The 240,640-nt window shown below is 49.6% G+C and overlaps 6 protein-coding genes, 3 long non-coding RNA genes and 2 pseudogenes across 25 annotated transcripts; 6 read left to right on the forward strand and 5 right to left on the reverse strand.

The window, feature by feature from the left end:
• The first annotated feature begins 21,948 nt into the window (after nucleotides 1–21,948).
• On the forward strand, nucleotides 21,949–49,241 carry CDK18 (cyclin dependent kinase 18). 5 transcript variants are annotated; one of them, XM_038586030.1, is made up of 17 exons: nucleotides 21,949–22,096; nucleotides 24,063–24,172; nucleotides 39,813–39,962; nucleotides 40,109–40,248; nucleotides 40,982–41,107; nucleotides 41,669–41,725; nucleotides 42,568–42,682; nucleotides 42,873–42,967; nucleotides 43,190–43,252; nucleotides 44,110–44,233; nucleotides 44,351–44,471; nucleotides 45,222–45,319; nucleotides 45,520–45,625; nucleotides 45,769–45,811; nucleotides 46,526–46,616; nucleotides 46,965–47,019; nucleotides 47,800–49,241. In XM_038586030.1, exons 3-17 carry the CDS (start codon nucleotides 39,839–39,841, stop codon nucleotides 48,188–48,190), a joined length of 1,749 nt encoding a protein of 582 aa, XP_038441958.1. In that variant the 5' UTR covers nucleotides 21,949–22,096; nucleotides 24,063–24,172; nucleotides 39,813–39,838; the 3' UTR covers nucleotides 48,191–49,241. The 5 variants fall into 5 exon arrangements, with proteins under 5 accessions (XP_038441958.1, XP_038441961.1, XP_038441962.1 ...); XM_038586033.1 differs by lacking the exon at nucleotides 21,949–22,096 and having other exon boundaries at nucleotides 23,986–24,172; XM_038586034.1 differs by lacking the exon at nucleotides 21,949–22,096 and having other exon boundaries at nucleotides 24,020–24,172; nucleotides 46,942–47,019; nucleotides 47,800–47,975.
• A 20,460-nt stretch (nucleotides 49,242–69,701) lies between these two features.
• On the forward strand, nucleotides 69,702–70,574 carry LOC100688156 (annotated as a pseudogene).
• A 2,982-nt stretch (nucleotides 70,575–73,556) lies between these two features.
• On the forward strand, nucleotides 73,557–75,930 carry LOC100685607 (annotated as a pseudogene).
• A 7,527-nt stretch (nucleotides 75,931–83,457) lies between these two features.
• On the forward strand, nucleotides 83,458–112,938 carry MFSD4A (major facilitator superfamily domain containing 4A). The gene is made up of 10 exons (XM_038586035.1): nucleotides 83,458–83,748; nucleotides 94,363–94,561; nucleotides 95,184–95,444; nucleotides 98,464–98,632; nucleotides 99,052–99,167; nucleotides 100,499–100,672; nucleotides 104,702–104,849; nucleotides 108,079–108,149; nucleotides 109,504–109,624; nucleotides 110,759–112,938. The coding sequence occupies exons 1-10, from the start codon at nucleotides 83,519–83,521 to the stop codon at nucleotides 110,812–110,814; spliced, it is 1,545 nt and encodes a 514-aa protein (XP_038441963.1). The 5' UTR covers nucleotides 83,458–83,518; the 3' UTR covers nucleotides 110,815–112,938.
• On the reverse strand, nucleotides 104,004–108,502 carry LOC111094507. The gene is made up of 4 exons (XR_005385593.1): nucleotides 108,297–108,502; nucleotides 108,041–108,163; nucleotides 105,060–105,213; nucleotides 104,004–104,836 (listed from the first exon to the last, which is right to left on the reverse strand). It is a non-coding gene; the product is annotated as an uncharacterized LOC111094507 (long non-coding RNA).
• Nucleotides 112,939–115,948: 3,010 nt separating the features above from the next.
• Nucleotides 115,949–138,119, reverse strand: ELK4 (ETS transcription factor ELK4). 2 transcript variants are annotated; one of them, XM_038586038.1, is made up of 5 exons: nucleotides 137,983–138,119; nucleotides 129,827–130,042; nucleotides 127,649–128,521; nucleotides 126,192–126,308; nucleotides 115,949–124,230 (listed from the first exon to the last, which is right to left on the reverse strand). In XM_038586038.1, exons 2-5 carry the CDS (start codon nucleotides 130,031–130,033, stop codon nucleotides 124,132–124,134), a joined length of 1,296 nt encoding a protein of 431 aa, XP_038441966.1. In that variant the 5' UTR covers nucleotides 130,034–130,042; nucleotides 137,983–138,119; the 3' UTR covers nucleotides 115,949–124,131. The 2 variants fall into 2 exon arrangements, with proteins under 2 accessions (XP_038441966.1, XP_038441965.1); XM_038586037.1 differs by lacking the exon at nucleotides 137,983–138,119 and adding an exon at nucleotides 137,231–137,374.
• A 14-nt stretch (nucleotides 138,120–138,133) lies between these two features.
• On the forward strand, nucleotides 138,134–140,180 carry LOC100688768. The gene is made up of 2 exons (XR_005385592.1): nucleotides 138,134–138,534; nucleotides 139,871–140,180. It is a non-coding gene; the product is annotated as an uncharacterized LOC100688768 (long non-coding RNA).
• Nucleotides 140,181–147,835: 7,655 nt separating this feature from the next.
• LOC100685685 (60S ribosomal protein L34-like) lies at nucleotides 147,836–148,246 on the reverse strand. The gene has a single exon (XM_038586039.1). The coding sequence runs from the start codon at nucleotides 148,235–148,237 to the stop codon at nucleotides 147,860–147,862; it is 378 nt and encodes a 125-aa protein (XP_038441967.1). The 5' UTR covers nucleotides 148,238–148,246; the 3' UTR covers nucleotides 147,836–147,859.
• Nucleotides 148,247–156,276: 8,030 nt separating this feature from the next.
• SLC45A3 (solute carrier family 45 member 3) lies at nucleotides 156,277–176,155 on the reverse strand. Of its 8 annotated transcripts, XM_038586042.1 has the most exons (8): nucleotides 175,660–175,721; nucleotides 173,461–173,550; nucleotides 170,978–171,108; nucleotides 168,644–168,727; nucleotides 162,761–163,159; nucleotides 161,130–161,912; nucleotides 160,209–160,474; nucleotides 157,618–158,055 (listed from the first exon to the last, which is right to left on the reverse strand). In XM_038586042.1, exons 5-8 carry the CDS (start codon nucleotides 162,930–162,932, stop codon nucleotides 157,618–157,620), a joined length of 1,659 nt encoding a protein of 552 aa, XP_038441970.1. In that variant the 5' UTR covers nucleotides 162,933–163,159; nucleotides 168,644–168,727; nucleotides 170,978–171,108; nucleotides 173,461–173,550; nucleotides 175,660–175,721. The 8 variants fall into 8 exon arrangements, with proteins under 8 accessions (XP_038441975.1, XP_038441973.1, XP_038441976.1 ...); XM_038586047.1 differs by lacking the exon at nucleotides 168,644–168,727 and having other exon boundaries at nucleotides 156,277–158,055; nucleotides 160,209–160,253; XM_038586045.1 differs by lacking the exon at nucleotides 168,644–168,727 and having other exon boundaries at nucleotides 156,277–158,055.
• On the forward strand, nucleotides 175,954–190,697 carry LOC102151479. Of its 4 annotated transcripts, none has more exons than XR_005385596.1 (5): nucleotides 175,954–176,111; nucleotides 176,221–176,328; nucleotides 177,075–177,191; nucleotides 178,341–178,506; nucleotides 189,560–190,697. It is a non-coding gene; the product is annotated as an uncharacterized LOC102151479 (long non-coding RNA). The 4 variants fall into 4 exon arrangements; XR_005385594.1 differs by lacking the exon at nucleotides 189,560–190,697 and adding an exon at nucleotides 179,430–179,491; XR_005385595.1 differs by lacking the exon at nucleotides 189,560–190,697 and adding an exon at nucleotides 179,229–179,423.
• Nucleotides 190,698–200,868: 10,171 nt separating this feature from the next.
• Nucleotides 200,869–234,332, reverse strand: NUCKS1 (nuclear casein kinase and cyclin dependent kinase substrate 1). Of its 2 annotated transcripts, none has more exons than XM_038586049.1 (7): nucleotides 234,131–234,332; nucleotides 216,354–216,403; nucleotides 213,827–213,932; nucleotides 211,139–211,194; nucleotides 208,844–208,996; nucleotides 207,687–207,836; nucleotides 200,869–206,353 (listed from the first exon to the last, which is right to left on the reverse strand). In XM_038586049.1, exons 1-7 carry the CDS (start codon nucleotides 234,145–234,147, stop codon nucleotides 206,154–206,156), a joined length of 732 nt encoding a protein of 243 aa, XP_038441977.1. In that variant the 5' UTR covers nucleotides 234,148–234,332; the 3' UTR covers nucleotides 200,869–206,153. The 2 variants fall into 2 exon arrangements, with proteins under 2 accessions (XP_038441977.1, XP_038441978.1); XM_038586050.1 differs by having other exon boundaries at nucleotides 207,687–207,833; nucleotides 234,131–234,242.
• Nucleotides 234,333–240,640: the final 6,308 nt, after the last annotated feature.

The raw sequence follows: 240,640 nt of genomic DNA on the forward strand, positions 1-240,640 counted from the left end.
CCTGGGCCAAAGGTAGGCGCCAAACCACTGCGCCACCCAGGGATCCCCCAAGACCAGTTCTTAATCAACTTAGAGCATAATCCCCATTAGAGTGTGCTTCCAATTATCTGTGATTCATCATCCCACTCAATGGAGTGAGACTTCAGAGTCCCCTGCCCCACCTGCCCAGAGCTCTGCCAAGCTTCAAGGACTACCATCCAAGCTGCTGCGCCACATCTTCTGCGAGTCTGTGTGGTGGGCGGGAAACACCGGGTGACCAGAGTGTGAGCCCTAGGAAGTGTTGGGCAGTCCCTGGCTTGCTCACGGTGTGGTGAGGGCAGAGGGCTGGGAGTCTGCTGACACTGACATTCCATGTCCTGTGCAACATCGGACAGCCCTCCTCCTCTTGCCATCTTGGCAGCCACCAGGACCACCCCCTCCTTCTTCACACCCCCCTTCTTCACACCCTGGTTCCAGGGGTGCCTGACCAGCTGCCCCATCCATCCCATCCATTCTGCAGGACCATGTGGACTCTTCCCTCTAGCTGTCCCCGGTCCAGGAGCTCAGTGGCAGAAGACTAAATCCTCTAGGCTGGCTCTGGACTCTACCTCCCTGGGCACCTGCCCTTCCCGCCCCAGCAGATGGCCACAGCGCCCTTGGGAGCTGAGAGCAGGAAAAGAAGAAGCATGGTGCCCGGACCAGGCATGCCCTGACGTTGCCTCCCGTGACCCTGGCATCTTCCTTTGGACCTCTCCCCAAACAGAGTCCTGCTCCTGTCTGGACAGTGTTGGCTCTCCGCCCCAGCCCACCCTAGCGCTCCTACTGACCAATTTAGTCAGCCCTCAACAAATACTTTTGGCTTGTCTGCTCTGAGCCAGGCACTGTGCCAGGTCCTGAAGATACCAAGATGAAGTGAGGAAGTGGGAGGAAGGTCCCTACCCTCAAGGACCTCAGGGGAGGCAGACAGGTAACACATAACATGTGGTAAGAGCAAGGATAGTGCTCATAAAACACTGTAAGAGAGCTTACTGCGTGCAAGCACTGTTTTTGTGCAATTACTGTTTTAAGCCCACATATATTAAGTCACGAAATCTCACAACAACGTTAGAGCGTGGCTATTACATGTACGGAAGCTGAAGCTCAGACGGGTTAGGTAACTTGTCCAAGGTCATCCAGCTAGGGGTGAGGAGGGATTCAAACCAACGCTATCCACCTCCAGAGTGGAACTTTTATTTATATATTTATTTACTTTTAGAGGGGTGCGGCAAAGGGAGAGGGAAAGAGGGAATCTTAAGCAGGTTCCATGCCCCACACGGAGCCTGGTGCAGGGGCTCAATCCCATGACCCTGAGATCATGACCTGAGCCGAAATCAAGAGTTGGACACTTAACTGACTGAGTCACCCAAGCGCCCCTAGAGTGGAACTTTAAGGAATCCTAAATTGCTTCCAGATGAGTATAAAAGAGAGACACATGGGGGCCAGGACATCTCAGCTGCCTGGAGGAGTAAAGAGGAAATATTGGATCATCCGGCTTCTCTGTGAAAACCTTAAACTTGGCTTTTTATTTTATGTTTTTAGATTTTATTTATTTATTCATGAGAGACACACACACAGAGAGAGAGAGAGAGAGAGAGGCAGAGGGAGAAGCAGGCTCCATGCAGGCATGGGACTCGATCCCGGGTCTCCAGGATCACTGAGCCCTGGGCTGAAGGCAGGTGCTAAACACTGGCTGAGCCATCCAGGGATCCCCTAAACTTGGCTTTAAACACAGAGGGGTGGGGCACCTTGCTGGCTCAGTCAGAGGAAGAGCATGCAACTCTTGATCTCAGGGTCCTGAGTTCAAGCCTCATGTTGGGTGCAGAGATTACTTAAATGAACACAAGGGACTGGCAGGAGCCATTGACCTCACAATATTAAGTCCTTAATGGTCAAAGCCTTTCCATGAGCTGAAGGGCATCAATGTGATCCTTGGCATAGGAGGACAGGGAGGGGGCAGGGTCATGGAGCCAAGAATCTGCGACCATGAGAGACCACAAGGCACCATGTCTTTTGCACCTGGTCCTACTGCATGAGCAGAGGGCAGTCTTGGGATCCCAGCAAGGACTGTCTTCCACTTATTTCCTTCACTCCCATTATACTCTACATGTTCACGCTTGAACCTCACTGTTCTGTTGTCTGTCTCACAATTCTCCATGTTTCCTGGGAGCAGAGGCTACATGTGCCTTATTATTCCAGATCATGACCCCTGCTCCCTTGCCTCGTATGGAAGACAGATAGTGAAGTTATTGAATGAATGGATGGGTGGGTGGATGATGGGTGAGTGAAGGAACTTGAGCATTACGATCACCAGAGGAAGTAGAGGAGGTATTAGAGGATGTATTATTATCCTTATCTTTCTCGTCTCTGGGGTTCAGAGCAGAGACATAGCAGAACCACCAGGCCAGAGTGTTGGACTGACTGCAGCTTGAGGAACTTCTTTGAGTCACACGAGGTCCCCAGGCTCACAAGAATCAGGGGACAACAGACTTTTTGCCACCCTAGGTCCCATTTTCCTTCCTCTTTGCCTCCTCAAAGAGGAGCTACAGTGGGAACAGTGGGTTCCTCTCTCAGTGCATCCATGGACCCTAGAAGGTTCCAGTCCCTTCCCCTGGCTTGGCTCATCATTGTGTTTCTGACACCCATTGTAGTGAGATGGACGTGTGCCTGGGAGAGGGACACAGATAACACGCATCCCTGAGGCCATGGTGACACCAGCAAAATCTTCCTACACAAGCCCCTTCACTGCAGTGAATACCCATGTACCATACTCTCCGGGAAATAATTTCATTCATTCATTCATTCATTCATTCATTCAATACATATTTATCAAAGGCACACTGTGTACCATGCACAGTTCTAGGTACCAGGGACCCAGAGCTGACCTCAAGGGACTCCCAATCTAGCAGGGGAGATGGACAGGCAATCACAAGCCACTGAAACAAGCAACAGAGGCCCAGACACAGAGATGAGAAACCACACAATTTGTAGGGCGGGGAGGGGGGTGGTGGTGGTGGTGGTGGTGGTGGATTACCAGAAAAGCTGAGCAGCTGAAGCAAATGCACGAGGCGGAAAGGGGCAGAAGAAGAAGCTGGAAGAGGAGGTGGTGACAATTCCAGTTGTGAGAAAACCTCATTTAATTCTCACAGGTCTATGAGGCAGGCACTCTTAAAATTCTGATTTCGTAGATGAGGGACAGTGGCATAGAGATGTTCAGTAACTTGCCCTTGGTCACGCAGCTAGGAAGCAGCCAGCAGGATTTGAACCCAGGAAGTCAACCTCCTACATCTGCCCCTCTGATCACATGCTGCATTCCCTTGGCAAGCCAGAGTCAAACCCTGGCGCCTTTGTGGTCCTGCCAAGGAGCCCAAGACCACCCCACAGGGGATGAGGAGAGCCTGGTGATTTAAATGGGCCAGGGAGCTTCCCAGCATGGCCCTTTGGGGGGTGAGCCTGGAGGCCACGTGGTGGAGGATGGATGGATTTGGGGTGAGGCAGAGAGCGCTGGTAGGAGGAGGCTGTTGCTGCAACCCAGGGGAGGAGAGGGAAGCGGGTTGGTGGGGGTTGGTGGGAGAGGGGCGTTGGGTTAGTTTGAGATCCGCCCGAGAAGGCAAACTTGGCACAGCATGGTGCTTGGCGGAAGTGGGGAATCTGAAAGAGGAGGTGGGGAGGAGGACCTCCTGATTTCTGGCTGAGTGCTGGGGCCTGTGCTCCTCCAGCCAGGAAACAGAACCCAGGAGAAGGACGGGGTGCCCCCAGAGCGCTGCCGACCCTCCCCGAACCCTCCCCTAACCCTCCCCGGAGTCCTGCCTGCCCCCTGACCGAGGCATGGGGCTTTTCCACCCTGGTTTTCCCTGGCAGCTGCAGAACTGTGATCTCCCTTTCCTCGACAGGACTTTGGCTTGTGACCCCACCCCCCAATAACCCAGCTAAGGCCCAGGGGAATTGCTGCTGGGTTCCCAGGGGGTAGCGAGCCCCCCTGGTCTGCAGTGGGAGATGGGAAGAGCCGAGTGGGGCAGGCCGTGCTTGGGGAGGGAGCCCCCCCACCCAGCTGCAGAGCCAGCCCGTGTCAAGGCCCGGGAGACCCAGATGCTATCTTAGCCCTTGTGCCCCTCGCCCGTGACCGGGGCAGCATATTCACTTGCACGGGTCTCCTCTCCCTAACCTTTAGGCCGGTGACGGGAGCCGGGCGTGCACTGTGCCCTCACCTCCCCTTGGGGAGCCCCCCACACCATCGGAGCCGGGAGCCCACAGGGCCACACGAGGCTGTGCTGCAGGGAGGCAGGGCACTTGGCAGACAGCTCCGCAAGGTGTTTTAGCAACAAGCGGGACAATAGAGCGGCTTAGAGCAGGGAGCTCGTTCTGCCTATTTCCCGTCTGTGTCGGGACATGCCAGCCTTGGGTGTCTGCATTTCCTAAGCCTCTTGCTACGGTAGCATTGGTAGCATTCGGGCGGCCTCAGTCCCTTAGAGCACGAGGGTAATCGGGTAATCGCCAGGAGGAGCCTGGTCCCGCTGCACCCCGCGCCCAGGGGCCCGCCTTTGGGGTGGGGAGCCCCCCTGCCCTGCAGCCACTCCTACTTGTCTGCCTCCCTCTCTCCCTTCTCCCCCTGCCCAGTGTGGTACCTCCAGAAGCCCTGCAAGCCCACCAACAAGGGCCCATCAGTGGGAAGGCTGACAGGTAACTCTCAACAGAAAGGAATCAGTTAGACAGGAGGAAGAACTGTCCCGGGGTCGATGTGCTTGAGTGAGGAGCAATGCGGTCTCTCTTTGTCTAAAAAGTTTTAAAAATAGGAGATGTGTTCTTGTCTGAGGTACAAGTTAGCTGAGTAAAGGTTTGGCACGAGGGCAGGGAGATGGCCATTAAGCCTCCAGAACTTTCTGGAAAGGAGTTGAGTTGGGGCTGGGTGGAGGGAGAGCTATATCAAAACCGTGAGTGAGGGCAGCGGCGCCGCCTGCAGCTGGGGGCGTGATCCTGGAGACCCGGGATCAGTCCCACGTGGGGCTCCCTGCGTGGAGCCTGCTTCTCCCTCTGCCTGTGTCTCTGCCTCTCTCTGTGTCTCTCATGAATAAATAAATAAAATCTTAAAAAAAAACAAACAAACTGTGAGTGAGGAATACCCTCAGAAACAGCTCTCCAGGACTCAGCTCCCTTCTCCCGGTGAGGTAATGAGCTTGAGTGTGTGTCCTGAGTCCTGGGTATGAGCCTGACTACAGGAACCTCTCTGACCCACGGTCTCCTCTTCTGTCATACAATTTTTGGATGATAAAACATCTCTGACCTGACATCCTCAGCATTTGGTACTATTCGCTCTCTCTCCATTTTGAGATCTTCTCCGTTGATTACCAAAAGTGACATTCTTTAGGGTTCTCCTCCTTCCTCTGTATGAATTAGGGATCATTTGCAGGAAACAGAAAGCTCTGTCTTTTACTGGCTTCAACCACAATGGACGGATGGTTCAGCCAAGGATCAATGGGACAACTCCAGGGTGTCAATGAGGGCCAAGTTTCTTTCCATCTCCAGCTGGCTTCCTCAGCCTAAGGCTGGCTCCCCTGGGGGGGTCCCAGATGGGGATCAAATTCTCTTGGTCTTCCATGCTTCTCTGTCCCTGTCCTGATGGAAACAGCTTCTTTGTCCTGCTTGTCCATCAAAAAGGCTGTAGTTCTCTGATGGGCCTGACTTAGAACAAATGTTCCCCCTGAACAAGTTGTGGTTGCTAGAGGGGCTCTATGTGCCCCACTCAGAAGATGCTGGAATGAGGGAGGGGACTGACTGCTGGGGAGACCCATACACACACCCCACCCTTGGGCCCTCCCCTTCTCACCCCTTCTCCCTCCACACTGCCCACCTGACATCCGTACTCCCTTTCACGGCTCCAGAGATCACGTCCAGGTGGCTGATTCCCTCCTATGTCTGGAGTCCTCTCTTCCAATATCCACAGGGAATACATCCCCAGCCCCCCACTGGATGCCTGAAACCACAGAGAGCGCTGACCCTGGGAATACCATGTTTTCTCCCATAAGTACATACCTATGGTCAAGTTTCATTTATAAATGAGGCCTAGTAAGAGATTAATAATAACAGATAATAATGAAATAGAACAATCATAACAATAGATTTTAATAAAAGTTATGAGAATGTGGTATCTCTTTCAAAATCTCTTACTGTACTCTACTCACCCTTCTTGTGATGGTGTGAGCTGATAAAATGCCTATCTGATGAGCCAAAGTGCGAGGAGTGACACAGGCGCGATGACCCAGCATGAGGCTGCTACTGACCTTCAGACCAATAGGTACTCAGGAGGAGGGTCTCCTGCTTCCAGACCCATGTGGGACCTCGGGTAACTGACACTGTGACACTGCGGAGAAGGCACAGGTACTTCTGTATCTTGAAGTATTCACAACGCATTTCCACCTGATGTTTTCAAATTCATCATCATATAAAAATAATTAATCTGAAAAAAAAATTAATCTGGATGCCTGGATGGCTCAGTTAAGCTGCTGCCTTCCACCAGGTCATGATCTCAGGGCCTGCTCAGCAGGGAGTCTGCTTCTCCCTCTCCCCACTCCCCCTGCTTGCCCACTCTCTCCTAAATGGATAAAATCTTTAAAAATAAATAAATAAAAACAAAGAATTAATCACCTTTTCCCTCCCATTGCCCCCTCACTCCTATACATTGCTCAACTCTCCAGTTAGTCCTAATTTGGGCTAGTCCTTCTCCCTCGCCCTCCCACAGCCTATTGGGCTCGACACTCTATCTGGAATCCATGCCTCCTCCACTGTGTCCATAGTCACTTTAAGCCTGTACCATAGAAACATCATGCTCCGTTTCCTTCCCAGAGTGCCCACTCTCCTCATCATTTGGTCTCAGCCTCCCTGAAACACCACGGCTTCTCCAGAGCCTTCTCTGTTCTCCCTGTTGCCCACACGACCAAATCCACCTCTCTCAGCCTGGCATTCAAGGCTTGTTGCCAAGCAGCTTCCTCTAACTTCATGCGCTCCCATTTGCCCTCCACCCTGCTGTCTGTTCCAGAACCCCCATCTGGTTCGCTGCAGACCCTGAAAGACCACGAGCCTTTCTGCCTCTTCACACTCCTCCCTGCTGCTTCCCAACCATGGGAGCCCAGCAACCTCTCCACCTCAGTCTGCTGCTGAGCCTCCCACCTGCAGATGTATGAGCCAGTCTGCCCTGGTGTTCCCAAGGGTATCCACAGCCCCTGGACAGAACAGTAGCTGCCTCGCATCCCCTGGAAGAGCCTGTTCTCGGTTAAAACGAGCTCACGCGTGTGGAAGCACTGGCGACGCTCCTGAGCCCCACAGAGGACTGGTTTGGTGTTTGAGACAGGAGAGAAGCTGCAGCAGGTGGAGCCCCAGGGAGAGTGTGGTCCCTCAGGATAGCCTGCTGACCAGGACAGAGCCGCGCTTGGCATCGGAAGACACAGTCACTATGAGCTACAATCCCAGCCGCCCTGCCCACAAGCTGGGAGATCTTGGGCAAGTCACCCCACTTCTCTGAGCTTCAGTTCTCTCACTGGCATGACATCATCCCACCTGCTCTGCCTGTAGCCAGGGCCGCTAGAGGATGACATAGGTGGGAGAGCAAGTGTCTACCCAGCCGGCCTGAGAAAGAGCACGAAGGGAGCCTGGCCTGCCCCCATTAGGAAGCTCTGTGCCTGTCTGGCCCTCAGCAGGTTGTGGGGAGAGCAGAAGCTGATCAAAGGCCAAGCTTGCAAACAGCAGGGACGTCACCTCTCCCCACGCAGGGAAGCTGCAGACCGGCTCCATCTGACACCCTCCTGGCAGCCAGCAGGGCCCTCCCGCCCTCTAGCGGGCGGCTGGGAGGCGCACCCTCCTTGGTGGCCCTCTTGCAGGCCCAGCCGCCTGCGGTAACAGCAACAAGGCCTAAGGGCTGCGGGATGCCACTGCGCACCGGGGGCTTGCGATGAGATCTGTCACCTTATAGAATTCTCAACTGTCCTCCAAGGTCCGTGTTATCATCCTCTTCTTACGAAATCCTAGGGTTTAGAGGTTATGGAATTGTATAAGCCTCGCAGTTCATAATGGTGGAGCTGGGATTTCCAGACCAGAAGGTATGTAGAGGAGTCCTGGTCCTTTTAGGATTCCCCTAGGGAGCTAACTAGGAGCTGGGAAGATGCAGGTTCATCATCGGGTCGTTTGCTCATGGAAAAATCAGGGCAGCTGGCTCTGGCAAAGGCCTCCCAAGAGCCCAGCTCCTTCTTCTGCTCCTTGGTCCTGCCCTCCCTCCCCTGCAGTCTGCAGCCTGGATATGCCCCCATCCTTTACCCCAGACTCCATCCCCCACCCCTGCCCCCACCTCCACTCTACCCCACCCCACAATGAGCAGCTAGGCTGCTTCCCTTCCAACATGAGGTCAGATCCTGTGGCTCAAGGCTCTTTTTTGCTAAGGTCTAGATCCACAAACTTTTCTACAAAGGGCCAACTAGTAATGATGTTAAGCTTTGTGGCCATAGGATCTGTGCTACAACTCAACTCCTCCATTGTAGCAGGAAGTAGTCATAAAGAATGCATAAGTGAATGAGCATGGCTGTGTTTCAGTGAAACTAGACATGGTGATTTGAATTTCATGTCATTTGAGGTATCATGAAATAGTCTTCTTCTTTTTTTAAAAAAAAGATTTTTTAATTTTATTTATTCATAGAGACACAGAGAGAGAGAGGCAGAGACACAGGCAGAGGGAGAAGCAGGCTCCATGCAGGGAGCCCGATGTGGGACTCGATCCCAGGTCTCCAGGATCGCACCCTGGGCTGTAGGCGGCACCAAACCGCTGTGCCACCGGGGCTGCCCGAAATAGTCTTCTTTTGAATTTGTTCAACCATTTAAAAATGTAAACGCCCTGAGGGCTCAGCAGCCCTTCAGCTTACGTGATAATTTTCTTTACCTATGTGTTTTCAGAAGGCTTTCCCCTTCTCCAAACCCCCAGTAGTGATGTGGTATGCTCCAGAAAGCACACTGGTGTTGCAGCCACTCTAATTTGGGTCTAAACCCTGATTCCGGGGCACTCACTGTGTCCGTGTCTCATGCTATGTTCTTGGAGAAGTGACGTGGTACAGTGACGTGAGAACTGAGTTAGGGGCCAGGACACCTGGCATCTGGTTTCAGCTCTGAACTTGGGGGGTTACGGGGTGCTGGGGTGTTGGAGCCATTTGCATCAAGACACAGACCTGGATCTCAGAAGAGAAGAAGATTTGGGCTGAGGATAGATCTTAAATGTTCTCATTCCCTGCATTCAAAACTTAACTATATGAGGCCATGGATGTATTAGCTGACCTTATTGTGGTCATGATTTTGCAATATTTACATATATGACATCATTATGTGTACACCATAAATTTACACAATGATACATGTCAACTACATTTCAATAAATATTGAAAAACAAAACCTGGAATAATTGTACAAATATATATGTATATATTTGAGAGTCAGCAGCATACAGATGGTCACATAGCCCTGGGAAAGGATGACATCACTGCAGGGAAGGTAGAGGCAAAGAATCTTCAACACCTAAAGGGCCAGTCTTAAGACTTTGTAGCCAGGAGGTGGCAGCAGAGGCCATTAAGGAGAGCCATTAGGGCCGGGGGAGAGCTAAGGAGAGAGGCAGATTCCCCTAAACTTTAGATTTGCCTCCTGGTTGGGCAAGTCCCTGACACCCAAGTATAGGAGGGGAGGGGGGCTGAATCAGGAGGTATATGTATATGTATATGTATGTAGAAGGTATATGTAGCTTTTTCCAACTAAAAACTCACTGGATAGGATCAAACAGGTTGTATATTGCCCAGAGCACTGACCTAGGAGCCCAAAGGGTAGCTCTTGTTTGGAGAGGACTGAAGGAGCACAGGCTACCCACTCTCAGGCTGCCTAGATTCAAGTCCCAGCTCTGGTGTTTACTAGCTGTGTGACCTTGGGAAAGCTGCCTAACTTCTCTGTTTCATTTTCAACTATAAAATTAGGAACAAAAAAAAAAAATAAAATAAAATAAAATAAAATAAAATTAGGAACAATGATAGCATCTTTATCCGTAGGGCTATGTAAGTATTGGATGAACTGATACATGAAAAGCTTTTAGAACGGTGTTTGGCACAGAGAAAGTGCTTAGATATTAGCAATTAATGTTATTAACTTTAAGACCCCACACCGAAGGTCCCTTACTTCCCATGAAGAGGCCCCATAATCTCAGCCTAGGGAGACAGAAAGGTAGCAGCCGCATCAGATCAGCCACTGGGAGAAGGGTCCCGGCAGAAGCACAGCGCGGCTTGCCAGCCAGGAGCCTCAGATTTCAGAGGCCATGCCATAGGAGGGTCAGAGAGCACATACCTCCTGACCCTGACCCCTTTTTACCTAACCTGGGTCCCCACAGTCTCCAGGAGGAATTAGAGCTAGGATAGAACCATTGTGCATGTGTGTGTGTTTGTGTGTGTTTGTGTGTGTAGAAGGTTGGGGCAGGGGAAGAAGACAGTGTCTCCAACCCCTCACTTCCCCTATTCCCCCACTTTGTCTCTGATCCTGAAGTCAAATAATGAGGTAGAAAGACCCCTGGACTTTAGGGCATTAGGTGACCTCGGTTCCAATGCTGGCTCTGTGACATTGGGTGACTTACCTTCCCTTTCTGATCTGTTTCTCAAAGGTCGCTCCTGGCTCTGGCATCTCATGGCCTTTGGATGGGCTTACGGTTCCTCTGCCCCCGTCCTGTAGCTCCATCCCAGACTCCTCTTCCATTGTCTGCTCCCTTGTCCTCCCCCACCCAGTGTCCTTGTAAAAGGCTCTGAGGTCCAGAGATGGGATAAGTCTCTTTTTGAGAGCGAATACGAGGAGACAGAGCGCCTCCCAGCCTATCAGTTTCCATCTCCCCCACAGCAATGCTTCTCAGGGGTCAGGGGGTGGGCCTAGACTGTCGATTTAGCAAATGCTGGGCCCCTGGGAACAGAAGTCTAAAAACAGCTAAGGGGCAGACGCTGTCGAGGTCAGATGTCTCAGAGCAGTCGGCAGCGGAGGGAGGGGTGGCTTTGGCTCCGGCTCCCGCTCTGCCTCGGATGCCAGTCTTGGGACAAGCAGGGTCGGGGGTGCCTACCCTGGCCGTCATTTCCTGACCTTACTGCCAGAGCTCTGTCTCTGCCCCGGCCTGCAGTCCTCACCCCACAGGGTGCCCAGGGGACCAGGACACTGCCCAGCCCCAGGGACAGAGTGATTAGAGGAAGTGGAGGCTCCCAACCTGGTGGGGCATTTAATACCTCACAGGGCTGGTGGCATCAGGGAGATCACCTTTGCTTGCCAGAAGCCAGGGTTCACGGTTCTTCCCCAGAAGCCCCTTCATCAAAACAAGCAAGAACATGACCTTCTCCTCCCACCACGAAGGTGCCAAAGCCGAAGGAGAAACGTGGTTCTGTCTGGCCCTCTCTGATTTCTTGTGAGCAGCAGTAAGACGCAGAGAGGAGAGGCAGAGAGACTTCGCGGGCATGGAAAAATCATGAAATGGTGGAGCAGTGGCTTGTTCAGGTTTGGAACACTTCTGGATTCTTCCGGATTCAGGGAACTGAACACAAACTGATAAGCAGGCCTGGCTAGATAATTTGCAGGACTCAAAGCAAAATGAAACGGCAGGGCCCCTTGTTCAAAAAGCATGAAGAATTTCAAGAAGGCAACAATAAAGCATTAAACCACGTGTGGGGCCTTCGGAGGGTGGGACCCCCCAGGCACTGCATGATTGCATCTCCTTGAAGCCAACCTTGCCAAGAACTATCATGTATTAAGCACCTACTATGTGCTGGACATTTTATAGACATTGATCCTCAAATGACCCTCTGGGAAGTAGGCATGAGTAGGTTCTCCTTATGGGTGAGAAAACTTCAAGAAGTTAAGCCACTTGCCTAAGGTCACACATGCTAGTGAGCGGTAACTACATCCAGATTCTTCTGAGGCCAGAGTCCGTGTCTTTTCTTCAGTGCTATCCCTGATCCGCATGTTCGGGGGATGCTAGCAACACGGGATTTGAGTGTGGGAGCTCTGAGGTGGGGGCAGAGACTCCCTGAGCTGGTGTGTCCTGCCCCATGCTGGCTGCTGGTGTCGCAGGGGGCCTGGAGCCACGCTTGCGCATCAGGGCACTGCTGACGGTACACATGCCCTGGACTCAGACATACCTGGATTTGTAGTCAGCTTAAGTGACTAAGAAAGTCATTTAGCCACTTTCAGCCTCCTCATCTGTAAAATGGGTAACAGTATCTAGTTTGTGTTATCATGAGGATTAACTGTGATCTAGACAAAGTGCCTAACACACAATAGGCCCCCAGGAAAGTAAACACACTGGCTGCGTCCCTCCCCAACCTCCCCCTGGCTTTCCTCGAGCTTCCAAAAGCCCCACTGGTCACCTGTTCCCTGTCCTTCCTGGAAGCAGCCGCATTTCCCTGTATCCCTAGGGCTTCTCCTCCTCCAGGCCTGGCTGGCCAGGGAGATCCCCTCAACTGCTTTTCCCCCTAAATAACCTGGCAGGGTGCATTGGTTTATTGTTCATCGTGCCAGGGACAATCAGAACACAAGTATGGGCAAATGACCAAGTTTTGAGATTCTTAGATTCCCTGTGGGTCCGACTCCTTCTGGGGGTGGCAGCTCCTGGTCCTGACACTTGTGCCTGCGTGCTTTCCTTCCTCGGTGGGATCTCAGCCCAGCACACTCCTTTCCTTGTCCCTATTCCCTTCCAGGGAAAAGTGAGCTGTCCCCATCCTGCAGGAAGGCCTCCTGCCCTGGAAGCCTCCAACTGGGTACTGGGGCAGGACCTGGGTACCTTCTTGTTCTCAGGGAGGGGTTTGGGGTTCTGGTAACTCCTGGCCTAGGCCCCTCATCAACTTGACTTTGGGACAAATTCTCCTTCAAGTCTCTCCCAGTCCGTGGCAGGAAGGGAGGTAGATGGTTGGGTTGGGGAGTACGCTGAGAACCGCTCTAGTACCTGGGAAAACAGAGCAACTTCTCCCTTCCTCTCTCCTGTTCCCACCCCCCCCCCCACACACACACACCCAGCCAACTGCAGCTTCAGGCTGCGTGGGGTGACGCCTGCCCCTTTGCCCTTTCTCCAGGAGTAAATATTGGATCAGCTTCAGTCACCAGCTGTTTAAGAGAAGTTGTGAGTTCACAAAGGGCTGGGATCCTGGGGAAGAAGTGCTGAGCGGTATGAACACCCCAGAGGGACAGTGGGCAAGCTTATGGGGGCAAACAGGAGGCCTGGGGTGTTCAGACCGCTCACAATTCCTTTCCTTCCCCTGGCTCTGCCAGACACTGCTAGATACCAACCTGCAGGCAAGGCTGTCACCTGGAGCAGCTGGTCTGATGTGGGGCAGCCCGGGGTTTCCAGATAATGTACCTGGTCATACCTGTTCACTCGGTTAGACTTATCACCACTGCCTGGCCACTCAAGGAAATTTTTACCCGGTAGTACCTGACATAGTCAGATGCATTTTGATCGGACATACCTGTTCATTCAGGTATAGGGCCCCTGGACCTAGCCCATCATTCAGGTGTGTCTGACCAGAGCAGGCCTAGTGTCTGCTCCATCACTCAGACGGGCTGTGTTCCTGGGAGTCCCTGGTAATCCACACCACTCTGCTCACGGGCTCACCTCAGAGACAAAGGATTTTGAGTAAAACTCTCTACTTGTTTCTAGCTCCTGCACTTGTACCCTCAACCCTGGGCCTGTCCAGATTCCTTCTGCTTCCAGGAGCCCTCCTGACCCCTCCTATCTGCCTGGCCTCACTCACACCTGGCTGCCCCTCCCAGGCTGCAGGAAAAGGGGAAGTTGGTTTGGGAGGAGCCCCCAGGAAATTAGCTGTGACTCCAAGGCTTAGTTCACATGGTGCTGGTGTGGTGGCAAAGGGCTCCCTGCTGATCCCAGCAGGCCATAGGCATTTCTCAGGGCCCTGCTAGCCTCAGAGCCAGCGTGTGAGTCACCACTATAAGGCTGTCCTCTCCTCTCTTTCCTTCTCCAAATTGGGGGTGGCAGTGTTGACCTGAGGTCAACCACAGCCAGAATAACCACCAGGGGAGGTGGCAGGGGGACGAGGGGCTTCTGTGCACTTTTCTGACTGTGAGCAGGGTTAGTTCTCTGGGGTGCAGCTGGGCACTGGCCATCAACCCAGCTGCTCAGTTTTAACAATTAATGCCTTGCAAATGTATGCCAAACAGCATGCATGTTTTCTATCCATGCCCTGGTTTCAGAAGCTCTGGCCTCTGGGTCTCCTGGTCTCTGCTCCCAGTAAACTCGCCTTCTGGCTTGTGCAGAATGATTTGCTCTGTGGCTCTGTCCTCCATCAGGATCCAGCTGCTGGAGCCAGAGCTTGGAGCTTAGGGCATCGCGTCACTGAGGCACGAGCCACTCTGGCAGGGAACCAGATAACCCTGGAGGGGTGTAGGCACCTCATCCCCAGCCCCAGCCAGCTGCTTCTCTCTCACCTCCTTTCTCCTTTAGCTCTATCCTCACACTGCCCCTCCCACTCCCCCAGGGCAGCCTCACGTGGTCAGGTGCAGAAGCCCTGCGGCATCTTCTCTGCCCTTCAGATAGAGATCATGTTTGACAGCTGGAGACATATGGGTGCCCAGGATATCTCTTCAGTATTTGTTCAAAATGGATTTAACAGAGAGGCCAAGAGCTTGGTGGGGGTGGGCACAGAAGACCCCTGTCTTTCCCAGTGTGTGCTCCCCATTGAGCAAAGCAAAAGCGCTACAGGTCACCAATCCCACAATCTTGTCACTAGAGCAGTGTTGACCATGAGGAGAGCTCACCTCTATCCTAAGAGGGCTTGTCACATGATTTCTCTTACACATGTCTTGTTATATTTCTTTTTTTAAAAAAATATTTTATTTATTTATTCATGAGAGACAGAGAGAGAGAGAGAGAGAGAGAGGCAGAGACACAGGCAGAGGGAGAAGCAGGCTCCATGCAGGAAGCCTTATGTGGGACTTGATTCCAGGACTCTGGGATCACACCCTGGGCCAAAGGCAGATGCTCAACTGCTGAGCTACCCAGGCGTCCCACGTCTTGTTATATTTCCAGGGGGGGGTCTGTGCGCCTGCCAGCTAGCCCACTCCCTCCTTTGGTTTTGGTTTTGGCTACAAAGGTCTCTGGAGGCTGTCTTGTCAGACCCCTCCTCCCAGAATCCACCCCTGGCAGCCTCCTTCTGCTTAAGAACTAATAGTGTGTGTGTGTGTGTGTGTGTGTGTGTGTGTGTGTGTGTAGTGTATATGGTTTGTGTGTGTGATATGGATTGTGTGGTGGGGTGTGTGTATAGGTAGGGGTATGTGTATGTGGGGTGTGTGGGTGTGTGTGATGGGAGTGTGTGTACATGGGGGTGTGTATGTATGATATGTGTGTGTATGTGTGTGTATGTGTGTGTATGTGGTGTGCATGTCTGTTTGCGATGGTGTGTGCATGTATATGTGGGGGTGTGTGGTAGGATGGATGTGTATGTGTGGCATGTGCGTATGGGTATGTGCCGTGCATGTCTATGTGTATGTGGTGTGTGTGTGTGTGTGTGTGTGTGTGTGTGTGTATGTGTGTGGTACGTGGGTGCTTAGATGTTCTCAGACAAACCTGGAGCAAAGACTTTCCACCACCTCTTTCTAGAACCTCACTTTCTAGGGCCCAGCTCAGAACCCCTGTAGAAGCCAGGGTGGTGCATTTGCCCTTCTGGGTCCTGGGGGTCAGGGTGGGGAGAAGGGGGGGTCCCTCCTCTCATTCCATGCCCTTTCACATCCTTTCCCTGAAAACTTCCCAAATCTCTCCGGCCTGGGGGAGGGTCCTGGGAGTCCCCACTCGGGGCTCACAGTCCTCTGTTTCCCCTCCCCCAGCAGGGTCAGAGCAAGGGCTCACCCTTGCCCAGCCCCTCCCCAACGCCTCCCTCCCCCCCCCCCCACAGGAGGGGCAGCCTGTGCCGTGCAGAGACGGGGATTTTGTGTTTAATTATGGAGCAGGCGCTTGGCAAGGCGGTGGCTCCGGGCGGGCGGCGGCGTCCAGCCACCCCCTGGCCCCAGCAGCCGCTTGGTGCCCGCCGCTGACGGAGGCAGCCTCCGCGGTCATTGCTGTGCAGGCTATTGCTTTTCCGGGCAATCAAGAGCAACGTCCTTCTTCCTCTTTTTCTCTCTAATCTTCCTAACTGGGAGGAATGGAGTTCTGGTCTCTCCCATCAACCGGGATCCTCGGTGGCTCCACCGCCTGTGACGTCAGGGAGCTCAGCGACCCCAGAGGGCCTGCTGGACTCGGGGCTGCTCCAGGCCCGAACCCTCCAGGTGGAGGAGGCCTGAGCCCAGACACCTAAGGGGAGGAACTGCCTGTCACCTTGACCACCGGATACACAGTGCTTAATTAGTGTTTACTGAAGAAAGGGAAGACAGAAGCAAGGGATGCAGGGGGGGAGGGCATGACCCCAGCCTTTAAGAAGCTCAGAATCTAGCTGGTTGGACCAGAAACACAAACTGAAAGAGTTTAAATAACAGCTCTGAAGAAGAGTCCACTGGTAGTGGGAATCGTTGTGCTCGCTGGACAGACTGCGATGGGCACGGGGGACAGAAGGCCACCGGTACTGTGGGCACTGGGGTGATGGGGACGGTCAGTCGGGTGATAGAGGCGGCAGCCTTGGAGCCCTTGGGGCTCATCAAGGTGTGCACGATGTTCTCGACGCCAGCCTTATTTGCTTTCTCTGCGGGGCAGTGGGGTCTGCACAGAGAGGCCGGCAGGCTGGTGCCATCAGTGGGGTCCTTCCTCCTGGTCTCCCACACCCATCCCCGCCCAGCCCCCCCCCCCCCCCACCCCCCCCCCGTTCGGGCAAGAGTCACTCGTTCTCCCATTCGCCCCCCAGCCCAGTGCACGTAGGTTTCTCTGCCCCACTCCCGGGTCCAGAACTACCCTCATGAGGGTCAGTGGTCCAGGGTGACCAGCCAGCTCTGTTTGCCAGGGGCTTCCAATTCCAGAACTGCAAGAGCCCCAGGCAAACTGGGACAGTTGGTTACCCTACCAATGGCTTCCAAGTGCCAAATTCAGTGATGCTTCTCAGTCCTTAAGTATTTTTAGTATATGTGCTGCCGAAGCGAGCACTGCTTCTCAGTCCTTAAGTATTTTGACCCCCAGGCTTCTCCAGACACCTTGTTCCGCCTTGATACCCTCTTCTGCTGGCTCCTGTCCTAACCCCAGGACTGCGCATTCTCTTCCTCCTTTGTCAGCTGTTTCCTCTGCCAATTCAGTCCTGCCATTTGGGTTCTCCGGACCTATTAGATGCTAGGTACTAGGGATATAGAGACTAAAGATGTGGCATCTGGCCTCAGCAAAGCCCAGTAAAGAAGACAGATGTGGATCCTCCATGAATAGGAGACACGCAGTGGGAGGAGTTTTTAGTTCAGACTATGGAGTGATCAAGCCTGTCTGGCCAGCATCAAAGATTGTTGTGGGGTATTGACTCCTGAACAGGGTTTTGAAGAACGAACAGGGGTTTGTTAGGTAACAGGTGAAGGAAGAAGCCTCTCCAGTGGGTGGGAATAACATGCTCAAAGGCATGAAGCAGTGAGATATAGTGGTGGGTGCAGGGGAGTGCAGATCCCAACAGTGGGGGTGGGGGTGGGGAACCAAGTGAACTGATAAGGGAGGCAGAGGTCAGCCACATGGGGCTTTGTATGTCATGCCTCTCCAAGCGAGTCCATGGGTGAATTTGAAGAGGCTCATAGGTCCCTAAAATGAATGGGCATGTTATTTTATTTTATTTTATTTTATTTTATTTTATTTTACATGTTATGTTTTTGATTCTAGGCAGGGAATCTCTCAGCTTTTGTCACATTCTGAAGGAAGGGACGCTAGGCCACTGTTGGGGAGCTGTCAGAAGAAGCAGCTGGGTGGAGGAGCCCATCGTCAAATTTTCGTTTTGAATTAAGATCTCTCTGATAGCTGGCCAAGGGAGGATGATGAGGCATGGAAGCCAGAAGCCATTTTGCCAGGGAGGCCTGCAGGGTCTGAACTTCATTTGGCCCTCTTCCCTGGCCCTGAGCAAAGCCTCCTCAAGGCAGACTGTCACTCCCGTAGGCACCTGTCCCAGGTCCGTCCAACAGACCTCCCTGACGTTTTCAGAGATCTCCACTGACATGTCCACCTGGCCGCAGCTGACACCAGCATCGGCACCTGGCACACAGTAGATACCAAGGAAATGTTTTCACACTGAATTGGGGTCCACCCTTACAATGAGCTCATGAGCTGGGTTCTAGGGCCTTTCTGGGAATCAGCAACTTTCTTTTACCCAGAAGTCTCAAAATTCTTAAGGTTTTCTGAAAAGATAATCTATAGTTCCTATCTTTCTTCAGTAGTTGAAAAGGAATCACAATTCTGTAATACAAGTGCATTCTGTATACACACACTGAGCATGTACTATAATATAAGCAGGAGTCTTCGACCCCACCTACAAGCGAACAAACTGAGGCCCAGGACTACAAAGTGGACTTAGGAAGCCCAGATGAACCAACTCTCTTTTCCTTCCCTCCCTGCCTGGGGACCATCTCCCCATAGTGACCTAATGCTAGCCAGTGTGGCCTGCAGGCTCACCCCAATGGCTGGTCCGGTCTTGTTGCTAAGGGCCACTTTCCCATTTTCCCTGCTTTGTATGATGGTTTCGTTGCCATGGCAATGGAGGTTGTGTGTGTGCCTGTGGTGTGTTTGGGAGGCACTGCTGGACTTAGGGGTGGGGTTCTAATTGGTTTGATGGTTGCTAGGGTCAACAGGGCTGTGATTGGCTTATTCTGTTTATGTGTCCACCCTGTCCTAGGACCCTCTGGGGATGCAGCTGTTGCTCCATCTGAAGTCTGCAGTGCTTGTACATACCCTCGGTGTGTGTGTGTATGTGTCTGTGTGTGTATTCACACATGCACAGGGACATACATTCCTGTACATTTAGCACAAGCAGCAAGGAGAGGATGTGACGCTCAGTGCAGTGACAATGTGGCAACTAGTGGAATCACACTAGAACCAGGTAAATAATATTTGTCGCCTAATCATCCCCACTCTCCATAAATCACTAGAAAACAATGGCTTGGATTTATTCAGAGGAGTAAGAATTGGCTGCATCCAGCCAAGTCCTGCTGTCCCTACTGACTAGTACACTTGTAAGGAGCTAGGCCACAGGGGTTTGGTCCACGGGCTAGGATCTCGGCTGCCATTCCCCTCCCAAGGTTCTTGGGGAGAGCTTCTTTTTGTTCTTACTTAGTTTCTTGTTTCTCTGGTCTTCACTTGTCTCCTAAGAACCCCAGAAAGGGGGGCACCTGGGTGGCTCAGTGGTTGAGCATCTGCCTTTGGCTCAGGTCATGAACACGGGGCCCTGGGATCGAGTTCTGCATCAGGGTCCCTGCGGCTCCCTTTGCCTATGTCCCTGTCTCTCCCTCTAAATGAATAAATAATGAATAATAAGTAAAATCTTAAAAAAGAACCCCCAAGAAAGTCTCTTTAGCCAAACACCAATGATCTCATATACATGCAGATCTTTTTAGAGTTTACAAAGTACCTTCACATTCACTCTCTCACTGAACCCTCCTGAGAGGCTGCATTCACATTATTCCCACTTTTCAGAGGAGGAAAACTGAGGCCCAGATAACTCCAATGGCTCTTGCACCTTCAGGGCAGAGTCAGATCTCCAGGCCTTTGAAGACTGTGCTGCCTGTGTGTGGGTAAGGCCAGAGGGAGGAGAGCCTGCAGCAATGTACAGAAAGAAGATTCTCTGTTGGCTGAACTCTCCCTGTCTGGATGCTGCACCTCCCAGGGAAAGTGGGGCGGGCTTGAACTTTGGTTTTTCAGAAGCTATTCGAGTCCACTGCCCACACAGTCTGTGAGGGAGAGCTGTTTCCAGCTTCCTCACTCAGCCCTCGGGCACCCAGGGACACCTGTCCTATCTGCAGAGCAATGGCATGTCATCAGCAGCAGGGAGGAGAGACAGGATCAGAGTGGGGGAGTGGGCTGGGCTGCAGCTGAGACCCCTATTGTCATCCTGCCAGCACTGCACTGCTAAGGTGACCAGGGTTACCCAGGGATGTCACTTAGGCTAGCAGAGGGGAAGGGGCCTACAGGGCCTATAGGGGAGGGGCCCCAGGAGCTGGTGTGCCAGGGGATATCCCTAGCTGAGAGTCTTAGGTCTGACCCTCTGCAAGTAGGCAGTTATCAGGCAGAGAAGAGAAACAAGCATTGAGTGGGTGCCAAGTTTACATCACATTGAAACCTCACAACAGCCCCCTGCGAAAGGGATTAGTACTATCTCCATGTTACCACAGGAAAATCAGAGAGGTAATAGTCTCTGTGGCTGTTAAGCCCAAGGTCTTGCTTGGTGGGGCAGCAGGGCAGGAGTCCTTCCTTCGTGGAGGACCTGGTAGGGCTGCTGCTTCTAAGCTGGGCTCGTTGAGAGATAGATGGAAAGAAAATTGGCATGGGAGGCAAGGCGGGGGACACCAAATGGTTTTGCAGGGAATTTTTAGAAGGACACAGACAGGGAGCAGAAACATTAGGATGGCCCAAAGAGCACACACATGTAGGCTGCATCTCCAGCCAGCAGGCTCTGCCCATGCGCGCTCTTTCCTGGTTCCCTTCTTCTTTTTTTTAAAATCTTTTTTAAGCTTTATTTATTGATTAATGACAGAGAGAGAGAGAGAGAGAGAGAGAGAGAGAGACAGAATCAGGCTCCATGCAGGGAGCCCGACGTGGGACTCGATCCCCGGTCTCCAGGATCACACCCTGGGCCGAAGGCGGCGCTAAACCGCTGGGCCACCGGGGCTGCCCTGGTTCCCTTCTTCTAACTAACTGCCCAGCTGCTCATGCCCTTCCTTGGGGCCGCCGAGGTTCTACACACCATGCCCTGGGTTCCATACAGATGCCCATCTGCAGTGCATCCCCTTCTCCCAACCCCAAGGAGCATGACAAATGCCTTCAAAATGAAACATTTCAGATTCTGAAACTCAATCCCATGTCAGGGAGTGGGGGAGGGAGGGCGTGATACGACAGTCTCTGAGCAGACAGCTGGCCCTACATTGTTTAAGCTGTCACCTCTCCTCTGTGAAGTTGTCCCTGATTTTTTGGGCACAGCTTCCTCCTCTGCCCCAGCCCAGATGGCTTTGTTATATGACTGTTCCTCTGCGTATCTCTTCCCTCCTGGATGGTGAGCTACATGAGAATAGGGACTGAGACTTAAGTCCCAAAGATCTAGGACAGTCGGTGGCACGTATCAGATCTTTAACAAATGCTTGTAGAAAAGACAAACATCGGTAATTACATCTACTACTTATCGAATCCCTGTTAAGAGTTAAGCCCTATCCTTTGGCATATGTTATCTTTAATATATACAACCACACAAGACGGATTTTAGTATCTTTGTTTTACAGATTGCGAAACTAGGCTTAGAAAGGTTAGGTCGTTTACCCAAGGTCACACCACCAATCAAAGGAGGTTCAATGGATCAAAGCATCCCTAAGAAGCTTCCAGCTTGGTCTATCATCCCAGAGGTGCCAATCTTACCATTCTTTGCTAACCCTTATCTTCTAGACTCAAACAGGCACAAAGCTCCGAGCTCCTGGCTCCTATCATGTCGGTTCCTTGCTCTTTCTCTGCTGCCACTGCCCCAGTCTAGGACTGCATCGTCCTTCACCAGGATCAGCCTATAGTTGGGGTTGCCATCTCCAGATGTGCCATCTCCTCTTGGCTGCCCAGAGATCATCCTACGTCACAGACCTGGTGATTTCTCTTTCTTTTGAAATGTCCCACATCACCCTCTAGTTTCAGGATACAGCAAATGTTAGAAGGGTCTTTAGAACAGCACCTGCCTCCCTCTATGATGTCACCTCTGGCCCCAGCCACTCTAAGCTCTGGCCTCTCACCCCTGATCTCTGCAAGGTGTTACCCTTCCTGGGAAAACAGAAGCCCCTTCCTGCCCTCCACTGTCCTCTCATACCGAGACCCTCAGCTCAAGCAGCAGAACACCGCCTCCAGGCAGCCACAGCCCTAACCTGGATCCTAGAACATCCTGACTCTTGTGCCCTATCCCATTAGACTGTGAGCTTCTTCTTTTTTTTTTTTTTTTTTAAGATTTTATTTATTTATCCATGAGGGACAGAGAGAGAGAGAGAGGCAGAGACACAGGCAGAGGAGAAGCAGGCTCCATGCAGGGAGCCCGACGTGGGACCCGATCCCGGGTCTCCAGGATCAGGCCCAGGGCCGAAGGCAGCGCTAAACCGCTGAGCCCCCCGGGCTGCCCAGACTGTGAGCTTCTTGAGGGATTATGTTCCATCTAACTTTTGTGTCCAACGTCCTGGCTATTGTTTGGGATGTAAGAGATGTTCAGAAAACTTTTGTTGAGACCTCTTGACCTCATCCATTGCCCTGGTTTCTTGAAACTCTACCATTTGGCCCTGTTCTCTCAAATCCTTTAGTACCCACAGTTCCTTAGCCATAACCCTCTCCCCCGCCCTCTCTGTCCCTTCCCTGCCTCTGTGTCCCCTGTGTTAATTATCATACATGTGGAGCTAGGCGTCTTGCTATCCTCAGAGCCTGGAGGCCCTGGATCCATCTACTCTTTGTAACTCTTCAACACTAGGCAAATTTCTTTTTCTAAAGTGCATGTGCCTGTATGCCCTAGCAGAGCAAACAGAGGTAGCGGAGTTGGGAGGCCCTTTGTATGGTGCCCCCACTGACTACCCACAAGTTGCACTCCTGCGAGGGCCCAAGGTCTTCCTTCTTTCGGCTATCTCCAGTCCTCCTGGAGTCTGGAGAGATCCTGTGTTGTAGGCTGGATGTAGGCTGGTGTCAGAGGACAGATGGTGGCCCTGAGAGTGGGACCTCAGGCCCAGGTCTTCCGGAAAGGAATCGCATCCACACCGTGGGCCACCCTCCTTAAAACACCCCCACCCACACAGACACCATGAGGGCCCCCAGCCTACAGAGGCATGCCCCATGGCAAGGCCGATGACACAGACCTCTCTGGTTTGATACCCATAGGATCAGAGATACCACCACCTGTCCTCATGGTCTTCACCAGGAGGCAGCGCTGGGCGGGGCCCAGATGGGGCCACTGTGCCCTTCACTGCTTCCCAATCTTCCTCAGATCCCTGAAGTTATAGGGTGTGACCATTGGCCTGGGTCCTAATCGTGGTTGGCCACTAACTCTTTGTGGGACGTTGGGCCAGTCCAGTCGCCTTCCTGGGCCTCAGTTTCCCCTTCTGTAAAATGAAAGCTGGACCAGCACTAGCTAATCTGTTAAGGCTTTTGTTGTTGTTTTATGATCCTCAGTTGGCCTGAGGGGTTGAATTCCAAAGAACAAACTGAATTACCTTTCAGGGTAGTAAGTGGGGGTGATGGCTAAAAGTGAAGCTTCATGGAGGCCCCGAAGAGGTGGGGTCAACCAGGTGGGAGCTTTGTCCCAAAAGATAAGTGACAAGTCCCACCGGACAAGGCAGAGGGAGAGCCCCGGGGCTACTGTTGCCAAGAACCCTAAAGGGAAATATGGCCACAACAGGGCGAATCTGTGCGCATAAGCTCCTGGGGTGCCAGGTGCTGGGATCCAGGCTCAGACTCAGAAGGTGAGCAAGCTACCTTTGGAGAGAGGCACTGTCAGCGAATCACCCCTGGTGGTCTGGCTCCAGTCCTGGGGTGCTCCGATCCAGAGGGGCTCATCGCCTAGTCAAGGCTCTCCCGGCCAGCCCCACAAGGCTGGCAGAGGCCAGGCCTGGGAATGAAACCGGAAGAGGCACTTGGACCCTGGTTCCCAGAGTGGGAGAAAGGGGTGGGCACCCGGGCAGAGGGAGCCCTGGGGATTGGCAGCGGCTGTGGGCAGGGCTGGAGGGACGGGGGAGGAGTCAACTTGTACACGTGAAAAACTCTGGCGGGGGCCGGTTTTTCCCTTCCTCCTCCCCCTCCCTCCTCTTCCCCACCTTCTTGCACCCTCCCTTCCCCTCCTCCTCCTCCTCCTCCTCCTCCTCCTCCTCCTCCTCCTCCTCCTCCTCCTCCTCCTCCTCCCCTCCAGCTCAGGTTGCAGCTTCCCCGGGGAGCCGCTCACCTTTCCGGAGTGGGGGAGCCTCCCCGAGCCCCGGGCGCGGACCCGGCGCCCAGCCCCGCGGCCCCAGGACACGCGCGGTGAGTCCCGCGGGCGCCGGGCAGGGTCGGGAGGGCCGGGCGGGCGGCGCGCCCCGGGGAAGGGGCGGGGGGGCCGCGGCGCCGGGGAGCCCGAGCAAAGGTACGCGGGGCGGCTCTTAAAGGCGCCAGAGCGCTTGGCCCCGGGGCGGGCGGCTGGAGGGAAGAGCCGGGGCGCCGCGGGGAGACCCGGGACCCCGAGCCGCGTGGGCCCCCGCCGGGGGGATGCTCCGAGCGGCCCCTCGCGAGGTGCAGGTGCGCTGCTTTGCGTTCGCGCCCCCCCCCCGGGAGCCCCCGGGGGACTCCCTGGGCCCGCGGGCTCCGGCCTGAACCCCAGGAAGCAAAGTTTCCACCCAGGCTCCGGACGGGCGCGTTCTCATCGCCCTTCCTTCTGGGAAGGCCGAGGGTCGGGAGTCTCCGTGACAGCGGAACCCGCGCGAGCGTGGGGCGGGATCGCGCCCCCAGGGGCTCCCCGGGCTCCGGCGAACTTTGCGGAGCGGCGGGCGGGAGGGCGCGAGGCAGAGCCCGGGGTGGAGGGGGAAGGACACGTGAGCCGCGCCGCGCGGGCCGGGGCCTGGGGGTGGCAGCCGCCCCGGGCACCCCCTCCGGGACACGGGACCCCGCAGCAGCAGCAGCAGCAGCAGCAGCGGGCAAAGGGTTAACCTGGCGCTGGGAGGCGGGCGGGGGCCTGTTGCGCCGTGTGGCTTGAGGATCCTGCTGTTTGGGGGGCGGGGGAAGGGGGAGAGGATCAGGAATCTGAAATCTGAAATCTGAAATCTGAAATCTGAAATGGGGTCTGGACCGGAGGCCTCTCCTCTCCCTCCCTGTTGGCTGCCGAGGCGGGGGTTCCCTGGAGCTGTCTGCAGGCCCTGTGGGCGTCGGGCTGTTGAGACAGTGCCTGATTTTCTGTGCTGTGGGGTCAGCACCCTCCTAGGCACCAGTGGCCTCTTTAATGCTCTCTGAACCCTTTCCTGACAGCAGGGGTAGGATAGTTAGGGCTGTGTTAGGGGTGGGGGTCAGCTCCCCAGGAATCTCCTTTCTACCCCCAGCCCAACCCTCAGCAGTTCCCCAGCTGCGGCCTGGGCACTGTGACTCACTCCCAGCACGAGCTTGCCCCTTATGGCCAGGACCTTATGAGATGGGCACACAGCACATTCCAGGCCACTGGGCTGGGGCAGCAGAATCCCGGAGGATGCTGACAGGCACCCTCACCCACGGAGATCCCCTACCTTTAGTCTGGCCTCGGGAGTGGGCTGGGAAACGTTGCTTAGCATTTGAGGGGAGGCAGGGATGGTCCCAGGCAACATTGGCTTCTGGGTTTGGGTCTGCATCTTGAAGGCGGTTTGGAGAGAGGGTCACCTTGCCACAGCAAAGCTACTGGCTCAGATTACTTTGCCCCAGCCGTCTCCCAGGCAGCCAGTGAGACTCGCCTCCCCTCAACCCTTGCGGCCTCACTGCCTGTTCGGTTCCTGGGACTCTCCCCGCTGGCTGCCCATGCCCCTCCAGGAGAATGGAGCCCTCGTTCTTCCCATATTTATGGGGGTTTCCAAAGTCAGAATAGACTTCAGTAAGTTACATCTGATTTCTGAATGCCTTAGTGGCTACCATTTATAGAATATCCACTGGGTGCCAAACAGTGGGTTACACTGCTTCATAAAGTGGGTATTACCATCCCGCTTGATAGGCAAGGAAAGAGAGACTCTGAGAGACCAACTTTCCCCAAGTCTCATATAAGTGGGATCTAGCCCACAGCTCCCTGCTCACAGTCCCTGCCCCATCAGGGGAGATCCTGGCCGGCTCTGGAGTTCTCTGGTTCAACATTGGTCCTCAGGAGAAAGGGGGATGGATGGGTGTGGTGCTCCACGTAAGGAGGCTCTCACTTGTTCTGTGCCAGGGTGGCAGGAGAGAAGACACCACATCCGAGGAACAAGTAGGTTCTTGGTCTGAGATCTCATCGGATCCAGCCGCCTCCTCTAAAGCCAACCCCTAGGTCCCAGGGGACATGATGCTGCCTTTAGGGCCGTACTTGTTTTCTCTATAGATCCAAACTCTGGCTTGGGGCCTTCCTGTTTCCCGGGGCAAACATGCCCTGTGCTGTAGCCCAGAGAGCCATGTTTGGTCTTCTCACCTTCTACCGCAACCATGCCTCTTCTTTCTGGGGTCACCCTGTTTAGGACTTTTATCCAGCATCTCTACCCATCCCTCCCAATTCCTTCCCTTCCCTGAGTTTGAGACCTAAAGAGGAGGGCAAACCAGGATCTTGTTGGAATCCAGGTCTAGAACATACTAGCTAACCCTCCTCTCCCCAGCAGACTTTCGAGCTTCTCTGAGCCTCAGTTTTGTGATCTGTGAAAGGGGGATCATTGTAGGTTGTTAGATGAACTAAATGAAATAACACCTAGCGCCTAGCATGTAGCAGATGCTCGATGACTGCTAGCTGAATTGTGCATGGTTATTTGGGAAGGAAATTTCCCAGTTATCACACTATGCCTGGCTCTGGGATAGAGACCGAGGCAAGCTTTCCTAATCCCAGCAGGCTGGGCCCTAAGCATCCTGGAAAGGATGGATGGAAACCTGCTAGAAGGGGACTAGGAATCTGTGCTGTGGGGACTCTGCCCTCTAGTTTCCAGCATGAGCCGGGTGGGCACTGGAAGTTGGAAAACCAACAGCCTTCGGCTCCTGGGGGCCTCCAGCAAGGCCTCTTTCCCCTGGGGGAAGAAGACCCTCACGGGCTACTTAATGAATTGCAGTTCCTGTTCTGCTCTGTCGTCTGTGAGGGAGTGGCTGGCCCCAGTCCAAACTCACCTGATTAGCTTCACCTTGTTCGTTCGTTGGGAACAAGTCACATTTCTCTTCTGTAGCCCTGTGTCCTGCCCTAACCCCTTCTCTCCCTGGCCCTGGACCCTGTCCCTTTGCCCTCCTGGCATTCGCTGCTGAGTGGGCGCTTTGCCATCCCCAGGGGGTGGGAGCTCCCTGTGGTTAGTCCCATCTTGTCCTGGTCCCCACGGCTACATGCATACCGGTGACCCCAGCTCTAAGGCCAGCTAACCGCGGTTCAGGCAGAGGGCCTGAGGCCCAGGATCACCGCAGAGCTAGGGCCGGGCCTGCCAAGAGCTGGCCAGTGGTGCCCCAGGAGATCAAGAAGAGGGAAAGCTGTAGGCAATTCTCAGCCAGGACTCCTGTTTGAAGGGAGCCCATCTGCTCCTGATATCTTACCAGTTTCATCTGCAGGGGAGGAGGGGTAGGGAAGCAAGTATGAGGTTTGGCTTGCAACCAAAAAGGGTCTTGAAGCTCCCTGTAGGCGTGAGTGTCCCTGGTAAGACAGGGTGCCCTGGTTTCAGACACATTGGCCAGAACTTATGAAGGGACGGGTGGGTGGTGAGACCCTCTTTCTTGGAACTGTGGATTGAGGTCTCACCCTGTGCCCCCACCCTACCTACTGACATTAAGTAAGTCTTCCCTGGAATTGAAAGCGAGGAGACAGACAAGGCAACTCTCTAATCAGCTGGTGCATTCATTCATTCTTCATATGCGAGTGCCTGTCCTCTGTTCAGCACAAGTGGGGGCAGTTTACCAACTTCAGGGTTGACTCTAATCCTGCCCCTGCTGGTGAGTAAATGCTGCCTCAGGCGCAGGACCCTGCTCACCCAAGCCTGTTTCCTCACTGAGACAATGGGGAGAGTGGGAGTATTATTTCTTGTGCTCGTGAGGATGTCAGGGAGACAGTGGCCGTGATACTCTTGGCTTTTTGCCTCACCTCATGTCATTAGCGAGGGGCAGTGGCCAATGGAGTCACTGGGCCACACTTGGTGGTTCTCAGTAGCCCGGCCTCTAGCCGGTCCCTGTAGAAACCACAATCAGGCCTCAGATGGGGAAGGGAGCTATTCCTAAAACGTTTCTACTCACCCTGGTTCCAAGGATCTTCTGCATTTTATTGTTATTATGGTAAGTTCTGAAAAAACTCCAGAATAATGTCTGCCCTTACACCTTTGCTTCCCTAAAGAAGCCTACCCTTTCTTGCCCATGGGGGTCCCTTCAGAAAGCAGGACTACTTATCTCCTCTAGCCCCTAAAGGAGATCCTTCCTGGGTGACCAGGCCCTGTTCTGTCTTTCCCCCATATCCTGGCAGGATTCGGTGCCTGAGAGCAGGTAGGAGATAAGTTCTGTGCCCAAGGGTATCCCTCATAATGTGAGCAGTGCTGGGTCTCCAGACCACCTCTGCCAGTAGGGCATGGGATGTAGGCCAGATGAGGGGTCCCAGAGCCCCCTGCCTGTACCTGGTGTGGAACCCAGCTGCCAGTACGCCCCACTGTGGCTAGGCTGGGTGCCATGTTCTGGGCTGAGGCCACACCCAACATTGGTTCTTCCCTAGGGCAGGGTGGTCCTTGAGTGGGCTGCCGATTGCCCGGTAACGCTGCCCCATGCAGGGACTGCTATCTTTGGGCAGGTCCTCGTAGCCCCCAGTGGAGCAAAAAGAGCATTGAAGTCACAGTCATTAGCCCTCACTTCTGATCTCAGCTCTGCTGCTCCAACCTGAGTGGCCTTGGGCAGGTCATTTCCCTTTCTGAGTCTTGAAAAATGAGGGCACAGACCAAGGGATTTCTAAAGCTCCATCCAAGACTACTGGTTTGTGGTTCCAGCTTTTGCCAATCCTGCTGCTAAGGTGAGCTGTGCTCTGAGACTGCAGGAAGGACCCCACCTCCATTCTTTCGAACTCCAGAGCACAGATGAGGGCTTTCCCCAGCTGAGGCCCGCAAAGCCAGTTCCTGCCACCTGGCTGGGGAAACCCTGGAAGGCCTCCCCACTGCCTGATAAGAGGAGAAAAAGCACCTCCCAAAGGAATGGGTGCTGGATTCAGATGCCCTTCAGGCAATGGATGCTCAGGGGCAAGTCTCAGTAAGGCAGGGCTCTCAGCCACATCCAGCCTGTTCTGATATAGCACGCAAGCTAAAAATGATCTTTACAGTTTTAAATGGTTGGGGAAAATTCAAAAGAAGAAAATGATACTCTGTGACATTGAAAATTACATGAAATTCAGATTTTAGCGTCCACGAGTAAAAGTTTACTGGAAGACAGCCTCACTCCCTTGTTTCCATCTTGTCCCTGGGTACCTGGGGGGTCATGTGATTGCAGCAGAGGCTGCATGACCCCCAAAGCTGAAAATATTGACTATCTGGCCTTTTACAGAAAAAGTTTGCCAATCCCTGTTTGAGATAATTATAGTTCTCCCAGGCTTGCACTAAAGAGTTTTGGAATCTCAATCTAAAAATACTTTCTTTTCATTTAAAAAGAAGTGTTACTTCTTTTAACATAAGCAACGAATGGCCATTATGGAAGTATTGGAGGATGCAAATTAGCAACAAGAAGATAGGAGAGTTTCTCACAGTATCTTCTATCTTTCTGGATTATCCGGGGTGTTCCTGTTTAATAAGTGCACGCATATAAGCGCATGTGTGTGGCATGTGTATGTGCAGCGCACATAAAGCTTGACAAGTTGTACACGTCTGTCTGCCCTTCTCACTTCAAAACACATGTCAAACGATTTGCTCCCTCCAGGCCCAGTGAGGTTTATTCTAGTGTGTGAGATGCCCCCCGCCCCGGGGCATCCAGAGGGCAGGGCCCTGCTGGCAGGCAGTCGGACCCGCTCATTGAGATGCTGGGGCTTGCTGGGGCCAGAGCTGTGGGTCTGGAGTCATGGGCACGTGGCTGGTGGTTTCCACCACGGGAGAGGGTGAAATCACCAGGAAGAGTGTGTGGAGGGGAAGGACAGAGGGCTGGAGAGGGAACTCTGGAGAGGGCCAGCATTGAGTTGTCAGGTAGAGGAAGTGAGTCTGGCAGATGGGGGAGGGAGAGAGAAGCAGGAGGAGTCCAGCCAGGAGGCCAAGGGAGGGGAAGACAGGACGTGGAGCCTAGGATGGTGGCTGGCCCTGAGCAGGTACTCATGGAATGAGTGAGTGCCTAGGAGAAACCAGCACCAAAGAGTTGGACCAGGTGAGATGTTCAGAGGTTTCTCAGAGGGGGCCCTGGAGGCAGGGAGGAGTGGGAGTGGTCTGGGCTGAGGGGCCTGCCTAGGCCCAACCTGGCGGGAGGGAAGCCATGGTGAGGTGAGGAGGCCAGCTTGCCTGAAGGTTGGAGAACATTGGCAGGGTGGGGGTCCTGTTGGAAGGTGGGCTCTACCGAAGGGGGCAGGGGAGGATGCTGGGAGTGGAATATAAATAGGAATACAGACTAGAGATGCTGGGAAAGCCTCCTGTCCTGCCCTCCCTGCTCCTGGGACTGAGAAGTCCCCAGGGATGCCACACTTGATGTTAACAAAGATCCCAAGACAGACCACCAGGAAAGCTGGGCTTCTTGTATGGACGAGAGAGATCTAGCAGGTGGGCAAACTTGATATGCCTTATTTCTCTTCTGTTTCATTGTTTGTTTGTTTTTAAGATTTTTTTTATTTATTCATGAGAGACCGAGAGAGAGAGAGAGAGAGAGAGAGAGAGAGAGAGAGGCAGAGACACAGGCAGAGGGAGAAGCAGGCTCCATGCCAGGAGCCTGATGTGGGACTTGATCCCGGGTCTCCAGGATCATGCCCTGGGCTGAAGGCGGCGCTAAATCGCTGAGCCACTGGGGCTGCCCCTCCTCTGTTTCATTGTGCGGAAGATGGTGGGCACCAGCCTCTGCGCTTAAGCGCAGAGGAGAGGAGACAGGTGTGAGCTGGTTCCTTTGGGACTGAAGGGAGACCTCAGAAAAGGTTCCAGACTTTGGGGTTTTGAAAATGCTGGGCAAGGTGGCTGAGGGAACTTCCTTGAGGGTCTTATATGGAGCCTGCTAAAAGGAGCAGAGAAAGGGTCCCCTCTGCCTGGAAGGGGAGGCGCGCCTGGTCTGAAGGCAGGGCCATGTGGGGACAGGCCTTGCCTATACTGCCCCTTGCTGCAGCCTCTGGTCTGGGATGCTCTGCACGGCCAGGACCAGAGCTGGTGAAGGGCGCCTTGCTCAATCTTATCACTTTTGTAAATCCAGAGCCTCCCAAAAGGTCAAAAAGAAAAAGCAGAAGATGATACATGGGCCTCCATTCTTTGAGCCTTAGGAAGCCAAAAAGAGAGCAACAGAGTGAGCATCAGCAGGGTTGGTGTGGGGCTAGAGTGGGCAGTCAGGATGTGCAGGGGGGATCATCTGTAGGGGTCAAGGCCAAGGTCTAACCCACGTAGTGCACCTGACCTAGGAGGCCCTGGGAATCTGCCCCTGAGGGATGGGAGCCCATGAGGAAGGCCCTGACTCAACGGTGTTTGGTGGAAACCTAGCATTAGGACTTTCCCCATCCCCAGTCCATCCTCACTGTGGATCATCTGCCGTAGCAGAGATCTCTGTAGACCTCGCTGAGAGAGTTGCTGCTGGGCAGGCAGCTTCCCCCTATGCCTCAGTGGCTCCCTGCTCCCCTACCGCCGTCAGAGCCGAGAGCTGGCCAGAGAAGGCAGGTTAGGTTAGAGCTGAGGCTTTGAGCCCAGTGGGTAACTGATCGTCTCCTGGCTGCTCTCTTGTCTCCACACAGGCCCTAGAACTCAGAACTCACAGCTTTCAGATATTCACTTGCTGTCCGTTTGAGGGTTCACTCAGGGCAAGGCCCTGGGGGTGTAATGATGAGTCAGACCCTGTCCTTGTTCTTAACAAGCTCACAGGCAAACCAGGGAGGAAGTAGACACATGAACAGGTACAGTCCAGGGAGCCAAACTCTCTGCTTGGGGATGTCCAGGATGCCATAGGCTGGGGCCAGTGGGCTTTCAGGCCAGAGGAGAAGTGGCAGTCATCACAGAAGGCCTCTTAGAAGACGTTATGCGTTTCTGAAGCCTTGAAGATGCGAGCACTAGGCTGGCTTCCCCTAGTCCCTGGCCCACCCATCCTGCTAATGTTCCTGCTCCCACCAAGAGTCAGGAGAACCAAGGAAGAACAATGTCTGGGGGCCTGGGGGCTGGTTGAGTAGACCACAGGCCTTGCTCTGGTGTGCCCAGAAAGAGGGCAGGGCCAGGCCCACCCCAGGTGTGCTCAAGACCTAGTACTCAGAGTGGAGCTGGCCTGGGGAGATAAACCTAAAAACACTGAGACCGTGTATGACAAGTGTACCTAGGCTGGTCTGGAAGCCACAAGGAGGAAGCCTCCCATTTTACCTATAGAAAGGAGGTGTGGTCATGTGTGGCTTTCCAGAGGAAGTGACACTTGAGTTGAGTTTGGTAGTGGTCTTAGGGCATCCCAGGCCAAATGAACGGCACATGCAAAGCCGCGGGGCACGAGTGTGGCTTACTCTGGGAATGCCAAGTACACCCCATAACACTGGACCCTCCAGGGAGGGAAGGGTGAGAGCCGAGACCCCAGAAGGAGACAGATCAAAATACAAGAGGCTCTGTCTGCTGAGCCCTGGAGTTTGGACTTTTGTCTGAGGGCAGTGTTCTATGGAAGGATTTTAAAGAGGGGAGTGACCCCATCAGAAAGTGACCAAGAAAGTTAAGTGTGGTAGCTTTTTGGCAGTTGGATCTGGGATTAGCTCTTATCCCCATCTAGCAGACAGGGAAATCAAGGCATGAGGTGTTTTCCCAGGTCACAGCGCTGGTAAGGGGGAGAGCTGGGATTTCTTCCATATTCCAAACAGCAGAGAATTTTGGGAAGCAGGCTTGGCCAGCATGTGGCCCTCATTATAGGACACTTCCATCAGGTGGCACTCTGCGGGGGTAAATGGCACATTTGCCCAAAGAGCAAGGGCAGCCCTGAGCCCCAGACAGTTCACCTCCTGACCACGCATCCTGCAGGTTAGCCCTGCAGGCTCCGGGAAGGCCATCCCCGCCTGCTTCCTGCATTCCAAAGAGAGGCTGTGGGAAGCATCTGCTTACTGGCAGGACGGCTGCAGGCCTCTGTGCTCCTAGGTTCTGGCCACCCAGAAGGCCCCAGGCTTGCAGCCTCTCATCCAGGCCGGAGCTGGGGCAGGGTGAGGTCAGTGATGAGGGCTCCGGGCTTCTGCTGACTGACTGCCCCTGAAGTTTGTCTCAAGGGAGGGAAATGGAAACCCCACGCTGTGGGCTGCTGTGCTGGGCAGGGTCAGCTGGAGGATGAAGGAAGAGATGGTATCTACAGGGCTCCCTGAGGCTCAGTCCTCACTGGGAGGAGGGAGTGTCTCTGAAGTCCCAGCTCATGACGTCTGCAAACTTGGTCAGCCGTGGCCTCTTGTTCTTTCGAATCCTGCCCAAAGGCCCAAAGTGGCAGAGTGACCGACGTGGTGGCAGGGAGCAGGCAACAGAGGGTGTCCTATGGTAAGGATCCTGGTCAGGGACTGGCCTTAGAGACGGAGGCTCAGACCCTCTGGGCTGCAGAGTGGGCAGCTGGGAGTTAGAGCCTTCACGTTCTACCCCTGGGCCCTGGGAGACAGATCTAAAAGAAAACAGTAAAAAAGCAGAAGAAGGACTCGGAAAAGTGGGTGATGTGTTCCTGGAACCCAGGAGGTGCTCACCACGTGCCTCTGCTGTATGTCCCCAGCACCAGGCAGAGGGAGCAGGGCACCCCCACCCCCCCTCCCAGAGACGTGCTTGAGAAGTCCTCCCTGTGGCCCTGTGAAATGATGCACTTCCTTGGACTGTGCCCGTTGGGGGGCCGCGCAGGGGCCCTGGGGGTTCAGGAAAGCCTTGGAAGACCCCAGGCCTGAGCTGGCCTGAACTGTGTGCAGGGATGCAAGTGCTGGAGCCGAGCTTGGGTTGTGGGGACTGGGGAGACCCAAGGCACTGGAGGTAGGGGGTTGGATCGAAGGACCTTGGGTGCAGGCTGTGAATTGAGGCTTTATTCAGGGAGAAGGCCAAAGGCTTGTCAGAGGGGTTTGCTGAGAAGCCTGGCTCCCTGGAGATTAAGGGAGGAAGCTGACCCCCGCCCTCTATACCAGTCTCACTTCTGTGGGGTGGAGGCTGCTGCCCTGCTTCCCTGGGTGCTCTGGCAACCTCCTTCTCTGCCTCTGTAGTCTCCCAGTCCGGGCCTGGCAGGTGGCCCAGACCCAGGGCAGGTGGCAGGTCTGGCACCTGGAGGAGGCTGTCCGGGCAGCAGGGAGGGGGCGTGCAGCAGGCTGTGTCTGTAGCTGGACACGGCGTGTGGGCTGACCTGGCCTGCCATGGGGGCTTTCTCCCCTCTGGGGCTGAGAGCAGTCAGCCAGGAGGCCGGGGGTCCCCGCCCTGTGTGGCCCCAGCAAGTCATGTCAGTCTGGTGGTGGTGGTGGGACCCTGCCCACCTAGTCTTTCCCTCTCAGTCAGGTGGTCAGGCCTGCTGGTGCCTGCCCCTTTTCCATCGGGGGTCTCAGAGCACTTCGTAGGCTGTAAGTGGAGCATGTTTGATGAGTTTTATCTGGGGCCTCTTTTCCGGTACATCTTTGCATCTGAGCAGGAGCTTGAGAGAGGAGGAGAGAAGGGCTAACATCTCTTGGCGCCGTCCTCGTGCTCCATGCATCGCATGAGCTTACCCAGCGTCTGCACCAAGACGTCCGCTGGACGCCAAACACTTGCCCCAAACCTAGTTTCTGGTCTTCCCTCCCGGACCTCCGCTCCAGTGTTCCTCGTGCGGCCATCCTTCCAGCTGCTCCAGCCAAAGCGCTCCAGAGCCTGCCTTGACTCCTTTCTGACACCCCACATACAAATCCATCTCCATCTGCAAATCCCTTTGGCTTCTCCACCTGCAAAATATATCCCGAAACCAACCACCTCCACTGCTCCCACACGGTCTCGGCCACCACCATCTGTCACCTGGATCTCTACAGTAGCCTTCTGACTAGGCTTCCTTCCTTGCCCATACAGTCTGTTCTTAACACCATATCCAGAGGGAGCCTGTTAAAATCTAAGTGGGATCACATGACTCATCTGCTGAAACCCTCGTGTTCCCTGTGAGGGGCTGACACAGTCTCCTCTGGGTTCCCCTATGGCTGCCTCCACCGCCACACTGCTGTTCCCAGAGCATTCCAAACTCACTTCTGCCTCAGGACCTTTGCACCTCCCGTTCCTGCGCTGATCTGCTTCCCCTACATTCCGCATGACAAGCTCCCTTGCCTGCACCTTCTTGGAATTCTTCCTGAAATGTCACTTTCCCGTCCACCTGTTTAGGTGGTCCACTCCCTGACCACTCTGTTTATAATCGCAACATCCTGCCTTCCCACCCCACATTTTTCTTTGCTACTTTATTTTGCTCCATTGCACTTGGCACCACCTAACATCTTGTGCATTTTATATATTTATTTTCTTGTCTGTGCTGCTCCCCACCATTAAAATGTAAGTACCAGGAGGGCAGAAATCATGTCTGTTTTTTTTTTTTTTTTAAAGATTTTCTTTATTTATTCATGAGAGACAGAGAGGCAGAGACACAGGCAGAGGGAGAAGCAGGCTCCACGCAGGGAGCCCGATGTGGGATTCGATCCCGGGTCTCCAGGATCGCGCCCTGGGCCAAAGGCAGGTGCTAAACCGCTGCGCCACCGGGGCTGCCCACGTCTGTTTCTCTTGTCCGCGGGTTCCCGAGATCTACAGCAGTGCCCGCCCGGCATGTGTAGCTGTTAATAAATAATTGTCAAGTGAAGGATTCGAGCCGAAGCTAAGAGACATTATATAAGCCAAGTGGAACCTAAGTGTCACCATCCAGCCCTGCTACTGGTGGCACCAAAGTATGAATTTGGCTTTTTATTGGGGGTTCGGGGGGAAAGGCCTGGAACTGGAAATGGCTGTTGCAGCCAAGACCGGGGAGGGCAGGCTGGGGAGAGCGCGGTAGGAGAGGCAAGGAGGCATGTTTCGGTCCCCGAGGTCCCGGAGGTCCCGGAGGTCCCGGAGGTCCCGGAGTTCGTGCGCTTGGTGACGCCCAGGAAATTGCTGCGGATGTTGAGCAGGTCAGGCGGTCCCTCGCGTCCCGTGGGCAGCAGGGGGCTGGAGGGCGGGTCTGTAAGGGCTTCTCCCGCTAACATTCCAGAAGTTCAGCCCTTCCCCACCGGGCACGCACGTAGTGGCCTCTGGGCAAGCGTGAGCTTCCTCCTGGCCTGGCTCCTCCCGCCGGCCCGCCCGCTCCTCTGGCACCAGCAGGAAGTTCTGGGCTGGTGGCCGTGTGCCCGGGAGGAAGCGGCAGGACGTGCGCTGAGACCTTCGGGCCTACCTGGCGGGAGCCGGGGCGGCAGGAGGGAAGGCCTGCCCATGGGGGACCTGCCCCCGGCTCCTGAGGGGCAGCCCTCTCGTCCAGCATCCCCCAGCCCGGCCTGGCCAGGCCAGTATCCCTGGATGCCCATCTCCTTCTTCCCCTGGCACCAGTTGCACGAGGACAGCCCCAGATGGCTCCCTGGCCCAGGGACAAAGGCCACACTGTGCCCAGCCTTGGGCTGGCCTCGGGCTGGGTCACACTGAGCCCTTCTGTCTCCAGATGGGGGTGAGGGGCAGACAGCAACAAGGTGACAGGCCTTTTTCCTGTCTCCCTTCTCCCTTGACCCCCAAATCTGAAGAGCTGATTCTCTCAAGAGAAAAGTGACAGAGCCATCTTATGTCTTGAGCTCGGGAACAACAGAGACCATTCACCACTCAGTCTGCCCTGTCACACCCAAGACCCTGGCGGGTTCAATGCCCCGATTGTCCCCAGCGGAGAGAGGCATCCACTCTCTGCTCTGGTCACCACCCCTGCCGCCTGCTCCTCTGTCACCATCAGAAAGTCCATCCTTACATCTGCCCTCCATCCCTCCTGCTACAGGGACAACCACTTCCTCTGGATTTCTTGAGTGGGTGGAGGACAGCTGGTCCCCATCCCTCCGCGCCGCTTGGCCCTACATTCCTGCTTGAGAAGCCGTCCTCAGCTTCAGCCTCCTTCCAGCTCCCCAGCCCACCCTCCATCTCACAGTAGGCCCAGGCTGGTGGCTTCTGGCTCCTAAGAGGAGCCAAGGGGACAGCAGGAGCAGGTGCCACTCAGGGCTGGTTCTCTTCTGTTTTGCAGAAACTGGGGGCTTCCCTCCTAGAAGGCTTTTAATGGGCCCCCCTCCCCCACAGGCAAGAGCAAGGATGTAAGATTTATGGCAGCTACTGGTGGATTCCTAAACACAAACCCAACATGCCATCCCATAAATCCTAGACTGCAGGATGGCTTTATGGGGGAGCCCTGTTTTTAGAAGGGGGCGTGACTAGTCCCTCTTGGCAGAGCTCAGACCCGAAGGAGCCAAGTGCCTGGCTCCCCTGCCTCCCCCCCCACCCCCCCCACCCCCCCCACCCCACCCCTGCCTTAGGAGAACCATGACCATGAGTCTGCAGGGCAGACATTTCTTCCCCTTCTGAGTGGTGGGGGTGGGGATGGGGGAGCTTCTGCTCCGCTCAGCATGCCTTCTCCCCTCCTGCATCTTCCCAGTTAGGAGGATTCCCCCTCTCAGCACAGGAGGGCAATCTGGAAACCTGGGTGGACTGTCATCCCTCACCTAGACCTCAGATGCTTCTCACCATGGCTCCAGGTCCAAATCACTGGGGATGCTTTTTTTAAAAATTCGTTTTCCCGGTCACCATCCTCAGTTCCAGAAACTGAGAGTGAGACCCAGGAATCTGAATTTTTAAAAATATTCCCTGGTGCTACGCATGTTCAGCCAACTTTGTAAACAACCGACCTGTCCAGTGGGGACATCTTCACTCTCTTGTCATGCTGGGAGATGTGAGGAACAGGTAAGGACATCTCTAGGTCCTCTTGTCCCTGGAACCCGTGTGCTGCCACTGTCACGAAGCTTCCATTATGGGATGCCCTCTGGCCTCTGGCTGGGTGCACACTACAGTGTTAGGCGGGGTGACTGCCCTCTGCGAGCTTCACGTCTATGAGTCCTACAGACATCAGGCCCGACCCCACAAAGGCCATGGAGGAGCCACTGAGGCTGGCTGGCAGGAATGAGCTTAGGGATGGAGAATCAGGAAAGTCGAAGGCTGCTGGGAAAAGCCCAGCAAGGAAGCTGGAAGAAGAGCTTCTGATACCTTCTCATCAAAGGAGGCACCACCAGCCCCTGAGTTCCTGGAAAATAGGGAGTGCACTTCACTCCACTGTGAGTGCCTAGCACAGTGCTTGCCCCAGTAGCTACTTAGTCCTCACTTGCTGAGCTCAACTGACACTCCGGGGCCCACTGACAGAGATGGGTTCGGCTGGCAGTGCAGACCCGAGACCTCTACTCCGAGGGGCACTGGCCTGAGGAAGGAGGGCCTGGCCTTCCCCAGTCTCTGGCTCAGGGCCGCTGCAGGGCCCCAGCTCAGCTGCATTTGGGGGCAGCCGGGAGCCTGCAGGCCCAGGGAAGGGACCCTTTCCAGGCTGGCTGAGGACAGAAAGATGATCTTTAAGCAAAGCAAACATGTTCGCTGACCCATAATCCCTTCAGCTGGGAGGACTCAGGAGGGGTCTGGCGGCCCCCTCCTTTGGCAACAGGATACTGGCTAGTGATTGGGAATGGGCTGTGCCGGGGGTTCGGGTAAACGCTGGGAGAGGATGTAGGGTGGCCCCCTCACATCACAGGGCTGGCCCTGGATGCCTTCTGGGCTGGCGTCGGTGGGGCACTTGTGAGGCCTCTTGGTCTCTGCTCTCCTGGGAGCAGGGAGATATGGGCAGAGCAAGGTGAGGGGCTGCCATGGCGAGCTTACGAAATCATGGAGGGAGGTTGGGGGTGATTGGGGAAGGAGGTGGATTTTCAGGGCAAGATACAGAAGGAAGGGTCTGCGGGAAGAAGCAGTCTAACTGCGTGGCCAGCAGGGTATCCCCTCACTCAGAGGGCAAGGGGGCTGGGGGGCCTCAGGGAAGGAGCCCCTTCTGGCTAGGGAAGGGGCCTTGAGGGGACCAGAGTAGCCCACCCTTCTCCCTCACTGTGTACCCTGCCGACTGGACACCCTGCCCCATCAGGGCTCTGGCGTGAGAGGGGCTCGGCTTCCTGTCCCTGGGGCCCTCTTTTTCCAGCAAACTTCTGTGTTTCCCCTGAGACGAGCTCCCGACCTCCCATATTTCAGCTGGAGAGCTGGGGCTGGGCCAGCTCAGAGGCACACATCCCCTCCCTTTGTCCCCTCTCTTTTCCCGTCATCCAGGGACCTAGGGCCAGCCAGAGAGGGACCTCCAGGGGTCAGTATCAGGATGAAGTGGGGTTTGGACCAGATTACGTCAGAGGCTGTAGGCCAAGCTGATGCTCAGCTTCTGGGCGTCAATCAGTAAGGCTTACCGACTGTTGACATACTCAAGCTCTTACACACAAGTTAGTAAAGAGCTATTGGCCCAAGTTCTGGTCCACTCCCTGCCCCTCCAGGCCTCTTTTGAGAACTCTCTAGACCTCCAGCAGCTCACAGGTTACTGTCTAGTTTTGGTGAGGCCCTCAGGATGCTGCTGGCACATCATTATGAGCAGTACTTTGCTATACTGACCAATGCATAGTGTGACCACCTTCCCAGGGGCGGTGGAGGGGAGTGTCCGGGGGGAACGGGGTCCACAGGGAGGAGGAGGGCGAGGTCCTTGAACCTTGGTGAGGAAGATGCAACCCCAACTCCCGAATGCAGGGCCCCAGAGCTCAATGGGCAGTTGGGAGACCAAGACCTCGGAATTCTCGGAATTCTCGCATCCAGTGTGTGCTGGCCTGACGCCTCGTTCTCACCTGCTCTTCTCTGCTCCCCCGCCTCAGGCCCCACTGCCTGGCCCCTGCTGACCATGAACAAGATGAAGAACTTCAAGCGCCGCCTCTCCCTGTCAGTGCCTCGCACCGAGACTATCGAGGAGTCCTTGACTGAGTTCACAGAGCAGTTCAACCAGCTACACAATCGACGCAATGAGGGTGAGGGTTCCGGCTGCCCCCCGCACCCCTTTGGCCGCCCCCTGCCCCTCTGGGCCCCCCCCCCTGCCCTGCACAGGTCCCTGCCCCTTCCCTTCCCCCCCGGGGACAGAGGGGCTGGGTGGGCAGCTGACACCTGTCCCTCTCAGATCTGCAGCTCGGGCCTCTCAGCAGAGACCCCCAGCCAGAGACCAGCACCTTCTCCCCGACAGACAGCGGGGAGGACCCTGGGCAGCCGTCCCCTGGCATGCAGTACCGGCGGCAGAACCAGCGCCGCTTCTCCATGGAGGTGAGGGGCTCTGGGCTCTCCCCTGTGGGTGCAGCAGGACACGCCAGCCACGCGTGCCCAAGGAGGGCGGTGGCCTGCGAGCCAACTTCATGGGTTCAAATCCCAGCTCTGCTGTTGATCAGCTCTGTGACCTTGAGCAAGTTTCTCAACCTCCGCATACCAGTCTCGTTGTGTTAAAATGGTCATCATGAAGATTAAACAAGCTAATATACCCCAAGCGCATAGAGCAGTCCTGGTATAGCGAGGGCTGGACAATTTGACCACTGTTCTTTTTTTTTTTTTTAAACATTTTATTTATTTAATCATGAAAGACACACACAGAGACACAGGCAGAGGGAGAAGCAGGCTCCACGCAGGGAGCCCGACGTGGGACTCGATCCTGGGTCCTCAGCTAAACCGCTGAGCCACCCGGGCTGCCCTTGGCCACTGTTCTTATGGCTTGTAGGCATTGCCCATGTGTAAGAAAAATAGGCTCATGTCCGTAGGAATCTCATTCTATAGAGGGTTATACTGCAGCCCAGAGAGGGGAGGGGACCTCCTAAGGTCACACAGCAACTCCCGGGTGTTCACAGATGTCTCAGCATGTCTTTGAAGCAGCTGTGAGCCTAGGGTCTGGCCCTGCTAGGGTTGCTTCTATAGGGAATGCCAGCCCCAGGGTGAAAAGCAAGGGTCCTACAGCACCAGGTAACCCGGAGCAGACACTGGTGTCCCCGTCTCATCCCGGCTAATATAGGACATCAGTAAGAGGCTGTCTCTGCCTATGGACATCCGCCTACCCCAGGAATTCCTGCAGAAGCTACAGCTGGAGAGTCCAGACCTGCCCAAACCACTCAGCCGCATGTCCCGCCGAGCATCCCTGGTGAGTCCCAGGAGGGTCAGAGGTCACCAGGGTGGACCACCCTCTCTCCCCAGCATGGACACCTCAGTTTTGCCTGGTCCAGCTGAGGCCTGCAGCAGTTTGTGGGCCTCTGGTGCCACCTGCTGGCCTCAGCTGATTCACATGCTTGTGCTCCTTGGTCAACGTCCATTCCCTGGGTGAGCCCCCCCCCGCCCTCCCCAGGGCTGGAGCCCCACCGTGGTGAGACCCATAGAGCAGCTGGCATGTGCTTTCCGGTCGTGGCTGCTTATAATGTTTCCCTGGGAGCATCTTGCAGACATGGACTCTGGCTCCCACTCCAGATACCTACAGAATCAGAGTCCAGGTGGTGGGTCCCAGGAATCTGTATTGTTAAGGCTCGGGGACCACTTTTATCACGGGGTTAGGATTTGTGGCTGCCCTCATCCTTGCTAGCCTCTGTTGTTCCCTCCCCCTGACAGGGGGTCTCGTTCCCTTCCCTTCTGGAAGCTGATTGGGGGGTATCATGTATGTGGGGTTACTGGAGCCTTCCAGCTCATAGGACCCTATGTCTTTCCCTCTCAGTCAGATATTGGCTTTGGGAAACTGGAAACATACGTGAAGCTGGACAAACTGGGGGAGGTAAGAGACTGGGCAGGCCAGTTAGGAGCAGGGACAGACTCTCCCCCTGCACACCCTGTCCTGTCTTCTCATTGCCCCCGCCCCGTATAGGCATACCATCTTGGCTGTCCAATCTGGCCCAGCCTTTTGCAGGTGTTGAGGGGTCCCAGGTCCTCAAGAAGAAGGACATGAGGATGGAATGGGGCCCGTGGGCTCTGGGGCATAATCCAGTCTTTTTTTTTTTTTCTTTTTCTGCAAGTATTTCTCTGGATTCAAATCCCTACTTCACCATTTACTAGCACTGTGGCCTTGGGCAAGTTAGGTGACCTCTCTGTGCCTTAGTTTCTTCCTCTGTCAAATGGAGATGTAGTTGCTCTGCTTTCTGGAGTTGTCATGAGATCAGAATAGGTGACTATAATAACATTTATACATTTAGGCAGTGCCTGGCACATGGTAATAAACACTGTATGCCATTAGCGGTTTCTCTTACCACTGCACCCTGCTTCTGTGTTGGGGCCTTGTGGTGGGCAAAGGTTTATAGACAGGAGGAAGACACAGCCCTCTTCCCTCTAGGAAGCCAGGAAGGAGACCTACCTGTAAACACCAACATTGAGCAGAAACACAATGAGTGTTACAATAGAAGGGCACCTAGCCTGCTGGGGGCTCATGGGAAGGACAGTTCATTCTGAACAGGGAGGAGTGAAGGACAGAGTCACAGATGGGCCTTGGAGCAAACCCAGAATCTCCGTGAAAGGAGAAGAAGGGGGAAGGATACAGCCCAAGCAGAGGCCCAAGAGGAGGGCACTGGTTAGAGGAGCGTGGGCCCTGAGTGTGGCTGGTGCTGCTGGGGTTCTTGTCCCCAGGGTACCTATGCCACAGTCTTCAAAGGGCGCAGCAAACTGACGGAGAACCTGGTGGCCCTAAAGGAGATCCGGCTGGAGCATGAGGAGGGGGCGCCTTGCACTGCCATCCGAGAGGGTATAGCATCCCAGGGTCCTGCACCCCTGGGGGCTCCTGGGAGGAGGGCTTCATTAATCAGAGCCCCAGTGGGAGCCTGGGGGGCTGAGGGTCATTGCTGGCGTGGGGGCTCCTAGGACTGCTCCCAGGAGGAGAGTGTGTGAGGGGTATGTGGGGCCCCAGGGACCCAGGTGGGCCTGTCACCCCACAGTGTCTCTACTGAAGAACCTAAAGCACGCCAATATTGTGACTCTGCATGACCTCATCCATACGGAACGGTCTCTTACCCTGGTGTTTGAGTACCTGGTGAGTTGGGCTGGGACTAGCGGCTTCTCCCCTCTGTGGTGGGGGTGGGGGAAAAGGGTGGGGGCCGCCCAGGCCTTGTTTTAGAATCAGGTTCTCAGATGCTTCCATGGAAGAGTGGGCCAGGGAAGTTTAAGGACAGCTCAGAGCTTGGGCCCTGCCCAGGGAGGGGCTTCCGGCCAGGGGTCAGGACAGGTTAGGGCTGAGCCAGGCTCTGTGTTCCAGGATAGTGACCTGAAGCAGTATCTGGACCACTGCGGAAACCTCATGAGCATGCACAATGTCAAGGTGAGGGGCTCCGTAAGGGCCGCCTACCCTCAGGCGCCCCATCTCAGTACCCATCTGTTCTCAAGCTCAGCATGGGAACCCACTCTCACCACCAGGGTCCCAGCTGCTGAGGCTACTCAGACCTTCATGTGTATGAGGGCGTGCAAGGTCACTGCCATGCAGGGACTACCGGGAGCTGTGTTAAGCACCCTTCCCTATCAGTGCAGACACACACTCTCTTTCACCACCCAGCTGTTGATATAAAATCCCCTCAAAAAAGAAAATCCCCTCTCCAACTCTGAGCATCAGTTTTCCCATCTGTCAAATGGGCACAAGGATGACAGGAGGCTTCTGGAGAAGCTCGAAGGGATGAATGACCTCTTCTGGTCATTGTTAAAGAACCGAGTGCAGGGGCACCTGGGTGGCTCAGTGGTTAAGCATCTGCCTTTGGCTCAGGTCGTGATCCCAGGGTTCTGGGATCGAGTCCCGTGTCAGGCTCTCTGCATGGAGCCTGCTTCTCCCTCTGCCTGTGTCTCTGGCTCTCTCTCTGTGTCTCTCATGAATAAATAAAGTCTTAAAAAAAAAAAAAAAGAACCAAGTGCATAGCTCCACACACAGTAGGGCTTCCTGGCCCTTCCTGGCCCCCCCCTCAGCTCCCGAGCTGGAGAGCTCTTCTCTACCACCCACCTGGTGCCCTCTCCTGTGAATGGGATTCCCTGGGATGGTTGGAGCCCATCCAGGATGGGGCACAGCGTGGGTGGAGAACCAAGGTAGCTCTCCAGGTACCCCACCACCCCTCCAAGCCATGGGCAGAGAGAAGGTCTCCCAGGTGGGACAAACTCACCTCTGCTCACCTTTCTCATCCCCTCCTCCCTCAGATTTTCATGTTCCAGCTGCTCCGGGGCCTTGCCTACTGCCACCGCCGCAAGATCCTGCACCGAGATCTGAAACCACAGAACCTGCTCATTAGTGAGAGGGGGGAGCTGAAGCTGGCTGACTTTGGTGAGAGCCAGAGCCCACCAGGGCTGGGGTGGGGGTGCGGCATCTCTGGCAGAGCCTCCTCAGGATATGGGTGCTGTGAGAGGGACATGGGAGGTTCAGTGGCATGTCTGTCCCCAGGACTGGCCCGGGCCAAGTCAGTACCCACGAAGACCTACTCCAATGAGGTGGTGACCCTGTGGTACAGGCCCCCGGATGTGCTGTTGGGGTCCACGGAGTACTCCACCCCCATTGACATGTGGTGAGTGAGCACCATGGGACCAAGGTGAGGGGGATTCCGTACCTTCACATTCCTTTCTGCTGCCTCGAGGCCCTCTGCAAGGAACGGCCTAACCTCCTTTGACTAGAAGCCGTGTGACAACCTGCTGCAGGAACCGGATGTTAAAGAATTAAGTCTGAACTACGTTAGGGTTCCCCTGGCTCTAAACAGACCCCCCCCCCCCGAGGCTCTGCTTATGAAATATCCCCCCAGGGCTCCCCAGCAGGTTACGGGAGGGTCCAGGAGGGCTTCCACAGTAAATACGAGGAAGCATCGGTGCTACTGAGAATTTTGGAAAGGATAGATTGTATTTGTGTTACAACTGACGCGCATATGATCTGGTATAGAACGAAAACGACGACAAATCAGCCCAATTTTAAAGCTAAAGCACAGGTTTCCGGTGAATGGCCAATGTGTTCTGTGCCAGGGGGTCCCCAAGGCCAGGGATTTCTGGACTTGGTCTTCCAGTTAGGGGGCACACAGGGACAGAGTTTGAGACAGCCTGGGTGCAGACCCAAACTCCACGGGGTGAGGAGGAGCTCAAGCGCCCTAGAGCCCAGAGAAAGCCCCAGAGAGAGAGGCCCTGTGGCCGACTGGGCCGCCCACCCCAGAGCCGGGACCCCTGGAGCCGCCAAGGCAGGGCATCCTGGGCGCCCCCCGGTAGAGCGCCCGAGGAAGGGCGGGTGCGGGGAGGCCCAGCCTGACGCCGCCCCTGCCCATTGCTCCCCGCAGGGGCGTGGGCTGCATCCACTACGAGATGGCCACGGGGAGGCCCCTCTTCCCCGGCTCCACGGTCAAGGAGGAGCTGCACCTCATCTTCCGACTCCTCGGTCAGTCTCCGGCCGCTCCCTCCCTCTCGCCACCACGGGGCGCCAGAACTCCGTCCAGCCCAGGCGCCCAACGGCCCGGGAAGAGGGGCTCCCCGTCCCCATCCCCGGTCCCCGCGGCAGCACCACGCTCCGCCCGCACCTCCTTCATTGCACCCCCCGAGTCCTCACTGTGCCCTTCCCACACGCTCTCCCCTCCCCAGGGACCCCGACGGAAGAGACGTGGCCCGGCGTGATGGCCCTGTCCGAGTTCAGAGCCTACAGCTTCCCTCAGTACCTGCCGCAGCCGCTCATCAGCCACGCTCCCAGGTAGCGCTGCCTCCCCGCGCCCTGGCGGCCCTGCTGCAGCTGGAGGTGCCCGCACTCGCCCTCCCCGACCCCCCCCCCCCCCCCCCCCCCCCCCCCCCCCCCCCCGGCCAGGCCCGGCCTGTGCCAGCTCCTTCCTCCTGCAGGTTGGACACTGACGGCCTCCACCTCCTGAGCAGCCTCCTCCTGGTGAGTGTGCTGGGCCCCCCACCCGGGCCGGCGCCGCCTCCCAATCACGGAGGCCTGAGACCCCGCCTGGGCCCTCCACCCGCCTGCCTCTGTGCTGCCCGCTCCCCCTCTCCCCGTGCCCCACCCTGCCACCCCACCCGCAGACCCAGGAGGAGCACTGCTTTGCACCCAGAGTGTGTCAGCGGACACACCCTGAACTCAATTCCCAGTTCAAACCCACGTGTGAGCTGTGTGGCCTTGGGCAAGTTGTAGAACTTTCCTGGGCTCCTGTTTCCTCGGTTGCAAAGAAGAATTAATGAATCTTGTTTCATAAGACGGTCATGAGGACACATTGAGATCGTGGCGCCTGGTATGGTGCCTGTCTTGAAGTGTGCGCACCGTAAAGGGTAGTTGTCGGCGTTACACGTTAATATTGCTGTCGTTAACGTTATGATCATGGTGGCTTTAGCCTCTCTATTTCCATCCCAAAAGGAGGTCACTCTCTGTAAGTCCCATTTCTGGTTTTCTCTGGGTGGCTGGAGGCCTGGGAGCTGAGCGGGGAGACGGCCTCAGGCTGGCTTGGAGGTGGAAGCTGGCAGCAGACCCTGGGGGCTCCTGGGTTAGACCTAGGCCCCTCTCATTCTGGCCATCTAACTTCATGTGGGAGTTGCACTGCGCAGAGGGGTCCCCAGGGTCCCCCAGCCAGGGCCCTATAGCCCACCCTGTGCCTTTCAGTACGAATCCAAGAGTCGCATGTCAGCCGAGGCGGCCCTGAGTCACCCCTACTTCCGGTCTCTGGGAGAGCGTGTGCACCAGCTTGAAGATAGTGAGTGTCTGCTGGAGGTTGGGGGAGGGGCCAGGGTCACCCCAGAACCAAAGAAAGGGGGCAGCAGGTGCGGGTGGCAGAGCGGGAACAAAGAGGCCAGTGGCCCTGGTCCGGCTGAGCAGCCTTGGGCACAGGACTTGCCTCCGTGTGTTCCCATCTGCAACAATGGGCAAAACTTGTAAGATCTAAGAAGCCTCCCGAAAGCCCAGTTAGGTGCTCCGGGGCCAGTCCTGAATGAAGGGGGTTGCCCGGCCAGGTGGGGTGCTCTGTGGGTGTGGGGGCACCCACCTGGCTCTCTGCCTGCCTGTCTCCTCTCTCACCACAGCGGCATCCATCTTCTCCCTGAAGGAGATCCAGCTCCAGAAGGACCCAGGCTACCGGGGCCTGGCCTTCCAGCAGCCAGGTAGGGGCTCGTGCCTCCCCCCTACACCCCCCTCCCCCCCCCATGAGAGGAGCTAGGGCAGGCTGCTCCTCCCCCTTTAAGAACAGAGGTGGGGCCCCGCGGCCCCTCCTGCAGTGGGGAATCAGCAGGGCCTCCCCGACATTGGCCTTCCATGGGGCGCAGGGAAGGGGCTGGTTTCCCTATCTCCGACCCAGGCTTCCTCCTCCAGTGTGTCCCTCCTCAGCCCCCACCCTGACAAAGCCCTGGCGAAGGTGCATGCTCTCGTACATTCTCTCTGCAAACTCTGAATTCTCTCACATCCATCCTGGGAGAACCATACCTTGTCTCTAGAACAGCTGATGGCCTCAGATGTGACAAGTGCTTTATTTCATATAAAGTACCCTTGAAGTTGGTACTTTGTGTGTATGTATGTGTGTGTGTGTGTGTGTGTATTTAAGTAATGTCTGCACCCAGCGTGGGGCTCAAACTCATGACCCCAAGATCAAGCATCACAGGCTCTCCTGATTGAGCCATCCAGGTGCCCTGAATAGGTACTATCGATGCTCCCCATTTCATAATCAGTGAGTCCGAGGTACAGGGGAGGTTAGGTCACAATTTCACACAGCTGGTAAGTAACAAAGATGGGATTCGAACCCAGGACCGACTGGCTTCCGAGAGCATACTTTCACTGGCCCTATCAGAATAGCACTGGAAAAAGCCCTTCCCTCCTGGCCCCCGGGGCACCGCCTGCCCAGCCTCCTCTCTGCAGCACACCCCCACCCCCACCCCTCTGTTCTCCAGGACGAGGGAAGAGCCGGAGGCAGAGCATCTTCTGAGCCGTGCCCACCCTGCTGCGGCCCCAGGGACGAGAGGTCACAGCAAGCACGACCGCAGGCAGGATGGGGTCTGCGTGGCTCTGGGCGGACAGAGGAGCCAGGGCTGGTGGCTGGCCCAGAAGACCTTTTGGCAGCTCTGCCGGCCACGGCTGTTTCTCTTCCACTTCGCACATGCCTCCCCTGCAGCCTTCACCCAGACATTAACCCCTCTGTCACCTGCCCTGGCACTGGGCATGAGCTGCTTTCCCAGGAGGAGAGAAGGGGGCAGGGAGGGACCTCAGACCCTTTCCCACCCTGAGGTGCTCGGGCAGCAGCGTGGGACCCACACAGACGGGAGAATCCAGGTGCCAGGCTGAGCACTGAGCCCTGAACATGGGCACCACCATGCCTCCCCACCCAGGAGCTGCCTGCCCACTCATCACTCACTTTCTTCCCCTCTGAGAGCAGGAAGTGACATGGCACCTTGTCCAGGACCCCGGAATCCTGGGTGCCAGTGTGTGTGCCAAAGCCCACCGCCCCACCCAAAGGGAGGGTGTCCCCAGAGCAACAGAGTAGGAGCCTATCCCTTCTTTGCCACTTCCTCATCCTGTCCCCATTCCCCACTCTTGGCCAGAAGCCCCGTATGCTGCTGGGTACCCCACTGAGTCCAGAGGTGGCTTGGTACCACCCGCTGCACTCCTGCCACCTCAGCTGGCTCCTGCCCATCTCCCCAGCGTGAACGGGATTGCCTTAAATTGACAGGTGGTAGATCACTCACTGACCCAAGCTCCTACCTGTCCACCCTTTCCCAAGAGTGGCCCTTGCTTATCTTGCCCAGGCACTGATAAGCCAGCCCTGGACTAGGGTCCTGGGGACAATGCCCAGATATGCAGGGTTACCCTGAAACTGGTGCCAGGCCAGCCTTGGCTCCTTGGGGCTAGCACAGCCTCCCCCCCGCCCTTCCCTCTTTCTCAGCCACTATGGCCCAGTCCATGCTCTACCCAGTCCTGGCACCAGCCTCCCTGTGCCCCTGGCCTCCCCAGAGGGCAGGGTGTAAATGTCACAGTCTGAGGTAGAGGAAGGTGGGATAGGAGGCACAGGCTTTGATCCTGAGAACCCCGCCCTAGGGGGCTGGGAATATGAGGGCCGCAGCCCCAAAGAAGGCACCCCTCACCACCCCTGCCAAGCACGCCTGTTATATTCCCCAGGTCTCCTCAACACTTGGCTGAATCTCGAATGACAAGGCCAAGGGGAGGCCAGGCCCGGCTTTTCTACACAAGCCCCCTGCCCAGCCCAACCCCTCAGCCCCAGGAGCAGCCCTGGGGACTCTTGGTCTCCCTCAAGTCCCCCCCTTCCCCCACTGTACTGTGAATATCCCGTGACTCAGCACAAAGACAGATAATATATTTAATTCATGTACAGAAAAGAGTGAGCAGTCTGTACAGAAAAGCTGGTTTTGACAGATTGAGGCCAAAGAGGGAGGACCGAAGGCCCTTCCCCAGGCCTCATGAGTGCAGCTGGGGCTGCCTGTAGGTGTGTGTATATATGTAGAAAGAGGCCAGAGTTTGGTTTGTGTGTATCTCTGAATGCCCAGGGTGGCCTGGGCATGAGAGGGGCGCCCTGCACCCTTCCTGCTGTTTTCTGGATGTTGCTGCCTCCAGAGCCAGAAGTCAACCCTGGGTGTTGTGGGGAGGTGTGAAGGGGGCCTTCCCCCAGGATGGGGCCTGCGGGGTGGAGCCAGCCGGGAGAGCACAGAGGGAGTCCCGGGCGGAGTCTGGGGTGCTGGCTGATGTAGCTGCCCCACTTGCTCCCATAACCAAAGGCTCCCTGACTTCTTGGGAAGGAGGGCGGAGGGGTGTAGGTGTAGGAGAGGGCTGGCATGAGAGATGGCCACGGCCAGGTCATGGAACCAGGGTGCACGTGATCACACTGTGATCCAGCCCAGAAGCCATTTCTAAACCTTGAATCCACCTCCTGTGGCCCAACCTCCTCTTACCTGGGGGCCACACAGCCTCCTTACTCGCTTCCACAGCTCTCCGCATCGTGCTCTGCTTTCCAATTCAGCGTCCAGGTTTGTTTTCCCAAGAGCCCTGTGAGAATGCCAGGCCCGAAACCTTACATACTTCCTGACCCTACCTGTCCAGCAGCTTCCCGGCTGGCCGTAAGAACTTTCCAATTTGAAGACATCCTTAGGTTGGCTGCTTTCAGAGAAGGAAGCTAACGCTGAGGTTGGGTGATGCCTTCCAAGCTCATGAAAGTAAAGGGCAGACCAGGGCTTGGTTCTCGGCTCAGCCACCTGTGAGACAGTTAGTGCTTGATGGGAAATGCAGTGGTGGGCGTCGGAGTCGGGCCTTTTAGGCAGGGTTTAGAAGGAGCTAGGACAGATTTGCTGTTTATGAGGCTTCCCTACCACGTGGCCAGCATAGTGCGTGGAAGCATCTCATTGACCCCTCACAGCAGCCCACTTTGCAGGTGAGGACACTGAGCTTGAGTGACTTCCCCAGGGTCCTAAAGCAAATAAGAATCCCAGGTCTGTCCGATGTGCCAGGCACTGGTCTTCCAGGGGAGTAAGAGCAGAGACAAGGGGGTGTGCAAAGCGGGGGGCGGGGGCTGGCCCTAAGAGCCAGGGAAACCAACACGAGGAAGAAGCCTGGGCAGAGGCTGCTTTGTAGGAGCACTGGGAGGGACCACTGTGTCCTAGGCAGTGGCAGCCGCCAGTTCGCAGAGGTGCCTGCCCCTTAAGGACAGGGCAGCCCCTCTGTCCTGGAGGCTCACCTGGGTGGCCAGATGTCAGACGTTGGAGGTCTTTGTGGATGCATCAAGGCTTTACAGCTGCCCTAGAAGGCCTGGGGCGCCCGCTGGACCCGCTCACAACAGGCCTTGGATGTAGTTAGCGCTCACAACCTTTCAGCAGAGACGTCCCGCAGGCCACCACTGCCTGCGCCCTGCCGGGCCGCCTGCCCAGCTACGTGGTACACACTGTGGCCAGATCTCTTGGTTTTCTTCCTTGAAGCAGCTCAGCCCCTTGCCACCCAGCTTTCCACTTCTCTCTGCTCTGGCTCCTCCTTCCGGTCTTGATGCTCCACAGCACCACCACCAGCCTTTCTGTCTCCAGGACAAATCATCAGCACTGTGAATTGGCCACAGACTGGCCCTGTGCAGGGCACTGGCACACCCCGATGCATGAGTCCACTTTCATCTTTCAGGGGCTCGGGCCTGCTGCAGAGAGGGCCTTTCTTTACACAGATTTTTGTCAGGCACCCATTGTGTGCTGGGCCCGGATGATGAGGCAGTGAAAAAACCAGCACGGCCCTGCTGTCATAGAACTTAGAAGAATGTCCCCTGAATAAATACATGGCACATCTTGGGGTCAGAAGTGTGGTAAAGCAAATCAAGCAGAGTCGGGGGAGGTGGGATAGCACGGGGTGGGGCTCGCTGATAAGATTAGGGGGTTCAGTGACTTGTGAGGGGGAGCCATGTGGACTCCAAGGACAGAGCCTTCCAGCAAAGGCCCTGAAGGACGTGTATGAGATGAGCAAGGAGGAGGCAGGCTGGGGCACCGCGGCGGGGCAGGCTGGCGAGGTCACCGAGGAGCACGTTGTAGGAGGTGCCGATGCCCGGCTCCAGCTCAGATCCATTGGCTCAGATCGTTCTGGTGGTGGGGCCGGGCATTTGTAGTTTTGAAAAGCTCCCAGATGACCCTATGTATAGTCAGGGGTGTGAACCACAAATGATGGGGTGTTGCGGGGCATGAAGGGGAGAAACTCTGGGTTTCATTGGGAGATGGGAAGTCACTGATCTGTGTTTCTCAAGGCTCAGAGAGGCCAGTAGGGGACATCAGCCCTGTGAGGAGGGTGCTGTGAGACCCGGAGGGGAAGGACCCCCTCCCCAGGTGTGGGGAGGAAGCGCAGAGCAAAGAGTGGGGGGAGGAGCCTCTCCCCTGCGGAGTGCAGTGAGGTGGGGCTGCCATCATATCTCCCGGAGAAAGTGGCTGAGGCTTTGGGATGAGCCTGGCCTCGCGGAGAATAAGCAGCTGGTCCGTATTTGAACCCAGGTCTGCCCCCCTGGGCAGTGCCATGCTCTGTGCTACACCGCCTGCCTCTTGGTAGATGTGGGCGGCCGGCACCCGGGCTTTGCCTCTCTCGTCTACACCGAGGATCCACTTCTGGGATCTTGGGGACTGGGAGCAGCACCCTCGCCCTCCGGTCATCTACAAGCATCGGGGACCACAGGCACCAGAGGGTTAGCCAACAGTCACTGTCCCTCCACCCCCACACGACCCCTGCCATCACCCAGCTCCTCCTCTGGACCCTCTGGGCCTCCCACCATCCACCAACTGGAAGGGCAGCTTAGGACCCCGGGCCGCTTCCTGCTCCAGCGCCCTGCTGGTGTCCTTTCCCACGGTCAGAGCTCGGCTCAGACAGAGGGACAGGGCTGAGGGCAGCTCCCGTGGCAGGTGGCGTCACCTCTGCCTTCCCTGCCCATCAGCATTTTCTCCTCTCCCTCCTCCCTCCATCTGGGTACCTCTCTCTAGCCCCTTTCCCTCCACCACCCCCTCTTTCTGCCCCTGCCCTCCTTCGTCTCCTCCGTGGGCAGGCAGGGTTCAGCCAGAGTGTGCGTGGCCCTCCTGGGGCTCGGCCCTCCTGGGGCTCGGCCCTCCTGGGTGCAGTCAGCGTCCTCCCCGCTTGGAGCTTCCAGCCCAGGTCCTTATCTTCCTGACTCCTCCCTCCCTCGTTCATTATTCATCTGAAGGTTTCTGACTCTGGGCCGGGCTCTGTTTCCAGTACTCGAGATACAAACTTGACCCTGGCTTAGACCCTACTTGGGGGAGCTCAGAGTCGCAGAGTCTCAGAGTCGGTTAGGATGTGGTCTTGGCTTCCTTTTGTGAGATCTAAGCTACTTGGGGGAAGGGAAGTTGTCTTTCAGTCATTCTTCTAAAATTTACCAAGTTCTTTTTTTGTTTTGTGTGTTTTACATTTCAGAGACGACAAAACCTTTTCTTATGCCACCTATGTTTTCCATGGAGGGGAGGTCAGCTGGGTCCTGGGTTCCTGGGAAGGAGCCTCGCACATCCAGGGCTCCAAAATACACGGACCTGGATTCAGATCCCATCTCTGCTGCTTGCTTGCTGGGTCACCTGGGCATGTTATTTAACCTCACTGTGCCTCGGTTTCCTTCTCTGTAAAACAGATAGCAGCAACACCCTTTTTCGCAGGATTTCTAGGATTCATGAGAGCATGCCAGCCTGGGGTTGGGCACCAAGTGCTCAGTAAACGGTGGTGTAGACGCATTGCACATGCCCACCCCCTTCTCCGACAGCAGGAATTCCAGCTCCCTCCCCCAGGGGGTCCCAGTCCTGGCATTAAAACTGGACACTTTTTCTTTTCTTGCTTTCCTCACCCTTGATAAGATCTCAATCATTAGTAAGGAGGTATTAAGCACATTCTACTTAGAAGATGACCTCAACTCCAGGTTTTGTCTCCATGGAGATTTAAATGCAGCTGGGGAAGTAATCATGGAAGAAAGTTTACAAGAAAAGCATTGGGTCAAAGTGTCACTCAATGTGGGTCGGCTTCCTTCGGAGGTAGTGAGTGCTCTGTCCCTAGAAGTACTGAAGCAGAGGCTGAGGGAGCACCTGTTGGGAACCCCAGGGTGTGTGCACTGCCTCTGATAAGTCTTACCAGTTGCAGGGGAAGGCACCACCTTGGGGTCAGCCAGGTCTCTGCCTGGCCTGGCCCTGTTCCCTGGGTCTCTACTTTGCCAAGCAGGGCAGCAAGGCACCGCCCATGGGGTGCGTGGATTCCAGGGGGTCAGGCCACCCTCCCAGTTGGACTGACTCTGGGGTTTGGTTAGTGAACAAACCTGGGATGCCAGGAGCTGGAGCTAATGACAGTGGGAGTGCTGCCTTGGGGAAGAGGGGATGGGCCCAGGGGGTTAGGGGCCAGTACTGTTTCCTGCCTTGGGCACATGCTTTGAGAGGTTATCCTCAGCCCCCCCATGATTGCACCTCTGACCAACAGTTCCACTTGGTGATGGAATTGACTGGCCAGCTCCACCATATGAGACCATGCAGAAGGTTGGCATTGATGAGCAACAGAGCAGTGCAGTGCAGAGGTCAAGAGTGGAGCTCTCATGCCTGGCTGCCTCCACTTGAATCCTGCTCCCCAACTTCCTGGTTGTTGGGACCACATCACATGGCTGCTCTGGGCCTCAGTTTCCCCATCTGTAAAATAGGGTGATCGTAGGACTGACGTGGGGATTAATGGCTAACACATGGAAAGCACTCAGAATGTATCGGCCACATAGAAAGAAGCGTTAGTGCTGTTCCCAGGATGGCAGCAGGTAGGCACCGCTCACGCCTCTGTTTGCACCGCGAGTTCGGTACCAGAGGCCAAAAGTTTCTTGCTAGAGGAGGCAGGGTTGTGTGGGGACACAGGAATGAGAAAAACCCCTCTGTCCGTGGGGAGCCACCCATCCTCCCAAACTGCCATCAGAGTTTGAGAATCGCCCTGTCCCTATCCTAATATATCTCTGTTACACAAAGTGTTGTAAGCTTAACAAACTACCTAAATTAAAAAAAAAAAAAAAAATGGGGGGGAGGGGCTACCTGGGTGGCTCAGTGGTTGAGTGTCTGCCTTTGGCTCAGGTCGTGATCCTGGGGTCCTGGGATGGAGTCCCACATTGGGCTCCCCCGTAGGGAGCCTGCTTCTCTCTCTGCCTGTGTCTCTGCCTCTCTTTCTGTATCTCTGAGGAATAAATAAATACAATCTTTAAAATACACACACACACACACACACACACATACACACACACATATATATATATATATATTTTTTTTTTTCTTTAACAGACAGTTATTAAAAATCTCCTTGGCCTAAGCAAGTCTGTGAAACACTAAAGATTTAGAAATAAGTAAACAGTGCTCTCTCCTCAAGGAAGAGGCTTATCTCTCTGGTCACAGAGAGATAAGCCAATTGCATAAATTACAATAATGGCTTCGAAGTGGGCTTCGTTATCTGCACCTCACAGATGCCCCTGTGATAAGCCCGGAGGGTATGAGCAGCCTGCCTGGGGGGCCTCGCCCTGGAAGCCTCTCTCCCACCTCCTCCCCTCCCTCAGCCTCTGCAGTACCTGTGGGTTTTGCAAGCCATGAGTGGCACCTCCATCCTCTCCATCCCGCTCAAGGCGAATAAAAATGAATTAACATATGAGACTCCTGATACCAGAGGAAACTGCTGGAATCCCCTCTTCTCTAGTCCTCTCCTCCCCTTCCGGGCAGCAGGGAGCGCCCCCCAAGCTACCCCTGCCTTGAGCTTAGACCTCTAGGCATAAGTGCTCATTTACAGTGACAAGGTAAAGCCCATCTTGTTTCTAGGTGTTTCCAGACTCTAGTCCCTCTGTCTTCACCTCCAAGATGCTCAGAGGACCGTGGGCCCAGGGGTTGAGGGTTGGAGGGACGGACAGAGGGGCTCTAACATGCCCTGGACTGTCCTACTGTCATCTCCACGGCAGGGTTCCTAAGCCCCCATAGGCTGGGCTCTGACCCTCTTTCTCCAGCTAGTGTCTGAGCAACTACTGCATGCTCTGCACCCCTGCTGCGAGCCCGAGGATCCGCCTTTCCCTGCGGACCTTCCTCCCTCAAGCCTCTGAAACCCCAGAGTGTATCTGTCCCCGTTCCCTCTGTCTGGACTTCTTCTACCTCCTTCAGCAGCTCCAGCTCAGTCAGACTCACGGGACCGTGGGCAGGTGCCTTCCAATTGCTGGGGACTCAATATCCCCATCCTTATCTCAAGGGGGGTCCCGGATGCCCTAGAGTGTCCTCCCTGCTCCAGATTTTACACTGGACCTGTTTACACTCTGATGTTCTGTATGAGTCATTTCCCTCTCTCCTCCTTCAAGCTTGCCTCAAACTCTCCTTCCTCCAGGAAGCCCTCTTTGGTCAACCCTGTGAACACTTTTTATGTGCTCAGTTCTGTTGGCAACAAATAGGGCTACACCAGTGCTGATGCAAGGGTTTCAGGGGGCCTCAGTCCCTCACAAGCTCCATCACCCAAAAGGCCACCCAAATATATACACCCTGAGTAAGAACAGAGCTTCATATGGAAATGTGACCTCTAGGTTAAGTCCTCCAGCACCCCCACCTTCCACCAGTCCTAGCCCCAAACTGACTATCTAGAAATTCTAACAGCCTGTATTATTGTTTTGTGTGCCACCTTCTTTTTTTTTTTTTTTTTAAGACTACTTATTTGAGAGAGAGCAGGGGCAGGAAGAAGGGGCAGAGGGAGAGGGAGAAGCAGACGCCCCGCTGAGCAGGGAGCCCGATGTGGGAATCAGGACCCAAGTGGATGGAGCAGAAGGCAGACACTAAACCACTCAACCCACTAAGACACCCGGGCACCTCTGACAGCCTGTGTTCTGTACTCAGGTTTCCAATGTCTGTTAGGTGTCTTCCTAGGGTTCAGGTCCTAAACTCTCCGGGGTCTCCAGTGTGATCTCCCCCAGGCATGCCACCCCACCCCAACTGCTTTGTTCGGGCAAAGACACCCATTGGCGACCAATTAATCCCTTTGCGATGACTGTGGCACTTTCACGCATGGTAGTCCATTTTGCTCTGAAAACACCCTGTGAGGTCGACAGGGCAGGCACAATTACACCCATTCCATGGATGTGGAAACTGAGGCCCTAGGAGGTTCAATACCTCGCACACGGTTAGTTACCTGACAAAGCAAGGCCTCCACAGGTCCAGCTACCTGCCTCACTACCCTCTGATCTGCTTTGTTAGCCAGCTAGGATTTTAATCCATTCCGTGGCGCTGTTGAGCCCTTGGCCCCAGCGCTGGAGAGGGATCCAGAACAAGCAGATCGGACTTCTAATCTGACTCGCCCAGCTGGTTCAGAATTCAGCTGCTCTTTACCTTCCCTCCTCCGCAGCTGCTGGGGGGGCGGCCTCCCGGCACCCCTCCTTCCCCTCCCGCCGCCTCCCTCCCCCACTAGCTCTGGGAGCCCTGGGGTGGGCGTGGGGTGGGGTCCCAGGAGGATGTGAGTCTGAGGACAGGCGGGATGTTTTCCTTCTCCACATTGTTCGGCCGTGCCCATTGTGTAGGCTGAGAGCTGGACGTCACTGAGTCGCCTGGCTGGCTTTCAGCAGAGCTGGGGAACATTTCCGGAGGGAACTGACCCGTTATGAATGACTGAAGCTTCTCAAAAGTGTTGGCATTTCTTTGGATCGGCCGGACTGGGGGAGCAAGGGCAAGGAAGACTAGAGGACTCCCTGCTCCTGGCAGCCAGCTGCCAGGCTTAAGGTCCCAGGGACCTCGGCTGACATGCTGGCTGCCAAGAGGGCCCTGTTGCCCCCCAGCACGAGGGGTTTGGGAGTGTCAGGTGGAACGGAAGCAGTGGGGTGGAGGTGGATGGAAGGCTTGGCCAGAGGAGCCAAAGTGAATGGTTATTTTGTTTACACCACCTGCCTCCAACTTGAGACCGCTCACATCTGAGGATGGGAACCATCTAGACACCTTTGAAAAGCTTTGTCGAGCTCACCCTACAGGAAACACAAGGTCAGAAATGCGTTAAAGCAGCGCAGTGTTTGCGGTGGATGAGTAATGCTGGGTATCCACTCCCAGGGAAGGTATTCATCGATGCCTCCCTCTCTCCACCATACCACTAGGCTGGGTGTGCCTCCAGAGAGTTCCGGCGTGTAGCTGCTCTGTAGCCATGTCCTCTCACAGGTTGACTTAATCCTCACAGTAAGACCCATGGGGCAGACGTGGTAATCCGCTTCTTATAGATAAGGAAATGGAGTCTTGCCAAGGTTAAGGAATTAGTTCTAGACGACACATACACACAAACACAGAGCTATTTCTTGGCAGAGCTGTGATTTGAACCCAGGTCTGTGACACTGCAAAGTCCATGTTCTATAGCAGGATTTCTCAAACATTTACATAAATGAGAATTGGCTGGGGTGTTAGCCAAGAATGCAGAGTTCTGTGTGCCCTGTGCCTGTGTGCCCTATCCCCATCCCACCCCGCCATCCTCCATTCTCATTCAATAAGGCAGGGTTGTGTGGCAAGAATCTGCATTTTTGCCAAATAACACAGGTGATTCTGAAGTGGTTGGGCCACTTCAGGTTGAGAAACACTGCGTTGGGGTCTGGCCTCCATTCTATGATTTTAGCCAAAGGGAGCCCCAGTCTGGTCTGAAAATGTGGGCACAGCCTCAGACCCCTGCCAAGTCCTCAGGGGGTGGCCCTCTCACCTCACGTGTCCCTTACCTGAGGAGTGAAACCCAGGGAGGCAGCCTGGAACCTAAGAAGACAACCAATCTGCAGCCTAGAAAAGTCTCCCATTGCTCTTTATAACATTTTAAACCCACAAGAGGAACCTGTGTGACAAAATCAGGGATAAAGGGGTCCTCGTTCATCCCTCTGATGTTCATGGACCCCTGCCATAGGAAAGAGCTTGCCCAGACACCTCGGAGATCCTGAGATGGCAAGTGGTACAGGTTTCTCAGAGCTGGGTGCAAGCAGGAATCTCCTCTGAGAATTATTTGGGCTTTGCTAAGAATACAGAGTCCTGAGCCCCAACCCAGACCTCCACAGTCAGAGTCTCTGTGGGGTGAACTCTAGGGATCTGTATCTAAAATACACTCCTCAAAAAAAAAAAAAAAAAAAAAAAAAAGAAAGAAAAAGAAAAACCACTCCTCAGGCAATTCTGAAGCAAATACGGGTTTGGGAAGTGGTGCCCAGTGTGTCTGGAAGGCAGGGAGGCTCAGGCAACCCAGGAAGGCCCCGAGGCTAGAGCACGGGCTGGGAACCCCGGGGTGCAGCTGTGGGTTAGCAGGAGTATTATACTCGGTGTGTAGCATTCTGGGTTTGAATCCTGAGTAAGTGACCACACCTCCCTGAGCTCAAGTCTTCACAGGCCAAATGAGGTTCATCTGGGCCACCTCCCCACATGGCTGTGAAGACCCAGGGAGCATGCTATGGGCTCTGAATAGTCAGCAGCAGATGTGTGGTGGAAGGAGCTTCTTCTAGGTTTTTAGGCAATGCTAACAGAAGGCTCCTGGCAGCACCCAACATCGAGCATCCAGCTGGCACAGACCGACCTCATTCTTTCTTCTTTTTTAAAAAACTTAATATATTTATTTATTTGAGACAAAGAGTAAGTGAGCAACAGAAAACATCAGTGGGGGTGGGGAGAAGCAGTGGGAGAAGGACGCCCCCCGCTGAGCAGGGAGCCCGATGGGGGACTCAATCCCAGGACTCTGGGATCATGACCTGAGCCCAAGGCAAATGCTTAACAGACTGAGCCACCCAGGTGCTCCAGACCCACTTCGTTCTGTTGCGGAGCTAAGAGCTGGGTTGGGTGTGGAGGGTTGGAGTTCAGAACCGTGACTCTGGACTCTGATGCAGTGGTCTGGGGCATCCTGGGAGGGTCAGGGCTCAGCCTACGGCTGAAGGACTATGAAGCCCTGGTCCGGCCGGTCCCTCGCCTTCACTGCTCTCCCCTGTCCGTCTGTCTACTCCCCTGTCCATCCATTCTCAAGCCCCTTCACTCCACTTTGGGAGGTCATACCAAAAGTGTGGGCTCTGAGGAGTCAGCTTGAGCCCTTCCCTGTTCTACCCCCACTTTTCCTCACCTTGTTTCCCTGCTGTTGTCCCTGCTGAGATGAGGGGCCTCAGTGCTCGCCCTCTCTTCCCCGCCACCCTCAGGCAGCTCGCAGGACTGATCCCCTCTTCCTTGACACTCATGACCTCTGTGGAGGCTCCATCGCTTGCCCAGCCCACACCCTTTGAGAGGCCCAGGGGCCATCCTCAGGCTGTAGCCAACACCTCCTCAGGGAAGGATCTGCTAAAGCCAATTCACAGGCAGAAGGTGAAAGAGGCATACCGGGCCCTCCCCAGGAATATCTGCACTTCACAGGAGTTGCAAATAAGAGGCACAGCCCGCCTGGAAGAGAACCTCTCCCCCTACAGTTTAGCCTTGTGGTTAGGGACGCAGGCCTCTGGAGCCAGAGGGTTCAAACCCTGGCTAAAACATTCACCAGCCAAGCGACCTGGAGACACCTGCTTCACCTCTCTGTGCCTCGGTTTCCCTATGTGCAGAACAGATGTAGTCACCGTACCTATTTCCTTAACACAGGGAAGGCACTCAGAACATGTCCTGCACCTACTAAGTTCTCAGTAAATATTAGCCATTAGTGCTTATTAATGGAAGGATTTTGAACACTGGGCTGCGTAGGTGACTGTCCGTGTCTGTCCAGGGCTGTGTGCCTACCACAGCCAGCCTTAGCCCTGGTGCTGTTATCGGAGGGCAGTGCTGCAAAGGGAGCCAGTGTCCAGGCTCTCAGGCTGGGACTCATCCTCTAGGGAAATCTCCTTGGGAATAAGGGTGAGAGCAGCAGTGGCTGGATTAGGGGTGAGTCTGTAAGAGTATCCCTTACTCCGGGGCATATATGGACAGGAAAGGAATTTGACATCTACCCTCTGCCATTTCCTTTATGTCCAGCTGTCCTGTGAGCTGGGGGTGGGCTCGGTGAGGGATGGGAGCACATGGGGGCCCTTTGTGAACCACTGGATCTATGCACGCTGGGAAACAGGGAACTTTCTGCAAAACGGCAAGAGACTCAAGTTCTCCAGGTGATAAGATGGGCCCTGCTCCAGTCACTCTTCCTGCTCCCATCTCCTCCCTTCTGGCCAGTGTCCCTCCAGATAGAGGCAGGCAGGAAGACTGGAAGGCTCCTTGGGGGTGTGTGTGTGTAAGTCTCTGCCACACATGTTGCTTCATCTCCCAGCCCCACTTTCTCCAAGGACATGAGCAAGGGGCCTCCTCAGGCTCCTGAAGACCACTAAGCACTCTGGGAGAGCTCCTTCTCCTGACATCGGACCACAGGGGATCGGGCCAGTAGTCATCATGGGTATGGAGGATGCGGCCCGACCTGAAGAATGCTGCTTATGTAGGTGACCCCACTAGGAGAGGAACCAGGACTGAGGCCAGATGAGGCTGAACACCACGTTCACATCCCGGAAACTCTGATACGCAGAAAGGAGACACCAACATGATGTGGGGACGGCAGCCAGCAGGTAACTCTCTCAGCACCTGGACCTTGCAGAAGGTGGAAGAAGCAAGCAAGGAATGGCTGTTAGGCCCACACGCTCCAGATGCCCACAGTGAGTCAGGGCTGGGCTACACCTGGAAGCCTGGTGACTCCTAGGACAAGAGCCACACGCATGACTAATGCAGTCCAGAGGCAGATGATGGATGGACCCAGGTCACAGAGGAGGGTACCACTGATTCTGTCTGGGAGGTGGGACATTTGAGCCGCATGGGCTGGGTCGCATTACTGAACCAGAGGAGAACAGTCAAGAACAGTCAAGAGGCCTTGTTTAGGGTTGACAAATCCTCGGTGGGGGGGAGGGGATCAGGGGAGGGATGGGGAGCAACAGAGGAAGATGGACATGCAGGCAGCAGCCTCAATAGCATATGGAAGGGGCCAGGCTTTACTCTGCAAAGAGTGAGGAGGAGGAACCGACATGACATTTTCCTGATTATTAGAAGCAATGTATCTTTATCACAAAAAACTGGGAGAGAAACAATAAATGGAAAAAGAAGAAATTGACAATCACTCATATGCCAACTACCCAGAAATAACCACTGTTAACATTGTGATGTTTTCCCTTCAGATTCTTATAAAGAGAAATTTAAAAAAATATTCTATTCATTTAGTTGAGAGAGAGTGAGAGAGAGAGAGAGAGAGAGAGAAAGAGAGAGCATAAGCAGGGGGAGGGGCAGAGGGAGCTGGAGAAGCAGACTCTCCACTGAGCAGAGAGCTGGATCCTGAGATCAGGATCTGAGCTAAAGGCAGACGCTTAACTGACCCAGCTACCCTGGGACCCCTAAAGAGAGCTTTAAGAAGGGGATATGCATGATAAGTATAATATGTAACATACAGGCATATTAATATAGCAAAATGCATATTTCATGTTAGATTGTTTTTTTTTTTTAGAAAGGGCTTTAAAATTTATTTATTTATTTATTTATTCATGAGAGACAAAGAGAGGCACAGACACAGGCAGAGGGAGAAGCAGGCTCCATGCAGGGAGCCCGATGTAGGACCCGATCCCAGGTTTCCAGGATGACTCCCAGGGCTGAAGGCGGCGCTAAACCACTGAGCCACATGGGCTGCCCCTCATGTTAGATTGTTAGAACATGTTCTGAATTCACAGAATATAGGTTAACATAAAAGCTATCTATAATAATGTATTTTAAGATTTTTTACTTCTTGGGCAGCCTGGGTGGCTCAGTGGTTGAGCATCTCCGTTTGGCTCAGGGTGTGATCCGGGGTCCAGGGATTGAGTCCGGCATTGGGCTCCCTGCAGGGAGTCTGCTTCTCCCTCTGCCTATGTCTCTGCCTCTGCCTCTCTCTGTGTGTCTCATGAATAAATAAATAAAATCTTTAAAAAAAGATTTTTTTATGTCTTTATTTAACAGAGAAAGAGAGAGAGAAAGAACATGCAAGCAGGAGGAGTGGCAGGCAGAGGGAGAGTCAGAAGCAGACTCTTCTTTGAGCAGGGAGCCCGACATGGGGCTCAATTCCAGGACCCTGGGATCATGACCTGAGCTAAAGCCAGTCGCTTAACCCACTGAGCAACCCAGCCACCCCCAATTTTTTGTTTTTTTTTAAACAATTTTTTAGTAATCTCTACACCCAACATGGGGCCCAAACTCATGACTGTGAGATCAAGAGTCACATGCTCCATCAACTGAGCCAGCCAGGTACTTTTTAAAAAACTAAACTGAGCCAGCCACTGTGACTTTTTAAAAAACTAAATTGAGATTACACAAAGGGAGAGTTTTAAATTTTATTTATTTATTTATTTATTTATTTATTTATTTATTTATTTATTTTTAAAGATTTTATTTATTTATTCATGAGAGACACAGAGAGAGACAGAGTGAGGCAGAGACACAGGCAGAGGGAGAAGCAGGCCCCATGCAGAAGCCCGACGTGGGACTCGATCCCGGGACCCCAGGATCACGCCCTGGACCGAAGGCAGGCGCTAAACCGCTGAGCCACCCAGGGATCCCTTATTTATTTATTTTTAATAGATAACACTTTCATGTGTTCCATAGCTCAAAAGGTCCAAGAGCATATATAGTGAAAATGTCCCTTTCACCCCATCCCTCACCAGCTAGGTCCCCTCTTAGGAGTCAGTGAATGTTGTGGTAAACTTCCAGGGACTTTATGCATAGACAAGATAAACCTGTCTTATTTTCTCCTCCCTTACATAAATGTTACCCAAGTGTTAGCCACTTACTCTACATCCCCCAGTTTTTACTAAGTATATCTTTGATACTATTTTGTATCAATACATAAAGAGTTTTCTCATTTTTATGACTACACAATATCCTGTGATATGGATATACCTAATTTCTGCCTCCACTCAACCATTTGGGTGGTCCACAGTCTTCCACCCAGATAAACAGTGCTGCAGTAAATAACTTTGACCGTGTGTCATTTTGCATGAGAACACCTCTAGGGATGCCTGGGTGGCTCAGAGGTTAAGCCTCTATCTTTGGTCCAGGGCCTGATCCTGGAGTCCTGGGATGGAGTCCCACATTGGGCTCCCTGCATGGAGCCTGCTTCTCCCTCTGCCTGTGTCTTTGCCTCTCTCTCTGTGTGTCTCTCATGAATAAATAAATAAAATCTTAAAAAAAAAAAAAAAAGAACACCTCTAAGTGCGGGATAACCTCCTAGAAGTGCAATGATGATCAATTGCAGGTCAGGGGCCAGGTACAGTCACAATGTTGATGGCTGATGCCAAATAGCCTCTGCAGAGGTGACACTAATTGCTCTGAAATGTTCCTCTTTTGATGTAAATGAAGGATGAAAACAGGTGTGAATTTGGAGGGCCAGAAGCCTGGACCTGCTTTTGGGGAAGGCAGGGCAGGCTAGGAGGCTCTGCCATCAAGCAGGAGAAACCCATCCAGGACTAAACCGTGGTTTGGAACTGCCCAACAAAGACAGTGGATGGAGCTGGAGCTGCGGCTCCAACACCGTGCTGAACCTAGAATTATCAGGACAGAGACACGAGTGGGCATTTGGATGAGAGTATGCAGAGGTCTGTGATGGGGCGATAGGGTGACAGGATGATGGGGTGCTGGGGTAGGGGGAAAGCTGCATCTGACTTGAAGTGACAAATGGGACAGAAACAACCAAATGGGAGGAAGGAGGGACACCTGGATGGCTCAGCAGTTGAGTGTCGGCCTTTGGCTCAGGGTGTGATCCCGGGTCTGGGGATGGAGTCCCTCATTGGGCTCCCTGCAGGGAGCCTGCTTCTCCCTCTGCCTGTGTCTCTGTCTCTCTCTGTGTGTCTCTCATGAGTAAAAGAAGGAAGGAAGGAAGGAAGGAAGGAAGGAAGGAAGGAAGGAAGGAAGGAAGGAAGGAAGGAAGTGTCTCAGGTTTCAGGAACCTCCAGGTCCCAAAGTGTTGAGATATTTATTATGAGTATGAAACTGAATTTGGTTCATCCTCCTGTGTTAAAGAGTATGACCTTCAATCTGAAAAACAAAACAGACACATTAAGAAGGAGTTAAGGGGGCGCCTGGCTGGCTCAGTCAGGGGAGGGAACATGTGACTCTTGATCTCAGGATCGTGAGTTCGAGCCTCACATTGGGCATAGAGATTACTTAAAAAAATAAATAAGTAAAAACAAAACAAAAAAAGAGCAAGAAAATTGAAGATTTCTGTTTTAAGACAGACTACTGGCCACACGTTTGTCATCCCTCCTGTGACCTCCCCCCAAACTGACAGTAAACCAATGAAGGAAAGTACATTTTCCTAACAAGGAAGAGAACAGGAGGGAGGCCAGCACAGATGCACATTTTCAGCAAGTATATAGGGGTGGACGTAGAGATGAGTGGTCCCTGATGAAGAGGGAGGACAGGGAGCCCAAAGTGGGAAGCAGCTGAGAAGGTTGCACATCATCCAGCAGAACCACAGCAGGGCTCAGGCCACAGTGAGGCCATGGGGTTGGACTGTGTGGAGGAAGGAGGCAGGAGATGCAGCCAGGGCTGAAGAGAGGAGGACTGGCTAACACACAGGGACGGAAGATCCCTAAGAAACTCGTAGGGCAGCCAGCATCCATCCGCAGTTGGAAGGTTCAATGACCCCAAAGAAGGGGCTTCTACCTCTGTGACTTGGAGCCCCCTTGTGACCCAGGCTCCATTCCTAAAGGAAATAAAGTCTGCCAACTGACCTACCAGCCTCACTCTTAAATATGGAAAGACAAAGACCATCAGACATTTAACAAAAGTCTCTGGTATGGGACGTCTGGGTGGCTCAGCAGTTGAGCATCTGCCTTTGACTCGGCGTGATCCTGGAGTCTGGGGATCAAGTCCCACATCAGGTTCCCTGCGGGAAGCCCGCTTCTCCCTCTGCCTATGTCTCTGCCCCTCTTTCTTTCTTTCTTTTTTTTTTTTTTTTAATATTTTACTTATTTATTTATTCAGGAGAGACACAGAGAGGGAGAGAGGCAGAGACACAGGCAGAGGAAAAGCAGGCTCCATGCAGGGAGCCTGATGTGGGACTCAATCCCGGGTCTCCAGGATCACGCCCTGGGCCAAAGGTAGGCACTAAACCGCTGCGCCACCCAGGGATCTCTCTGCCTCTCTTTCTGTGTTTCTCATGAATAAATAAATAAAATCTTAAAAAAGAAGCCTCTGGTATGAAAAGGAAACAAAGGTAAGGATAAGGACATAGGGGAGGATGCTCCACAAGAAAGAGAAATAACTTCAGACACAGAAGACACAAGAAAACATTCAATAGCTAATAGAAGGGATCCTGGGTGGTACAGCGGTTTAGCGCCTGCCTTTGGCCCAGGGCGCGATCCTGGAGTCCCGGGATCGAATCCCACGTCGGGCTTCCGGTGCATGGAGCCTGCTTCTCCCTCTGCCTGTGTCTCTGCCTCTCTCTCTCTCTCTCTGTGACTATCATAAATAAATAAAAAAATTAAAAAAAATAACTAATAGATATTTTCAGGGAGATTTGTGGAGGTGCTGCATCCCCAGACAAGGACAAGATGCTATGAAAGAAGCAACCAGAAAATAGTGTGAGTGGGGCACCTGAGTGGCACAGTTGGTTAGCATCTGACTCTTGATTTCAGCTCAGGCCATGATTTCAGGGTCCTGGGATCAAGCCCTGCATTGGGCTCACAGGGAGTCTGCTTCTCTCTCTCTCCCTCTGCCCCTCCACCGACTCTTGTTCTCTCTCACTCACTCTCTCAAATAAATAAATAAAATATTTTAAAAAATAAAATAAAGAAAGGGAAAAAAAGAAAATAGTATGAGCTACCAGAGATTAAAGATAGGATTGTAGAAATAAAGATTTCAATAAAAGATGTTGGAAGGTAGAGAATTACAGAATCATTCTGATGAAAGTCTATCCAGGAAAAATGTACAAAGAAAATGAAAGGGATGACATTCTAAAATAAGAAAACAAAATAATTCCCCAAAGCCAAAGAACACAATTTTCAAATGTAAAGGAGACATCAAGAATCACAAGTGAATGAGAGATCCACACATAAGCACTGTCATGACAAACGTTTAAAATAGCAATGTTAAACACAAGATCCTAAAAGTTTCCCTAGAGGGGAAAAAGTTTACATCGAAAAATATTAAGAATTAGCGGTGCCTGGCTGGCTCAGTAGGTGAAGCATGCAACTCTTGATATAGGGGTTGTGAGTTCAAGCCCCACACTAGGTATAGAGATTACTTTAAAAATAAAATCTTAAAAAAAATGAAAGAATAAGACTGGCCTCAGGATTCCCATTAGCTAAGGCTTTGACATTGTGTGAAAAAAGCAATTTTTAATGCAGAAATCTATATCCATTCAAATGACCATTCAAGTGTGAGGAGGCACCATGACACTTTCAGAAATGAGGGACTCAGAAAATCCATGTACCATAAGCCTCTTCTTAAGAAATTACTTGAAGATGGGGTGCCGGAAAATGATAGTGTAAACAAAGAAGAAAAAAAGAGGGAGGGAGGAAGAGAAGGGGGAAAGAAGGGGAAAACAGTGGGACCAGCCCAGGGCATCAGTGAAAGGAAGAAGTCCTAGGTGGACAACCATGTGACAGAAAACTCACCCAGGGTCACCTGCCTGGCTTGTTGGAAAAGCACAGGATTCTTTATTACAGGGTTGTGAGTTTGAGCCCCACATTGGGCATAGGGCTTACTAAAAAAAAAAAAAAAAAAAAAAAGATAAACAAACAATAAAAAAGACAACTTGCCCAAATTAGAGCATAAGAGAGAGGACTCTATGTGAGGAGTTCCTGGGGTAAAGAAAGGGTGGGGCTTCATACACAGAATATTTAATAGGCTGAAAAGTTGGAAAACAAACTTGAAGAAATGGTTATGTAAAGTGAAGAGAAGAAGAGAAGAGGAAAAGGAAGAGAGGCATCCAAACTCTAGGATAAACTAAAACAAATGAAAGGAAACGTTGTTATAGGACATTGCTGGCTCTGCCACAAACAATTTTTACCTTGCCTCAAATGTAAACGTTATTTACTGGATTTAAGCATCTAGAACCAACCTATAGGCAAAGCACGAAGACAATTATGGTTAGGAAATTAGAATATAGTGTTAGCAACATTGAGCATTTCGAGTAAATGCTCAGAAGACAAAGTTGGGAAGGAGAGCCCGAGGGGAAAGGTAGGAGTGATGGTATCCTTCGCCTACAAAATAGTGAGTCCAAACTAGCAAGAACGGACAGGATGGGAAATAAAGATATAAATATGTTACTTGAAACAGCAAGTAACGAACAGGTTTATTTTCATTTTACTGGAAGGAACTGAATAAAAACAGCTCTCTAACCGTGTTGGGAGGACAGTGGGGAGAGGGCTGTACAGATGATGTATGTGAACTAAATCCCTATCCTCCTCAGCTAAAAAATCAATGGAGGATGTCTACAATGGAGAAATACAGAAACAGCAGCATAAGCAGATTATTTAGAAACATGGAAGTCACTCCCAGAGTAACAGGTAGAAGTAGTTGCCTCCAAGGAGTGAGACTAGCAGGGTAGGAGGGATGAGGTAGTAGGGCTGTTTACTGTGGGCTTCTCTGTTCAACCGTAGTTAATACATGGGCAGGAAGTGCTTGGATATAAACATGTAATTGCATCACAAGGTAGACAAGAAGGCAGGCGATGGGAGCTCATGTGCCTCACACAAGTGCTAGAAGCCACACTTGAAGAAATTTGACACCCAAGTCATGAAATACCTTGCAGGTAGGAGGGAAAAACAACCCGGATTAATGATGAGGACATCGGAGATGAGAGAATGTTCTGATTTTCACAAAGAGACAGAAGGTATTTCTGGAAACTACGGGCCAAATGGCTCAATATAGAATCCTGGCAAAATTCTAGCACAGATTATTAAACAGATGGCTTGGGAGTGCTTCGGGATTTATTTATTTATTTATACTCTGCCTTGTTCCAAAAAAGAAGGATTTGTAGAGGCTTACAGAGAGGCATACAGTACAACAAGATAAAAAATAATTTTCCATGAGAAAAAGATTCTCAGGAAGTTAACCATAGAGTTGCTCTGTGACCCAGCCAATCCGCCGGTAGGTATGTGCCCAAGAGAACTGAATCCTGTTCACATGGAGACCTGCATGTGAATGTCCATAGCAACATGACTCATGATAGCCAAGAAGTGGAAACCCAAATGTCCATCAACGGGTGAATGGAAAACCAAAATGTAGTACAACCGTACAGTGGAATTTATTGTTCAGCCATAAAAAGGGGTGAAGTGGGGCACCTGGGTAGCTCAGTGGTTGAGCATCTGCCTTTGGCTCAGGTCATGATCCTGGGGTCCTGGGATCGAGTCCCACATCGGGCTCCCCACACGGAGCCTGCTTCTCCCTCTGCCTACGTCTCTGCCTCTCTCTGTGTATCTCTCATGAATAAATAAATAAAATCTTTTTTTTTTTAAAAAGGGAGTGAAGTACTAAGGTGCCACAACATGTAGGAACCTTGGAAACATGCTAAATGAAGGAAGCCTGACCTAAAAGGCCACATATGATCTGATTCCATGTCTACGAATTGTCCAGAATAAGGAAATCTATAAGGAAAGAAAGTAGACAGTGATTGCCAAAGGCTGAGAAGAGGGGGGAGGGGACGTGGCTGCTAATGGGGATAGAGTTTCTTTTTGGAGTGATGAAAATGTTCTGGAATTAGGTAGTGGTGATGGTCACACAATCTTGTGAATATACTAAAAACCACAGATTCATACACTTTATTTTTTAAATTAATTTATTTAAGTAAACCCCCAGTGTGGGGCTTGGAACTCACAACCCCAAGACCAAGAGTCAAATACTCTTACAACTGAGCCGGCCAGGCGCCCCTGAATCATACACTTTAAAACAGAACTTTAGGGGCAGCCCCAGTGGCGCAGCGGTTTAGCGCCGCCTGCAGCCTAGGGCGGGATCCTGGAGACCTTGGATGAGTCCCACGTCAGACTCCCTTCATGGAGCCTGCTTCTCCCTCTGCCTGTGTCTCTGCCTCTCTCTCTCTCGCTCTCTCTCTCTCTCTCTCTCTCTGTCTCTATGAATAAATAAATAAATAAATCTTTAAAAAAAAAAAAACCCCGGAACTTTAGGGATGCCTGGGTGGCTCAGCAGTTGAGCGTCTGCTTCAACTCAGGGCGTGATCCCAGGGTCCTGGGATCGAGTCCCATGTTGGGCTCCCCACAGGGAGCCTGCTTCTCCCTCTGCCTATGTCTCTGCTTCTCTCTGTGTGTCTCTTGTGAATAAATAAATAAAATCTTTTAAAAAAATAAACTAAAAGAGAGGATTTTAGTCCGGAAGACTCTACCAAGAAGGAGATAAGACAGCGTAGCCAGTCAGGGCAACACTTTTGTCTTATGGGGGGGACTGGGGGGTAACTTGCTCTTAGGAACCAGGACCATGGCGTCTGGCTGCAAGACTGGCTCATCCATCCTTAACAGCGATTTGGCCAATTTAGGGGCTGAGTGCCTCCAGATGCTGGACTCTGGGGCTGATTATGGATATGATGGACAGGCATTTTGTTCCCAGCATCACTTTGGACATCCTGTGGTAGAAAACCTCCAAAAGCAGCTAGGCCAGGACCGTTTCTTTGATATGCACATGATGGTATCCGGGCTGGAACAGTGGGTAAAACCAATGGCTGTAGCAGGAGCCAAGCAATATACATCTTGAGGCCACCGAGAACCCAGGGCTTCGATTAAAGACATTCAGGAGAATGGGATGAAGGTTGGCCTTGCCATCAAACCAGGAACTACAGTTGAGTATTTGGCATCATGGGCTAATCAGATAGATATGGCCTTGGTTATGACAGTGGAACTTGGGTTTGGAGGGCAGAAATTCATGGAAGATATGCTGTCAAAGGTTCATTGATTGAAGACTCAGTTCCTGTCCTTGGACATGGAAATCGGTGGTGGAGTAGGTTCTGACACTATCCGTAAATGTGCAGAGGCAGGACCTAACCTGATTGTGTCTGGCAGTACCATTATGAGGAGTGATGCCTCCAAGTCTGTGATCAACCTGTTAAGAAATGTTTGCTCAGAAGCTGCTCAGAACCATTCTCTCGATCGATGAAACCACAAGGAGTCCAATGTTTATGCTCATGAAATCTTTTACTGGAAGACAAGAATATGGACTACCAAATTCTATCACAGTTGAAACAGTGCTGTTTTCCTGAGCAGCTATTCATTCTAGTGGCTAAAATCTGTTCTGCAGAATGTTCCAAGAGATTAGGAATTGGTGTGTATTTTTAGTGATGGAATTTAAAGATTAGTGTGGTAAAATAACATTTTTACTGGGAGACTTGGTTTTTATAAAGTAAAAATATGGCTGTATTAAGTTTATAAACAAAAAATGTGTCTTAATGCCTAATGATGGCCTACTAGCTCCGATGAAAAAAATGTGTTTTTTCTGCATTTTAAATCTTCTCATTTCTTGATTGTTTTCCAAAGCAAAAGAAGCCCTTATTCCTGTTTTGTGTCCTTATTGATTTGAGTGTATGTGTGTGACAATATGACTAGAACGGAACTTGTGAAAAATCTAGGTTTGAATCAGGCTAAGATGGCATACTGTATTACTGCTTCTTAAACATCTATTTTTTACTTTGCACCTTGTATTTGATACATAAAAACTGTAAAAACAGTGTATGAAGCCCAGGGATTTCAGATGGCCTGTTTTAAAGTCCAAGTATAGATTTTATCAAGGTGTTTTCTTTGTTAGCTCTGCTGGAGGGACAGGTTATACACTGATCCCCATCTATCTCTCTTCTTACTCACTATTCTTAAGGATGTGAAATAATGTGCTCGCTCCAAGCCAAAAGGAAAAGAAAGCCTCTATTTGGAAGTAATATTGAGTTGAATCTGGACTCTTCTCTTTTCCAACTATTCAACTTTAGCAAATCAAATCAACTAGCCTCTTTGAGTATCTGTTAACTGATTTATACATTGAATATAATTATAATAACCATGCAGGGTTGTGTTGAGCATTAAGAGAGAGTGTGCTACATGTAAAGCTTCCACTACTATTCCCAGAATTGTAGGATAGTTGAACTGAGGATGCTCAATACAAAGTAGCTGTCGGTATAAAAGTTTATGTTTTGTAGCCTATATAGTACTTCGATATAATCTCATTAAATCCAAAATCACTCTTATGAGTGGTAGGACAGGTACTTTTGACCCCATGTAAAAAAATGAAGAAATGAAGAAATGAAATGAAGAAACTAAAACTCAACAACTGATACCAGGGAAAGAATCCAGTAAAGCACAGGATTTCTGGTTTGTACTCTTTATAAATGGAGCCCTTGGGAAATAGATTAGGCAAAGGAAGCCTCTTTTATGTAACATTGTCTTATTTCCAGTCTAATTTTACCCTGTAGTGGAACCAGATGGCTGAGAACATTCTGGATACTATGGATTTTGACCCCAAGTATATGTATCATATCAATCCCACAAAAACCAGATAGGCCAAAACATGACAAGGTACAAAGTTAATCTGTAAACTAAATATTTAAAATTGTGTCCCAAATTATACTTTGACAACAAATATGTATCCACTACTTCATTCTTGCAAATTCTCTTGTTATATATTACATATACTGAAAAAGAAACAGGAGACCAGTGTCATTAAACTTCTTTGGGCTACTATGAGTTTTGAGAAATAAGGTTTGAAAAATAAGAACATTAACACTTCTGCATAGACTAGAGCTTGCTTGTTTGTTTCTATACTACAATGTAAAAATTTGTTGGTTTCTGTTTTGACTTAGAAAAGCTTTGTGCCCTGAATAGGTGGTGTTTAATCACATCAGATAACATGAGGCATATAGAAATAACTTTAATTAAAAGACATACATAGAAGATTATAATGTCAGACATGACCAAAATATTTGAGCTTATTTGCCTAGACAACTTGGGTTTGTCTGGCTTTTGTTTTCTTAAAAAAAAAAAATGTACAGGGATGCCTAGGTGGCTCTGTTAGTTGGGCAACTGCCTTCGGCGCAGGTCATGATCCTGGGGTCCAGGGATAGAGCCCCATATCAGGCTCCCTGCTAGGCAGGGAGTCTGCCCCTCACCTCGTGCATGCTTGTTCTCTCTCTTGCTTTCTTTCTCTCTCAAATAAATAAATAGAATATTTTTTTAAAAAAACAAATGTACAATGAAACTACAAAAAAGAGTGAATTTGCTGAGTGAAGTAAGTCAGTCAGAGAAGGACAAACATTATATGTTCTCATTCATTTGGGGAATATAAATAATAGTGAAAGGGAAAATAAGGGAAGGGAGAAGAAATGGGTGGGAAATATCAGAAAGGGAGACAGAACGTAAAGACTGCTAACTCTGGGAAACGAACTAGGGGTGGTAGAAGGGGAGGAGGGCGGGGGGTGGGAGTGAATGGGTGACGGGCACTGGGTGTTATTCTGTATGTTAGTAAATTGAACACCAATAAAAAAAAAAAACAAAAAAAAACAAAAAACAAAGCATAAAACAAAAAAAAAAGAGTGAATTTTTTGGAATGAGGATTAAAGACAGAAAATAAAGTCAGCACAGGATACATATACTATAAAATTCTGTACAGGTGATAAAGGTGGACCATGACTTTGGCCATGAGCTTTCCAGCAGCTGCTATCAGCTTGGAAAGAGTGTTAATTAAATGATTCCCAGAATCCACAAGATGAAAAGGAACTTGATGCTCCGAAGAATTGCAGCTCTTCTTGGTACTAATGCCCAACAGAAATCTCTCCTGCGCATCTTCCTATAGGGGTCTAGCTCCACCGTAACTCCAGTAACATAGCATAGGTTCACTCAAGCTGGGCAGAAAGCCCCAGTAGAATTCAATAGGGGCATACTTTCTTGTGGGGCCGAAATGGTATACCAGGATATGTGAGCTATTCCCCGGTGGTAGAGTGTAGATTCTCTGGAGCAGTGGTTTCCAACCTCGGCTGCACATTAGAAAACTCTGGGGAACTTTTGCCAGATACCAATATAAGACCCCACCAACAGAGAGGCTGACTTTCTTCAGCCTCCAAATGATTCTAATATATAGCCAAGTCTGATAATTACTAAGAGAGGAACTGTACATTCCTCATGAAATCCTCCATGAATATTATTTCTTGCCTTGGAATTTATTCATAAATTCAAGCTTATAGTAATTAAACTTTAAATTTGTATACTAGTATTTTCCAAATGTCTACTATGTACCAGGTAGGTGCTGGGCTGTGTGCCTGAGACAGAAGGATTGTGTGACCCAATCTTCATCCTCAGGATGCTGACAGTTTATCTGCATCAAGGACACCCCAACTGGTGATCACAAGGAATTGTGGTATGTGGAGATGCAGGCACCTGGGGTAGCAATGATGAGGCGGGGGCTCCCCACAGGATGAAGAGCTCACCTGAGCCCTGAATGAAAGGTTCATTAGGAGGGTGGAGGATGGTGCATTGTGTTCAATATTTTTTCAATGAGTTGGATGACTGTTAGTAGCCATACATTATGAATGTAAGGTGCTGGGCAGCCCGGGTGGCTCAGCGGTTTAGTGCCGCCTTCGGCCCAGGGCATGATCTTGGGGTCCTGGGATTGAGTCCTGCGTTAGGCTCCCTGCATGGAGCCTGCTTCCCCCTCTGCCTGTGTCTCTCTCTCTGTGTCTCTCATGAATGAATAAATAAAATCTTAAAAAAAAAAAAAAAAAAGAATGTAAGGTGCCATCCTTACTTGGGAGCAGCTGGAGGAATAGCCAGCCCTTCCGTTGCATGGCTGATGAGACCCAAAGTGTGCTAGTAGGGAGGAGAAACCCAAATCGAAATTACATGAGGCTCAGGGTAGGAGAAGGTGACTTAGAGGCGTAGGCGGCGCCGTACTTGGTGTTCTCCCAGAGGCTCAAGTGTGCCTTCATTTCATCCCACCGCAACACTGTAAGGATGTGATGTTTTGCAGTTGAAGAAAATTGGGCTTACAGTGTCGAGCCCAGAGTTGACAGAGTCGAGTGCAGGACCAGAACCTAGTGCTGGTCTGTCCTGCTCCCGCGTCCATATTCTTCCCATTATTCCACATAGCCCAAGTCCTATACTGCATAGGACTTCAATAAATCAGGGTGTCTGGGTGGCTCAGTAAGTTAAGCATCTGCCTTTGGCTCAGGTCATGATCCTGGGTTCCTGGGACCCAGCCCCACTTTGGGCTCCCAGCTCAGCAGGGAGCCTGCTTCCCCTCTCTCTCTGCCCCTTCCCCTTGCTTGTGTTCTCTCTCACTATCTCTCTCTCTCTCTGGCATAAATAAATAAAATCCTTGTTTAAAAAAAAGGACTTCAATAAATCAACTGCACATAGACAAGACAGGAAGACTTGGTTCAATAGTAATTCTTGGGGGTGGGGGGCAATGTCACCAGCTATAAACCCATACACAAGTCTTGGGTGTGTGAGTAGGAGTTGAATGTGAGAGGCAGATGGCATCATGGGAAGGATCCAGACTTTGCAGTGGTCTCAAAATTCAGCTTCAATACTTTCCAGCTGGGTGACTTTGGGCTACTCTGTCTTCCTGAGCCTCGGTTTCCTCATCCATAAAAAAGGAATAATAATGCCTACCTCATAGGACCCCTCCATCGTGAAGCGCCCCCAGCACCAGGGCGTGATGGTGAGCATGGGCCAGAAGAACTCCTACGTGGGCGATGAGGCCCAGAGCAAGAGAGGCATCCTGACCCTCAAGTACCCCATCGAGCGCAGCATCATCACCAACTGGGACGACATGGCCCCACACCTTCTACAACGTGCTGCGCGTGACCCCGAGGAGCACCCGGTGCTGCTGACCGAGGCCCCCCGGAACCCCAAGGCCAACTGTGAGAAGATGATCCAGATCATGTTCGAGACTTTCAACACCCCAGGCATGTATGTGGCCAGCCAGGCTGTGCTGTCCCTGTACCCTCTGGCCACACCACTGGCATCGTGATGGACTCCGGTGACGGAGTCACCCACATGGTGCCCCCCACACAGTGCCCATCTATGAGGGGTACCCCTCCCCCATGCCATCTTGCGCCTGGACCTGGCTGGCCGGGACCTGACGGGCGACCTCATGAAGATCCTCACGAAGCGTGGCTACAGCTTCACCACCACCACCGAGGGGAAATCGTGCGTGACATCAAGGAGAAGCTGTGTTATGTGGCCCTGGACTTCGAGCAGGAGATGGCCACCACGCCCTCCAGCTCCTCCTGGAGAAGAGCTATGAGCTGCCCGATGGGCTTTCTTCCAGCCTTCCTTCCGGGGCACGGAATCCTGCGGCATCGGTGAAACTACCTTCAACTCCATCATGAAGTGTGACGTCGACATCGCAAGGACCTCTATGCCAACACAGTGCTGCCTGGTGGGACCACCAGGTACCCGGCATTGCTGGCAGATGCAGAAGGAGATAACTGCCCGGGCACCCAGCACAATGAAGATCAAGATCATCGCACCCCCTGAGCGCAAGTACTCTGTGTGGGCTGGGGGCTCCATCCTGCCTCACTGTCCACCTTCCAGCAGGCAGGAGTACGACGAGTCCGGCCCCTCCATCGTCCACCGCAAATGCTTCCAGGCAGACTGCTAGTTAGTTGCGTTACACCCTTTCTTGACAAAACCTAACTTGTGCAGAAACCAAGATGAGATTGGCATGGCTTTATTTATTTAATTTTTGTTTTTGGATTTTTAATTTTTGTTTTGTTTTGGTTTTTTGGGCGCTTGACTCAGGATTTATTTATTTTTTATTTATTTTATTTATTTATTTTATTTTTTAAGATTTTACTTATTTATTCATGAGAGACACAGAGAGAGACAGAAGCAGAGACACAGGCAGAGGGAGAAGCAGGCTCCATGTAGGGAGCCCGACCTGGGACTCAATCCCAGGTCTCCAGGATCACGCCCTGGACTGAAGGCGGCGCTAAACCACTGTGCCACCCGGGCTGCCCTTGACTCAGGATTTAAAAACTGGAACAGTGAAGGTGACAGCAGTGGGTTGGAGCGAAGCATACCCAAAGTTCTACAATGTGGCCAAGGACTTTGATTGTACATTGTTCTTTTTTTTTTTTTTAATAGTCATTCCAAATATCATGAGATGCATTGTTACAGGAAGTCCTTTGCCTTCCCAAAAGCCACCCCGTTTCTCCCTGCAGAGAAGGGCCTGTCCTCCCCCGAGTTCACACAGGGGAGGGTGATAGAATTGCTTTTGTGTAAATTATGTAGTCCAAATTTTTTTAAATCTTTGCCTTAATACTTGTTCTTTTTGTTTTATTTTGAATGTTCTGCCGTCACGGCACCTGTTTTTTGTCCCCCCAGTTGAAGATTTATGAAGGCTTTTGGTCTCCCTGGGAGTGGGGCTGAGGCATGGAGGCATCCAGGGCTTACCTGTACACTGCCTTGAGACCAGTTCAATGAAAGTGCACACCTTAAAGACAAAAAAAAAAAAGATTCTCTGTCTCTCCCTTTGCCCTTGCCTGTCCCCCTACCCCACCCCAAGCTCTCTCACTCTCTCTCGCTCTCAAACAAATAAATACACCTTTTTTTTTTTTTTAAGTAGGCAGAAGACTTGAAGGGGCATTTCACAAAACAAGATGTACAGGTGGCCAATAAGTATGTAATAAGATACTGAACATTATCTGTTATTAGAGAAATGCAGATGAAAACCTCTAAGATGCAAACTTCCCAACATGAGGGTTAAAATGAACACGACTGGTGATAAGGATGTGGAGCAACTGGAACTCTAGCAGGAGTGTATGCTGGTACAATCCCTTTGGGTAACTGTTTGGCAGCATCTCCTAAAGTTAAACCAATCCTGTGACCTCGCAACTTCACTTCTGGGCATATCCTCAATAGAATGAGTGGTTACGTCCCCCGAAAGACAAGTACATGAATGTTCACAGCAGCCTTATAGATAAATAGCTCCAAACTGGAAACCCACCTGTATGTCCATTAATAGCAGATGGGACAAATAAATGATGGTGTATATATGGTGGCATATACGCTCTCAGAGACATAATATTCAGCAAACACACTATTGTTTCTGGGGTGGGTACTGGAAATACTCTGTATCTTGATCTGGGTGGTGCTCAGCTGGGTAAGTACACATATAACAATTCATTTATTCACTTAAGACTTTTACTTTTTAATCTATGTAAGTTTAACCTCAATTTTTAAAAAAAAGTAAGTAAGAGGTGCCTGGCTGACTCAGTCCATAGAGCATGTAAATCTTGATCTCAGGGTCGTAAGTTCGAGCCACATTTTGGGTGTGGTGTCTACTTTACAAAAAAATGTAAACAAAAAGTTACTGTATATCATGTGCTTGGCACAGAACAGGCACTCAGCAAATAGCTGTCAAAGTTTCTAGGGAAGAGGAGGCAGTGAACCCATTGCACCATGAGCTGCTTAGATCACTTGGGAGCACTGAGGGTAGTGCTGGGAGACCCCATTTTTGCGAGGGTCACTAACAATCAGAGCATGATGTGATTGGAGAGAAGTATGGCAAAAGGTCTGGAATACATGGCCAATGAGGGATGGCTGAAGGAAGTGAGGAGGATGTTGCTGGGGACAATGAAACTTAAGAAGAACATGAAGAATGTCTTCAAATAGTGAATGGCTCTCTGTAGAATGGGAACTAGACTTTTCCTTTCTGGCTCTAAAGCAATAATTCTCAAACTGTACTGCATCTGAGTATCCTGGAGGGCTTACTACCAGATTACTGGGGCACCTGGGTGGCTCAGAGGTTGAGAGTCTGCCTTTGGCTCAGGTCATCATTCCAGGGTCCTGGGATCGAGTCCTGGATCGGGCTTCCCGCAGGGAGCCTGCTTGTCCCTCTGCCTAAGTCTCTGCCTCTCTCTCTCTCTCTCTGTGTGTGTGTGTGTGTCTCATGAATAAATAAATAAAATCTTTAAAAAAAAAGAATTATTCTTTAAAAAAATAAAAAGTAAAACAGATTACTGAGACACACCCCCAGAGTTTCTGATCCAGCAGGTCTGGGGCAGGACTGAGAATGTGCATTTCTTTCTCTCTTTCTTTCTTTCTTTCTTTCTTTTTTTAGGATTTTATTTTTAAGCAATCTTGCACCCAACATGGTGCTCAAATGTACAATCCTGAGACCAAGAGTCACATGCTCTACTGACTGAGCCAGCCAGGCACCCCTTCATTTCCTTTTTCTTTCTTTCTTTCTTTCTTTCTTTCTTTCTTTCTTTCTTTCTTTCTTTCTTTCTATCGTGTGAGCAGTGGTAGCAGGAGGGGGAGGGGCAGAAGGAGAGAGAGAGAGAGAGAGAGAGAATCTTAAGCAAGCTCCACACCCAGCCTGGAGTCCAATGCAGGGCTCAGTCTCAAAACTCTGAGTTTATGACCTGAGCTGAGATCATAACCTGAGTCAAAATCAGGAGTCGGAGGCTTAACCAACCGAGCCACCCAGGCATCCGGAGAATCTTCATTTCTAACAAGTTTCCAGGATATACCCATGCTACCGGTCTAGGGACATACTTTGCTAGCCACTATATTAGTGTATAAAACCAGGAGAACAATTTGTGCTGTTGTGAAGGAGGAGGAGGAGGAAGAAGAGGATTTATTTAGAATCTGTATTTATGAGAATTTATGAGAATAAGCTCCTGTATTACACTCTGTCTACATTTTCTCCCAGCAAGGGAGGGATTATTCTCCCCATTTTATTTTTTTTTAAGCTCTACAGGGGACATGGGGCTTATATTCACGACCCTGAGATTAAGAGTCTCACGCTCTAGCGACTGAGCCAGCCAGGTGCCTCTATTCTTCCCATTTTAGAGAGGAGGAATTCAAGGCTGTTTTTCACACATCTCACAGCCTGCCCTCAGCCTGGCCATAATAAAGCTGAGGCTGAATGGCTACCTGCAGCAGCCTGTAACCAGGCTTCTGTTTCTGAGTGGAAGGATCATTTCAGAGGTTCCTTCCGACCCTTAAAGTTAGACTAGCTTTAACTAGCACTTTTATTTTTTTAAAAGATTTTATTTATTTATTCATGAAAGACAGAGAGAGAGGGGCGCAGAGACACAGGCAGAGGGAGAAGCAGGCTCCATGCAGAGAGCCTGATGTGGGACTCAATCCCGGGTCTCCAGGATCACATCCCAGGCAGAAGGTGGCACTAAACAGCTGAGCCACCAGAGCTGCCCCTAACTAGCACTTTTAAGTGCTAACATATCCTCAGCACCAGCTAAATGCTAGGTATTATGCAATATTCTCTCCAGGATGCATGTGGCCACTGGTCTACCTCTTAAGATGCTTCTGGGCCATCTCATCTGCTCCTGTCTCTCCTATCCCCCTTGGCACCTCAGTAACCATCCCCCACCTCTCCATGCCAGCCGATAACTAGGTTCATTCAGATATTTGGCAAAGGAGACTTTTTTGTACACATGCGCATCTCTGCTGTTTGCATTCATGTGGGGTAGGGTAGCTGGGTCATCTAGGTCCAGTCCTTGGCACCAGGTTGTCTGCCACTCACCCCATGCCAACCCCAGACAGAGCCTGCCAATCTATTCTCCAGACTCTGGCCAGCAGGCAATGATGTGGGGGCTGTGAGGTAGGGGAAGGGCAGCCTCATTCACCAGAATGGCCAGAGGAACTGCAGATGTGCTTAATGACCTTGAACCAGAGATTTCTTCGACTGCTCCTGCCTGGTTTCCTCAGAGTCTGGGAAGCAGAGACCAGAGGGCACTGGGGACCAAAGCAGGCCCACAGTTACTTAGAGGATTTTGCCAAACATGAAATCAAGCCCAAGCCCAAGTGGCCCCCTCTAGGCTGTGATAATCAAAACTCTTCTTTTTGTATATTTTTTAATATTTAAAGTTTTCAATTCTAACAAAAACAGGAACAAAGACAAACTGTACTTGTGGTTCTATGCACTAAGGAGTTTGGGCATTTATTGCTTATCAACTTCGAGGAGCAAGTGGGAGTCAGTATAGTGCAAACACCTCTCACCAAGGAGCTGATCCTGGGACTTGGTGAAGAACAAACCCAATGGCCCCTGCCTTGGAGGAGAGGCAACACAACGGATGATTAGCAATGATTTAGGAAGGGCCCCCAAGGAGGGCCCCAAGGAAGTCAGGGAAAGCTTCCCAGAGGAGGCAACCCTTGAGGCAAATAAACAGATTCCAGTCGGCAAAAGCCTGAGGATCCTTCACTCCCATTGATCCTTTCTGCCAATCTAGTCCATCTGTCCTTATTTGGGGGCCTCAGACTGCTTTCCAGAGCTACTAGGGGAAAGGGATAATTTCCTTCCAATGTGCAAGGAGAGAAATCCGAGAGTGGCTAAGGGACCATCCAAGGTTTTGTTGTTAAAATTTAAGATTGACCAACCTTAGGGTGCCCAGCTAGGGCTAGACATTTGGATCCTCGACACAGAAGAAATACGGGACAGCCCCCGTCCTTGGGAACTTATCATTGGGAGATAAGATATGTAAATGAAAAACCAAAAATAATTGTAAAGGCAATGTGCAAATAATTCAGTTCCCCAGCTATTTTTCCAGGACTTGCTATCTGCAAGGCATTCTGTGAGGCACACATATGGGGGTGGGGAGATTTAGTAAATATAATATAACGTGGTAAATATAGCCCTAGGCCTTAAGAACTCACCATTTAACTGGCTGCAGGGGAGGCAGGGGTGGCAGGAAGAGGAAGCTGACCATCCCTGGATATAACAGCTGACATGGAAGATTGTACGGGGCAAGGAGGGGATCAGAGGCTTGCTGGAATTTGGGGGTTGGATTGGATTGTTCCAGAAAAGGTTCCTGAAAGAGGTAGACAATGTGATGATATTGGAAAATAGAGGAGATGGAAAAGAAAAAGAAGAAAAAATGAGCAAAACCTTTTCACATACCCATCCTTCCACATCCAGTCCAGGAATGAAGCCTTCCCAGGCAAAATGACATACTTCCGCCTGCAGGACTCAAACCATCCCCGTGACAGAAAGTACCTCATTGCTGTACTTGTTTCCCTGCCTGCTTGTCCCAGCTCAAGGGCCCTGAATGCCAGAAAGAAAGAAAGGAAGAAAAGAAGGCAGGCTTTCTGATCCTAAGGAGGCTGGGTATTGCATTCACAATAGTGTCTCACTTTGTTTTTGTTGTGTGGTTTTTTTTAAAAGATTTTATTTATTTATTCATGAGAGACACACAGAGAGAAGCAGAGACATAGGCAGAGGGAGAAGCGGGTTCCTCGCAGGGAGCCTGATCCGGGACACAATCCCCAGACCCGGGATCAGGACCTGAGCGGAAGGCAGACGCTCAACTGCTGAGCCACCCCAGGCATCCCTCACTTTGTTTTTGTTTACTTATTTTTATTTTTTACTATTTTTTCAAACTGTAACCTGTGTACACTATAAGACATAAATCCTAGGTGTACATTTGTTTGTATGGAATGAATTTTTACACATGTTTATATCTGTGTAACCATCACCCAGATCAAGCTATAGGATGCTTGTAGCGCCCCTGACACTGTGGGCTGCCCCCACTGTACCAGGGTCACTGCCATTGTGGCTGGAGGAGCTGAACCAGTGGGGTGGTATATCTAGGGAATACCATCTAAGGAAATTATGAAAGAATTTCAGGTGTTTGGGCTGAAGAAGCCAAGTGTTAGGGCGGGGTCATGTGCTTGAAAGACTAACATGCCCAGAGCAATTAGCCTTGTCTTGTGGGTGGCTGTGGGGAGACATAGGGAGGGGCTTTTCAGTTGAGCCTGAAACCCTTCCTTACAGCTGGAGCTGACCCACATTGGAAGAAGACCCACAGGAAATGATAGGTAAGGTCCCCAACAGCAAGAGGTATCAGTCAAGAACAGGACTGACAAACATTTATCAGCAATGATGGAGAGGGAAGAGGGGGCTCCAGTTGGAGACGGTTCCTTCCAACTTTGAGCTTCTGTGGTTCTAGAATTCTGTGAGAACGGCATGAAGGATCCAGTCAAACGCTTGTAGTTATGATTTATTTTTTGTTTTTGTTTTCCAGAGGATAACTTTACACTGAATCACAAACACTGTGTAGACTCACCATTATCACCCCTGAATAAGTAATTGTTCTTACCTTCCAGCCCACTGAGCCAGAGAGACCCTGGGACTCTGCTCTCAGGTGCTCAGAGTCTGGGGGTGGGGGTGGGGGCAGGGGAGCAGCTGCTGGAGTGCCACTGGGAGATGAAGTCAGTCCCCCCAAGAGAAGTTAATTACCTCTGTTGATGCCAAGTTGTCATGAGAGCATCCACCCTCCTACGTCCTCAGCCTCTTCAGCTCTGGTCCCCCTGCAGGGCCGTGGGCACGATGTCCCGGCTCCCGCCGCTACTAGAACAGCTGAGCAGAGGGGACACTCTGCCTCCAGGGGCCGGTGCAGGAACCCTGGCTCCCTCCCAAGCAGGACCACACGGGACCCACCAGCTCCGCGGCCTCCTGGGAGGAGGGTCAGGCCCAGTCGGCCGCAGGCCCCAGCAAGAACTACCAGTCTGGGCACTGGCCCCTGTCACCCCGCAATCCCGTCCGAGGTTTTCCAGCAAAAAAAAAGGAATTTTCCCCAGAAATCTTTTTACCCCTGGAGGCCTACCTCCGACCTCCTCCTGGGATTTCTCCGGACCGCTGCCTTTCCCTTCCCGCCGCCTCCTCCCCGCCCCGCCGGGAATAGAGACCCGCGGAGTCCGGGCGCGACACCTGCGGCTCCACGCGGGGCTTAGCGGGGGACCGCACGCTTCTGAGCTTTTCTCTCCAAAGCGCTTTCCCTCTTGAGGTTAGCGGGAGCCATGAATATAGTCTCCCAAGAAAAGGCCGTACGTAGGGGATCTTGTCACCTACTCAGAGGGAAGGTCCGACCCTCGAAGCCCACTGGGGCCCAGTGCCGCTCCTCCCCGCGAAGCCCAGGCCCGGCTGCAGTCTGGGGGACGGTCCCCCCGCCCTCCGGCTGCGCGAGCCCCGGGTCGCCTCGGGCTCGGGCTCCCCAACCCCCAGGCGGCGCGCGGGCGCGGGCAGGGCGGGCTCGGGCGGCCCCCGGAGGCCGGCGCCCCGCAGACGCGCCCCCGCCGCTCCCCGGGCGCGAGGGCGGGGCCCCCCGCCAGGCCGCCCCTCCCCGCCCCTCCCCCGGCCGCCGGCCTCCCGGGCCCCGCGGGCGCTCCACTCGGGCTCGGGCTCGGGCGCGCGGAGCCAGCAGCCGCCAGCCCGCAGCGGGGCCATGGGCTGCGACGGCCGCGTGTCGGGGCTGCTCCGCCGCAACCTGCAGCCCACGCTCACCTACTGGAGCGTCTTCTTCAGCTTCGGCCTGTGCATCGCCTTCCTGGGGCCCACGCTGCTGGACCTGCGCTGCCAGACGCACAGCTCGCTGCCCCAGATCTCCTGGGTCTTCTTCTCGCAGCAGCTCTGCCTCCTGCTGGGCAGCGCCCTCGGGGGCGTCTTCAAGAGGACGTGAGTGCCCGGCGCGCCCCGAGCCCCCGCGCCCCGCGCCCCCGCGCCCCGCGCCCCGCGCCCCCGCGCTCCTCGGCACGGCCGCGCCGACCCTTCCCTGCGCTTCCTCTCCCTTCCCTGCCTTCCCGCCCCTGGCGGCCGCCGAGCCCCTGCCCGCCCCCCTCCCTCCCCCTCCCCCTCCCCCTCCCCCGGGCTGAGGCTGCCCCGCGCCCCGACCCTCGGGCGGGCGGCGACCACCCGTCCCCGCGCCGCCGGCCGCGCCCCGCCGGAGCTGCAGGGCCGCCCCCTCCCCCACCGCAGCTCTCCCCGGAAAAGTCTCTCCGGAGACTGAAGGTGACTTGGGGATTATTCCTTTGCCCTCGCTCCCCGCTCGCGGAGCCCGGCGGGTGGGGGTGGGGGCGGGGTGATGGAGCTGGCGGCGGGGAGACCCCCGTGCGCGGCGGCTCCGAGCTCCGTGGGTGTCGCCCCTGCTGCCGGGGCGGAGTGGAAGTGAGGTGGAAGGAGAGTGGGAGTGTCCCCCCAGGGGCGTGCTGGGCGCCGGCGCGGGCCGCGGGGTCCACTCAGACCCTCAGCTCCACTTCAGCTGGCACACGCCGTCCCGCCCCCCGCCACCCGGGGTGGGCACGGGGCTGCCGGGTCCTGCGCCGCGCAGGTCCGGCCTCAGACCGGTCAGGGCTCCCGAAGGGGCCCCGGAGGCCAAACCCTTCTGCCTCTGAGACACTCGGGACTCGCCGCGAGGGCCGCGTAGGGGAGGCGTGGGGTGTCTCAGGCTGAGCTTGCGCCCTCCATCTCTGGCGCCGGGGTCCCCCTCCACTCCTCCCACTCCGTGTTACTCCTCCTTGGCCTCTGCGCCAGGGTAGGGCCCCGGACTCTGCCTGCCACGGCCCCCAGAGGTCCCCTTGTATATACCATTGCGGAGCCCCGATCGCCAGGCTTAAATTGGATGGGGCCGCCCCCACAGAGCCCTCTGGAAAGGCAGCAGGATTGGCTGTCCTAGTGCAGCTGGGAAAACAGACCCAAAGCAGGGGATAGATGACTTGCAAGCTGGAGGCTGCTGGAGATTTCCCTGGTTCCAGCTCCCGGTTGGGTGGTTTTCTGGACTGCATGGACTCAAGTAAGCAGGCGGCCCAGGAACAAAACCAGAGCTAGGCGACCCCAGAGGAACATCTGGGGGTGGAGGGAGTGCATTCTGGGCCAATTGCTCTCCCCCTTCGGCTCACTCCTCCCCGTGTCCGTGCCCCTGTCGTGTGTCCGTGTCCCTGAGGAGAGGTTTTCCTATCCACCTTGCTTCTGGAGCTGATGGAGAGAGCACAGGTGTCATACAGGTAGACCCCACCTTACGGCACCCAGTGGACAAAACAGTACCAATTAAAGAGTGATTGTCTTCAGGGTCAAATTCTCTTGTAAATGGAAGAATCCTCTTAAGGAGCAAGTCTTGTGCACACTGGGTTTTCTCTGGGTTTTGTATAGGATTGGATGCATGGGGGATTCAGAAAGTCTTTCGCAAAAGTTCAAGATCCTTCCAGATTCTGCCTAGAGGTTTACTTAGAAATCTACCAGTGTGTTTTTCTGTTTGCTTTCTTTCTTTTTAAAAAGTATTTTGACTTACAAAAGCTCCCTTACCTTGAACTTTTTAAGAACACGTGCAGTGCAAAGAACAGGAAGGGGGAATGAGGATAATTCTAAATGGCAGATTGGTGTGCCAGGTTTTGTGAAAACAACAGAGATACACACCCAACTGGGCCATGTCTTCCTCGCTTGCTCCGCACCTCCGTCCGGGCTCCTTACCTAACCAGGAGCTATGAACAGGCAGTGGAAAGGGTCGTGGGTGAGGAAGTGAGCTCACAGGAAAGAAAAAATAATTTTGGGAACAGTAGTAACTAATTTCACTCAGTTCTTGCTCAGTGCCAGGCACTGTTCCCAGTACCTCACTTGTATCAATTCATTTATCTTCACCACAACCCTATGGAGTAGTACTAACTTATCTCTAGTTTGTGCCTAAGGAAGCTGAGGCACAGAGAGGTTAAGACACTCGCCCCACGTCATACCACACAGCTCCTAAGCTGGGATTTGAATCCAGGTATTTGTTTCTAGAACCAGGTACTTGGGAAATGACTCTTGCTTTATGAGCAGTCAGCCTGAACTGTGCAGAGTACAAGTTATACCCTGTCCTCACCAGGCACAGGCCTATGGGCTGAGTATTCCTGAGCTGCCACTCCTGGGAAGGAAACTGTGGGCCTCTGGGGCTTCCTGCTGGGATCTGAGGGTGGGGGTAGGGTGGGGTGGAGGGCATAAGTCCTATCAGTTCAGGTTCACATTTAGATGCTGAACCTCAGTCCTCCCGCCCGCAAAACAAAATGCCATAAAGAAGCCTTTCCTTTGGCTAAGAGCAAAGTGGACTTCAGTGGGAATGAAGGATTTGTCACAGGGGTGGCTTGTGTGTCAACGGGAGTCACTGCCTAGCTAGGACAGGATAGCTTGTCACAATCCCCCATTTCTGAAAACAAACAGAACTGCCAGTAGCCCTGAAACCAGCCACTAAAGCTTGACACCTTGGGGCCTCACCACAAGTTCAAACGCAAATATTCCCAGCTCCTCACCCCCTAACCTCCCTTCCCCCACCCCAGTACTTTTCAGCTTAAGTGATTACTGGCTAGTGGGCCAGGCTGGTACTTGTGAGGGGGGTTGGGGGAGTTGGTTTAACAAATGGCAAGAGCCAGCTGTTGTGGACAGACTCGAGGGAGAGGCATGGGGCGGCCCAAGTCAAGTCCTGCCTAGTGCTTGGCCCAGACTGAGGACCAGGGCTGAAAAGGGTTTCTGGAAGCCTCCATAGGGACATGCATTGGAGGATCTGCATGCAGACAGCCTTGGCTGTTAGAAGGGGACAGGACAGGAGCTCTCTACTCAGGGTAGGATCAGCCCCCCACCTCCATTCCTTATGCCTCCCTCCCCCTGCCCCCAGCTTCTAGCACAGAGATCTTGAGGGAAGCAGCCACATGCAGCCTAAGAGGGAGATAGGTGCAACTGGGGTCAGAAGAATCTGGATTAAAACTTCCTTAGAAATATCTTGCTTACCGGGAGCAGGGAGCCATTCAGAGAGGAGAAGAACACAAAGTCACCTGGTTGGCAGGGTGTATGGGTATGTGCTTTGTCAGATAGGAAAGAGAAAGGGGTATTTAGATAAAAGGTTAGGGGTGTTTTTTTCCTGGTTCCTTGGGGACCTGTCTAACCACCTTGGGTAGTTCGGGAGACCCCTTTATCTCAAAGGCATCAGGGTAGGTAAATGGCTTTCAGACCTTCCTCAGCCTTCTCCCAGCCTCACCTTGGCTTCTCCCCTGCATGAGCCCTCTTAATTGAAGGCTTGAGTTCTCCCCTGTCCTACTCACTGTCTCCTTCTCTGTCTCTAATTTTCCCCAAATTCCTACAAGTCCTGCCCTGCCCAAGACCCAGCTCTAACTCCCTCCTGCCTGTTACATGAAATCCAGTCTTCCACACAAGGTTTCCCAGGCCACTGTCAAACCTGGTTTTCTAAGATGCTGGCCCCTGAAGTCCCTGGAACACAACACAAAAGCCAGTTTTGTCCTCCGAGCTGGGTCCTTGGTTGGTCTCCCATCTAGAAAGCCTCTGTCTCTCCCTCCCAGCAGCTTGTCTACCTTTCAGCATGCAGCAAACTTGGGCTGAGAGCCTACTGGTGGTCTGGCCCCAGACATGATTCTTGCTTTAAAAACTCATCTCAACATGGGAGTTGCCACATGACCAGGAATGCCACTCCTAGGTATATACCTCAAAGAACCGAAACATGTCAATACGAAACCTTATACAGGAATGTTATCGCAGCATTATTCATAACGCCAAAAAGAAGGAGCAGACCAAATGTTCATCAGTAGACATATGGACAAACAAAATGTGGTACACCTATACAGTGGAATAGTATTCAGCCAGAAAGATCAGTGAGGTTCTTATGCAAGCTACAGCATGAGGGAGCCATGAAAACATCATGCTAGGTGGAAGGAGCCAGGCACAAAAGACCCCATGCTGTATGGTTCCATTTCTATGAAAGTCCAGAAGGGGACTGTAGATATAGGAAGCAGAGTGGTAGGTTCCTAGGATATGGAGCAGGAGTGGCGAGTGACTGCTAGCAGGTACAAGGTTTCTCTCTCGGGTGAGGGCAATGCTGTAAACTTAAGTTGTGGTGATGGTTCCCAGATCTGAACATGCTAAAAGCCATTGAATCACACACTTTCAATAGATGAATTTTATGGTATGTAAATTATCTAAAAATTTTTTTTGAGATAATTAAAATAATTTTTTAAAAATTTTATTTATTTATTCATGATAGACACAGAAAGAGAGAGAGGCAGAGGCAGAGACACAGGCAGAGGGAGAAGCAGGCTCCATGCAGGGAGCCCGACGTGGGACTCGATCCGGGGTCTCCAAGATCACGCCCTGGGCTGAAGGCGGCACTAAACCGCTGAGCCACCCGGGCTGCCCTAATTTAAAAATTTTTTAAAAGTAACCTCTACACCAAGCATGACTCCCAAACCCACAACCTCAAGATCAAGAGTCTCACACTCCATTGACTGAGCCAGCTAGGTGCCCTTATCTCAATTTTTAAAAAGATTTTGTTTATTTATTTGACAGAGAAAGAGAGAGAGCATACACAAGCAAGAGGAGCAGCAGCAGAGGGAGAGAGAGAAGGAGGCTCACAGCTGAATAGGGAGCCTGAGACGGGGCTTGATCTCAAGACCCTGAGATCATGACCTGAGCAGAAGGCAGATACTTAACCGACTGAGCCACCCAGGCGCCCTCAATTTTTTAAATAAAGAAAAATCTCAAAACCCAAAAATTTCTAAATTCATCCCACCCCTTAATTCACTCATCCAACACGTATCTTTTGAGCCAGACCCCATTCTCGGGGTGAATATGATGGACAAGGTCCGTGTTCCCATGGAGCTTACGCTCTGGAGCACCATGTAAGTGAAATGAAGGACATAAATAAGGGTGAGGATGACAATACAGAGTTGGTCAGGGAAGGCTGCTCTGAGGAGGTAACATTTGAGCTGACACCTGAATGACAAGAGGGAGCCATGCATGCCAGTAATCGGAAAAGGGTTCTGGGCTGACCCATTTGCAAGTCCACCCAACATGCGGGGCTTGCACCCCAGCGGGCCAGAAATATCATCACACACAGGGCACAGCCCCAACCTAAGTCTAATAGGGCCTGAGTCCTGCCTTAGGCTGGGATCTCCCCAAAGACAGGCTTTCCTCCTCCTCCCTCTGAGTCTCCCCAGGCTTAACACAGGGCCCTGAGCGAGCTGGGGCATCATTGTGGGGGTGACCAGTTCCGGGGGGCCTCTCCTGGCCTGCTCCGTCTAAGTTACCTCTTCCCGGTTGGCCATATGGAGCCGTAGTCTTCAGCCTGCCCTAGCTCTCAGGGCGTGCCCTGACCCCTGGTTTCTTGTCCCAAGCCCCCACTCCTCTCTTGCAAGCTGCCTACTCCTTTTGGGGTGGAGAGGGGGCAGGGATGCCTCTGACTTCTCCTGGGTTCAGGGCACCTCTCTTCCCTGGTCCCTCCAGGAAGAAGATTATCAGGATGGGCAGGGGGATGCCCCGAGGTAAGGATGGGAGAATGTCAGTGCCCATCCTGGGGTCCCCCCACATCGAGGTGGCAAGGGACTGGTCCTCAGCAGCGTTTTTCCCCACCCTGGGGTGTAGAGGGCGGGAAGGACTGGCTGACATCTTATTGCTTAAGCCCTTCCCCTGGTTTGGAGCCAGGCAGCCCCTCCTCTTATCACAGAAACAGGAGGGCCAGAGCCAGCACCCTGGCAAGGCCAGGTCAAGGTGATCACATGTACCCTCTGGGTAAAGCAGAGCACCTGAGCTGGCAGGGGGAGCAGCGTGCTCAAGGTCACTCAGCAAACTGGTGGTTCAGGCACCTACAGTGGAACCACTGCTAGGCTGGGGGAGGACCTGGCTCCCTGCTCTCCCTCCCCCACTTCACCTTCCACGTGGAGCCATCAATGAGTAACTTGGACATTTCTCAGGCTTCCAAGGAAGGGTTCCTTAGACTTTCCAAGCTGTCCCTGCATCTCCCCAGGCCTTGGGGGAGTGAGGTCCCCTCTCTAATTGGCCTTAATTAACCTCTGAACCTGGGACCAGGGGAGGGAAGATCAGTGACACGATGCTGGATTGAGAGTCAAAAAACTGGATCCTGGTTCTGTCCCCCCATCTGGGGACGGCTCCTGATCTATAAAATAAGGGGCAGGACTCTTAGGTCCTTGCTGCCACTATAGCAGCTCCCGGACCAACCTCCCATGGTCACCCCAGGCCAGCAGGCTCTGCAGCAGGAACAAAGAGGCAGAGCCTGGCTGGAGAATCTGGGAGCTGCTGAGGGTACTTCCCTGGGCCTGGCTGCTGGCAGAGAGGGGGTGAGCATCATCGAGGAAAGGGGCTGCCGATGGCTGATGGCCGGGGGAAGATCCCAGGGAGTGAGCAAAGGACTGTAACATCGCACTGACACCGCCTGGCAGCCTCAGAAGGCAGAGCTGCCGATCCCCATTCTAGCAAGGAGCTAGGTACTCACCTGTAAAGGCTCAGAGGGCCCATGTGTAGGTGCCTTGCCCCGAGCTTCCTGCTGGGAAGTGGCGAGTTAGGTCTAGGACCAGTCTTTTTTCTTTTGATTTTTAGTTTTCTATTGGAGTACAGTTGACATACGTGTTATATGAGTTTCAAGTGTACAACATAGTGATTTGACACTTTTTATACCGAGGACTGGTCTGATTACAAATCCTAGTACATCTGCGGTGCCAAAGCTGTTTTGACATCATTATTCCATAATTTTCAATTACCCACATTCCTGGAAGGGGCCATTGACCAAAACCATTAAGTGACCAAGCCAATTAGTGTATTTCAGTCTGGCTCTGGGATGTATCTGGGACTTCTTTTCTCTTGGCAGCCATATGCCATTCTGGAGAAATGTGCTCAGGCTGAGTTCTGGAAAGCCCAGGCACAGCTCTGCCGAAGCAAGCGGGGAGGCAGGCAGTTTGCTGGGATTAAAACACAAGCTTTCCTGTGCTGCAGCTGTCCCCAGGAAATGGGGACACATCTCCATCCCCCAGTGCCCAGGAATCGCAGGCCCAAGATGGGCTTCGCCCTCCCCAGCCGGAGCTGTAGGCGGCAGGCTCAAATCGCGCGCTAGGGGTTGGCAGGAGATGCAGGAAGGGCCTTCCCAGGCCAGTTTCCCTCCAGCCTCTCCTTTCTGTTGTCTCATCCTTTCCTGCCTGTCCCTGGGCCTGGGAACAAAAATCTTCCCTGGGGGCATTGAGTGTCCTCCAGAAAGACAAGGTGAAAAGGCACAAATGGGAGAGCGGAAAGGCCTATACAGGGCAGCCCACCGTGACCGTGACCGTGACCGTGGCCCTCCCCCTCCACCCCAACCTCCCCAGCCTCCTACTGCCCCCCTGGCATCCTGGCCCTAGCTAAGGCTTTATCTCTTGCCTCTGTCTCTCTGTCTCTGTCTTTGACTCCCTCTGTCTCTGTGTCACCCATCACAACTCCCACATCAGGCTCCTAAGGCTCCAGGCCATCCTGTGTGGGTGACAAGACAAGCCTTCCTCAAGCTTTTTGCTCATTTGACTAGCAACAGCCAGCAGCCCTAGATGGAGCACCAGCTCAGGGCCAAGCACGGTGCCAGGCATGGGGTTCCGCAGTGAGGCTGCGCAGACGCCTCGGGAAGCTTGCCACGGAGCCAGCAGTCAGAATATGAAGTGTTTGGAGCCTCCAGAACACCCGCAGAGGGACCACGGGGGCTCACGTTCTAGCCATGCCAGCTGTTCACTGCTCGCTAAGCCTGTCATTCAAGGCTCTGCAGACTCTGGCCTTCCACTCCCTCCTGGCCGCCCCTCTCTCGGGCCTGCCTGGGTCTGTGGCCCATCACCAGCCCTTTTATTCTCTCTCTCTCTCCTCCATGGAAAAGCAGCATGGTGTAGGGATTATCAAGACAGAAAACCTGGGTTTGAGTCCAGACTGTCAGCTTCTTTCTTAGCCTCTCCCAGCCTTAGTCTGCTTGTGGTTCAAACAGGCACAGTTGCAAAGCCTATTGCCTTGGGCCTGTACACAAATGTCAGTTGCTATTTTTTTTTCCGTAGTCTTCTTTCCACTCTCATTGACTGATCCCAGGTCCCATTCCCTCGGGACTTTGCTACAAGACTGATTTTTTTTTCAAAGATGTTATTTGTTTATTTGAGAGACAGCATGAGCAGGGGTGGGGGGCAGGGGGCAGAGGAAGAGGAAGAAGCAGACTCCCCACTGAGCAGAGAGCCCGATGCAGGCTCTATCCCAGGACCCTGAGATCAGGACCTGAGCTGAAGGAAGACAGTTAACCCAGTTAACCGACTGAGGGCACCCCTACCGAGCTGATCATTAACCACGTTAATGAATCTAGGTTTTGCAGGGCAACGACGATGATGGGTTAATTCTTCAAGGGTCTGTGCACTTAGCTTGGGGCAGCCACACTTTACTGCAGACTGGTGAGCCAGGTGGTGGAAAGGTCACCCCATCCCATGTGCCAGTTCAACAGGGAGAATGGTTGAGGGGGAGACAGAGGACCCACTTGCTATCCTTGAAGTCCGGCCAGCCAGGAGGCAGGCTGCCTGAGGGAAAGAGAGAGTGAACAATCATGAGAAGCCAGCCAGTTTCATCACCTGTAGAAATGTGGGCATCCCCTCTGTGCTGGGTGCCAGGGAGCAGAGAGAGACTTGAGACCAGGTTGCAGGAGGCAGATATTCAGGAAGGTCAGCGCGCAGCCTGGGCGTTCAGCTCCAGGGGCCGGCGGAGCAGGGGTGCCAGGTAGAACTGGGGCCAGGAGAGACCTGAACAGGCCTCCCCACAACACCATCCTCCCTGTCCTCCTCCTAGTGGCTGGGGTGAAAGATCATGGGAGTCCCCCTTCCTGCTCAGAGCTGGGAACAGACAGGGGTCATTCATGATCAGTGATCTCTCCAAGAGATCAGTCTGAGAATAAGAAAAAATAATGAACTAGTGCTATCAGCAGAGCCCTTCTGACAGAGGATTTGATCAAAGATGGGCTAAGCAGAGAACCAAAGGGGTCAGAGGCAAGAAAGGCAAGAACCTCTGGGGAAAGATGTAGCCTGGGAGCTCTCCTGGGGGCCTCTCTCTTTGCCCTAATGTGCTGGCAACAGACCAGTCTTCTTGCCACAGGCCCCTGCCCCGTTTTCAGGTCCAGCAGCCAGAACAACTGTTCATAATCTGAAAATTATAGCTCTCTCTTCCAGAAGTTTTTTTTTTTTTTTTTAAGTAAGCTCCAGGCCCAACATGGGGCTTGAACTCATAACTCTGAGATCAGGAGTAGTGTGTTCTGCCAATGACCCAGCCAGGTGTCCCCAGAACCTTCTTGCTATCCAATGTCCTTTACCCACATCAGTCTTTCAGAGTGGTTCCGGAAAATACAAGGCATCCTTCTTTCCTTAGAGTCTGGTTATTAGGTAGGGTGTACCAACAAGACCCTGATGGAGCCCCGGACGGTCCGTCTACTCGCCCACTTGTGCGGGAACAGGCCCTCAGCCTGCCTGTTGTGGGCTCCTCTGCGGGAAGGTCACCTACCAGACACCTCTCAGTGAGGACAGCCACCAGTCCTCCCTTCCAGAAACTTGTGGAGCCAAGATCTCTGCCCAAGGGCTGGAGGGAGGAAGGAAGGGTGCCAAATTACCCAAATTCCTTGGCTGAGAGCTTTGGTTCAGGTGGCTTAGTTGACATCTGTAAAGGGCCTGGCCGTTTTGCCCTTCCTGTGTGGGGAGAGCGCGTTGCAGCCCAGCTGGTGCGGGTGGGGGTGGGGGGTTCGGGTTCTACCCCGTCCCACCTCCAGTTTGGTGCATATGGCACAGTACCCAGAGACACTCAAAGTAGATTCCCCTCGCACATCCATGAGAGGGACAGAAATATCTTTGTGTATTATAGTTTATAAGTAAAGTAAACTATTATTTTCCCTTTTTTTTAAGATTTTATTTGAGAGAGAGAAAAAAGAGAGAGAGAGAGAGAGAGAATAAACATAGGGAGGCAGGGAAGGAGTAGGCTCCCCACTCAATCCCAGAACGCTGGGATCATGACCTGAGCCAAAGGCAGACAGACGCCTAACAGACCTAGCCACCCAGGGGCCCCTTATTTATTATTTTAAAGACTTTCTTTATAAGTAATCTTTATGCCCAGCGTGGGACTCGAACTCACAACCCTAAGATCAAGAGTTACAGGCTCTATCAACTGAGCCAGCCAGACACCCCTGTCAGTAAACAATTTAAAATTGCTTGTAAGTAAAATAGTAGCAGTTACGCTTTGTTAAGTGTGCACTGTGTGCCACTTCACATGGTTTCTTGAGTTCTCACAGCCACCCTATGAGGAGGGATGGTTACCTGGGAAGACCAGGGCACAAGAAACGTCTCACCTGCAAACCTCTAGTGAGTGACAGAGCTTCTTCCACAGTCCCCTGCCCCCTCCCACCAGAGGCTTCTCCAAGGCTGTCCAGCCAAGGGAGGACATGGAGGAGGCTCTTGATTTGAAGACTCTAGGCAGCCCCTTGACCTCACCCTTCTACTACTGCAGCCTGGCCCAGTCGCTATGGGCCCTCTTCACATCTTCCCTGGCCATCTCACTGGTGTTTGCCGTCATCCCCTTCTGTCGAGACGTGACGGTGCTGGCCTCTGTCATGGCGCTGGCGGGCCTCGCCATGGGCTGCATCGACACCGTGGCCAACATGCAACTGGTGAGGATCTACCAGAAGGATTCAGCCATCTTCCTTCAGGTGAGCCCACAGGCGGGCATGGGGCTGGGTGGTGGGGGGCTCCCTGGGTGCTCTCACCTCTCCCAGTCCCCTCCCTGGGGCTAGGTGTCTTTTCATATAGGCCAGATGATGGTGCAAAAAGGGCACCAGGGACTCAGTTCAGTGTGGCTGCCACCAGCTGGGCCACACTGGGACCTTCTCTCTTGGCCTTGAGTCTCGTTGTCTCTAAAATGAGGTCACGCTCCCTGTGCGCAAAGTGGTCGGTCACAGGAATCCAGGTGCTCCGGAGAGGAGGTTCTTTGTGAACTGGAGAGTGCCATGATGGCATGGTTTCTTGCTGCTTTCTTGGCTCCATCCCCCTCTCTGTCTTTCTCTTCCTGTCCAGTCCTTCCCTTTATCAAAAGCTCCCCTTCCCTCTGGGGTGGTAGCTGGTTGCGGTTAAGTTTTGGGAAAGAAGGAAGTGGGAGAGATGGGAATCGCCACTGTCACCACGTTATCCCAGGGCCAAGACAGTGGTTGAGAGGAACTTCTCTGCTCCCCCCTCTGGGGCCAGGCAGGGGCTCCCCAGATGGGGCACAGAGTGGGGGATGGGCTACGAAGCCTGGGCCATCCCCCACCCGTACCACTTCTCTTCTCTCCCCAGGTTCTCCATTTCTTTGTGGGCTTTGGTGCTCTGCTGAGCCCCCTTATTGCCGACCCCTTCCTGTCTGAGGCCAACTGCTTGCCCGCCAACGGCACAGCCAACAGCACCTCTGGCAGCCACCTCTTCCATGCGTCCAGGGTCCTGGGCCAGCACCACGCTGAGGCGTGGCGTTGGTCCAACCAGTCGCTCTCCAGGCTGCCTCCACAGGATGGAGCAGGGACCCGCGTGTCGTATGCCTTCTGGATCATGGCCCTGATCAACGTGAGTGCCTCTAGGGCAGGGCTGGGTGGGGACAAGTGGGCAACCACACATGCCAGTCCGCACCAGCTCCCAGCATAGGTTCTTCTGATTCTGAGCAACGTGCTGCTGGGCTGAATGTGCCCTCAGGAAGGCCAGAGCATGGGAAACTGACTCCCTTAGGGATGCATCTGAATGCGAAGGTCACAGGAGGACATCTTGAAGGTCCTCAGTTGTGACAATCTATGATTGTGATCTCAAAAAAAGGGAGGTAGAGCCGTGAGCAGGCTCAGCATGATGGAATCAGGGTTAACTTTCAAGCCATCTGAGACTCCAGGGGAAACCAGCTCTTTTCCTCTGAGGCCAAATGAAGTAGATCCTGGGACGGCGCACCATGGGACCTGTCAGGCTCTTCCCCGGGGTCCTGCATCGCCGCTAGGATTCTCCGGTGCCCTGCTGTGAGGTGGGCTCCTGTGAAGGCCAGGGGATGGACACGATAACTTCCGGGATCCTGCCTACACCAAGGCTGCCCTGGAGCAGAGCTGTCATCTTCCCCTGTCAGCCTGACTCTGTCTCTGGCTGGAAAGCTCTGGTGCTCTGCAACCCTAGACAGGGCCCCCAGAGTAGCACAGGCTAGGGCCAGAGGCACAGGCAGGGAGACTCCCCTGCCCTCTCTCCAGCTTGGGAAGCACTTGTCAGGAACACCAGGGAGTGGCCCCGGCCTCCTGGCTTGGGCCCGCCTGGGCCGGAGGTGCGGAGTATTCCAGATGACCATTTCCCTGGGTGATGGAGGCACCTGATGGCTTGTCACGACTTGGGGCCTCGGTGTGCTCCGGGCAGACTCGTCACCCCTCCAGAGGCAGGCAGGCTGGGTTCGGGCACCCAGCTGCTGTCGGGCCTCAAAGCGATGGGGTGCATATCGCAATGAAAGGGGTCTTTGAGATCATCCAGTCCCACTGAGCACGAGGGCAGGGGTGTCATACTGTCCCTGGTGCAAGGGCCTGATAAGTGCTAGGAAAACGTTGGCTAGACTGGAGCCCTGACTCCCCGCACAAACCCCCTTCCTGTCTCTGTGCCTGGCGGTGCTTGTTTTCCCTTTCTTCTCCTTTGTAACTTCCCTCTCCTTGTACTAGAATCTTCACTCGGGGCTCTCAAAAACGCTCGCCCCTCTTTTGCTCTGTTTTCTGCCCATGCCAGTCATTGCTTTGAAAACGATACAGCTCTGGGCCTGTGGCTTCCAAGGGCGACCTGCAAGGGGAAGGAGTAATGGCCAGTACCATGTCGAAGCTGAGACTCCAGCACCAGGAAGCCAGAAGGTCCAGCTTAAGCTGAGGGATGTTTTTCTCTTGCCCCTCAAGGTGCAGACTGGAGGCACTTTGTTTGCTGCAGGATGTCCGGACTTTTTATATTGGTTTGTTTCTGAAGATAAACAGTCCACCACAGAAGAGAATGGGGCTGTGCATGTTCACACACACACACACACACACGCACACGCACACGCACACGCACACAGCCCACCCAGCACTCTCTGACTCTTAAGGTGGAGCTTGCCTTCTCTGAATGGGCTACTTACAGAGACAGGGTGTGTTCTGAGCGGCCCACACCAGCCAATCCCCCGTGGAGCCCTTCCCACCACCCGCCTCCCTGGAAAGCCCCTCTGCAGTGACCAGGCTGTTGAACAGCTGCTTCCCCTTGGCCTTCACCCTGGCATCCAGCCATTGCAGGCCTCTGTGTGATGGTTTCCTGTTTCCCCCATCGGACTGGACTGGAAGGAGGGCTTGTCTCCCCCGTCAGACCCGGACTCCCGAGGGCAGGGCTTGTCTCCTCCCACTCGGGCCTGATTTGCTTTGCTGTCCGGGTGCTGCATCTGACCCGGACTCATCTTTGAGTGTGGAGGGAGGCTCCCAACGTGTCTGCACCAGGGCGGTGTCCAGAATCCTGGGAAAACAAATCCCGCTGCCTCCTGCCTCCACAGGGGCTTCACTGGCAGGCCGGAGGGGGCCCCCCACAAGGCCTCTGAGGGAGCTTCTGCAGCTCCCCGGGCCGCCTCTCTTTCCTGAGCGAAAGCAATCGGGATGGGGCTGTGGCAGGAAGGGCAGAGGTCAGACTTGATGAAGCGCTTCCTGGCAGCCAGGTGGTTAGATGCGGGCAGGGCACCTGAGGGAGGCGGTGGAGGCTTCTCCAGGCAACGGCAGAGGCAGGAGACATTTCTCATTGCTCTGGGGGGTTCTCGAAACCCAAGCAGCTCCGTGTAAATAGCAGTGCACGGAACGCTGGGCTTGTGTGTGCGTGTTGCTCAGAGCACTCATCTGTCAATCAAAAGCTGTGCATGTCTCTGCTTTCCAGTTTGGACACGAAGCCCCTGCGGACAGCCTCCGTACCTCCAAGGGGGCAGATAACATCACCCAGATGAGCCCTGAGGTGGCGTCGGCCCCAGAGTCAGGGTGCCCGGGCTCCAACCTGGGGTGCCTGGGCTCTGCTGCACGTCAGCTGTGTGACCAGGCACCAACGCCCTCTGGGTCTGCAGCTTGCCTTCTGGTCTCTTCCCATTGTAACTGGTTATGACCGAGTGCTAACTCTGAGCCTCAGTCACCCCGCCTGGAAAATGGGGACAGTGACCAAAAGCAAGCTGTCAAGCTGTCTTTGTAAAGTGTCACATGATCTACCAGCACCAAGCAGCACGGGGGCCATGCTTTGGCACCATTCAGAATAAGGATCTTAGGAACGAGTTTCTCTCTGGCACCCCTCCTGTACCGGAGGCCTGCTGTGAGTCCAAGTTTTGCATGTGACAAGGAGCTGTCTTCAGGAAAACGGATGTGGTTTAGGTTGGGCGGCAATTAAAACAGCCTGCCCTGGGTCAACACACCTGGCGGCATGAGCCAGGGCCGGCCTGTGAGTGGACACTTGGAAAAGAGCCGCGTTCCATCAGGACCGTGGGCGCACATGCCGCGAGGCCAGGTGGAGGCGTGTGCAGCGGGCCGGGCACGGGAAGGGGACAGCCTGATGGGACCAGGGCTCTCCTGACCCTCTGCCCACCCCTCAGCTCCCGGTGCCCCTGGCTGTGCTGTTTCTGCTGTCCAAAGAGCGGCTGCTGGCCTGCTGCCCTCAGAGGAGGCCCCTGCTCCTGTCTGCAGATGAGCTCGCCCTGGAGACACAGCCTCCTGAGAAGGAAGATGCCTCCTCCCTGCCCCCAAAGTTTCAGCCACACCCAGGTGGGGGCTCTAATGAACTTCCATGCCCACAGCCCCGCACCGAGGCTTCCCTTGCCCCGGAGGGTGAACACAGGTCACAGGGAATGATGGCTGGAGACGAACCGTGGCCACTGATGGTCTCGTGAGGTCATGGAGCAACCTGGTCGAGAGTAGGGGAAGCAGGCTTCTGGTTCCAGCCTCCCTTCTGCCTAAGCCTGCCTGTGTCACCCGGGGCAAGTTCCTGGCTCTCTTGGAGTCTTGCTTCCACCGGGACTGAGATGGACAGGGGCTGTTGGAAGGTGGTTGGAAGCCAGAGAAGGTGGGGGGCAGCGAGTGGTCCCCATTCTGCCGGGCTCTCTACCTCCCAGCCGCTCCCCCTGGGCCTGCAGAGGAAAGGGAGCAGAAACTAAGACTCACCCCTGTTCTTGTGTCCCATCCAGGGCACGAGGACCTGTTCAGCTGCTGCCAGAGAAAGAACTTCAAAGGAGCCCCTTATTCCTTCTTCGCCATCCACATCACAGCCGCCCTGGTCCTGTTCATGACCGATGGGATGACGGTGAGCTGGCCTGTCTGCCCTGAGACTCGAGCTGGGGGTGGCAAGAGAAAGGGGAGCACCAGGGTTTCCTGGGGACCAAACCTGTAGTACAGTCGAATCAAACATTGAAGCTAAGTAAAAGTTCTGGGGGAGACGGTCTGCAGAGTTGTTCGCAGCCCCTCGGTGCTGTGGTCTTCTGTCCCAGCCCTCTGTTAAAGACAGAAACTAAAGTTTTCCTTAACTCTCTGGATAGGGGCTTCTCTGGTTTGCTGCCAAGTGCGGGCTACCCACCTTTTTTTAAAGGGGCAGAGCCCAGGGGCACCTGCATGGCTAGTGTTGGTTGAGTGTGTCTGACTTTGGCGTTGGTCATGATCCCAGGGTCCTGGGATGGAGCCTCGAGTCTGGCTCTCTGCTCGGCGGGGAGTCTGCTTCTCCCTCTCCCTCTGCCCTCCCCACACACCCCACCCCCCTCACCCCACCCCTGCTCATGCATGTGCTCTAGCTCTCTCAATTAAATAATTAAATCTTTAAAAAAATAAACAAATAAAGGAGCAGAGCCCTGTTCCTCCAGGTAGAGGTCATGCCATGTAAACTTGAAGGCACTCTGCTTCCTGGAACACATTCCAAACCTGGACTTCTCAAGCCATGTTGTAAACAAGCTACAGGCAGGCTCTGGGCCCAGCTCTGTATTTTATTAGTGACCTCTATTACACTATTGTGTCTTTCTCCAGAAGTCTCTTAGAATTAGATCAGATACCTTTGAATGGCTGATTGATTAATTGATTGCCGTATCAGGGACTCTCCAGAGAGAAGGTCCTAAGAAAGAGATGACCCAGTGGGAAATACTCATGCCAGTACTGGTTGACTTTCAACTCTGTGTGACCTTGGGCAGCTCACTTCTCTCTGCCCCCTCAGCTGTGAGATGAGACACTCTTACACACCTTATTTGCAGCTGTGGTACCCTTCCTTCGACAATAAACTTTCTGTGGGATCCTCCTAAATCAGGCCTGCGGTGGAACTCTGCTCTGGCTGAGGGGTGGGAGCAGTGCCCTGTAGGCCCTGACCTCTCAGGACCCCCTGTGGAGACCTGGAGACACCCACCTCCCTACCCCCCACATCCCCAGGCCTGACCCCCTGGGCAGGTGCAGTCTGTAAGCTGTGGCACCATAGGTCCTAGCCTCAGCTCCGGCCTGCGGGTGTCCTGGCTTCAAGTCCATCTTTCTTTTATTGAACCTCTAGAAGCAGGACCTGTCCTCCCTCAGCCCTCAGCACATCTGCCCCCAACCTAGGTTTCCTTTTTGGAGGGTCCGGATGCCCTGCAGGTGTGCTCAGCAGGGCCCGTCTCTCCACAGGGGGAGTATTCAGCATTTGTGTACAGCTATGCAGTGGAGAAACCGCTCTCTGTGGGGCACAAGGTGGCTGGTTACCTCCCCAGCCTCTTCTGGGGCTTCATCACCCTGGGTCGGCTCATCTCTATTCCCGTCTCCTCCAAAGTGAAGCCAGCCACCATGGTTTTCATCAATGTGGTAAGTGGCCTCCTTTTACTTCTTGGAGACGCAGGAGGACCATTCTGTCCTGGCCCTACCACAGCCCCAGGACATTTGCTCGGGACTAGAGTCTGCCAGCAGGATGGGAAGGTAGTAGAGGGAAGAAAGCAGAAGAGAGAGACACTGGTGAGGAGGGAACAGAAATCCTATCTGTGTGACCTTGGGAAAGAAAGTCCCTTTCCTTCTGTGAGTCTCTGATTTTGTACCATCAAGAAAGGGGCTGCAGGAGGTGATTACTACTGTGAGTGGAACAGATCCCAGTGGACAACCTGCCAAGAGTACAGGCAAAACATGTGCTGACTGGGGTCCTCCTGTGTCACCTTGAGGCTCCGTGGGTCAGAGCCCTCTGGCCAGTGGAGACCAGGGGCGCCCCCATCCTTCAGAAATCACCGTCTCTGGGCTGCATTTTGAAACTCTCCCAGGCACTTCTTCTTCTTCTTCTTCTTCTTCTTCTTTTTTCCAGGTGCTTCTTAAGTAGCCAGACTGGAATGTAGGATGGCAGGCAGGGAATTGGCCTGCCTGGAAGGCAGGGGTCCAGGCAAGGGGTAGGGTTAGACTATTGTCCTGAGATGTGTCCAGGTCACCGTCAATGACAAAGGGTCTAGATTATAGATTCCTGTAAGGCCATCTAGCCCAGACTCCCTCCAGAGCTCCAATCACCTCTCTAACATCCCCTCCAGGGAGTCCACGGTCTATTTAAACATCTCCAGTGACTGGGCAGTCGCTCCCTTTCTGTGTAGCCCAACCCACTGTCAAAAAGTACTTCCTTGACTTCTTCCGAGCATTCCTGTCATTTTTAAATTAATGGTCACCCCGCTCTCTGTTCTCCTGGGTCTCCACAATCACTTCCTGGTGAATGAATATGCAGTTTGTGCAGGGTCTGTGGGGAACTGCAGGCGTGCTGAGTTGCAGGCAATGGGTCTCTGCCTTGGGGATGCTTACAGTCAGCCTGGGAAGAAGATGGGCAGGGGAGGGCGTGAGTGTGCCCTGGCCTGGAGGGTCACGATGAGGTTGGCCGGCAGGTGGGAAGCAGGCTGAGTGCCACTGGCCCAGATGGGAGAGCCCCACTGACCGCGAGGAGAGCTGGTTGGTGGAGTTTGCTAGTTGGCCTTGGGCAGGCTCTGTCTTCTGTCACCCAGGCTAAATAAAAATAAGAGAGGTGTTCTTAAGATTCCCCCAGGCCTAGAGATTTTCAGGGTGACTCTTCAAGGCTTGCCTGGAAATGTATGGTTTGTAAGTGGGGTGGCCAGGCAGCAGGAGGGGGAAGCAAGAGCACCACCATCAAAGCACTGGTCCCACCCCAGGCACACCCATTGCGAGCTGACTATCAAGAAGGTGCCAGCACCATGAGGGGTGGAGAGGTGAGTGTTCTGGGCAGAGGGCACTGCTGATTGAAAGGTCCCAACGGGGGAGCTAGCTGGGTGGGATTGTAGTGGGCAGGGTCGGCGATAGGATGCAGAGAGACAGCAGGTTGGGGAAGCAGACATGAGCTAGATCCTGTAAGGTCTTGTTTGGGGTTTTATTCAAAGTGGGAGAAAGGCCTTTAGACAGTGTTAAACAGGGAATGGACGTGATCTGCTTTGTATTTTAAGAGCACACTCCAGGGGGAGGGCCTGGGTGGCTCAGTCTGTTAGGTCAGGATTGAGCCCTGCACTGGGCTCCCTGCTCAGTGGGGAGCCTGCTTCTCCCTCTCCCTCTGCCTGCCACCCCCGCTGCTTGTGCTCTCTCTCTCTCTCTCTTTCTGTCAAATAAATACATTCATAAATAATGTTTTTTAAAAATTAAAAATAAATAAAAAATAAAAGCACACCCCCCTGTCGTGTGTGAGAGGAGATCTAGGAGGGGCAAGAGTAAATCACGGAGACAGCGAGGAGCCCCTCTTGCAGTCCAGGTGGTGGCAGCTGGATGAGGGTGGTCAGGATGGGTTTGGAGACACAAGAGTCTACAGCATTTTTTGGGTGGAGTTGATGGGACTTGCCCTTGGCCTGAATGGAGGCGGGGAGGGAATAAGGCCTTGAGGACTCCTGTAGTTACAGGGCTTTTGGCCACTGGGTGGATGGGCAGGCCATTCATGGACGTGGGCAGGAGGAGATCTGGGGGGAGGAAAAGCCACGTTCTGTCGAGACTACGTTGTTAGTCAGCCAGTCACCTGTCGGAGGGGCAGGAGGATGTGCAAGTCTGGAGCTCGGAGACAGGTCGTGGCTGGAAGGATGGATTTAAGAGGTTGGGCGTAGAGATATTTGGAACCATGCGCTGGACCAAAAGGGACTGCAGAGAAAGAAGAGCCAGGAGAGGTTGGGGCGGCGCCAACATGTAAAGATTGAGCAGAGGAGGAAGAAAGAGCAGCGAGGCAATGGGGCCATTTTCTGTGCCAAAGAAATACATTATATTTGGAACCTTAGCTCTGTCTACTTGTTCTCACATTTTTATCACGCAAGAGATATCTTTCGCTTTGCTTCTCCATGGGGAGGAGAGTTTCCTCCAGCGTACCCCGCCTCGGGCAGCCTTCTGCTGGCAAGCCCTGAGTCTCCGTCTCAGACTGAGAGATCTCGCAGCAGAGACTGAAGGGCCCATGAAGACGGGGGAAGTGTAGGGGGCTCCGGGGTTGCAATTGCTTGGCTCTTCCTCTAGCTGCAGCGGGTCCCTGGGATCTACCTGCGGGGGTGATGGTCCCTTCACTCCTCTGGCTCAGCCAGGGTGCAGCTGGGGCTGGAGGTGGTTTCTGACACACCTTCAGGCCCTCTGCTCTATAATTTTATCTTGCTTGTTTCTAGAAACAGAGATACTCAGCCACGAGATTTTTACCTGAAAGCCATGATTTTCCATGGTCTTCCAGACCCTTATGATTGGAGACATTAAAGGAAGCTCACACACACAAATTCAAGACTGATAGTTGTCTAGAGCCATGGCCCCTGCGTTGCTTCATTTCTCCACGACTCTTCAGTGGAGCTTTGGTAACCCACTTTGCAGACTTGGGGGCTGGAGTCAGAGAGATCTAGGACTTCAAGCCCCAGACTTGGTACTTGCACCTAGGTCTTCTGCCTCCAGTACCGAGCTGCCTGACTTTCTTCCCAAAGGCATTTTGCATAGAAATTATTCAATATTGGGGCACCTGAGGTCATGATCTCAGGATCCTGGGATCGAGCCCCACATCAGGCTCCCTGCTCAGTTGTGTGTCTGCTTCTCCCTCCCTCTGCTGTCTGCCCCCCACCCCCGCACTTGTGCTGTCTCTCTCTCTCTCTCTCTCTCTCTCTCTCTCTCTGTGCGTGTCAAATAAATAAGATGTTTAAAAAAAAGAAAGTATTCAATGTTAACATAAAAACATTTTTAAGGAATTTAGGAAAAGCATGATCAAACAAAAATATTCCCCTGTGACAGAGACCCTTGCTGAACTAGAAAGATCTCTGGTCCCTGAGCTCATCCCAGGCGCCTCTAACCAGGGGGTGGAATCTGCTCAGGGCGGTCTGAGCTGGACCTGGGGGAGGCTGCCATAGCCACTGAGCCTCCCTCTGGGCGGTGTGCCTGGATTCTCTGAGGGTGGGGACCCCACCACCCACCCTTCCTACCACCCCCAGCCCTGCCAGCCTCTCCTGCTACCCCTGGGCTTCCTCTGGGAACTCATGGCTTTTAGGGCAAGAAAAGCAGCTCCTCTCGATGATAGTGGAGGGCAGAGAGCTGGTGCCTTGGCTGGAACTCCCCGTGCTCCCAGATAGGGCCTTGGGCCAGGCGGTACCCCTCGCCACGCTCCTCCACTTCTCCGCGTGGATGGCAGGCCATCTGCCCCGCGGTCTGGGTGGCTCCTCCTGAGCGGTCCTAGTTCCCAGGGCTTCCTTGGCGGCACCAGGAGCGAGGCTGCGAGGCGCAGTGCCCGTGGAGCCCACAGGGAGGCGTCCTGGTCACGCAGCGCTGCTCTGGGGTCAGGGAGGACCTTTCTGGAGCCTGAAGCCCTGCGATCCCCCCGCCCCGCAGCCCCTTCGTTGCTAATCTCCTCCATCCCCGCGGTTACAGGTGGGCGTGGTGGTGACCTTCCTGGTGCTTCTTGTTTTCTCCTACAACGTCGCCTTCCTGTTCGTGGGGACAGCCAGCCTGGGCCTGTTCCTCAGCAGCACCTTCCCCAGCATGCTGGCCTACACCGAGGACATCCTGCAGTACAAAGGTAGGTGTGCAGGTGCGCAGAGCGGGGAGGTACCCCCACCCCAGTACCACTTGCTCCCACCACGCCCCATCTCTCCGTCGTATCCCGGCTCTGCCGCTGCCCCCCTCCTCCCAGCAAGGCTTGCTTCCCCTCCTGACTGGTGGGAACCGGTTCCCGGTTCCTGAGGGGGCTCATTCTATCCCACGTGGCTTTCCCCATTCGACACCGTACCTGTGTCATGTGACGTCAGGCCACGCAGAAGCAGTACACTTCTCTTTCCTGTTTTCGATTCCGGGTGGCGATGTCTGCTGGCCCACAGCTGGCATTTTGTGTGACAAAAATTCCAAGTTCAAAGACCAGCAGGTTGCACAGGGAGAGTTATGGTCTAGGAAAGGGGTTTATAACTTATCAGCAAGAGCACCTCCTTGCTTTGCTCTTCTTGTGGATATGTTTGGAGGCACGAAGGAGTAGGGCAGCGTCTCCACCCTGGGTTTGGGGTTGTGACAGTGGGGTTCTTTGATGTCGGAAGCCTCGGATTCTCTCCACGAATCTCCCTCCCCTTTCTGTAGCTTCCCAACTTCATATAGCAAAGGCCTTTTTAAAAAGTGAGTTAATTAAAAATAATTATGTTGTGAACATTTAGCATTGCCCTTAGAAGTAACTAGAGTGCCCTAGGGTGAAGGAAAACCAACGCTGAGGAGGAGTGATTTCTCTAGGGGAGGAGGGGGTGGTGGAAACGGGTGTAGGCGGCGTGGGGGTGGCCAGAGCAATTAGAGCTAAACCCACTAGGAGAGGTGGGAGCCTGAATCCTTGAAACCTAAGGATGATCTCCAAACCCCAAGCGACCAAGTGAAGCAGTGAATTAATGTTGGCATCACACGTCACGCAGAAGATCCCCGCGTTTTAAGCAGTCAGCCCGCGTTAGAGGATAGAGCTACTGGCTGCTCAGTCAGGAGAGAATGCAACTCCTGACCCTGGGGTTGTGAGTTCAAGTTCCACCTTGGGTGTGGAGCCTACTTAAAAATTAATTAATTAGCTAAGCCAAATGCTAGAGTGTAATAACAATAATTGGGATTGGTTGATTCTGCTCGCAGGTGATCACTCAGATCCACCCACTTCTCCTCTCTCACCATCTCGGCCTCCGTTCAGCCTTCCCCATCCCGTGCCTGCTTGGAACACTTCACGGTGCCCAGCTTCTAATCACCGACTTCCCTGCCTCGGCAGGTGCCCACCTGTCCCCTTCACGTTTGCCTGCCTTGGTGGTTCTCAGTGCCGGTGCCACATTAGAATCCCCTGGGGCACTTGTCACACCTCCTCTCACCCTGCTCCCACCCAGGGCCTGCATCCTGGCCTTGTGAATCACTGCCGTTCCCTGCCTGCAGTGCCCGCTCCGCTCCATCCCGCCCCTGCACCTGCCTGCCTACTCCAGTCTCTCTCTCTCCACCCCTTCTGGAAGCTTCTCTAATCTCCCCTGGAAAGATGTGCCCCTCCCCTTTGTACTTGCCTCTCGTGTTTGACCTGCCTCATGACTTTTGTACCTGTTATCTGTGTCCTCTCCTCGATGACGTGTTCCCTGTGGGCACCAGCAGGGGACAAAGGCAAGAGCGTGTGCTTTGAGGTCATTGGCAGACCTGAACGCCAGTCCTGCCTGCACGCTTTCTGGCTTTGTGACCTCGTACGATTCCATTTTGTTCCCCTTTCTTAGCCTCGGTTTTCTCACCTACAAAATGGGGATGCACATACCCACCTACCCACCTATCGGATTGTGTGTGCATTTGAGGAGGAGACATAGAACACTTGGCTTAGCGGCTTAGTGGACTCCCAGGTGCTCAGCAGACATGTCAGCTCAGATCATCTGAGTACTCTTGGCATTTAGCTTCACACCCGTGCACAGAAAGTACTGGCGGGTTTTTGAATGAATGAGTGGACTAGACACGGGTGCTTCTGGAACTCAGAGAAGGGAACGACCAGTGTTCAATCCACATGTAGCTTCACAGAGGAGATAGGACGTGAACTGGCTCAGGATTTGGAAAGGCAAAAGGAAAAAGGAAAGGTGCTCCAGGGAAGGGCAGGGCAGGGGCAGGGGACACTGTGACAGCAGAGACATAGCGCTAGGTATAAATATAAGCCAGACCAAGAGAGGAACTTGAAGCACAAAGTAGGCAATGATGATCCTGTTTTATTCAAAAAACACAAGCACCTACCACAGGTTGGCCACTGGGCTAATAGTGTGTAGCCACTGAACGAAAATTCAAGGCACGGTGTGCTCTCATGGGCTTGCAGCCCCTCGGGGAAGGCTGCCTTGCAAACAGGCAGCCGGGTAAGGAGGAAAAGGTTGGAGGGGCCGAGGGAGACAGACAAAGAGCAACTTCATGCAGGTTTAGGGCCTGGGGGAGGTCTAAAGGAGGAACTTAAAAGGTGAACAGGAGCTTGGCAGATGGAGAGGAGGAGGAATAATGCTCAGAAGGCAGGGAACACACGTGTCAGAACCTGGCAGGAAGCAAGCTGGTTTCCCGGCGCTGGAGGGTATGGAGGGTAGACTGTGAGCAGGTTCAGAGGCGTCTGAGCTCTCAGCAGGGATGGGGTATAAAGGGCCCTGCAAACTACATGAATGGGTGTGGACTTTCTCCCCAAGGCAGTTTCCCGTGTGCCCACACAAGGCTGGGTACCACATGGCACTTCCTGCAGGGCCACGCTGTGGAGGAGTTCATGCCCATTTTACAGAAAGAGGGACAAGTGGCCTAATCTCATGGCTAGTAGCTAACACAGCTGGGCTCGGGACCCCAGACCATAGTCTGACCCTGAAGCTTGGACTCGGAGGGTCTGTGCCACGTTGCCGGAGCAAGCAGAGGTGTGGCCGGTCAGTGCAGCGCCAGGGCAGTGAGGACACAGGTCTGCCCAGAGCCAAGGGCTGGCCAGAGGAGGTCAGAAAAGCTTTCTGGAAAGGTCAGTGGCAGTCAGATTGGGAAGGACCCTTCCTAATGCCAGGCCGAGCAACTTGGAATTTACCCTGAAGACAACCCTGAGTACTTGAAGGTCCTAGGACAGTGAAAGCATAGTGACGGCAGGACCTACCATCCCCAAAGCAAAGTTAAGGACTAAAGTCTGAGAAATCTAAGGAACTCGAAGTAGTCCTCTTAGGCAGTCATACCATTTTCCAGAGTCTTCCCAGAAATAACTGGGCTCATACCAGCAGACTTCTGGCTCCTTACCTTGCTTTTACTAACCCAAATCCTTCTCTTTTGGTTAGGCTGTGCGACCACGGTGCTGGTGACAGGGGCAGGAATTGGTGAGATGGTCCTCCAGATGCTGGTTGGTTCGGTATGTGGGAGACCCTAGAGGAAGGGGCCAGTATTTGGGGAGCCCCCCTCTGAGCAGGTGGGAAGAAGCGGCCAGCCACCTTCTGAGCCCACCCTATCCCTTCCCTGAGGGTCCCACTCAGCAGGCAGGGCCCCCTCCGTCTGTTACCTGTTTCTGCTCCTGAGCCAGCCTTGCACACTGAACTTCCGAATGTGGGACCTGGAAATGTGAAGGGATGTGGGGTACAGTCCAATGCAAACACAAGGCCTCTCTGGGAGTGGGGCCAGCAGGGCCCCATGGGAATGTCACTTCGCTCCCAGAGCCTGGGACAGGATTCAGTGGAGTCGGGAGTTCATTTCCCACCCCTTCTCAACCTGCCGTCCCCACCCCACCTCTCCCAGCCTTGGCCGTCCTCCACAGGGCCCGCCGTCCTGCCCAAGTCTGCCCTGATCAACAGCCAGCTCACCCACTTCTCTTCAGACATCCCCACGTCTCCTCTGTTCACCAGGAAAAAAAAATACATCTGCTTTTTATTGAAGACTCTAAGGCATATATTGTTATCCCCCTTTTATAAAGGAGGATGCTGAAAGTCAGATAAATTAGCAACTTGCCCTTGGTCGGTCATGCTTCTAATAAGTGATGGGACATACAAACCTAGGTCTGTCGGTCTCTCCCAAATGTCCCTCATCACAAACCTCCTTCCTTCTTCTGGGGCCCTGCCAGGAGGGGGAAGAGCTGCACTGAAATGATGTGATGTCTGGGGTTTGCTTCAATGTAGGGGTACAGAGGAAATTGGTGCTAATCACTAAAGTCAGTTGATGGGTCCATGGGAGTTCCATAAGCTACTTTGGCCTGTGCTTTAAATTTTCCGGAGCACCTGGGTGGCTCAGTGGTTGACTGTCTGCCTTCAGCTCAGGGCATGATCCCAGGGTTCTGGGATCGAGTTCCATATTGGGCACCTCACAGGGCTCCTCTGCCTATGTCTCTGCCTCTCTCTGTGTGTCTCTCATGAATAAATAAGTGAAATCTTTAAAAAAAAATAAATTTTCCACGGTAAAAAAAAGATATATATACAAAATCCTTTGCAAAGTTCTGGTTAGGCCTTGTAGGCACAGAAACAGTATGATCAGAATTTAAAGAAAAATATGGAGATTTTCAGAAGGTTCCAGGGACTGCAGGGGCCATGAGGTCTCACCCCTGCCTCAGAGCAGGACTCCTGCCAAGCAGCCCCCCTACCTACCCATGATCCTGCCTATCGGCGTGATGGCCCTCCACCTGACTGAAAAACCTGCCAGAGGTCAGAGAAAGCTGCTTCCTCCGGTACACCTTCATGTGAGGTTTTGATGGTCTGTATTTGTGTTTTCCCCTTTGGCAGATATTCCAGGCTCAGGGCAGCTATAGTTTCCTGGTCTGTGGCGTGATCTTTGGTTGCTTGGCTTTTACCTTCTATATCTTGCTCCTGTTTTTCCACAGGATGCACCCTGGACTCTCATCAGGTAAGGAAAGAATCTGTTTCCCCACAGAGGAGGAAAACAGAGTGGGGTGAGGCTGTGGGAGATGCCATAGATCTTAGCACGCCACAAATGCCATTATGTTCCAAGTAAAATGCAAGGAAATGTTTATTTTTCTACAGCTTCCTTTCCCTCTCTTCCTGCTGTGCCATGCAATTGTCCCGGGCTGGACTCTGAGGGCAGGAGGGAATGGGATAGGCTGACTCATGGCTTCTCCGTTAGGAGAGGGGCATGGATTGTGAGCTTGGCTTCCTGCATCCCACCATGCCATGGGACCACGGGCCAAGAATCTCTTTCCAGCTCATGTGGGGCCCTGAAGGGCAGAGTCTGCCTCCTTGGCTGGAATGCAGCCCAGAAGCCTAATTGGCCACCTCTTTGCAGTTTAGGATTTTGACTCCAGTCCAGATTTCTTTTTCAAAAAGAAATCCTTTAGGCCAAGTGGCAAAGGAAAGCTCTTTCAGGGCAGAGGCGCCTCCTAAGAATAGTCTCATTCCTGGAGACCCCAGGGAGGGGGAGTCCCAAAGCTGTTTTCATAACCCTGAGCCTCCCTGCCTTTGCCCAAAGATCCCAAAGTCCCAACAAGTATATCAGCTGTGCACGGAGCCGGTTCTTAAGGAGCCAGGCAGAGCCCTCATCCTCTCCATAAACGCAAAAAAAATCACAAAAAAAGAGTGGAAGGGACAGGTATCTGTAATCCTATCTCTCAGGTGGCCACTCAGTGTAAAGGCCCAGAAGAATAATGGGGGCCCCGTAGTTAGCACACACTGTACCCTTACCCTGCACCCCTCTCAGGGGGCAGGTACGTAGCCTGGCACTCAGCATGGAGGCTTCACTTAGGTTCCAGAAGCGTTTGTTAAATATGCAATGAGTAACACCTAATGAGTTCCCTATTCGTGGGAGACAGAAAGAAACCTCTATACCCCAAGTCCTAGACACTAGTTTCAACAAACTTCCTCCACCAATGGATGGTTTGCCAGAACTAGTAAGTCTGACTTTCTACTTGGCTCCCGGAGAGCCATAGAATGGCAGAGAAACAAAAGCCTGGGTAAGCTCTCAGATGAATAATTGCTACAGCTCATACACGCCGCTACAACACGCTACCTGTTTTTCCTGTTGTAGTTCCTACCCAGGACAAAGCCCTAGGAATAGAAAGCCTGGAGTGCTACCAGAGGTAAAGCTGGGTGAAGGGGGCCGGCGAAGACTTCCGGCCTTTTGAGCACACCCGCACGGACTGAAGTGTTCAAGATGCTTGGGGGTGGCGGTGGAGGCCATCTCTCCACACCTTGGCTTGGATCTTCTCCGCTAATCCTTGCTTGGGTAGAAGAGATTGAATTGACTTCTGGTACCTGGATCCTCCCAGGGCAAATCATTAGAAGTTTACTGGATGGATGTTCAAGTTCCCTGGTTCGAACCTTTGGTCACAACTGTCCAGGATACCCAGATGGGAAGGAAGAAGACAGCCATACGCTTCACTCCGTTGGCCACCTCTTGCATGGACCACACCCTGCCTGGGTTTAAAAATCACTTTTCATTGAAGTTTGGAAGAATAGGTTGAAATTGTAAAGTTCAATGATCATTGCTAGATGTAGATATATTTTAAATTAGTCAAAAACAAACCCCAAGTTTATGCCCTGGCATGCTCAAAGGATTGATGTTGCTTTTTACCTTTTGAGAGTCCAAAGTCCTGCAAATTCCTGTCGCTGATATCAATAGTTCATTTAAAATCTATAGCATCAAAAGGAAAAGTTGAATCTTGCTGTCTTTGGGACCCTAATTCAGTGGTATGCTGGGCTAGCTCAGACTATAAAAAGCAGATTGCTAAAATTTCATTTTGAGAACTGGCTGTGAAACATGGCCGTTGTTCAAAATTAAATTATAGAAACTTACAATTAATTACATTAAAGACAAAGGTAGTGACCACTCAAAACCCATCACTTCCTTAAAGTTACTTATGTGTGTTGTATCTGCGTGGCGGAAAGGTATGCTTCTGTGCATCTCTTCCCAGCAGCACTTTCAGTGATCATGTGTTTGGTGGCTTGAGATCAGCCCTGGGGGTGGGGTATTCACCCCACAGGACCTGGCAAAAGCTGTCCATCCTGGCTTCCTCCCACCTCCAGCCGCTGGAGAGCCAGGTGTGAAACATCTGCCAGCATACCACTGCTAACAACAATGCTAACCGGCCCCAAAGTCATCTGGGAGAATGGGATGAAGATTCTGTTCTTTACTGACGCTGACAGTGCTTATAAAAGGTGTAGAAACGGCACTAAGAATTTCTCCAAAATATCGAATTTAAACTTGACATCTTTTATAGAGGGGCACAAAGCTCTTTACACCACGTCAAGTTGTTTTCTTTAACAAAAAGCTGGGGCTACCTAGTGATCCTGAGGAGGACAGACTCCTGCCCAGGGCAAATCCCCCAGCAGCACAGAGAGAGTCCAGAGCTGCCGCTTGGAGAGGGTAGGAGCACTGAGCGGTCCGGAAGCAGTGAAGTGGCTATCACAGTGACAGTACATGCATTTACCTGCAGTTTTCCTGTGTATGTACAGATGTACGTGGTCAAACAGAAAAAGTGGATCCAGGTTCTCAGGAGCTGGTCTAAGCGGTCTCGCAGATCAGTAGCATTGTCATGTAAGCCGCTCCACCTGCCAGCACCATGTGTGCCCGAGGGACTCCGGCAGCCCTGGGGTGAGCCCTGGCCTCTCCCTCTAGCTGCATGGCCCTGGGCAGATAGATCACTGATGCTCTTCCGGCTTGGTGGTGGTTGTTGTTTTTAAATCCAAGTGACATTTCTAAAGGAACTGACCCTACCTCAAAGGAATTCTGAAAGAATTAAGTAACTTTGTTTGAAGCAATTCTCATTTGCCTGACACAGAAACTGCTTAATAAATGTTAGCAATCTTTATTTTTAAAACCTCATTAGCAACTTCAAAATTGCTCATGTGTTTGGTACATATTTATTGTAAGTCAAGCAGATCCAAATTCTTTTGAAAGCCAATGGTCTAGGGGTGTAGTTTTAACTATATTTGTAAATACTTAAAAGTATTTGATGGCTGCCAGACTTAAATGTTCAATCTAACCGGAGTGAGTGACTGACCTGGACAAAAAGAAAGTGGTTGTATTTTTCTTGTGGTTTTTCAAAATTAAAACACACACACACACACACAATCCTTTTTATACAGATTTAGAAAGAAGAATCATTGGCTTTCTCTAAGATGTCATGATTAATTTAAGACTATAGGAAAACAAGATTGAAACAAATCTAAGTGTATCTTTCCTGAAATAAAATATTTTAAATTTAATAAGTGTGTTATCCATTATGGACAATTGAGCTTTTATATGAAGCTCAGAAACAAATGATCAGATATTTCCCAAAGAGTGGGCTCTCTCAAAGTCAGGCTCACGCGGCTGATATTTTAGGAGAAACAACTCTCAGGACTAAGAATCACTATTCCCTCTTAAATATAATCAGAATAGGAGAAGGCAGGTAGGTTTTAATGCGACGCTTCAGAATCAGTTACAGGGCAAGTAGGGCTTTTCACCTGATCTCCTCCTGCTAAGAGTGTTGACATTTCAGAGTGCGGCAGGAGCCTTCCATCCCCAGCTTGGAATCTAATCCATCTGGATGCCAGACTCACTAAAGGAAGACAGAGTGAGTGACTTCGAGGTCATTCAGAGGATTCGTCTATTCATTTTAAAAAGATTTATTGAGTACCCGCTGTGTTCAAGGCGCTGATTAGGTGCAGAGATACAGCAGAGAATGAGCTAGAAGTCCCTGCCTCGCAGAGATTACACTGCAGTAGAAAACAGATGGACGGTAAGAACTACATGCCACAGGATGAAGGATAATTGAGTGCCACCGAGGAAATACAGCAGGGGAAGGGGGTGGGAAGAGGACTGTCCAGAGATGTTCTGGAAAGCCTTCATAAGGAGGCACCATTTGTGCTGGGACCTAAACAATGCAGAAACAGCAACTCCCAAGGACCAGAGAAAGAGCCAACTGGGCAGGGGCCAGGGGGAGAGCAGCGCGTGCTGTCCCTGAGGAGCAGCAAGGGGACCAGTGGGGCTTCAGTGTGGTGAGGAAGGTGGGTCAGGAGTCGGAAACAGGTGGGAGTGGCAGCCGGGGGCCAGATCATACAAGCCAGGGCAGGAGTACAGATTCTGTGGTTTTTATGTGAGATCACCAGGAGTTACGAGCAGGCAGGGCGCGTGGTCTCATTTACACAAAGTAATACTGTGGTGGTTGTGTGGAGGAGAAACTGCAGGACAGACGTGAGACCGGGACACCAGCAAGGGCACGACTGCCTAGACCTCGTAGGACAGGACGGTGGCTTGGACAATGTTGGTAGCGTCAGAAATAGCGAATGTGATCAGATTCAAGCTATATTTTGAGAAGTCCAAATTTGCTGATGGATTGGGCATGGGTGTGAGAAAGACGGGAATCCAGGATGACCCAAGGCATGTGGCCTGAGTTACTGGCCCTGTGATGAGGCCATTGTCCACTGGCAGATGGAGGGGGTGGTGCTCAAGAGTTCTGTTTCGGACATGTTCATTTTTTGATGCTATCCTGGATATCAAGAAGGCTGGTAAGTACAAGAGTTTAGAGCTTAAAAGTCAAGCCCAACAATAAATTTCACAGTCACATACACTTAGCACTTAAAGCCCTGAGACTGAAGAAAGACTGCCTAGAGAGAGAACGTAGGGAGACTAGAAGTTTGGGCCTTGCCAACCTTCAAACCAAGGTTTGAAAAAAGAATATGATCCCAGCAGAGCACGTGAGAGAAGCCACGAAGTAGGAGGAAGTTCGGGAGGGGTGTGGTCTCCTGGAAGGCCTCATGAAGAGCATCTCAAGGAGGAGGAAGTAACCAATGCCACCATGAGAGCTAAACATCAACCACTGGACTGGGCAGCATGGACAGTGACCTTGATAAGAGCAGGGTTTCTGGCAGTGATGACGTCTTCAAAGCACATGGGAATCCCATCAGCTGTGATGCTCCAGCAACAACCTTGACACCAATGCTTTCCATCTGGCAGAAATTATCTTTCCTGTTTCATTTTTCATTATACACCATCCTCTTAAGATTATCCCAAAGGAAGTCACCCTCAGGGACTCCAGTAACAGGGCACATTGCCCTAAGCGCAGGGCTTTCTAGGGACCATCATTGTGAGAGCTCATAACTGGTAACACAAGTCCTGGGAAATTACCCAATGTTAGGCTATTATTTTGTCATTAGATGCATCTATGAAATACAGAAAGTTATTAAAAAATGGACATTATGCCCCTCAGGAGGATGTGTCAACAATCAGAAAGGTTAGAAAATGGTAGATCAGACAAGCTTTTTTACTGAAGGATTTTTTAAAAAGATTTTATTTATTTATTCATGAGAGAGAGAGAGAGAGAGAGAGGCAGAGACACAGGCAGTGGGAGAAGCAGGCTCCATGCAGTGAGCCTGATGGGGGACTCGATCCCAGGACTCCAGGATCACGCCCTGGGCTGAAGGCAGGTGCTAAACCACTGAGCCACCCAGGGATCCCCTACTGAAGGATTTCTTAGAGCTTTAATCTTCTAATATGCATTTTGAATCTCCAAGAGGTGGCGACCCCATTTCCCAAACTTAATCAATCTCATGAGACTATTGTTTCAGGTAATATTATTTTGACCACAGTGGTTTAGGAGGATCCAGCAGTCATCAGAAGTGGTTCCTATTCAACCACCTGAACACAGCTTACCCACCACCTGAAGGGACGCTTCACTGCTGTCCTCAAAGAACACTCTGACTCTATCTTGTCATCCACACCTGGAGATGGGAGACAGACCTCTGTGATGTCATGTGTGCCACCTGTTAACCCCACTTTCCCCATGGAGATTGTATCAACTCAGTTCTCAAAGTACCTCATTCCATTTACTTCATGAACTCAAGTCTCCAATTCCTTATGTTGAAAACTACACAAACAATGCTTAGAGCAGAAATAGGCAAAACATGCTTCTCACAAGGGCTAGAATGAATCTGATTATATTTTTTAAAATTCAAAAGTAAAATAAAAAAGATTTCCCATTTCCCAAGATTTTTTCCCATAAATTCCTTTTTATGTCAACAATCATTTTACAGTCTCCCCTTTCCACCACCTATATCCCAACTCAGTCTTTAAATATTGTAATGTAGAGATGTATCAAATTGTTGAAGGCTGGGTTTTAATGATAACCACTGGGAAACTCAACTTTTACCTTACATTTATCTATTTAGCACGGATGAACACAGAATCCACAGAGGCCACCTCAATGGATGTGAGAAGAATAATCAATTCCAAAAGTCATTTTGTTAAAAATATTTATTTAAAAAAATACAATTGTTGTCCATATCTAGTTGCACATATATCTATTAACATATCTATAGAGTTTTGGACTTCAGTAAATTTGCTACAGTGCTTTCTTAAAGCTGGCTTGCCATTATACAAAGCAAATTCCTCTGTCAGTTTCTGCATAAAAATAGTTGTTTTTAACATATCATCTTTCTAAAAAGACGCACATCACCAATACAGAATTTAACAAAATTTTTGCATAAAACTTGAAGGGATACAAAAAACTATCACCTGATTGGTCATCAGAGCAACCCCTCACTATATCTGGAGATGCACTGAGTATTAGCTACACTTTTCTCTTTTAAAAGCAGCATATCACAAAGCCCTCAAAGTGCTAGCACATCCTCCTCCTCACCTCCCTATGCTCTGTGTGAAGGTTCTCGGCTGCATTCAAACAGAATCCGAGACTCTGGCTATAGTCAATCCTAATGGACCTTAAAACAGCACCCCTTTGTTCCCCGGATAGGCTAGGTCAGACGGCTGAGCTAGAAGACACAGCAGCTTCCCTCTGGCTGCAACACCAATCAGTACGATTTTAATAAATGTTAGCAGCTACCATCATTTTAGTTGTGGTTTTGGGAAAAAGAAGAAAAAAAGTGATTTTAATACTTTGAAGGTCTCCTTAATGTAAATTACACTGAAACTAAGACAGGTTATTAGTGACACGTTACCTGTCCTTCATTCCTTTGGGCAAGTGTGCATCTGCATTACACAGAAGCGTTCCACATACACAGGACCGGTGGATACTGGACATTGTGAGAGATAGAGTTCAACAAACAAGGGGAAAAATAAACAATGAAGGAACCGTCTTCTCAGTCAGGTTGATATAGGCTGGAGGAAAACACCCTGACAAGATCTTATTACCATATACCCTGAACTAAGACACAGACATAAAAGAATACTCATCTCTGGTGTTAATGCCACAGCGGACTATGCTTTTCTTCTGCATCAGACACGGGGTGGATGAAAACCAAATGTTTACTATTTAATAACATTCAACTTTCAAGTGATAGCCACACCTGAAGATCCAGTAGGGCTCATAGAAAATTATTGGTTTGTTCTTCAAGATGCAAATTTATGCTTTTTTTTTTAAGCCAACTAGATTATCTGCTTTTTTATTTTTAAGCCAACTAGATTATCTGGTCAATTAAGTGTAAAATTCTAATTTTAGTCAAAAATTGTATTCACCTCAAACCAAAGCTACCAGTAGCAGAATGACTGGACTGTTTCATATTTAGTCTTCCCTACCCACAGAGGTCAGTGAAACTACATGAAGGCAAAAGTGCAGAAACCGGTATGACTGTGATTAGGAAAATCAAATGGCCAGACCAAATAAATAGGCCGCGAGTGATCAAAAAATGTAATTGTATTAATTTCTATCTTTACATATATGCGCATCAGTTAATTTCACTAATTGTGAACAGGGAAGTTCATAACACATTGCTACTTCTCACATAAGCACTGAATGTAATGTACATATAAAGGCCTTGGTAATACTGCCCTTGAAACCAGAAAGTATGACATGTCTTAGAAGGGACCATGTCCCTGGCCTAACAGACAATAAGCAACAAGGAGTAAACAGAAAAGAAACAGAAAAGTGGAGAGTTTACAAAGCTAAGTGTACTCCATTCAACTGCAAACCATTTAAAAAGCCATACATTTCTACAAAGCACAGTATTCAAAGCTTGTAAATGATTTTTAAACATCCTAGCCAATAGAGCACACCTTACAGAGAGCCTGAAACAATGGCTCATTAGGTAATCCATTTATCTCTTCTCCAAAGAGTCTTAATTCCAGAAAACATAAACGAGAAATAAACATTACTTCTCTGACCCTCAATAGCCTTAGGTCAAAATTAAACAAAATAATCATTAAGTGCTTCCAGTTATTAATAACAAAACAGTGCTAATAATGGTGCCCCCCAAAAGTGCCAAGTGATTTAATACCAGTCTGTGGCATTCCCACCCCTGAACTCTATTCTAGGCATACTTGAGTGATTCTACTGGCTAGAACTCTGGCCCGGCCACAGGGCACAATCACCCCTGTCCAGAAGATCCCAGGCCTGTCCTAGCACGGCTCATAATCCTTAAGAGGGACAAGAGTCAGAATGGGCCCTTATGAGATGGGAAACAAGGCAAAGCTGAGAAGATTCTGAGGTTTCTGCTAATGCTTCTTATGTACAATTTAGAAGGATAAACTAGGCTACAGTGCCAGAACTCCCCCACCATTTCATCAATTCACGGCCAAATCTGTACTTTAGAAATACTACTCTTAGTATAAAACTCTGTCTCTGAAAGTTAGACCTCAACATAATGAGGATTTTACACAAAAGTGCAAGTGTAGAAATGTTAGGAAATGAACTCCTCACTTGCGCAGGGATGTATGTATGGGAGAGCAAGTCAACACGGCTTTGTTCAAGCACGTGTCATGTGCAGCCTTCTAGTTCTAAAATGGTGGCAAGCAACTTAGTCTTTCAGGTTTATGCTTCCAGGGATTTAAAAAAATGAAATGTGCAAGGCATTAATTTTTTAAAAGTGGCAACTGCAAAGTGCGGCCAATTTTTTTTTTTAAGTTTTAGTATCAAATAGTCTATGAGCCATCCTAGAGGATGAAAACTGTATGTTCCCTCTGAAAGATCTATTTACACACACACACTCACACACATGCACACACTCAGTACATCAGCATAGCCACACATATACAGGTACTCAGCTGATACACCAGAATGACTTGGAAGGTAATGCTCTAGTCTCCCAATTACATACTTAAAATTTTAAACCTTACAAAACTTTCTGATGTGTATTATACTAAAAAAAAAAAAAAAAAAAAAACAGAGTTCAAGAGTCTTACTATGTTTGGTTGTATCCCTCATGAGTTTTGTTAGGCGATTCATTTAAAATGATGTTAACAAAGGCTTGAATGTCCTGGTTTCTGCAGAAAGCCTGAAAGCCAACACTTCCCCACTCACACAAGCCACTCCGGGCTTCCAGCTTTCAGGATAAATGGCAGTATCCCAGCGACTGCCATTTTCTGGCAGGCTCTCTATCTATCACAATTTTTTTTTTTTTTTTTTTTTCAGAAAAGCCTGAAGAAACTGGCAGCTTCAAATGGAACATTTAAACCACATCAACAACTCACCTTTCAGACTGCTCTGTTTACAGGTCAAAACATGACTTTTGTGCTAACAGGTTCCACCAAGTACGAGAAATGAAATCAAACCGCCTTCTTTTCTTGCTTAATACACTACCGCCCACAAGAATTCTAGATTCTAAGATTAAAACTTAAACTTCAGTAAGCAGAATTCTGATGACCTAAGAGGAATAACAGGGCACCTTGTTTCAGGTTATGCCTGCAGCATTAAAAACAGTAACAATTATTTTTTGACCCCAAACCAAGAAGATAATTAGTAAAATGTTTTCCATAGAGCCCATTCTCTGGTCAGGGTACCTGCTAAAGAAAGATAATTAATGTTGACCTCCATTTCCCTACTGTGGGGCGAACAATTAACTTCTAAGCTCCACTTAGAAATAACATGTTCTATCATTCCCTCAGATAACATGGTGACTAGTGTTTTTCACTTTCCCATTGGTTTGGTGATTCATTCAGAGCTCCACGTTTCTGCACCGAGATACCTGCACTTGTCTCCACACTGGTCTACACACCTGAGAGCGGCACCTGAGCACAATTCTAGATTTCTGGCATGGATAACTAAAATACATACAAGTAAGTGAAGTGGTAAGTAGCACTGACCCACCAAGGAAAGTATTTCTTCAGATGCTGAAATGTTCCAACAAATAAAAAATCAAAACTTATAAATACAGCAAGAAAACAAAGGTGGTTATATATTTTAGGATAAAGCAACTTAATTCAGAATTTGTTGGTAAAATATAACATTAATAAGGCCAAAAGAAGTTTATAAGCAGAGTAGCAAAATAAAAGTCAATTATAGGGTCATACCTAATTCGGAGAGAAAAGAGACAGTAGGCTGTCAAAAATAATATGCACAAACCTCTGGCAAACATTTGGGTAATGGGAAAAAGAATTAATAGGGACGCCTGGGTGGCTCAGTGGTTGAGCATCTGCCTTTGGCTCAGGGTGTGATCCCAGGTCCAGGGATCAAGTTCCACATCGGGTTCCCTGTGAGGAGTCTGCTTCTCCCTCTGCCTGGGTCCTGCCTCTGTGTGTCTCTCATGAATAAATAAATAAAATCTTTTTTTTTTTTTAAATATAGAATTTCAGGAAGTTGAAGACAACCTTTCCTGAAAATTTCCAAACTGAACTTCTAGAGATTTTACATGAAAATCAGATCAAACATGTAAAGGAATTTTCTAAATGTTATAACAAAAGCATCCACATTTTGTTTTCAAGATCAGACCATAAACAGTATCCTGAGTCAGTGGTCTTTAAGGTAGAGAGGCCATGCTGCCAGAGGGTGCACAAGACAGTGCCCTGGGCCAAGAAGAAAAGACAGAACTTCCAGTCAAGATTTCCTTTTTATATCATTCTTAATTCCTATTTCTGTGTATGTCTTATAATGTATGAAGGACTTTCACACATGGTTTACAACTTAATTTATACATGTATGATTTTACAATAGGAAACTGGTGCTGAAAAACTTCTGAGTAAGGTGTGTGTTCAGAAAGGCTGGAGACTGCTTTTCTAAAATGCCAGTGGGTGCTTCCAGGTGCTTATGCTCCCTAGGAACACACAACATTGCCTTTAGAACTTCATAGTCCTGACACACATTCTGAGATCAGAATGAAACAAGGTTATTAAGGCCAGACCTCACAAATGCCAGCTACGAATGGGCCTGCAGGGGTACTACCAACAGCCTGCTGTGGCGGCCACTGCCTCCCAAACCTCTGATGTCCTTTCCCCTCCAAGCCTGAGTGACACACAGTATGAAGAAAACTAGAAATTGTGCCAGGTGAATAGATTCAACAGACTTGACTTTTTGGTTTGTTTTTTTCAGACTTGACTTTTTGGATCTCTAATACAGTGTGTATATTATCAAGGAATTCTTCCAGTTAATAAAAATCCAGTACCCTTTCACCATATATACATATGTTTATGTATACACAGGCTCATGGGCTTACTTTTCCCATCAAAATCTGAAGAAAAAATTTATACTCATATTTTAGCCATCAAAATGTGGAAAAATTAAAACTATATTTTAACCCCCAAAGCTTATGTTGACTTTTTAAGGATTTATGGATTATTCCCCTATGGATGTGTTTTTTTTTTTTAATTAATGGAAGTTTCTACCTTTGTTAGAACACACAAAATACACCATGAGGAGTATCACATCACAAAAGCACTGACAAACCATTAAAAAAAAATTACTGAGGCTAGACATGTGATTTTAATTTTGTATCTTAAAAAATCAGCATATGAACAAGAAAAAAATTATTTTAGAAATTATGTGAAGATCCACCCTAGGATGGAAGAATGTGGCAGCTGCCGGCTGAGTGTGCGGCCCTGTGTTCGTTCCTTCTCAACTCTAAGGAAGTGGCTTATAATCAGGTGCGGTGGGAGGGTTGGTCATTTACATCATGGAAATCAGCAAATCCTACAATTTGAGGACTTTTTTTTTTCCCCTTCAGAGAGCCTGGTTGTTAAACATTCCCCAACATACAAACAAGTAGATATGAGCCAGAGCAGATGAAAAACTAAGACAATCACAGATGTCTCAAAAACTCATTCAACCGCTCCCTTACCTTAACTTAGATTGCTTTTACCCACCAGCAGTCATCCTGGCAAAGTGATTCGTGATAGATAACAGCTAATAGCAAACAGAAGTCTCCAGTGAATATTGATCTTAAGTGGTATGTCACCTTTTGATGCTAAGAACAACTCTGGATGTTCCAAAAACATGAAGCTGAGACTTTTCCAGGAAAGAGGTAGTTTACAAACAGAACGGTCTGCCTCATACACTTGAGCTAAGGTTGTAAACTTTCATTTAAAAAAGTAAATACATACACACACACACACACACAGAGCACACGTCTCAATGTCAATTGATCTCGAAGAGAAAGCAGATCATCAATATCCTGAAGCCCACACCTCTTGGAGGCTTCCAGGGTAGGTTTACAGACAGAGGACTCGGTAACACTGGTTCCTAGGAAGTTGCCAGTACTGAGTTTTAATGGTGTCCTTGGTCCCTAGGCACCTGTGCTGAGACAGTTAATCTTCAAAGATATTGTCTATGAAAACAACCAATGGCTTTGCTCCTTTACTTCAAAAAGATAAAATACTTTTGTGCTTTCAAAATTTTAAATATCTAGTTAAATCAAGCCATCGATACTTACATTTGAAGTACAAAATATTCATTAACCTAATAAAACTATCCCAAAATGCTGCTGAGAGGTCTGATTTCAAACAAGCATGCGAAGTAAATGACACAGTGTGGGAGACAAGGGCCATCATCCGTTCCCCATCACTATGGAACACTGCCCTCATCACTGCTACTGCGCACCTCAACAACAGATTTCTCAGCTGATAACCACAAATGAACCGTTAACAGGTCTCCAACACTACAAACATAAAGACAGCTCCCTGAATATTGTTCCTCCAAGGCTACTAACCTAGCATGGATGTCTCATGCTACAGCTTCTCTACACTGTACAGAAACATACTTAAAGTGAGTATTCTACATCTAAAAGAAGCTGGTTTGTCTCGGTGTCATTTTGAGCCCTCAGATCCTTACTCCTTCATTCCATTTAGTTTATGTGACTTGATTATAGAAATGTTTCTAGAGTTAAAAGGTAAGATAAATGGGCAGTGTTGTGGTGGTGGTATATAATCTAATCCTAGACTCTAAAAACCAAGTTTTTCAGAAGATTCCACTGTGACGTTGCTATCAATCACAAATCCGTCGGTATCTACCACTGATTACCATATGATAATATTTTATAAACGTGATGAAGAGATGAAGGCCTACATTTCTCACTACTGATGTGAACAATCCAATCCCTGTGTATGAGCACTTCCAAACAAATTCTGTTGCTAATTTAAAAAAAAATTTTTTTTCAAAGAAATAAGCACATCTTTACCTCACCGTAGATTTGGAGGTTTCACTTTGCTTTTCATTTTCCTAATTACATCTTTAAAACAGTCACAACCACTAACAACCTTAAATTTAAAAGAAGGTAAGTATGCGGTGGAAAACAGGGTAAAACGAACAGAAAAGAAAAAGTCTCTTCTAACTGGGAAAGCCCCACATGTTGTTTCAAGTCATTCAGTTGAATGTTTTACTCAGAGATGCCTCCAGACTTCAAAACCAGATTCATCCTAAAAGCTATCACTTACCATGCTGTGTACCATGGGGGTATAATCTAGGCAGTAGCCCAGAGAGCAGACGGCACTTCTGTGCTGGAGATGAGGTCCCCTATTCACTGCTTGTTGCAAACACTGTCTTAAACCCCAGGTTTAAAAAATCTTCCTATGTTGAAACAGACTAGGCTCCATGCTCCATTCACAGGTTCAGACAAGATCACACAGACAGCTAAGAGATCCACCGTGATAAAGGTAAATAAGATGCCTTTTTGTGGAGTTGCTTACCTATGTTACGGTTCACAGCAAAAGAGAATCTAGTAATATTGCTCCAATCTTACTTTGTGTAAATAGGAATGACTCCTTTTCCTTCACTGCTTATACACAGCTCACTTTTCATTATTCCACAGAACACACTTGGTCCTGAAGATATGGCCACTGCATTTAACATTTCTTCAAATAATATGCTCCAAGCAGGACTGTTTTCCTGGCCAAAGGGTCTGAATAAGGCAGAAGGACTAACTTTGTTCTTAACTGCTCTTGCAAAGCATAGCTGGCTGCAAAACCCCACCAAAAATTTCTTTAACATGAAGCTCAAAATACTTAGAAAGGAAGGAAGGAAGGAGTGAAGGTAGGAAGGAAGAGGGAGGTGGAGTTTGGACTCCAATTAAGGCATTTTTATATACAGTCCAACTTGAGTCATATTCAAAGGGAATCTTAAAAAGGCATTTCAATGGGGAATGGCAAAAATCACAATAGTCTATTACTAGCATTGTAGAACTATTAACCGCTCACTTTCAATGTAATCATGTTGAATGTCTCTTTCTTTATTTCTTGGTTCTCTCATTCCGTAAGTGCATAGGTTATGTTTTCTGTAGATCTGGGGAAAATGGGCCAGGGGTGGGTGGTCCATCCAGGCCAGACACAGTGAACGGTCCATGACTGTTCAGTACAGAAGGAAACTGAGAAAGAAAATAAAACACATTATCATCCTATTACTCAACCCCAACTTTCACTTTCTGTCCCTGCGGCAGAACATGAAAGCTGCATGCAATGGCTCATGGTACAAAGGTAGTAACTATTTATCAGGGGAAAATGTGATGTCACAACAAAAACTTTAAAGAAAAAAACTGTCCTACATGTTAAATATTAACTCTCTGGCCTACCTTGATGGAAAGAACAAACCAAACCTTCCCTCAGAGCCTAAGGTATACAGCTTTACGTTTAACTTCACACAAATGTTTAGAAAGTTCATGCACTACAGAGTATAATTCAATTACAAAGCAAATCACAGACTGTCAAAAAGAGGTCCAGAAAGAGATGCCCATTCATTAACTCTATTTATAACTGATGCATAAATGCTCTGCTAGAACAGAACCCCCATCATGTGTTCTAAGATCAATTCTATAGGGAGAGTCCATGCTGAAACTGCATGAGCACTGTGCAGTTTAAGGTCTCAGATCACTCTAGAACTCAATTATCTGTGAGAAGCAAGGAAAAATGTAAAAAATAAACTATGAGACATTCTCAACACTATTCAATAATTCAGAACTTTTCGCAAAAAAAATGTAGAAGTAGAAAGATTTTTAATTTTTTCCTTCATTTTTTTTCCCAAAAGAACAAATAAAAAGTTAAATTGCAAGATATAAGGAAGTCTACCAGTAAGTGAATGAATCAACAAAACAAACTCTACAAGTTCTAAAGTCTAGATGCTTGGGCCAAAACACTGGTTAAAAGCTGTAAGACCTTCCCTATGATCTCGGTTAAAGGGTATACAATATCCTTTTTTAAATACATATTTAAAATGTTGATAAGGGCAGCCCTGGTGGCGCAGCGGTTTAGAGCCGCCTGCAGCCCAGGGTGTGATCCTGGGGACCCAGGATCAAGTCCCATGTCGGGCTCCCTGCATGGAGCCTGCTTCTCCCTCTGTCTGTGTCTCTGCCCCTCTCTCTCTCTGTGTCTCTATGAATAAATAAATAAAATCTTTAAAAATAAATAAATAAATAATACGTAAATAAAATCTTGATAAACATTAATTCTAAATGAGTGAGAAACAGAGTATTTGATATGCCATTCTCAAAAGTTTTCATTTTCAAAAATCCTCATGTAAAATAGACTTATAAAAGAGACTTATATGCACAAATTTTCACACACATATATGTATTTTTTTTTTCAAAAAAGAAAAAGAATTTCTAGCATTTAAAATGACAAAGAAATCAGGTGGTTTCGGGATCCCTGGGTGGCGCAGCGGTTTGGCGCCTGCCTTTGGCCCAGGGCGCGATCCTGGAGACCCGGGATCGAATCCCACATCGGGCTCCCGGTGCATGGAGCCTGCTTCTCCCTCGGCCTGTGTCTCTGCCTCTCTCTCTCTCTCTCTCTGTGACTATCATAAATAAATAAAAATTGAAGAAAAAAAAAAAAAAAGATTTAAAAAAAAAAAAAAAAGAAATCAGGTGGTTTCAAAATCTACTATAGTACTGAACAATTCTTGGTCTAACTGAAATGTATGTAACAGTAAAGAATGAAAAGGAAGCCGGGATCCCTGGGTGGCTCAGTGGTTTGGCACCTGCCTTGGGCTCAGAGCATGATCCTGGGGTCCCAGGATTGAGTCTCACATCGGGCTCCCTGAATGGAGCCTGCTTCTCCCTCTGCCTGTGTCTCTGCCTCTCTCTCTTTCTCTCTCTCTGTTTCTCATGAATAAATAAAATCTTAAAAAAAAAAAAAAAGGGAAAGGAAGCCTTGCTGTGAATATCTTTGGAACCGTCTGCTGACTGGAAAACTAACCAACTAACCCTTGGAAAGCATATTTATTAAACGCAAGTTTTATAATGATTAGACTAAAGAGTGAAGACACACTGCCTTTTGGCCTCTTTCTTCATGTGTCAGGCCCCAACTACAAGAGGCAAACTTAGAGGTGATTTACCTGGAAAAGTGTGTTAGCACCTTGCAGTCTGGCTGGACTCAGGGGAGCAACAGGGCTAAGAGTACTCCAGAAGTGGATGCTGGATAGCAGGGGGCTCGGCGTCAGTAAGATGGGAGTCTGCAATATGCAAAACAAAAATGATCACTAGGTGACTCGCCAGTTTTACATTTCAACCTCATAATAATATATCAATAGCCTTAAACCCAAATACTGTCCTCTTCTCCACTAAGGATCTCTGAAATTTTATCATGAGAAAAGTTCAGAAATTATTTTTACAACCTAAGAAATATAAATGGCAAAATATTTCTAATTTGTGTTTTGTAGGGTCTTTCCCAAATAGAGAAACCAATCTGGTCAAGGGCAGAGAAAGAACTGGTAACTAACTCACAAACACAGTTCTCCTTAGTAATGGGAGGTCTATTTAAATGTTATTGGGGTGAGGGGGAACACCTGAGTGGCTCAGCGGTTGAGCGTCTGGGCGTCTGCCTTCGGCTCAGGGCGTGACCCTGGAGTCCGGTCACTGAGTCCCACATCAGGCTCCCTGCATGGAGCCTGCTTTTCCCTCTGCCTGTGTCTCTGCCTCTTTGGGTCTCTCATGAATAAATAAATAAAGTCTTAAAAAAAAAATGCTACGGGTAGAGCCTACATGGCTCAGTCAATTAAGCATCCGACTCTTGATTTCAGCTCAGGTCATGACCTCAGGGTCCTGGGATCGAGCTCCATGCTGGACTCTGTGCTCAGCACTTTGGACTCTGCTCACTTTTTAAAAAGGGAGTGCACACCTTAGTTGGCTCAGTCAGTTAAGCGCCTGCCTTCAACTTGGGTCATGATCCTGGGGGGGCCTGGAATCAAGCCCTGCATCCCCTGCATCAGGCTCTCTGCTTGCATCAGGCTCTCTGCTTAGCAGGGAACCCGCTTCTCCCTCTTCCTCTGCCTGCTGCTCCCTCTGCTTTTGCTCTCTCTCTGTCAAATAAATAAAATCTTAAAAAAAAAAAAAAAAGATTCCCTTCCCACCCCTTCTCCCCCTCTCTTATATAAATAAATAAATAAATATTATAGGAGATGAGTAAGTTAAGAAATAACTAATATAACTCTACAAACTTGTTACTCAACATCACACCAGGAGGTTTTCTTAGGTTCTTGGGATTGTTTTCTAGCTTTTGATGTTATCACTATTTTTTTATAAGATACCATTGAGTTTTATAAGACCAAAAAGAGAGAGAGAATAGTTGGCTTTAGGAGGAAGTTGAAAAATATTTATTTGCTTGTAGAGACAACAGATTCTTCTACGATGCTACTCCAAACCTCTCACTGATTACGCAGGGAACTGGGTCACAGCCCACTTTTCTAAGACAGACCCAGGTAACAGCATGAGAACGTGAGGTTATAAATTCTGCATGTTTTAAAAGGTGAGTCAATGCAAACATCGGTGGCACTAAAAAGAAAGAGTCAGTTACCTGTGAGAAAAGCGCTGGTGTAAGAGAAGCTGTGGGGAGAGAGGGGCTCAGTATTCCCAGTGGACTTGGGTCACTACCGGTGATCACGAGGATGGGCGCCAGCTCTAACCCTTTGGGTTTCTTGGATCTTGAAGAATTGCTTGTTTTGTCCTTTTCCAGCAAGGCCGCATCCTGGTCTTTAGGCTCTAGTGACAAATTCTCTGGAAGCTCCATGGGCTGCGAAGCCACGGAATCGATGTCCGTGTCAACCTCGGGATTAGGACTCAGCGGCGGCGTGGGGGTCCTGGGGGGCTCCGGCACAGAGGGGGAAGCGGAGGAAATGGGGGGGGCGGCGAACGCGGCGGTGACACTGGCTGCAGAGGCCGGGGCTTCCAGGGAAGGCAGTTTGGGGGAAGCCAAAGTCTCCAATGCCTGGAGGGTTTCTTCTGAAGATGGAGAGATGCTGGGGCCGAGGGACGTGGCGGCAGCAAGAGGTTCACCCGGCAGCTTTTTGGAAGGGGTCGTTACGAATCTGATGACAGACGGAGTTGGCTCCGGAGGCGGCTTCTTCTCTGCCAGCTTCTCAGCTGGACTCTCAATCTTTATGGGTTTGAAAAGCTTCTTGTTGGAGGAGTTCAAAGAGTTGAGAGTGAAGGAAGAATACAAGCCGGAGTGTATATAGTCGTTGCGGCTGGAGGCCCTGGCGCCGGGCTGGGGGGGCTTCTCCCGGCCCCCACTCTCGGGGTCCCTGGCGCCGCCGCCCACCTCGCCGCAGCTCAGGGCTTCGCAGTCTCCCTCAGCCCGGCCCACGGTCAGGGGGTCCATTTTCAAAATCTCTGGGTACGACACAAACTTGTACACAAACTTCTGACCATTCACTTTTTTAATGATATTCTGTAGATAAACAAAACAAGCACCTTATACCTTCTGGTAAATGTGCCGCCCACAGCTCACAAACAAGCTGACCTAATACGGGGTCTCGGTTTGGCAAGGAGTTCACTTAAGAGCTTCAGAATCACTTCCATTTATCTAGCCAGACCAAACCCAGGTCCTAGCGCCCTGGAGCATAAGCTGAGAACATTTAACTGTCTCACAAGTAGCTGAAATGATGTTGTGTAAGACAAATTTCAATAGCCTAACTCGCCCAATCACATTATCTGTAGTAAGTCAAAAATCACCGAATTGCGATCTCAAACAATTCCAAAGGTACCAGCCATGCACATCCTGGGTAAGCACAAAGGAAGAGAATATTACTTCTGCTTGGGCTTCTACTTCCTCCCGGAGTTCCAGCTGTTTCTTACTTCACACCACACCCCCCACCCCCCCACCCCCATTCTGGAAAGCTGGTAAAGGTTAAAGAAATTAAGATCTCAGCTTCTCATTCTATCCATTTGAACCATTACTTTCACCTCAGAGCCCAAGAACATATCCAAAATAATAAGAAATTAAACAAAAAATAAATTTGAACCAAGCAATCAAATCTGTGTACTAACAGCTATTCTTCGAAGTATTAATTTGGGGGCGCCTGGGTTGCTCAGTGGTTGAGCACCTGACTTTGGCTCAGGTCATGATCCCGAGGTCCTGGGATAGAGTCCTACACTGGGCTCCCCACAGGGAGCCTGCTTCTCCCTCTGCCTGTGTCTCTGCCTCTCTTTGTGTCTCTCATGAATGAATGAATGAAATCTTTAAAAATAAGAATAATAATAATAAAGTATTAATTTGTGTTCTCTGGGTTAACCTCAAAAGTAAAAATTAAGTAAAGCCAAAAAACAAGCATACATGTGACAATTTTTAAATTATGATAGACACAAGAATGTTTATTTTATCCTCAACAATCTCAAATTTTCTTTTCCTTATTCCAACACTATACTCACTTTTTCTTTAAAGACAACAGCAATTAGGAATTATAAAATAGGATGAGGAGTGGGATTGCAGAAATAGAGCTGGAACAATTTACATGTTTCATCCTAATTCCAAACTGCTGAAGTTATAAAATAAACTAGATCAGAATAAACGAGGACAGTGATCATTTTGCAATGTATACAAATCCCAAATCATTATGCTGTACACCTGAAACTAATATAATGTTATATGTCAACTATGCCTCAATTAAAAAAGGCTTAAAAATAAACCAGAACATTAGTACATCATAACCTCAACAGAAGAGAGAATTCTTGTTTTGAGGTGGATGTGAATTACCTTTACATAATAGTATCTGAGGGCTCGGCTGAGTTTGTCGTAATTCATATTAGGCTTGTTCTTCCGAATCCCCCAGAGACGAGCCACCTCTTCTGCCTGCAAAAGCTTGAACTCCCCATCATTAGAGGTCCAGCTGATCATGTGCTTGTTCTGAGGCTCCTGCAGGAGCTGAAGGAGGAACTGCCACAGGGTGATAGCACTGTCCATAGCAATGAGCTGAAAGAGGCACACAGATAAGACACACAATAATATTAACAGCCAGCACTTATGGAACACCACATGCCAGGCACTGTACTCCAAACAGTATTACTTCTTTTCATTCCCAGACAATCCTACAAAATAGGTAACTGTTGGAGCCTCATTTTGCATTTGAAAAAAACTGATCAGAAAAGAGATAAGCAAGCCACTTGTCTGAGGCTGAGCAAGTAAATGGTGGGGCTGACATTTAAACCCAGGCAATCTGGACCCAGAGTCCAAATCCTTAGGCAAGTCCAGTGCTTAAGAAAAGTCTTGTGGGGAGATAAAGTTAGTTCCATAAGTCACAGGAGCAGTCTGATGATTGCCGATCACCAGAGTACCACTGCTACTGAGTTTTATCTGAAAAGCTCATTGTCCTGTCCCCTGAGACCACCATTTTAGTATTTATTTAAATCAACCAACTTGGTTTATTTGCCAGGAGTATGTGTGTGTCTCACGGTGGCCCGAAGATATAGGGAATAATTTACTTCTGCTCCACTGGCATTTCTCCTCCGAATAGTTTCCGTTCTCATAAATTAATTTACATTTAAATTGGCAGCACTGAAAATTCAGTAAAATGCTCCCTGATTTAATTTACAAGTTCTGTCACCATTCTGCCCACAGGGATTCCATCTGCCTAGATACATTTTTTTTTTTTTTTTTTTTTGAAGGAGGCTCCTCTGCCCAATGTGGGGCTTGAACTCAGGACACTGAGATCAATAGTCGCATGCTCTACCAACTGAGCCAAGCCAGGTGCCCCTAGAGATCCTCCTTTATTTGATGAGTGACCTTTGATTATCAAGACATGAAATGAAAAAATCATTCAATATCTCAGGTTTTAGGCTCTCCCTGTTGAGGCCAGAGTTTCTCAGTTTTGGCTCTATTGATATTTTGGGCCAGAAAATTCTTGGTTCTTGGAAGCTGTCCCGTGTATTTTACTTGCTTTGACCCACCAGATGCCAGTAGCACCTCCTGCCCCATTGTGACAATCAAACACGTCTCTAGACATCGTCAAATGTTCTGGGAGACAAAATCATCCCAGTTGATAACCATTGGTTTAGGGAACAGAGTAGCAAAGAAATGCTCTCACAAAGTTATTTTCCTCATAAAACTTCAAAACCATACCCCATTTATTAGGAAGAATTATTTAGGGCAAAAACTCTGGCCAAACATATATATAAACATCCTAAGAAGCCTATAAATGAACTATACACACACACAAGAGCAAAAAACCCTCCTTTTCTTATCTAGGAATGAGATCTCAATGGACCAGAATAGGACTTGTAAACAAATTAAATCAATTCCATTAAAATACTATAAAAATAGGTAAGTTGGGCTACATCAAAATTTTAAACTTTTCTGCTGTAATAATATCATTAAGTGAGAAGCAATATTTAGAATGGGAGAAAATATTTTCTTTTTTTTTAACACAACATTTATTTATTCATGAGAGACACAGAGAGAGAGAGAGACAGAGACAGAGAGGCAGAGAGGCAGACAGGCAGAGATCAGGCTCCATGCAGGGAGCCCAACGTGGGACTAGATCCCAGGTCTCCAGGATCACGCCCTGGGCCGAAGGCAGGCGCTAAACCTTTGAGCCACTCCGGCTACCCGAGAAAATATTTTCAAATATGGGACTGTCAGAAATACATGAAGGAATTTTTTTAAAGATTTATTTATTGGGACGCCTGGGTAGCTCAGCAGTTAAGTATCTGCCTTCGGCTCAGGACATGATCCAGGTCGTGATCCAGGTGGAGATATCGATTCCTGCATCGGACTCCCTGCAGGGAGCCTGCTTCTCTATCTACGTCTCTGTCTCTCTCTGGGTCTCTTGTGAATGAATAAATAAATAAAATCTTAAAAAAAAAAAAAGATTTATTTATTTGGGGGGGTGGTGAGCCAGGGGAGGGGAAGAGGAAGAAAAATCTTCAAGCAGACTCCCGCACAGGAGTCAATCCCAGGACCCTGAGATCATAACCTGAGCCGAAATCAAGAGCTGGACACACTCAACTGAATGAGCCATCCAGGTGCCCCAAGAATTCTTATAATTAGGGACACCTGGCTGGCTCAGTCAGTGGAACATGGAACTCTTGATCTTAGGGTTATGAGTTCAAGTCCCATGATGGTGTAGAGATTCCTTAAAAATAAAATCTTAAAAATAATTCTTATAATTAGGAAATAAGAATGTACAAAGACATTTCTTCAAAGAAGATACACAAACTGACAATAAGCTCATGAAAAGATACTCAACATTAATTATTAGGGAACTAAAAAGTAAAATCACGTAAAATAGCACTTCACGCTTACTAGGATGGCTATAAACAAAAAGACAGACAGTAGCAACAAGCGTTGGTTAGGATGTAAAGAAAGTGAATCCCTCATGCATTGTTGGTGGGAATATAAAATGGTATAACCACTTTGGAAAACAGTGTGACAGTTCCTCAAAAAGCTAACCAGCATATGAGTTACCATATGAGCCAGCAATTCCACTCCTAGGTATATACCCAAAAGAATTGAAAATACATGTCTACACAGACACCTGTACAGAAATGTTCACAGAAGCATTATTCCATAGTAATATCCAAAAAGTAGAAACTAAATGTCCACCAACCGATGAATGGACAAGCAAAATATGGTATAACTACACAGAATATTCAGCCAGAAATAGGACTAAAATACTGGTACACGCTACACCATGGACAGACCTCAACAACTTTAAGTGAGGGGATCGCTGGGGCTCAGCAGTTTAGCGCCTGCCTTTGGCCCAGGGCCTGATCCTGGAGTCCCTAGATTGAGTCCCGCATCGGGCTCCCTGCATGGGGCCGGCTTCTCCCTCTGCCTGTGTCTCTGCCTCTCTCTCTCTCTCTGTCTCTCATGAATAAATAAGTAAAATCTTAGAAAAAAAAAATTAAGTGAAAAATGCCAGCCACAAAGACCACATATTGTACTTGTTTACATGAAATGTCCAGAACAGACAAATGTATTAGACACATTAGATCAGTGGTTGCTAGGGGCTGGGTAGAGAGAAGAATGGGGAGTGAATGCTTATGGGGTGATGTATATATTCTAAACTTAACATTGCTGTGGTGGAGGAGCACCTGAGTGGCTCAGTAGGTTAAGTGTCTGCTTTTGGCTCAGGTCATGATCCCAGGATTCTGGGATTGAGCTCCATGTTGCGCTGCCTGCTCAATGGAGAGTCTGCTTCTCCCTTTCTCTCTCCCTCTGTCTCTCCCCCTGCTCCTGCTCACTCTCTCTCAATTAAATAAAAAAAAAAAAAAAGACTGTGGTGGTGGCTAGACAACTCTTTGAATATACTAAAACCACTGTATTGTACAACTCAAGTAGATGACTTTTATCATTAAAAACAAACTAACAGGCAGCCGGGGTGGCTCAGCGGTTTAGCGCCCCCTTCAGCCCAGGGTGTGATCCTGGAGACCTGGGATCGAGTCCTGCATCAGGCTCCCTGCGTGGAGCCTGCGTCTCCCTCTGCCTGTGCCTCTCTCTCTCTGTGTCTGTCATGAGTGAATAAATAAAATCTTTAAAATAAATAAATAAGCCAAGTCTCTTTCATCACAGTCATGTACTCCTTTCACCAGGAGAACCACTCCCTAGGTGGATAACTGCAATCACATTACCAGCTGGTTGCAAAAAAAGTATTACAATTAGATACTAAGTGATAATGGCCTACAAATAAGGTGTCACTTTAATACTGCGTAACAGTGCCCACTAATCTTTCCCACAGCCTCACTTAAACTGTGTTAAAAGAATAGTTTTAGGGGTTACCTGGCTGACTCAGTAGCTGGCTACCTGTGACTCTTGGGATTGTGAGTTCAAGCCCCACATTGAGCACAGGGCTTACTTAAATAAAAAGAGTAGTTTTATGTTATGATCCATCAAGTATGGGAAGGGATCCATTTATCTCAATTTACCAGAGACCTTGTCTTCTATTTTTTTTTTTTTTGAGACCTTGTCTTCTAATGATGTCTGTTCATGCCTAGCTCCTTTTCATTACATATATTTTCCATCTAAATGATTATTCTTTTTTGGTCTAAACATGTCAAAACTACTCCCTAGTAAATTTTAGCTTAACCGAAGAAGTGTCTCCCTGTGTCCAGATATCATCTTCATATCAAGAATGCATGGGGGGGGGGGCACCTGGGTGGCTTATTGGTTAAGTGTCCAACTCTTGATCTCAGAATCCTGAGTTTAAGCGCCAAATTGGGCTTCATGCAGGGTATGGAGCCTACTTTAAAAAAAAAAAAAAGCTTACAGAGATCAGGGTATCAGTGTGTGTAAGACAGAGGGAGAAAGAAAAAAGGGGAAACCAAGGAAACCAAGAGGTTGGGGAGAGAGAGAGGGAGGGGAAAAGAGAAAGGACAAATAACTGAAATCTCAAAACGACCACAAATGTGGTACCCGTAATTCCATTTCTTTTTTGGGAAAAATTCCCAAACGTAATCCTAGGGTCTTAATACCTATCATGTAGATAATGCTTGAGTCCCACAGGTTTATAATGGCTAAGGTATACATGTGGAGACAGAAACACGCATCAACATCTCCACAACGAGCACACAAGTGCCACACTGGGCAAAGGGAAGGGTCCCCAAAGAATGTGTGCTCCCATAGGGGTTCAGATTTCACCTTTCAGCTTCTATTTTCCCTTCTGGTTATTAGGGGAGCCTATGGAGTCAAATGCTGGTGAGCTGCTGCCGATACTTCAGGGCAAAACCTAACTGTTGTGGAAAATACTGATGCTTTTTTTGTACTTTACAGTGCCGCTGGGATAGAAGGTTGTTTAGAATCAAAGGGCATTGTGGTTTTGGAATGAAGCACTGGAAAAGAATGTTCTTTTGCAAAAACAAAACAAAACAAAAAAAAAAACACTTCACAGAAAGATATAAAGTGGACATCTTCAATGGGTAGTATAAAGGAATATTTTATTCATTCAATTTTGATATCAGGCCATACTCTGAAAAGTTGGTGAATCTCTGGGTATACAGTCAAGTTGAATCTCTTCCTTTCAGTTCCTAAAAGTGTGCTATTAATACAAAATTCAATCATTTCCTCAGGCATAAAAGAGAATTAAAGAATAAATTCCAGAAAACAACTATTAAAAAGATGATGAATCAAAAAACACAAAAACTTTTATTCTAGCTACTTATTAATAGACCTTTACTTTCCTTCACAGAAAAACTCAAGTTTTCTAAAAGTATGCTTTTAGAAGAACTTTCCAGAAGTGTAATGAGGGAAATATTTAACTGTTGCAAAGAATGCGATTGAAGAGTTAAATGTTGAAAACATAACTGATTCTACCTTAATCCTTCAAAGGTAGATCAGTCCCAGAAGTAAACTGAAAGAAAGTATGTTGAAATAAGCTATTAGGGAAAGGAAGTCTCTAGTAAATGAAACTTTTTCCACCCTAAACATGTTTATAACACACATAGTCCAGTTGCTGTGGTGACCCAGAGCCCAACTATTTTTTCAGAAACAGCAGCTAAGACCAAAATACGAGGTCTCCAGATTCAGTGTGCTGCTTCAATAAGACAAAACCAAATCATGTATCAAGACTGCATTAGTTTTGAATTAAAGTTTTGAATTAAAATTTTTGAATTAAAATCATCTTCGTTTTCGGGGCACCCGGGTGGCTCAGCGGACGAGCCTCTGCCTTCAGCCCAGGGCCTGATCCCAGGGTCCTGGCATCGAGTCCCGCATCTGGCTCGCCGCAGGGAGCCTGCTTCTCCCTCTGCCTGTGTCTCTGCCTCTCCCCCTGTGTCTCTCATGAAAAAACTTTTAAAAACAAAAACAATAAAATCATCAACGTTCTCGGAAAGCGACCAGGAGTCTCTTACCTGTGCAGTACCCTACACTAAGAAAATATTGAAAGTACAGCCACACTGCAGGAAAACTTGAAGACAACATCTCCCCTAAGAGTGTAACAGATTTCACTTATGCAGGTTTTTAAAAAAAGATTTTATTTACTTGACAGAAAGAGCGTCAGAGAGCACAACTGGGGGGCGGGGGGGGGGGAGCAGCAGAGGGAGAGCGAGAGGGAGAAGCAGGCTTCCCGCTGAGCAGGGAGCCCGAGGACCCTGGGATCGAGGGCTGAGCCATCCAGGTGCCCTCACTTTAGCATTTTGATGTTCAAATAAAATCAAAGAGAAGGGAATTCCCGACGGGGAGGCGGCGGGGCGGCGGGAGCGGGGGCTGAATCATACGTTTCGATGAAAGCATCACTAACGGTCCCGACTACGAAAGCACCAAGTCGTCCGCACCGTGGGGTGTGGGGTGGGGGCTGGGGGCTGGGCGCCGGCAGGGGCAAGGGAGGACCCGGCCCGCCGGCGTGACGAGCAGGCGACTCCGGTGCTCGCGGCGACGCCCTGCACCTCGCAAAGCAACAGCCTGGGAAAAAGCCGACCGTGTCTCTTCCGCCCACTCCACCGAGCGGCAACACCGCGCGCGTCCCGCCGAGCCCCGCCACGACGCCGCCCCCCAGGGAGGCTTCCCGGCGGGCCTGCAGGAACCGAGAAGCGACCGGCCCCGCCGCAGCCGTGCAAGGAGCCCCAAGTCCGGAGAGGACGAGAACAAGGGACGAAACTCGACACCGATGAACAGCGCGCGTGGGGAGCGGAAGCAGCTCGGAGACCGCGCGCCCCGCGCAGATCAGAGTCCGGGGAAGAGCCGCGGCCCCCCGCGGCCCCCCGCGACCCCCCGCGGCCTCGGCTAGCACCGAGTTACTCTACTTTCGTTTTCCGACTTCCTGTCGCTACAAAGAAGCAGAATTCGTCGTCCCCCACCCCCCCGCCCCCCGCCAAAGGCCCTGCCACCCCGAGCCCCTCGGGACGTCGCGGGGCGCAAGGAGGGGCGAGGCCGGGCCCGCGCGCTCCGCCGTCCACCTGCGCGCCGCGGAGCCGGGGGGAAGGGGGAGGGGAGGGGGAGGGGAGGGGAGGGGAGGGGAGGGGGCGGGTCCCCGGGGAGCGCGCCCGCCCCGCCCCCGCCCCGCCCCGCCCCGCCCCGCCCCCGCCGCCACGCTCACTTCCTGTTGTGCCGCCTGCTCCCCCCACCCGGCCCGGCCCCAGGCCCCCAGCTCCTCGCGGCGGCGGCGGCGGGGGCGGCGGCGAGAGTCCGCGGGGACGCGGGGTGCACGGGCGCGCGAGGCCGGCCGCTCACCGAGGCCGCGCGCGGGGCTCCCTCTGGGTCTCTGCCTCGAGCGCGATGCTTCTCTCCGCCCGCCGCCTCCTCACGCTGGGACCTCGAGGGCGGCGCGGCGGCCGCTGCGACCCCCGCGGCGGAGCCGGAGAAGGCGGCGGCGGCCCAGCCGAGCCCGCCGGGGGCCCGCAGCCGCCCACATCGCCAGCCGCCGCCGCGCCCGCCGCGGCTCCTCGCGCCCCGCCCTCCCCGCCCCCGCACGCGGCGGCGGCGGCGGCGGCAGCGGCAGCGGCAGCGGCGGCGCGGGTCTTAGGGCCGCTCCCCGCCGGGCGCGCGCTCGGGGCGTTCCTCGCCGGGCCCGGCCTGCCAGTCGCTCCGCGGCCGCCGCCACTCTCAAACCCCCCGGCTACGTCGGGGCCCCTCCCGGCGGCGCAGCCGCCACGCGTCACTTCCGGGGCGGGGCGGGGCGGGGCGGGGCCGCGAGTCGGGGCCTCCGGGGGCGCGCGTGGGCGCGGCGGTACCTGCGGTTCTGCGCTCGGCCGCGGCCCCGGCGCCCAGGCTGCCGTCCGCGGGGCGGGGGCCCGGGACCGCCTCCGTCGGCGCTGAGCCGTCGCCCGAGGGCTTCTGCGTCCTGGGCCAGCAGTCGCGGCTTTTCCGTTGGCTCCTCCGAGCGCCCGCTCCCAGGAGCACCGAACACCTCCCCCCCCCCCCGTGAATACTGTTAAACGGTCCCCGCAGCGCCGTGGCCCGGGGGCCGACGGGCGCAGTCAGACCTGGAATCCGGCCGCGGCTTTGCGCCTCGCCGTCCCGGAGACCTCAGCTTTGTTGACTCCCCAAAAGCTTCATCCTCTGTCAAACGGAGAGAAGCCGGGGGCCCAGCGTTGCGGTGGCAAAGCGGGCCGGGCGCCCGGGTCACCCAGCGGGGTTCCCAGCACGCGCGGTCTCTCTACATGGGGTTCCCAAGCAGGCGAGGCGCACGGGGCCCCGAAGACCGTCGGCGGAGTCGAGCCGCGGAGGGATGCGCGGCCCGGGGCGGGAGCGCCCAGCGACGCCTCCGAGAACCAGGCGCCGCGTCGCCTTCAGCCCGAGACCAAAGGGCCGGGGTGCGAATCCCCCGCTCTCGGGCCATTTGCTCCCTGCAAGCCCCGCAGTGAGTGGCTGCTCCGCTCTGCACCTCGGTGCCTCGTGTAGAGGGAAGGTGACCGCGCTCAGCGCCGCTGGAACGAGATGAAAGCCCGCGGCGCACCTGGGGCGCTTCCGGACGCCCGGCAAGTGGTGACGTCATCGTTTTTGCCTCCGCCGCACCCCCCGCAACTGAATCCGAGGTGGGGTCAATTGAACTCCCTGAGTTGAGGTGCGACCGATCCTCTCTTCCTTGGGTGGGGGCTTCTGGGGGAGAATCGGCGCTTGGATTCATTTCCAACCCTCCTGCCCGCTAAATACAGGGTCATGACAACACCCAGGTAAAAGCGGCCCTACCGAAAGGTGTGACCTTCTTAAAAATGACTCTGCCAGAGGGTGCAAACATGCTTCCATTAAGAGGAAACGTGCAATAGCTGCAAAACCCTGGCACTCTCGGCCTCTGGTGTGAGATGTTTCCTCGCAACAGTTTCCATTTCAGAGACAGGAAAAAATAGGATTAAGGTAGGCTGTTTAAGATGCACGCTTGGAAACATCTGTTCCTAGAAATATTTCATTTTAAGCCTTAGACCAGACACAGGTAAGGGTTGTGGAGCTCTGCTAGACTACCCTGCTCTGCCCAAACTGGCAGCAGACCTCTCTGATGCGGCCCCACGGGCTATGGCGGCATCACCACTGCTTTAGAGGAGTTGACAGTCTTGTCGATTGCAGTTTATTTTTGGAAAAGAGCCCACTTTGGGAGTTCTTAAATTAGTCATAGCGAGCCTCTGTTTTTAGATTGACTTAAAAAAAAAAAACAAAACAGTGCATGTTGACAGCAGAGACACTAAAAGGAAAGTCAGTTTCGGATTAGTGAACTGGGGGAAAAAAGTTTATTAATGTGCCTGGTTTTCCCACTCAAGATTCTAAAAATATAGAATCTCTCTCCACCGTTCATCACACAACAGATGGTGGTTTTTGCAACCGCCATGGTGGTTATGTTGCTTTTTTTTTTTTTTTTTTTTTTTTTTTTTTATGTTGCTTTTTTGTTACCTTGTTTGGTCACTTTCTTGCTTGATAGATCTCGAATCCTAGTCTTAGCTACTCAGGGCTATCTCAAATAAAATTTGCAGATTTTATCTAAGTCTAATATATGTTTTTCTGCCTGACCTGCTCTCGATTGTGTTTTTCAACCATTTTGGTTATCCCAACCCTGCCACCCTTATTCCCCTAATGTAATTACATTTCCTTTTTTTTTTTTTAAGATGTTATTTATTCATAAGAGATAGAGAGAGGCAGAGACACAGGCAGAGGGAGAAGCAGGCTCCCTGCAGCCTGATGTGGGACTCGATCCCAGGGGGATCACGCCCTGAGCCAAAGGCAGATGCTCAACCGCTGAGCCACCCAGGCGCCCCTGTAATTACATTTCCTAACCCAGTAACACCTAGTTAGGATTATTTCTTCCTGAAGCAACTTCCCCTTGCCTCTCTTCAATGTTGCTGCCTCATCATTACCCCAAATTTGTGTCCCTTTTTCCTAAAGAAATATTTCATAGATTCTGAGCAAGCGTGGAACCATCCATCGGCTGTTCTTCCAGGCAGTATCTTACAGCACATGAAGTAAAGAAGAAATAACTAAGTCGGAGGAAACATCAACAGCCCCAGATCAGGACAGATGAGAAGCAGACGGCAGCATGTCTGACATGAAGGAATAAAACTCGGAGATTCCTGAATTCTAGCCTCTCAATTTCCCTAAACTCCAAGCTTGATCCTCCTGGGAAAATCCTCTCGATTTATCTCTTCTGGGCCTCACTTTCAATATCTTTAAAAATAAAAGCTATTCATACCTTTCACTTGTAGTCTGTGGTGGATGGAGGAAAAGAAAAAGATAGTTGATCAAAGTGGGCTTTGGGTTCTTGTTGAATGGCCCAATAGTTATTATGTTTGTGGGACTTGAAATGTCAAAGGAAAAGTTACCTTTGAAAATAAAATGCAGGCTAGCTGGATCCTGAATCTAGCAGCATTTCCTAACCCCATTACTTACTAAGACCCTAAAATTCACCTAAGACAACCAGTGGCATGATGGTTAGAAATATCTCTACACCAAGACTATTATTCTGGGCAAAGAAGTTTCATCCCCAAAAATAAGACTTATAATCAGAGGGTATTCAAGGTCCAGAGAAAAACTAATGAAAAAGTCTTTGAACAATGTATTTGTGGCCTCTAAACCATGAGAAAAGCTCATGGAAACATCTTTCAGCCCTATAGCTGTAAACTTCACACAACACCCTGTTTTCCCAGAGAGGACATGACAAGACATGACTTACTGCAGTTACCTGCCTGGGGCATATACTGATCTAAAACATTTCATGACCTGTTTCAAATACACCTAAGAAATAACTTCATATACTGTTCTTCTTTGGAATCTACACCCAATCTACTTCTTTTCTCCTCCACTAATTTTTTTTTTTTTTAAGATTTTCTTTATGGGGGAGGTGGCAAAAGGAGAGAGAGAATATTCACGCAGACTCCACATTTAACATGGAGCCAGACATGGGTTTCAGGCTCTCAACCCTGAGATCATGATCTGAGCCGAAATCAAGGGTTGGGTTGTGGGGCACCTGAGTGGCTCAGTCAGTTAAGCAACTGCCTTCAGCTCAGGTCAGGATCCCAGGGTTCTGGGATCAAGCCCCACATTGGGCTTCCGGCTCAGCAGAGAGCTTGCTTCTCCCTCTCCATCTGCTCTTCTTCTTGCTTGTGCTCTCTCTGTGTGTCAAATAGAATCATTTATTTTTTTTTTAAATAGAATCATTTAAAAAAAAATAAAAAGAGTTGGATCTTAATTGATCCACCCAAGGTCCCTCCAGTAATATTTTTTAACCTAAAACAATTTTATTGCTCTTCCATGCATGTACTTTTCTTCACATCCATGCAGAATACGAGTTAGAGAAAGAGGACAGAACTGAATACTTCTTTCCTAACTGCCCTTTGGAAAAGATGTAACTTGATTGAAAATCCACCTTGGGGGTAACCATGTAAGATTCTGGGGGGTTTGACTAACTCATTGTAGGATATGTATTTCTCTAAATTTTAAGCTGGAAGTTTGCTTCCATTTTATGATAACTGGCTGGAATTTTTTTCCACTTAAAATTAATTCAGGAACAACAAAAAAAGATTAATTGAGGAACCACCACCAAAAAGGCTTTGTTCTTTTTTTGTTTTTTTTTTTTTTTTTAGGTATTTTCAGTCATGGACCAGAGGCACTGACACCTCAGAGACCATCATTACTCTCCACGACTCCCATCAATTTCCCAGTTCTCACCCATTATTTCTTTTGATCCTATTGACAGACAAAAAAAAAAATTTTCAGCTAAGGATCCAGAGATGATGCAGAAGGAAAAATCAGGCTGACAAATTGAAGGGGTTAAGTGCGGCTCTTACAGCCTTGCAGTGTTGTGGCAAGAAGGGACAGGGAGCAGGAGGGGAGTATGACCACCTCCCACCGCATTCAGGAACATTTCCTGAGAGAGGTGGAGTTTTAAAGACGTGGTGCTAATTCAGAAACATGTAATGCCAGCTTTTTCCTGCCTCCCTTTATTTGTCCAACCGCGAAACGAAATGAATTTTGCCATGCTGAAGACCACGTAGCTGGCGAGTGGCAGACCCAATTCATAAGTGTGGCTCAGCCACCTGCTTCCCTCTTCCAGACTCTCAGGGGAAGAGAATTTAAATTCTGTCGAGACTCACCTCGAAAATGGGGAAATCGTTGGGTCTGTAGGACTTTCCCCCACCTCTTGTCTCAGCCTCTCCCTGCTCCTCAGTAAATGCAGTGTGATGCATGTCACTGATTGAGAATGTCTAGAAATCAGACTCCAGTGGGAGAGCCCTGGAGTGAAGGGAGATAAGGGGTTCCTCCCACGAAGAAGAATCCCGCGACAAGGTTGCACAGAGCGCAGAGAGCTCTGGTTAGCTTTTGTTCGGATCTGCCTCCCTTCCCACAGTGTGTACACTTGTTTTCTTCCTGCCTGCCTGCCTGCCACCCCAGCCTTCTCCCTCATCCTTGTTTTTCTCTCTCTGCTTACTTTCCTTTTCCCTTTTAACTCTGCCAGTGGCCCCCTGGAGAATTTACTAAGAGATAGTGGTCCTCAAGCCCAAGAAAATTTCCTAGCAAAAAATATAGTCTGGGGAGTACCTGGCTGGTTTAGTCAGAGGAACGTGTAACTCTCCATCTCAGGGTTGTGAGTTCAAGCCCCACATTGGGGGTAATGTTTACTTCAAAAAAAAAAAAAGAATTAAGCTATGCTTTATAAAAAATATATATAAGTTTTAAGCATTAAGCTGGTGCTGAGCACTGCACTGGATACTTCAGGAGATGCAAAGATGACCCAAGATCAGTTTTCTCTCCTGAGAAGTTTTCTTTTTTTTTTTTCAAGATTTTATTTATTTATTCAAGAGAGACAGAGAGAGAGAGAGGCAGAGACACAGGCAGAGGGAGAAGCAGGCTCCATGCAGGGACCCTGATGTGGGACTCGATCCTGGATCTCCAGGATCACGACCTGGGCTGGAGGCGGCGCTAAACCACTGATCCACCTGGGCTGCCCTGGGAAGTTTTCTAAAAGATGAAGGGCTAAAACCCACTCTGACATGGGAGGGTGTGTTAGTTAAATATTTAGTTAAATATCGGTGAGGATGGTGCTGGGGGAAGGGAAAGAGGGGAGAGGATCCTCTGATTCCACAGAGCACATAAGGCCTTGGAGGAGAGCAGAGGGGGTTTGGGATATTCCTGCTCCCCTGCCTTGAGCAGCTCTGACTTCAGGTCTCAGCTCCAGTGTCACCTGCTCTGCTTGGTGAACCCCACCGTCTCCATCATGACCAGCACTGATCCTGCTTGTGGCGTTCACCATGCTCACCTCCAGTTTCTTCTTCTGTCTTTTCCATCTGTCAGACTGAGTCCGTGAGAGGAGAGCCTACGTCGCAGTCCGCATCACAGTCCAGCTCCCAGGACAGTCCCTCACCAGGAGCTGCTCAGTAAGTGCTCAAGTGGCTAGATCAGCGAGGCCAAGAGGGGCACCCAGCACAGCTCAGAGGTGCAGATGGGAGGTGCAGGGGTGCCCAAAGCTTGAGCCTGCCCCCTTCGCCTCCTATCGCTTCATCCCCTCTGGCCTGTCACCTCTCCATCCAGCCAGTCAACATGTTCAGTCTCACCCATCCTAAGAAAATTTTCCCCTTCAACCATCAGCCTATCCTATCCTTCACTTTATTTTTTAAAAAGATTTTATGTATTTTTTCATGAGAGACACAGAGAGAGGCAGAGACACAGGCAGAGGGAGAAGCAGGCTCCCTGCAGGGAGCCCGATGCAGGACTCGATCCCAGGACTCCAGGATCACACCCTGAGCCAAAGACAGACGCCCAACCACTGAGCCACCCAGGCACCCCTGTCTTTCCCTTTAGTATCAAACTTCAAAAAATAATGTTTTTTCTTTGCTGCTTCCACTCAGCTCCCTCTCACTCTCCAGTCTCTAGAATCTGTCTGCTGTCCCCACGGGTGGCTCCCTCAGGCATCATCCCACCCACCCTCCCCTAGTCCTCCTCAAGCCCAGTTTAGACCTCCCGCTTCAGGTAAACATCCCCTGGCCTCCAAAGCAGGCTCGGATGTCCTTTCTCTGTCCCTTCCCCAAAATGCTGGCCTCCCTTGGCTTCTGTGATTTTCCCTCTCTCTGTTTTTGGTCTCTTTCTGGGCTTCTGTTCCACCAGCTCAGAAGAATGGGTCCTATCCTTGCCTTGGGCTTTTCTCCCTGGATTATGATCCTTCAATGAACTCCCCATGAGGGGCCTTATTCTCTCCAAGGCTTTGTTCACTACTCAAGTGTTAAGGCCCCAAACTTTTATTTCTTTTTTTTTTTTAAAGATTTAATTTATTCATAGAGACAGAGAGGGAGGGGCAGAGAAACAGGCAGAGGGAGAAGCAGGCTCCATACAGAAAGCCTGATGTGGAACTCGATCCTGGGTCTCCAGGATCACACCCCAGGCTGCAGGCAGCACTAAACTGCTGCGCCACCGGGGCTGCCCCAAACTTTTATTTCTGACCCAGAATTCTCCCCTGACCTCTGGATCCCTATCTCCAATTTCCTAAAGGGTTTCTCCTCCTGGATGTCCTCATAACCCCTCCACCTCAGAACATACAACTTGAACTCATTACCTATACCTGCCACCTGAACCAAATCCTCCTTCCCACCTGCAGTCGGAAGCATCACCTGGGCACCTCTGTCATCTCTAACGATGCCTTCCTTCTCATCCTCCAACACAATTGGTCACTATGATCTGTGTCTAATCTCCAGAATATCTCACACCCATCCCCTCTTCATGGCTGTCCCCAAGGCTCTCACTGTCTCTCACCAGGACTATTGCCGTGGTCTTCTGCTTTCTTTCCCCAGATCCAGGCATCCCAGCCCATCTCCACAAGGAAGCTTCAGAAACACGCACTTGACTGTGTCACTCGTCTGTTTTAGGGTGTTCAACAACTGATTCCTTGGCTGCTTCCAAGATAAAGTCCAAACTCCAACCTGACAGACCTGTGAAGGGCAAAGTTTAAAGACCGTATCACCCTGTTGGTGATACGGTTGGTGTTCCCTGTTTTCATTAGTGACCCTTTCCAGTCTGGCCCCTTTTCTGCCTGACCTCCAGCCTCACAGACACATCCAGCACTGCTAGGGCTCCACCTTTGGTTAATGTGGCTCTCTCCACCTGGAATGTCATGGAATTCCTTGAAGGCACTGTGTTGGTCCTCTTTGCACAAGCTGGTGTCTCCTACCTAGCCTTGTGCCTGCCACATAACAGGGACCTAGTAAATACTGAGTGAAGAGTTCTCAGTTTTCAAATGTCACTACTTCACTGCTGCTCCTGACCACTTCCCATGTTCCATCCCAAAGAGATGTGATTGTTTCTTCGGGCTTTATTCACTTAGTATTTCATGAGTTCCTGCTCTGTCCCAGGCACTGTGCTAAGGGGGGGGGGATACAAGAAAATTCATTCAAGGGCAATAGACTGTCAAGTAAACAATTCTAACCCCGAGAGAAGTGCTAAGATGGGGTAAGCTGTCGCATATCTTTCCTGTAGAGAATTTAATATGAAAAGCCAAAATATGACCATCATGCTAATTGGTGAGCATGGTGTCTGGGCAGAGTTGGAGGAGGGCGAGGAGTTGGATGAATCAAATGTTCCATAATATCTCACTCCATTCAGGCTACTATAACAATGTACCATGGACAGCGTAGCTTCTAAACCACAGGAATATTATTTCTCGCAGTTCTGAAGGCTGGGAAGCCCCAGAACAAGGCACCAGTATAGTTGAATTCTGGTGAGAGCCTCCCTCTTGGTTCATAGCTGACAGCTCTCTCTCCCTCTGCGTCCTCACATGGTGGAAGGAGTGAGAAAACTCTGTGGAGTTGCTTTTACATGGGCACTGATCCCATCCTGGAAGGTTCCAGCCTCACAACTTTAGTGTTTTCAAAGGCCCCACATCCTAATACTATCATCCTTAGGGATTAAGATTTGCAATATGCATTGAGGAGGGAGGGGTGCCAACATTTGGACCATAGCATGGGATGACTACTGTGCTGGCTGCGGGACACGGGTGCACCTGCAGGAGGCACGAGAGTCCCTTCTTCCCCCCCAACAACATAGGGCCCGTCACTCCCAGCATCTTCCTCATCTAGTCCCCTCAGCCTGTCCTACCCACCGTCTCCCTCCTGCTGAGACATTCCCCTTAGCTGCCTGACAACAATCTCCCAGGTTCTAGCCAAACTTGCCACCTTACCCTAGTTCTGTATGGAACAGAGGAAGAAGAAGGCTGTACACCCGTTCATAGCCTCTATGATGTCCCATCTTCCTTACTGCCAACAGGTTTGGTTGGATGGATGGTCATACGTTCACCCCTTCAGACCCCGCGCTTTGTGGCGACTGACCATCCTCTACAGCTTCGCGTCAGAGAATCCCAGGGTTAGAGGCGCTTCAGAGCAGCGTGGATCAACCACTCCGTGTGCGTGACTCTCCTCCCTGATCCCAACCGTTCGCTGGTCCAGCTGGTGTTCTAGTACTTCCACTGCAGGGAACCCCGACCCCCGCAGTGACCCACTTCCCCTCTAACTTTCCAAGTCTGTGTTCCCAGAGCCCTTCCCAGCCCTGCCCTGTGTAGGACTTGGTACAACCCCATTCCCGGCCTCTCCGGGGCAGCCCTTCCGGAGCCTGCTCTCCTGCCTCCCCAGGGGCCTCCCGCCAAGCTGCTCACACCCTCCTTGCGCTCACCCCTCCCGCCCATGATGGGACTGCAGGCAGCCTCGCCATCTCGCCCCCTGCCCTTGCTCTAAATAGGAGGAGCAGTCACTGTACTGGCCAGACTGGGTGAACAAGGGCTTTGTCTTTCAAGCTCTTGACCCAAAGAGAAAATCAATCATAAGTATCATACAAGGAAGAACGCAAAAACATTGCACAGAAGGTTTGGAAGTAGGCTGCTGGTTGCCTCACTGCTCCAAACACCCTGCCACCCACACTACCCACCACACATCCCGATGTAACTACGAAGGCAGACGGTACGCCTAAAAATGTTATCTCGGTAGAGATGCAAGGGCTACTGCTAGAAATCCATATTTTCAGAAGTTTTATGTGAGCTCACTGAAATTAAGGATGGGGCCAGCTGCATGCATGCATCCCCCAGATGTGCCCAGCTGCATGCATGCATCCCCCAGATGTGCCCAGCTCCATGCATGCATCCCCCAGATGTGTCCGGTCTCAGCCTCCCAGGATAGCCGAGCCAGCGCTGCTCTGAGCCAGCCCTCCACGAAGGAATAAGGAGGTGTGGTCTGTGGTCCTGCCCTGTCCTCCCTGGACCTTGTCTCCCATTGTCCTGAGTGCCTCCTCCTCTCACTTTTGAGGACCAAACCCCTCTGACTCTGCGTAGCTCTCTTTGGCACGTCTCCAAAGCTCTCACTGGTCAAGGACCTCCCAAAGGGTAGGAACTCTGTCTTTTCACCCTGTACCCCTGCACTCCCCCTTGAAAAAGTGCTCTTCAGAAAACATTGCGAGTCACTTACGTTCCATTATGAATTCACGTCAGTACCTTATCTTCCCAGGGATATTTGCATCTTAGGTCTTATTTCTTTTTTAAATTTTAAAAATATTTTTAAAGATTTTACTTATTTATCTGAGAGAAAAAGAGGGCACACACAGCAGGGAGAGCAGCAGAGGGAAAGGAAGAAGCAGACTCCCCGCTGAGCAGGGAGCCTGATGGATGCAGGGCTGGATCCCAGGACCCTGAGATCCTGACCTGAGCTGAAGGCAGGTGCTTAACCCACTGAACCACCCAGGTGCCACTTAAGTCTTATTTCTAATTATGGTCTCCAGTTAAGGGGATTTTGGAAGTGAACGTGATTGGTAAAATGTGCAGTGGGAAGAACCTTCCTTCTGCCGCTTCTGTGTTGTCACCTATAGGTGGGGGGGGAGGGTGGATTTTTTTTTCAAGCTTTTTGATTTTTATTACTCAAAAAAATCTTCATTTTTAAATTTAGCTTTCTGACTCTGTGCTTGTGCCTTCAACACTTTCACAACGATTTTCTGCTCCTCAATAAGGAAAGCACGCTTGATTCTGTCACGAACACACTTGGCACACATGGAACCACCATAGGCCCTGCTGCCGTGTTTTTTCGTTTTAGACAATCTCATAAGGACTTTAGGTCTCACCGCACGAACTCCTCGAAGTTGGCCAGGACACACGCCACACACAGACTTTGGCGCTTTCCCAACCTTCTCGGTATAAAGGTAAACGATTCTATTGCCAGGAGTTCGGGACAGCCTAGTTTTGTTAGAGGCTGTATCGTAGGACAGCCTACGACAGTATGTCAAACGCTGAACCATTCTGAACGCCACTGAGTGGGGGGGGGGGGGGGGTGCCAGATTTCCAGCTCTGGTATCTACGAGTCGCTGATTTGTCCGGTGTTAGTAAAACCTCCTTGTATTAGTTAACCTTCTCCGGAGAAACACGACCAGTAGGATGTATATCAAGAGGAAGACTTGTTACAAGGAACTGGCCCCCACGACTGCAGAGACTGACTACTCCCACCATGTGCAGGTGGAATCGGTGAGCTAGAGATGGAGAGAGCCAGCAGGTGGTTCCAGCCCAAGTCTGAGGGCCTGAGAACCAGAACCGTGGTATGGCTCCAGTCTGGAGGCCAGCAGACTCAGGGACCAGGAAAAGCCGATATTTTAGTTTGGGTCCAAAGGTAGGAAAATATTGATGTCCCAAATATGATGCAGTCCAGAAGAAGAACTCTGTTCTGCTCAGATGAAGGTCAGTTCTTTTGTTCTGTTCAGGCCTTCAACTGATTGGACAGGGCCCACCCACATTTGCTTTACTCAGTCTTCAAATTTAAATGCTAATCTCATCCAAAAACACCCTCACAAACACACCCAGAATAATGTTTGACCAAGCACCTGGGTATCCCAAAGCTTCACCAAATTGACACACAAAATTAATTGTGGAAGTAGATAATGGTCACCCAAAAGCCCTGGCCCTGGTTGTGATAAGAGACATCAGATGGGAAACTTTTTTGACCTTTTGGACATGAAGGCAGGGCCATCCTTGGTATTTAACTCCACCTTTCCCCTGACCCTCCATCTATCACCACCACAACTTCTTTCCACTTCCACTTCACAACTTTTTATTTTTCAAGTAAACTCTACGGGGGCTCAAACTCGTGACCGAAAATCAAGAGTCACATGTTCTCCTGACCAGGTGCCAGCCAGGTGCCCCTTTTATTCTTTTTTCCCACTAAGAAGTTCTTAAAAGCATTTATTTTTATTTTTTTTTATTTTTTATTTTTTTCTTAAAAGCATTTTAAGAAAAATATTGTCCGTGAAATCCATAGACTTAATAAGTTAAGTGAAATACTTCTTTCTGTAGCATACTGCAACAAAAACCACAAACTCATTCAAAATCGTGTAAAGTTCCTCACCACTCACACAGTGTTACTAAATTGACTCTAAAGATCAATGGGGGTCCATGTGTGGCTCAGTCAGGTGTCTGCTTTCAGCTCAGGTCATGATCCTAGGGTCCTGGGATGGAGCCCCACGTCCGGCTCCCTGCTCAATGGGGAGTCTGCTTCTCCCTCTACCCCTTTACCCTGCTCGTGTTCTCTCTTTCACACACACTCTCTCAAATAAATAAAAGCTTAAAAAAAAAAAAAAAGGTTGGGGCACCTAGGTGGCTCAGTGGTTGAGTGTCTTCCTTCAGCTCAGGTCATGATCCCTGGGGTCCTGGGATCAGGAGTCCCACATCGGACACCCCCACAAGGAGCCTGCTTCCCCCTCTGCCTATGTCTCTGCTTCTTTCTGTGTCTCTCATGAATAAATAAAAATTTTAAAAATAAATAAAGGCCAACAGAAAGTGCAACAATAAACCACATGATCCAAAGAGACAGAACACAGCCTTGGTCTTCAGCCTGGGCTCTCGCTATACCTAGCAGAAGCAAGAGTAAGGTGAGGTTGTCCACTTGCTTAAAAGTAAGATGGTTTTCATTTGCCAATTCATTTTGTTTGTTCAGTTATTCATTTAATCAAGCAAGCAAATTTATTGAGCTCCTACTGTGTGGCTACCCATTTAGATTTGGGGTGACACAACAAGGTAATGAGACACAGCCTTCTACCTGGAAGAACGTGGTAGGTAACAGATCCCTACTTTGACTTCAGCTTCTCCTGGGAAGCCTCTCTGATCCCCAGCACCAGGCCTCCTCCCGGACAGGGCTAGGACCCCACCGTGACTCCCTTGGCCCTGTCCCCTCCACACAGCACTGTCGCACACACTGTGATTGCCTCTGCATGTCTCTGAACCTCTCACTGGTCGGGGACCTCCAACGGTGGGGACTGCTCCTATCTCTCACCGTGCCACAGCCCTGGCCCATGCTAGTTGCTTAATAGATGTCAGTAGAAGGAATTAGCAGGTGAATATGTCACATAAGCTTTTGTCCAGCGTGCATGAGTGCCATAGGAGTAGTGTGCAGTGGGAAGCCAGAGGAGGAAGTGATCAAGCTCCGGGGACCAGGAAAGGAGATGTTTAACGCTGAGGGTTGGAGAAGCAGTACAATTTCAGTAGCAGAGAAGAGGCTTTCCATGAAGAGAGGGTAGCAGGGCAAGGGGACTCAGGCTGCAAGGAGCCAAGGTTGGCTGACCAGTGGGAAGAAGCTCACTGCAGCGGAGCAGGTTTGAGAGGCTGGGGTAGTCATGAAGGGGGTGAAGAGGTGGACGGAGCCACCCGTGAAGGAGCTTCCCTGCCACGTGCAGGTGAGTCACCCAAGGCTGCTGTGTCCCTCAGGTGTGGGCAGTGGTCCAGTGCACTGGGATCAATTCAGGCTGCAGTGGAAGAGAGGGGGGGTGGGTGTGGTTAATATCTCAGTCCCCCAGAGAGGTGACGGGACAGTGGCGGTGAGGCTAGCAATGAGGCAGTTGACATGAGGCATAGTACGGATGCAGAATCAAGAAGACTCCGCGGTTTTCTTTATGACTACTGCATGAAGGCCGAGCGACGGTGTATATATAAGTGATTAAAATGCTCATGTATTTCAAGTGTTCATTGGGCCAAAACCATATTGAACATGTTTCAAAGAAGGAAATGATCTTTGTCATTTTTTTAAAAACATTCTCCTGGGGCGCCTGGGTGGCTCAGCAGGTTAAGCATCTGCCTTCAGCTCAGGTCATGATCCCAGAGTCCTGAGATTGAGCCCCGCATTGGGCTCCCTGCTCAGCAGGGGTCCTGCTTTTCCCTATTCCTCTGTCTCCCTCTTTCTCTCCCTCTGCCTTCCTCTCCCCCTGCTTGTGCACTCTTTCTCTCTCTCTCTTTCTCTCTGAAATAAATAAATACAATCTTCAAAAAAAAAAAAAAAACCCACATTCTCCTGGTGGTGCTTTCTCTGCCTCCGCTTTACACTCCTGTGTGTCTGGCTGGTAGTTGTCAGACTGTTCGTACTGTTAGAAGTAACTTTTGCCCGAACCTGTCTCATTTTCCCATAGGGAAATTGGAGAACTCGGAGAGCAAGGAGCACACTTCATACACCTTCAGACCCCCCCGCCTTCATTGTATACACTGTGGTGTCTTCTCCTTCCCAGGGATATCTGTCAGGTAACAGGCATGGTTAATTAGCTGGCTGGTTGGTGCATATCAGGAGGTGATAAGACTGATCAAAAGTCCTCCACATTAAAAATAATAATAATAATAACCTTTTTATTTTGAAATACTATTAGATTTACAGGAAAGCTTCAGGGATAATGCAAAGGCTTCTTGTATACGCCTCACTTCCACCTTTTGCAATCAGTGATAGTACAAAACTGGCCCTGAATCAGTGTGCCCTTGGACAAGTCACCTCCTCTCAGTAGGCTTCTGCTGCTATTAGCTAACAGTGTCTGCCCCCCAACGCTGTCCCCATGTCACTGGAATAAAGTCGCTGGGATGAGGCCAGCGCGTGGGGTGGTCCGTGGGTCTGGCCTGCTGCCTCCCCAGGACCCAGGGCTCCTGGCAACCAGAGGTAGCGCCCAGTGTGCCTCCTCACAGCCCCATCCCAGCTGCCATCGTGCTTTTCATCAGCACAGACCCAGGGCTAACATAGACTCCAGTACATGGGAAGGTAGACAAAAACTATTTGATGAAAAGGAGGAGAGAACATTACCTGGGGACCGTAAAGTGCTCAGTGGTTTATGGGGGAGAGGGGGCACCAGGCACAGAAGGATGGAGAAGTCACATGCAGGTAAGGGGCAGACTGGGGTCAAGTGACCCGGTCACCAGGGCATGCCAAGCTGCCTCCCAATGTGTGCAGAGGTCCAGTGACAGTGTTGGGTGTCAGAAGGCCCCTGCCTCCAACAGGCCTCCAGCCAGTGTTGATAAGACTGGCCAGGTTGCTGTAATCAAATAGGACCCTGGAAACCAAGGGGTTTTTCCCCAACAGCACAAGAAGTAACCCGAGATCCAAGCTGCCCACCAGCTAATCCCCCCTCTACACCTCCTGCTCCCCATCCCACTGTAACTGGCCTTGCAACCACAGGCAACCCAGGCCAGAGAGAAGACCCGAGAAGATACAAAGGATGGAGTACCCCTCAGGAATCCCCATTCCTAGGCTCAGACCATAGGCTAGGGCCCAGGGCTCTACCTGTCTCTGGAAGATGGGCAGGGCCCTGCATGATGGGGCCAGAGCAGGTTGCAGAATAGTCCGACCCTTCCTCTCTCCGCCACAGAAAAATCTTATTTTTCTCTCCTCTAAACTCTAGTTTCTGCTCTGCATTTTCCACTCATACCCTGCCTCATACATATCTGTACATTTGATTCACTTAAATCCTCTCACACTCAGCGGTCTTTAAGGGCACGAGCCAGACTGCAGTTGTCTGAGACCTCATGTGGAGAGGACTCAGGAATGTTAGTTGTGAGATCTTTGAGGCCACTTGCATCTCCTCCTACACTCCAGAGTCCCCTTTCTTCCCTTCTCTCCTCCCCTGTCTTAGCAAATTGGTGGTGTTTCCAAGAGGAATGTAGTTTAAAAACTGAGGAGATACCAGTACAAGGCCCCAGTGTCTGTGAGTTGATGTAGCTGGTCCCAAATATTGAAAGCTTGTGCTAAAAGAGCGCCGTCGAGCCCCAACTTCCTCCTCCCTGTCTCCTCCCAGTCTCCTCCCGTGTACTCTAAAACAGTTGGTACACGTCAAGGGGAGGGCCACCTGTCCAGTGGGCCAGGTTTCATGTTCCCATGGTAGACAGGCCCACATCGATGGTTAACTGGTAGTTCTTTTTTGCTTCTTCTCACATCTCACATGCACGCACTACAAGCCTCTGGGCCGGGCCTATTTCAGTCTGGGAGAAATTAGAGACGAAAAGTGTGTGTGTGTACAGTCTTGAACTTGAATCGGAAGTATCAGTGTAAACTCTCAATGTGTTTACCTTTAAAACATTTCTCAGTTTTGTCCACTGGAAAGGCCGAAAACTGATGACGTACCCAGGAACGGGCACACCTGATGCAGAGATTATGGTCTCTACAAACCTTATCCCACAAACAGCAATCAGAGAGCCTTAGAAGAAATAACTCGTTCCAAGTCTGTGGCAGGAAATATGCAAGATGAGCCTGGCCATCTAGTTGTGGCCAAAAGCAAAGAAGCTTCCAAGAACCAAAAATGATAGTGTCAGAAGGACTCAGAAATCTACCTGAAGGGCAGCCCGGGTGGCTCAGTGGTTTAGCGCCGCCTTCAGTCCAGGATGTGGTCCTGGAAACCCAGGATCGAGTCCCACATCGGGCTCCCTGCATGGAGCCTGCTTCTCCCTCTGCCTGTGTCTCTGCCTCTCTCTCTGTCTCTCATGAATAAATAAATAAAATCTTAAAAAAAAAATCTACTTGAAGAGGCTCCCACTGGCCAATACGAGGAGGAATATGAACAGAGGACAGCTGCAAAGGGCTGAAACACATCAAATATGTTTAAATTCGTGAACATATAATGACTCTGAGGGAAAAGACCTCTCTGTCATCATAAGGGATGTTTGAGAATCAATTCATTATTTTAAAAAATGGTAAATATGAAGAAAGAGTCAGAAACTTTTTGGTTTTCCCATGCTTATGAAATAATGGCTATAAGTAAGGCTATCAGTGACTACTAACATCAAAAAAGAAAGACAACCAAGCAGTATGTGCTCCTTTTTATGGAAGTATAGAAATCTATTAGGTATTCTTACAAAAAAAAATTAAATCTGATCTGGTCTCTGACTTTAATTACCAATTTATAGGAAAGACAAAGGCAATAACGTGTGAAATGTCACCATGGGAATGTTAGCAGCAAAATCCAGATGATCTATAGGAAAACAATGCAGTTTCTTTAATAAATTACAAAAACAAAACAAAACTGTGGAGGTATCTATGGATCACAAGAGATCTAGGAGACCCATCAACCAACTGTGACATCTGGTACTTATTTAGGTTCCAATTTGAGCAAAAACTATACAAAATTGTGAGACAGGGAAATGTGAACACCAGATATTTGATTATACTACAAAATTATTTTTTGGTCTGATCATAGTAATGTGGTTATGCCTCTTTTGTTTGAAAGTCCTTACCTTGTAGAAAAACATTCTGAAATACTTCGGAATGAAGTAGGAGGTCTGAAATTGCTTCAAAATTATGTAGGACGAGTATACAGAGGCATTTTTAAGTTCGTTAAATATTTAAAGGCCTGTGCCCCTATGAGACGATCAAATCTGAATCTAATCAAGCTTCTGGATCTTGTTACCAGCTCAAAGGCAAAAAAGGAGGGAAAGAGGAACATGTTCAAGAACACTGAGGATACAGTAACCCAATATATGATATGGGCAATTCTGGAGGACGGCAGGGCTATTTCTTCACAAGTGCATGGCACAAAAATAAAATAAAAAGAGGGAAATTGTTACAGTTGAAAAGGAACCGGAGACATAGCCACCAGGCACAATTTATCTTGGCTGGATCTTGATTTGAACGAACCGACTGTGAAACACCATTTTTGAGCAATTGGAGAAAATTCTACATGGGTCGAGTAACCAGTGATAATAAGGAATTGCTGTTTGTTGGCTATGTTCATGGCATTATGATTAAGCTGCTAAAAAGTCCTATTTCTTAAAACACATGCTGAAGTATTCACAGGTGAAATGAAATTGTGTCTGCCGTGTGCTTTAACAATACCTCCCCCAAATGGGTCGGGGAGGAGAGTAGAGAAAATTAACTTGGCAGGATGTTAATGTTTAAAATTGAGTTAATTGTACCAGGCTCATCATTCGTGTGTGCTTGAAATCTTCCATAATAAAAGTAAAATATAGAACATTTTAAAGATTTATTTGAGAGAGAGAGCATGAGCAGAGGGGAGGCGCAGAGGGAGAGGGAGAAGCAGCCTTCCCCCCCCCCCACCCCGGGGCAGGGAGCCTGACTCCATCCCAGGACCCTGAGATCCTTACCTGAGCTGAAGTCAGATGTCCAGCTGACTGAGCCACCAGGCACCACCCCTCCTTTTTGAAAGATTTTATTTATTTAGAATATAGAACATCTTAAAAGTAAATAAAGCTAGTCCCTTTTAAAAAAAAAATTAGGGATGCATGGGTGGCTCAGCGGTTAAGTGCCTTCGGCCCAGGGCGTGATCCCAGGGTCTTGGAATCAAGTCCCACATTGGGCTCCCCGCAGGGAGCCTGCTTCTCTCCCTCTGCCTGTGTCTCTGCCTCTCTCTCTGTGTCTCTCATGAATAAATAAATAAAATTTTCAATAAATAAATATCTAAAAGAAATAAAATTAAGTAATCTCTGCACCCACTGTGAGGCTCAAACTCTCAACCGCAAGATCAAGAGTCACATGCTGGAACCACCGAGCCAGTCAGGCACCCCCAATAAAGCTGGTCCTTGCACAAGGTGTTAACTATACACACCAGAACTGGGAACAGGAAGGCCAGCCAAGTGTGGAAGGGGGAGGGAGGTGGCATGGCAGCGAAGACTCTGAATCTAACCTAAGCCTGGCAGGAAGGGTGAAGTAGATAGGAACCAAGGCTCGGTGATGTTGAAATCCTCGCTGGCACCTGCCAGTTTCCTTTCTACTTCCTATAGCTGTTATTGATAGAGGGGGCTTGTTCCATTTCTTTGGCCACGTTGTGAGTCCTTTGAGAAGTAAAATGTCCCCACTCCCCAGCATTGTGTCTTGCCTGACCTCGCCCCAATTCTCAAACAAACCCTTCCAATCCAAGGGGTGGCACATCCAAGCCCAGCCCCAGGCGTTGGACGAGTACTGGTCTATGGCCCCATCTGCTGGTGATCCTGGGAACTGAGGCTGCCCAGACAGGATCCTTACTGAGAAGGAAGCTAAGGGATAGGTTAGGTTGAGAGATCTGGGCCTTCCCTCTCAGGAAAGAGAAACACAGGGCAGTGAAACATATAAGAAGCCTTTAATTTCATCACCATAAACATTATACTCTGATTGCTCACATACAGTATAAAATATTTACTCCACTAAATAAATAAGACATAACATTATTGCAAACGGCACTTAAACCCCCAAGAGATAAGACCTCCTTAGCCTAGGCAGGGGGTACTCCTGAGTTTCTGTGCGAGATTCCCCAAGCACAGATATGCCCTGGGGGCTGAGACGAATAAAAGCTTGAGCCAGAGCCACGCTCTGTGTGTCTGGTCCTGCAACAGCCCAAAAGAGGGGTGTGGAGCCAGTGGGGGAAAGGGGTGGGCGGCTCCTTCATCAGCCAAGCCCTAAGAGAGAGCAGAGGGGAGTAGAGGGTGGGAGGCAGGCTGAGCCAAGAGGGGAGAGGAGGCTAGGGAGGCAGCTGAGACCTGGAGCCCCACCTCCACCTATGTCCCCAGCTCCCCCCAGCCTTGAGTAACGAGATTTGGGATATCCACTGAGTTAAACAGGGCTTCCAAGTTCCTGGGTTAGGCATTCTGAGGTTAGACCAATCACCCAGGGGAAGACAATTCTGGCAATGCTCAGCCTAATAAACCAGCCATCTCTCAGGCCCATTGGGGAAATCACCTCTCAGAAACCAAGATGGCAGAGCTGGGAATTGATTCCTCTCTACTTAGTTAAATAAATAAGTTAAATATTTAAAGGCCTGTGTCCCTATGATGGCAACACAGGAGCCAACAAGCCACGTCCTGATAAAATGTGGCAGTGGGGGAAGAGTAGAAAGGCAGTGCTAAGCAGCCAGGTGGCTTCCTTTCTCCCCACCAGACTTTTACCCACAAATAACTTCCTTCTCACATCCTGCAGAGGAATTTCACACTAGAAACTTCCACGCAAGAGCAACATGGAGGGAATCTAAGGGATAAGGGGTTTGGAGGGGAGAGACCAGGTGGTTTACTCAGCTCTCCAAATTCCTTCACTGGGTATGTCTTGACACTGGCTGTGAGCCTTAAGGGCCTGGGTAATCCCCCTAGAGTCTTGCATTCCAGTGCAGGAGCCAGTGAAAGGCCCCACCCTCTGGCCTGCCTGTAGAAGTCCAGACTGAAGCCTGTGCGGACCAACACTCAGCCAGCCCTGAAGACAGGGAAGCCCCAGGCCCCCACCTGTGCCACTCGGCACCTTGTCACCACGGGGTGGCAGCAGAGAGCCATGCCACATTGGCAGCAACAGACCCTGGCAGAGGGGGAGCAGGGGTGCGGGCCTGACCCTAGGAGGCTACCTGGGGATGCACTGCGGGGGGGAGGGGGAGGCCAGGACCCAGGGAGGCAGGCCCGTCCTCAGCGGGTCAGAAGTACTCTACACTGAGTATTTGGCCAAGTCGCTCTTGTCAAACACTACCTGTGTAGCAAAATAAATGGCCACCAAACCAAGGCCCGCAGCCGACACCATGTAGGCAGTGACAGACTGGCTGAGCTGAACAATGGAGCCCATAAACAAGGACGGAGCCACCTGGGACAGCAGGAAGGCACTGTCCAGGATGGCAAGGTCCAGGCAGATGCCCCGGCCCGGAATGCCTCTGGCCTCGGGCGGCTCGCCCACCACCACACGCATGGAGACATCGCAGGCAGAGGCCCCGCACAGCACAGGTGGAGGTGGGAGGAGGCTGCTGCCTCCAGCACCCATGTGTCCATTGGGGAAGGGCGATCCGGTCTTGGGGCCCGATGGAAAGCTGGTCATCAGGCTGTCCTCGCTGGCACTGCTTCCAGCATCTCCTCGGTATTTGGGCAGGAAAACCTGGGGAATGGGGCAGAAAAATGGCAACAAGGATAGGTAGGTACCCAAGCATTAGGATCCCAGCTCCGAGAACAGATCCCGGCTTGGGAGAAACCAGGCAACCGGCCTTAATGACACCTGTGCAGCAGGTGAAAGCCAAGAAAGCCAAGCAGACCCTCCTTGGTCTAGTTAGGACTCTCCGCAGGGGCAGGGCATGAGGAGGGGACAAATCTGAAACCAAGAGTCTAGATCTCCTCTAGCCTCTCCTGGAACCAGAAGTGGCAGGCAAGCTCCTACTACAAGTCAGAAAGAGAACAGGAACAGGACCCCAGGGTAAAGAAAAAAGCCAGAATGAGGAGAGGTGAGAGAGACGTGTCAGAACAGAGGAACAAAACCCAAAGGCGGGGCCCCCGGTGACCTGAACCCACACACAGGCTCTCCTAAGCCTCCTACTTCCTGCCCCCCACCATTCTGCCTTGGGAAATCCTTCTCGACCTCGCAGAGAGAGGCTCTGCTCCTACGGGGTCCCAGGCCTACTGTGAGGTCCGTGGTCCCAGATGAGGGCAGGGAAGGTCCAGCAGACTCAGCCTGCAGGACAAGAGGAACAAGAGGAATCTCCCAGACTCCTATCGCCCAGCCATGCTAATGCTGAAGCCCTTCTTCCTATGCACCGTGCGCCTTAGACCAGGGTAGCCTGCCCCTGCCCAGAACCTCCTGCTTAAGGACGGGGCCAGAATTCATCCCCCACTGTCCCTGGGCCAGCTAGTGCCTTACACAGAAAGATTCTCGAGTTTGCTGCACTAGAGCCAGGACCCATGGCAGAGCTCAAAAGGGAAGCCGACAGCTCTTGGTACAGCCAGGAGGCAAGGCAAGTACAGACAGTGTATAGGGCCAAGGGTGCCATCAACTGCTGCTTGGAATGGGCCTATGGGACCTGTCCTCCCTGCCTGCCACCCCCGGAAAGACCAGTGAGGCTGGAGCCTCAAGAGGCCCCTAGGGATACACATGCTCCTCTGTCGGAGGGGAGGACCAGCCCCAGCATGTTCCCTGGCACGAGTCTATATGACCCAGCCTGGCCTCCAGACACCAGCCCCCAGGCCCCAGCCCCCAACTGGGGCGGCAGAAGAATAGAAGCTGACGAAGGTTATCAGTGGGCTGACAGGGATCTCAGGGACCAGGCCACCCCAACCAAAATCCTGGCCTCTCCCTCCACACACCCCACCCCTGCAGCTACCTATTCAATTAACCACCTTCCTAGCTAGGCATATCTCTGCTACATCATTCATGTCCTACAAGGGGCAGACATACATCTTTCCTATGATCCGGAAGCTCCATGAGGGCAGGCCTGCATCTCCTCCCTCAGGACACCCCAGCTTCTTACCCACTGGGCAGAGCTCTGCAGCCAGGGTTGTAGCTGGCTGAGGCCAGTGGAGGGGACGCAGGTGACCACACAGCTTTGGTCAGGAGACTTCCCATGGAACAGGGCCCCTGGAGGAGCTGGTTAGTGTGGGGCCAAGCAGGAAGGAGGCCCCCCAACTTACAGCAGCCAGGAGAGCGGTGTCAGGTATGCCAGGCTCAGAGATCCACCGTGGGGGCAGGGGAAGGGGACGGAGACAAAGATGTGAGGCAGGAAAAGAAAAGAGAGAATTAGGTAGAAAAAGAAGATAAACCAGAAAGAGAAGGGGCAGTGTGGAGCCTTCCCCATCTTGGAGACCAAGGCAGGGCAGGGGTCAGAGCAATGCCCCTCCCTGAACAGAGGGCTGCTGCCGACACCAAACCACCCCCACTGGGGCTGCTGAGGCTAGGTGCCAGAGGTCATGCGACGCACGCAGCCCCTGCCTCGGCCTGTAGAGCAACACAGGGCAACCCAGCCCGACTGCGGGCCTCCCCTGGCCTTCCTCTTCAGGATACCCAAGGAAGGATCGCGCGTTTCCTGCAATCATCCTCTCAAGCGCTCTAGAGTCCTGACACCAGGAAGTCATTCCCAGAATCTAATCTACAGCCTCCTTCCGCAGCCCACGTCTCCGGCCCTGGGCTACGCGGGCTTCCTCTCCAGTCCAAGGACTGGCCAGCGGCTGGGGCCGGCCGGGGCCTGGGCTGCCGCGTCTGCCCTCCGCCCCGCTCCACCCAGCGGCCGGACGAGTACCGAGTACCGAGTACCGGGTACCGAGTACCTGCTTCTCGCGGTGGTAGAGGGACGCCAGCGTGTAGGGCAGGATCTGCAGGGCGGAGAAGGTGAACCCGGTGAGGGCGGCCGAGGCGGTCACCACGGCCACGCTGCGCGACAGGCACATGGTGCCGGCAGCCACGGGGAAGGCTACCACGCTGGCCAGATAGACGGCCCGGGTGCCGAATCGCTGCACCAGCCGGTCCATGACCAGAGAGAAGAGCAGGGAGACGGCGCACTGCAGGAACAGCCCCAGGCTGCCCATCCGGACCCCTGCGGGTGGGGCAGAGGAGGGAGTCAGGCCCAGCAGGAGGAGGCCGTGCAGCCTGGGAAAGGCTCGGCGTGGGCACCTGCCAGCTGCACCTGCTGCGAACCCAACCGGGCTGGTTCCCGCCGTGCACACCCCCTCGCCCTTAGCAACCCGAGCCTGTGCTCTAACGGCCAAGCCTTGGGCTAAGGACGGAGGAAGGTGTTCTCGGGGTGTGGGGGGCCTCAGCCGGTGCTCAGCCACCAAGGGGGTGAGGGGAAACACAGAGGGCCGCCCTCGGCTCCAGGCCCGCCCCGTGCGCCCGAGGGAAGATCTGGGGCCAGGGACCGCGGAAAGTCAACGGGGAGAGCAGCGGGCGCACTGAAGCTCGGCCAGGCGGACCTGACACCCGGCCTCAGCTCCTCTACCCCCCTGGACCTGACCGAAGCTTCCGAAGCTTCGCCTTTTTCTGTCAAACTGGGGCAATGACTCTGAGAAAACGCCCTGCAGCCGCCCCAGGTGCTATGGCTACGGCAGGCAGAGCGGCCCGGCACCCTGGGGACCTTGTGCACAGACCTGAGCCCAGGCACAGCTACCAGCCCACCCCAACTGCAGGCCTCCCCTGGGCTGGAGGGATCTCCCCCGCAGCCTCCTCCCTGCCCTCCAGCGCTGCAGCCTTACCCTCATCATAGTGTCTCCGGGCTTCGGTCCCCGGCTCGGCCCTGGGCACACCCTGGTACAGCCCCTCGCCCACAAAGTCCGTGTAGAAGAGCGTGAAGGTCATGAATGCCATCCAGCTGCACAGCTCGGCCACAAAGAGTCTGCGCAGGGTGCGGGGCACACGGCAACACAGCTGGTGCAGCCGGGGAAACAGGGCACCCAGGTTCCGGAAAGCCGGGCGGGCATGGCAGGGGCAGCAGTGTGGCACTGGGGGGACCGCCAGCCCCTCCGTGGGCTCGGTCGGACCCAGCGCTGCCTCCTCGGCCACAAACAGCGTGGCTGTCACGCAGGTGAGGAAGATGAGGGTGAGCAGGCCAAAGAGGCACTCCTCCTGAGTGCCCAGGTAGGGGGCCAGGGCGCTGGTGTCCCAGTCGATGGCCGGCAGAAGGTAGCCCAGGCAGCCCCCAAGGCTGATCATGAAGGCATAGACGGAGAAGGCCTGGCGGCAGTGGTCTGGGTCCCGGAAGAGGTCAGAGAGCAGGGCCTCCAGCGGAGTGAAGCATACCTGGCCACAGAAGTCCAGCAGCCCCACACCCAGGATCAGCAGCGCCAGCTCCAGGGGCCTGGTATCTGGGCACAGCAGCCCCGCCAGCCAGCCGGCCCTCGGGATGAGGAAGAGGCTCAGCAGGACGCCCAGGGACAGCGCCCAGATGAAGGGCCTCCGGCGACCATAGCGCCCACGCCAGTGGTCACTGGCTGAGCCCAGGAGTGGGACCGAGACAAGGCCCAGCACTGGACCGATGCCTGCAGGAAGGACAAGGAGTGATGAGCCAGAGGCTGGGGCCCCAAGGGGCTGTGGGGAAGGGGACCAACCTCCTGGGGAAGGATGGAAATGATCACGATCCTGTCACAGGCAAGGCCTTCGGTGCTGGACATACTGCGGAGTTTGTCTCACACACTCTAGTTTAGTCCTTGCAGCTAGGATCACTAATGCCCCATCTGCATTCAGATGGGTGAACTGATGCCCAGAACAACTGCACAGGCACTGAGGTGGGGCAAGAGGGGTAGTTTCCAAAGGGAGTCTGACTCCAGAGCCCATGATCCCAGGAGCCACCCCATGGTGACCATTTGCCTTCTATGGCTTTTGCAAAACACGGGCTGGGCTCTGCAGTCAAGAGCCCAGCCCGTGCTCTAGGGGTAAGAAAGAGCCCCAGCTGGGAGACCCTGATCCTACTAATCAGTAGCCAGCCTTCTGGCCTGGCTAAGTCACCCAACCACGTCTCAGCCTCCATTACCTCCTCTGTGAAATGGGGGACCTCAAAGTTTGTTGTAAGGATCAAATGCGTAACAGATATAAATTAGAAAAGGCAGTGGTGAAGAGCAGTGTCTCCTATGCGCCAGGTATTGTGTAGGGGCCCGGGGTATTGTGACCATGGAATGCCCACAGGCTCTTTACCCATTGCCCCCGACCCCAGCCCACGTCACCCCACTGTCACCCCTCTCCCCAGCAATGCCTGCCCACCCACCCACTGGCTCCATAGGCTCAGGACCAGCAGGCAGCTACCTCTCCTTCTTTGGGCAGAGGCACTGTTGCCCTGCTTCCTGGGTGTCCTGTATCTGGAACAGGAGGTTAGGAAGGTGTGGCGACTCACCTAGCACCATGGTCATGAACTTCTCTTCTACCCCCACTTCCAGCAGCAAAGGTGGCACGTAGGTGATACCTGCAGCCAGGCACACCTCCAGGCCGAAGGTCAGCAGGTTGACCAGCAAGAGCTGGGCTTTCCGATGCCGCAGCAGGCGGCTGGCCCACAGCCTCTGGACCATGGTAGGCCAGGCAGGGTAGGCTCTGGCCCCTTCACACACTCCGCCACTGCTGTGTCTCAGCCCTGCTCCAGACGCCCAGGCCTCTCTTCCTTGCTGCCACCGACTGTCCCGGCCTCAGCCACCGGCCCATTTCTGCCAGCCTTCTGTGCAGGTCCAGCGCCTCAGCCCATGCTAAATGCCTGTTGCCATGGGGTGTCTTGGCGGGGACATAGCTCATCACTCAGATCCTAAAAGGCCAGGGACAATCCAACACAGAGTGTTAAATCCTGGGAACCAGGCATCCAGGATTTGCTCTTAGTTCCCTGAGTCCTGTTCACTCCCAGGCTGACGGTGTGGCTGTGCCACCCCCTACTGCCAATCAGGAAATGCATGTTAATATTAGCCTAAGGCTGACATAACTAATAAGGTAAATATGATTTTTAAACCTCAGCATACTCCAGAGCCAAAGAGATGTCAGTTTTTTTCTGTTTTGGAATATCTTTGCCATTGCTCTTGCCTGCTGGTATGGAAAAAAGGAAAAAAACAAAAAAATCAAACCAACTGAATTCCCAGTTTCCCCAGGCTCTGTTATCAAGGTGCCTCTGGAGAGACCCTCTGCCAGGCCTGGTTTGTTTGCTTTTCTCTCTCCACTTCCCAAAGCTGGGCTGTTCAATCCCCCTTTGTTAGGAGTAGCACTTCCTATTCCGCACTGCCTGGCCACAAGCCACGTTGCACCATAACTGGAGCCCCCGAGGACGAGGACAAGGGGGAAGGGAGGAGAGGCCGTGGTTTGCTGGGCTGGGTTTTAACCTGTCATTGAAACCACTTGAAGAGGGCTCCCCTGGAGGAACCTAGGCCTGTAAACCTCTCCCTGGAGTTTCTCTCCGTGCTCAACATTGGTGGGGAAGAAACATTCCCACATGTAGCGCCCAACTGTCAGGGGACATGGGGCCTGTTCCCAGGTCCTGACCTCACAGGGGCATGAAACCGCACCACCTGGTGGCAACCATAATGACACCAGTGACCCAGCACTGGCAGGATGCCCTACCACTTTCCCAGCAGCCTCTTTCTGCTCTCAGCAGAGAAGTCCACGCAGCCCTTCCTGCTAGGCCGGCCCATGCATAGAGACCCACCCCGTGCCCCCCACCCCCAGGCAATTGGCGTCCAGGTCTTGCTTCCTGACAACAGTCCCCAATGCAGTCTGCTCTGTTTAGGAGTGACCACAAAAGAGGGATAATCAAGTCAGTCATGAAGAGGAGTATAGAAGGTGGGCCTTCATGAGAAAAGGTGAAAGTCCCCTGACTTGTCATTCACCCCAAAGAGGTGGGAACAGAACTTCCTGTGGAGCTCAGAGTGCCTTCCCCTGCCTCACTGATTCACTCTCATAAACACTGTGGAAGAGCACCGCTCCCGTGGAAGGGCACCGCTCCGTGGGAGAGCACCGCTCCCGTGGAAGGGCCCGGCTCCCGTGGAAGGGCACTGTTCCCGGGAAGGGGAAGGGCCCGGCTCCCAGCTAGCGTTCAGCCCCTTAGTCCTGCCCCGGCCCCTCCCCCACCGGAGTGGGGCACCGTCAGCCCTCATTCATTCCCGTCCAATCTCAGCATCTCATCATCTGCCACTTCAACTTCTTTTATCTCTTCAAATAACACTCGGGCGCCCAGGGCCTTGTGTGCTTAGAAGCACGTGGTAGGTGCCTTCTGAAATACGCTGCAGAGAAACCAGATGGCCATCAATCCCAGGTAAGATGCGCGTGTCCCGTAACCGCTTTCCTAGGCTTTGCAGCTGGCAGACCAGGACGGAAGGCTGGGCAACCAGCAGCCTCCTCCCCAAAGTTCTGCTGAGACCCAGGCCATCCACTTTGGGAAGGGGCATGAATTCCTATGGGGGTGCCATGGGGAGGAGGGTAACATACTGACCCCCGGGGTCCCCAAAGGGGCTGGGAGGGGGCCGCAGGTCAGCCCTAGTTGGGCAGTTCTGAGCCAAGCTCCTTCCCTGTCACTGCATCCCCCCCACAAGGAAGGCAGGAGATAGCACACAGACCAAGAGGGGGTGGTGGTCTCCAGCCCAGAGGGAGGGGCTCTGGGTCAAAAGGCTTCCAGCCCACTCTCCTCCCCACTCTTGGTCTGGGGAGGCCCTGGACACTCATCTGCTGTGGGTTAAGGGACCAGGTCCTCCCTGAGCAAACAGACTGTCAGACCCTGACTCACCCACATCCTGCCCCCATTCCCAAGCCCTCGCTGCTCCCTGTTGTTCAAAGTGAATTGCAGCTCTGCGCAAAAGACTAATCACCCCACCTGCCCTCTTCCCTTCCCTGACCCAGCCCCATGCTCCCAGGAAGAGGCAGGACACCCTCCTTAGCCCACAGGAGAGAAAGACAAAAAGACAAAAGGAGGGGATCCCTGGGTGGCTCAGCGGTTTAGTGCCTGCCTTCGGCCCAGGGCATGATCCTAGAATCCGGGGATGTAGTCCCACAGGGGGCTCCATGCAGGGAACCTCCTTCTCCCTCTGCCTGTGTCTCTGCCTCTCTCTCTCTGCACGTCTCTCATGAATAAATAAATAAAATCTTAAAAAAAAAAAAGGGCAGCCCGGGTGGCTTGGTGCCGCCTACGGCCCAGGATGTAATCCTGGGGACCTGGGATCGAGTCCTGCATCAGGCTCCCTGCGTGGGGCCTGCTTCTCCCTCTGCCTGTATCTCTGCCCACCCCCCTCTCTGTCTCTCATGAATAAATAAATAAAATTTTTTAAAAAAGACGAAAGGAGGTGAAGAGGGGAATTTCCCTCCATCCTCCCTCAGTGCAGATAGCTCATTAGCTGCCTGCCTCTCCCTCCTCTGGCCTGCATTCTCCTCCTCTTCACCAGGTAAGGGGGGGCTGGGTGCCAGGCCAGGAGAAGAAGTCTTTGAAAGGAGTAGGGTAGGAAGTGAGCCCAGCCCAGCACCCCTCTGTTCTTAGGCTGCAAAGCCCATCTTCCCTCTTTTGACTTGCACTGTGCCCCAAGGACTAGGGCACCCTTGCCACCCCTAGAGCTTATTCTTCCCAGCGCAGAACTGCCTAAGGAATTCCAAGCCCATAAGAATATTCTCCCTTCCAATGATTCCCCCCACCCAGGACGTTCCTCAGAGCCCCAGGCTCACCCACGTCAGCCCCACTCCAGGGTCCTTGGTGTGGAAGGAGCCACAAAGGACTCCCATGGTGCTAACCAGCCACCTGCCATCCCCCCAGGGCACGATCGTGAAGCTCAGGCCCTGCCCAGGCTTGTGCCCAGGCTCCAGGAGGTAGGAGAACAGAACCACTTTCCTGGCTATCACTCCCCCCTGCAGCCCAGGGACACGCTTCCCACCAAAGCTGACTGCTGGCACCCCGTTTGGGGCACTCCCCTGTCTTCCTCAGGAACACAGCAGGGAGACAGAGTTCAATTCTCCCCAACACCCTGCGGTGTCAGAGGTGTTTCTGACTCAAATCCTGTCCACTGTTCCTGGAGCACTCTGCCTGTCTGGCAAACAGAAGATCAACCAGAAGAGCTGCCTCCCAGGGCTCACCTGGTAGGGAGGAGGCGGGAAGAGGAGAGAGGTGAAGGTACCAAAAGGGGAGTGTGGCCTGACCTCCTGGAAGGAACAGCAGCCTTCAGGGAGGATGAGTCTCTCTCAAGCTCCAAGCATCTGTCCTCCAATGACAGGACAGCACAAAGGTTGGAAGAAACCCAAGACCTCCAGGAACCCCCGTGGAGCTCTGCCCCAAGCCACCTTTCCTCATCCCTGGGGGAGCAGAACCCAAGCACCCAGGCTGGGCCAGTCAGTGAGCCCAGCCCCACGTAGCAGGAGACCCAACGAGCAACCCTCTGGCACCCACCCCATCATGAGGGGCCTGGGAAACATTTACCCAAAGAACACAGCGCTGAAAGCAGCTTGGGGGTGGGCGGTGTGAGCCCTGAGGACACCCCATCCCCACCCACACCGAGGGAACCCTGGCCAGACCCCCCCACCAAGGAGGCAACCCCTCTAAAGTTTCAAAGCTGGCAGGGGCTGGGGGGGGGGCACTGCAGCACGGCCTCTCGGGCTGGAACACCCCACGCGGGGTTAGGCCACGGGCAAGCGTGGGGAAATGAAACCAAGCAGCCAGAGCAAACTTGGCCTGAACTTTCTCCAAAATTCAAAAGACAGAGTGAGGAGGTGGGAGGAGAAGCAGAGCCCACTCCCGGTCGCTCCCTGCGGGAAAGGAGGGTCAGAGGGACGCATAAAGAGGCCTTTGAGGGCTTTCAAAGGGGCTCCTGCCACCCTGACGACTGAGGTGGAGCTAGAGGGAGCGGATTCCCTGCGCTGACAGACAGAGGCCAGAGCAGCCGGCTGGGGGCAGCCCCGCCTCGGGCCAGTGTCAGGCAGCAATTCTATGGCCTCTTTATGCAGGCCTCGTCCCCCTACCCCGCCCAGGCACATCAAACGCGGGGCCCCCACCCTGACCCCAGCAGCTCGGCGACCCCCGTCCTCCCTCCACGCTCACAAAGAGGCCCAGCTTTCTCACACGCTCCTCTACCCTTCACAGCCCCCAGGCAGCCCCTCCTGCGGAGAAGGCAACGGGGTGGGGGGCTCCCTCCTGCAACAGTGACTCAGCTACAGAAAGGGGTGGAGGCCCTCCGGCCTGTCTCCCCAGCAGCCCCCCCATCTCCTGGGCTGTCGACACCTATCAGGCCACAGGCCAGTAAGGGGAGAGGGAGAAGCCCAGGTGGAGGCTACAAGGCTGCAGGGACGGGGGGACCCCCATTCCTCCACACGGGACTGGATCCTAGAATCCCATCCGAGCTGAGCTCTCCGGGCCCTCTAGGTTCCGGGGTTCACCAGCCCCGCATCTCTGTGACCCAACCCTTGCCTCAGTTCCAGGGGACAAATGTCCTTGGCCTTACCGGGTGAAAGCCAGCACACTGTACTCTCGAAATGAGCTCTACCCTCGCGGGGCCCTAGGGTACCCCAGAAAGAGGCAGTGCTGGCCAGCCAGGAGGCCTGCAAAGGCGCATCCTTGTGAGGCAGTAACTCCCATCTCAGCCCCAGGTCAGGGATGCGGTGCTGTGGGAGTGGCTACCTGGGCAGCTTGGGGAGGGGGGGGCGCAGGAGGAGACCCTGCCTGGGTTCAGCGCCTTCCTACCCACATTCCGTTTTTGGTTCTCCTTGGTTCTCGGGGCTCAAACTTCCACAGAAGTGAGAGTCTGCTCTCCCCAACTCCACCCTATAAAAAAGGCACTGATCTGCAGAAACCCCCCGGACACCCCGAAAGTCTGCTCAGAAGGCAACCCCTCACCCCCAGGGACTGTCAGGAGGAAGGGCTGGACGGAGGGGAGGGGGCTCCACCCCACCCCAGTCTCGCTCCCTAGCTCCTGCCTCCCCCAGGGCCCAGAGGCCAGGGATTTGGAGATCGCCCCGCTGCGCTGCCTTTTCTTCCCTCGGACTGGAAGCCTTCTGCTTAGCAGCTTGTCAGAGGGAGTGAGGGGGCTGCAGGCCGGGACACAATGGGGGATTACGGAGAAACCTCTCGGCCTGCAGAGTAATCCATCAAACTCTCTCCCGGCTGCCAGCCCCGGCCCCTTCCCACTCAATTCCCCTTCCAGCTGCCGCAGGCCTCCCACCCCCTCCGGCTCCTGAGCCCCGTCTTTGGGGGCGGCACAGAGAATCCCAGGCCCTGGGGGGGCAGAAGGGGCACACCGCAGACACTGGGAAAGGGGAGCGGCTCCCTCCCCCCACTCACCCCCAATGTGTGAAAACCCAACAGGTGGCAGTGGCTTGAGGAAAGTTGCTTTTGTTGCCCTGTCGGAGAGCCCCAGCCCCGCTTCTGAAAGGAAACAAATGCGCAGAGGTTGGGGGAAGGGGAGGGGGCTGGATGAGCAGGCGGGCAGGCAGTCCCCAAGCCCAATCTCATCTCCCCTCCCCTCTGCAATCCAGTTGACAGGAGTCCTGGGGCTGGCCTGACCCTCACCTTGGTTGGTCAGTCCCAGCCAGACTAAGCTGAGGTGAAGCACCTTCCCAAGGGATCACCTGGCCATTCCAGAGTGACAGGCTGCATGGACACACACCTGACTCAGGACAGTGACCTCCCACAACCAGACTTCCTTTCTGAGAACAGAGGCGACCCAAGGCCACACTGGGTCACCTTGACTAGTGCCCTGGGAACCAAGGCGACCGTACTCTTCGTCCTAGAGCTGTCTTCTAACCCAGGGACCGCCAGCTTCTGAACACTGGCGGTGCTGCAGGGTGGACCCTGGCATGCAGTCAGCCTGATTTGGGCTCATGTGCCAATTGCCCTCCCAATCCCTCCCACCCCGAGGAGGTGGGTACAAGGAGTACACACATTTGACAGGTGAGGAGACAAAGGAATACCATCCGCCTCCTAGACACAGCTCGTGGAAGTTCCCGGCAGCCCCTCCTTCAGCTGTCTGGGCTTCCTCAGCCCAGAAATCTGGCAGAGGGCTCTCTCAATCCCAAACAGGAGCACCAGAGGTCAGAGGGGGGCCCACTAGCCGCCTTTCTTCTCCAGTAGCATTCCCCTCTCACCCACGTGCCACCCACACCGGCACTAGCGCCCCTCTCAGCCCCCAGAGGCGAGAGGAATGCCAAGAATGTAAATGCCTCCCCAGGTGCTGGCTCCGACAGGTGAGGAGAGGTCACTGCATCAGACCTGCCTGCTGGCTGAGGCTGCAAAGGCAGATAGACGAGGAACAAACATCCCACAGTTATGAGACAAGGGTGGATCCCGTCCCCAGGGACAATAATCAGGGTGGCTGACACTGGCTAACTGTCCAGAAGGTGTCTGGCATGTGCTGGATACCTGACATACCTTCCTCTCTAATTCAACTGCTGCAGGGTGCTCTGAACTGTGAACCAGGACCATACAAGTCTACTTTTCAGCAACTTTTGCTGCTGTATAGCCTGGCCGGGCCATTTGACACACACCAGGGACTCACATGTGTAAAATGAGAACTAGTCCACACACTGTCTAAGGTTCTTTACAACTGTACAGCTAAATGCTCTCACACCCACCCGCCCCCCACTGCCCCAGCCTCAGGTATGGTGCTCTCCTTAGACAGGTGCCTCCTAAGTGCTCGCTGCCAAGCCACATGGCACTGGGGAGGGTGTCTCATAGCCTTCCACTGTAGAGAGGAACAGGGAACCAGGTGGCGAGGGGCTCCCCAACTGCACTTACCCCATCCTTTACCTGCCGCCACACTGCCCAACGGTTAGCAGCCACTTGAAACTGAGCCAAGTAACCGAGACATCTGGGGGCAGAGCTGCCCTCTTCCCTACTCCCTCCCACAGCTCGACTGTTCCTGGCAGAAATTGGTAAATTCTTTCTCTATTTGGGCCACAACAATTGCTTCCCTACAAAGTTGGGTAGCAATACCAAGAAACTCTTTGGTCCCAGGCGGGGAGAACAGGGAGCTTGGCACAGTCCTCCCGGCCCCTGAGAGGTGTCCTCCTCCTGCTGCCTACTCAGTCCCTTATAGCCCCTGCGAGGTGAAACCTAAGAGCCTCCCTCCTAGTGAATTTGAACTTTGCCAGCCAGCCAGATGGGGCAGCTCTCTCCATCCTGCAGAGCCGACCCTTGCCCCCTTCCTGCAGACTGGCTTCCCTTAGGAGGTGGAAGCACAGAGGCCAGAGGCCAGGGCACGCGGGGTTTGGGCAGATCTACCGATGAGCAGAACCCCAGGCTGGGAGTAGGACCAGGACGCTGGTCCTAACTCTGCTCTGTCCCACCTCTAGTCTCAAATTCAACGGTCTCTCAGGCCCTCTCAGCCCTGATATCCTAGGTTCTGTGACCAGTCCTATTTATCGTCCCAGGGCTATGGGCCAGACCTAGCCCTACGGAAACGTGTCTCAACAGCAGCCACTCAGTGGCGAGCAGGGTGCAAGGGGGCTCCAAAAAAGGACTCTTTTATTAAAGAGTCTGAGTTTGTCCACCCTTGGAGGAAGTATGCCTCAGTGCATGCAACCTATCCTCCCCCAAAGGAATGTCAAAGAGCGCTAAAACTAACTCCCTCACTCACCCACCCACCCACCCATCCAACACTTGCTGAGATCCAATTACCTGCAAGCCCACCGTGAAGGTGCTGGGGATACAGAAACAACTGCCTAAGGCCCCTTGTGGCAGTGCTGAGATACAAGTCGCTGGAGTTGGGGGCCCAAGGTGCAGGGCATCAACAGCTCTCCCAGGGCTTCCTGGAGGAAGAAACCATGTTGTGGAGTCTCATAAGATGAGTGGGTCAGAACCATGCAGAAAAGGGCAAAACACAGCCATTGGGGCCGGGCTCTTCTGCGCACACCTGCCTCTCCTTATGGCCCTTCCCTGGTGAGGTATGGTAGAAAGAATACCAGACCCAAATTGTGGCAATGCGTTTCTATCTCAGTTCTGGACCCAAGCTGGGGGAATTTATCAGCACCGGGCCTGATTTTCCTTCCAAAGTAGTCACCATGTTCCAATTACTTCCTTGGGATGCCTCCCCATTCACCTGACCCCTGTCCAGTTCAAATCCCATATCTCCTCCACAGCTCCCCTAGAATCCAAGCCATCAAGGATCCCCCCTTTCCTCCAAATCTTGCTGCCCTCAACAGGCAGCCCTCAGGGTTGGATAACTGCCAGTTGTCCTTCTGGTCTCCTTCCCCATCCCCCGCCCCACTAGCCCTTCAGCTCCTGGAAAGCAAAGGACCACAGTCCTTGTCCAGGACCTAGAAGGGGGAGTGCTCAATCAAAGGCCTTCCAAGTGAGGCTGAATCGGGATTCCTGTCTGATACAACGTGACCAGCCTGCCCAGGATTCAAATACCTCCCCACTCAAGGTATTTGGGTGCTCAGCTTTTTCCAGCAGCAGGACCCCGGAGTGGGGAGCTAGACTGCCACATCCCCAAAGATGGGCTGTGTGCTTCCAGCTTGGACACTGCTTGCCAGCTCAAAGGATATTCAAACTTAGGGTTTGGGGTGGAGCATGACAAAGAGCATTGGGAAAGGAGGGACTTTTCTCTGGCTGGCTGCTTCTGAGGGCAACTACCTGAAATTGGTAACTGAGGGACTATGGGCCATTAGACCAGGAGCTGGTCTCCAGCCCCTTTCTTGCGTCCCAGAGATAGCGATCTCCAGAATTAACAAAGGGAAAGGGAACAAACAAGTATTGAGCACCTGGTCTGTGCAGGCCACTTTGTTAAACAGACCTATCTCATTTAATCCTCATTGTAATATTGCAAGGTGAATATCATCCTCTCCATTTTACAGACACTAAAGTCAACAGGTGACGTAGGCCTGTCTCCAACATCAGAAGCAAGAAGCCCTTACAAGCCATTCAGGGTCAGGGGCAAAACTGTGGACCTCTTCCCTGGAGGAGGAAACACAGACCTCATAGTAGGAAAGGGATTAAATAGGAAGCTCTGGCCAGATATCAGGACCATCCCGGGATGGCTCGGTCAGCCCCCGCCCCCAAGCAGGGACACTTAATACACTAGACAAAGCTCCACACTCCAGCTCTATTGCTGGGAGTCAAGTGGCATCAGCATTTGAGATGCTGGGCCTGGCACCAACTGGTCCAGCCTCTCTGTCCTTGCTGCCCAGCAAACAGGGCCAATGACTATTCAAAGAAAGCCAGGCTGGGTTTTTCTTCTGGATATCAGAAAGCAATGCATCCCAAGGGCTGGGGTGGGGGGGAGGAGGACAGAGCAGAACCCCAACTTCAGTATGCCCCCTCCGCCTCATACAGTTTCCCTAAAAATCACAGCAAATAACCCTTCTGCGTAGAAAGCTCTTAATCTTTCAAGATACATATTCATCTCCATTGTCTCTTGGTATTCTCTTCCACCTTGAGGAGACAGGTAGGGCAGGGGTTTCTGGACTGATTAAAAAACAAGTCACACACACAGTACTGACGGAGGAGAGACCAGGATGTCCAGTCCTGGTGTGTTCTTTGCCCTAGACCACAAGTTCAACAGCAAGTAGGTCATTCACAGTTTATATATAGTTATATACGGTCTAATTCTCTTGCTCTGAGACTCTGGTTTCTAAGCATAAACCGCAAAGATTGCCTCCATTGTCACCAAATAACAGCAGCTGACATTTATCAGGCTCTTTTTACACACCCCTGCTGCGCTTGGAGCTTTACCTATATCAGCTCCTTTAATCCTCATGATACGGTGAGGCCGGTACTGTTACCGTCTTTTGACAGTGAAGGAAGTTTGAAGCACAGAGAAATTACTTGCACAAGAGGAAATGGGATTAAAATCAGGGCACCTGGATGCCAGAGGCCAGTCTCTTTGCTAGTCAGACAGGCTCCCGGAGGTCCAGGAGAACCTGCTCCCAAAGAAACAAGAGCAGACCCCAAGCACAGAGTCCCAGGCTAGGTGCTGCTACCCATCTGGCCCCGGGGGGAAAGACACAGTGTTAGCTAATGTTGAAGGACCATTTATTACCTAAAGCACAAAGTCCAGTGCTCTGTATATGTGATTTAATAAAGCTCTGTATTTGTCATATTGTATACATTTTATACAACCAGCTATTTATATTTCATAAACAAAAAAAGCTATGGGGCACCTGTCTGGCTTGGTCAGAAGAGCATACAAGTCTTGATCTCGGAGTCCTGAGTTTGAGCTCCAAATGGGGTGTAGAGCCTAAATAAATAAACTTAAAAAAAAAAAAGGCTGTCTTTACAACTTTATCATTATTACTATCAGCCCCATTTTGCAGCCAGATATACAGAGGCTTTGAAGAGGTTAAGTAACTTGCCCAACATTCCACAGCTAGCGGAGCATCCAAGATATAAACCTTGTCTTTCTGACAATCTAGGTTTTTACCCATAAGGTTGTGTTGTCAGGCTCAAATCATCCAAACGCTAGTACTTAATTTCACCTTCAGAGTCCTTAGACCATCCCCATCTTTCCGCCTTGTTCCTTCAGAGCCCTGCCCCGGCTGAGAGGGGCCTCCACTCCATCCTTCCACTCCCTAGTGGTCTGTTAAGACCTCCAGTGGGTCACCAAGAATCACTGTGCAGCTCCTCCTCCTCCTTCAGGATACCCCAGAGAGCCAGGAGGGGCAGGGGAGTTCAAGGCACACTCCATGACTACACAGGAAAACTTCCCCTCACACACCCCACACACATGCTCTAATTGGGGCCTGTATGTCCACAGCTGTACATTCATCCACAGCTGTATTTTTCTCTTCCTACTCATCCTGCTGACTCAAGCTCCATTTTTCTGAGCACTTTTAGAAAAACAGAGTCCTGGCTCCATGGCAGGCCTGGGGGGGAGGAGATAAGGAAGGAATGAGGGGATGGGACCCATCCAACAGAAGGGCCTGTGACCTCAAATACCGCAGCACTCACTCCCTAGGAGAAGCTGCTCTATGCTTTTCCCCAGGCTTCCCTTCCAGCCTTACCTCTGGGCCCCCCCCTCCCTCCCCCCATGTGCCAGTCTGCTTCCCAAGCCTTGAGCAGGTGAGCCCACACCAAGTTCTGTATTGTTCTGAAAGGAGATCCGCTAAGTGCAGGAGGAAAGCGGCCAGAAGCCCCCGGGGGCCTCACCCCAGCCCTGAGCAATGCTTCCAAGAGCCCAGTAAGGGTCACTCTGGGCCTGGGCGCGCTGGCTATTCCCGCCTGCAGACTGCAGGGCAGAAAAACAGCAGCTGGGCTATTCTTAGTGTCCGCTCCACTGGGATCAGGTCTGTGTAACAGCTGAAGGGCAAGTCCTCACCAGGTACCCACCATGCCAAACCCCTCCCTAACCCCAACTCTGGCCCCTGGAGAAAGGAGGAAGCAGGGTGGCAGGAGTGGCCCGCGGGGGAGGGGGAAAAGCTGAGCAAGGCAAGAGCGTCCGTGAGGAAGATGGAAGCTGATTCAGAGGTCAAGGGCAGAAGCAAGTCAGGGGGGTTCTTGTGCTTGAGGGGGACAGCGGGCCACGGGCAGGGCTGGCTCTCACTCGGGAGGAAGGCACAGGTTTCCAGGGAGCTCGTGCAGCAGGCCACGCTGCTGCTAAGCCTCTGCAGAGCCCGGGAGGCCACCGCGGATGCCCGGGTACCACCTCCTCGCACCTGTCTGCAGGTCTCCGCGTGGCCACCGTCCCCACCTGAGAGCCCCGGGAGGCGCGGAGGAAAGGGCCTCTGCTGTCCCTCCTGCCCTGGAGGACGGCCGAGGCGGGCAGCCGGGGGCGGAGGAACCCACACACCCGCGCCCGCCAGCCTCAACTGCCCGCCCCGCGCCCCGCGCCCCGCGCCCCGCGCCGAGACTCGCGTCCGGGAGCGCTCGCTCCCCTTTCCCTCCCCGACCACCCGGACCCCGGCCCCGGCGAGCGGCATCGCGGCATCCCCGCATCCCCGCATCCCCGCGTCCCCGCATCCCCGCATCCCGGCCGCGGGCCCCTTTCCCGGCTCCCCAGCCCCAGCCCCGGACTGTGCGCGCCGCGGTGACTCATCCCGTCCCTTTCCGGTGAAGCCGAGACAAGGGAAGAAAATAAATGCAACTTTCCAAAGAAAACTCTGACGCCGGAGCTGCAACCGGGGCGAGCGGCCCGGCCCGGGGCTCCCGGGAGGGCCCGCTCCCCCGCTCCCCGCTCCCCGCCGCGCGGCCCGGCCCGGCCCGACCCGGGGGCACCCGGCGCTCCCGCCCTCGGCGCTGCTCGGACCCCGCTGCTGGACGCGGGGCGCGCCCGGGACCCGCCACCTCCCCCGGCGTCGCGCGGGGCGCAGAACCCGCCCCCGCGGCGCCCCCCGCGGCCCCCGGAGAGAGGGGCGCGCGCCTACCTGGCCGAGGCGTGCGGCTGTCACCGGGCCCGGCCCCCGCCCCCGCCCCCGCCCCCGCCTCCCGCCTCCCGCCTCCTCCCGCCGCGCGCCTGCCGCCGCTTTTAAATCTCCAGGTGGCTCGGCGGGGGGAGGGAGCATGCGCGCTGGGGCTGCGGAGGGGCGGGGCGGGGCGGGGCTGCGGGCGCGGAGCCGCGGGCCGCGGCGGGGCGGGTCCCCGGGGGGCCTCGGAGCCGTCTCTGGAGCCGCGACCCCCACGGGCAGCCCCCGCGTGGCTCCCCGGCTGCCCTGTCATCACCGGGGCCCTGCGCCGCCCCTCGCCGCCCGCCGCCGAGACCCCTAGGTCGGAGCTGCCCGGCCCCGCGGGGCGCCGCCCCCCCCGGAGCCAGTCTGCGACCCGGACCGGCACGTGCTGCTCGGACCAGCCCGGGAGCCGCGGTCCCGTCCTCCCCCAGGTACTCCTCCCACCGTGCGCGCCCCTCTGCAACAGAGAGAGCTTCCTTGCAGCCAACTGCGTCCCTCTCCGAAGTTAAAGGCCGGATTTCAGTGTTTTGTCTCCTTAAGGGTGTGTGTCGGGAAGAGGGAGTGATGCGCTGCCAGTGAAACGCTCCTTTGTCAGCCGCTGAGCACGGCCCCAACAGATCGGCGTCTCCAGAACGCCTCTGACAAAAGGTGGGACAAGGAGAACCCAGGCCCGGGCTGCCCTTGGGGTGGGGGAGGCCCAGCTGGGTCTTTTTTCCCCTCAAGGGGCCTTATTTGGGCGGAGAGAAATCCAGTGTATGTGCATGCTTGACTTGAATACCACAACATCTCAGGAAGATGCCTTTGAAGGGGAGGACATCCTTGGGTCTGGACCTGGACTGGGCGCTGGGGCACCGGGACCCAGTGCTGGCCCCGTCACCCACCAGGCATGACATGAAGCAAGCCGCATCCGCATCCTAGGCTGCTGGAAGGAGTTGGGCAGGTCATCTCTAAGGGCACCCGAGCTGGGAGGCCAAGGAGAAAGGGAAGTAGAGAAGGGAGACAGGAACATTGGAGCCCTGGTAGCTGTGGGCCAGAGGGCACAGGAGAGAGCAAAGTTGAGAACTTTCTGAGTCACGAAACAAGTTTAACTTGGAAACTGTCTCAGCCCTCACTCCTGCAACAGGTGACCCTCTAGAGCCCCAATGGCTTTCCCAAGCCTTTGGCATACCCATTGTGTAGCCCACAGGTACGGTCCTGGGTCCCTGAGCAGGTGTCCCCTCTGCCCCAGAAAGGAAGGCAGGAGTCAGAAGGAATTCCAGGTCAGCTGGAAAATTAGAGCGGGAGACGGTAGATGATGGCATTTTCCAGGCTTGGGAGAGAGCACTGGGAGCAGGAGGGACCCATCCTGCCTCAGAGGAGTAGCAACCCTCTCTGCCCCCTTGACTTCTTGCCAGGAGCCGACATGCCTGATGCCTTGTGGCCTGGGAAAGTGGGAGGAGGGGTCAGAGCCAGGAGCAGACAGCAAAGTATGAGCTCCTGGACCCTATTCAGCAGTCTGCTCACCTGAACAGGTAAGTGCAGGTGCCCCTTCTTCACCAAGCCAGGTGGAAGCCCTCTCCAGGGACTGCCTGCCCAGCACAGGGTGCTGCAGGGCTGTCTGCTATGAAGATGCTTCCTCCTTTCTCAACTGGTGTAGCCGTGTCATGGTAACAATAAGTAACTATGACTGAGTGTGCCAGCCACTGCTCCACACGCTGTCCGTGTCTTAGCTCATTCCTTCCCTATGACAACTCAAGACACGGGTACAGTTTTGGATAAAGGAACTGAGAGGGGTGCATGGGTGGCTTAGTTGATTATGCATCTGCCTTCTGCCCATGTCATGATCCCAGGGTCCCGGGATGGAGCCCTACATCACCAGTCTGTGCTCAGCAGGGAGCCTGCTTCTCCCTCTCCCTCTGTGCTCTCTTCCTCTCTCAAATAAATAAAATCTTAAAAAAAAAAAAAAAGAAAGAAAGAAACTGAGACAATCCCTTAGTCCAATGACTCCTCCCCACCCACGCATACCCTTAGTCTCTGGGTGCCAGAAACAAGGCAGAGGCTCACCAGTGACTTCAGAATCTTAGAGAAAGTCCTGACACCCTTACTACTTGTCACAATGCTGGTCCTTCTGCACAAGTAGTGGCTTCTATAGACCTCAGTTCCCCATTAAGTCTACTAGAGGAAAACCACGGGATCCCTGGGTGGCTCAGCGGTTTAGCGCCTGCCTTCTGTCCAGGGCGTGATCCTGGAGTCCCAGGATTGAGTCCCGCATCGGGCCCCCTGCATGGAGCCTGCTTCTCCCTCTGCCTGTGTCTCTGCCTCTCTCTCTCTCTCTCTCTCTCTCTGTCTCTCATGAATAAATAAATAAACTCTTTAAAAAAATAGAGGAAAACCACTATGTCCCTTTCCTTCCTCTCTGCCCCCACTATAGACACACGTGTGCACATGCACACACACACACACACACACACAGCCTGCTCCCTAGCCACTTCCCATTTATAGGAAATGGGGGATGACGTGAGGAGCAAGGCCATCCTTGGGGAACGGCTAATAGTCTGGCTGGATATTGGAGAAACCAAAGATGCTGGCAAAAGTGCATTAGTAGCTTCTGCCCCAGCCCCCACCTCCAGCCCCTTCCCATTATCCCTGGGCTCAGAACAAGCATTATCCTCTTCCTACAGAGATAAGATACCCAACTGGGGCTGGTTAGCCTGGAGGAGGGCTCAGAAGGCAAGAAGGATCTGGCTCCCCTTTGATGTTCCCATCTCCTCCTGCCATCTCCACCATCCAATGACTGGTCCCTTAAGGGCCTCTTCGCTTCTTCCCCTGCCTGCCTCTGGATGAGGGGTGAGCGGTCTGTTTAAGCATAAAAGCCACCAGCAGGGCCACATCCAGGCTGTGAACTGGGAAGGGGGAGGGATGGGTCCCTTGGACATGGTAATTCCACTTATGAGATTTTTCTTGTGACAAAATAATCAGAGATATATGTATCAGAAGTATGTATAAGGTGTTCATCTCATCATTCTTCACAAGGGTGAAAAACTAGAATATAACTTAACCGGCAGCATAATAAGCCATCGGCGAAGCAAATTGTGGCAAATCCCTATAATGGAACATTATCCCACCATTAATAATGGTGATAACTTAGAAGAATTTCATTTTTATTTTTTTTTAAGATTTTATTTAGGGGATCCCTGGGTGGCTCGGCAGTTCAGCGCCTGCCTTTGGCCCAGGGCGTGATCCTGGTGTCCTGGGATTGAGTCCTGCGTCGGGCTCCCTGCATGGATGGAGCCTGCTTCTCCCTCTGCCTGTGTCTCTGCCTCTCTCTCTATCTCTCTCTCTCATGAATAAATAAATAAAATCTAAAAAAAAAAAAGATTTTATTTATTCGAAAGAGAGAGAGCACTAGCAGGGGAAGGGGCAGGAGAGAGAGAAGCAGGCTCCCTGCTGAGCAGGAAGCCAGACAAGGTTTCAGGGCTCATCCCAGGACTCTGAGATCATGACCTGAGCCTAAGGCAGGTGCTTAACCAACCGAACCACCCAGGTGCCCTTAAAAATTTTATTTTTAGGTAATCTCCACATCCAACATGGGGCTCGAACTCACAATCCCGAAGCCAAGAGCCACATACTCTATCGACTGAGCCAGCCAGGAGTCCCCACATAGAAGAATTTTAATTGATGGGGAAACACTGATGATATATTATTACCAATGAACGTATCAGACTACAAAATAGTACGCACAGTGGGATATACTTTTTTTTTTTAATTAGGTATATACAGGGATGCCTGGGTGGCTCAGCGGTTGAGTGCCTGCCTTCAGCCCAGGACGTGATCCTGGGGTCCTGGAATCGAGTCCTGCATTGAGCTCCTCGCAGGGAGCCTGCGTCTCCATCTGCCTGTCTCTGCCTCTCTCTGTGTGTCTCTCATGAATAAATAAATAAAATCTTTTTAAAAATTAGGTATATACTAATGCAATGAGCATCTTGGATTGGATCTTGGGTTAGAAAAGAGACCTTAGTGGAAAAACTGGCAGAACCTGAATAAAATCTGCAGGTTAGGGGCGCCTGGTGGCTCAGTTCTTTAAGCATCTGCCTTCAGCTCAGTCATGATCTCAGGGTCCTGGGATTGAGCCCTGCATCTCCTCAGAGATCCCTGCTCAGCAGGGAGCCTGCTTCTCCCTCTCCCTCTGCCTCCCTCTCCCTCTGCCTGCTGCTCCCCCTGCTTGTGCTCTCTCTCTTTCTCTGTGTGTCAAATAAATAAATAAAATATTTTTAAAAACATAAATTAAAAACCAAAAAGTAAATACTGGTTTTCTATCATTGGGAAGGGTGATTTTGATCTGGGGGATGCCCCCTAGGGAAACTTCTGTATCTCCAAGTTCCCTATATGGATCCGGCATTGCTTTTGTAAATAGAAACACTCAATAAACATCATTTTTTAAAAGGAAAAGAATAAAATAAGATGAAGGAAGGAGGAAGAAGGAGGGATGAGAAACCACCAGGGACCTAAACAGGAAAACCAGCCCCAGGGCCTCCTTACCTGAGAGAGAGCTTTGGGTGAAGAAATGAGATGGAGCAGAATTTGAGAAAAATGAAGAAAGAACTGGAGGGATTATACCCACACACCTGGGCTGTAGTTCCACCACAAACAAAAATTTTGTGGGCACAAAAGAGGAAGAAATTGAACCCACCGAAAAAAGAACTGGACAACCACATCTTCCCTCTCAGACCTCAAGCTTGGGAATAACATCAGCTTCTAGCTCCTGAGGTCACTCATGCTCCCCTGAGACTGCCATTGCTAGAAGGTGGAGCCTCGTAATTCCTGGCAAATGCAGCCCCCCATTACACAACAGGGGACGGTCCACTTTGAGAGGCGCCCCGCACAAGGAAGGTTTTCAAACCACCACCAAACTTCAAGGGTTTCCTTCAGGAAACTCCCTCTGAACTTGAAAACCAGAAACCCTTCCAAGAAAAGAACTTTCCCCTGGATTTAAACTTCCTTCTGAGTTCTCCCTCCAGCCCACTTGGGTCCCTTGGGGAACCAGGGGAGAAACCAAAACTGCCTTCAAAGCAGAGAGATCCAGCTGAGCTGGGAGTGCAGAGGTGGAGTAATGTGGCACCCCTCAAGGTGCCTTGCCAAGGTGTTGGCTTTTCTGTAGACTGCAGCAAAATCAGTGTCAAAAAAAAAGGAAGGGCCGACCTAGAGCAAGGAAGGAGTCACAGGAGCCAGATCACAGACAAGTTGACTGAAGGAGCGTCTTCCAAGCAGCTTTAAGCAGGTTAAGTGTGGTGGGGACATTGCAGGGCTTTCAGGTACGAGGTAAGGGGTGAGCCTGGGTAAGCACAGTAGCCCACCCCAGCTCTGAGAGCCAGTGAAACCCATCCACTCTCCTCTCAAAGGCCAGACCTGAGTCCCTTAGCCTCCTCCTCATATTTTAGAGGCATCAGCAGAGTATTCAAGTCAAGAAGTCTAGAACTAGAGCAGGGAAGGCTCAGTTTGAGAAAACCCAACAGGCTGGTCAGGACGGGGTTTGGGTGGGGGTTAGAGGCCCGATGGGACTCCTCCCGGGCAGTGAGGCAGAGGTAAGAAAGGTAATACTGTCTCCTTCCCCAGACGGGTTTCAGGAGTGAACCAGACAATTTCCCTGTAGGGGCCTAACTGGGAAAGAGACTTGTTACCTGGGCTGGGTTCTAGCCCGGAGCAACGAGGTGATTAGGTCGCTGTGAATGCCAGGGATTCTAGTCGGGGAGCTCAGACCGCCTGAGGGGCCAACTACCAGGTGGGGCTGGAGAAGAGGGACAACCCGTGGGACCCTGGCTCCCGGCTCCCGCCCACCCTGAGCTCTCGCACCAGCTGCTCTCTGAGAGGTGGCATGTGCCAGCGGAAGCGTGGGCTCTCCCAGACCCCTCACCAGGTATCCAGTCATTCATCTCTCATTCAACAAGCATTTATTAAATAACAGTTACAAGTCAGGCTCTGTGCTAGGATGTAAAAATTTGTGGCTTTTAAAAAAAATTATTTTTTTAAAAGATTTTATTTATTTATTTATTTGAGAGAGAGAGAGAGAGAACGTGAGCAGGGGAAGGAGCGGAGGGAAAAGGAGAGGAGACTCCAGGATCATGACCTGAGCCAAAGGCAGATGCTTAATTGACTGAACCACTCAGGCGCCCCTTTAATTTAATTTAATTAATTATTTTTAATTTTTATTATTTTTAAAGATTTTATTTATTTATTCATGAGAGACACAGAGAGAGAGGCAGAGACATAGGCAGAGGGAGAAGCAGGCTCCCTGTGGGGAGCCCGAGTGGGACTCAATCCCAGGACTCCAGGATCATGACCTGATCCAAAGGCAGATGCTCAACCAGTGAGCCACCCGGGATGCCCCCCTTTAATTTTATTTTTCATTAATTAATTACTTGACAGAAAGAACACAAGCAGGGGGAGCCAAAGAGGGAGAAGCAGACTCCCCGCTGAGCAGGGAGGCTGGGGGATCTTGAGCCCAAGGCAGATGCTTAACCAACTGAGCCTCCCAGCGCCCCAAGGATGTAGTAACTTGATGCCTGCAAAGCAAGTCACTTAACCTGGGAGTCTCAATTTTTATGCAGAAAGCTCGTTGGTAAGAATGCAGGCTGTTGCCTAAGTAAGAGAGAATCTCAGTGCCATTTGTTCATCCCCCCTTACGTGCAGCCTCCTACCCCTGATGCCCTGCTAGGGTGGGAAAGAACAGACGAGGCTAGCTCTCTGCCCTGGTACACGGTACAGTCTTCTAGGGAAAATAGAAAATGCTGCAAAGATGTGATTCGGCGACCTATGAGCAAAGCACAAGAACCTCCAGCTTACACACCAACTCCAGGGGTCAAAATGATCCTAGAGTTCAGTGGGCTAAATCCAGGGAAGCCAGGCAGAGCTGACAAGTTCTGAGCTGGGGTTTTGAGGCCAGCATGCTGGTGACAGGGAATGATAATTACTTGGTTCTGTGCTATACTTAACAGCTTACAAAGCACTTTCACAGACATGGGGTTTGATTCTCACAGGTACCTCCAAGGTAAGCTGGTGCCTACTTCCTTTTACAGATGGAGAAACTGAGGTCAAGTAACTCGCCCGAGGTGGCAGAGCAGAAGCAAGTGAGAGCGCGAGGCCTGGCATTTGGGGGTGCTTAGGGCCCTGACTCCCACCTGGCGGAAGAAGCCAGGGATCGGCTCTGGCCTATGGCTCTGCAGCTCTGCCCAGGTGGTATGTTAGTGCAGGAGCTCCGCAGGCCCGGGCAGAGCCCAGACAGGGAGGCCAGGGAGCTCAAAGGGGATTTGGTTGCCGCCTGTGACTCCAGCTCAGAGTGGGGAAAACAGAGAGGTCAAGCAAGGGGCAGGAGGGTGCAGGGGAAGGAGCTCCAGGGAAGGCCTCGTTCCCTTCTCCCTTGGGGCTGACTCTCTGGACTGCAAGGTGAGAATACAAGGAAGACGGCTCAGCCATACCCACCATCAAGGGCTCTAACACAGAGGCGAGGAGGGCCAAATGAGGGGGAAACCCTAGAACTGCAGCAAGAGGGGAGGTCAGACTAGAGGAGGGACTTCCTAGGCATCTGAGGTAACGTGTGAAGTCCTAACATCCTTCCGTAAAGGTCCCCTCAAGCTGAATCCAGAGGAATATAGCGAAGGGATGAGGGATGAGTGAGGTAACCTGAGGCAGGCCCCATCCTGGAGATCTGGTGGGGAGGAATCCTGTGGCCTGGGCAGCTTTGCCTCTTGGAGGAATGACCTGACTGTCCCAGGAGTTGTGGGGAATAGGCTTGGGCTGGAGTGACTTTTGGCAGGATTTCCTACTGTACCTAGGATCTGTGTGCGTGTCTGCGGGGTGAGGGGAGCTGATACTAATTTAAGTGGCTATAAAGCCATTCTCACGGTCCTGATGCAATGCTCAAGATAATAAGCAACTGAGTAATTAATAACTAGATTGTGAACTAACCTCTTGCCTCAGGGTATGGTGCCACTTTTGCACAATCCATCCCCAGGCCTACGGGAAAGAGAGGCACAGGCCTGAGCCTAGTTCTGGGCAGGGCCACCGGTCCCCAGACTCTGGAGCCCCAGGAAACAGAAGGAATTGGTAGGAAGGGCCTTCTGCTGGGCTCTAAGTCCAGAAAAGGTATTGAGAACAAGCCATAGAATCTATATTCTAGATTTTGTTTGATTTTTCTTTCCTTCCTTTCTTTTCTTAGCAGGCTCCATGCCCAACATGGGGCTTGAACTCACGGTCCCGAGACCAAGAGTCACATGCTCTACTGAGTGAGCCAGCCAGGCGCCCTTAGTTTTTCTTTCCTCTAATTAATTTCAGAGTCCCTCCCAGGGCTGCCATGTACAGGTGGTACCTGTTGTACACTCCCCAGGCACAAGGAGGCAAAGCTCCTGGCTGCATCACCCTTCCCCTATGTTGCATGAAAGTGCTGTATGGGCTGGCAGTAGCCCTGGCATCTTCAGTGGACCAGGCTCCGTGCCAGGCTCTGAGGAATACTTCTCTCCCCTCCTCCGCTTCAGATCACTCCTGTCCTCCTTCTCGTATTTTTAATCTCACACCCATACCCAGCATAGGCTCTCTAGAGGCTTGGTGGGTACAAAGATCATGGACTCTGGAGTTAGACAGACTTGGGCTTGCTGGCCAACTGTGCCCTCACTAGCGGTAAACCTGGGGCAAATGATTTAACCTTGCTGAGCCGAGGTTGCCCTGTGCAAAATGGGGATGGTAGTGCCCATCCCACAGGGGTGGGTGAGAACCACAGAGCTGTTAGCTTAGTGCCTGACACAGAGCAGTAAATAATCACTGCCCTGGTCCCCTTCCCCACCCCCATCCCCTGCCTCCTGCCCCCATCTCAGGGCCACTGCCAGGTTCTGTACCCCCCGCCTTGCCAGTCTGTGTGTCTGTCCCTGTTCCCTATTCCATGAAAATAGGAGTCCCTTGCATGCAACTGGCACTGTTTTCAAAACCCTTGCACAGACTCCTCCCATGTGCTCCTGACCTTTCTCGGCACCAGACAGCAAGTGTATCCGTTCTGCATTTATGGGATGAGGACACTGCACTGAAGGGGTGACTTACCAAGGCTAATGTGGCTACAGAGTGGCAGAGCTGGACTAGAACCCACAGCCTACCCAATTTGTGCTAAGCTCCCCAGGGGTCACGTGGGGGTTTCTAGAACTTCACCAACACCTTCTAAGAATAAAAAGAGGGGAGTGGCAGGTGCCACCTGAAATCCACTCTTCCAAAACCTCTCTTCCTCCCTCCCAGCCTAGAGCAGGTAAGAGCAGAAGAGGGCCAGGGACCAGAGGAGCTGTTACTCTAGCCTGGGCAGGAAGCAGACGGCTATCTCCAGCTAACTGCCAGGGCTGGCACCGGAAGGCCGGGCCCTATCAGAGATGCTGAGATCAGACCACACGCAGGGGGCTGCCTGGATGTGAGCCGTTGATAGCATCCCCAGGGCCCCCCAGCTCTGGGACAGCCTTCCCTCCCGTCACTCACATCTCCTAGATTGTATAGTGTCTGAGCCCCCAGCCCTCCTCCTCCTCTGCTCCGGGACATGCTGTGCCTTGGTTATTTCTATGTCTCTCGGCCACTTTGGGCCTGTAGGCTGACTCTGTCCATGTAAGGGGTGGACACAAAGTTGGTAGCTCACTTCCATGAATGTTCCCTCCCGGGCTTTATGGTTTTTGTGCTCAGTGCGTCCTTTGGCCCTCACAATGACCTTGGGAGACAGGTATTATTAAAAGAGGGTATTGGGAAAAAATAAATAAATAAAAAAAATAAAAGAGGGTATTGGGGATCCCTGGGTTGGCTCAGTGGTTTAGTGCCTGCCTTCAGCCCAGGGCATGATCCTAGAGTCCCGGGATCGAGTCCCACGTCGGGCTCCCTGCATGGAGCCTGCTTCTCCCTCTGCCTGTGTCTCTGCTTCTCTCTGTGTGTCTCTCATGAATAAATAAATAAAATATTTTTTTTAAAAAGAGGGTATTATGAACTTGGAGAGGTAGCAGGTGACTCGCTAGGGCTACACAGTTGAGCCTGGCCCCAGCCCCTAGTCCTCTGACCATGTCTACTTCTAAGGAAGGCCATTTAAGGGGGTGGAAGGCGCTGGGACCGGAGCAAGGGGAGGCAGGATACATGCTCCGGCTCCGGCTCCGGCTCCGGCTCCGGCTCCGGCTCCGGCTCTGGCTCTACTCCCAGAGAAGTCTTGGTAGGATGGGCCTTTTCTTCCTTAGAGGGCCCAGGGCAGTGGGCAGGGGCTCCACGCAGCCTTCCAGACTTCCCAGAGAGATGGAGGGGCACTGGGAAGAGGACGAGGCAGCGATGCAGGGCAGCAGCCCGCTTCTGCACCGCGCCCTTGCCCGCCTTTGCCTGCCCACCCCAGCACCCAGCTGCTTCAGGGCCTGAGCCTGTGCATTTGCATTTTGATTCTTCCCCCTTCCCCCTGCAGCCTGGGGAACTCACCCCACCCCCGGGGCCACACAGCTCCTCCTGCACCGGAGGGAGAGCCTCCCAAGGTGATTATAAGCTCCCTGGAGAAAGAGACCTGTCATTAGGGGCAGACTTGCCACTTCCTAGAAGCAGCTAGCTCTCCTGTTTTTGTTCTAAGAATCTACCGGGGGGGGGGGGGGGGGGGGGGGGGGGGGGGGGGGGGGGGGGGGGGCTCGCAGACCACGGAGCCTGCTGTATGGACAGGGACCAGCTTCCCAGGAGAAAGGGTGCCGAGGGCTCCTTGCCTTTGTCTTTGACAGTTTGCTGTGCCTGAGGTCAAGCCACTGCAACCACCCTACCTCCCACCTTCCAGGAAACAGCTAAGGGGAGGGGAGGTTAGCTGAGCTGCAACAGGGTGGGGGGCTCCTGTGGGGCACTGCTCTGGGGCCTCTCCCCTCAAAGGCTTAGCAGGTGTGCAGCTCCCCTCTGTTTCTCTGGCCAGGGGTGAAGCAGGCCTTCCTGAAGCATGCAGGCAGAGGACCCTGAAAGAGGAGTGGTCCCCAGAGGCCATGCTGTCCTCCTCGCTGCCAAACAGCCTCTTAGACAAGCCCTTTCGCTTTTTACCATCAGCTGAGGGTCCACGCGCTTTTTCTGTAAAAGGCCAAATAATAAATCTTCTGGGGACCACACTACTGAACTCTGCCCTTGCTAGCACGAAAGCAGCCACAGACGGCTCACACACGAGTGGGCATGTCTCTGTTCTAGTACAACTTTATTTATGGACACTGAAATTTGAATTTCATACAATTTTCATATGTCCTGGAATAATCTATTTTTTTCAACCATGTAAAAATGTAAAAATGCTTCATCACTCGTGAGCCATACAAAACCCAGAGGTGGTCTGGATGTGGCCCACAGATGGTGGTTTTCTGTTTGTTGCATTAGAGTTGCCTTGTGTGTCATCCTCCTTAAATAAAAAGGATGATAAAGTTGATGAAAGGAGTGGAGAATAGATTAGTGTGCACCAGCACCTAGGGGCTATTTTACTGCCTTTGGATAACCATGTGGATTTATTTTTAAACCAGTGCTTATTCCATATCTATTTTGTGCTTTCATGTGATTTTCTCATCCTCACGGCAGCTCTTCTGTTTAACATCTGAGGAAAATTAAATGCAAAGAGATAGAGTGACTTGTTTGGGAATGCGCGGTTCATATACAGTGTTCTGGCTTTTTCCAGTGCAACTGGTGACAGGTGACACATGGGTGACAGGACAGGCAACGTCCTCATGTCTTAGAGTGTACATTCTAGCAGGGGAAACACACAGATTCAAAGCTAAATAATTTCAGATGGCTATGAAGGAAGGAAAACAAAATAATGAGTTAGAGGGTCAGTGGGGAGGTTTCGGGGCGGAGATCAAGAAAGAAAGGACCCAGGGATCCCTGGGTGGCTCAGCGGTTGGGCGCCTGCCTTCGGCCCAGGACGTGATTCTGGAGACCCGGGATCGAGTCCCACATCGGGCTCCCTGAGTGGAGCCTGTTTCTCCCTCTGTCTCTCTGTCTCTCTCTGTGTGTGTCTCTCATGAATAATAATAATAATAAAAAAAGTTGCCTTTCAAAAAAAAAACAAAAGAAAGAAAGAGAAAGAAAGAAGAAAGAAAGAAAGAAAGAAAGAAAGAAAGAAAGAAAGAAAGAAAGAAAGAAAGAAAGAAAGAAAGAAAGAACCTTTTGAGGAGGTGACATTTGGCTAGATCCTGAAAACTGAGGAGGAGCTCACCCCAGGAGGATCTGAGAGGAAAGCACTAGAAAAATGGAACAGTAAGTGCAAAAGCCCTGCAGCAGGCAAGTGCCAGGAATGGAAAGAAAGCCAGAGCAAGAGAAGGAGGCAGAGATGGGGTGGGGAAATGAGCAGAAACCAGATGATAAGAATTTGACTTTTGTACAGCAGGAAGACACTACAAAGAGTCAAGCAGAGGAGTGACATGATCTTTATGTTTTTAAAGATCGCTCTGGAGGTATGGGTTTGCCAAGAAGTATTAATAAATCCAGTGAAAGAAGAAGTTTCAAACAAAACAAGATGCTTTCTATGACCACTGGAGTAGCATGGAGGGCCTAAATGGGATGGGGGATACACCCAAGGAGAGTTCTGTCTGTACCCTCTCCTGTCTCCCCTATGACCACTGTCCCCCACCACACACACTTGAGGAGACCAGCCCTCTGAAACCCAAAGGGAAACAGGAGAGAGCACTAGCAGAGAGGGCAGGGTGAAGGAGGCATTTGGGAAAACAGTGTCCTCTTGTCCCCTGCCATCCTAGAGACTGGCTTCAAAGGCCAAGGGCTCTTCTCAGCCATGCCACTGGCCCCAGCCTGCACCTGGGAGGTACCAGAGGCAGGACAGGTAGATAAGGACAAGAAACAGGGTGTCAAGAGTCTGCAATCTCCTTCTCTTCCAGAGGAGAGACCCAAATGGAGCTAATCCCAGTTCAAAAGCAACAAGAATGGGAACAAGTAAGGAGGGTAGTGTTTCTCCCTTGCCAGTGGCCAAGGGCTAGGGACAGTCCCATGATGGGATCAAAAGGTTAAGCATCTTTGTCAGATCAAAGGCTCTTGGTTGGGAGGAGGGCCATGCAGGGGCAAGCAGTTTCTGGAAGGCTTTGGAGGCATTAAGGACTTTGGCTGCTGTGTGGTTTGGAATTCGAAAGGAGGGGTGGGTTGGTGGGCGGTTCGCTTGCACTTGGCAGGGAAAGGCTCTTCCCCAGCACAACCCTGTTGCTGTTCCACAGAAGGGCAACCACTGTCCATCTCAGGCCCCAGTGTAGTAAGGAGAAGCACACCTCATAAGCAGAAACAAGCAACATGGCATGTCGAGCCAAGTGGTGGTGGAACGGGTGACTGCTTGGGGCAGAGCCCCTTTGGCCGGGTCCTGCTCTGCGTTGAGGCAATGCCAGGGCCACAGAAGCAGAGACAGGCGGCCTGCATCTAATCCAGGGCACTGCTGCATCCAAGTGCCCCACCTTTGCTCAACACCCCACCCTCCTTCTGTCACCCTTGTGCCTCTGTGGGCTTCCTTTACACCAGATTTCCGAAGTCTTTCCTGATTAGCCCAGCTTCGATGTCTGTTGCCCCTACTTCCCCTTTGGGAGGGGAGAGAGGAAGGAAACTGACCTTTATTCGGGAGGGTCACTTGGAGTCAAGAACTCTGTATACACTATTTTATTCATTTCTTTTTTTAATGTTTTTTTTTAAGATTTATTTATTTACTTATGATAGATAGAGAGAGAGAGAGAGAGAGGCAGAGACACAGGCAGAGGGAGAAGCAGGCTCCATGCGGGGAGCCCGACGTGGGACTCGATCCTGGGACTCCAGGATTGCACCCTGGGCCAAAGGCAGGCACCAAACCACTGAGCCACCCAGGGATCCCCTGTTTTATTCATTTCTTATGAGAAAAATATTTATGTTTCTTTTGCAGATTAGGAAGTGGAGTCTCAGAGAAGTCAAGTACCTTGGCCAGACCACACAGAAAATGTGGTGCTGGCAGGGTTCGAATCGGGTCTGCTTCCAAAGCCCCCTTCTCTTCGCCCTTAGTGCTGCCTGGGCATCTCTGTGACTTCCCTGCGAATCGGTGCACCCTGTCATATGCTCTTTGTCACCTGGTCTCATTCTCTCCCCCTGTCAACGGAGCCCTACCTTGTGTTTCCCTCCTGCCATCCCAACAGCCCGATGCTAATGACGACCGTTCATCTTGTGATCAGTCCTTTCTGCAGAGGTGCTCTGACTGTTGGCTGGTTGTTGGAGGTCACCATTATCATGCCCGATCATTCTGGTGTTCTCCTCCATACCTGGAGAGAAGTGCGGTTTGCCCTCAGTCCTTACCAAGGAACACTGACTGAGGATCCACCATGTGCCCACACGATGCTGTCGCTTGATAGAAAACCACTCGATGTTCACATAAAAGCTGGATGTTCGTGTCCAAAGCAGCCTTATCTGTAACAGCCCCCAAACTGGAAGCAACGTAAATGTCCTTCGACAGGTGAATGGCTGAGCAAATCCTGGGATTAACACACCGCAGATTACGACTCAGCACTAGGAAAGAATGAACTAGTGACACACGCCACAGCTGGAGCGGATCTTCAGGGATTTTGTGCCCAGAGTAGGCCAAGCCCACAAGTGACCTGCTATATGATTCCTTTCATATGACATCTTCGGGATAAAACTTTAGAAATGGAACACAGGAGAGTGGTTGCCAAGGATCAGGGATGGGCAGTGGGGAACAGGGTGACAGGACCACATGAGGGATCCTGTTCCCTGAGGTGTGGTAGTTGTTTGGAATCTGGATTGCGATGGCTTGGGTGTATGTAGGCAACACAACTGTAGGAAACTAAGCCGCACACACACACATACGCACATGCACTTGCACACGCATGCCAGCGGGTAAGTGAAATGGGCCATCTGCACAGGGTTGGTGGACTGTATCCGAGTCAACATGCTAGGTGGTGACATGACACTAAGTTTTGCTAGAAGTTACCATTTAGCAAAGTGTATAAGTAATCTCTCTGTATTATTTCTTTTAACTGCATGTGAATTTACAATGATCTCAATTAAAAAAAAAAAAAGATTTGAGAGATTTCCTGCCCTCGAGGGTCTCACGGTCTCTGCTGGGTCCCCTGTTCCTTTTCTCTGCCTCTGTCCACCTTGGCCCGAATGTGGTTGAGAAGGAACAAACAGTGGCCTGATTGCTCCCAAGCTCCCGGACTTTGCATTTGGGTAATAGAGAATTGGGAGGGGGAGAGGCACCTAGAAGCTGGGGGGTAGCCCTGACATCAGAAGAGGCCAGGGAATGGTCTCCAGCTCGGGACCCCCAGGCGCCCCAGGCTCCCCAGTGGAGGATTGCAGAGAGGGCTGAGCAGTGGCGGGGGCTGCCCATCCCTGTCCCCTGACCCCTCCCTCTCTCCGGAGGAGCTGGGGCGGGGCGGGGAGGAAAGGTGCCCAGAACCTCACATCCTGGAACAGGCTTCGTGAGTAACCTTTCTAGGGAAGCAGTAGCCCAGCTGCTTCCTGCTCCCCTGGCTGCTCCCTCCCAGGCCCCCTCACCTACGGTCCCACGTGGCACAGTGTTTCTACCACTGCCTCCCAGGGACTAGGCCGCAGAGGGAGGCCCCGGGGGAGGAAGATCCTGCAGTCCTGGCCCGGGCCCTCGGCCAACCTCCCCTGCCTCCCCCGCCCCTGCCCCCCCCCCCCCCCCCCCAGCCAAGCTGGAAGCAGCCAGCCATCTCCAGCAGCTGGACACAGCAGGGGTGGGCCAGCCACACTCCCTCTCACTCCTCAGCAGCAGCTGAGGGGCCCGGGATAAACAACCCCCTTCCTCAGGGACTCTCGGCCACCACCTAATCTCATCCCCAGCTTGGCTCTCCCACGAGGAGCCCTGTCGCAGCCATGCCCAGTGGCAGGTTGGGACAGAGGCCTCTGTGGGCCCGGGGAGAGGATCCTGCATGGAGCCCCGGGGCGGCACCCCTGGGCAGGGCAGGGGTGGGCAGGGGGAGGCTCGGAGGACCGGGCAGCTGCTTCCTTCTTGTCCCTCCCATGACACGCATGACGACGGGGCACCAGGGCCTGGGCGTTCCCAGCCCAGCTGAGAAACTGCTTCCTTTCTCAAAGAGGCATGTAGTTAGCCTGGGGGAATGGAGGACCCTGGAGATCCCGGCATCCCGGCATCCGTTGGCTACCAGAGTAGAGAGAGGGGTGGCAGAGAGGTGAGAAGCCCCCCTTCCAGCCTCCTGCCCTCCAAAACACACAAACACTGGGTCTCCTGCTGCTTCTCTCTGGGACACTCGCCAGGGCCACATTCGAGAAACACCAGGTGCCTTAGAACACCTCTGCCATTGCAGGGGTGGAGGGAGGCAGCCAGAGGCAGAACGCCCCCTCCCCCCCCCCCCCCGAGAGTGGGACTAGCCTCCCTGTTCCACCTTAAAGGTTCAATCTCTACTCACATCAGCCCCCCCAGGCCCCCGTGGGTGCGTACAAGGCTGGCACTTGGAGCCTGTCCACCTGGGTGTGGATGTCAGTTCCAGGCTTCCCCACCACCCAGCACTCCCTCCTCTGTGGGGACCTACTGCAGATGAGGGGCTGAGAGACGCAGGGCTGAGGGGGCCTCACACCACTCCCAGCCCCATTGGTGTGGTCCTGGGTCCTAGGCAGAACTCCCATGTGAACCGTTTCATGGAGGGAATTGGGTACCTCTGGTGTCCACCCCTATCCCCCCAACCACCACCACCTTATCACGGGGACCTGACCCCCTGGGAGAATGCTGTTCCGAGGCCGACCTGGCCTGTGCCCTTCCCAAATGTTCGGGTATTCCAACACAGCCCCTGTCTGGCTCCATCCACAAAGACCAAAGTGTACATGAAAAGCCTGTTGTTTGCCAGCTACTTTGTAGGACAAATACAAATAAACAGATAGAGCCTGAAGCAAGGCATTGAGGAGACACAGAGGATGAGGCACCAGGAACGGCTGGGACAAGTAGGCTGGTTGGTTCCCAGCCCTTCCTCTCATCCCCTTGTTCACGCAGATTGCACCATCATCCCACCCTCCAGAGAAAACACAGAGAAATGTAACTTCGCTCGGCCACAAGAATGAAGGCTTTATAGTTCCCGGCTGGGGCTGCTCTGGCTTCTGCTACCGAAGCATTACTAACTTGTCATTCCCCCTGGGGTGGAAATACTACAGGGAGGCCTCCTAAGGCGGTTTCACTTGGGATCCTCACTCCAACTCCAACTGACAGAGAGCAGTCCGAGACATAGACCAGGGAGGCGAAGCGTCTTGCCAAACGAGGGCCCAGCTGGCTCGTTAGTGGAGGATGAGAATTCAAGCCCAGGGCCCTGATTTTCCATGTGTCTCTCTTTTTATCTGCTCCCTGATGCTTCTACTAGAGGCTGGCTATTCTGGAAAGCCAGTGAAGGGAACCAAAATACAATTGATCAGCATTGACCTTAGTTAATAAAAAGGTTGCAAAGTGTCGTTGGACTATGGGGATCTGGTCGTTGGGCTATGGGGATCTGAGGTACATGGTTCAAGCATGGTGAGATGTCCGTTCCTTCCTCTGTAAATTGGGGATAGCGGTATTACCTGAGTGGACAGTCCCAAGGACTCAAGGAGAGAAGGCATTGTAAATGTTCAAGATGGTTCCTCGCACGCAAACGCTCAGAACCAGGAGTCGTTGTCATTATGAACACATGTCAGAAGCAGACGTGGAGAGCCAAAATGAGTTTCCCAGGGTGAGATGGACATTATTAAAAGATGTCACCACGTATATTCTCACTGCTCTGTTCTTGAACATGACCATCTGTGGTTTGCCAAAGACATTTGCAGGGTTCAACTGTCTTTCCAGGAAGAGAATGAAAAAAATCCTCAAAACCAAGGTCTGGAGTCCAATAGCAGGCAGCATCCTTAAGTCACAGGACAAAAAGCAGAGGTGCCAAAGGAGGTCTGTGACAGTGGCATTCATGGAAGGGAAAACAGTCAGTTGCATCTTGGTGACTCTTACAGAGAGATGAAGCATCCAAGAATGAAGGCAATTATTTCCAGGAAAGGCAAATAAGAATGCAGATATAGGATTTCATTGGTGCTGATGGGCCAAATCCCAGAAGGATGCAATAACTGGTCTGTTTCAGTATCATCACGTAGGCCAAGTTGCCTTTGCCACTAAGGAGAAAACGGCAAAGATTTGGTTCTACTAATCCTTCGGCATGATGAGTTAATCCACCAGTGGTTCTCAAATGTCTGTGAGCTCCAGAATCAACTGGAAGGCTTGTGAAAGCCATCCTGTCGGGCCCCACCCCAGGGTCTCTGCTTCAGTAGATCTGGGATGGTACCAGAGATTCTCTGCATTTTGAACAAGTTCTCAGCCGATGCTGCAGCTGTGAGTCCCAAGCCCACATCTTGAGATCACTGGCTGAAAGCACTTTCCTCTGGGCAGCCAAAGTATATCGAATTGCAGGGACGCCTGGGTGGCTCCGTGGTTGAGAGTCTGCCTTCGTCTCAGATCGTGATCCCAGGGTCCTGGGATGGATGAATCTGGCATCAGGCTCCCTGCGAAGAGCCTGCTTCTCCCTCTGCCTGTGCCTCTCTCTCTCTCTCTCTCTCTCTGTGTCCCTCATGAATAAATAGATAAAATCTTAAAAAAAAAAAAAGAATTTTATGTTGAACGTGATGTGATGAGCACTGGGTGTTATACTACATGTTGGCAAATTGAATTTACATTAAAAAAAAAAAAAGAATTTAATGTTGAAAACAGAAGACAACCCCACGCAAGCAAAGAAATCTCTTTTGAAAGTCTTCTTGACAGACCATCAAGTGAGTAGAGCAAAGGGCCTCAAGAGACAGGATTCCTTATTCCTTCACCGTCGAATGCCTTCCTGTCGAGAATCTTGCCTTGTGTGCCCCTCTGTGGCCAAGCGAGTGCTCTCACTGCACAAGAAAGCTGCGAGGGCAATCCTAGTTTTTTTTTTTTTTTTTTTTTAATTTTTTTTTTTTTTGGCAATCCTAGTTTACAGCTAAGTTTTCTTAATACCACACGCATAAGAGGGAACAAAAATCCAGTTCTCATGACCTTGAATGCTGACACTTGTCCAAAATGCCTAATGAAGAGGAAGCATGTGTCATGTACTTTAACAGAACTCAGTGATGGTCACTGAGTGGAGAAAAGTAAAAATTCTACTAAAGCCAAAATGACCCGTTCTAGCTCCTTGAGCAAGATAACATGACAGGCGGAACTTTCAACTTCTGAGAATTATCTTATCTATACAAGAAGCACAAGGGATGTTCTTTAAAATCTGATGGAAGAGATTGTTGTAAGATGACAGGCTCCTGACCAGAATGTCAGGATTTATAGCCTGACCGTTACTGAACTTACATAAACCAAATTTTTTTTTTTTTTTTTTTTTTTTAAGGCCTCCTCACTCTCTGTTGAGATTGGGTCTTTCTTCTCCAAGGCTGAAGAGAATTTGTGGGGGAGGAGGGAGGCATCCATCTTGTCACTGTAGTTGTCTCTGGGGTTCAGTTGCCAAGATGCTCTTCCTCTGTAAAAGGCCCTCCTGATGGGGCTGTCCAAAGAGGCAGAGAGTGAGGCTTCCAGGATCCTGAGAACACAGGACGCCTCGCTGCGCCACTGAGACAGTTCAGTTGAGGCTCGTGGGTTCTGCCCTGATAATGGCCCAGTGATGGTTTGGTGGCTTCCTCTCTGGTAGTAAACTTGAAAGACCAAAGGCAGAAAACTAGGCTGGTTTCATATCCCTGCAAATCGGCCACTGACAAGTATTGCAAATCAGTTTTCCCGTCCAAACGAGTATTTCTTCGTTGAAACATATGTCCTAAACCAGGAGCCCAGTTTGTAACCACTGGATGAAAGGGTTTTTTTTTTTTTTTTTTCCTATGAGAGGCTGAAGAAACATTAAAGTCCAATCAGTTTTGTGTACTTAAACTACTAAAAGCACACTTTTAGCAGGTGCAGGTGACTCGGGAGATGGTGCCACTCTTCCCTCCCTTAAAAGCTGCCCTATATTGTGGGTTGGTTAAAGTTTACCCTTTTGCAAGAGTGTTCTTACTAATAAATAACTCATTTGTACTTCAGGGACAAAGCTAAAAGGATTTCAGTTCTGCAGGAAGGAGCTTTTCACCACCACATACCTTGCCTAGAGGTACATCGCTGCTTTTGTTTGAGGCCTCCAGTGCCAACAGCTGCTGGGGTGCACAGAGAGCTCTTTCCCAGGGGCTGGGCACACACAGCCCCACTTTCTCTTATAGTGTCCTTTGATGCAGAGGAGAGGCAGGCCCTTATTATTCCCCTTATATAAAAAGGAGAAACCAGCATGAGGTGGGCGAGGGGGCAGGTGGGTAGGTGACTTGCTTGAGAGCACCCTGTAAACCGATGTACTTCAGCCACAGGTAACACAAAGGACCGCTCATGCTAGAGTGGGCATTACACGCTCTTCCCAACTCTACTGCTGAACACCTGTTGTACTTTTTTATACTAGTCACATACATTTTCTGGAAGAATCCAATTTTAAATATTTCATGCTTTAGTTCCTTAAACCATAAAAATATCCCAGAAATGCCACTGAGATCCAAACTGTATCTTTGACTGGGTTTTCTATTTGGGAGTAGAGCATAAGTCTTCACTGTACCAATTTTGGGTTGGGGAAATATTCACCATAATTTCCATTGTTAATAAATATTGTTGGCTAAGGGATCTCTAGGAGCAACAGGTGTTCTAGAAACTCCCATTTCTCCTGTCTGGTATTATTAACTTTCTCTTTATTCTGTCGGGTTTGGTGAGGGGGGAGTGGGGAGGGAGGGAGGGAGGGAGGGCGGAGGGAGGGATGGAGGGGGTGGAGGAGGGGAGGGGGGGGGGGGGGGAGGGGAGGAGGGTGGTTTGTGAGGGAGTGTAGGCATTTTGTATCGGAGGTCGGTGAGTGTCGTGGATGGGGGATTGAGTTGCATTAATGTGCTTTATGGTTGGTATTTATATGGGCCGGCTTTTGTCTTTTCTTCTTTTTTTTTTTCGTTTTTCTTCTTTCTTTTTTTTCTTTCTTTTCTCTTTCTTTATTTTTTCTTTCTTTCTTTTTTCTTTCTTCTTTCTTTCTTTCTTTCTTTCTTTCTTTCTTCTTTCTCTTTCTTTCTTTCTTCTTAATTTTTCTATCTCTATGCCCAGTGTGGGGCTTGAACTCACAACCCCCAGATCAAGAGTCACATGTTCTACTGACCAAGCCGGCCAGTTGCCCGTCCACTGTCTGGCATTATTACCGTGTCTCCACTTAGACTTGATTCTCCCAGAATGGGGCATCTGCTTCTCAGTGACTGCTCAGTGGTGTGATGTCTAGAGAAAAGTGAATGGCCCTTGAACCAAATATTAGGTCTTGTTGCTTCACTGGAGGGCGTGGGGAGAGAATGAGGGAAAGCAAGATGAGACGAGGAATGCTTCTTCGAATGGCCCAAGACTGGCCCATTGTATAAAGCTTAGAACAACCGATCTCTTTAACGAGGTGCTGTATCTACCCTGCATTCCTTCGCTCACACCAGCACTTCCCTACAATGAAGCTTGGAACCTAAGCCCTGCATTGTTCCAGGTTTATCAGGAAATACTGTTTGTCTTGTACTTGAGCCAGCTGTGTGGCTGTCTATAGAACAGCAGGCTCCCCAACCACTTCTAGGGATACCCGGTTCGTGTATACACAATATTTTTGCCCCAGAAACACTAACCCCCGTAGAAACCATTCATTCACAAAAACAAGAGAAGGAAAAGAGAGATAGTGGTAAATTAGGTCAGAGGCAAGAGAAAAAGCAAACAGACAGGGCTTGGAGCTTGTAACTGAGATGTGGCATGCATTAGATATGAAGTTAGGTTACTGAAGCCCCAGATTATGTTCTGAGATCTAAACAGAATGTCAATGGAATACTTAACTTGAAAAGACAGTCTTGTGAAAGAGCTTTGCTATGACATCATTCTTAAAAACTTCAGAAGTCAGGCCGTATTTTATTTTTTAAGATTTTTATTTATTAATTTATATGAGAGACACAGAGAGAGGCAGACATACAGGCAGAGGGAGACGCAGGCTCCCTGTGGGGAGCCCGATGAGGGACTCGATCCCAGGATCTGGGGGTCACACCTTGAGCTGAAGGCAGATGCTCAACCACTGAGCCACCCAGGCGTCCCCAGACCGTATTTTAAAAAGGCATAGTATTTTATTCTGTTAGGGCTGAATTAGTGAACAAGAGAACTGAAGTGAGGGTGCATGTATATCACGGTCTCTATACACTTTTTATTGATGATGTCACCACACGTACTCAGTTCACTGTGGACGGGAATCACTTTTGGCCACATAACCAATCAGCCAGAGCTAGCAAATCAGTAATCTTATCCTAGAAGTTCAGGCCTTCATTGTTCTTGTTCCCATGGTTGGTTCAGCCTTACCTAAACCATCCACCCTCATCTCTTGTAGTCAGACCACTGACCACTTAGAGACTACGACACTCCTGTTCCTCCCCAAAGTGGGAAGGACTATTATATACACAACAGTCCACATCGGCCAAGGGAGTGGTCTCACACATTCTACTAAAAGGGCTTGTGTGTGTATTTGACACATATATTATCTCTTAATAGCTAACACATTACCGATATTAGTAATAGATACACAACCTTCCACAGTCTATTCCTTAAAGCCAAATTTTTGGACAAATCATTTCTAGGTGCTACCTAAGAGCTAAATCAAGGCCAACTATTATTCCCAACATTTTGTTATCGTACTTTTAAGAACGCATTTGCTTTACTAGGATGGAAACTCTGGGTGCACCCTCACTCCCTGACCCCAGAATTAGCACAGTATCTGTTTCACAATATTTGTCCTGGACTTTCATATTGAAACAGGGGCACACCCATGAGTAATACCCATTTCTCCTAGCCAAAACATGTCAAAATGGGTAACTGTCCATTCTATTAAGATAATGGAGGGAATGAGAAGCATGCCATCAAGATAAAGGAACACAGGCCCCAAGTTTCAGTATTCGTTGTATGCGAACATGTGTTAGTATTGCTTGTGCAAGAGACAAGGATTTTGAGCTGGAGGGCAGTTTCAAAAGACAGTACCTGTTTCAAAATAGGGCCGAGAGTTCACAGTTGCATTTTGAAATCTCAACCTATCCTTTGAACTTGGGATATTATCCACATAGATTCTGGGAGTTGTGAAAAGAGAACATAAGCAGATAGATATGCATGAAATCAAGAGATCCTATATCCCACTTAAAATACAGAACAGACCACTGCTGCACACATTAGGATGTTAAGTGGGCACAGCAATCACAGAACCTTTCTAATGCAAGTAGGTGGGAGGGTGTGCTGATACAGAGGACGCTGAGCCCATGGGGACAGTATGTAAAAAGTAGTTGGGATGACACCTGACTGGCTCAGTCGGTACAGCATGAGTCTTGATCCCAGGGTCGTGAGTTCAAGACCCACATTGGGCCTACAGCTTGCAGAATAATAAAATAATAAAATAATAAAAACAATAATAATAGTAATAGTAATAATAAAATGAGCTAGGGAGCATAGCGAAGCTTTTAGTTAAGTCTATGGAGGACAAACACTGCCCTCTACTGGCAGAGGAATAGGGCCGTATTTATAGTCAAGATGACTACTACTACTTTCCTCAATACAGTCACTATCTTAAGACATAATCAGAAAAATAAAAGCTTTTAAATAGCTTGAAGCTTCATAGCTAGGGGCCATAAGGACTTTTGGGTAAATTGAAGCACTTGGCAAGGGATTTTCATATCTTATCGAAAAGACATTTTTCCCTTTAAATCTTTGATATTAGTTATTGGACTGGCTCAAGTATCAGCAGTACTGAGACGCTGAAGTACAGCAAAATGCTCTAAAGTTTATTATCAGGAAGGAGAGAGACTCAAGGGGCCCACTTATACAAGATGGGGGGTGCTGGTTTTAGAAACAGCTGTGACAACTCAAAGCTCACCTGATTTCAAACCTTTGTTGTATCATACCAGCCACGACAAACCATATCCTACCTGAACCCGTTTATGCGCTATGAAATTGGAGGAATAGCAAACATCCGGCCAACCTTGGTTGTTGGGAAAACTGAAGGAGGTATTATATAAACAAACTCTTCATATATTACAATGTACTGTACATCTACAGTATTAAATTATGGTTTGGTAATGCTCATAGATGGGAGTCAAGGGAGTTCCAGGTTATTTATGCCTCTGATGGTTTTCCTTACACCAGACTACATTTCTCCCGCATTGTACTGAAACAGAAATTGGGTATGTCAATCATAAAACCTAGATTATGGTTTTTTGTTTTGTTTTTTGAGAGAGAGAGTAGGCACATGAGCGAAGGGAAGAGTGGGGAGTGGGGCAGAGAGAGACTCTTAAGCAGACGCCACGCCCAGCAAGGAGACCTCCACAGGGTCTCGTGACCCTGAGATCACAAGCTGAGCCGCAATTAAGAGTCAGATACTTAACCGACTGAACCACCCAGGCGCCCCAAACACCTAGAGATTGAGGAAAAGTGGCTGGTTCTTCCGAAGTCAACTTTGACCCGGGACAAACAACTCTGTAAGAAATAGTTATCTAGTCACTGAGAGTTAACAGCGTGCAAAAACATTTAATCTCAAAGCCAAGCGGAGCTGGTATGCTAATAGAGGACAAGGCAAGTATGTGAACCAGGGAAAAGGTTGAAAAGAATAAAAGCCCCCAATAGCTACAATATCAGCCCAATTCTCAAGAGGGATTTTATACATCTGTCTCTGTATTTAGCTCTAAACTGCAGGTTACTGTAGTTCATCTGGGTATTTGGAATTGAATGCAAATGTCTGTTTTTTAGTATAAATATTATCTTCTTACATATATTATGACTGAAAGAATTTTGCTCTTCACAACTTCATAACCTTGAATGTGAAATAAGGGAAAATGCTAACTAGGAATCCTCCTAACACCAAGTCCAGTGCTCCCTTGATTATCAAAAGTTAGGCAATCTATTGCCTCTTCATTCCATACTCTTAAGTATTAGTTACTTCTTTTGACTTTGGAGACAAGAGATGCCTTCCTCTTTCACCAACAACAGTGATAGTCACTGTTAGTTTCAAAGAATTCGTTCAGGAAGCAGAATCCCCCCTATAGTCAGTCTGGGCTGGGAGCTGACAGGCCAAGGTGATCAACTGTATAATTAGTGTATTTGCTTGAGTGTTATAAGAAGTACACAGAGCACACATCTGGGTTATAAAAGCCCTTTTATAAAGCCATTTTTAAACAAAACAAAAAAAGTTTACAAAAGAAAAAAAAAGATACAGAAAAAGAATAACTTGCTTCATATGTCCCAAAAAGAGAAAAAAATAAAGGGGACAATGCCAACATGCTCAACAATAAAGGGTTCTTTTTCTTATTTTTTTTAATACAAAATACAAGCAAAGGATACACATACTCAAAACAGAGCTCAGGAGCAGACACGCAGTCCTGGAGACCCTTCAATAAAGAAAGCAGGAGTTTGTTTTTTCTTTGTCTATGCAGATACATACAGAGACTGGGATATGTAAAAAATTAAGTATCACAAAAGACCATCACACAAGTCTACCAATGCATGTTGCATCTATAATTCACGAACATGGTCAACAAAATCATGTTCACTTCAACCTCATTTCATTTAAATTAAAAAAAAATTTTTTTTAAATAAAGTGGTTACATTCAAACTTTAACTTCCTTAGTACCATGCTGCAGATGTCAGCACCTGAAGGTATCGCAAGGATGCCCAACCCCCAGGTGTCTGGCGGTGTATCTAGCAACACTGTAGTATTAAGAAAGGATGCCCCCCATCTCAGCCCATGGACTAATTAAATACATTGAAACAGGTTCCTCTCTATAATCCTTCCTGCCCAGAACACAGAAGATTAAGAACAAAAATCAAGGAAGACTGGGAGTTTTAGAGCTGGCAAAACGAAGTTTGAAAGATGATGAATCAAGGCAATTACTGAGAACTCGGCTGCTGCTTAACCTGGCAAGTCTTAAAGTCTTTCCTTAAATCTTGCAGGAATTAGGTGTATAAGGTTTGCTGCAACATGTTCATGGTAAACAAACTAAGTAGAGCTCTTATTTACAAATCTTGTAACAAATACTTCTGGAGGAAAAGAAGAAAAGAAATCACTAATTTCCCGGAGACAAAAGTTTACTTGCCAGACATATACAAACACACACTCACACTCACACACACACACACACACACACACAATACTTTGGAGGGTTTTATACATATTATTTAGGGCATAAGCTGAGTACTGTACCCCTACACTCCATTGAAAAAGGAACAACCAAAAAAAAAAAAATCCCAATTTTACCCTCCCCCCATAAATCTAGAAAACCCTCCCTTCACCCCTGATGTACAAAGTGTATGCACAAAGGTGGCATTCCACCAGCCACACAAAGCATGCTCAGACAGATGTCACCAGCTCAGTCACTCCATTGGCATGGCAACAGGCAGGTTTACGGGACTTTTCCCAATAGTGGTTAATGCACAGTCAGCACCACTGTGAATTTTGTGAGTTAGGCTTTGAAAAAGAGTGTCACTTAGGGATTTGGGATTCAAAGTCATTTTGTATCAAGTTTATCCCAAGATGAAAGGAAAATGGGTTGCAGATGGAAACTTTGCTATAGATAGCTTGATGTCCCAATATTCAAACTAAGTCCCTTTTCAAATAAACCCAGCTCTATGCACAGAGAAAAGACACTTTTCTGACCCCAAGAGCAAACGGCTCGTTCTATTTTCCCTATCCTGTGGCATGAAATGTTTATTACTTTTCTGTCTGAATGCCATTGAAGACCAGAGCCCAGGTTTTATCCTTTCTGAACTCCTAAGGTGACAGTTCCTTCACAGTAACAGCTACTGGTGATGCAGGAACAGAAAAGAACTGTTCAAATCCAAACACCCACTCTATAGAACAGCAACAGTGGCCAACATGGTCTTTTATAAAGCTTTCCCTGTTGCTCCTGGCAAATTCTGCTACTACACTCAAAGCATCTCCTAGACTTGTTTAAAGAAAAGCACGTCCTTCTCCCAACCAGGACTTTATCTAAAATCCACTTGTTACTTGTATGTTCATGGATAAAAGAAGAAATGTTTAAAACAAAAAAAGAAAAAAAGCAAGCAAGCATTGAAGTCAGTCTAGCTAACCATTATCCACAGCGTCAAAAACTTTACTGGATTATAACCTCAAATTCCACTCTTGATTTGTTACCTGTAAGAAAATGCTCTTTCAACTAGTGCCAAAGGTAAGTACAAACTGAGGATTGAAATGGGGCAAACCAGTTACTATGGGGGGAGGGGGGGGGAGAAAATCTGTATCCAAGCTCCTTCCTGGGAAATCAACTGCTCTTCTTCCAGAGGAAAACACTCACACCGTTACCTCCTCGAAGGAGAGATACACCCATTAATTTCCCTTCATGGGCTCCATAAAGAATGGGACTACGAAAGGGAGAGGAGTTTCCGCAAGCAGGACAAATCTACTAGCACTGAAACTCAAGCGTATCCAGTGGGCCCACTCCATTGATTCCAATTTGAGGTGGGGAGGGCTAAAAGCAGCAGCAAGTTACGGATTTAGTAAGATGTAAGCTACCCATTTCTAGCTGTGGATGGTGGAGAGAGGAGTCTGGAAATATCTTAAGAACTAGAATGTAGTGTCCGTTAGCATAGCTGCCGAGATCCATGTTCCGGAGGGAAACCTAACAGAGCTAAGAGAATTCAGGTACCACAAACAAGCACCTTCTGAGTGAAGGTCCCACTTCCTGAGCACTGCAAACAAGACCGTGAATGACGCTCTTGCCATTTCACCATAGGCACACTAGAGGAAAAAAATGGGAGTTGAGTCAAGGGTGGTGCCAACGGCCAGTCATTGTCAGCTTCTAGCTTGTAACCCGTCCTGACATCGCTACCAAGCCTGACTATTGAGCACCTGTTTCCAGTTGAGACACCACAGTTGTCCTCCTATATGCATGCATGATTTGAGGGGAAGACTAGAGTGTTTTGAATCATCAACAAAAAGGTGGAGAAAACAAAGGTCATTCAGAGCCTGTCTCACTTGGGGACACAGATCCTTTTGTCTAGTCCATTAGAAATATAGAAGAAATTTTTCAACCTCATGAGTTAATTTTTTAAAAAGGGATCACAACCAAATGCACACAAGTAACCTAAAAGACAGGATTACCTCTAAGAGAATAAGTGTGTATCATAGAGAGGTTAGTGCAGATTAATATATTAAAGAGACTGTTACATAAAATACCGAGGCTAAAGTTTTAAAAGACACCCCCCCATCTTCACGAAACATAATGTAAGAAAAGTCCAAATGTTACTAGGAATGTAGGACTTAAAGTTATAAATCCCTAAAAATTGAAGTGCATGGTGGAAACACTGGGAGGTCTTTTGACTATATGAACACAAACCTTCTTGTTAAAATCGGATACCCCAACAAACCCACCAAAGCAGAATAATCTTTAACACCCTCGTGACAAAGTTCACAACTCTAAAGTCAACCATCATGAAAGATAATAATCCAACTGCTACTTATGTTCAAGTTTTGCATTTTTGGCCAAGTACTAAAATCTCCAAATTCATTCTCTAACACGCACAGTGCACAACAGTGAAATGACTCTGCCACTGGGTGTTATTTTAAAAAGTCATGGAGTAAGGATAGTCTTTAAAGTGTCTTAAAAACCAGAGTACAAATATTCCATAAATAACCTTTTGTCCTAGGAATATCTGTAAGAAAGCCATGTTGTGTAAGAGAAAAACATGCTCTAACTTAAAAGATAGCAAGAAAACTGCATAGGATATTGAAGCGGCACACCTAGATAAAAAAAGGCAGAGGTTAAATTTCACTATTTTTTTCCAACTTATTAGCATGCTAAGACCCCTAAACCTTGCTCCCATGAGCTCGTGGTATCAGGATGGAGAATCAAACCTACAGAACTATCTCCTGACTGCTTTCATAAGGCATGTAGAGTCTGTTATCGCTGGCACATGGGCTCCTAACCACATGGGTCTCCCTAGCTCTGAGCCCCTTAAACTTCTGCTTTCAACATGAGCAGTAAGCAGGGGGCACTGTAAAAAGACAAAAGCAAATTGAAAGGTATGGGAGCAGCATTTACCATACTCCCAACCAAGCACAGAAGGTGAAACAAGTGAAGAATAGAGCCAGGAGAAATCAATCATGTCTTAGAGCAGAGCTAACAGGCTTTGGGGATGGGGTATGCAGTGGTATCTATGTAGGAACAGGAAGCCGAGAGATGCATTTCATGTGTCTCCAAAGAAATGGGAAGATAGGTTATGAAGACAAAAATGTTCTATCCCCAAATAAAAACAGAGCATGGTTCATGGGATCTGAATGCATATTTTTGGCTTAAAAGAATTTCAACTTGCTGTTTTCATAAAGGAAAAATCTCAAGTCTTTGTGATCGAGTTTCACATTAATTGGTACTTTATTTGCTTAAAACCTAAACATTGTCAGTTAAGAAGAAATTCACTCTGGTGTATAGATCTTGCCATTTGAATTCTAGAGTTCTTTTTCTTTTCCTTTTTTGATCCTTGGTAAAATGTTATCCAAGAAACAGAATAGATACATATATATTTTAAAACATGAACTATTAGAGAATGAAATAAAGAAATCAAGAGTGATTTAAGTTTTGGCGGTCCTTTTTTTTTTTTTCTTTTTTTTTTTTTTAAAGTTCCTGAAAGACTGTAGCAGGATAAAAGGATCACTGGCTCGGGGTCTCTTGAGATAACAAGTGATGAAATTAAAAAACAAAACAAACAAAAAAAAGAAAACCACACCCTCAAACAAGGTAAGGTAACACCATCCCCTGCCTTGCCCCCAATGTAAAAAATATGGAATACTTTTAGTAACAATTCAGAATTCATTCTATCTCCTACCTGCCCCATCAGTGGAAGTTTAACATCATGATTTTTCTAGACATCTAGACTTCTGTATATATAGACATATAAACTTGTATTAGATGACAACTTATTTTTTTTTTAAGTCCAGGTAGAGAAAGAAGCAATCATTTTTAACTAAAACCCTTCTACATTTTTTGATTATGGTCAACTTGCTACTGTTTAGCAAAAAGCAAAATTTCCATAGTGTTCATCTCAAATCTTATTGCTTTACAACTGTGGTATACCTTCCATTAAGAATAAAAAGGTGAAGCAGTCAATCCAGTGATTACTTTGACATGGCTTTCATTGGGAAGGGGTGGGAAAGAGGGGTGATGGCAAAGAGAGGACCAATAGACAAAAAGGTAAATTAAACTTACAATGGTTTTCTTAAAAGAGAGAGAGAGAGAGAGAGAGAGAGAATGTTATTTTTTAAGAAAAAGAAAAAAAGCATTGAAAGCCCATGAGTCAAGCCATAGCCAAAACCATGTTCTATCTTAAGTAGGTTTCTTTTTTTCCCCCTTTTTCTCTTTTTTTTTCTCTTTTTTTTTTTAATAAAATCTCTCCCCAAACCATCATCACTTTTTTAATCCTCCCCAGACTGGGCTTCATCTTCGGACCCTTCATCCCCAGATTTCTCAGGTGGAGGACTTGCAGAGGGCTTCTTTTCTGGAGGGCTTTCTGGTTCCTCATCTTCTTCTTTGGGAGAAGGAGTCTTTTCCTTTGATGCCTTTGAAGCTGTGGGGCGACCTACCTTCCCTTTGCCTTTCACGGGGCTTGGCGTCACTGGAAGAAGAAAAATACCAATGTGGGGCAGGGAAAAGAAGAAGAGATCTTTAATAAAAATTGGCTATAAACAAAACAAAACTAAAAGAATGCAGTCTATAAATCTGACTAAAAATCAAAGTGGGCACTGGTTCTCAATCATTCTTGCCAACACTATGGTGCTATCTAGCAGTAATGTTTATAATAAAGAAAACAGGACGGTACAGAAACTGCATACTATCCTTAGTGGTTTTTAAACCAACCACTAAGTTGGTTGTGATATAAGTCATGTTTCACTTTTTGTGAAAAGTTGTGATAAAAGTCGTATTTATTATTATTTTTTTAAATAAAGATTTTATTTATTTATTCATGAGAAACACAGAGAGAGGCAGAGACATAGGGAGAGGGAGAAGGAGAAGCAAGCTCCCTGCCGGGAACTTGATGCAGGACTCAATCCCAGGACCCCAGAATCATGACCTGAGCCAAAGGCAGATGTTCAACCACTGGGCCACTTGGGTGCCCCAAAAGTCATGTTTAAAAAGCGGGTCAAAAAGAATAGATACAACAACGTGAATAGGAACTGAAGTCATCAAATTTTTTCTAAAAAGTCTTCTAAGGATGTGTTTTATTTTTTTAACTAAATTCTATGCCCAACATGGGACTCAAACTCACAACTGAGATCAACAGTCCCATGCTCTACCACTGAGCCAGCTGGGTCCCCCCGCCCAAGTAACTTTTGACAGTTCCACGATGTGTACTATCACTAAGTGATGAGTAAAAAATTTAAAAACCACCAGTTCTACCACAAAAAACAAAGCAAATCTAGATTTCTGATTTAATGACAAACTAGCCATGACTCAGAAAATACCTGGCAGAAACAACAACGGCTCAGAGAAAATGAAACCCTGTTGCCAAGCGTGGTTTTATTCTGCCAATACAAAGGATGGTATAAAGATCAGGCCGCAGTAGTGAATCCTAAGATAATATATAGGTGTGTTCTTTCACAATTTCAAGTCTTTCCTAGCTGCTGAGGTTGTGCCATTGGTGGGAAAAAGCACAAGGCGCAGCTATGATGCTGCTGCAGTGTTTCTACCACGGTCACTGCCAAACCTCGCTGTGTGAGGCAGCAGCAGAGGGATGGGGCTGCGCCACCAGACTTTTGCAGGGGCTATAGATCTTATTTATAAATATGTGATCCTCCCAAGTGTGGAAAACCAGATCCTCGCAGAATGCTCCTATTTTTGTTAGGTATGTGGCTAATGCCAAGCCCTGATGAAGAATTTCTGTAGAAAAAGTTTAGTGGTTCATGAAATTTTTCAAAGCAGCTGTTTGGTTTCACTTGTGTACAACTCACCTGTAGCCTTTAGCCTGGGTTTGGGCATTTTCTTTTCTTTTCTCTCAGGTTTGGACTTCTTAACCATCTTTTTATTTTTCTTTTTTGAACTGCCATAGTCACTATCGTCATCATCTTCCATGAGGAAATCTTCATCGCTGCCAGAATCTTCTGAGAGGAAAGAAGAAATTTCAACGTCCAACTTAATGTATACATCTTTCCAAGCAAACGAAGGGAGACAGCGCTAAGCATGACTGCAGGATGGGATCTGGGAGCCAAACACTCTTGGATTCTGGTGGCAGCTGTGCTACCAACCTGGCTGGAGTGGCCACTGGCCCCACACATGGGATGGGTTTGGCACACACATGAGGGATGCACCACGGACTTGTTTAAAGACTTGGTTGAGGGCAGCCCAGGTGGCTCAGCAGTTTAGCGCTGCCTTCAGCCCAGGACATGATCCTAGAGACCCAGGATCGAGTCCCATGTCAGGCTCCCTGCATGGAGCCTGCTTCTCCCTCTGCCTCTCTCTCTCTCTCTCTCTCTCTCTGTGTGTGTCTCTCATGAAAATTAAATAAATAAGATCTTAAAAAAAAAAAAAAAGACTTGGCTGAAAACGGGAAGAGATAAAATTTAATCTGAATAAAAACTGAAGCCACCATGTAACTTTCTTTTCCCCCATCAAATAACTTTTGGTAGTTCCATCATTCCCTGATAGTACCAGAGAGACCAAGGAAATGAAACAGAACCAATTGGGAGTGTCTGGTCCAACTATGAAGAAATGAAATCAGAAAGCTGAATACAAAGCAAAAATACATGTAAGTTTCACCTAACATGCAAAATATCTAAATTCTGTTATTAACACTTTTTTTGTTGTTGTTGGGGGATGAAGTCTACAACTGTTGCTCCCATGCCAAAATACAAATCCTAATCACAACACCCACCATGTAACTATCACTTTAACAACTGTTTGTTTAGTATTTGAGTTCAGATGATGGCCTTCATAATCAAGAGAATCTTTGATCCTCTTAAAATATCAACCAGTATCAAAACCAGTGATCTCTTCTAACTATGAATATCTAATATAAGGGACTGGCTGTAACATTTAGCATCCACAACAACACAGAGGCAATCAAGATCACAAACTATAATCATGACTCCAGTAAGCCAACTTCACTTACTCTCCTGGAATGGTGCCTCATCCTCCTCTTCTTGCTCTTCTTCACTGCCCACGTCTTCCATGAGCATCTCTCTCTGTTTGGAAGCTGCTTTAGAGGCTGCCTGCCGTTGCTGGCGTACATTTTTATGATCTTCTTTTTCATCTTCACTATCCTCTGTAATATCAAAGTTATAATGCAGTGATCAAAAAGTTGTGCATTTATCTGATGGCTGACCAAGAAAGCCGATATGAGATAGAACCTATAGCTATATTTCCTTCAAACGAGGTAAATTCTATACTTAAAAATTCCTACAAAATATACAGAAGAGGAACTAAAATTCAAAGAATGAACTTGAAAAAGATTATGTCCTCATTATTACATAGAAAATAGATTGGGCATATAGTTTTAAGTAGTAATAAAGCTGAATTTAGGTGCTTCCTTAAACTTGTATCATTGCGTCGCCCTAAAATTATCAATTACATTTTGATCTATGTTCACAGTTTTTAAAAACTAAAGTTAGATGGAGTCTGCTTCTCCCTCTGCCTAGGTCTCTGCCTCTCTCTGTGTCTCTCTTATGAATAAATAAATAAAATCCTTAAAAAAAGAAAAAAGAAGAGAGTGTGAGAGTGGGGGTGGGGGGTCAGAGGGAAAGGGAGACAGGCAATCTTAAGCACGCTGCATGCTAGGCGCCATGCAGACACGGGGGGCTCCTGATCTTAAGACCCTGAGATCATGACCTGAGCTGGAAGCTTAATGAATTGAGCCATTCAGATGCCCCTAGAAAAATATTTTCAAATGGAAGAGGCGAAGACTGTCCTTCAATGATACTTATTCTAAGGTACAAAACATATTTCTTTTCAACTTAGGCAGTCAGATAATAGGCTAGAAAAGGAAAGAAAGCAAACAGCTCAATGGAGTGAATTTAGGAGAGCTCTGTCTACCCCCCACATATTAGCTAATAGCAATCTCATTTAAAGGGAGAGCTAGGAAGGCAAAAGCAGGGTAGTGTACATCAAAACTAAAGTGGTTGGGAGCAATGTGGAATAAACCCTTAATAAGTAGAAGAGTTATATTCAGAAAAATAAATATCAATAAGTAATTAGGATTTAACAAGTATTTTAGTATATATGCTGCCGAAGTAAGCATAGGATTTAACAAATAAAACAAATGAAATTTGGCCATGGAGTCTATTAACTCTTTTGAGTTAAAATTCTTGCCAAGAAAGCTTTCTCTATGGCCACTGTTTCTAAGGACTACTTGTGGCAAAACTATCCTTTGCTTGCCTTTTTTTTTTTTTTAAGATTTTATTATTTATTCATGAAAGACACATACACAGAAAGAGAGAAGCAGAGACACAAGGCAGAGGGAAAAGCAGGCTTCATGCAGGGAGCCCGATGTGGGACTCGATCCCAGGTCTCCAGGATCATGCCCTGGGCCAAAGGTGGCACTAAACCCCTGAGCCACCAGGGCTGCCCCTTTGCTTGCTCTTTACCCCAGAGTTCATCACCATCTCCCTTTTTTAGAGCTCTATGTCATTAGTATTATATATGCTCTTTTATTATTATTATTAAAGATTCTATTTATTTATTTGACAGAAAGAGAGCGTGAGAGTGTGTGTACACACGCAAGAAGAGGGGCAAGAAGCAGGATCCCCCTGAGCAGGGAGCCTGAGGTGGGGCTCCATCCTAGGGCCCTAGGATCATGACCTGAGCTGAAGGCAGATGCTTAGCCACTGAGCCACCCGGGTGCCTCACACTCTTTTAAATCTATTTAGTTTGATATTTGTTCATGTAAATAGTTTTCGATGTTAATTGTGCATGAGAATAATCTGCACAATTAAAGTAAAAATAAAATTTTTATTTATTGTATTATTTTTTTAGATTTTATTTATTTGAGAGCATGACCATGGGGGAGAGGGAGACGGAGAGGGAGAAGCAGATTCCCCAGTGAGCAGGGACAAAATATGAGGCTCAAACCCAGGACCCTGGGATCATGACCTGAGCCAAAGGCATAGTCTTAACCACCTGAGGCACCCAGGTGTCCCTGTAAATATTTTTAAAAAACAAAGCCCCAATGTTGCACTGAGACCTACTGAATCAGAAATCCTGGAGTAGGACAGAGCATGTAAGCACGTTAACAAACCCTCACAGGAGATTGTAGTAAGCCACCAGCATTGAGCTCTTCAAAGACGGAAACATCTTTGTAATGCCAGTATTTACCACAGTGCTCGGCATTATTATAAAACAGCATATTAAAGTGTCCAGTGAATAAAAAGACATACATCAATCACCTATTACATTAAAAACTGTTTGCTACCTGCTGAGTGAGAATCATCTTTCTTGGTCTTCACATCTTTTTCTTCGGAGTCCTCACTATAAAGGAAAGGAGGGGAAAAGTTTAAAAGTCTTAGATCAATCTAACTGAACACAAACCACTGGTATCTCTAACAGGGGAAGAATCCTGAAGAATACCTCTTTTGTAGATGAAATATTCAAATCTGCTGAGGAATGAAGCTGGTTATATTATTTCTCTAGCTTCACAGGGGTAGGAGTGCTAATGAATAAGCACAATTTTATGTGCTTTTGGAAAATACTGCTTCCAAAGACCCAAAGGAAGAAAAGACAGGATCTCAACATGGGCTGAAAATTTCTCACCTGTGGATAAGGCCTGGTTCACAAGAACATTTAATAATAAAAAATACAATTCTCTGTTGTCAGAGGCAGAGTACAAAAACACTGAAAATAAATTACCTAATGTGTGAATGGTGGGAAAGTAGGCAAATAAATAGCACCAAATACAGATGCAAAACTCACCTAGTACACAATTATTAAAGGAGATTGGGAGTGCAGTTATATAAACTACAATATCCCTAAAAACTTACCTAAAACAAAATGAAAATAAATCAATTAATCATCTCATATTTTTTGCCTCCAATATTTCTAATATATTAAAAACATCAACACATAGATCTGCCTCGTATCATGAAGAAAATAAAAGTCAGGCTCAAGAACACCTCAAAGTAAAATAAGGTGCCTCAAAGCTCAATGGAAAGTTTTATAAAACGGTTTTTAGTCTCACAAAGATGCACATTTTATGTCCTTACAAATCTTAACTTGGGAATCTGGGTTCTAGTGTCTTGTTTTTGTCATTAATTAGTTGTATGATCTCAAGCAAATCACTTGGTACTCTTCAGTGCTAAAATTTTATGATTCAATGAGAAATTCTGACAAAAAAAAGAAACGCTCATCCATGAAAACTGCCTTCATAGCTTTTTCAAACAGCAGGTCTTATAAATCTCTTTTAGTATTTCCTATAATCTAGACCACACTCAAATGACAAACTACCAAACCCAAGATTCCTGAACAAAGAGAAAAACCAAATATATTTTTTTACTAAGCAATCTGATCCAAGGCACATTGTAATTCTGAAACCTGTGACTATTCTAAATGTTTTTATGCAAAATAAGCACTTAATTCACAAGTCACAATATTGAGAAACTATTGCTTTCTCTAGTTCTTTTATTATTGAGTTTATAAAGACCATTAATCCTCGAATCCCATTATAATGAAGTCGAGTAAAAGCTGAACTTTTAAGTAGAGACCAGTAGAAAACTCAACCCAACAACGGTCTGAGGAAATAAACTGTACAAGACACCTAATACAAATGGCAATAAAAATTCTATTTCAACCACTCCTGATACTTAGGAAAGAAAAATAAAACCAAATGATTAGAACAAAGAAAAGTTTAGGCTAGATATATAATTATATTGATGAGACATTGTAATGGGTAGTAGGCCATACAAATCCATTCCTAAGAGAAATACAAAAAATGAATATAATGAAAGAGAAGCAAAGTTGGGCTGCTATATAAAACTGGATTAGAGAGATACACTACAAAACCATGGGAGACTTGTTGCCCCACAACATAATTTTGCCTTGTTTTTCCTCAAAACCATGTTTCTGAAATTTTCTAGGAAAGAAAATACTGGAGGTAAATGCTGTTAAAAATTTAGCATCCTGTGAATTCAGAATGGAAAGACTTCTGTGTGGGGCTTCATTTTATTAGATTTTAGTACTTGAAGTTAAGTATCTTGGAAGAACTGCTAAGATAAATTTTATTTCTTTGAACTTTCCTATGTAACAGTATTATCTGGAAGTAGTATAGCCTAATGGTTAAAACGTGGACTACAGAGTCCAACAGATATGGTTCCAAAACCTGTTGGTCCATTCGCTGGATAACGTTGGATAAATCACTGAACCCTTCTCTAAGCTAGTATTATCCTAGTAAAGAATTAAATGATGATGAATACAAATTAGCAGATAATAGAGACCGGAAAAGAATCATAGATGGTAGTCATCATCATCATCATCATTAAGAAAGTCTTAAAGTTTGAGTATAAGAGTGTGTAGATCTGTGACAGAAGCAAAAATTACAATATCTAGCCTCATGAAGCAATCATAGATAAAAATCACAACTCCTCTGAACTTGTTTATAAAACAAGGGAAAGGAAACTGCCACATGAATGATTACGGTATCTGAACAAAGGAGAATTGATTATAGATAGTAAAATTCAGCAGGTGAAACAACTTAAGATTCTATAAGCTTTAGTTCCGATTCCGCCCGTGTTGGGTGACTGAATGGGAGAGGTCACTCATTCTGCTAACACTACAATGAAAATGTCAACACTAATGCTAGGTAACAAATCACACACGTAAACAATCTCTCTGCTTATGTTCAGAAGTTTGAGGTAGCAACAAAAGCATTCTTGGAGATCACCTTGGATTCCAGGTTGAGTCCAAGCAAGCTTCATGACATTAAAGCAGCTCAGCTCTACATTCAAGAAGCACTGCCTGAGAGAGTAAGAAATAGGCAAAACATCAAGTGGACAATAAGCACTTTCCCACAGTAAATGGAGTAAATGGAGATTCCACCAAGTTAGAGATCAGAGCCAACCCTCACATCCAGCGTAAGCACAAGCACGAACAGATTAACAATGCCTCTTACCTATCCTCCTGTGAATTCTTTCCAGATCGCCTCTTATTTTTAGCTTCTCGGGGAGATGATCGAATTTTCTTAGCTGGAGGGCCTGAATCTCTTCCATAATCTTCATCTAAACAGATAATTTTTCAAATTCAATGAATTAGATTATGATTTTTACATGTAGAAATTGCCACTGTTTATTTATAAATATCTCTCATGCTACTTAAATGGTGAGGGGTTCAGGATTTCCCAAATAATTTTCTTTCACTTTTAAAAAGTAAATTGTTTTCTACCCCAGTCCCTTCTAGTCCTCATGTGTTTAATATATTTAATATATCCATAGCCAAAGAAATATTTCTTACCAATTTATATCCTACCCTTTTAATTTCTTAAAGATATGCCATGTTTCGACATCTTCCAACTTATTTACTTGAAAACTATTAAACGGTAATAAAGCAACATATGCATTTTAGAATGTAGAGAGCCCACAATTCTATAATCCTAACACAATTACTGTTATTAAGTAAATTACTTGAAAACCAAAGTATTAAATGTAGCATACTGACACTTAAGGGAAATACCTCCAATTTCAAAAGTCCTTTAACTAAAGAAAACTACCCTATCTTAAACATTGATTAATTCTTTTAAAAAAGACTTATTTATTTATTATAGAGGGATAGCACATGCACATAAGTGGGGGGAGCGGCAGAGGGAAAGGGACAGTCTTCCAGCAGTCTCCATGCCCAGCACAGAGCCTGACATAGGGTTCAGTCCCATGACCCTAAGATCTTGACCTGAGCTGAAATCAAGAAGCAGACACTAGGAACACCTGGGTGGCTCAGTGGTTGAGCATCTGCCATTGGCCCAGGGTGAGATCCTGGAGTCCTGGGATCGAGTCCCGCATCAGGCTCCCTGCATGGAGCCTGCTTCTCTTTCTGCCTATGTCTCTGCCTCTCTCTCTGTCTCTCATGAATAAATAAATAAAATCTTAAAAAAGATTAAAAAAAGAAAAAAAAAGCCAGACGCTCAACTGACTGAGCCACCCAAGCGCCCCCATAATTGAATACTTCTAAAACTGTTTACTACTCTATTATATAGAATAGTGGAGATCTGGAAGCAGTCTGGAGCTTCAGTAATTATTAAATGGTTGGACACATTATAAATTCCATTATGGAATATCACACAACCATTAATAGGAGTTTCTCAAATAACTTTTTGTAACAGGAAAAAGATACTCATAAGTAGGAGTGTGATGGGAGGGAGACAGAACCCAAGATTCTTTCTTTCTTCTTTTTTTTTTAAATATTTACTCGTGAGAGACACAGAGAGAGAGGCAGAGACATAGGCAGAGGGAGAAGCAGGCTCCCTATAGGGAGCCTGATATGGGACTTGTTCCCAGGGTCCTGGGATCGCAACCTGAGTCAAAAGGAGATGCTCAACCACTGAGCCACCCAGGTGCCCCAGAACCCAAATTCAATAGCAAGACTTCAACTACATTCATTTATTTATTTATTTATTTATTTATTTATTTATTTATTTATTTATTTATTTTAAAGATTTTATTTTATTTACTCATGAGAGATACAGAGCGAGCCAGAGAGGCAGAGGGAGGAGCAGGCTCCACGCAGGGAGCCCGACGTGGGACTTGATCCCGGGTCTCCAGGATCAGGCCCTGGGCTGCAGGCAGCGCTAAACTGCTGTGCCACTGGGGCTGCCCTCAACTATATTTTTAAAAGGAGAGAAAAGACACAGGCTTTTTAAACAAAAAGATTAAAATGGTAATTTGCTAGCCAAGGGATCTTGAATAATATTTCTGCCCCAATTCTTCATCTGTAAACAGTAACAGTATTTCCCATTTTATTAGAACTGCTCTACTAAGGATTAAATGAATAACTGCAAATATTTAACAAGCATTTAGTAAATGTTAGTATTTCTTCCGGGAGGCTGGATTATATGTTATTACTCTTCTTTACATTTCTGCATTTTCTAAAATTTCCCAAAGTACACATAATATCTTTATAACTAAAATTGGATAAAAAAACAAAAAAAAACAAATAGCAAATGGATCTGAAAAATTATTAGAGTAAGGACATATTCTACAGAAACTTTTTATGGCTAAGATTTAAGACACACTACTCATTCCATGATGAATTAGTTCACAATTCAAATGTTTCACAAATACTCTCATGTTAGTTATTTTATTATGCAAAAACCTTAAACTACTATAAGGTACAAGTTTTGCTGTGATTATAACAGGAGAAATAGCTAATGAACACTGCATCAGAATTATTGTACATTTAAAGTGTGGAATCCAAAACCAGATAAGAAAAAAAGTATTCAAGTATTTACTATCAATGACCTACTAAGAAAAGTTAAAATCCATGCAAGTTCAACTTTTGTTTTGGGTGACACAGATCTTGACATAATTTACACAGTTTAAAAATAAAGAATAAAATTTATTTTAAAAGCATGATCTAAAAAGTACGTTAAGTTGGCATTCTTTCATTATTAGTTGGCCCAACTTACAATTTACTGAAATCATGAAACTTACCAGCATCATCAGATTCCTGAAACTGTGAATAATCAACGACCTTTCTATTTCTGTAGAAAGAAGAGACTCTAATTAAGATCATAAAAAATGTAGGACTTTTCTATATTAGAACACACGTTCCTATTTCATAAACAAAATTAGAACTAGCTCTGTAAAAATTTTTCAACAAGTCTCCACCTCAGCCCAAAACCCTTCATGTGTTGCAGAAAGGTCTAGTTTAAACCAAAAGTATTTCAAACTACAATTCTCCGAATTGTTCTCATCTCAGTGATAGCTCAAATACTATTCTCTCCCTCAAAACCCTTTCACCTCCCAAAACACGCATAAAACAGCAAAATGCACCAAACTACTATATGTATTCATTAATGACACAGAGATATAACATGTGCACAAAAAAACTGTAAATGTTTTACATTTTTATTCTTACTGCTATACATATATAGACGTGTGTATACCTGACAAAACTATTACTGAGGTGTTTTTTTTTAAGGCAAAGTGATTTTTAAATATAATGGTTACATTATAATATACAAATTATGATGACAGTAAATTAAGCCTTACACAGAAGAAACAAGTAACTGATTGAGTCAGGAGATGCTTTTTATTAAATGGTCTGGTAATTAAGAAGTCTATGAAAGTCCCACAAATTTATTTATCTACTTGTCTCAGTGACTTTAAGTACTTCCTACTAAGTAAGGGATCTTTAACAATCTGAACAAATCTCAATTTCCATTTTCCTACTTCATACTCTAAAAGCTTAAAATTCCTCCTTTAGGGATATATAAAAGCTTCAATGTCAGTATGCATATAGCCTGTCTTTGAGAAGAGCCTTAGAGGTACTGTACTAAATGGATACTGAATAAGTAAACTGAAAGTATTAAAAGAAACATACCACCAACTACCCCTACGCCTGAGTAGAATATTCCTGATTTTATAGATTAAGACACCATTTATATCCAAAGACAGGATGCTCAGAATTCAAGCACACATAGAATTTCTTTATAATATGTGAATATAAAAGGTAGAGGAGTAAATTCTGAAAACATGTTTGGGGCTTAGATTGGAGGAAGGTATAGCCATATCCTTGGCTTTGAAGAAGAAAGATAGGTTCTTAAGGGATTTTGCCTTCTGTTTTTCTTTAGTCTACCAGCAATGAATTATCTTCTTATCATATGGCCTCAGTAAGTCAAGATGCAAAAATATAAAACATAGTCTACATATGTTTTGTTAAAAGCAGCTGAGTTTATATATAAACGATGCCACTCTATTAGGAAAGTTAATTTTAAAAACGTGACTATTAATTCCACTTATATGAGATACGTAGTCAAATTCATAGAGACAGAAAGCATGGTGAGGGTTCTTTCTCAGAAGTGGCTGTCTCAGTTGGTAGAGCGTACAACTCTTGATTTCAGGGTTGTGAGCTTGAGACCGCTGTTGGATGTAGCAACTATTTAAAATCAAATCAAATCTGGGATGCCTAGATAGCTCAGTGGAGTGTGGACTCTTGGTTTCAGCTCAGATGATGATCTCAGGGTCCAGAGATTGAGCCCTGAAGCTGAATCTGGTTGAGATCTACCTCCTAATCTTGTGCATGCTCTTTGTCAAATCAATCAATCAATCGAAGGAAGGAAGGAAGGGGAAAGAATGGTGGATGCCAGGGGCTAAGAGGAGGGGGATAGTGAGTTAATGATATGTATAGTTTGTTTTGCAAGACAAAGAGTTCTGGAGGTTGAGTTTAAAACAGTGTGAATGTATTTAACACTATAGGCCTGTACACTTAAATTGATTAAGATGGTAAATTTCATGTGATTTTACTACAATTTAAAAAAAGAGTGGATCCCTGGGTGGCTCAGGGGTTTAGCGCCTGCCTTTGGCGCAGAGCGTGATCCTGGAGTCCCGGGATCTAGTTCCACGTCGGGCTCCCTGCATGGGCCTGCTTCCCCCTCTGACTGTCTCTGCCTCTCTCTCTCTCTGCCTCTCTCTCTCTCTGTCTCTCATGAAAAAATAAATAAAATCTTTTAAAAAATTTTTAAAAAAAGATTAAAATAAAATTCTATTAAAAAACTATTTGGGGGCTGATAACTAACTGCCTACTATATTTTAACAAAATAGTGGTTTTTATTGACAGATGCTATGAAAAACAGTATAATGACCATTTTCTGCATCATTTAGGATCAAGATGGTACCCAAAAGTGGGAGTTTGAAATCTTAATCTCTAATAGTTAATGTACAGGTTCTGAAATTGCAGGCATAATAATTCTAATTTATCCATGCTGGTGGGATTGCAACTAAAATCATGATACGATTTCTGGGTACCATCTGCCAACAGATACATACATTCTATGAGACTATATAAAGGATGGCCAAGGGTATATCATATGAAGAGCATATGAATAAACTGAAATTAACTTGCAAAAGAGCAAATATGTTAGCTACTTTAAGGCTTTGAAAATAAGGGAGCAATAAACATACTGGCTTATTAGCTTCCTGATCAGATTAAGTGTGGGTTCAATATAAACAACTTTGTAGCAGTTAGCTAATGATAGTTACTTCCGTGATCTATCATTAGGAACACTCAGAAAGTTATTATCTCCTAAAAAGCACAGAATGTTTGTTAATAGGAATCTTGGGTTCTGGTTCTAGATCTTCGGGCAAATCACATGATTTTTCTGGGCCTCAGATCCTCCTCTGCTGGAACTAATGGCTTAATTTGCTGGACAGATCTAAAAAGTTATGCCATTTTTAAAAAAAGTTTATTTAGGGCAGTCCTGGTGGCGCAGCGGTTTAGCGCCGCCTGCAGCCCAGGGCATGATCCTGGAGACCCTGGATCGAGTCCCACGTCGGGCTCCCCGCATGGAGCCTGCTTCTCCCTCTGCCTGTGTCTCTGCCCCTCTCTCCCTCTGTTTCTCATGAATAAATAAATAAAATATTTTAAAAAATAAAATAAAAAATAAAAATTTAAGTCAACACTGGGCTCAAACAACCCTGCGATCAAAAGTGGGCACACTCTTCCAACTGAGCCAGCCAGGCATCCCTATGCCATAAATATAAATAAGATTATTATTAAAGTTCAAGGTAAAACTTTTTCTCAATTGTAAATGGTCACTTTCATTCTCTACACCACACATCTCAACTCGTATCGCTGTACTGTTTGTTTTCTGCACTAATTTGAGTTTCTTGAAGGTAACAATGGGCTTACATCCACATTTTCCCCTCAACATTTCTTTCCAACCACAAATCAAGGTAAAAAGTAGACATTCAAATGTTTTTTATTTTTCGCTCTTAGGCCAAATTTACGAGCTCTGTTAGAAATCTAATTTTATAATACACTTGAGTGGATAATATCCAACCTCCTTAAAAGTCTTTGAAGGCCTTATCTTTTGCCACTTAATCAAGCAACCCAGAAATCTGTAATTCTCCCATCAAGTTATTTCTTACCACTTGTTCATGCTTCTCCTTGGCCTACATTTCTCCTTGTGTCACTCCCACTCATATCAGATACCTCACCTCCTCTCAATACCTTTAATCCTTTATTGATAACTATATAACCTACTAAATGTCTGTCTTCCCTACTAAATGTGAACCTCTTGAGGACAGGGGTTGTGTCTCTTTCATTCAAAACACCAAATTCAAGAAATGTGTTTAGGCGCACCTGAGTGGCTCAGCCAGTTAAGAGTCTGCCTTCAGCTCAGGTCATGATCTCAGGGTCCTGGGATCAAGCACCACATCCTGGCTCCCTGCTCAGCAGGGAGTCGGCCTCTCCTACAGTTCATGCTCTCTCTGGCTCTCTGTCAAATCAATCGATCAATCTTAAAAAAAAAAAAATATGTGTTTGATGAACAAATGGATTTGGCATCTGCAAATGGTCAGGGTGGGAAAGGGCATCATGAGAGAGCATATATACAGGAGCCTTCAGTTTAATTCCCACTGCCCTTAATGATAAAAGAAAATTTAATTTTAATTTTCTCCATATAAAATAACTAGTTATTTTAAATCTAAAAAATGTAAAAGGCTACTATTTAGAAATTTTTTCTACCCTAGTTTTCAACAAGCAGAACAACAAAAAATTGCTATGTAGACTATACTGTTATTATAGGAGTAATTAAATTTTTCAAAGTTTTTCAAAGTTAAATTCAAGGCCATTCCATTTGAAACAAAGTATTTTACCTTCAATTATGTGAAAATGGCCGAAATTAACAGAATATCTCATGTACATAATAAATATCATTTATCACAGAAACCAGAAAACTTGAGTAAAGCAATATAATAGAAGCAAATCTGTCTTAAGGATAACTAGATCCCGGGACGCCTGGGTGACTCAGAGGCTGAGCGTCTGCCTTCAGCCCCAGGGCTTGATCCTGGAGTCTGGGGATCGGGGGGATAGGTAATCGTGTCCCACATCAGGCTCCCTGCATGGAGCCTGCTTCTTCCTCTGCCTGTGTCTCTGCCCCCGCCCCCCCCCCCCCGTATCTCTCATGAATAAATAAATAAAATCTTAAAAAAAAAAAAAAAGATGACTAGATCCCCACCCAAAAAGAATGTATCCATCCATAAATGTTAGAGGAAAAAGATAAGAATATTGAAATAAAGAATCTGAAATAAAGGATCTCATTACAATGATTTAGAATAATAATTCAGTTCATTTCCTGCCTTCTAAAGATGCTTCAAGGGCCCCAGGGTGGCTCAGCTGGTTAAGTGTCTGCCTTTAGCTCTGGTCATGATCCCAGAGTCCCGAGATCAAGTCCTGAATTGGGCTCCTGCTTCTCCCTCTCCCTCTGCCTGCCACTCACCCTGCTTGTGCTCTCTCTCTGTCATACAGTCTTTAAAAAAGTAAACAGGGGCACCTCGGTGGCTCAGTGGTTGAGTGTCTGCCTTTGACTCAGGTCATGGGGTCCTGGGATCGAGGCCTGCATCAGGCTCCCCACAGGGAGCCTGCTTCTTCCTCTGCCTTGTGTCTCTGCCTCTCTCATGAATAAATAAATAAAATATTTAAAAAATAAATAAATAGGGACGCCCGGGTGGCTCAGTGGTTGAGCATCTGCCTTTGGCTCAGGTCGTGATCCTGGGGTGCCAGGATCGAGTCCTGCATCAGAGTTCCCACCGGGATCCTGCTTCTCCCTCTGCCTGTGTCTCTGCCTCTCTTTCTGTGTCTCTCATGAATAAATAAAATCTTTGAAAATAAATTAAAAAGCTTCAAAACAATAGTAGAAATATTATTCCACTACCTAGAGATTTACCTTAAGGTGGAAAGGGATTTTTAATGAACTTCTGTATAAACTAAAAATTGAGAAGATATATTGGGATGGAAACAAATATTTAGGAGTAATATTTAAGTCTAATTAAGGGCATGAGAAGTTCTACTTCAAGTTGAAAACAAAGAAACATTATTTCCTCGAAATACCATTACTTAATGCCAAAGCTAAGCCAACTCCTCAGTGTAAAATGAGCATCAATAACTAGACAACAACCAGACCTGAGAGGACAAAAAATTTGACTATAACACAGAAGGTTAAAAACACAGATTTTGGAACTGGGTTTAAATCCTGGCTCTGCCACTTACTAGCTGTATGTCCTTGAGCAAGTTACTTCCCCCTCACTGAACTTCAGTTTCCTCACCTGTAAAACATGAGTAACAACACCTATCCCTCAAGATTGTTGTGAGTGCCAGGTACACAGGTAACCAACAAAAAGCAGCTATTATACCTGTAAGTACTAACTTGTTCCCCCAGAATCCCTTTCAATTGTGAACATACATGAGTAACACTTTTAATGAATTATTTTATTTTATTTTTTTAAAGATTTATTTATTTATTCATTCAGAGAGAGAGGCAGAGACACGGGCAGAGGGAGAAGCAGGCTCCATGCAGGGAGCCCGACATAGGACTCGATCCTAGGTCTCCAGGATCTCACCCTGGGCTGCAGGTGGTGCTAAACCGCTGTGCCACCGGGGCTGCCCATTAATGAATTATTTTAACATGATGATTAAGTTACTATTTTAAAAAAATGAATGTCTTAGGGAAAATTCCCGATAACTTTTGATCCCTCCCCCCAAACTTAACCACAAATACCCCATTGTGGACCAGAAGTCTTAATCAGGAATAGTTGATCGACACATATTTTTTATGTCATATGTATTATATACTCCATTCCTACAATAAAGTAATCTAGAGAAAAAAAAATGTTACTGAGAAAATCCTAAGGATGAGAAAAGAGATTTATAGTGCTATGCTGTATTCACTGAATAAATCTGCATAGAAATGGACCCATGCAGTTCACACTCAAGTGTTTAAGGGGCCAACAGTATAGGAACACAGAAACTTCAACTGTGTGTGCTCTTACTTTACAAACTTACATGATCTATCTAGATTCTTTTTTTTTTTTTTCCTATCTAGATTCTAAATGTACCTTGGTCACAATGAACCAATTCCTGAATGATCACCAGAGGGCTCTGAGATGAGAAGTTCCCCCTTTTACATCAGGTCAAAGTGCAAAAACAAAGGGTAAAGTGGGAAGCTGGACAAAGAACATGAAAAGATCTGGTTTTGGCACCAAATGTGGATAACTCAAGAAACTCAAGAAGCAATAGGGACATTTTTCTTCCACTAATCAACTTCTTTCTACTAAATGCTGAGAAGTCTACACCCCAAATGCTTTTATAGCAGCAACTAAGACCAAAACAATGATATTTGTGAAATCTGACGTACCTCCAACCAACATTCTGAAGAGTCAACCATCAGTGTTTAAGATGAAAATTTTCACTTTTGAGATGACTTTATCTAACCTCTAGCTTTTTTTTTTTTTTTTAAGAGAGGGAGATACCAGGGGTGTGTGTGTGTGTGTGTGTGTGGCACAGGAAGAGAGAATCTTAAGCAGACTATATGCCCAGTGCAGAGACTGAAGAGCCCTATGGTGGGCTTGATCTCACCATCCTGACATCATGACCTGAGCCTAAACCAAGAGTTGGACATTTAACCGACTGAGCCAGCCAGCACCCACCCCCCTGTAAAAGTAAGCTCTTGGCCCAACATGGGGCTTGAACTCATGACCCTGAGATCACAAGTCACATGCTCTACCAATTGAGCCAGCCAAGTGCCCCTCTCTTTAACCTCATCTATAGAGGGAGAAAAAAAAAAAAAAAAAAAAAGCCCATATAATCCAGCTCTACTTTATAACAAGCCAGCAAATCAAAATATGGAGACCAATAACAAGTTAATAACTCTGGAGGAGGAAGCAGAACTTCCGATATATTCGGAAGTAAATTTAATTACATATTAAATTATTGACAACCTAAGCTTTATACTACTTGAAGACCACAAAACCATTTTCTCAAGGCAAACTGGAGAGCCTTTTAGACAATTTATTATATTATTTAGCTCAATCAACAGACTACACTTCCATTTCTACCCTAAAGAAGTTCTGGCCAATGCAGGGAAGGATTTTTTAAAAAATCCATCTTGCTAACTTTATAAAATTTAACAAGTTCCTCACTAGGCACTTAAGGCACATTTGAAATTTGAATTTTGAGAAACCTAAAATAACCAAAAAAAAAAAATTTGTTTTTTTTTTTTTAAGATTTTATTTATTCATGAGAGACACACAGAAAGAGAGGCGGAGACACAGGCAGAGGGAGAAGCAGGCTCCATGCAGGGTGCCTGATGTGGGACTCATCCCAGAACTCCAGGATCAATGCCTTGGGCCAAAGGCAAGCGCTAAACCGGAGCCACCCAGGGATCCCCCAACATTGCTTTTTTCACTCATCACCTGAGTGGTAAATACCTCATTTGGTCAGATGAATGAGATCCTGCAGAACAATGTTTTTCAACTGGCAGGTCATAACCCACAACTGGGTCCTGAAATGAATTTACTGGTGTATCAGCAACATTAAAATAACAACCAAGCAAATGAAAAATATCAGAGAAAACCTTATCTAAATAATAGTAAGTTCCTGAAACTTGTTTCAGGTGATTTGTATCCTCGTATGCAGTGATCTCATCCAAACAGTTTGAGACCCACTGCTCTAGAATAGAAAGTGGATTGCAAAAGGAGATTTCTAAAGTCATTTTTATTTTTACCTTTACAAAAAACAATTTGTTATTGATCCATGGCAGCAAAAGAATAACATCTCTTCCTGTTTTAATTTCCTATCTTTTTAAATTTTAAATTAAGTGGGCTCCACGCTGGGCATAGAGCCCAACACAGAACTTGAATTCAGGACTCTGAGATCAAGAGTTGGAGGCTTAAATGACTGAGCCACACAGGTGCCCCCGCTTAAAGATTTTTAAAAAGTATTTTGAGAGAGAGAAAGAGAGCTCTCTATTTTGAGGAGCAGAGGGAGAGGGAGAGAGAGAATCTTAAGCAGGCTCCATGCCTAGTGCAGAGCCTGACAAGCCCGGCACAGGGCTGGATCTCACAACTCTGAGATTATGACCTGAGCTGAAATCAAGAATCAGATGCTCAACTGACTGAGTCATCCAGGTGCCCCAGTTTGTTTTTTTGTTTGTTTGTTTTTAAGTAATCTCTACCCCCAGTGCGAGGCTTGAACTCACAACCCAGAAATCAAGAGCGGCATGCTCTACCAACTTAGCCAATCAGGCACCCCTACTTTCCTATCTCTTTTAAAAACTTACTTTTCCCAGCTTAAGCACTCATAAAACCTATCCAAGTTTGGTGGGGAGGAGGTAGGATGGTATGACGATAACATGAGGTGTACTATATGTACTAGAACTAATGGACTTTAGATGATCTAATCCAATCTTACCCCAAACTTGCTATCCTATCAACAAATATCCCTAGGAGGGAATTCTAAGGACCTCCTATGACCTCCTAAGGCAGCTTATTCTAAGAAAATTCCAATAATGAAATAGTTCTTTTTATCGTGAAATCTGCCTCTCAGGTCCACTCACTGATTCTGTCACGTGTATCTTCTGAATTACCATGGATTCAATCTAACCCCTCCCCCAAAGAAAGGCCCTTACACTTTATAGGACAGTTTCCACTTTTTTCTTCAGGGTTCCTTTAATCCTTCTTCATAACTTATTTCAAGCATCTTCATGACCTAATTGTTACCCTTTGTATCACCTGGGATTTTGTCAAGTTGATCAAGTAGTGCCCCAATCTAATCATAACAACATAGCATAGTTCATAAAGGTGTATATGGAGGACAAAGGGAGATCAGGATTATAAATTTCCTCCCCGTATTCTTCTCTGTATGTGTAATAATGCAATCCAAGAACTCAACTGCCTCTTGGGCTATTATATCACACAATGTACTATATATTGCAATTCCAGTAACTAAAGCCTCCTTTTCCCAAGACCTAAAACTTTTCTGTAGTTCATTTCTGTAGTTCATTTCAGCATATTATCTTTCTCAACTTCGTATTATCCACAAACTTAATCAACATAAGCCAAGAACAAAGTCCTTTAAGGCATCAGTGGAAATGTTCTTTCAGGCTGACATCAATCTATGAATAAATAGATTTGTCTTCCCTGGGTATGGCTACTGAGGTACAAGTCCATCACAGCAAACTAGCATTCTGCTCACATTTCATTTTCCCCACAAGGACCTCCTGTGAAGCTCTGTCAAAATCCTTGTTGAAAGAGAAACCTCAGTCAGTTAAGGGTCCGCTCAGGTCATGAGACAGGGTCCCAGGTCGGGCTCCTGGCTGGGCGTGGAGCCTGCTTAAGATTCTCTCTCTACTTCTGCCCCTCCCCTACCCCATTTACTCACTCACTTTCTAAAAAAAAAAAGAAAGAAAGAAAGAAAAAAGGGCCAGTATTTTACTCTAATTTTTTAAAAAATAAATGGGTTTGTTTAAACCGATAGTGAAGCTTTAAAAAAAAATAAACCTTTTTTTGTTTGCACTAAATATTCCCAGGAACCACAAAATAAAACACAGCTAGTAAAGAGTAAAAGCAGTATGCTAAGATCATAAACTTGTTTTATAATTTCAAATTTAAAGAATTTTCTCATTACAGATTTTCCCAAATTGTGTTCTGTCAAGATAGATTTTCTAAAGATTTCCTGGTCAGATCATTTTGGATATTATCACCTCCTTAAACGAGTGAAAACTTAGAAAGTTCTGCATTAATGAAATCTGCTTAACTTTGATCTCTCAAATTACCAATATTTTAAAAACAAAATCTGAATCCAATGCTTGAGATATCCCTGAAAGCCAACACCAGGAAGACTACTGACCTATGAGACTTTTTTTATCATGCTGAATTTAAAATTATTACAAACAGCAGTTAGTACGATGCACCAGATAGCTACTTCACCTAAATTCTCATTTAATCCCCACAATCTCAGAAGAGTTAATTAACATGAATTCAATTTTATCTGAAGAATCTAATGCTCAGACAGGCTCATGAACTTTCCTATCACTGCAAGCTATCAAGTAGTAAAGCCAATTTTCCAACTCAAGCCCATTAGAACCAATACTGATGGGGCATTGTTGCTGGCTGCAACCTCTCGAACCTTCCCCCTTTGTAGTTGTTCAAATTGAACTCTACAGAATGGAGACTACTGAAGTTTCTGCAGATCTACAAGTTCCTGTATCACTACCCTCCCCCCTTGAAACTTGGGCCACTTGTCTCCCGCCATTCTTCTATTTCTCAAAGATTATTCATATACTAAAGTATCTCAGGACGTTAAAAACATTAGTTCAGAGAAGTGAGGATACCTGAACTCAAGAGTAACTTCTTAGAATTGTTTCATTCATCTTATGCTTCAAGTTCCTCTTGGCTAAGATTTATTCCTTTGACTGTGTCTTGTACTACTGTTACTTACAACTAAAGCTCACAAGACGCAAGAAAACAGTTAAGTAAAATGAACATTATAGGAAAGCACTCCTACGTGTTTCAAATGGAGGGTATAATTTCTGCAGAAAATGGGAGTGGAGTCTTAAATGATGAGCCAGGCAGGTGTTTATTAGCTCATTGTCACAATCTCTTACTAAGTCCTTAATCAACTTGCTAATGTTTCAGGCTAGATACATAAATACTCTTACATGGCACTTCCTATTCCTAAAAGATCTCCAGTTCCACCATATTCTTTATTGTGTTTAAAGGTCACAAATACAAATTTCCGTGAGTAGAAGAAAATATTAGATAAATAACATGGGCCAGATTTTTCCCAACGTAAGTTGAGTGTAAAACCTATGCATTTAAGGAGAGAAGCTTCAAGCGGCTCAGGCTGAAGGGGCCTCAAATGTGCACGCTACCCACCCAGTGGAGTCCTGTCTGCAGCAGTGTCTTGGGAACCTCAGTGGACTCTTTTGGTTATTTTAACTCCACCAGGTACAAATCTGTAGCCCAGCAGGCTTAGTGACTCACTCCACCGAAGGCAATGGCACATCACAAGTGTGGAGTACCTCACCACACAGAGGAAGACAAAAGCATTTGGGGAAAAGTAGATTTCAGGGGAAATTTTTTTTTTCCAGGGGAAATTTAAATGAAGCAGTATCTTGATAGGATCAAAGTACAGTGACAATGCGTGTAATGGGGATAACCTCACGTCTGGGCACAAGTGGGCCCTATTTGTTGGCAGAGAAGCTGGATGTAGAATTGGGTTCAGCAGCGCCTCATCTGAAGCTCTAGAGTTGTAAACCAAGTTCTCCAAAAGGACCTAGCTCTGACAGAAGTGTGGTGTTTTCATTCCTACTAATTTCAAACAGCAGTTTCTAATAGTCTCTTCTAGCGAATTGTTCTTAGTAGGAAGGCATAGTCACTTGAAGGATTGTCGTCTTTACAGCTGCAGCTGATCTGTGGAAGCCAGCCAGCCATGTCTGTTATCCCAGCCTAGTGAAGGGCAGAGTGCATTTACTTCTAAGGGGAGCTAATAAGGTTGATTTTCTCGAGTAGTTTATCTTTGGGTCATTTTAGCTTGATGGGTGAAATATCCTTGAAGATCACCTTGCTTATTAGCAAGTAACTAGAGAGGTGCACAATTCAAAAAACAGACGTGCAAGAAGTGGCACCTGAAAATATGCAACACCCAACAGAAACACTCTGGCAACCTGTGGTCTCTCTGCCTAAAGTATTTCAAAGACCTGTAATTATGGCTATTTAGATAGTAGTTATTTAAAAACATGGTGATGCAATTCTCTAACCACCCGTTCTACTTCTCAGAATCTAGATAGAAATAGGTTTTTTAAAACAAAAGCGATGCCCAGTTTGACCAAAGTGGTCCTGTGCTAAATCCAATTATTTTCTATTGTGCACAACATGACTGTCTGTTAAGTGCTATCTCTAGTTTCAATCCAAGAAGCTACTTCTTCATAATCTGGAGTAATGAGGTCATATTTATTTCTATCTTTGCAGCTGAGAATTTAAAAATGCGAACAGAAGTCACACTTCACAGCAAACTCAATAGCTCCATTATTAAGTTCAAGTAGTCAAAGTTTGCAAAGCCACCCATCTGGCTGTGTAGGCTCTAATTCTAACTCCAGAGGAGCACCACTCACAGGACTACGTATGGTGTCCTGGAATTACACAGTATAGTGGTGACCTTCTTTTGTATTTCTGGCAAAAAGACCACATACAAAAAAAATTAGTAAAACCAACTGCCCTTTCTTTATTCAAAACTACTTTCTCTTTATTTCTAAAGTTGAAAGAAACCTATGAAAACTGTAAAATGCTTCATAAAGTCATGCTACTATCATTCTAGTGGAGTGCAATATCTCCATTATATAAACTTAAGCAGAGACCAGGGCCCACATTGCCTGACCCCGGGTTTCTTTTGCTGCACCATGTTACCTCCCCCAAACGGTTTTATTTAAAACACTAAAAATTCAACCACTTACCTTAATTTGTAACTTGTCAAGTTAAATCAACTCCAATTTTTAATTAATCTTAATTTTTCTTCTAATTTTAACATACTGAGTTTTACAAAGGGTGTTGAACCTTTCCAAGTGCCAGGGTTTTTTTTTTTTTTTTTTTTTTTAAGCCTTTTAAAAGTGAGCTCTACACCCAATTTGGAGTGTGAACTCATGATCCCAAGATCAAGTCACATGCTCTACTAAGTCAGCCAGGTGTCCCCTCCTTTTGTCTTTTAATATGATGTATTAGTAGTAGATTTTAGGTTTTGTTCCTAGGACAAATCCAACTTCACCATATAGGTTTTTAATACACATTGGATTCTGTTAGCTAACATTCTGTTTGGTGTTTCTGCATCTATACTTGCATGTAAAACGAGTCCATTAATTTTCTTGTAGTGTCCTTTAGTTGGCTTTAAAAATCTAATCACTTAATTTAATCAGGGGATAAATGCTCTTGTTACAAAATGTATACACTGAAAGCAATGCCACTTGTCTAACATTCACATTTTCTTCCAAGTGTCACACTATTTCACCGCTTTTCCCTCTCCAAGTTAATGTTCCCATTAACTCCTTCATATTCTCCTATTCCAACAATTTTTCACCCTCCTTCCCCACTTTAAAGTTGATCCTCCCCATCAAAGCCCTATTATGAATTGTAAACCCTTCCACAGATGGCAAAACACGCTACGACCATGAAAAAGAGTAATACCCTGTGGCAGTGTGTCTCATGGGGCAGATCACATTGGTTTTGGGTTGGTCATACTTGGGCCCGAATTCCTGCTTTTCACGTCTTCACAGGTGAACTGGCCCAGTTAATTTAGCCAAGCTTCAGTTACCTCACATAGGAGATGAAAATAACATATACCTTGCTGGGAGAGTTATTTCAATATTGTGAAATACGTGTAAAGTTTCTGACAGGATATTTGGCACAAAAAAAGTTGCTCAGTGATGGCTTGAATTTCAACGTGATTTTATTCTTTCCAAAACTGAAGGTTGAAAAAGTACTCCTGTTAAAGGTCCACAATCTCTAATCCACATTTAGAAATTCAAAAAGTTCTGAAACCAAATGTTTCAGGTTTACCTGAACAATGAGAGGGCTTTTTTGTTGCATTTTTTTTTTCATTGTGAAAATTCAGTTTTATTACAGATAATTAAGGTGTTTGATTACATAAGTACTACTGCTGAACTCACTGGTGATAACCCATTAGTGCACAGTATAGGCCCCATTACTTTTAAATTTTTTGGAAGAAAAATTAAACTTCCAAACACACATGGCCCCAATGATTTCCAACTATACAGGGATTGTGGACCTGTACTACATTCTATGCGGAATCAAATACAGTAAACGCAAATCTAGTAGAAAGGATAACAGCTAAAACTCATGCAGTTTAAATACAGTTTTGCTACTATTTCTACATTTTAATTCCTTTGGCTTCAAAGTCATCGCTGGTAAACTTAAGGAATTGGACTTAATCTGCAAAGGTTTTTCTTTTAGTTTTTCAAAAACATGCTTTTAAGTTAAAAAGCATCTCTGAAAATTATTTTTAAATTGAGTTGAAGAAAACCACTCTTATTTAAAATAACTTTATATCAACCAGTATGAACCTATGCTTTCACATCTAAACTTTAAGGTTAAAGGTTCCTTGCAAGCTCAAGTACTAAACAAAAACCAACCAGATATCAAGTACACTTACATTACGAAGAAAGAAGCAAACACTGTTCTGAATGATTTGGATCATTTTTCATTAAGGGAGGAGCATAGTATATGTACTAAGCTGAATTTCAAGAAACCTGGTTTCTAGTTTGGGCAAGTCAGTGAATCTCTGAGCTTTCTTTCTCCTCTTTTACAAGTAATAGTATTTTCATTCCTTCCTCCCAAGAATCATGGAAGCACTTTGAAAAGCTAAAAGTGCCATATACTACAGTAACATCAATACTTATGAGGCAGAAGGTAAAAGTGATTATTATAAGGGTGAGGATGAGCAGTCCTGAGAATTAAGAAATCTAGGTTGTAGGCCCAACCTTTGCATCCAGTGTGTGATGCAAGGCACTTCACTTGTCCAGGTCCCCATTAAGTCACTTGTAAAAGGAATCTGCCTAAATTTCCTTCTAGCTCCAAGACTGTAATTTCATGCTCTAAAATTGAACCCAAGGCCTAACATATTTGAGCTCTCATTTATATACAATGAGTCAGATGCAGTAAAAAGGTAAAGACAGCAACACTCTATGAGCAAAACTTAAGTTATGTGTTGCACGTGTCTATGGAAAAACCTGCTCTAGCTTATCAGTTTATTTCCTGCACACGGAAATTGGTATCAAGCAGCCATTAGCACAGTTCTAAATCTTCTTTAAAAGCTCAGATTAGTATTAAGATGAAAAATATTTACAGTAAATATGAAAACCAGAAAAAGTTCCAAAATTACATATAGGACTAAAGGGCAGAAACCCTAAAAGATGCGCTGACACTTATTTTCCAACTTGTGCTTTTTTTGGGTTCATTTTAAAACAGGTTGATCATTCTGATATCTGGTCAAGGTCTATCATTCATTTTTTATTAAATGCCCCCAGGTATATAATATAGATTCTTTATTTACACTTTGGAACCAAAGCACTTCCCTAAGGCAGGACCTTTTTTATTGCAAAATTTAACAAACCACCAAACTCAAGTTTAATTATTTCTGCTTTATTATTGGTCATGAGTATATTAAAAACTTTAAAGTTACAAAGAGACTTTGATCACTAAAGTATATAATCAGAAACCAAGTTGTTTTAAAATTAATAATATGAAAGTGACCCCAGAAGCCAATAAATTAATTTCATTCTTCGGTTAGGGGCAAATAGACAGTTAAAATTAGTTTTAACAACATAATAAACAAGAAAAAAGTTGTGCAGAAGTCCCAAGGCCTCCAAAAAAAGGGACAGAGCCATGCTTAATATATCCCCACCTGGTGATATTAAGAAACAACAACAAAGCCAATAAATTAATTTCATTCTTAGGTCAGGGGCAAATAGACAGTTAAAATTAGTTTCAACAACATAATAAACAAGAAAAAAAGTTGTGAAGTCCCAAGGCCTCCAAAAAAAGGGACAGAGCCATGCTTAACATATCCCCACCTGGTGATATTAAGAAACAACAAAGTTTTCAAGTAAAAAAGAAAAAAAAGAAAAAAAAAGGAAAAAAAAAAAGTTGCGTTCGTGCAATATCTAATTCCGGGAACACGAATTCAGGCAGATGAGTATAATAAAGTCACAATAACATAAAAAGTCATCAAAACCTAGTGAACCGATGTTGAAAGGCAGAAAAAAAAAAAAAACCCAATTTCACCACACAGTTAATTTACTTCCAGAGACAGGAGATCCAATCCAGATGAATCAAATCTTTATTACGATATTGTCTATTTAACCTGATCCTAAGGAGAATATTCTACAAAAATTGAGGAGTACATTGATCAATTTTCATGCCAACAAACAAGCAAGCAAACAAACAAACGTGTGCGTACTATAATCTGAAAAATCTATTCAGACTCCTTGCCAGGAAGTGGGCAAAAGTCTTCCCGGTGGCGACGGTGAGTGATCAGAGACGCGGGCAGAAATGAGAAGGCAGAAAAGCGGGCAGCAGCTAGTTAGCGCTCTCCTCACGCCCACCCCGGCCGCCACCGGCTGGAGACGGACGATCTAGTCAGGAGGCGCGAGCGGTGCGGAACCAGCCCTCGCCGGGTTCCAGACCTCTCTCTAGAGCTCTAGGTCAAAACACTTCCGCTTCTCACAAAACTTGGAATGAAGAAGGGGAAGCGACAGCTGTTAAAGACATTTTGATCTAGACCTTTACCCACTCAGGTCACTGCGAGGCCGCCAGCGCCTTACATGAAAGCGTCGCGGACCGTGCACGGAAGGGAACAGCTCCGGGCCCGGGCGCCGCTCTCCGCCCACAGGCCTCCGCGCGGGGCTAGGCCACGCCCCTCCACAAACGGCACATTCCTCACAATGGCCGGGAGGACGGCAAAGGGCGACTCCGCCGTCCGCTGGGGCACAGCAAACTTGTGGAGATTCTCAGAACCGAGTCTACTGGTTACCGGAATCTAGTCCTTTTATTTTTAGGTCGTTAGGGGGGAAAAGAGACGGTTACAAAGACGTCCGAGACGCGACCGCCGGGGGAGCGGGGGGACGGGCAGCGGGAACGAGAACCACACGGGATCTGGGCCGCGCCGCGCCGCGCGGTTAACCCGCACCCTCCCGGGGAGGGCCGGTCCAGGCGGGGGCGGCTCCGAGCCGCGGCGGAGGAAGCAGCCGCTCTCTTTTCCAGGGCCCAGTCCCGGGCTCCCACTTGGGTCGGGAGGGGGAGAGGACGGGGCCCGCCCACGCCCGGCCCGACCCGACCCGGGAGGCGGGGCCCCGCGGCGACCCCGGAGGCCAGAGGCGGGGCCGGTGGCGGGGCGCCCCTCCCCCCCGCAGGGAGAGACGGGCGGCCGGGCTCCCCGCCCCCACGCCGGCAGCGGGGCGAGGGGCGCGGGGCGAGGGGCGCGCGGGCGTCCCCCCCTCCCCCCCCACGTGAGGCGGGGAGCAGGGCCCGGCCCGGCCCGGCCCGACCCGCCGCTCTCGCCGCAGGCCCCGAGGGCTGGGCCCCGAGGGCCGGGCCCCGAGGAGGTGGGGCCTGGGTGGGGGCGCCGGCTCCACACCCCTCCCCCCGCCCGCTCCAGTGCGGCGGGTGGGGGAGGCGGCAGAGCGGCCCGGAGCTCCGCAGCGGCGCGGGGCGGGGAGGAGCGCGCATGGGCGCGCGGCCGCCACCCCCGCGCAGCCCCGCGCGCCTGCCAGGCCCCCCACGCTCAAGGGCGCGCGCGGGCCCCGAAAGGGAGGAGGCCGCGCGTGGCGCCGGGAGGGCCGACCGCGGGCTTGGGTGCCCCAGGGCTTCACCACTCGCCCCCACCCCTCCATCCCGCTCCAGGCCTCGGACTCCGCACTGACCTGACAGGCCGAGACATGTTCGCTGCCGAAACAGGACCGAGTCGAGAAGCCAAAGACCAGGACCCCCCCCACCCCGCGCGCTCGGCGCCCCACCCCCCCCAACTTCGGCCGATGGGGCCGCTGCCGCCGAACCCCGAGCTGCTGGCTTCTCAGGCTCCGCTGCTGCTTGGTCCAGGGCCCCTTAATCAGACGAGCCCCCCGCTCCCCCGTCTCTTCAAAATGGATGAATCAAACCAGCCGAAAATGCGCCAAAGCCGCGGTGCAACCGAGCCCTCTAGGGCCTGTGGGCTCCGCCCCACCACGGCCGGCCATTGGCGGCTTCTGCCAGACGAGCACAGCTCATTGGCCCGTTTGAATCATCACGTCCCCTAGACCCCGCCCCGCGCACCGATAGGCCCCGCCTCCTCCGTGGGGTCCTGTTAGTCAAGATGCTCTGAGAGCGCACGGCCGCAAAACAAAAATGGTCGCTGTTTGGCCCGCCCCCTGGTTTCCACTCCGGAACTGCAGATTCGTTCTGGGTCGCGTCGTGAAGCGACTGGAAAGAAAGATGGACGTGAGGCTCGATGTCGTTTAGTGGTAGTTTAATGATGTCTCATTTCGCCGGCCTTGATCTTCTGGAAACTGCGCCGATAGCAAAACGCGTGGGATAGGCAGCTGATTCGTCACTAAGGGGCTGCTTCAGAATTGGAGGGAAATTCCATAGGTTCAAAATGTTTGACCTTAAACGCACGAGCCCTTTCCACCTGGCTAAAGCGCTAGCCCTCAAGGGCCCCAACCGCCGTCGGGGCAGAGAGGCAGGATCAGAATCAAGGAATAACTTCACTCCCAGTTTCCATTCTCCATTCTGGACCTTGAGATCCACATTCAGGGTCATTAGAGTCCCAGTCCCCAGCAGGACTCCAGGGGCCTAATGATTAGAAGCATGAGCTCTGAGGCCACAGCCTGTTTCGATTTGCAGCCCAGGTCCACGACTTAGTAGTTGAAGAACTTTACCTCGCTGTGCCTCAGTTTTTTCAAGTGTAAAATGGGAAACAAAGATACTTGCCTCATAGGGATATTAGGACTAAATGAGCTGATGTATGCAAAGCCCCTAGGACGGTCGCCCGTGTACAGACAGGCCCGGATAGCAAGCAGAAAGTATCTGTGAAATTCAGTTTTTGAAAAACGACTTGGTCCTTGGGTAGGACTGGATGGCGTTGGCTCAAGACTCAAGACAAACAGCATAGGGTAACTCAGACCATTCCACTTAAATTCATGAACATTGGTTGGATGCCTAAAATTCTCAGAGGTAGAGCTGAGGATCCCTATGGGAACGACTGTTTACTCTACCATTGTAAAATAAATTTCAGGGACTGCCACAGGCAGCCTGTTAATAACCAACTGAAGATGCACTCCATAAACAAACAAACCTGCCACTGTCTGCCTCCTGCAAAGTCTCTCCTTAAAAAAAAAAAAAAAAAATCTGCCTTCCCTAAGGGAAGAGAATGCACAGTCCACCAGTGAAGCATTAAACAAGTTATCTTCTCCCTTTGGCTGTGTCACTCTACCCTTTCTTGAATTTGCGTGTGTGTAGTAAAGTGCAAACGTTAAATTCACCATTTTGACTATTTTTGAGCGTATAGTTCAATGGCGTTAAGAACACTTATATCGTTGTGCAACTCTCACCACCATCCATCTCCAGAATATTTATTTTCATCCGCCCACCTGAGGCTCTGTACCTTTTTTTTTTTTTAAGATTTTATTCATTCATTTATGAGAAACAGAGAGAGAGGCAGAGACACAGGCAGAGGGAGAAGCAGGCTCCATGCCGGGACCCTGACGTGGGACTCGATCCCGGGACCCCAGGATCACACCCTGGACCAAAGGCGGCGCTGAACCGCTGAACCACCCGGGCATCCCCTAGGCTCTGTACCATTAAACAGTAACTCCTCACTCCCTTTCTCCCCAGACTTTGGCATCCATCATTTTACTTTGTTTTTTTATGAATTTGACTACTCTAGGAAGTCTACTCTTATTCTATATAAGTAGAATCATATAGTATTTATCCTTTTGTGTTGACTGATTTCACTTAGCATGTCTCCTGAGTTCATTCATGTTTTAGCATGTATCAAAATGTTTTACTTTTTAAGGGCCTGGATAATATTTCAATGCATGTATATACCCCTTTTTGTTTACCTATTTGACTGTCAGTGGACACTTGTGTTGTTTCCAGATTTTTGCTATTGTGAATAATGCTGCTATGACCTCTTGAGCCCCTGCTTTCAATTCTTCGGGATATATTCCCAGAAGTGGAATTGCTACCCATATGGTCATATTGTTTTTAACTTTTTGAGGAAATCTCCGTACTGTTTTCCACAGTAACTGCACCATTTTCATTCCCACGAACGGTGCACAAGGGTTCCAGCTACTCCACATCCTTGCCGATGCCTCTGGGTTTTTTGGTAGTAAGCATCCTTAATCCGGGTTTTTTGGTAGTGAGCATCCTTAATCAGCGTCTGAATATATTTTGACTAAGTGTATTGTCAAGCGAAAGATTGTCAAAATGCCAGTGCAGAGACTGGGGCAGTGCAGTGATCATGAGTGACTTTGTTGGAGATTGTTTTATGAGAGCAGATTGCTGTTATTTTAGAAAATACCTTTATTTAGTATTGTTAGATGAGGCAGAGATATTCTTGTTACTCACTTATTAGGTAATGAAAGGAACTGGCCATAGTCTGCATGTCTAGGCAGGTGAAAAGTTCAGGACAGGTCTTCCAGGCCTTGCCCTTCTAGTTTAGTTCAAGACCAACTGATAGCCTCTGAATTAAGGCCTCTTTCTCTTCCAGGGTGCGGGTCATACCCTCTCCTCACCTCAGCTTCAGCTAACATCTTCCCTACATTTGTTTATTCATTAAATATTTCAACAAACATGGTCTCTTATAGAGAAAGTAACTGCAGATTTGAACTTCTAGTTTACTTTTTAATGGACAAGTACTAATTCTGCCTTCAGGAGCTCCAGCACTGTCTCTATGGCTACCAGAACCTGGAATGCAGTCTTTAAAGTCAATTCCTTCTTGTTCATCTCCAAAGGCTCTGCCCTAGGCACATGTCTCAGCCACAAGCAGTTTATTGGAAACCAAAGAAAGACATCATATGATAGGCTACTTTAGAAGCAATGTCAGATAATGCTGAAAGGACAATATACATAATAACGTTATAAAAACTATGAAAACAGGGCAGCCCCGGTAGCACAGCGGTTTAGTGCTGCCTGCAATCCAGGGTGTGATCCTGGAGTCCCGGGATCAAGTCCCTTGTCAGGCTCCCTGCATGGAGCCTGCTTCTCCCTCTGCCCGTGTCTCTGCCTCTATCTCTCTCTCTCTCTGTGTCTCTAATAAATAAATAAATAAATCTTAAAAAAAAAAAAAAACAAAACTATGAAAACAAAAAAAGCTAAGAAGACAGAAAGGTCATTCCTTTTCCCTGAAAATGAGATTTAATGGGCCTTTTTAAACTCAATGTTTGATTTCCCTATGATTTTAGTTATATTTTGGAAAGCAGCCTTTTACTTCTCTCCCTGTTTAAGACGCTGAGAAGTGGCAATGCTGGCTGGCAGACTTATGACTCTTCCCTATCCCTAACAAAGATCTATCTCCAGGATGCCTAGGTGGCTCAGTGGTTAAGCATCTGCCTTTGGCCCAAGGTGAGATCCTGGAGTCCTGGGATTGAGTCCCACATCAGGCTCCCTCTGCCTATGCCTCTACCTCTGTCTCTTATGAATAAATAAAATCTTAAATAAAAACAAAAACAACAAAGATCTATTTCCTTCAAGGCTATGCTATAGTAGCTGGGAGATTTTATTTTATTTTTTTTGGCTGGGAGATTTATAACAAATTTAGAGCACTTACTCTGTGCTGGGCACTTCTAGTTCTGTGGCCTCATGAAAGTCATCCAACCAGATCTAAAGACAGACACTACTTCTACTGACCACAGGAGCACAGAAAGCTGTCTCTGAAGACTGCCAAGAAGTTAAAGAAAACTTCTACCTCCAATCTGCTGACTTGCTGCCCCACCATATTCATAAGAAAGGGGGGGACAGAAAGGCTGTATGTCTGGTTCATCTTTCTACAACCCCAGAGGCTAAGTAGCTTTGGAGATAGGTAAGGAGGATATATCTTTGCCCTCAGATCACAGCCAGAAAAAGATTGGGCCACAGTCAATTAAAACGTTTAATTTCATTTTCTTGTGTATATGTCTTCTACTCCAGACTTCCTCTCTACATTAAAGAGTGGTAAGAGCTAACTAAGGTTAGGTGAATTTCTGTAAATAGAGGTTTTGAGTTGTGGGACTATAGGTGGATTGGATTTTTCTTCTTCATTTTCCTTCATGAGAAAAGTTTTCATGATAAAAGCATTAAAAAATCTGTATACTCACTTAATAAATTACTTGTTGTTTTTATCATACTGAACATTTGTTATATGGAAAAAATTCAAGGATGCCACCACCAAAAACACACACATAAGAGATGAGAAGAAGCAGTGTATTCTGTAGTAAAGAGTCATGTTCTGGAGTCACACTGGTTAAGGCTAAAAATCAGTTTGCCACTTGCTAGCTGTCTAACCTTAGGTAAAGGCTGAGTTTTTTGTGCCTCAGTTTTTTTTTTTTTCAGTTTCCATATATATGTGTGTGTGTGTGTGTGTGTGTGTGTGTATAATTTATACACACACACACACATACCATAGGGTCATTGTGAAAATAATAATCCATGTGAAGTGCTACTGGCAGCAATAGTTGAAAATGGAGTGGATGTTAAAATCCCTGTACTTGCAAATAATGACTGACACTGAATTTGGGTGACATATCTTAGAAAGTAGAACTTGTTGATTAAGCATCTTAGGATATAGTGCTCTGCATGCTATTCAAACTGCACTTACTGGGGTCCCAAATTTAATATGGAAACATACAGGTCTCCATTTCATATATGAACATGATCTCAAAAGCTAACACAAACCAGAAGTTCTAAACCCCAAGAGGGTCAGTTTTGTTTCTATAAATGCTTGGACTGATTTTCTTTAAAGATATTTTTTTAATTTTTAAGTAATCTACACCCAACATGGGGTTTGAACCCACAACTCTGAGATCAAGAGTTGCACACTCTATGGATGAGCCAGCCAGGAGCCCCTTAGGCTTATTTTCTTTTTCTTTTTTTTTTTTTTTTTTTAGGCTTATTTTCTAAAATAGGTTTTTCAGGTCAAATGTTTCCCAAAAACTTAAATGACAGGATGGAGATGGGAAATTGAAGACTTACAGTTATGTCTTGACTTTATTACAAATTCAACCAGCTGTCTTTCAGGCAGTCACATTTTGAGACACTGTTCCCTCAAACATAAATGTGAAGAACTGTTTGCTTTCTTATTTCAGAGATCATGTAAGAAGCATACACAACTCACAGATCCGAGTAAAGTGTTTATATCAAATTAGATATTAGTCGTCAGTGCTACAGAGCTGCCCTTCTCACATCACGATAAATCATAAAATGCCTACCTTATCTCCTTGGTCTTCCTACCTACTTTCTCCTCTTTATTCTCTTTACTGTGTATTTAGTTCCTAATCACATAAACTTTAAGTGCATACCAAATTTGAGTATGAAGAAAAGGTACCAAAACACTACCATCACAGGGCACCTAGGTGGCCCAGTTGAGCGTCTGACTCCTGATTTCGGCTCAGGTCATGATCTCAGGGTGGTCAGACTGAGCTCCATGTGGTGTTCCTCACTCAGCTGGGGGTCTGTTTGAGATTCTCTACTTCTTTCTCTGCCCCTCCCACTCCCCCACTCCATACTCTTTGTCTCTCAAATAAATAAATCTTTAAACAAAACACTACTACCACACAATGAAGTACTGCAAAGTGTAGGTGATAGTCAATTTGACTAGGCAACGTAGTGCCCAAATACCTGGTCAAAAATTACTCTGGGTGTTTCTGGATGAGATTAATACTTAAATCAGTTGACTGAGTAAAGCAGACCACCCTCTGCATTGTGGATGGGCCTCATCCAATCAGTTGAGGGCCTAAATAGAACACAAGGTTGACTCTCCCCTGAGTGAGAGAGAATTCTCCTGTGTGATGGCCTTCAAGCTGGAGTATCAGCTCTTCCAGCCTACCGTCCTTGAGACTCGAACTGCAGCATCAACTCTGCAATATGTTGGACTTGCCAGTTTCCATAACCGCACAAGACAATTCCTTCTTTCTAATAAATTCCTTTATATATATATTCCTTTATATATATATATCCCATTAGTTATGTTTTCCTAGAGAACCCTAATACAGAGCAATACTGTTATATACAGAAACTCTGCAAATGAAATTCAAGAGGATTCAACTTATGCTTGAAAGCCAGAGAGAAGGCAGGTAGATATATTCTCGAAGGCCATATGTAATCTCGAGTCTCATGTATTTATGGCTGAATCAAAAATGCATCTAGTGCTTTCCAACACACATCACTTTCTAGTGGATTTCTACCTATGCCAACTTGCA

Source organism: Canis lupus, chromosome 38 (assembly GCF_011100685.1).
Source record: "Canis lupus familiaris isolate Mischka breed German Shepherd chromosome 38, alternate assembly UU_Cfam_GSD_1.0, whole genome shotgun sequence".
Classification (NCBI taxonomy): Eukaryota; Metazoa; Chordata; class Mammalia; order Carnivora; family Canidae; genus Canis; species Canis lupus.

Bases quoted from the DNA above. Each gene is read 5' to 3' on its own strand.
- NUCKS1 (XM_038586049.1), bottom strand. The intron at 213,933-216,353 runs GTAAGTTTCATG...TTATCTGTTTAG, and splicing joins TCAGGAATCTGATGATGCTG to ATGAAGATTATGGAAGAGAT. The intron at 208,997-211,138 runs GTAGCAAACAGT...TTGATATTACAG, and splicing joins AGATGATTCTCACTCAGCAG to AGGATAGTGAAGATGAAAAA.
- LOC100685685 (XM_038586039.1), bottom strand. From the start codon at position 148,237: ATGGTTCAGCGTTTGACATACTGTCGTAGGCTGTCCTACGATACAGCC.
- SLC45A3 (XM_038586045.1), bottom strand. From the start codon at position 162,932: ATGGTCCAGAGGCTGTGGGCCAGCCGCCTGCTGCGGCATCGGAAAGCC. The intron at 160,475-161,129 runs GTAAGGCTGCAG...CCCCACCCGCAG, and splicing joins CCGGAGACACTATGATGAGG to GGGTCCGGATGGGCAGCCTG. The intron at 158,056-160,208 runs GTACTCGGTACC...CCCATTCCCCAG, and splicing joins TCTACCACCGCGAGAAGCAG to GTTTTCCTGCCCAAATACCG.
- ELK4 (XM_038586038.1), bottom strand. From the start codon at position 130,033: ATGGACAGTGCTATCACCCTGTGGCAGTTCCTCCTTCAGCTCCTGCAG. The intron at 128,522-129,826 runs GTAATTCACATC...GTTTATCTACAG, and splicing joins TCAGATACTATTATGTAAAG to AATATCATTAAAAAAGTGAA. The intron at 124,231-126,191 runs GTAAATCACCTC...TTTCTTTCTCAG, and splicing joins GTGCTAACACACTTTTCCAG to TTTCCTTCTGTACTGAACAG.
- MFSD4A (XM_038586035.1), top strand. From the start codon at position 83,519: ATGGGCTGCGACGGCCGCGTGTCGGGGCTGCTCCGCCGCAACCTGCAG. The intron at 108,150-109,503 runs GTATGTGGGAGA...CCCCTTTGGCAG, and splicing joins TCCAGATGCTGGTTGGTTCG to ATATTCCAGGCTCAGGGCAG. The intron at 109,625-110,758 runs GTAAGGAAAGAA...TTCCTGTTGTAG, and splicing joins GCACCCTGGACTCTCATCAG to TTCCTACCCAGGACAAAGCC.
- CDK18 (XM_038586030.1), top strand. From the start codon at position 39,839: ATGAACAAGATGAAGAACTTCAAGCGCCGCCTCTCCCTGTCAGTGCCT. The intron at 42,968-43,189 runs GTGAGTTGGGCT...TCTGTGTTCCAG, and splicing joins CCCTGGTGTTTGAGTACCTG to GATAGTGACCTGAAGCAGTA. The intron at 45,320-45,519 runs GTCAGTCTCCGG...TCCCCTCCCCAG, and splicing joins CCTCATCTTCCGACTCCTCG to GGACCCCGACGGAAGAGACG.